This window comes from Marmota flaviventris, chromosome 14 (genome assembly GCF_047511675.1).
Source record: "Marmota flaviventris isolate mMarFla1 chromosome 14, mMarFla1.hap1, whole genome shotgun sequence".
In the NCBI taxonomy this organism is placed as follows: domain Eukaryota; kingdom Metazoa; phylum Chordata; class Mammalia; order Rodentia; family Sciuridae; genus Marmota; species Marmota flaviventris.
In genome coordinates this window covers 27096151-27384508 of record NC_092511.1, presented here as the reverse complement: position 1 = coordinate 27384508, position 288358 = coordinate 27096151, and positions in this window count along the sequence as shown.

Below are 288358 nucleotides of genomic sequence, written 5' to 3'. Positions count from 1 at the left end.
AGCAAACAAACAAAAATGTCCTTCTTGCCAGCCTAAACCACTCAGACCCCTGATCCACTCTTCTCTAGATAATCACTAATATACTTTTCATCTTTAATGATTTGTTGATCTGGACATTTCATATAAAAGTGTTCTTTGTGACTGGTTTCTTACACTTGGCATATTTTCATAGTTCATCCACATAGTTATATGTTTCATTTCAAGCATTATAAGTAATACTTATCAATCAATATATTATTGTATTGATACACCACATTTTATTTATCTATTCATCAGTGGGTGAATATTGGGTGGCTTTTACTTTTGGACTATTAGGAATAATACTGTTATTAAATATTTGTATAAGTTTTCATGTTGACAAGTCTTAATTTTTCTTGTGTATGAACCTAGGTATCAAATTGCTAGATCATATGATAATTCAATAATTGCCTTTGAAATGTACTTATTATTTTTCAAAACAGCTCTACCATTTTTTATTGCTGACAGTATTGAAAGAGGGATACAAATGACATATATTCTTGTCAATATATATTATCTATTTTTTTCTATTACTTCTTATAAATGGGTATATTATGATATCTCCTTATCATTATTTGCATTTTCCTGGTATCTAATATTTTCATATACTTTTTGATAATTTGTATATCATAGTTGAAACACTGTTCAGACATCTTGACAATGTTTTAATTGAACTCCTCATCTTTGTCCTATTGAATTTTATCAGTTCTCTTTATTTTCTAGGTAGAAATCCCTTGTTAGACATATGGTTTTCAAATATTTTATCACACATCTAGTTTGCCTTTTTACTTCTTTCATGATATCTTTTGAGAGGCAAATGCTTTTAATTTTTATTATGCCAATTTTATCATATTTTCATTTGTTACTTATGCTTTAGCACAAGAAACCATTGCTTAGACAACATTTTGTACTATGTCTTCTACTGATTTTACAGGCTTAGTTCTTACATATGAGTGCTTAACTCATTTTGAGTTTATATAGTGTGAAATAATGGCCTAGAATCTTTGTGTATTAATATCCTATTTTCCTATCACCATTAATTGAAAAGACTATTCTTTTCCCCATTGAATTTTCTTTACAAAAATTAATCAACTATAAATATGAGAGTGTATTTCTGATCTAAATTCTGTTCCCCTGATCTACACATTCATTCTTATGCCATTGCCATACCACATTCCCTTGCTCAATAGAAAGCTTTAGAAATTGGGAAATATGAGTTTTTCAACTTTGTTCCTCTTAATTGAGATAATCTTGATTATTATGGGTCTCTTGAATATTTGTATGAATTTGAATTCAATTTGTCAATTTCTGAATTGAAGTTAGATGGAACTTTTACAGGACTTGTATTGAGTCTGTAGAATAATTTAGGGAGTGTTGACACTGAACAATATTAATTCTTCTGATCCATGATGTGTTGAATTTTGACAAATACATTATTGTGATGATCACATGGTATTTGTGCTTTATTCAAGAGCATTTGATTTTTGGATTTTGGACTAATTTTGCATTCCCTGAACAATTCCATTTGTTTTCAGAATGGATAATTGCTAAATTTGAATTGCTAGTATTTTGCTGAGGATTTAAAAAAAAAAATCTCTATTCATAAGACATTATGCTCTACAGTTTTTTTTTTATTCTGATGTTTTTGATGTTTTCTGATTCTTGTTATCAGATTAATGCTGGTCTCAGAAACTGTTGGGAAGTGTTTCCTTCCTTTCTATTTTTTGGAAGAGTTTGCAAAAATTAGCATTAATTATTTCATTATTTGCTGAAATTTAACAGTGAAATCATCTGGTCCTAGGGTTTCCCTTTTGATAACTTTTTTGTTTACTGATTTTACCTATTTTCTTGTTAATTTTCTATTCAGATTTTTCATTCTTGAATCAGTTTCAGTTTTTGCCTTTCTAGGGATTTGCCTATTTCATTTAAGTGTTATACAATTGTTCAGAGAATTCTCTTATTATTTTTATTTTCTCAAGTCTGATATTAAATTCCACGCTTATTCCTAGCTTCAATATCATAAGTTTTCTCTTTCTTTCTTGGTCAGTCTAACTTTTTGAATTCTAAAATATTTTTTGAGAACCTACTTTTTATTTAGCTTACTCTCTTGTTTTCTGTTATCTAGTTTGTTATTTTTTATATGTTCTTTATTTCTTTCTTAAACTTTTGATTTATTTTTTTTCTTTTTCCACTGTCTTAGTTGGAAGGTAGGTTGTTGATTTGTTTCTTCTCTCCTTAGTACAAATATTTACAGCTATCAACTTCCCTTGGTGCACTACAGTAACCACATTCCTATGATATGTTATGCTGTGTCTTCATTTTATGCTCTCAAAATGTTTTTTTTTTTTAATTTCTATTGTAACTTCTTTAAACTATTTGCCCTTTAAAGGTGTGTTAATTTTCACTTAATTGTGGATTTTCACTTTTTCATGCAATTCATTTTTAATTTCACTTCAGTGTAACCAAAAGGTGTATTTTGGACTTTTCAATCATTTTAAATTTATTGAGCCTTGTTTTGCATCCTTGCACATGGTCTATCCTGAAGTTTTTGGGGGAGCATTTGAGAAGAATGCACATCCTTCTGTGTTTTGGAGCAATGTGATGTCTGTTCTAGTATGCGTAGAGTATTGTTTATTCCTTCTATTTTTATTGTTCATCTTCAGCCAGTGCTATCTGATATTGGGTAGTGAGGTCCTAAACTATTACTGTTCAATTATTTATTTCCTTCTATAATTCTGTGAGATTTTGCTTTATATAATTTGGCATTTTCATTATGTGTGACATATATGCCCATAGTATTTATTAATTCCTAATGAACTGACCCATCAACTATCATAAAATGTTCTTCATCTATGACAACATTCTGTTTTAAATTCCATTCTTTTTGATATTTTTATAACCATTTCAGCTTTATTATGGTATTTTTTGTGTGATAAAACTTTCACCATCCTTTTATATTAAATCTGTGTCTTTGAACCTAAAGTGTCCCATATTAATGATAAATAGTTGGATCTTATTTCTTTACCCAGTGTGTCTGCCTTTTCATTGCACTGAAAAATCTCTTCAAAATTGTGTTTTGATTGACATAATTGTTTTCTACTTTCTTCTTCACTGGATTTTTATATACCACATCTCTTTTTCTTTCTTCACTACTTTCTTTGCATTAAGACTTATCCTAGTATAACATTTAATTTTCATTTACTATTTTCAGCATATTGCTTTTTTTTCTTTTTGCCTAATGGCACTAGCTAGAAATTAAAGAATAGTGTTGCATAGAAGGTGTGAAAGCAGGCATTCTTGAGTTGTTCTTCATTGTCAGGTCAATTTTAAGTATGATATGAACAAGTATGACATCAGTGTTTAATATATGACCATTATCATGTTGAAGTTGTTTCCTATTTTTAATTTGTTAAGATTTTTTATTATAAAATTGTGTTTTATTTTATAAACACTTTTTTCTCACTTAAGATAATCATATGATTGTTGTCATTATTCTGACAATGCAGTGTATCAGATTCTAAATAACTTGTGTTGAATCATCTTTGCATTCCTCTAACAAGTTCCAATTATTTTATTCTCCTAATTTTCTAGTATTTTTAAAGAACATATCATCTATGTGCATAAAAGTCAGCTTAATATCTACACTACATAATATCTGTAGTGGTCTTGTGATGTCTTCAATTGAGTTTTTTTGGTAGGGTGATGTTGGCCTCATAGAATTATGTAGAAAGTCATCTGTTCTTTTAAAGAATAAGTAAAATAGTGGTTTTAATTACTTTTGTAAAATTTTAACCAGTGACATCATCTGATTCTCAATTTTTGTCATTGTTGAGAAGTTTTTGATTATTTATTTACTCTCAATTTAATGTATTTTTCTTCTTATATTTTCTATTTCTTCTTGTGTCAGTTTTGGTAATTTATGTTTCTAAAAGTTTTTCCATTTTATCAACTTAATCTAATTTGTTGACAAACACTATTATTCATAATATTATCTTAATCTATTTATGTCTGTAAGCATAATATTAATGTCTCTGCATTTATTTACAATTATAATAATGAGTTTATTCTTTTTATCAGTCTACCTAAAGTTTTGCTAATTTGTTAATTGTTTCAAAGTACATAGTTGGGGTTTCTCCTTTTTTGTTAGTTTTTCTCTTCTTTTTTTCATTGTGCTTATCTCTATCCCAGTTGTTCAATTTTACTATTTTCTTTCTTCAGCAACCTCTGGATTTACTTTGCTCTTTCTATTTTCTTGTGGTGCCAAGTGAGGTATTCATTTCAGATCTTTCTTCTATTTTAGTATAAATGCTTGCAGCTCTAATTTTTTCTCTGAGCCCTGTTCTTACTACATTCTCTAAATTTTTGTACATTGAGCTTTATTTTCATTCATCTCAAAGTATTTTCTAATTTCCCAGGTGATATCTCCTTTGACCCATTTGTTGTTTAAGAGTGTTGTTTAATTTCCACATATTTACGGAAATACATACTTCTCAAATTTCCTTATAATTTCAACCTCTAGTTTTATCCCATTGTTGTTAAAGAAGATACTTTTTATCATTTAAATCTTTGAAATTATTCTAAATTTTGTTATATGGAATAACATATGGTCTATCCTGAAGATTTTCCATATGCACTTAAGAAGATTATGTACTCTACTTAATTGGTAGAATGTTACTCACATGTCTGTTAGGTCCAATTGATGTATGGTGTGTTTCAAGTCCTCTAATTCCTTATTGATTTTCTGCCTACTTATATTTGTTACTGAAAAAGGGTCATTGCAGTATCCAGTTGTAACTGTAGAAATATCTACTTACTTTTGTCTTTTTCAATTTTGTTTTTATACCTTTCATTGCTGTATTTTAGGTGTATATATTTATATTTGTTATAGCTCCTCAATTGGTTGAACATTATATCAATGTACAGTATTGTAACAATGAGTTACTCAAAGTCTAAGTTTCCCAACATCTATATAACAACCCAGCTGGTTTTTGTCTACTATTTGCATTTGATATATTTTCCATATTTCTGCCTTAAATTTAAAGTGAGTCCCTAGAAGACAGAAAATAGATTCTAAAATATATTTATTCTTTCCTTCCTGATTTTTAATCACAAAGCTTAACATACTTGTTTTGAAATAATTACTGATAAAGAGCTTCTGGCAATTTCTTCTTTGTTCTCTTTGTGTCATATCTTTTTTTCCTCAATTACTTTGTTACTATGTTGTTTTGTGTTGAACTGATTATGTGTTATGCATCATTTTCTTTGCCTTGTCATTAGTTTTTTGTATATTTTGTAGCTATTTTATTAGTGATTAACCTGAGTCTTGCAACTTAAATTTTCAATAGGTACATTTCCCTGCTAAGGCTCTTAGCATATCTGTTTGCTCCTAGGTTATTTCTTTGCCCTATGTAGTTGTAGCTTATTCACTTACCTTTCAAAATATGAGAATTATTTTTGCCAAACTATTTCTCTTTTCTAATAGAGTGGCAAAGTAGGTGAAATGAAGTCAGCCTCTTTTATTACTCTTTCATGGATTTCCCCAGACAAGAAAACAGACAAACAGTTCCTTGGAAACAAGGTCCACTCTGCTTTTTCCTCAGTCTGGTATCCATATTGGGGTCATGCTGTCTCCAAAACTTTTCCTATTCAGTGAAGGAGGGGAGAAAAATATGAGTGAAACATTACAAAGCTTTCCTAGTGTGTTTCAGGGGACTTTATCTTGAATAAGCATCATCCAGCTCCTGTTAACCTCTGACCACCTTCCCAAGTTCCTGTGAAGTGGATTCTAGCAGTTTTAACAGGTTTTCCCATGTTTGGGGAGAGTCATGGGACCCTGGTTATTTCTATTCCACCTTTTTCATTAACACTACTTCTGTGATTGTCATTCTTCTGCTGGAAATGGGTTATGGATTTTGTGTCTAGGATATTTAAAAAATTCTATTCATGAATAGGATTTCTAAAAAAAAAATCCTATTCATGAGTGAGATTCATGAGTGAGATTATTCTTCATGATTTTACTGTGTGAAACAGTCCTTATCTTCTTTTCATAGCACATGTCTTCTACATTGTGACTGCCAATGTAGCAGATTTGAAAAATGTGTTACTGTGCAAATGGGTGTGACCTCATGGTGATAGCCAAAGTACAGCTAAATTTGCAAATGTGTTAGCAAATTTGTATTTGTATTATGCCTAATATCTGCTAACATTCTACTGGTGAAATAAATGGCAAAGTCAAACTCAGATTCAAGGAATGGAGGCATGACTATGAAGCCAAATAATATGGATACAGATTATATATATACATATACACTCACACACACACACACACACACACACACACACACATATATATATATATATATATATATATATATATATATAAAATACAGATATATATCTCCATTTGACTATATATATTTATATTTGCCTAAAGTCAGTTTTTGATATGTTTAGATGAAGACAAAAATCAGAAGAAGGAAGGATGTATTAATGAGAGAGTCTAGATTACTGCATAGCCATGAAAAAAAAAAAGCAGTGGGTGAGTAAAAGGCAAATTTCATTAAAATAATCGTCTACACATTGTCAGAGACTACTTGTAAAAATTTTGGATCAATGTACATTCCAGTAAATCAGAAAGCCCATATTTCCTGTCATATTTTATTAACTCAGTAAAGTTAACTGACATGATACAGTCAAGAGCAGTGAGTAAAATAATAGAGACTGAATTCAAGTCTTCTAAGGGTCTTTACCCTGCACCATAGTAAGTTAAATGTCCAGGAGCAGGTTAAAGCCATATTTGAGGGGTCACCTGAGTTGCAAGACATAGGTGGTGACTCACTCCAATGAGTCTAAGGTCAGTTTTTTGCTTGAGAACATCCTTTAGAGTGTCCAGTACCCCCTGAACCTTCAGAAACCTCTTGTGTCCACTGAAAACTTGTTCTGAATTCCTGTGTCATTTCTCATACTTATCAATTGTTTACTTATTTCTTTGTGCTTGGATTAGTTTTCATTTATTTGATTTATATTCATATCTCTATTTTTATATAATATGGCAAACTACTAGAACAAACTGTATCCCATTGGTCCTATATGCTTAATCAAAATGATGCTTTATTTGAACAAAACCATATACAATCATCTGCATATTACATAATGTGAAATAATTGACTATATATTCAAAACACTGATGACTGAATTGAATGGTTGCAACTGAGACAATATAGCCCAGAAATTTATAAACAAATAAACAAATTTGACTCCTGGTCCTTTACATACCCTTGTAATAAAATATAATTTATCCAAGGCCAGAGATTTAGTGAGTTTTTAAAGAACTTGCTGAGTGAGTTTTCTCATGTTTAAAAACATGTGATATTTTTATAGTGAATTTATTCAACCATATATAATCACCCTAAGGATACTTTGACCAGGGATGTCAGTCTTATTCGAAGAATCTTCAGACAAGCTAAAACCCAGTTGGAAAATTAAAAGCAGTTATGCATGAATTAGAGGTGTTATCAGATTCACTGCTGGTTTGCTGAAGTAAGCCTGGTAAGTTCTCATGGGACAGGAGCAATGTATTTTGACAATTTCCAATTAACAGACCCAAACTGATTCTAAAAAATAAAACTACAGCTCTTCAAAAGACCCATGTTCTCCCCAGGCACAGTTGAGTTACTATAAATCATAGTGACACAGTGCACTCACCCATAAGACCTAATATAAGGAGAATCTTCTAAAGTACATTCAATTCAGCCTTATCATATAAAGCACCTTGGGGCATACTGAAAATTCTGTGGCCACTCTAGTCGTTTTATCTGTTATAAGTGAATGATTTCTAGTACCAAACCCAGGGACAATTTACCACTGAACTATAGCCACAGCCCCACCCACTCCCTTCTTTGAGACAGGGTTTCGATAAGGTGTTTTAGGGCCTCACTAAGTTGCTGAGGCTGGCCTTAAACTGTGATTCTCCTGCCTCAGTCTTCAGAGCCACTAGGATTACTGTTGTATGCCACTACACCCAACCAGAGCCCAAACTGTGAAAAGTCTGCTCTAGGGAATTTACAGTGTTCTCACTGTGCTTTTAAAATAATCCATTCAGATTACTGATTATCCTGATAAGACTGTCATATTATGATGGGCTACAGTCTGCTGTTGCAAGGTTCAGAGTACTGCTGAATGTGCCCCAGCCTTGCCTTTTCTGTGTATGACCTTGTGTCAGCCATGTAACCCTGTGAGACTTTCTTTTAATATAACAGTGATTAGAATCACGGCAAGATAATTATATTTTCAGTTCTAAATACCATATTCTCCAAGATCCGAAAGCTTTTTGTCACATAAACAAAAGTAGGACTGACTTATACTGACTCAGCAATTCCTACTTAAAAGATAGCATCTCAAGAAACCTTATGAGTCAGACAAAATGATGAACAGAAGAAGCTAGTTACAAAAGAGTATACTGATTCTGTTCATTATGAAGCTCACAATCAGGCACAAGCAACCTAGCTGTTAGAAGAGAGCATGGTGGTTCCCATGTGAAGGTGGGAGTGGCAGCTGAGTGGAAAGATGGCCTGAAGGAGACTTTAGAGCAGTGATTCCACTTGAGATAATGATCCAAATTCATCACATTGTACACCTAAGATTTTTGGGCTTTTCTATGTGTATGCTGGATTTCAGTAAAAATCTTTCTAAAAAAAAATAAATTAAGATATCTTTAGCAGCCCCTCAAAGGGAAAACATGTGAGTAAAAGACAAGCAACCCAAACAAAATGATAATGAACTTGACTCTGCTGTTTTTGAAACTGAGATGGTTGAGGGGATAGCCACAGTGGAATTTCCCCACCTTCCTAGACTGTCATCATTCTCAACCACAGATCAATTGATATGTTTCAGGAAACACTACACGATTTTTCAACCCCAAAATGTTGGGAATTACATTATAAAATAAAAGTTATTTGTGTTTGGTGAGTTACTTGAAAAGTAGGGAATTTTATGGTGTTTTTCAAACTGTGGTACATCATCCTCTAGTGAACTGAGAGACCAAAATTTTTAGTGAAATAGAATTGAATTATTATTAAATAAGAATGCAATACGTATAGGAAACTGATGATTTGAGAGATTTTTGTTTTAGGTATATATGTGAGTGTAGTAAAAAAATGTACTAGTATTATGGATTCAAAAAAAGGAAAGCCAATAATTGACAAGAATATATTCCTGTGACAAACAAATACAACATGATATAACATAATGTAATAATGATGGAACAACATTTTTGTTCTGAAGCCACAAGAGGATACTACTGGCATGTAGAACACCTTGCATAATTGCCATCAGCACTATGCTTCTTCTATCAATGTATCACAGATTAAGCAAATTCTTATCTGCCCTAAAATCATGTGGGTAATAAAGAAATAAACTACTAAAAAAAAAAAAAAAAAAAAAATAAGTGAATGATTTCTAAATGCAAAATTTTGCGTTAGCAGAGCAAAGTAAAACCTGAATGTTTGGAAACACTTTAAGATTAATAGTCAGCTTCGTGGATGATGCAGGCCGAGTTCAGGATCATTACATTTTCAGTCACATCCAGAACTTCTAATCTGCAAGATTAAAGACAGTCTCTTTTCAAATTCTTGCAGCACATATTCATACTAGTTTACTCACAAATAGAAAGGTTTAGACCTTCATTTTCTTATTGATATAACATGCTTATTTCAGTCACACGGCCAAGAGATGTTTATTTAACTTTGCATATTTTAAAAGTATATCTGGTCAAACATTCTCAATTTATAGATGGGGAATCAGAATAGTAAAACTATTCTTTAAAATCAAATAGTATAGACAGTGGGCAGAGTACAATGAGGAACATTTTTCCCCAGTTTCTCATCAGACTACTACCCACTGCTGTCTTGATATGGTATTAATCCCCAAAGAAGATTCCAACCATTTTACACTTCTTTGATAAGAATTGGATGAGATTTCACTGAGTCTGATAGGAAGAGAAAGGCACCATTATTCACACATGGCAGCTAACAAAATTGAAGATTAGATGTGAGAAGTGATTTGCCCCAAGTCATGCTGCAGGTGAGGACTTGAGCACCTTCTCTCCGTCCTCTTCCCGGGACTCCCATTGTGGTTACTAGTTTCTGCATGAAAGCTTATATCAACAATTTTCATTTCACAGACAATCAAATGCTATATTTTGTAACTAAGTGGCCAGAGGGTACAATTAATTGCGGTTTGACTAATTTAGTTGTTGTGGAAATTAAGAGATAATTATGTGTCACTAAAATTATCTGCACATATCATCAATTACCTTAGACTCCACAGTTGGCAGTAACCCTGCCCTACAGATAAATGCAATGTGAGAAAAATCCGTTTTTCTAGAACAAAGTTTCCATTTTTTTGCTTATCAAGATGATATATGTTGCTCATATTGTGATGATCTGGACTTGTGCTTTTATAATTGGTCTAATCAATGTTAAATTATATTTTAAATTTAAACCAGTGTTTCATTTATCCAAAGTACATTGCATAGGCAATCCTTTAACCACAGTCTTATAAAATGACAGTTTGCTGTCTTTATTTCCCCCAAAATATATGTCTAGATGTTAACTGTAGCCTGCATAAACTAACTTTGGAGAATAGTTTTGGGGAAACAGAAACTTTGCGAGAACATGTATCAAGCCAGATGTAAATAAATAAATACAAATACAAATGCTAGTACGTTATCTTTACAGGACCTTCTTCTGAAACCACCTGGAATTATCCAAAGGTAGGTTCCAAGAGCCATTTCCCTGAATCACCCTCTTTTCCACATCTTTTTCATGTGTTCCTCTAGTTTTAAAACAACCTACAGGAAACATGAGGAAATGGAAGCAAGATCTGTATAGTCACTAAATTGAGCCTCATCTAAATAAACAAAATAAATCAGTTAAGTGTAAGTTACGCAGATCAATTTCTACATAGCATATAAAGATTTTTTAAAAAAATTTCAGGTTCTAATCATTGTTAAATTATATTTTAAATTTAAACCAGTTTTTCATTTATCCAAAGTATATGTATAAAGATACAAATTGGAGTGAATATTCTTTATATACAACCAGAGATATGGAAAAGTATGATCTATAAGTGTAATATGAATTGTAATGCATTCTGCTGTCATGTACAAAAAAATCAATAAAAAATAATAAAAAAATTAGAAATAAAACACAATATGTATACTATTCAAAAAAATTTAAACCAATGTTAATAATACTTGTAGGAGAGGATAGGAGAACTGAATGCATGACGTGTGTGTGTGTGTGTGTGTGTGTGTGTGTGTGTGTGTTTGGGGAAGAATGGCTACTGTTGATCAAACTAATTTAGCTGTCATGATGGAATTAGATATTTTTGTACTTAGACATGTTTTGGGCAATTAACATCAAATCACAGAATACACAGATTTTGTTTGTTTTCTGTGACAGATGTTTGTTTTATGATTTCTAATCCAGGGAAGTGGAATATATTTAGTTGTGCATCCCAGACAGCAGTTTTTAAAATTCTAGGTGCCAAATGTAGCTCCTCCTTCTCAGGAAACCATCAACAGGAAGCTATTTCTATATAGATTTCTCTTACTTTTTCTGTGTCGCCCCCTTCCCCCATTACAATAAGTTTGATATGGAGCCAGAGGCAATTATGAATTAACTGTCAAGGAAAAAGATCAACTACCAAGAGGCAGTTTTATATAAGAGTATCCAATGTGATATTCTATATTGAGTAGGGAAAAAATGAAATCAAGAAACACTAAAGAGAGGTGTGCGTCGAAAAAAGAGAACAGAAGGAAATTATCTTCTGAAAAGATTTAAAGAAAACTGCATAGAGTTATTGGTAAACCCTGAAGAATGAGAAACTTTCCATCTCATCCTTGAAATTCTGAGATATTCCAAATTTCTGGGAACAAAAGCAGCTTTGCTGTTACTAACATAATATTCTGTCGGTTCTGAATTCTTCCATGATTTCTAGAAATAAACACTCATTGTAACAAAGAGACTAGGCAATATGTGAAGCTGAGAACTGTAAAAAAGAAAGAAAGAAAAAGCCTATTTACTATACTTCACAAGAATACTCATGGAATTGAAAGGAAACACAGGTGTCATCAGTGTGAATCTTTGTATTTAGTGGTATGTACTCTACTAACCCAACTTTCTAGACTTATGTCAACCCTACCTTTCATTAGTCATTCCAAAATAGGTACCTGATGATCTGTCCATAACAGTTCATTCAGCACATTCAGTTCTTTTTGATCCAGCACTTTTCCTACACTCTTTCCCTTAGGTTGGACAAAATCTTCCCAATCTATTAAGGTCTGGCCAGAATGGCTCGCTCACCATCCAGTCATCCATGAATCATACCACCATTCCCCTTTACAGATGTGTATCCTTGGTATTGTATTTTGTTTCAGATTGCACTAATTACAGCCCTTATCTGCTTCTCTCAAGTGCTAATCAACTTTTTAAAGGACATAACACCAATTCTAAAGCTTTCTCTCTCACTATTATACAGGAACTAGAATGAAAGCTACCATGTGGTTGATGCTTGAGATGTGATGAATTAAATGGAGGTAAATTAACTCTCATTCTGTCAGTCCAGTGGCATTGAACTTGTCCTTTGATGGGATGAAAATGACGAACTTTATCTGTTTTTAAACATCATGTTTCACAATAAATATCTTTAATTCTTTTAAAAGTGGTTCATAGAAAACTAAAATTTTAAATGTCCTCTTAGAAAGCTATATAGTAACTAGAAAAAAGTGAAATATTTGTTAACCAGAGAACCATATAAAACTCAGCAACCAGAATGAGTCTTACCAATGATATAATACAACTAAATTTTGTTGTGTTTCTTATTAGTTCTGCCACAAGCAATTTTCAGATATGTCTCTGAATAATCGTCAATGTAAAAATGAATTATCTACTTAGTCATGAAGGGTATTAATGGCCCAAGACTGACTAAAACAATAATTGCTCTGCTTTGTTTGATTTCTTCTAAATGTTTTTTTTAAATGTAATTATTTATACCTCCTAGCTTTTGAGAGCTGGAATGAATTTGAGGTATTATTTGGCTAATATTGCAGAGAGTTAGTGACAAAATAGTAATGGTCTGTGGAAACATCTGTTTATAATTTCTCTTCTCTTTTCTTTCCCTCTGCCATTGATTATGCTGCCTTTCCCTGTGTTGCTGAGATTCTTTATGTCTCCATTCCTCCCACAGTAATTTGTGGGTGGTGTGTTTTTTCTGCTGGTCTAATCTTTACGTTCCTCAAAATCAGGTAACATGTCTCATTAAAACATTAATTTCAGAACTTTCCAGAAACCTACTGGACAATCAGTAGATACTTGGTGAAACAATGAAATGGCTTGTTTCAAAGTTCTATGTTTGTTTAATATCTACCAATTCCAATTGTGTACATATACACTCAATGGATTGCTTAAATCCAAGTTGAACTAAGCCATAAACAAAATGTCAATTATTCATTAGCCTTTCATCAAGCAAAAAATTACTTTCATCTTTTTTATCTTTTCTATTCTTACTCTAATTTTCTCTTTTAGAAAACTACACCAATTCAGTAATTAAAGCAAAGTGATAATAAATATATAATTTCCAGCAATTTTTCATTTAAAAATTCCAATAACATAGTTATAACCAACACTATTTAATCTCTAGATTGTATAAAACATTTTTTTCTAAAACTAAATTTATTCTAACCAAATGTACAATAAAACAAAATGCTGTCATGAACTTTGTCTTTTATAGATATAATAAAATATGTTCTCTCTTAATGTAAAATCATGTATAAAATTCAGTACTTTGAATATTTGCTTTGCATTATTCCAACAGTTTGAAAATGATAGATATTTCTAAAACATCTGTTCTTTAATTTTTTTGAAAAAAATTGTTCTGTCAAGATATATATGACAGGGCTGGGGATGTGGCTCAAGTGGTAGCTTGCTTGCCTGTCATGCATGCAGCCAGGGTTCCATCCTCAGCACCACATACAAACAAAGATGTTGTGTCCGCCGAAAACTAAAAAAATAAATATTAAAATATTCTCTCTCTCTCTCTCTCTCTCTCTCTCTCTCTCTCTTTAAAAAAAAGATATATAGGACAGTAGGGTGTATTTTGACATATTTTACACACATAGATTGAGTCTAACTTGTTCCAATTATAATACCGGTTTACTGAAACATAGTTTACTGGTTTTACAAAGTGACCTGTAAGAAATAGTTCTCTGGGATTTTTTTTTTTTTTTTTACTAAAACAAAAACTTGGAAAACACAAAGAGATCTAGCTTTCCAATTTGTGCAGAATGACCACAATGCCTGCCCTCCACTTCAACCTCTCCATTTTTACTTACCATAATGTAAGAACTCTCTATAGCTGAGCTCTATGCTATTCTGTGTGTGATATCAGAAGTGGAATTTGGAAGAAACAGTTTTGCTCTACAAGCAACTGCATAGCTGTGAAGAAGGAGGAAGTTATATTTTCCTGCTAAGCAGAAAAAGTGAATACATCATTCTGTTCTTTGCTTTGATTTGAGTGCTATAATTTATAGCACTGTTTCTACATTTTATTAAGGGATAAGGTAATACTTATGGCGATAGGCAGATCTTTTTTTTTTTTTTTACTTTTTACATATTCTGTTTTTATATGTACCCCCAATTTTATAAACATGTACCAACTGAATGAAAGAAAATAAAGCTCTGAGTTAATTATATTCTTTGGATTAAAGGAATCACATCTTATACATTTCATTTTGGGCTCCATCTTCACTCATTCAACCCTTAAATGAAAGTAATTTACAAAGATAGACTTTCTGTGCACAAGACTCTTTGCTTTTGTAACTTGAACAATCACCCCACCACCCCTGTAGCTTCCATGTTGTCATCTTCTAATCTCCCTTCTACTGAAGTTAGGTCTACACTGTGTTGTGTCTAATTTTACATTTCCTAATTTCAGCAGGCCCTAGAATTTGAAATTCAGCAACCTTGTCCCTCAAATTGATCTTCATCTGGATTGCTAATTTGGCTAGTGACATTTTAGATACTTCTGCCAGTTATTTTGGGATTTCCATTTCATTCTTTGTAGTGATGGTGGTTCTGTATTTTATAACTCAACAGTGTACCCCATAATGTTATGCCCCTGTTCTCAGCCCATTTTTATCCATTCATTTATAGCTACTCTAGGCCCTACTATCTTTATGATGCTCTATTGCAATTGTCTCTCAAACTAATTACTCATAAGCCAGCTCTCCCTGTCCCTATAAAACATAAGACAGACAACATCACTCCCTTTCTCAAGATTCTTTAATGTCAACTCATTGGTGCAAAATAAAATCTGAAGTTTTTTGACTGGCTCTCAGTGTCCTTTAATATCTAATTTGTTTCTCAGCCTCATCTGATTTTTAACATTCTTTAAAACCTATAGATTTTTGAGTATTCCTTAAAAGCATCATGTTTTAATATTTTCTGATTCAGCTAAATGGAATTGAAGTCAAATGCCATGTGCAGATGAACTCTTCCAGGGCCCTCTCTGCATTGTTTTGTTAGTCCTCCTTGGAACACAAATCTTTTTCCCTCTAACACAGTTGGTTATTTATGTATTCCTGCTTCTTTTTGCCTCTAAAGCTTCTGGGGAAGAGTGTAGAGTAATTTACACATAGTATTCTTTGAAGGATTTATCTGGGTGTGCCATTTCTTCCTCCTCAGAGACTAATGTGTTGCATTTCCAATCCTGTTTAGCTAACTGAAGCTCTCCACATGCTGTGCATGGCCAAAGTTACCTTCTAGGTCTGTTGCTATCTGCATTAGAAAATGTGTTAAGACAAATAACATGACAGTACTTTGTCCTTCAATACCCTCTAATATCTAGCCAATTTGCCAGCCTCACCTGATTTTATTTTATTTTTTAATTCTTTTTAGTTATATAGGACACCGGAATGCACCCTGCTGTCCTATACAATCATATATAGTGTCCATAATCACAAAAGTATGGAACCAACCCACTTCAGTTCAGTTCCCAGCACTTCCCTCTCCACTCCACCTATCCTTCTTCAATCCATTTACAAGCTTACTTTCTTTTCTTTTTAAAATTAGTATCTGTGGATACATCCCATGCTGGAACCCACTGTGCCAGACCCATGCATAGATAGGCAAAAGTTCTGTCTGTTTCATTCCACTGTTCTTTTCTTTTCCTTTCACTTTTTCTTCCTCTATCCCCTTTATGATTCTACTTATATTTCCTTTTGATAAAATTTCCTCTATTCCCTCTATGTGTGTTTTCCCTTTCTCTCTTTTCTTTTCTTTTTCTTTTTAATTCCCCACCTCTTATTTTGGATTTGCTTCTGCATATCAGAGAATACATTCCACCTTTGACTCCTTGGGAAAGGCTTATTTCACTTAGCACAATAGTCTCCAGTTCTATCCATTTACCAGAATAATGCCATAATGTCCTTCTTTTTGATGACTAATACTCCATTATCCAATATACCAACTTTTCTCTATTCATTCATCTGTTGTGGGGCATCTAGGTTTGTTTTATATCTTGGCTATTGTAAACTATGCTGCTGTAAACATTGATGTGGCTTTATCACTGTAGTTTGCTGATTTAAATCTTTTGGATGTATAAAGAGGAATGGAATAGCTGGATTATGTGGTGGTTCCATTTCTAGTTTTTTTTTTTTTTTTTTTTCGAATCTCCATACTGCTTTCTAGTGTGGTTGCACTAATTTGCAGTTCCATATGAGTGTACCTTCCCCCCCACACATCCTCATCAAGAATTGTTATTATTTGAATTCTTCATAATTGCCATTCTGACTGGAGTGAGAAGAAATCACAACGTAGTTTTGATTTTCATTTTCCAAATTGCTAGAAGTGTTGGCCATTTTTACATTTGTTCAATTTTTCTACCTATTTATTGGTTAGGTTATTTATTTTTTTAGGAGTTAATGCTTTTTTTTAGTTTTTTGTATATTATGAATATTAATGCCCTATCTGAGGAGCAGGTAGCAAAGGTCTTGTCCCAATCTGTAGGTTCTCTTCATGCTCTTGTTTCCATTGTTGTGCAGAAGCTTTTTAATTTGATGCCATTCCATTTATTGATTTTTGATTTTTATTTCTTGTGCTTTAGTAGTCTCGTTAAGAAGGTCAGTTCTTGAGCTGACATTTTGGAGTGTTAAGCCTACCTTTTCTTGTAGTAGGTGCAGGGGTTCTGGTCTAATTCCTAGGTATTTGATCCACTTTAAGTTTTGTGCAATGTAAAATAGGGCATAAATTTCATTCTTGTGCATATGAATTTCCAGCTTTCACAGTACCATTGTTAAAAAGGCTATCTTAAAGAAAGAAATAAAAGAAGAACTTAGAAGATGGAAAGGACTCCCATGTTGTTGGACGGGTAGAATTAATATTGTCCTATTAATGGCTATACTATCTAAAGTGCTATCTAACACACTCCTTATCAAAATTCCAATGACATTCTTCACAGAACAAGAAAAAGCATTTATGAAACTAATTTGGAAAAATAAGACACCCAGGATAGTCAAAGCAATTCTTATCGAGAAAAGCAAAGCAGGGGGTATCACAATACCAGACCTCAACTTAAGGTACAGCACTATAGTGATACAAACAGCATGCTACTGCACCAAAATAGGCAAGAAGACCAATGGAATAGAATAGAATACACAAAGACAAACCCACATAAATATAGTTATCTGATACTAGACAGAGTTGATTGATTTTAATCATCCTAAAATTCATAGAACTTTTTTTTCAGCAATGCATTGTAGTTGAGTCCACTATAATTTTCTCAAGAAACATTATCTAGCAAAAATTTGTCTTTATTAAAGTAAGTATTCTGAGATGTAATCACAATCATAGCATGACATGACAATGTATAACTAATGGTGTGGAAGGGTCTTATGGCCATCTCTGTTATCATCAATGTTTTTTAAAGCATATAAACCTAATTACTCAATGGGTGAAACAGATACCAAAAGACTATGCCTTAGCTAATCTTTTCTGCAAGAGCATTTCCTGCATGTTTATTTTTAGGTCTTGTTTATTTCAATTTATAATGTATTTAATATATGTAAACATACACCAGTTCCAATGATAAACTGCCTCAGGTAGTCATTTGTGGCAATCAGAATCCTGAGTCCTAAAAACTGCTGAGCGAAATAGATGTAAATAAATAAAACTATTTAATTTGTGAAAATGCAAGTAAAACACATTAGCCTGAGGCTTAATGTTCACGAAAGAGTAGGCTTATATTTAAGGGTCATCTGTGGAGGTTTCAAATAGTTATATTGGCTTTAAAGCCAACCATGGTAACACAAGAAAAAAACAAAAATTGTTCTAAAGGGAGGTCTCACAATGGAAAAGAGTTTCAACTGAGACTCTCAGGAAATGAAACCAATGATAAAACAAGCAAAAAAAAAATTATAATTGAATGTCCTGCTCAAGAACTTAGAAAAAATAAAATTATAGGTGTGTAGAGGCACCCTTAGTCCATATGATGGATCCATATTGAAAGTTAAATAAATATCTCTCCATCTTCTGTAATCCATCAATACTATAGAAGAAACTGAATATACAACAGATATTTCTTAAAAACCCAAACCAAGTGTTTTCATGGTTGAAAGAGCAGCAGAAACATTTGGCACAAAAGTATCTCTGCATGGAAATTTCCTCTGGGTGCAAGGAGGATTAGTGGCTGATGCTCTTACAGTACTTTCTACTGAATGCTTTGATAAAGCCTCTCCCATTATAGTAGATGCTTATTTACCTATGTTACTTCCCACCAGACTGCAAATAACTTTATTCAACTGGTATCTGACATGAAATGACTGGATGAATAGAGGGAGAATAAATTATTGTGTGAGGTAGAAATGGTGCTATTTATAGTATACTCCATTGACATTTTGTCTTGGGTTACCAAGCCATGTGTGTTTATAATCACAATCCATAGGAGCTTTTATTAAACAATAATGGAATAAACATCCAAGATACAAATATAGGTAAGCTTGATAGAGATTATCTTGTACAGGAAAATTGTGAATTTCAAATTCTAAAATATGGAGAATGGTTTTTAAATGAGATTAATAAATCCTTATTTGCCCTAAAATTCCAAAATTTGATGTGGGTAAGCCTACCCCAACATTGAAATGCTACTTTATGTATAAAAAATTATTAATTGCAAATCTTTTGCCATATATTTAAAAGGTAAAACCATTAATAGATTTGTAATAAGCATTTGTCTTACATTAAAAGAAAAAGTCAATAAATATTTTAATTTTAATTATTTAAAGCAATGTTCCCATTGTGGGAAGGATGGTAAGCAGAGAATAGTATATTTAGGAGAGTGATTTCTTCTTTTAACTCTCTGAGCATTTTTATGTGGCCAGTATTTGATATTGTATGTGTGCATCTCGTGTGTGTGTGTGTGTGTTTCCTTGTGTGAGTCAACACTGAGGTTCCCAAATGGATGTCCAAGGAGAATATAAATCATTCACACTAAGGAAAATCCTGAAGGCACAAAATCCACCTTGGACTATTATTTGGTTACCAGTTTCTCGGATGATAAGTTGGATTGAACAATTTAGGTTTGCAGAATGCACTGCTGGAAATTATTGCATTTCAATTTCCTTAAACCGAACGGAATGAGAGGTAGGATTTACTAAGAGATAGTGATAGTTGTTTGGCGGAATCACTCATCCATTAGAGTAAAAACCCCAAGATCACTGAACATGTCTCAAGGTGCACATAACTGGTCCCCTATACAAAGCTGATTTGTGTCTTCATGGTTGAATCTATTGGAACTATCCTGTGAAACATACAGTACTATATTTTGTCCATACTGCATGGATCCCTTTATTTACTCCTAACTTTTGATACCAGTGTTTGAGGATCAAGAACCTATACAGAGCTCTGAAGCCCTGTAGTTTTGGGAAATACTAAGCTTTAATGAAAAGGAGTGGGGGACTTGATCTGAGAGCAGTGGGGAAGAAAAAACAACTGGGTACTGACTCCGTGTTAATTTGGAATAATACCCTTCCTCCTTAATACTTTAGAAAAAGATTATCCTGGTGAAGCTAGGAGTAGTGGAGGTCAGAAGGGAAGCATACTGAGATGCAGGTTGCATCCACATATAATTAAGGATTTTAAACAGGTGTAATCCTGGCTACTCAAAGTGACACAAATAGGACTTTTGCAGAAGTGGCTGGTTGGGAAAAGTTTATGGCCACTCCATGATTTGAATGAAGTCTTGAAAGAATATAGCGCTCTTGATTATTGTTGATAAAGATATATATTTAAGAGAAAGTGAGATGTTATAGTTCAAAGAATAAATTGTTTTATTTTACCTTTGGAAATAACACGAATGAGTGGTAACTATGTACATAAACAAATTTTACTACAGGTAACAGTGACATGATTGACTTACTTTGTGCAATCCCTCCTATTAAGATAGGTCTTCAGTGGCTTCCTGTAAAGCCAGCAGGAATCTATGGATGTGTTTCTTACTCTGGTTCCAGATGAACATAGAGTATCAGAATAAATAGAAATGTTTAGTTAATATTTCCATCTCTTTTATTTGTGTAATATTATAGGCCAGATATTAGCACCATCAGGTAAATACTATAAAGAAAAGTAGCAAAATAATATACAGCACATTTTCTTTATTGAACAGCTATTATCAATTCCTTACCATAGTAAGTCAAGTCAGAAACAAAATCTACCATGACTGGGTGCAAGGTTTTCTCATACTGTCTCATTTTTTGCTCTTTTTTAGATTTAGACCAATAATTGTCATTTACTACATTATTTGTCAAGTGGATAACACTGATTTGTGATGATTTTACTACCCACTTCAGAGATGTGTCACTATAAGCTTTATACTGGAATATAAATTGGTCTTTCAAGTACTACTATTTGCTCTGCAGCATTTTTTTTTTTTGCCTGAGGTCTTCTTTAAATCTAAAGTCTCTATAGAGTCTCAGGCTGCATTTGGAAATGCCATCTGCTTTAATATGATATTTAGCTTTTCTTCCATAATGAAAATATTTTTCACTTATTATGCATGCCTAAAGTTCCTAAATTATCATAATTGTGCAATACTAAGGTACATTATGATGAAAAGTCATTTTTAAACAATATTTTTTTCCTGAGTACTAAAAAGGACATATACATTTCAAATCTGAAAGTTTACATTATTTCCCCTCATAAGAGAATTGAAGCTAGCTAAGATTAAAAGGAGGCAATCTAATTTAATGGTTTGCAATTATAGTTGATGAAGAAAATGTGTTAATCAGGAAAAAAAAATAACTCAGATGACTTTCTATTGGGAAAAAAATGAAATTAAAGAAAGTAAAATGAGAATTCTTGCCTTCCATTCACTCTTTCCCATATTGACATAGTAGCAAAGACATATGTTAAGGAGACTATCAGGAAAATGGAGTCCCATTCCAAAAGTGCACACAGATTCTCTGAAAATGATATCTTTATGGAAGGAACAAAACTATGAGTGAAATTGTTTAGGCTGTTATGAATATAAACACTAAGTTTGGTATTATAGCTCATGAAAACAGAAATAAAATGAATCATGGAATCAAATTTATGAGTGCAAACTGAACAGTCTATTCTATCACTGCAATTGCCAATAACATGCCATCTTAGATTATGAAAAGTTTGTATAGGATTTGTTTAATTCTGTGAAAAGATGGGCTATTCAAAATATGAAATGTTTTTGCAAATGATGTAATTCAACATTAATTCATGATCCATGACTGTCAATTTCATTATGATGATGAAAAGGTAATATCTAATGTGCATTTTCATGAAATCATATACAGGTTGAACATAGAGAGTTAGAGAATTCTGACCTTGCATTGTGCTTGTGGACTGTTTTCCAGTGATAAATGGAACTTGTTCTCATAGTAAGGTGTCTGGAAAACATATTAGCTCAAATTCTTGAAAACATAAGAAATGGTTTTCTCACTGCATTGAAAAAAATGTATTAAATGGATATAGAAATGATTTGGAGCTCACAAGGAATACAACAAGCCACTGAGCAGGACCAGTGTAGAATGTTTTGTAGGTTGTCAAAATGACAATGGATATTTGATAATGGGAATAATGTAGAATTTAAGATACCTACGAAAATAAGCTAGAAGAAATGTTTGTATTCTTCATGTTGGATTCAATAACTTATTCAGATGCAAAAATTTAGGCCAACTATTTTTTTAGTCTTCTACCTAGGGTGAAATTAAAATAAAATTAAAGGTGACATCCAATATTCTCATTCTTGCCACAGATTTTCATTTGGCCTATTATATTCAAGCACATAAGCAGAAAGTGCAATTCCCACATTGCTAGTCCCTGGATTTAAATGAAAGAGTTTCTAGCTCAAGATAATAAGAATGGTCTATTTAGATGGTTTGAACCAAATTTCTAAGTCATTCTGTTTTCCCAGAACACCTATGAGGTGCTTCCCCTTTACTCTCAAACACAGTACAATTGGAAAACAAGGTCAGTATATATTTAGCAACCCTGAGACTGGCATTTTCAAATTCACTCCACATGCACGTTTTCTTCATGGTTTGTCTACATTCTGTTTCTTATTGCATGTGTACCTAGGTCATATTGCTTACAAGAGATGTCTACTAAACATTCATTAAATAAAAATGTATAGTTTTTGAAAAAAATGTTTCAGTTACTATAATGTAGAAACATCTTTTCAACATTTTTAAACATATGGTATGTTTTTGTTGTGTTAATTTATTTGGCTTTGTTCATGATCGCAGATATAAGTCTGCTTCTTCACAACATATCAGGGACAAGTACAATTTGTAATGATAACAATACATTTTTTAGCTATTTATTAAATAACATATGTATTATTTGTTTGCTTATGCATTGTTAAAAATACTTTGAAGGTGTTATCTCAATCCCCTACTCTCCATGTCATGCACCTCTGCCTTCAGTCTATGCAAAGTTAATGAAGGCATTTACATACACTGTTCCCTATAAATATTTGTTTATAATAAATGCTTAACATTTAGATTAGTAATAACTAACAGCTTAGTATAATAAAAGAAGGAAAAGTTCTAGACAAGAGTCAGGAAATCTGTATTCTAGATCAGAATTCATTATCAATTAGTTTGATAACCACAGGAATAAATTTTCCTAAATATGGGTCTCAGTTTCTTCTTCAGTAAAATGATAATAACACTCAACTTTTTAAGCATGTCCAGATTATTGGAAAAGTAACAATAAAGTCCTATACAAACAAATCTACCATCCTATTCTCTCACAACTGAAGAAAGATTTGTTTATAATAACATGAGAATTCTTGCCTTCCCTTCATTCTTTTGTGACATTTCCATGTTTCCACATAAATATTTATGCTGATACCAGTTGACCAAGGCAAGGACATAAAAAACTAGAGGGTGAATCCACTATTATTTTCCTCTAAGGGTATTCATTTTGTTGATTCTAGAGTTTTGCTCAGTCTCTCCATTTTACAGTCATACAGTCAGACTGTTCACTCATCAAATGAATTAAGGATGAGCTGGTGGCATGTTTCCCACCTTTGTCTCATCAAGGAGGTGAAATATGCTACAGGGGTCTTTCTAAGGACATGCATCTGTGCCCCTAGAGCAAGATGTTCCACTCCTCCCCTTCTCAATGTTCTATCTAGCAGCATTGGATGCCACTCCCGACATCGGAAACTTGTGCCCTGCTTTCTGTCTGGGTTTTGAAGACATCTCCTTACCCCGCACATTCTCTCATTTGTTTTCTGTTCATTTTTACCAACATAGGTACAGGCAGATGGAGCTCGGAAAAGCAGTGTATGGAATGGAAAAGGTAAAAGACACTCCAGGAGTTTGAAGCACACTTCAATTGGCCTTTTCTCCCTTTCTTTGCTTTCTCACAAAACAGTCGAACTGACATTCATTTTTTTCCACCGATCCTATGAAATACCGCAGCCATCCCTGGGCCAGCTGAGGAATGAGTCCAGGGTTGCCATTAGTTCTAGCTAGCTGGTTCACATCATGGGCAGTGAGGCAACCCCCTGCTTTTCATCTCTGTGAATAAGACCAGCCAAGTCTTTGTTAGTTAAGCTCTCCTGGTTGACTGAATGCCACAGTAATATTTCCCAAAGATGTTCAGAGAGGAATTGAATGGGCTTAGAGTAGGAAAAGGCAAATAAAATCAGTGAAGAGTGACAGACAAGTAATCCCGAGTCTGATTGCTTGCCCATATTTAAATGTTGAAATGGAAATTCTCAATTCTGCCACAATGCAGCTATCTTCCTGGGACCCATGAATTCAAAGGCAGTTGATATAGTTGATCTAAGAGCCTCTTTGTGGCTGCAAATAAAGAGGCCTAGGTAGTTTGAAGTTCTTTGAAATGTTTTCTTTTTAATGTTGGGATACATATTTGGTATCATTTTAAAAATTTGTTTTAGATTTTAAAAAATTTTATCTCTATTCATCAATGCCAGATGGGAACAATAAGCAATAAATAGTTAATTTAATTGCTATTTTAAAATAAAGCATGTTTTATGTATAAATTCCCAGTTATTTGGGCACTTAAAATTTATTTAGTCTACCTTATCATCTAATACCACTTCTTTTGCAAAAAAGTTCTTATTCAAAATTGCTTGGTTATTTCTCAAAATAAATACCCATGATCCTTTTTGGTTGTCCTTTGAATACTGAAAAGTTGTAATCTTATAAGAATCTGTTTTAGGCATCTTTTTCAATTGTGTGAATAAAAGACCTGACTGGAACAATTTTTTAGGGGAAAAAACATTTATTTGAGATCTAACAGTTTCAGAGGTCTCAGTCCATATACAGCCAGATCCACTCCCCGGGGGCTTGAGGTAAGGCAAGACATCATGGTGGAAGAGTGTGGTGGAAGGAAGCATCTCACATGATAATCAGAAAGCAGAGAGAGAAAAACTCCACTTGCCAGATACAAACTATATATACCCCAAAGATATGCCCTCCAAGACCCCCCTCTTCCAGCCACAACCTACTAGCCTTCAGTTACCTCTCAGTTATTCCAATTTGGGGACTAATTCATTTATTGGTTAAGACTTTCATAACCCAATAATTTATCCTCTAAGTCTTCTTGCATTGTCTCATACATAGGCTTTTTGGGAACACTTCACATCCAAATCACAATACTATTACATGTCATAGTTTGGGGGGGGATTAAACAGATCATTCATAAACTATATACCTATATTTTGTGTGTGCATATATAAACTATGTACCTATATATATTATGTATAAATAATATATATATATATATATATATATATATATATATATATATATATATATATATAAAACAACATGAGTCAAAAAAAAGTGTGGCTAGCTAGCATCCTTGTATCCATCATTTGGAATCAGCCAACATTAACAGTCTCCTCTTTGCTTCAAATTAATTCTATTATAAAATAAACAATAGAAGAAGGTTAAACTCCCTTTATAGTCATTCGCAAACTGATTCCTTTCACTTATATTCCCAAAGGAAACTATTACTATAAATTCAATGTTAATTATTTTAGTCCATATTTATATGCTCAACATATTAAGGTGAACCCATAAAAATATAATTTTACATGGATTTTTAATGTGAATTCCCTCCCGTCTTATGCACAGTTTGCAACTATAGTTTGTTCTTGTTTGGGTATTTATCCATGTTGTCTCAAATAGATTTAGTTCACTTCTTCATCTGAATGTTTGTGTAGTAGCCTACTGAACGATGCTACCATTGATTATCCATTTCACAAACACTGCTCATATAGGTCATTTCCATTTTACTGCTAGACAACAATGGTGCTTGAACACCTCTCTGCAAGTGTACTTCTAGAAAACTAGATGGAATTTCTGGGCTGATGGAAGTATTTTCCATTTTATTGAAAATTGTGAAAATCCCTATAAATGCATGTAGTAAACTGTGTCCCTCCCTCAAAAGCATATTGCAAGTTCTTGTTGTTTCACATTGTCACCAATAATTGGAAATTTGTAAATTATTCAATCAATTGGATGTTCAATAACAAACTATCCCTGTTGTTTTTCTTAGAGTATTGAACCTGAACATTTATTTATGTGTTTATTGTCCAACTGTTTTTTTCTTTTTATATAAAAGGCCTTTCCTTACACATTGCTCAGATTGAGCTTTATGATCTTTCCTTATTGATTTAAGGAAGATCTCTAAATTTGGATACTAGCCATTTCTCAGCAAGAAGCAGTGTGACATTTTACCATCTGGCACTTTTTTTGTAGTTTGAATATAGAGATTTTAGCAATAAATTGATTGCAATTTTGTAGCCAAATTTAGTGTTCTATTCCCTTGTGTTTTGTGCTTTCTTTTTGTCTGTTTTAAGAAATTATTTTTCTCCAAAATCTTAAAGATGTTCACATATATCTCGTTTGTTTGTTTGCTGTACAAGTGTTTATTTTTGCATTTTTAACCTATAGTTTTTGAAATGAGAATTATTCTTTCTTTTTTATATGGACAACAAAAAATTTCTCTGAGCAATTATCCATATGGTAATCTTTCAAATACTCAATTATCAACTTACTTTGAGTCTTCTTTATTCTAGGCCTGGCAATCCCTGTTTCTTTAACGTTTCTTCTTATAGTTTTACTGCTTTGAATATTTAATTGCTCTCCTTAGATTGTGCCCAGCTTGTCTGTATCCACTCATGAATATGCCAAATAGAAATTCACAGAGTAAAGCATGATTGCTTTATTCAATGTAGCACAGATTTATTCCTACTTTGCTTTAGATGTTGTATTGCTCTTAATGCAACCAAATTCCAATGTATTTTACTAGTCACAATTCACACTTGAGTCCTTTGAGCTTCTGACAAAACTCTGTTGTCCTATTGTAAATGGCTTAGTATTAGCAGCATATTTCTTTTCCAATAGTTTCAGAATTGGCTGGAATTTAATATATTAAGTTTAATTAATATTATTTGTTTAATTAATATTAAACTCTTCATTTGAAATGAGAACTCTTGGTTTTATTGACATGAGGTAGTTAAATACTAATTCTCTTATCTGATAATTGTCCTATTCTATGGTGTGTGTGTGTGTGTGTGTGTGTGTGTGATTGTGAGAAAGAGTGTTTTCCCTTTCATAGTTGTAGCTCATTGTGTCCCAGTCTTAGAAATTATATGTATTTGAGAATTTGTCCATGTTCTATAGCTTCTGTAAAATGGTAACCTAAACTTATTTTTCTCTGCGTTTTATAAGTCTTAGATACTATATGAAAAGATCCAAAACAAATGTCTGAAAATGGTGTTTCATTGAATATTATTTTTCCTCAGTTTTATACTACAAGATTGTTTGTGTTTGTTTGTTACAATTGCTTTTAATTTCAAAACAGATTAGCATGATTTTTTATGGGTTTACATCATCCTTTGCTGAAGAGATTTCTTCTTCCCTTTCCATGAGAACTGACTTGCTATTAGTCATATTCCCCCATAGCTCTTCGACAGCAGAGCCCATTTCCTCTACTCTGCCATATCACAGCCTAACTATGCTGTAGACAATAGCAAGTATTAGTATTATTATATAATTTACCAATGGCTAATGAGTTGATGTTAGATAGCATTTTGACATAACGTACATAAAGTATTAAAGCAATTTTAGTATTTGAAGAGATATAAATACACATTCATATATAATGTGTGTATGTGTGTGCGCATAATTTTTTTTTCTTATTGTTGACCTGTGCTGTGAAGCCAATACTTTCCCCATTGTCTCTCAAATAGCTGCATGAGTAGTTGTGAGTACTGAAAGCTTCAATTTAATATTCAGATAAAAGAAGTAGAAATAGATATTTTAAACCTGATGGAGGCATTAGATATATTATTGAAAAAGAACAGTGCCATAGTTGTCAGAGTTGTTTCTGGCTGTGTATTACAATGCATTATATGTCACCCATGGAAACCAATCTCCCCTACCCCACCCACTCACCTCCACTGAAGAAGGTGAGGAAAGAGGAGGAGGAAGAGGAAGAGAAGAAGAAAAAGGAAAATGAAGGAGAAAGAGCAGGAGGAATTGGGGTTGGAAGAAATTTAAATATCCCCAAAGCTGGTGAACTAGAGAATAAATGAGTCTTGGGAAACTTCCCATGTACATCAGTGCCAGTGGCCTCCCTATTTTCCCCAACCTGAAGAGGAAACCTTGGCATCTTTAGGCCTAATTGGCATCTCCCCTTCAGGGATTTTTATTGAATTTTTCTACTCTGCTGACATTTTTGAACAGTGTTGGCACCAATATTTGAAAGGGAGTTTTAATCTCATGAAGGCAATGAAATACTGTCATCCTTAGAAAAAGTGTCAGTCACAAAGTGCTCAGAACAATACAACAAAGAAGTCTGGTGCCAGGTTGGTGCTCCCTCTTGGGTTTCCCTTTCTATTTCTCAGATAGTCTCATCTTGTCTACCTGCAACAGAGTGAGTGATTCTTTACTTCTTGGTATTTGGACAAGACTTTGATTCAAACATTGCATTCACATAAATAAACACATATTAACACATATTCATAACAGTCACTTTAAAATATGACATATTACTAAGTTAATTATTAGAGTTTTGATTACTGTCAGGTCTGAACTTTCTTAGAGATCAGAAACCTAACAGAAACTTCTGAAATTTAAAAGGTATATTTGTCAAATGACTGGCTACATTTAAAAGCCAACAACTTTATGGATGATACCTGGCATTTTGCTTTCAGTGTTAGAGTTGATTATTTAATTCATGGCTACCATCTTAAATAAAGTTTGTTCATACCTCAAAAATGTTTTGATAGAATTGAGAAAAGGGCATAGATTAAAAATCTGTGGCTTCTATAGTTAAGTACCAATGACAAATATCACTCTACTGCTTTTAAAGGTCTTTAAGTTCTTCTATTTCGTTCTTTAATGCATATAGAATGTGTTAGCAGATACTTGTAAGGTTCATAAAATGATCAACTAACTGAACTTGGCACAAAACCATCAAAGCCAGCAAGATTGATGGTTATTTATTCATTTTTTTTAGTCGGTAATTCAACAATAATTGAGAACCAGTTATTCAAAATTCATTTATGTACATCGAGAATGATACAAGAATATGTGGTTTAGAAATCTTAAAATCAGGGAAACAACTAGCTGGAATACACACGTATGCATACATTAACCATATGAATGTGCCATGACTTTATATAACCAAACATGAAAAACATGAACTCAGTTATAAATTTTCCTGAGGGAGGACAACTCTGAGGTAGAGGGGGACAGAGGAAACTCATGATTAAAATGAATGTAAATTGTATCCTAAATGAGAGATAGGATTCAAGTAGCAGAAATGGGGTTTGATAAAACAGTTTTTTTTCCCCCTATAGCAGGATAGTAGACATAAGCATAAGGCATTTCTGGGGAGTGCTAAGCACTTCAATTCCAGAACTATAATTTGGTTGATTTGCAGAAGGGAAAAATATAGGTTGAGTACATAAGAGAAAGCTTTGAGCACTAAATTAAAATGTTCAGATGTTATTTGAAAGACCAGAAGGAGCTCTGAACAGTTTTGGAGTAGAGGAGAACTTATTTCTTAAACAATCAACTTGGCAGTTTTGTGTGAACGTGATTGTGGGATGAACAATGAAAGTGAGGTAGGAGATCTGCGGTCAGCTCTTGACAAGAGCCATAGAAGAGGTCTTGGTGACCTGAGCGGAGGTTGGACAGTGTATAAATAGGGGACAGTCCACAGATTAAAAACGAATACTGCATCAAGGAGCATTAAGTGTGACTCCAAGTCTTCAGACAATGATTACTGTGAGACTGACTACCTGAATTTAAATTCCTACTGGATTCCTGGCTACCTGGGGTCTTTGCAGTATCTCCATATGTTGCAGTTATAGTATTGTATCTCATATGTTGCATTTTCCTTTTTCTAATGATTGTAGTTGTAGTATAGATTGTTGTGGGGATAAAATGAACTAGTGCTTGTAAAACTCTTACAGTGGCTCCTGGTCCTTGGCAAAGGGAGTAGTTGGCATAGTGCAGTCTAACTCTGTCATTTTAGTCCTGAACATCCCCAGTGATAAGGCCAAGTTTATGTTTAAAGACAGGAAGCAGCTTTCTATTTTGTAGTTTTATAGTTTAGTTTGTAAGATACTTGGTAGAATTTCACCAAAACATTTTCTATGTGGAAAGATGGTATCCAAAATGATTGCTGGTGAGTCTTGTCTTATGCTTGGTTTCTACTGTTTAGCCACTGCCACAATTAAGGGTTTTTTTTGGGTGGGGTATATTTGGCATCACCATTATATATACTGGAAAACAGTATATATAATATATTACTTGGTGGGGCTGAGATTGATCTGAGTTCACACCTACAGAGAAGCAGGTATAGGACCTGCTCTCTCTGTAACTCAGAAGCTTGTGAATCTCTTTCTCTGTCATTGAGCCCTTAATTTCAGTTATGGAATTGCTTAAAAATTAGTATAAAACCGCTTTATAGTTTGCAACACAAGATCTGTAGTCAATTTCAAGCTGTGTCGTGTAAATCCTACTAGAAAAATCAAAATTGGTTGATAATAAAGACTAGGGAGCTTCCCTCCTGACTCCAGTTTAAGACTCTTTAAAATAGGACTGATTTTAAATGTCTATTTTCTCTGTAGACAAATGAAACACTGCACACACATATACACAGTGGGTCTGTGTCTAACCAAACAGACGGATGGCAAAGAACTAGTTCAATTTGTTTGCTTTTCCTTGCCTTTGATGCTTTAACCAGTCACCTCTCTCCAACTTGTGGGCACCTATTCAGACACATTAACCATGTTGGACTGTTCGCTTTTCAAAATAAATTGCAGGAGGGTAGTTAAGGTGGAAGATTCCCACATAGAGCATTTATTTCATCAAAAAATTAAAATCACTGTGCAATTTTTAAGGGCAAACAATGAAGGGCATTGTACTTCCTATGATCAAGTAAGTGGCAGAACATTTTTTTTCTGGGACTCCACTGCTATTCAGTCATGTAAATGGCCTGTAGCAAATTGGAAAGAGCAAACCATTCAACCATGTCAGATCTCAAGGGCCTGTATAGACACAATCTTGGAGCCTGGCAGGCTTTCCACCAATCTTTTACCACCATGCTATGCCCATGTTCAGGATGATAATTAGCACCATCAGGAATGTTCTCAGCTAAAAGCAATGCATTCATCTGTTACTTTAATTTATCTTCCTTTGGGGCTTTTGCTGACTGAATAATGAAGTTCTATTTTTATTATTTTTGACAGATCAGTCTTGGGATTTTGTTTCTCTAGGGAAATTTATACAACTATTTTAAGTTTAATTACTTAGCTTTGTATTAAAACTGCCAGACACTGTGGGAACAACACCACTGAAAATTTCCTTTTGTTTTTGTTTAAGATGAGCTCTTAATCCTCCTCCCTACCTTTCTTCCCTCCTTCCTTAAAACCCTTACATGTTTTTTCATTTCTGAACCTTTTTTTATTGAGACATAATATTTGCACTTATTTATGGGGTACATTATGATAAATTGATACAGGTCTACTAATCAAATTAAGGTAATAAACATTTACATCATTTACATATTAATCATTAGTATAATGCTGGGAGTTTTGTTCTCTTCTAGTCATAAAATTTTTCAAACTCTTTATCATGCATTAAGTCTCCAGTTGTTCTTTTTAGGCTCCCCAAAAATTGAACGAAAGTACTTGCAATTCCCCAGTAGTGAGCTTCCATTAAAAAACAAACAAAGCAACAATGACAACAAGAACAAAACAAAACGTTGCTTTATTTCCTTAGACCTATGCTTGATTTTATCATGGCTAGCTCCTTCTTCACCAGGTTTTGTGAAGTCATGATTAACACAGCATTTGTTTGTCTTGTCACAACATCCAATGTCTATTTATTTAACTTCATTGTAGCTTATGTTTTTCTCTTTCCAATTTTTAAGCTTATTAAGTTTGTCTTTTGCTCTTAATATAGTGGTTAGCACACATTTGACAGTAAATGATGTCACATTGATAAGAACCTTGGGAACATTTTTGGAAGGGAATAGGACACCCAACTTTGTGAAGATGTTGACAGTGGGATATCTCATGGACACCTACCCCATCCTCAGCACTGGCTGGAGGGTGACCTTATTGCACTGTTTAGGACCACGGCATCTCCGTGGAGCAGAAATAGAATGAAACACACAGAATGATGGCTGGGGTGAAGTCAAGCTCTGCTGTGCTTCTGGTCTCAAATTAGCCAGTGTTTCCCAACTCTGGCTACATGTCAGAATCATCAGAGACCTTCAGGCACACATGCTTGTCCCCATTCTCAGTCAATTAAAATGACAACTGAAGGAGTCATGAGTATTGTGTCTGAGCATCATTTTTAAAAACTCTCCATGCAATTCTATTTCAAAGCAAGACTGGAGACTATGGAGACTGTGTTGACCAAAGTACTCCTCATACTTGGGAGCTATAGCAGACTCCTTGCAGCAAGCTCGGAGCTAGAGTAGATTTCCTGCTCTTGAAAGAGCTTAATAAACAAACAGGTATGTAAATAAATCTTATCGTTTGAAGCAAAGGATTAAAGATAATACATGGGTATAGGGAGGAAGGGACAACACCGACATAGCTGGTGACCAGAAGCTAAAATATAGTTTTCTCAAGCTACAGGGTAAGGCAGCATCAGTGATCTTACAATGGGACAGAAATCCAAACACCAGGATCACAGTAGCCACTTGAAATTGGAATGATAGATAAATCTCCATGTTTCCTTGAAAAATTCTCCCTCTGTTGCAGGCTTTCAGAGACTTTTTTCTCTAGTTGGAATCCAGAGATGAGAAGTGGTATCTGTCCTCCATCCACTGGTGACCAGAGAAGCTGGTGACCAGAGAAGCTCTCAGACTTTGATCTGGTTACTGGACTTGCCAGTCTGAATCTTCTGTCCAAGCCAAGTCTTTGAGCCAGCAGATTTCTGGGCCTGTTTCCCATCAAAAACTGTGATCTCTCATTTTCTTCACAACAAGAAATTTAACTTGTAATTACAAGGTTCTCTTTCTTTGTCAAGCCAAGGAAACAGATTCATTCATGAAGGTGTGCTTACCATTGGCGTTAGTTTACAGAAAATATTTTTTTAACAGCATGATGCCCTGAGTTAACTTGTTATGGTTTCACTGACTTCAAAATACTCGCCTTACTATGGATAAATAGCCACTACAAGAAAATATGTCAGTAAGGTGGAATTATGATCTTCTATGTATTTTGTTATCAACTCTCTTCAAAAATCTATATCATAGCCAGGTGTGGTGGCACTTGCCTATAATCCCAGAAGCTGGGGAGGCTGATGTAGGAGGATCAAGAGTTCAAAGCCAGCTTCAGCAACGGTGAGGCGCTAAGAAACTCAGTGATACCCTCTCTCTAAATACAATACAAAATAGGGCTGGGATGTGGTTCAGTGGTTAAGTGCCTCTGAGATAATCCCTGGTATAAAAAAAAATCTATATCATAAAACAGAATCTAAAAAAAAAACAAACTTTCATATTTATCTTTCTATTTCTACCATTCCTGTGTTATTTGTTCTCAGGATGTTTTCCTTTCCGCTATAAAGATGATGAACGAGTAGTCTTTTTTCTTGAATTGCTAAAAGCCATTGTTTAGAAAGAATAAATGAGGAAATAGGTTATATTTTCTGCTTTAAATATACATTATAGTGAAGATTTTTATTTGATTTAGTTATTGTAAGTTTAAGTGCTTCTTTTTTTTCCAAACAAAAACATTTTCTCCACTAATAAAAATGTACGTGCTTTTGCAATATTTTGTAAAAAATATAGCACATGTGATCAACAGGACTTTATAACCTCCATAATTTGTACTATAAACGCCATAATTAATAGGTGATAGAATACTCCTATTTGTAAAGCATGACCAACAAGAATTTTTTTTAAAATTTTTTCCTTCTTTTGTCCTTTATTTTAAAAAAAGGTCTGTGAAAGTCTATTTGTAAAAATTATATGAGGCTTACCAAATCTTTGTTTGTATTTATTTTCTTTTCCCAGTTTTTCTTGGTTATTCATTTCTTTCTCATCTCTTCCAGGAGTCTTGATTTTATTTTCTCATTTGTTGTACAAGGTGCTGACCACTAGGTGGACCCTTGTGAGCTGGATTTTGTCAAGGGTTTTCCTTGGTCTTCAGCACTATATTTTTTCTCTGCCTAATATGAAAACATCCCTGCATGTAATTAGATAATTGGATTATTATGTGTACCAATAATAACTTAAGATCTTCCATGAAGTTAATTTTTGTAAAATGGTTGTCTTATACTATACATATACATATATATATATATATATATATATATATATATATATATATATATACATATACATTTCATACTTGAATCTCATAGTCCCGAGAGATATGCTCTATTACCTATGTATTTGGACAAAATAAATATATACCACCTGAGGAACTGGTTCTTTATTTTTTAAAACTTAGAAAATATGAAGGAAATAAAACACTCAAAATTCATTAACATCTGCATCTACATCTATATATCAAAATGAAAATAGAGAAAGCAAGAAGAAAGGATTATGTTATTTTTATACACATAAATATTATGGTTAAGTGGTTTTTTATTGTCTACCCTGACAAACAAGGTCTATTAATTTAGACATTCTTCTTTTCCGTTAAAAAACAATCAGCATCTCTATGTCTTTACCTATTCAGCTTGTTATATATGCAATTCCTTTGTGTGCTTTCTTCCTTCTCCAAGGGATTTATAAGAATCCCTTGAAGAAAAAAAAAAAAAACACAACAACAATAAAACAATAAAGTGCATTGGGACTAACTAGATCTTTGGTCATTAGTGATTCCCATTGTTATTGTTGTTTATTCCACTTCATGCCCTGCGTCAGGTGGTGTCCTGTGCTTCTCCCTATGTAGTACTCCATAACTGCTCACTCAGTCTGGATATCAACCTATTTATTTTTGTAGGGACTTTTGCCCTTGTATATACCAATGAATCAGGCAGAACAAGTATCTTCTTCCTAGGAATGCATATACTATTGGGACATATGGGGAAGAAGATAGAAAATAATTACATGAGAATCAAGGCTCTACAAATGTCACCAAATAGGTGATAGGATAGAAAGTTAAGGATGGCAACTATTTAGCTATAGTGATTGGGAAAAATCTTTCCAAAAATTTCCTGTTGAGCTGAAGTTTGGATGATTAGAAAAATAAATTAAACATATTTTTGACCCTGCTATAGAATTGTCATAGCGAAGCAGTGGTGTACCATGGAATATATACAAAAGGCAATTTCATTTTTGCTTCTCTCATTTTACCTTCATTATGTTAGGTTACTTTTTTTGTCACTGTATAAAATTTCAGGCGGATTCATGATTTTCCCATCATTTCAGGAAATACCACCATTATTCTGAGTCATAAGTCAGTAATTGCAATTGTTCTCTCCAAAGTATTCATCGGTTTCAATCTTTATTCACAAATAACACTTCAGCCATTTAGGGCTGATACAGGGAAGCAGTTATTCCTGCAATTTATTTAGGGATGAGGCATGGTTGCACTCTCTCTTTCTTACTTGTGTTGTTTCTCTTTTTCTTTCTTTTTTTTTTTTTTTCAATCAAAGTTTCTCATCTCACCAGCATGTAAATGGGAGTTGAGAGAATAGGTCTAAGAGATTTGATATTTACACTGACTGGGACGTTCTATACATGTATTTTTTTCTCTGTGAGTCAGGTACATATTTAAAGTTGAAGGAAGTTTCCAATGGATGAAATTCATAGAACATCCCTGCTTAACCCAGTTGTGTCCCCTGTAATAACAGCTTATGTTTACAAAACTCTCTGTCGCTCATCATTCAATACCTCCTTGATTTCTTTTTTCCTGTTTGCTTAGGTTCCTTCTCATAAGTGAAAATATGCATACAGATGGTGCTTTGGGGTTACATATTAAATGATTTCTTGCAGGATTCTCATCTGCTGGTGCCTTTACCCATTCTGTTCTGTGAAACATACATATGTCCCCTGCCATTAAAAGTGTGGCTACTTCCCAGTGCGACAAAACCCATCCCTTTCTATCTCCCTGTCTCTCCTCTGCCCACTTAGGTTCACTGCTCTACATTCTTGCTTTTAGTGTCTTTAGATCCATGTCACACATACATATGAAGACCTGTGTCCACTTTTCTCCATATGACTCCAGGAAATGCATGACATCTTCACTTGACTTGAGGTGAACACGGGAATCCCATGTTTTCCCTTTAAAAAGAAAAATATAATAATGTATCAAGTATAGACATCACTGGTCTAAAACATTCTCATGAAAAAAAAGGGACTCCTAAGTATCGAATTTGATGAGGAAGAATGGACAAAGTGAGTGATTAGTCCTAAGATAGTGGTGAGGAACACATTTTAGTCTTTCCTACTCCACTTTGCTCCTCCTTCTTCAAGGTACCCCTTAAATAAAGAGCCACCTTGAGAAAGACAAATTGAAAGGGCAGAACATCGTTTATCAGGAAAGAGCATTTCTGCCTAATGGCCCCTTGAGTAAAGTGTTTCTTTAGGACATCACAGCTTGTGTGAAGACAGATTTAAAGGCCAGGGCATCAATTAGAAATCCACAGTCTTGCTGCCTAATCGTTCTTTGTACAGCTTCTTTTAGCAAGATAAAAATACCATCAAAATGGAAAATGAGACTTGCCAAACAATTTTAACACTTCCCGTAGGCCACTAGTGCTCAATACTGACAGACACAGCATTTCTGAATCCCTGGGAACATTGGGAAGTATTACATTATATTTTATGTGGTCAGTCTGTTACTATCTGCAATGCTGATTTAAAGAGACAGACCTCAGCAATGAGCAACTCAGCGCTGACACATCAGCACTGGTCATGACAAGTTTTCAAATCAAAGGGATTATGCAATGAATAAACAAAATGCCCACTTCTTTTTTTTCCCCATAATGCTGTAATTGTCTGCATGCATTGGCAATATTTACGAGCTGCATGTATATATAAACACGAGTGCATACATGCATATGTGTCCTAGGTATGTACACATTTGTCATATGTATGTATATATTTGGCTTATAATTTCAGAAAAAATTAGCTATGTATCCTAAACAAGTGCAATATGTATAAAAAAGGAAAGTTCCCTGAAGTCCTGTAAGTACTCAAAATATTAGGGAATTTTTTTTCTTTTTATTTTCTTCTTATTTTTTTTTTCTACTGAGGATTTAACCCAGGACACAAAGTCAATCCAGGACTCCAAATTCATTTCACTCCAAACTGAGTAGATGAAGGAGAAGCCTTGCATACATACATTATTCATCAAAATATCACCTTTTGATATCTCTTATATCTTTTTTTCTTTACTTTTATAATTGAACAAAAGAAAAAATTACTTAGTCATGTTTAAATATTATAGTTTATAATATATACATTTATAAAGGTCAACATTTCATACCATGAATATCCAGACCAATGGGTAAAGTCCCTGAGGTAGAGAAAGAGAAATGATAGCTTAATTTGTTTTGTTTTGTTTCTAGTCAAAACATAAAATATGAAGTTATGAAACAGCTTAAATTTATTGTTTTGTATGCTTAATAATTAATTTTATAAAAGACATGGAAGTACTAATACATTTTAAAAATATAAATCCAATTTTATCTTTTATAAAAACACAATTATAAATTTGGGCTTCTGTATAAGAAGAAAACATGACATATACAATTTTCATTCTTCAGATGCTATCTAAATATGACTTTATGATTTCTACACATAGCTTAATTTTCAATGTAACATAATCATTACATTTTTATGCATTAAAAGTAGTACTTTGATCTTATATCTCATTCAGGAAAAAAAGCTGGAATATTTACTAAAACTGTGATAAAAGTGCAAATATCATTTTGAGGTCTTAGTTTGAAATATAAAAAGAAACACTCCATTTAACTAAAATCACTCACCTAGAAGGAACAGTACCAGTGTTTCAATTAGATTGGGTAACAAAAAAATATATATACTCAACCAGACAGCCAAAAGCAATAACATTCAAGAGGATTTAATGTACCGATGCTAATTCTTTTGAGCAGTATTAGAACTCACCTTCAGTATGACTTACAACACTAAGCACAACAGGAATGAAAAATATGATGTGTCCAAATGAAAATCCTAATGGAATCTCAGAAACTATTCAAACTTCTCTGAGCAAGGGGAATTGGAAGCCAAAAGGACTGGAGCTCCAGAGGCCAGCACAAACAGCTTAGCAAAAACACGAAGTCAAAAGGCAAGAACAGCCTAAATCCCTAAGGACTGTTGAGAACGAATATAGAGAAACCAAGTCCACAGTTCAAGAACAGGAAAGAAAAAAATATTATCTAAGAACAAATTGACATAAAAGAAACCAGATGGCAGGCAAAAATGTGTAAGCCTAAGCTTTCACCAGCTTGGGAAGCAAGAAGTCACAAGAGCATGTCCTTTGCACTCTAACCACAGAAATTTACCAGATAATCTACAAAATCAGAAATAAGAAAAGAAAAACAAATCAGAGATTGAGTAAGCAAAGAAATACAAATTAACTAAATTACAAAAGTGGTAAAGGCCCTCTAAGGGAGAAAGGACCCATGGCTTCTCCCATCTTTATCAGAATATTGTTAAGAAGAAAAATTCACCCTGAACAGAAATAAACGAAAACTCTCCAGACATTTAATGAATTTGTTATAGTTTTGTGGGGCCAGCATGATAGATTGATAGTCTCAGCAGCTTCAGCCAAAGAAGGAGTGTATATCTACCTGCCATTTTTTTTTCTCACGTGCCTTCTCACAGGCAGGTTGCAGTGTGAGAAAGAATAGATTCAAAGAGAGCTCAGAGAGCTTGTTCCCGAGCAAAATGGATTTTCCCCATTGAGAATCATTCTTTGTAAGGTGGGATACAAGGAAGAGGAGCTCAGAGAAATACTTCTGAGATACTCTGAGTTGACCTGTTTAGTTGCAACAACCTTTTGAAAGTAAAGTAAAGCTGTAAGGGGGAAAGTAATTTCAGTAAGTGCAGTAAGTCATGGGTGGAATGAGAGCAGAATAAACTATTCAGGAATCCAGAAAAAATAGCATTCAAGCTGAAAAAGAGAGAGAAATTTCACACACTGCAGAAAGTTGAGGACTGGGTTGTTAATTAAAATGAAAATCTTCATAATGTTGTGCATGCTAACATCCCAACATATACTGAAACAGAAGCCCTGATTGTCTTTAGTGTATTTAAATTCAATAAAGAAGTGGATTGAAACTAAATATGCCACAGGGCCAAGATCATCTCAATGGCAGACTAAATTGACGTAGTATCCAAACTTGTAGCATTGCAGAAAAGACTTTATTTTACTAGGAGGTAATATTTTTCTTCAGTCACTACATTTTTTTTCTGACAACATCTAGCTTAATAGCAAAACAAAGCACTATAAAACATTTAATGGAGCAAGAAAATATGTTCAAGAAATAAGAGAGTCTGGAGTCAGACACAGACATATAACCAATTTCCTAATTTTCAGAAAGAGGTTTTAATATTAAAACTATGTTAAAGGGTCTTCTATTAAAGGGGAAGTATTTTTGTAAACTTAAAGAAAAAAATCAGCAGAGAAAGAAGCTTAAAAATAGAAGAAAATTGAAATTTTTAGAAAAAAGTATGATATAAAAGCAAAGATCTCACCAGATGTCTTAATAAAATGGTACAGCATGAGAAAAGATGAATAAACTAGAAGGCAAATTGATACATAAACAAAAGAATAAAAATAACCTTTTTGTCTCTACAGGATAATATCAGATCTCCTGAATTGTGTGTGTGTGTGTGTGTGTGTGTGTGTGTGTGTGTGTGAATTCTCAAAAGAAGAGGAGCAAAAGAATGAGACAGAAAAACATACTTAAGGAGAATAAGGGTGTTGGGAGGTATAGGGTACACCTTGGCACATCTTAGCCAATGTGCTAAAACCATTGGGAAGAAGATGTCTTAAAAACAGCCTTTTTGGGATGGAGGGTGAGGGAGGCAAACTATAGATAGCATAATATTGGGAAGATAATGGCTGATTTCTAATCTGAACAATGGAGATCAAAGATTGTAGACTGAGAATTTTAAAGAATAAATGGAAGGAAGGAAATACAGGAAGGAAACTAACACTAAAATGGTTAAACTTGAATCCCATACGAAGAAAAAATCTTTTACAAAATGATGATAAACTTAACATATTTTCAAGCCATCAATTATTTGGAGAATTAATGTTAGACTGACTTCAACACCATAAGAAACACCAAAAGATGTTCTTTGAGATGAAGATAAAAGAAATGAAAGTCAGTAACCACAGAGGCAGATAGATAAAGGGTGACAGCACAATTGTATGTGTGTATAGAAAACTTTATTGATTATGGAATTGTACTATTGTTTTGAATGTAGACAAATAAATAAATGGAAGGGTTTAGAAAATTCAAGAAATATTTTTGCAGTGTAAATTGATTTTGAATGTTAAGCCAAGTTAATTAAACAAAAAAAATCTTTTTAACATATGGTACTAGAACAACTAAATATCCATAAATAAAAACTAGATAATAAAACTTTACCCATCTCACTTCTTATATAAATTAGATAGATCATTGACTTAAGAATAACAGAAAGAAACATATAAAGTCTAAAAGAAAATAAGGAGAATATCTTAGTGTTTTCACAATTAGGAAATCTCTCTTAGACAAAATCAATAACTTTAAATATAGAAAGACAGGAATTTAGGCCTAATCAAAAGACACAAATCAAATGAGTAGAAATTAGAGAACATAAAATATTGATAACACATGCATACACAAATCGGAAGATTGTGCCTTCTAAATCTCATTATGTTTTGTCCAGTGGTAGCCAGCTAGACAAGTGCTTGCTTCTGCATGATGGCCTTTTTTGCCCTGGTTACTTCAGAGAGAGGCGTTTTATAAATTGAGCTACAGAAGCAGTGACACCATTGATTTGCTTAGTTTGCATTGTTCTCTGTATGAACAGTCTGCTAAGTACCAGCTATCATGACAAAGCTGGAAAAAAAAAAAAGCAGCTTTCTATAGATAACACTGACTTGCCCTAGTTCCCAGTAGCATTCATGAGACTCAATGAACTTCTAGATAATACTTATCTAGGCATTCTGGTCCAGGCCAGAACTATACCTGAGGGCTATAAAAGAGTACCTCCAAATGAGGTTTAGATGTAGCTAGGCGGTCAGGATAAACTTTTCTAAAGATGTGCTGCATAAACTATAGTATAATTGTTTTTAGGAGTTCAGATATGAAAGGGAGAAGAATATTGGCACAGAGGAAGCAAGACGATCCTGGCAAATATAAAGGTACTGATATAATGCAATCTTGAAATATCCAGGAAAGCCACCCAGGAAGTGTGATGATGATGGATATAAAATAAATTGTGTGGAAAGTTCAACTTAAAACAGGATAGGAACAATAAAAAAATGTTTTGGGAATTCATTTGAATATCTAGGGTACTTTTCTTTAAAGACCTCAAAATGTGTTCGGGGAAAAGCCATGAATCTTTTGATTTCTCATTGTGATCCTGAAAATATTGTTGCTTTTAATTAGGTAGACTTTCACTGACATGACACATGGAGTGATAAAATATTTTGAACAGAAATTTAGGACAATTGGCTTTCAATACTGCTGTGTCAGAAAATAGTTATAGAATCTTGGTCAAATTGTCTTATATTTCTTGGTCTTCATTTCTGCACTTATAAAACTAGATGATTAGAATCAATTCTGGCACACTTCCTAAATCTTCCATCACATAACTATAAAATACTAAATTCTAATTGTGCAATTGAGGAAAATATTTTAATATATTGGCCTGATAAGAGCTGCAGCCTCTTGGACAATGAGTCTAATTAATTACTTTGGCCAGAAGTAATACCAGGAGATAGCTATGCGACTCATTCACTAACATATAATATGGTATTCTTAGAAGGTAACATGTATTTCAAGTATTCATTGTTGCCAGGGTGACACTGTTGAACTTTTTATATACCTATACATGTACTTATTTAGGTTCTTATTGATAGACAAATATACATTCATATGTCTAATATTTGTGTATTAAAATCTATTAGTTAAAACCGACACAAAGCAATTTCAATCTATCAACCTCTATTTCATTCTAATAGTTCCTTTATCTGTAACTTGTTTTTCTAATAAATATGCTTGCAATATTTCAAACATATTTATTTATTTGTTCAGACTAGAATGTGAAGAATATAATTTCAGAATTGTTAAGGCATGAATCTGTAAAATGAAGCCTACTGACCAGAGTTTAATATGTATTTATTATGTTTTTCCATTTATTCTGAAGCATATAATCTAAACCTTGTGTTTAAATTTGACTTTGGTTGGTTGTATCCTGCAAGTTCCTGTCCGTTTTACAGATCTGTATTCCAAACTCATCTCCTCAGCTCATTCAGAATAGCTTCCAGGTGGCACTATTACAGTTATTTAAAAAATGTTTAACTTTTTGGTCATCCAACTTCAGTATCTAGATAATTTGCAGATATGGTTTATAATGTTTTTATTTTCTTTTAAGTTTTCAAACACATGTTGGGTCTTGTGAGAAAACACAAAGATTTGGATGTCAAATCAGTGTAAAATATAGTAAGCAGTACTAAATTTTCTAATGATTCATAGGTTACATCAAAATTAGAAAAAAAGCTGAGTTTTCTTCTCTTGGAGATATCTGAATCAACCAAGCAGAACTATTTATAAAATGTTTTTCATGTGTCACTGTAGGATTCATTCTGCTCTTGATTTAATCAGATATGGGCCTAAGCAATGCATAGTACAGGTTGTTTACATAGAATCAGCCAAGTAACTTATGATACATCTTGTTTATATCCTTTTAACTGCATAGCTTTCCTAATATTTTCCAAAGAATGTACTCACATGTTCATAAATTCCAGTTATGTACAATAAGGAACCTGCACAAACAAGATAATTTTTTTTTATTAAAGATACCCTCCATATAAAATTTTCTTGTAAATCAATGCCAGAATGCCTGTTATTAGCATGTTTGCATCTCATCTTTTTTATCCCAAATGTCCCCAGCAAGATTAAAGAGTTGATTTGGGGATTCAGCATCTCCTTCCGTATCTGTGTAGTAATTTTTGAGTGTTTGTATATGAAAGCCTTATACAGGCTCAAGATATTACTTTTTCAGGGAATAAGTCTCCCATCGCTTCTACTCCATGCTAGGGCAGTGGTGGCTAACCACCTTTATCAAGTCAGGATGTGATGTGCTGAGACTGGGTCTTTTTCATGATGAAGATCAGCCTACGTCTAGGTTATCGGTGGTTTTCCTGTGCTTTCAGCTGAAATTCTCTTATATTGTTTGACATCTGTTCCTCTGACAGGTCCAGATCTCCTTTATTTATACCCGCTTCCTTCAATAAGCTCCACTCTACTTTTCTAAGTTTTATGCTTAAGTTTTTGCTCTTTCAGTATCATGTAAATTCTGTGAGTGGTAAAGTGGCCATAAGTTTAAAGCTTCTGGTCTTCACCAAGAGCTCTCTTAAGTTTTTTTTTTTTTTTTTTTAACCCCAGATGGTTTGTGCTAACTTGAATTCTCAGCCTTCTTTGCACACAGAGTGTCAGCAAGTAGCCACCTGACCCAACCATCTCTATAATGCTTGTACTCTCCACACTCTGAGATCTTCCAGTTCTACTGGCCTCAGTGACTTTTTACTGCATTCATAAAATTGACTGCTATATTATTTACAGATTTACTTATTCTTCCAGTCACATTCTGTTCTTCTGCTTGTCCTTGTCATATTCAAATCTGGTCCCATTTCAAAATGGAAAGCCTAATTTGCTTGATTATTAAGTGAGGCAATGTTTCTCAAAATTTCAGATTGCAAGAATCCTAAAAATAATATAAATCTCTAAACTATATAGTTTCTTAATGAAGTATTACTTCTAAAACTTTTTATGAAACCACCTTATCTAGTTTTATAAACCCTAATCGAGTCTTACTACCATAGAAATACATTTTTATGGAAAAATTTACTCATGCTGATAGAGCATTCTGATGTTTTTTTTTCTAATGTGTTAATCACATGTAAATTAATTATTTCAATAAGCGTTTTCCAATAAATAAAAAGAAATGATCATTACTGTGAATATAACCTTTCATGGTGCACATTGACTTTGGAAAAATATATATGATTAGCTTCTATTAAAATCTGCACTTTTAAAAAACCAATTTAGATAAGTTATCATGTAGACATATAAATTAACAAATCCTTCAGAGAGAATAGTATTGTGAATAATTAGCACCTGGATACTAACTGGTGTTTGGTATCTATGGTTCCCGTATCATTGCTAAAAGGTCTCTCCCTTCTGGTAGAGCAGAGTGAACTCCTTATCTTTTCATCATTTGCATTAGTGAAGGGAGAAGATGTCAACATATGAAAATAAAGAGAGGTGAAGTCTTCCTATTTCACATCACATCCTTTCAATGCATGTAAACGATTAAGGTGTTTCATACAACACTGAGGGGGCAGGAATGGGACAGGTAATTGGCTTCTAGTGGAATCACAATGTGAAAAAATTGGGAAAGACAGCAGAGTTTTGGGATGTGGGAGTGCTTTAGATCAATAGGGGCACTTGGCAATACCTATCTCATTAATGGGAAAGAGAAAGCAGGAATAAACAGATAGATGGATTTATTCATAGAGGCAATTCAATTAATGACAAAAATTAAAGAAATCAGCCAAATGAAAATATTCTATAAAAAGTTAGGGAAAGTAGAAACTTAAGATATTTTTATTAAAATAAATAATAACTCTTTCATTTCCAAAACTTTTGTGGAAGAATTTCTCAACAAATATTAAAATCATTTATTCTGTTATTTTTAATTGAAACTATACTCAATCTGTATGTTTTCTGAGTGCTATGTGGTTTTGCTTATTATGGCTCTAAAATATTAATACAGGGTACATTTAGAAATAATTGTATTTTATTTATTTAGATTGTATTATAAAATACACTATATTGTATTCCCATTTGTTCATACATATGCATTTTCATAGTTGCAAAAGTTTTGTTAAAATTAAATTTGCACCATTGTGAATTACTGCTATTTCCTGTCATATTTTTGAATGCATGCTTCAGGAATATGTGCTTTCAATTATTTTTTATGTATGTATGCTTTAATTTTATTCACTCATTTTTCCAAATATTTTTCATTCAATTATGTTACATACAGGTGAACAAAATTTGTCTCAGTTCTATTCATTGTTCAACTCTTATTTCTATTTCAAATTATACTGAATTAATTGAAAACTTAAAATTACATAATCATATGGGCAGGCCTTTTTATGTTTCTTTTGATTTTAGTAGGGATGCTTCTATTATTAGCCCTTTAATGTATTTTACCTTATGGCTTGAATCTAAAATTCTTTCTTATACTTAGGAATATACTTATATTCATAAGTATATTCTTATATTCCTAAGTATATTCCTAAGTATATATAAAATATATAAGTATATTCCTATGTCTCAAACATTCCAAGATGTGTATGTTTTTATATGTGTATGTGTGCTTAATTATGAATGAGTGTTGAATTTGAATTTGAAAAAATATTCTTTGCTTGAAGTAATGGTAATAATATGGGTTTCTTACCCTTCTTTGACACAATTGTGTACTTCACATCAACTGACACAGGTATACTTTATAATATCAATATGTTATCTTAATATAATTTATTAAATTAATGCAATTCATCTATATAATTAAGTTATTGTATCATGACATTTAATTTTCCTTTGCTATATAAATATAGACCCATGGATGGTAAGTCCATAGTAGAGGAACTGATTTTAAATGACAATTATGACTATGAAACATGAAACAATGCTCTAAGAGGAAAAAAATGCTTTTATGTTAATGAAGAGTGGGCCAAATTTAGATGGTTGGTAGAAAAGGAGCAGTAACCTGAGGTGACATTTAATCTGAGACGTGAATAATGCGTAAGATTCTCGTGATTCTTTTTCTAATGTTTTCTCACAGACATTTAATAAACCACTAGAACCACTTTTTGGGGAAAAGTCATCCAGGTTACAGAAACCACGTGTATGAGTTACGACATATGTGCTTCTTCTCCAGAGGAAAAACCATGACAGCCACTTTGGTGCTGCTATTGTGAAAACACCAACCTGAAATATCAAACCAGAAGCAAAATCACCATTATTTTATTGGGCTAAGCACTATTTGTGGTAAATCACTCAAATAAAGTATAGGGAATTTTGAGTTATCAATATTTATTCTAAATGATCAAATCTGTATTATTGAATTAGTGTGGTCTAGAGGCAAATGCTTTAATCTTCTGTAAGGATCAAAGATTCATTTGAAACTTTAATACAATTTATAATCTTGTTCCACTCTGTACTGTTTATAAGTGATTGCCCTTTTGCTGACATATTCCATTTATTTTGTGTTATATTCATCATTGTTTTTAATGCTGCTTGCATTTTGTTCTTTCTTGGTGTTTGTACTTCACTTTATCATGTTGAACATTCCAATAATAAATGATACATTACAGTGTTTAGATAACATTTAAATATAACATATTAAAAGTGATATTTAATATAAAACTAATGTTTTCTCACAGACATTTAATACACCATGAGTAAGCAAAAGGTAAGAAATGAAAAATCACTCAAGTGCCTCAGGTGAGGCCACCTGACACTCTATGGGCAGTATTGCATTTTTATCTGCCAATTTAAATGCATTTTAACAGAAACAGGTATTGCTAATGCTTTACCTTTTACAATGCAACATATCAAGAATATTTTGACAATTAAGTATTATTATAAAATATGTTTTAATAACATTGATACATGTTTCATAGACTTGTAAGGGTAAGAATTTTAGTTATTAGGCAGAATTTTTTCTCCAATTGCCTATCCTCTTAGCTATGTGATTACTTGGTACCAATATACTTTATTAGATAGTGTAACAGCAATATTAGCTATATTTAGCTGAAGGATCAATATCTCTGAAAATTAAGTGTAAATTTTCATCTCTGTTTTCAAAAATAGCTTCTATTCTCAAAGAAGCAAAGAGGAGATTCTGTGGAAAAGAAATATATACTTTTTAAAGTTTCAAGTGAATAAATATATTGAAGTTTCAGAACAAAATACTTCTGAGAAAAGAAAAATAATTCAATGTAATATGAAAATTAATGTCCTTGGTAAAGAACCCAGATATCTTCCCCTGGATCATATGGCTGAGATTTATCATATGATAACTATGACTTATCATGTTGCTGAGTGTTTTGGGGGTTCCGAAAAGAGACAGGACTTGTTCCTTGGGAGAAAGTGATGGAGCCAGCAAGTCTGATGGAGAAGTTACCTTGTCTAGTGTGGTACTATGGAAGTCAAATATTCATGTTGGCAAGCTCTCAGTAGGAAAATTTAGACTGAGACATGATCACAGATCTGTGGAAGAAGACCCAACTGTTCATTATACTACCAAAATTTTAAAAAGATGATTTATACGAGGAAGAGGAAACGAACAACACAGTATTGATATTTGCAAAGCAAAGGAGAGTGTGGATAAGTCAGCTGCAGATACATTTGGGTGAGTTACAAATGACCAAAAGCCACTGGAGGCTTTGAATGGAAAACAGCATGCCCAGATGGTACTATACAGAAAAAAGACTTCTTTGTGCTTCAAGATTTTAAGCCCTTATAACTCCCAATATCTTAGGGGAAAATGAAGAAGAGGAAATAGAATTCTGAATTCATTTGTTATTTAAACAATACAACATGTATGCCAGATATAATCCAATTTTTGATTTAATATTTAAAATAGCTTAATTTTCACTGTTGAGATAAATGGAGACATGAAAGCTAACTTTGGTCACAGAGTAAATAAAACATTAAATTATGACTCTAGACCTCAGATCACCATAGACATATCATAATATTTTATTATAATTCATACAATGTCAAATTGTCCAATAAGAACTGGCTCAATCATATAGTCTAACAGGAGGAAATAGAAACACTAATGCACTCAAATGATTGTCAAACATCTGGATTATAGTCACAGTGTGTTTAGACTTGCACCTTTTTAAAATATTTCACATGTATGCATTCTATTGTAATTTCATTGCCTATAAATCTTTATAATTAATTCTTCATTAAACATATACCTCATAAATATCAATGTCACATGTACAACTTTGATTTCTTTATTCTGACCTCTGATTGGAAATCAATAACAAAGAGATAACAGGAAAATCTTTAAGTACTTGGAAATTTAGCAAGCAATAAATTAATTCATGGTAAATATTAATAACACATTTTTAGTGTTTCTATCTTTGCTCTTCTTTCATTTTCCATTAAAGCAATAACTTTAGACCATGGTTAAATCTCGTATTTTCTTTCGTATTTTTTAGTGGATTTGAATGCTTTTACTACCAGTCAAGATAATTGTGGCCTCATGAGTTAAGAGGCGTTCCTTTCTCTACTGTTTCCTGAAAGAGCTTGTGGAAAATTGGTATTATTTTCCTTAAAGTGCTTAGTAGAATTCACCATTTAAATTGTTTAGTCATTGACATTTCCTTTGGAAAACTTTTTAACAATGAGTCCTTTTTTAAAATAAAAAATAAATTTCGATAAATGTTATTGTGTATTTTTTGATGAGAGAAAAATTTAGGGTTGAGTATTATAGAATAAATATGTTAGAAAGGTTAAATGAATTTATTGTCAGTGTATAGTGCTAGCTTTTATTTCAAATTAAATTTTATCTTGTTGGAGATTGGAGAAAATTGCATCATGCTTTTAATTATATATGAGGTGTGATACAACTGCACGATTGTGCATTACTTTTATTTAATGCAATAATATAACCATTGAATATTCTTATGTAATTTGCTTCTTTTGTTAGTAGCCAGAAATGTCAAATGATATAAATTTGAAATCAAGCACTGAAATTATATAATAAATTAATGGCAGAAGAGTTATTTTTTTTAATCCAAAATGAACATATAATTTGAGTAACTCAAATTTTCATAGAAATTATTTTAAATCAAGATGGCAACTTGTTGTAAACTTTTAGAATTCTTAATTAGACTTTTAGAGAAGCTCCGAAGACAACTGGAAAAGAAGTTTATTTTCCTCTAGATCCTTTTCCCAGACGGGGATGGGTGTCTGCCAGAATAGTCAATTTTGACATATCAAGTGACAAAGAATCTACTTGTAAAATCATAAATACCTTCTTTACACCTTCGTACTGTGGTATGTGCAATTAAAGTATTCCCTTGGGCATAGACAAAGAGTGAGGGAGGGAGGGGGGAGACAGAGAGAAATATATATATATATATATATATATATATATATATATATATATATATATATATGAATGAAGAGAGAGAAAGACTTTCATGTGAACTTGATTGTTTTTCTTTACTTACTCTCTAACACCAGAAAATCAACATGGTCCAGCATTTCTAAAGGACTGTCTTCACATACAAGTAAGGACCCCTTGTCTCTGGCTCTCCCTGGAGAAGTCTACTGGGGACATCTTGACCATTGGGGGATCTGATTTCACTAATTTAAATATAACATTTACAGAGCAGACAGTTTTTAAGGGAAAAGAAAGGAAAATTATTTTCAGCTATGCACTTTTAGTAGATAATGCTTATTGAACATATCATTTTTGAAATCATTTTCTGAATCCTCTGAGGTTCTATTTTATTTAATCATCAAATATCCTGATGAGGTTGTTAGATTTACCATCCCAATTTGTACCTGGAGGAATTAGTTTGTCCATTTTTATGGACAAGAAATGGTGGAGGATATGTTCAAACCCAAGTCTGTCTTAATCTAAGAGTTCATTTAGGAATATATTTGTTTAAATACAGTCTAAAAGTTCAAAGGTTATATTTGTATTTGTGTAGAAGTGGAGGTTTCATAGGACTCATTAACTATAGAATAAAATGTAGTATTTATTGGAAGACTTAAAGTTGAATTCTCCATGCTGTGCCATTCCATTATTCAGAATAGCAATAGGCAAAAATGATCAAGATCCCAATGTTTAAAGAAATAGAAATCTCAAATACAGCAGCCTGCAAAAGAAGAGGGCTTCTCAGAAGCTAAAAAGATCCAGATAAATGTATGCACTTTAAAGATAGCTTTGACTGACCTCACTTATGTGTGAAAGATTAATTCCGATGGAAAAAAACTTACATTCTCCACAAGTGTGAAAACCAAGTCCAAATTCCTCAATGTGATTAGGTCACCTTTCTTAATTTACTAGATTGCTTGGCCTTGAAATTGAAATACCAAAGGGCAAGCATACAGTAGCAGCCCCAGCAGCAGGAGCAGCAACAGGAAAGCAACACACATTGAACAGTTGTTAAGGGACAGGCAGAGTGCTCACTGCTTACACGCATGAGCTCATTTAATTCGTCAGCAGTGCTTGCAATGTAAGAACTAATTATTCCCATTTTGTAGGTGAGGAAACAAGCTTAAACTTGGTAATTATCATTTCTAAGTTCACATAGCTAGGAAATGGCATCAGTGGCATCTGAGTATATATGTTGTACTACTATGTTCACACTCTCAATTGTTAAAGGAATACTTGATCTTATATATTTAAAAGGAACTCAGTGTATGACTATATGTAATTATTCAGTATAGCAGGATATGTGTAATTAAACAACTGGAAATATTTTAGTTATATATATTTATATATTATTATAACTAAATATTTAGTTATATATATATATATATATATATATATATAGAGAGAGAGAGAGAGAGAGAGAGAGAGAGAGACAGAGAAATGTCTAAAATAAAATAAAGACTCTTTAAAATCATGTAATGATGGTAATGTTTGTTCTACTACTCAGTGGTTAACACCCATAAATTCTAAACCAGCACAAAATACATTTTAATATTTCAATACATACTTCAAAAATTTTCCAGTTTCATTTTTGTGTGTTCAAAAGTGCTTCCTTCTGTGGAATAAAAGTTGCCCTTTGTTTATTATATTATTACCCCCACCTTTTTTTTTGTTTTGAACACCCTGCTCTGTGTCTGTGAGATCTTTTTCAAAAGAAGATAATAAACATGAAATAGTCTCACATTTTGAGGAACTTTGAGCAAGTATTTTCATAATATTTCAAGATGGCAAAATGTCTTTAAAAGCCAACAAACTTTATATCTAACCCATCAACAGTGAAATCAGGCAGGGAACTGCATTGCTGTAGAGTGGGACTCATTTTTTTGATCCAATTATCTGCATTTCCTATGACCATTATACCTGTCAGCTATGTTCATACAAAATTGCTGAAGTTCATTGACTCTCATATTAGTTCTGTCACACAGAGCCTCAGTTAAGTGACTTCAGAAGAAGTTGACAGATTGTGAATAGGAATAGGTTGCTATTCTGCCAATAAAAATTGGTATTGACAAAGTAATGTCACTAGTCACTACTGAGTTAAGGTTATGTTCTAATGACACTCCCTATGTCAATCAAGAAAGTCTTCTGGTACCAAATGTAATGCATGTTAATTTAACTCAAGATACTTGAAGATAAAGGAGTTGTTTCTAGTGAAGATCACCCTCAAATAATGATGGGAATATTTGCAGACTGAAAGTGACCCATTCATCAGAAAGATAATAATTCCATATAAGCTTCTCTTTTTCTTGATTATGAAAGCTATTGTATTTTATTAAGTGTGAATTTCCAACATAATTATTGCTATTAGTCTTTCAAATGATATTTTCACAGACCAGCTTTCTTAACTATTTTGACATTTTGAAGGTCCCTAATCATTTTCCCTTATCTTACTAAATGTATGGCCTAGATAAAAAGCTAATCTCTGCCAAGCCTAGGGACATGACAGTTATTTGTTTCTAATAGTGTTTTTAAAATGTTTTTTATTTGTTCTAATTAATACATGTTCTAGTTAATACATGACAGTAGAATGCATTTTGACACATCACACACAAATAGAGTACAGTTTCTCATTCTTCTGGTTGTACATGTTGTAGAATCACTCCAGTCATGTAATTGGATGTGCACATAGGGTAATAATGTCTGATTCATTCTACTATCCTTTCTACCCTTATACCCCTCCCCTACCTTCACTCCCCTTTGCCTCATCCAAAGTAATTCTCTTCTTCCCTATCCACCACCCCCATTGTGAATTACCATCTGAATATCAGAGAAAACATTTGGCCTTTGTTTCTTTTTCACATTGGCTTATTTTGCTTAGCATGATATTCTCCAGCTCCATCCATTTACTGGCAAATGCCATAATTTTATTCTTCTTTAAAGCTGAGTAATATTCCATTGTGTATATATACCACATTTTTTTAATCCATTCATCCAATAGGTTTTAAATATCATAGGTGGCATTGGTGCTGAAACACACAAAAGGTGACTCACAACTTAACATGTCCTATGTTCTGTTTGAAAGGTGGAGCCTGCAACAGGGAGCCTAGAATCATCTGCTTGCTGATTGATCTTCATGGTGAATGTCAGAGTAGGGAAGATTAAAAAGAATTCTCTTTATAAGCCATAAGAATAGTCAAATGAGGGAAATCAGGTTTATTCTCCAAAAGCTCGTCTTCAAGATATGTCCTTAGATAATGTTTGTCCCAGGACATAAAATCATGAAGAGGTTATTTCTGTATTGGATCCTGGATCATGCAACAGGTTATGATCGGAGAAAGTAGAATGGGAAAAAAAAAGGAAGAAAATTAAGATCCACCTTCTTTCTGTTTACAAACTTCTATCACATTACCACATAAATGACACATAAAACCAACCTGAAGAACACATAATATGAATTAGAAAATAAGTGTTCTTATATGAATGCATGCAGTAAAGTTATCCTTCTATAATTATCCAAATGCTTTTGTCCTAAATCAAATTCTTCACCATAGGTGTTGTGAAATCTTACACATATTATAAATAATGGATCCTCTGAAGCAGGCATATTCCATCACTGGAGAACCCAGTCACGGTGTACATCCTATAACACTCTCTAGGTTGCATTTGGCAGAATTCAACCTTTTCACACAGTCGCGGTGTATGTTATCATTTCTTTTATCCCTTTTGGTGTCTGGTTGAAGGAATATCTGTGTTTGTTGGATACCAATGGCATAGATTCATAACTCTTTTCACATAACTGTTTAGTTTCAATCTAAATAGTATATTGGCAGTCGACAAAAGCAGTTTCTAATTTCCAAATGGATTCTGTTCCAAAAATTCATCTATGTGTTGGATGTCTAGAAGTTAGAGTCAATTTTCACATGTAATCACTGTAATAAATTGTGGTTTCCCTCTCAGATTTTGGTATTGTTAATTCTATATCCTGGAATCAATGATATCACAGTGTGGAAAAGAGTGAAAGGGAGAGTGCATCTTTGCCTAAAATAAATATAGTAGAATTCTGAAAGCAGAGAACTGTGATTCTGGTCATGTGACCTGTCCCTTAAGGACTGTATCCTCACAGATTCAGTCTCATTCTTCCAAACCCCTAGCACTCCCACCCTGCCTGAATCTGCCCCATCTCAGCAGATCTCCTACATTTTCTTCCACTTGCAATTTGAAATCCCTATCCCCTCAATCTTATTGCTTTGCATTTGCAAAAAGACCAATTCAGCTAAGAGATGAAAGAGGTTAAATTAATTTCAACAAGGCTGTGAAGGACATAATCTAATTTAAGGAGGAGACATGCTTATTTACTTATTGTTTTCTACTACTTAGGAGAGTACTTGGCAAATACTTAGCATATTCTAAATTTTAAATATGTAACAGCATGTGTTAATTGTATGTGTAATAATATTATTGATCACAAATAATAGCTATTCTCTAACATTTATAGTCTCTAAGGACAGGGAGGGATTTACAGATTTTTAAACAGTAGGTTTACTTTTTTTAAAGAAGTTTGGCAACATCTTTAAGTGAAGCACTCAGTTGCTCAGTAAATGTTATTCCTCTTTATCAGGTGCTCAGTAAATGTTATTCCAGGCGCTTTAGTTATCTTACAGAACTACCCAAAGCAAGATCCATGGAATAAAGTTCATCCAGGATTTTAGATTGGGAAAAAGGCTTTGTGAGTCAAGAAACTAATCCAAATGGTCACTTTTAGGATTGGCATTTAAATCCAGTTTTGTCTGATTTCAAATCCAATATTCCTTCCATTAAAATAAGCTAAGCAAGGACATGTTTTAATATATAAATTATGGTAAGTTTAGAAAAAATTAATAATTTCAGAAAATGTGGGGAAAAAGCATGTTGATAAGTTTCACCTTGTTAGTTTGTGGTGGAACCAGACAGGTTTTTAAATGTTCTAGATTCTGCCCCTCTGGTTGTGGCTCTTTTGCTTTCTTCCTTTCATTGGAAGCCTTAGACTCTCCAAGGCAGTGCTCTGAGGACAGGTACTGATGCCACTCCTTTCTCCACCTCCACAGGCAGCTCTGTGCCTAACTGCTCTGTTTCTTAATAATGACTTTTTGAATGAATGAGAATTTTTCAAATCTTCAAGTAGAACACTCCCACTTTTTCAAAGAAAAAGCTACCCTTTGTTTATGTCATTTATCACTTAACACATTCATTTGTATATGTTATTATATCTTTCCATGCTCTGCTCTAAAATACCTTTCCTTTTACTTAGATACTTATAAATGTCAGTTAATACACTCCGTATATGACAAAGCTATGGCTTTTGCTAAGAAGAGACACCACGGACCTGATTTTCTGTTATATGAATGAAAAATGCAAATGGCTCACAGGCAATTTCTTTGTAGAGGAGGCAAAGTAGAAATTTCAGCAATTTCCTGATGATTTGCATCAAGCCAGGCAGTTAATCTGAACAGTTCAGACACTTTTTGTATTAATTGAAACGCATAAAGGCTCTTGCCTGAAATTATCTCAACAGTTGACTCTGAACACGTAGGTTGGGACATCACTTTGTGGTCCTGAATCATGTGTAGCAATTAAGCACTTCATTCATTTTCTCCCTAGGACATCATCTAAATGTATTAAGACAGCATCACCCAATGGTATATAGCCTTTTAGACAAGTGGAGAAGAATTAGACCAACACCATTTGACTCCTTCTGATTTGGCTCTTAAGTGCCAAGGGGCTCTTTCAAAAGAGAGAATTGAAATACAACATTTAGCCACAGAAATTTAACCAGTAAGCTTGTTACTCTGTGTGATATTTTTGAAACTGGTAAACTAATTTATTATTTCCTGTATTTTGGGTTGCAGAGATTCTTATTTTGGATTAATCTAACTCTGTTAAGAAGAGAAACCACCAACCTAGTTTTCTGTTATATGAATGAAAAATGCAAATGGCTCACAGGCAATTTCTTTGTAGAGGAGGCAAAGTAGAAATTTCAGCAATTTCCTAATGATTTGCATCAAGCAAATCATTGAGTAAAAGAAAAGAAAATGGTACCTCGTGAGTTAACTTAGGTAAAGAGACTCTCATTTCTTCCAAAGTTATCTTCCTTGTTTATTTAATACTGTATTTTATCAGGTTAAAGTTAATTATATTACCAAATATCAGTTGATTTACATAACAGAAATGTGTTTTTTTCTTGTTCATATTACATGAATAGCATGGTTTAGCATATGTGCACAGAGAACCAACCTTCACAGCCATGGATGAAAATGTAGTAAATCCGAATTATATATTGATTCTTACACTTCAAATGAGACACTATAATGTAACCTTGTATTTTGTTGTCCAAATCAGTTCACTTTACCGTGCCTGGCCTCAAAATCAAATAGGCATTGGGCATGGTAGCGCACACCTGTAAACCCATAGATTCAGGAGGCTGAGGTAGATAGATGACAATTTCTAGACCTTGTTTCAAAGAAAAAAAGAAAAATAAAAAAGAAAGGTGCTGTGGATGTGCTACAGTTGAAGAGCAGCCCTGGGTTCAGCCCTAAGTGCTGGAAAAAAAAAAAGAAAGAAAAAAAATCCAATGGGAAGTTCAGCCTACCACATGTCCTGGAAGGCAAAGTGTCAGCAACATTTGATGATCATTACCAGTGATTACCACAGATTTCTTGTACCCCAGTTTCATAGAGGTTGAATTATCAGATATCACATCAGACGGTTTGGGGTCAAACCAGACTGGCTTCTGCTTGCTAGAGTATCTTGAGCAAGTTACTAAAGCTCCCTACATCTGTTGAACGGTACAGTGTGACAATACCTGAACATCACACAGGTGTTGGCAATAAGTATGGAGGTAAAACACCCAAAGCTTCTTAGTACACATTGAACAAGTATTTTTAAAAGTAGAATGAAATGTGTCATGATTGATAGTGTTTCTTTCTTTCCACACTTTATTCTTCTGAATTAATGTAAAATGCATTGATTCTGCCTCATCCTTGCCTGTTTTCTAGAAAGATATGTGATTCGAATGTTCCAGAAAAAAATATTGTTGAAATACAAAAGGAATTTTTGTTACTGATTCTTTGATATTTATCGCTTTCATCATGGTCCTATATATAGTTGGTTTTTCTGAGAAGCATTTTGGAATATGTAATAGTATGAGATGTTCTATATGTATACGTTTGAAAACTGTGTTGTCTCTGTCTTGTGTCATTATTTTAATCATTCATCAACATCCTTATTTTTATTTGCTTAATGATTTAATTACAGGAATTGGTGTCTTAAAACTCTGCCAATGTGATATGATTTCCTTAATTTCTCTTTATAATTTGATCACTTTTGCTTTAAATATTTTGCTGATATTTTGCTTCTCATATATAATTTCTTTCAGGATTACATGTTTGGCAACTTATTTCTCTTATCAATGTGTAGTACATTTTAAAATTCTTTTTAATTACCTTGAATTTTTAATACTTTTTTGACATTGTTAAAATAACTTCTCTACCCTTTTGTTATTTATTAATTTCTTCTTTTTAATTTTAAACTGAATTTCTGTATTTAACTATTTCTTTTTTAAATACTTAGATTTTTTATTTTGCAATATAGTAAATTAGCTATATTACAGTTAGTTTTATTTGACATTAATATACCTGTGGTATTCTATGCTTACATTTATATAGTATATCATTTCCATCTTTTGTTTCCAAGATACTTGGGCCTTGTTTTTAAGGTTTATTCGTTATAAATATTATACTTTTGTTTTCTACCTAATTTTCAATGTGTACCTGTTACTAGAGACTACACTTATGCACTCAAGTGTACAGTTATTTTGGAAACAAAGGATGGAAAAGTTATATAAACTGTAAGCATAAGAAAGATACCATAGGTTTGTTAATATCAAAGCTAATTGAAATATGCAGAATTTACCAGAGCTAAAGAGAGACACTTATGATGGTAATAGTGTTCATCTACCAAAAGATTCAATGATTATAAGTGTTCATAAGCATAATATACACAACAAAATAACACTTAAAATAAACATGGTCAGAATTAAAAGAAAAATAAAATAAATCAATGGTATTATTTGGACATTCAATATCCATCTCTTTATAGGTGATATCTATCTATATCTATATCTATATCTATCTATCTATCTATCTATCTATCTATATATATATATATATATATACATACATACATATATATAATAGGTCCATAAACCATAGGGTAGAATGGTCTATAGTAGCAATGTCAATGCCTATGATGTATATGGCATTTATATATGTTACACAGCAAGTAGAATACATATGATTTTATTGTTCTACATGAATCTTACCTCAACAACAAATTTAAAACCACTGAGCATTTTTGGGAGAAACTAAAGCAAACATACACAGGAGCTTTTATGAGAATTAAATGAATGAATATATACAATAGAAATAGAATATTACCTAACATTCAGTAATAACTCAACAACTGGTAACTACTTTTAGTATTTCCAAACACAGTTTGGTTTTAATCCAAAGTATCTTTTCAATATTAGAAAAATTCCTTACCTTTTTTAAGTTTCAATTTCTTTATTTATAAAGCAGCCATCTGATATATTTTAGGTTTTCAAAAAATCTGCCATTATTCTCATAGCAATTATAGTATTATGTTAATTGAGCCCAAATTTGGCTTATTAATCAAATAAAGCTAATTTAAGAGGTTGAAATTTAAACTAAAACATTAGAATTTGAATCCTAGTTATTAATGCTCAGCCCACCCAATTATCCCAATAATTGTAATTTTTCTGAATGTCTTCAAATTATTCTGACCCTTCAGATCTGAAGATTCCCTGATTCCTCACTGTCAAAAGTCTCAGCTTTCTGACAAGTCTAATGCCTTCAGTATTCATTCTTTTTATTTATATCATTGTTTAGCTTATGCCACTAACAAATTTCTTTGCTCCTTTGATTTTGGTAATAAATCATTTTGTCCAGTTGCACACTAGTTCTGGCCTTATCTACAGGAACTTTACCCTTTCCTCCCCTTGTCCAGTATTACCAAGCTGTGTCTATCAGTGCCTTATGGGCATTTTAAACATGACCTGAAGCTAAACCAACAATCAGCATGACACCAAAATGTCTTGCAGGCTAGGTATGGTGGTGCACACCTGTTATCCAAGTAACTTGGGAGGCTGTGGCAGGAGGATGGCAAATTCTGGGCCATCTTTAGCAACTTAATAAGACACTCAGAAACTAAAAAGACCATGTCTCAAAATTTAAAACAATAAAAAGAGTGCTGGAGATGTTACTCAGTGTAACATGCACCTGGGTTCAATTCCAGTACTGAAAAAATAATAAATCAATAAATAATAGATAAATAAGTACATATGCAATCACTTTGTATTAATGGGGGTTCAGAGAACTGAAAACAGAATTATTGCCTTTGTGTACCATATCAATCAAAGTATATCAACTAGCATTATATTAAATTCTGTCACATTTTGAAATAAGGATTGAAAAAGAAGAGAGAGAGAGAGAGAGAGAGAGAGAGAGAGAGAGAGAGAGAGAGAGGAGCATCCAGAATGGGGAACTGACGGAAATATTGTCTGAGGCACAATTGGGAAGAGATAGGGGGAACTAGAGACTTTTGCCTCCAGAGAAAATAGGTCTTAGTGGAGACATGACAGATGCCTTCAAATATTTGAAGTGTTGTCAAGAGAGAGCAAGAGGGCACAGAATTATTCATTGACACTGCTGAGAGTAGAATCAGGATTAATGTGTGACTTCAAAAGGTCTAGTTCATTGTAAGCAAGATCTTGGTCACAGTCACAGTCATCCCAGGAAGGCATCACCTGCCTTGAGAAGAGGCAAATCCTCCTAGACTTCTGTCTGTAACAACACATGACAGATTGTTAGAAGGCACAGGACCTCCTGCTATGATTCAATAGCTATGGTCCCCAAATCCTACAACTGATAACAATATGTAATTTAATATGTATACTTGGAAGACCTGGGAGGATGTCACTATCAATAAAGACAGGGATTTTGAGTGTTTCCACAGTCAGGGAATATGTATCCTTAGTTGTCTTCTTAAAGTGTGGTATTAGTTTCTTCAGGATTGTTTTTAGATAACTTGCTTTAGCCACAGAAATATTTTCTCTTCTTCTTTACAGCTGTAAATACTGTATGATTGCCTTGAGCCTTCCTAATTTTTTAGGATTAGCCGATTATAAATTTGCAAAAATTTACAAACTGTATATAGTTATATAATGATTCAGAGATAGCTTGTTTTTAATTCTGAGAAAAAAATGAATGAAAACATCATGAATTGGTCCAGTTGAAAAGTTAATAATGAAAATCAGAGGCTTACTTTTCCTATACTGCAGCAAGAAAAGGAATTGAACTACTGCTGTTCAAAACATTACATAGTTCTTGATATATCATATTTCACAATTTGATTCAAGTGGGTTATGAGCTCCCGTTTTTACCCCATATACAGATTGCAGAATCACATCAGTTACACATCCATTGATTTACTAGTATTGCCATACTAGTGTCTGTTGTATTCTGCTGCCTTTCCTATCCCCCCTCCCCTCCCCTCTTCTCTCTCTGCCCCCTCTACTGACATTCGTTTGTCCCCCTTGTATTATTTTTCCCCTTCCCCTCACTTCCTCTTGTATGTACTTTTGTATAACTCTGAGGGTCTCCTTCCATTTCCATGCATTTTCCCTTCTCTCTCCCTTTCCCTCCCACCTCTCATGCTCTTCAACCCTACTCTGTTCTTAGTTACTCTCCTTATATCAAAGAAGACATTTGGCATTTGTTTTTTAGGGATTGGCTAGCTTCACTTAGCATAATCTGCTCTAATGCCATCCATTTCCCTGTAAATTCTATGATTTTGTCATTTTTTAATGCAGAGTAATACTCCATTGTGTATAATTAAAGAGCAAATCCGGCATTCAATTTAAAGCCAAATCTGGAAAAGGCCATTATAACTTTGAGATTCATTATGATACCTGTTTAAGAATTCCCCAACACTGCTGTGTGCTAATTGACACTGGAGAGTAAAAATAATCTCCCATGAACTGGAATTTGTTTCTATCAATGTGGTATATAGTCATAGACCTTTCAGGCAATCACACTACACTGATGCCTCAAAGATGAATTATGGTCGGGGGGGGGGGGGCTGGAATTGTAGCTCAGTGGTAAAGCACTTGCCTCACACACGTGAGGCCCTTGGTTCAATCCTCAGCACCGCATGAATAAATAAATAAATAAACAAACAAACAAGTAAAAATAAAGTATGTGTCTATCTACAACTAAAATAAATTTTTTTAAAAAAAAGATGAGTTATGGTCAAGTGAAATACCAGATTTTGCAACTGAAGTCTGTTTTCAGATCAGTTTTCAGTTAATATAATAATTTTTTAGAAGAAATTTTAATTTATTTCTATTAAGTTATTTATATTACTTTTTCCCATATAGTATAAACTTCAAATTCATATGGCTCCATGAAGTACATATTGTATCCATTCACTTTACAGATGAGCAAGTTGTGTGTTGAGAGAGAGAATGAGTGAAATAATCAGTGAGTGGGGTAAGGAGGAGGAAAAGGAGAAGGAGGAAGAGAGGCAGTGGAAAGGGAGTAGGAGGGAAGGAGAGAAGAGAAGCTTTTTCATGCATGTGCTGGTTTGACATGGGTATGCACTACCTTCATGGACAAACATAGGAAATGTTTTTGTACTGATGCATCTCTTTCCAGAATCATTACGTGGAACAGGATATGTCAGTAAAATTTGCCACTGCTGTTCCTGATTCAGCATGATAAAATAATTGTTTTTCCCTATGCCCAGTATTGAATTTATATGACAGTTTCCAAAAAAAATAAAATAAAATAAAATAAACAAAGAAACAAATAAAAGTAAGAGTCAGGTAGTCATTTTAACTCTTGTAAAAGATTGTCTTTTTCTTTCAGTTTCAGAAATTTATTTTAAAATAATGTTTTGACTTGAGTGGTCTTATGAGAATTGCACTGACTGAGGTAGAGATGCCTTACCAAGGGTCCTTTAAGAATTTCATAGTTTAAGAGTTTATATTTGTTTCAGTTAGGGAAATCTTACCTATTAAAACAGCTTATGTTGGTGTGAAATCGAGCGGAAGTTTGGAAGTATTGCTATAGTAGGGTTTAAGAAAGGAAGCAGAGCCTGGGAAAATTTTCCTGGAGAAGAGTGATAGCATGACATTGATAGTTCAACCTCAAAGTCAGCAATACTTTGACATTTTTCAAGCATTCCCCAAATTCCTTTACAGGGGACACCTGTTGGTCATTTGGGATTGTTCTAAATCAGTGGTTGTCAACCAGACATCTTTTTGTTGTCACACTGTAGATAGGGGCATGAACTGCTATGGATACCTCCTGATAGAGCTTGGGGTTACTGCCAAATATCCTACAAGGCACAGATTGGCTCCCTGCAATGAGAATTATCTAGACCCAAATGTCCCTAATGCTCTACTTGAGAAAGCCTGGTCTAACTACAAATTATCCTTTCTTTCTTTTAATATTCTCATGCAAATATTTCTATTCCAGAATTTAAATGATAAGGTTGCAAACTATTTTTTTGAGAAAGATAATTAAGACTTATGTCTATGTTAGTGATGTATCATTGTTCTAGTCTAAGTCATTTAGAACATTAGACCATTATATAAAATGTATTATCACAATTAGATATTCAATGCCTTGAGAATAAGCATGATGGAATTTATCTCCAAATTGAACTTGGCTGAGAAATTTGTGGATTATTTTCATATCTCTCTGAATTATTTTGTGCACAATAACATATACTTATGTTCATGTTTAATATATTTAGTTGTAATTTTTACACATTTTGATTTTTTTTCATAGGCCAGGCAATGTGTTGTTTTCTTTTAAATGTATTTATCTTCACTTAATTCTCAAATAGTCAAATGTCATATACTTATTGCTATGAACATTCTGCAATGAGAAAACAATGTGTGAAGGCCAGATGACTTGCTCATTTAAATGAGTAATTCATTACAAAACAATGTTGGAATTCTGATCTTCAAAGTTTTAGATTAACTTCATCATTTTCAGAGACTAGTTATGAGAACTCATGAGAACCCAAACTTAGAAAATGTGGATCCTAAAGTTAGCCAGGTCTGCTGGATGCAAGTTAGTTTACTAGTTCAGTGGGGTAGGGCTAGGGGGATGGAGGGAAGCAAAGTGTAAATAAGAGAGAAAAAGTGGGCATTCTTTAGGTGGGCATTTAGCCTGCAGAGACCTACTATGCCAATCACAAGTTAGAGCGGGGATTCAACCAAGAGCATGAGGGAGTGCATATGTGAGATGTGGTAGGGGGCACTGCAGGACCTCTAAACATATTGCAAAGGAAAGAGTGGCCCCTGTTATTAGCAAATGTGACCCAATTATGTCACAGAATCAGAAAATAGGGGAAAAATGTGTCATGTATTAGAGATGAAGGAAGATTGGGATAATTAAAGAAAATTTTGAGGAACTCTGTAATATCTTAGCAGTGGGTGTAGGAGGATTTTAAAAATTGAATAACATCAGCAAAAAGATGGTAGGCAGACACATGTAACTTGGTACTACAATGAAAATGAACTGCAAGGTGTTTGCATACTGAAGAAGGGAAGAAGGATAGTGAGAGCAAGATCTCAAAGTTCTTTGGGGCAAGAGTCCTAGTTTCCTTTTGGCAAAGGGAAAACACTTGAAGGCTTTATTCAAGAAACTGATTACTCAGATGTGCTCTTGAATCTGGAAGAATAACATAATGCATCAGTGCTGAAGTCTTCTTTTTCTGCGACTCAGAATATATTTTTGGGCAAATGACAAATTTTTACTGTTACAATGGGAGTAGAACTGTTACCTAAATTTGTTTGTGTATGTTCATTTATATAATCAATGAGATTACCTATGCTAGATTGTGCCTGAATTGTAGTAAATTCAGAGTAGATGGTAGTTATCACCAACACCTGCTTAATAACAAGCATTACTTACACATTTTTGTTATGGAAATAGCACTTCAATTGTAATTCAGAAAAAGCATGAGGAAGAGCTGCACAGGGGCAGAGACCATTTATAGATGCCTTTTAGTGTACACAGTTAAAAATTAATACACTATAAAGTAAGTAAAAGGTAGAAGATGTTCTAGAAAGGGTGTAGATCAACTGAATGCTAAAATTAGGTTTGATAGATTTTACTGACCAAGTGGATATGGGAAACAAAAGTAAGAATTATTAACTTTGTGTATTTGGAAAACAAATTTAATAACGTTATTCATTGGGAGAATGGCATGAGAAGAGAGGATTGATGAGAGGATGTCTTAAGTTAAATTTAGAAAATATTGAATTGAAACATTCAGTTACAGAATTGAGTACAGTTATTTCTATCTATATGGGATTGCAAATACAGATTTGAGAGTTTTTATAAAAGTTAGATGGGAAAAGGAATTTCTTTGTGGAAGAAGATCACTCTCCCTATATCTGAGTGCTTGAGAGGAAAATCTGAGTGTTCAAAACTCAGCATCTCTGATTGCCTTTGTCTGATTTGCTATTCTGTCTTCAAAGAGTCTGTACTATTCAATTTTCTTTCTCATGTTGTATGCTTTGGAAAAAATTGGTTCCACAGAGCAGACACATTGGTTCACGGCTGCCAATGATTGGTTTGGTAGGTCCCTATTAACTTTGAGTTTGCTGCTTGAAATTCCACAATGGAAAGATACATGCTATAAAGATATTGACATTTTAAATAATATAAATATGTTATTTTGTTTCCATATATCTATGTCTATGTGTCTTTCTTCTTTACATGACCAGAACTCAGCTCCGAGAAAGTGTGTCAATTATTGCATTCCTTTTAGGACTCTTACCTGCATGTGGATAGCAAAGAAAGCTATTAGTTCAAATGAAGGAAAAGCTTCCAGGAGTGAAGTAACTTAAACATGAGGAGAAGATGAAAGGAGGCAAGGAAAATAAATTATTTTGAAAAACAACAAGAAGAAGGTCAAATTCTAAGGGAAACCAATATTGAAGAGTCAGGAGTACAGTGTCATGAGAAGAAAATGTGATGAGATGCACACAGGGCGTCTGTTTGAAAGTTGTAATGTTACAGAGACATCAAGAAGGAGTGTGGGGAGGAGGACTGGGACTAGTCAATCATACCAAGGACTACAGAGTTGTCGTTAGGAGAAATGTTAAGAATTATCTTTGAGATCTGGTAATTAGGATGCAGTTGGAAACCTTAGAGTGAACTATTCAACTGAAAAAAAAAAAAAAAAACAGAAAGGGAGAGTAGTGGGTTGGATCAGGTTTGTGTCATTTTTGATACTATAATTGTCTGTGCATATGTGTGTAGGCGAGGTAGATAGATAATGTGCATATTTTCATCTTCTTTATCTTGAATATTTTTAAATCAGAAAAATCTTCTAAGGATTCCCACTAAACTTATTTGTCCTTAGAATTTTTTAATCTAGTAAACATATTATAGATGTTCTTTTATTTATTATATCAGTGATATTAGTAGCCTTATTCCACACACTGATTCAGGGACAAATGTCTTCTTGAACATAGAAGTGGTCTGTAACAAACCACAAAAGGATATTGCAGAGGACAATCCTAATATGTATTCTGTCACCTGTTATTATATTTTTAGAGATATTTACTTTTTTATTTTCATTAGGCATAATTTTTGGCCAACATATGTGGTTTACACACAGTCTGCAAAACTTTAGATAAACCAATTTGTCAATCTTATGTTAGCCACCATATGATGCAAACCACCATAGATAGATGTTAGGTTCTGCTAGTATTTAAAGTACCAGCTTTAGGAATGTGAGGTCAAACTCTTTCCTATCATTACTTGTGTGACCTGTAGCATGTTAAGTGAATTTGAATATTTAGTCAGCATTGAAAATTTTAAAAAAAGATAAATAGAGCCAATAGGCTATTATTCTAAAGAGTGTTGTTTCTGGAACACTGAGCTCATGCTTTTTCAAGGAGCACAAGGATAAAATTGCACATGATTGGGCTATAGTCTAATTTATGGGGGAGTCTAAAACAATTTTAGGAGCTTAACACTGCAATAGCCCTCAGGGGTATTAACTCTGTCAACTGGCTTGCAAATCAGAAAATTGATAGCTCTATTATAAAGGCATGTGAAATATCAAATACATGAACTGGATGAAATGCTTAACTGTTTTATGGGGTGACCAGAAACTGCTGACTGATTTGTTGGCTTAAATTCTGTTGAATGGGTCCCTTTAATTGCCTTAAGAATATCCTACTAAATAATTCAAAAGAACTGGGCCTAATAGGAAAGAACTACATAAATTTGAATGGATTTTATTTAAATTAGAAAGTTTTTTGAGGTACAATTTAACATTAAAATAGCTTTTATTTCAAAACTTATTTAAAAACCAAGACCTAAGAACTATTTAGGACAGAAGAAAGACAAAAGGAGTGTTTGTGTTAATACCCCCTGTTCCTCTCTCAATCAATCCCACCATGCTTAGGGTAGTACATTTGTAGTACATTCCTAGTAAATCAAGTTTTTTTAGCATTGAACTTCATACCTACTTGCTAGCCAAAATCCAAAAGGAGCAAAAAAAAAGAATATATTTATTGAACATCTACCATGTACCATGTTTTTCTTAGATATTCAATATACTGTGGTGAATAAAACATGGCCCTTGCTTGAAATCAGCTTATATAACTCATATGAGATTCAGTCTTCAAATAAATTTCACTGTGGGAATTTTTAAAGACATTATGCCATATTACATCTTTAAAAAAAACTTTTTGAAAAAGTTAGTTTCAAATTACCAAGTTCAAAAGGCAGTGAAGGCATTTTACATAAATACAAATTGCTCATTAGAACAAAGTAATTAGATAGAGATAGTAATCTATAATGAAAGCAAGAATAGGGTTGCAGTGCCAATATCACAAAAATTAAGTGGACTCAATTGACCCCCTTCTCAGTTCAAGGCAGCCTTTAGCTTCCAACATTTTAACCCAGTCCTTTGGATTTATTAACAGAATGGGGGGGGGGGAGGGGGGCAGTACCTGAGGAAAATAGCAGGATGTTTCTTAGGATAGCTCTAATTTTATTTGAAATATTGAGCTATCCTTAGATGAATAAGAGACATGGTGACTCATTGCATGGAGCCCCAGAAGTTTCCATCAAATGGAAGAAGTGTCTCTTCTAGTACATTCTGGCTAGTTATATCCATTCTATGTTCTATAGGTATGCCAAAAGATACACCAAATAACGATGGACAAGGAACCTATCTCAGAAATTGCTAATATAATGTATCCTGAAAGCATGTCATAATTTACTCCCTTGCTCTTACCCTGCCTTAGGAAATCTTTGGGTCATCAATGCTGCCATTTGTTTAAATTCATTTGCCATTAGTGTGTTTCCATTTTTGTTCCCTGATGCATCATCTCACATGGACTACCAAACCATTAAAGAAAACTAATATTACCCCTTCTTTCCAGTGATGCATGCATCTTAATATTGACACTTAATATTCCCAGGTTTTCATCATTCTATTCATAGTGAAAAGGTGTGTGGCTTTCCTTTTATTTTCATTTTGTTTCAAGTCAGACATCTCTTTCACAGGGTATCATGAAAAATCCCTGAGCAAAAGTTAATGAAGAACCTGTAACAAACAAAATGAAAGAGAAATTGCAACTTCTCCATTTTTCAAGCATTTAGAACTGATTCATAATTAATCCATTGCCTACTGAAATATGTTGTGACAATTGGGTTGAGCATGTGAAGTTGAATCTTTCCAAAATGTGATAGAACCTGGCCCTGTGCCTTGGTGTTAGAATGTAGAATATACTTGGTTCAAGTGGCTCACTGGCTCACTCCTATTGTGCCCTTATAACACAACCTTTAATGTATGAAGTCTAGAATTAGCATAACATTGGAGGTACACTTATTAAGTGCCTACTCCAACAAAATTCCATTTTGGCACATTATTCTTGTCTTTATTTTGACTGAAAAATGTTGCACATCTAAACAAAGAAACCCAAACCAAAATACTCTCTCAACACATGAAAATCCTAAGACTGGTCTTACCTTGCTCTAAGAATTACATGCAGTCTTAGGGAAGCTTTATTCTTCATTTGGTTATCTTTACTCTTATTAGGTTACTTGAATCATATGATAGAAAGCGCACATCAGGATAAAATAAACATGAGGCAGTTATAGGTTCTTCTTCATTAACTTTTGCCCAGGGATCTTTCACTGGTGAAATATGGGAAAGACTTCTGACTCAAAAAAGACTGCACATATCTTCTCACTATTCATTGAATAACTATATTCAAATAGTGCTAAAGATTAAGATGCATGGATCACTGGGGAGAGGAGATTAATATCAGCGTTCCTTAATGTTTTGATAGCCTATAGGAAATGAGGCATTAGGGAGCAAATGTGGGATAATTCATAATGGTCAGAAAAGAAAGATTTTCATAAAATCATTTCTACCAGTTTCATCTTAGGAAAGCAAGAATATTCATTCATGCCTAAATAATAATAATAATACGATAGAAAAATGACTATTGAAAGTTTATAAAGTTTCTTTGATACTTAGATAAAAAGTTAAAAGTGTTAATATAGAAATAAATAGTACTTGGTTAGGCTATATCATGGGGGCATTAGGTTAAATTGATATATATTTGCTACTTATGTTTATCACAATTTATCATTTTATATAAATGATGGAGTTATCCTTTTTGTTTGGGATTCATCTTATTATATGGAGATAAAAATCTCTTTGACATTTTTTTCCAGATCCTTCACAACTATACATTCTTCTACACTCAGGGCTACTCTGATATCCTGATGATAGTAGGTTTCCCAGTCCTATATGTTAATAACAATAAATTCTTTCCTTTATAGTGTTTAGCATAGCTGTTTATTTTATTCTAAATGATGGGATTATTCACTTATTCTCTGACTCTGACCATAAAACTCAAAAAAATGGACAGGATTCAAAACTTGTATCTACGAATGTTCAGCTTCAGGGTATGATCTAGCCTCCTAATATTTGACCACCACACCAGAGACACAAGTTGTCATTCTGTTGAAGTATAACCAGATTATTATAAAACTAGACCTGGTATTATTTAGTGACACTCTGTTTTTTAAAAAATATAGAAAATTATTAATTCTTTATTTCGTCAATTTGAAGACATTCTCATTGTCTTCTAACTTGCACCATCACTATTGTAAAGATAATTGCTGTTCCATTGTAACTGCTGTCTTTTTTTTCTCTTTTATGCAATGTTGGATATTCTTAGTCTGCAGTTCAGCTGTTGGTTGATTGATTGATTGATGTGGTACCAGGGTTTGAACCCAAGGTCACTTTACCTCTAAGTTAAGTCCTCAGTCCTTCCTTCCTTCCTTCCTTCCTTCCTTCCTTCCTTCCTTCCTTCCTTCTTTCCTTCCTTCCTTCCTTCCTTCTTTCCTTCTTTCCTTCCTTCCTTCCTTCCTTCCTTCCTTCCTTCCTTCCTTCCTTCCTTCCTTCCTTCCTTCCTTTCTTTCTTTTTAATTTAGAGACAGGATGTTGCTAAATTGCTTAGGGCCTGGCTAAGTTGCTGCTGCAGGATTTGAACTCATGATCCTCTTACCTCAGCCTCCAGAGCCACTGGGATTACAGGTGTGTTCCAGCATGCCCAGCTTGATGATTTACTTTTATTAATCAACTTTATGATATTTCAAACATATTTTTTTAATTCAGAAATATTATTTATTTATTTAATGACTTTTTTCATTTTCTCTGTTCTGTTTTTATATTAGGAATATAATGAAATTTTTGGAACTAGTCCTTAGGTATCTTAAATTTTTATGTTTTAAAATTTTAAGCCTATTTCTTTTGAATTTTCTTTTATCCAATCCTTGTATATATATATTGTTATTATATTTTCCTTCATCCTTGTTCATTCTCTGATTTTCAGCTTTTCAATTAAAACAGTTTAGTTGAAGCAAGGAATTTCTTCCTAATTGTTCATGTTTAGCTTCTTCATATCTTACAGATGTTACATTATTTCTAAAGTAGTTTGTTTTACTAGTTAATGACTGATTACACTGCACCATGCTGTTCTATGTTCCTTAAGTTAAATCCCACATCAACCTCATGAGCTACCCTATTTTACCAATTGTAAAACCTAGGGGAAGAGGGTTAAATAACATGGCTAAAGTCATACAGACAGTGAGTGATCCTCAGTCTTAAGATTTGACTTTGTAGATTTACATTGTCTCATCCATAACCCTCCCACCCCCGTTTATGGATGTTATTAATCCCTTTATTTCTTTATACATATCAATTATTATTTAAAAATCCTTCTCAGGTTACTCTAATATCTCTATTTCCCAACTATTCAATTATGGTTGTCTTTATTGGCATTGAATTTTATCACAGGAGTATTGGTTATACTGATATGAAGCCTGGAATTTCATTAGGGTTAGATCCTCCAAAGTTGCACTTAGGGAGCATTGGAGAAACTGCAGAATGTAGGTTCCCTGCTTGCTTCTGCCTGTTTCCTAACTTTTTACCAATGCTAAAAGATTGAAAAATTTTAGTCAAGGTTTCTGAACCACATAATTTGAACAAAAGTGAGTCAAAATTTTTCCTTTTTAATGGTCAGGGTTTTAGTTATTTGTGAGCTTGTTTCTCTTTATTTCCTGAATACAACTCTAGACCAAAATCCATCATTTCCTGAGTCTTGCATTTAGACTGGATCCTTGTTAATGGCACACTTAATGGCACACAATTCTCCATTCTCTCCTTGTAGAAGGCTCACCTTCATCTGACAGTACATGTCTAGTTACAGTGCTGTACAAGTTGTTCAGTTTCAATTGTTGGTTAACAAACTGGTGAAGAAGTGCTTTTGTTATCGTATTACTATGTAGTTTTTAAAGCACTTACACATTTCCCTTTCATATCTGTGTGGCAAAGTATATTTTAATAGTTTAATTATATGTAATTCCACATTTTCTTTGATTTTTAACCAGTGAACATTTCCATTTTCTTCAATATGACATCTTTAGTAGAAATTCAACCTTTTACATTTATTTAAACCTGGTACCCAGTAAACCTCTAGGAATAGTAGATCCCTTAAAACTCTCTAAGGTAAGTGGATGAATGTTTAACCCATCTATTGATTTTTCTTCTGAATCTAGGAAAAATATGTTAATTTTAGTGTAGGAATAATTTAATTGTAGCAATTACATCTCATCGTGAGCAATGGGAACACAATGGAATTGCTCATGATTTTACTATTTCATAGAAATATGTATATTCTTCAACATTTATTTTATTCTCCATTGGCTTAGATACTATAGAATCAGGCCGAGAATACTGCCTGTGAAAAAGTACACCTAAAATGAATAGCTGTCACAGTAAAATGTGAATACAGGATTTTTTATCAACATGAAAGTTTGTGTGTGTAATTACTGAGTAGGGAGTTTCACTGTAACAGTGAGAATCTAGGATTAGACATCTGGAAAATATTTGCAAAAATCCTATAACAGAAAAAGAAAAAAAATTCAACCAGAGTTTTTTCTCTTAAGTATTGTTTTGCTTTATTTTCATTATCAACCTGCCAAATATAATAAATGTACAATTAAACAAAATAAAGATATACTCAATTAACCCCTTTATTTAAGAAGTAATTCCTTTTTTAACAGAAGAAGAAATAGCAGGGAAGTGATATCTTTGTAAACATCTTAGAATATTAAGAAGTTTTGTCAGTGGCCAAAGGCTAACAATTTTACAATGTTTCAAACTACCAGGTCTCACAATAAATCTGTAAATTGTTCTGTGCCACCTACATTAAAAATATAGCCTTTTCTTCATTATGACTCTTAGTTTAAAAAGAGAGATAATTGAAAAATAGTCCTCAACCAAGTATTGCACTTCAAGAAATCCTTTCATGAGAACTTAGAAAATGTCCCCTATACAATGTGTTTAGTCCTTTGATGTTATAAAACATATAGAGAAAAGTTGGAATGGGCAAATCATCAGGTTAAGTTTGACAAACACTTATTTAATGCGAACTCTGTGCCAAGTATTCTGATAAATTTTCTAAATGAGTAAGAGTCCATACTTTGGAAGAGATCCCATACTTATTAATGAGATATATGTAGAAGCAATTAACAATAAAGCAATGTACTAAGTGTTATAATAGCAGATTATAACAGTACCATCATTGCAGGTTTGAAAAATCAATCTATCCTGTTTCCAAGAAATCAAATTCTAATCTGTAAGCATGTTAAGATTATTTGAGGATAGAAGGATTAAATTTTATCTGTGAGTCCAATATTCTGACACTCCTCTTAGCAGGTGAAGGAATAAGGTGAGCCTTCTACTACCAGTGAGAATAATTCTCCGTGTCCACATTCCATTCCTGGAAAGGATGCAAGACTTCCATTCAGGTATAATGTAGCCCCTCCCCCAAACAGTTAACTTTGATTGACTTCTTATATCCATATGGGGGCAGCAGAAACCTGAAGAAAAATCAGTCAAACACATGCAGAAAACCATGGAGCACTGAAATACACCTGTTCCTATAATTCATTCATTTATTCAACACCTACTATAGTGGTGTTGAACTAATTTCCACTTCATTAATGTGTACTCATATGTCAGACCATACATGAAAACATTGATGATGAATATCATTCTTTACTCATTATTACTCTACCCTTGTCACTTTAGCCCTACATGATACACACCATATGTGTTTCCTTAATTGTTATTTGTCTCCTTCCTATTGGAATAAAACTCTCTGGGAACAGAAATGTGCTGTACCCACTGCTGTATTTGTAAGCTGTGAACATTCTCTCTCTGTCAGGATCTCAGTGTACAATACAGAATGGATCACTGTTAATTATATTAAAAGTACCTATTACACAACAGCTTTTATGCTAATATGAAGTCTAAGTTGATGATTTCCTGATTTGTGAGGGAACTTTAGAAAGATGATTTTTGATCCCAACAGAAAACACAGAATGACATGTAATAAATATGTACACAAAGTGCTTTGAGCAGTAATGAAAGAAATGGCTACTAAGCCAGGAAAAACTGGGAATATGTCTGAAAGAATGAATTATACTAAGATTTTGTCAGTGGAGACCAATATGTGAAAAACTGAAGTTCATTACGGATGAAGAACAAGCCTATGGAAGTTCTTAAAGGAACAAACAAACAAATAACTAAACATCTGTTTGCGGGCAACAATTAGAAGTGCAGAGTACCTGGATCTTAGTTCACCTAGCTGAGATGAAATCAGGAGATGAGACAGGAAATATCTGTTACAGATAATCCTCAAATGACTGTACAAAACAATACGTGCTAAATATGGGATTTTAATCTAAGCCATAAAATATTGTATATTTGATTGATACACTTGATGAAATTTGTTTTATAATCAATTGTTAGCAATAAGTAAAAGGAAAAAACATAAGGGATGGTTCTGACATATGTAGGAAGACTAGAGTCTTTAACAAAACTATCAGTGGTACCTCTTCGTGGCTCAGAATTTTAGATAATATGCTTTCTAATATGCTTTCATAGGGGGAAGGAAGCATCTCCTGGAAGGTTCTGTAAATACTCTATATGCTCTGAAGGTGGTACAGATCCAATAAATGTGCTTGCTGTTAATGAGATGTCATTTTCCCTGGTGGGAATGGCTTTCCTCCTCAAGTGCTCTAGAGCCATGTATTTCTTCAACAGTTTTTCTCCATGACAACATTCTGGCTTTTATTAAGAGAAAATATTAAATTAGAGCTACTAGTGGTAGGTAAAATCTATACTGCTGAGAAGGCATCTAAGATTTAACAAAGCAAGGGAAGTTCACTAAATGAAGTAGAAACTGAGAGAAGACAGATCTCAGGGGAGTCTCAAGAGGACAGGATAAACTCAAAAAATTTCACTGAGACTTAAAGACATTTAGAGGGGTCAAGGAATAAACATCCAGAAGACCTATGTTTTTATCCTAACTATTGAAAAATATTAATCATTAATAGACACTTTCAAGTTTTTCCAACAATATTTACAAGTAAATATAAAATTTATGAGTAAATGAAACTTCCCCATTAGAACCCGATTTCATGTGTGGTCAAGGACTTCACTGCATTATAAAATTTTTACCATAATTCTAAGACTCACATAAAACAATTTTTTACTTCATTTTTATCTTTTATTGCTGAGATAGGAGTTCTCTTTGTTTGTTTTGTTTTTTATGACTGCTGTTTGGATTTTCAATATCCCACAAAAGTCCATGTGTTAATGGTATGGTCCCCACCATGACACTGCTGGATGTTGGTGGAATCTTTAAGAGACAGCCATCACTGGGAACATAGCCTTGAAGGTATTATGAGACCCCCCCCCCCCCGAGTTTCTTCTGTCTTTCATGCCCAGCCATGAAATAAGTGATTCTGTCCTACCATGTGCTCTCAGCCATGAATGTGCTGCCTTACTACAGGATTAACAAGATCAACTGATAATGGACTGGAACCTCAGACATTTGTAGGTATTCTGACTGTGGAAGCGTACAGGGAAGCGTTCCTCTGGTGAGCAAACTCCCAGGGAGTTTCAGGCACTCTGTTTCCCACGCTTGGAATGCCCATCAATTTTTCCTTGAAGCTAGTAAGGTGCACTATCTAGTTTCTACAGTGATATCCTTGGAGAAATGGGCTCTGTGTTTTAATTAACCTGGACTTGATCTCAGTTATCCAGCACTTGGGATTAAAGGAATACTAAATCATAGTGTAGTCATGGCACTAAGAGCTATGTAACTTTTGAGATAAATAAACGTAGCTGCTTGGAGGAGCAGCCACTCCTTTTCTTGCCTCTGCATCTTGTCTTTGTGTCTCCTTTGATTTTCTTTACAGAAAATGGGAGCCAAAATATCTTTTTTTTCTCTTTATAGGTGGATTTTATCAGATATTGGTTACAGTGACAGAAAGCTGAAGGACATAATAATTAAGTAGGAGTACTGTCATTCAGGTGAAACATTTGGTAGCCAATCCTATTATACTGAGACTTTGGGGAAATTAGCTACCTGCCAGTTCTCATTTTTGGTTTGTTTGATTGTTTGTTTGTTTTTCCTCTATGGGCTTCTTGTCAAATTCTGTGAGATTTTCCCAGTCATCCTACAATCAAATGCATAAAGCTCTAGAATCAGAAGCCATTGAAGCTTAGAGAAAGGTCTTAAAGTACCACCTTTAAGAATACAATGTTTCAAAAGCTGGGTAGATCTGGTTTCAAAGGCTGGTTCCACCATCTCACTCATTCTGGGGATTACTTAACTCTGTGTCTCCATTTTTCTCTATAAAACATAATATCCATCTCCTAGGTAGACAAATTTTCTGCATATAGGTCATTAAGTCTAGGTTCTGGCATATAGTAGATGTGCAACAAACAAAATCTTTCATAATTTTTTTTCTCCCATATTTTGCAGATTTTCCATTTTTTTAAAATTTCTACTTTCCCCTCTTGTACCATGGTATGTTTTTACTCTTTCCCAAGTTAAAATTGCTTGTTTCTCTTTTCTGCCTGGATATATTATATCTGCTTACTCCTCTTATATCAACTGCCTCACTGTACTTGACCCATTGTTCCCCTGGCTGCACCTGTTACATGGGTCATAGCTCTCCTGCTTTGTTACTTCCAGAAGGTTGTATGTCTTTGTGTGTAATTTCTATCAGGCTGCCAGAATCCATCTGTTCATGGAACACCAAAGAAGGTGTCACATATAAATGGGGTTACCACATAATTTATAATCAAGCAGGGATAATTTGGGGAGCAAAGTAAAAGCCATTATCAATTACAGCAAAGCATCTGGAATAAAAAACATTACTCTCTTAGCCAAACAGGTATGTATAGGTGCCACATTTATAAGCAGAGTTACTGCTGAAATTTCACTTTGAAAGTATAGTACTGTGCACTTCCTCATTGTGATCTATCATTCAGGAACTTGCAAATTGTTTCATTTTCTAAAAGTGCTGAGTTGGTATGGTTTCTGCATGCTCAGATCAGCTTTATGTAATGAAATGGGAACTGGCTCAATGCCCCAAATAGTAGTAATCAAAAGATGCAGGTGATAGTATCAACAGTAGAAAACCCAGAGGGAATATAAGGCCAGATAATCACTAACTCTATATGTTACCAAATCCCATCGACCATTTAGACAGTGGGATTTTATAGTAAATCATTCAGTTATTCATATAAAGATTGATGTCTACAGCCAAAAATAAATTCCTCCAGTTTTGCTTATCAAAATACAGACTGCCAAAAATCATGAGTGACTGCAGTAGCAATTAGTCTGAATCACTAACCAGATAGCTATGGTCTGTGCAGTTACTCTGTGAATGTGCTAGGTTTTGATTTTAAATGGCAAAGCAAGGGTAAAAGAATCAATAGGTTGTTCTTCTAGATTTCTGCTATGTGTATAGAGAGGCTGAGTGCGGGAATTGGCAGAAGTTCCCATCATGTCAGGGAACATTCACTGAGCAGATACTATGGGTCAGGCACCATGCTAGACACTGAAGACACTACCTTGGTTTTCTGCAGCAAAACAACAAAACAAAACATTGAAGTGCCTCTTACTTCACATCCCTTAGCTCACTGGTACATACTATCAACTAGAGTTTTTCCACATATGAGAGATATGTAGGGTGAAGGGGACATATCTTTCTTCCCCCAGTTTGCAAAAAGAAATACATCAGTTATACCACTGAGGGGAAGTTGACAATATTTGATGAAAAAAAAGTAAACTTGGCTTCCTAGTTGTTTACTACCAGTTTATTCCCCGCCTGGGATTTTATGTTGCTAGAACTCACTCTTCCCCCGGGCAGATGCCTCTACCACTACCCAGTCTCACAGGTTTGGGATGCTGGATGCCTGCCAGAATGGTGATTTGTGTCTTGAACATAGTTCTTTCCTCTGTCTTGAGGTAATTTCCCCTCCTTCTTAAGAACAGAATAACTTCCTCCATGAACTTAGATTTAAATTATACCAGAATTTTGGTAGCCAGGCTGCTATAATGATATGCAAGATTTGTTCTATGCACTCAGAATTCTGGTTGTTACTGGTACTTTGCTCCTCTGTGGCATTATAACATCCTTAGAGTTCCTGGTCAGTCTGTGCACTAATTTGCATTGCTACCTTTACATATCACTCCAAGGTTGATGGCTTAGAACAACAGGAACTTAACTTTCTGACTGCCCTTTAGGCTAAAGCACTGAAGTGAAGCTATTTTCAAGGCCATTTTCCATCTTGGACTGTGAATAAAATACTTTCTTGCCTCTTCCTAGTTTCTGGTGGTAGCCATCAATCCTTGCTATTTCTTGACTTGCGTAGTCTGAATACTAACTCCAAGAAGGAATTACAGCTCTTGGTTTGTTAGACATTTTTTAAGCCAATTTTTGAGATATGCTCACAGGGAACAAAAAGAAGATAATTTCTTTAATTTTCTTGTAAACATGATGGTATTTACATCCTGGTAAATAGACTGCTCATACTTGCTAGGAGGAGATCTGTTATCTATCTAATATTCTGAATAATTTCTCTTGGTTAGGATAAACTGAAATATACAATCCTGTTATCCCATGGTGTTCCCCCTCTCTGTCCACATTTTTATGGAATTTTCCTTCTTCTGAGGATACCAATCATCTTGGATTAGGACTCACACTGATGACCTCATCTCAAATTGATAGTAGTGTCTTCAGAGACTTTACTCCCAAATGCAGTCTCAGCCACAGACACCTGGGGGTGGAAGTTCACTGTGTACTCTGGGAGAACAAATTTCAACCTTAACAGTCTGAGCTATCTTAATCTGCTCCTGGAGAGAGCTACTGTGCAGGGAAACTGAATAATTAAATGAGGCAAACTCTCCATTCCCTGAAAGTCTTTCCTGATACAAAACTCAAAGTGAGTTTCTCTCTTTACTTATACATGTGTCTACCATGATAGTCATCACCACAAGTTATGTTTGTTTGTTCTTAGTCTAACATTCTTGGGGAGGTCCTTAGGGAACAAGCATGATGGAAATAAAAAGGTAGTCTGTGGAGAGGAGTTCATTTTGAGCTCTCATTTCCTCACTTAACAGGCTGTCTTGTGATTCCACACTGTGAGTTCTCAGTCAGGGCTCACTGTCTTGATCTCCTGAGGAGACACTGATGAAGCTCATAGCATTACAAAAAGGCTATAACACAGAGACCTGAACTAAACGGTAGCTGCATTTGAAGACTGGACCTGCAGGGGTGACCACACATAGGCCAGAGCTGGGATATAAGTCCAAAACCATAGACCTAGTTTTATAATAGTGGAAGCTCTGAAGAGTGAGCAGGTAAGCAAGATTGCCTCTACCCTCCACCTTGACTTTAGTCCATGGCAAAGTTGTTTCTAATAGTGAGAGAAATCAACATAAGCTGAATACTAACTCCAAGAAGGAATTAAAACTCTTGGTTTGTTAGACATTTTTTTAAGACAATTTTTGAGATATTCTCACAGGGAACAAAAGGAAGAAAACTTCTTTAATTTTCTTGTAAACATGATGGTATTTACATCCTGGTAAATAGACTACTGATACTTGCTAGGAGAAGAGCTGCTATCTATCTAATATTCTGAACAATTTCTCATGGTTAGGATAAAGTGAAATAAACAATCCTAGAAACTATGGCTTTATAATACATGGCTTCTTGGAAAATGTCACATAAGCTAAACAATTACTTGTGATAGAAAAAGACCATATTTTAGAACTTAAATTTTCCCTGCTGTGAGATGTGATTTTCGTCCATTACCCTGAAGCAAACAGTGTCCAAGGACACCTGTAAATGCAGACAGCCATGTGGGATATCCCTCTCTCCTGCTTTTTTTTGCATTCTTTTAATTTGTTTTCTTGATGTTATTAGTAAATCTTAACATGGCAGGATTTCTGATCGGAGTAAGCTTTATTAATCAATATACTCTTTTAAAATTTTTTTTGTAGTTGTAGATAGATAGAATGTCTTTATTTTATTTGTTAATTTTTTTTAATGTGCTACTAAGGATCAAACCCAGTGCCTCACACATGCTAGGCAAGCATTCTGCCGCTGAGCTACAGCCCCAGCCCTCAATATACTCTTCTATATAAGCTCTCTAGCTGTGTCCCAGGTAGAAACATTTGGAAGCTTCTATGTCCTCTGTGGGTATAGCAAAACCGAAAAAATGGGGTCAGGGACTCACAGTCTGTTCATAAAGAAATGTAATTGGAATTTATTTTAGACAAAAAGAACTAGTGATCAATAGAAACTTATTTAGGTAAACATTTTGGTAGGCTCAAAATTCCCTAAAAAGATTTTTTTCTTTGCTCAATAATGAATGACACACCAAGTTTTAGTTTTGATTACAAAAATAATAAATGAAAATTAGGGTAATCTAAAAATCTATGGTGAAAACATGCAAAAGTATTCAAAATAATGAGAGAAGGATTTTAAACTTCTAATAGCTCAATAAGCTTCTCCCAGGAGGCAAAATAGCTGGGGATATTGAGAAAAATATTCTCCAATACGCTGTGCATTAGCAGGATTATTTTCTGTGAATATATAATGGAAAATTATGAAACATATTTCGTTTTATTTTTCTTTGTTTTGCACAGGTGCTGATAACATCTAGTTTTATGGTGACTGGATTTGTCCTTACCTACATATATTTTAAAGTACCTTAGAGTACAATTTGACATCTATTATTATTGTAGATGTTACTTAAAATGTTTTGATTTTCTATGATATTTGGCCTGTTGTCTGTGGGTTAGAGATTGAGGGGATTCAAAATCCATGTTCCCTCTGCCACCATCTCTCCTCTATACTTCTTTTGATTTTATTTTGTTTTGTTTTTTTTGAGAAAGTGTAATTGGGATTGAATAACAAACTACCAGGATCTGTGCATGAGCAACTAAGGTGATCATGTGAGCCTTTAGACATTATTGTCTTTCTCCAGTATCAACTTTGGGAGTAAGTTCAAAAATAGGGCAATTGTATTAACCCAAGAGAAGATGAGGTTGGTAGGGCTGTAAGACCTCGTCTCAGTGACTGACAATTCCTTCTAGATGCAGTTCTTCAGAAGTTCTAAATAGGGTCTTGAAGGTTTGGTAGAGGGGCTTCTCTTTAACAGGAACTTATTTTCATCCATTGTCCTCGAAACCATGTAAATCCTTCCAGAAACTCTTAGTGTTTTTCTTGTAATTACATGTCATGTTCATTGATTTGTGATCCTTGAATTCACCTTGTATTCCACATGAATGACATATTATCCATTTTATATATTGCTCAATTTGATTTATAATATTGTATTAATGAGATTCATGTCCATATTCATGGAGGACATTGGTCAGTAGTTCACTTGTAATGTTTTTATCTGGCTTGATATTGAAATAATATCATCCTTATGAAATGAGTTGGGAAATATACCTTATACTTCTATTGATTTGAAAACGATAATGTAGAAGTGGAATGATTTCTTTCTAAAAGATGTGGTATGATTACTTCCTTAAATATGATTTTTCTCTTTAAATATTTTTCTTATTTAAGTATTTATTGACCAGTAAAATTATTCTGACTTGTTGTTTTCTTGTTATTGCCTTGTTTTATTTTTAGACTGTATTTAACTACCAATTCAGCCTTTAATAGTTACATGAATGCTTACGTTACCTACTTCTCTTTGGATGTGTTTTGATACTTCTCTTTCCCTAAAATGATCCATTACACTTTCAAATAATCAGAATTGATCAGAGTATTATTAATTTCTGTGGGATCTGTTTTGATTACTGCTATTTAAAAAATTTCTACTATTCATAATTTCTCTCTCTTTTTCTGTCTGGTCATCCTGGTCAGTGGTTTATCAATTTTTATTTTATATTTCCAAAGAACAAGATTTTTGTCTTCCTAATTTTAGGGCTGAGAAGGTAACAACAAGCCCTTGGTTTACTAATTTTTCTGTTTTCCTGTTTTCAATTTCATCATTAATTTTTATTATCTTCTTTCTATGCCATAAATTTAATTCATTCATCTTTCTTCTATGTCCTAATATGAAAGCTTAGATTACCAGTTTTAAGTCTTTGTAGTGTATTTTCTTTGCACGTGTGCGTGTGTGCGCGCCACACACTTAATGTTATAAATACACCATATATCATTGAATTTTGATGTTCTTTTTCTGATTTCATCTAGTTATAAATACACTTTGTTTTCCCTTGGGATATTTTTAACCATGAATTATTTATAGATGTGTTATGTAGTTTTCAAATAGCTGGTAATTTTTAGCTACCTTTCCGTTTCTGAATTCTAGTTAAATTTTGTATGGTCTTAAATGTAATTTGTGTGATATCTATATTCTTATGTTGGTTAAATCATGTTTTCTGTTCTAGGTTACAGTTTATCTTGGTGAATGTTCTTAGTGACCTTGAGAAAAATAAGTAATCTGTAGCTGTTATTTGAAGTATTCCATAAATATCAATCAGGTCAAGTTGATACATGGTGCTGTTCAGATCATCTATATTCTTACTGATTTTCTGCCTGCTTGATCTATCAGTTGTTGAGATGTGGTGTTGAAATTTCCAACTGTAGTTCTGGATTTGTTTATTTCTTTTTTAATTTCTACCCTACCCCAACTACAGTCCCTGGATAGAGGCAGGTCAGCCCATCTTCTCAGTTGGCCAAGTTCATATGCCCAATCATGTGGGGCTCTACCACTTTAGGTCACTACAGACCACTCCCAGCTTTCAGATAACCAGGACAATCCTCGTGCCTGCTCCATTCAAGCTAGATAAATCTTAAACTTGCTTTCTCTGCCTTGTCCTTCTATAGAAATCCCTGCATGGCCTGCTGAATTATTTCCAGGGAAATGTAACAAACTATAAAACTTTTTCTAATTCTTCTGTCTCTTCATCTGTGACTGTTCTCAGCGTAACTCACCAAAAAGAAACCATATGTCTAACTCAATTGGGTAGGCACACGCTGAAGACTGTAAAGTTCTTTTCTGGATATTTGACTCTTTAGTCAACATATAACATCCCACCTTCTTCCTGATAAACTTTCTTACCACATGGCTTTACATAAAACTAATATAGCTACTCCAACTTTCTATTAATTAGCATTAGTATTTTGTATCTTATTTCATCTCTTTTAATCCATCTTATTTTTAAATATTTATCAAATTTTTCATGTATACATCATTTACATGCAACCAGAAATATCTCTGGTTTAAGAAAGTATCTTTATCTGTATGTGGTGGCACACACTGGCAATCCCAGCAGTTCGGGAGGCTGGGGCAGGAGGATCATGACTGTCCTAACTATCAAAAGGAAATCAGGTTAATTTTATACTGTGGGTTTTTTTCCACAGCCAGCATCAGCAAAAGTGACTCCCTAAGGAACTCAGTGAGACCCTGTCTCTAAATAAAAAACAAAATAGGCTGGGGATGTGGCTCGGTGGTCGAGTACCCTGAGTTCAATCCCTGGTACAAAAAAAAAAAAGGAAGAAAGTATGTTTATTCTTTTGTTCAATTTGGATATGATGCACATTGATATAGTTTTGTTCATATTTCTTCCACTTGGACTTCATTTGGTTTCTTAAATCTGTGGATTTTGTAAGTTTCAAAAAATATGGAGATATATTCCCATTATTTTCTCAAACAGTTTTTTCTTTTTCATATCCTTTGTAAACAAGTTATACATATATTAGGTTTTTAAAAGTTTTAACAGATTGTTCATGATATTTTCATAATATTTTATATTCTCTTAATTTTGTACACAGCAGTTTCTATTGTTATGCATTCAATTTTACTAATATTTTCTTTTGCTATGTCCTATGCTGCTGTTAATCATGTTCAATGAATTTTTCAGTTGATACATGAAAAATGCATGTCTTGAATTTTTGATATTTTAACTTCCTGTGTCTTACTCAGATTTTTGAAAATACATATTTAAGGCATAGAAAAGGGGAAAATAGTTAAGCCCCTCTTAGTCATAATGATCCATTTGCAGCACTGTTGATACCTTACGTGCTGCTAAGTCTAGGTCTTTATTTTTTGTTATCATTCTAATTAGTTATACATGATGATAGGGTGTACTTTGATGCATCATATATAGATGGAGTATGATTTTTCATTCTTCTGGTTGTACATGATGTAGAATCCCACCAGTAATCTAGTTATATAGGTACATAGGGTAATAATATCTGATTCATTCTACTATCTTTCCTATTTCTATATCCCTTCTCCTCCCTATTCTACCTTCTACCTAATCTAAAGTACCTCTATTCTTCTTTAGCCACCCCCCCCTTTGTGAATTAGCATATATATTAGAGAAAACATTGGGCCTTTGGTTCTTAATTACAACAGTAGACTTACTTCTATCAGATGATGTAGTGATAGTTCCAGTGAAGTGGAATTTGCTAATCTTCAGGATATTTAGGGTGCTTCATACCAGAGAATCCACAGACTGTAATGATTGGGGTGACTGGTCCTAACTACCAAAGGGAAATCAGGTTAATTTTATATTGTGGGCATAAGGCAAAACATTCTTGGAATGCAGTCTCCTAAGGCATTTCTTACTCTTCCCATGTGTTATGATTTAAGTCAAAATAACCCAGTTCAGGCAAGACAGCTACCAAATGAGATCATTCAAACTAGACCATCCTAAGCCTGATTTTTTGCTGAGAACAAAAGGAATGTGGAATTCACAGTGGAAGAAAGTAGTTATGTGTACCAACTACAACCATGTAGTTGTTAATGATATGAAGGCTCTGATTGTTATGAGGATTCGTAAGAATATGTTTGTATATGTATAAACCAGATATTTTTGTTGCTTAATTTATTTTACCTACTCATGATCTAACATAATATTCATTAAAAGAAGTTAAACTTATAACTTGCTATTGAGTACTACAAAGGTGCTCTTGGCCAATAATGATTCCATTCAAACCCCTGCACTAATAGACTTGACCAAACTTTAGCATGACCAATTTTTAAAGCCATTTTTCCTAGGATGACCCCAGTTCCCCACACCATATTCCTGCTGAGAAAGAATAATTTACTATATAGCTGAAACCTGCTGATTGGCAGATAGGCTCCCACTCCTGTTTTCTTTGAGATATGACTCATTCACCACTCAGAAGGTCCATTCCAGAACTCAGAACTGTCCCTTTGAAATGCAAATACTTAGAGAAATAAGTGTCACTGTCCCTGAGGGACTGCAGGAGCCCACGTTTGGCAGGTACCAGCTAGCTCCACTTTTCACCACTGCCTCTGGTCACAAAGATGGAAGTTTGTCATATGTGTAAGTGCCAATTAGCAAACTCAGACCACCTCCTCACATGGACCCACCCTCCCCTTTTTGGCCTTCCATGATTTTCCCCTGGTGTCCCCTGCCTCATGAAGTTGAGTTTATCTGATGAACTATATTCTCTATTGCAATAATTATTATTGAATATAATGTGTTTTGACCACTCAAATTAGGACCTGGCTTTGTTTATGTTTAGTGGGTGCTTCGTATTGAAATGATGGTGTGATCAGGAGAAAATAAACATCACTCTATGGCTAAAATAAAATAAGAATATAGAAAAATAAATAAAATCAAAAGACCTATGTGCCACCTTCTGGAGGAAAGCTTAGCATGTTTTTGGTTGATGTGGAATATCCACATCTTTTAAGACATAGGGCTGTGCTATTGTCTTGGAGGTTAAATGTGGTTAAAGAAAATGTGCATGAGTATTGATGCAGATGAACTGTGAAGGTTTTGTTACCTGCTACCTTTGTCAGTGAACTGAATTTCTCAGAATATGGTCAGTGTGTACTTTTGATTAGGGTGAACTATAAGAGAGATTCATGAGGAAGATTTGCAGAGCAAGAGGGAAGCAGCAGCCACTTTTGAAGCTTACACATGATGTCACTTATCGAAGGACTCATCTTGTTGACATAAGGCAGCAGCTGGATGGCAACAGTTCCACATTCCCAGATTGTTCTCCAGCAACCTCAACTTTTGGCCTGGATGTGTGTGCTTAACTCCATAAATAAGGTTTCCAACTTCAGTAAGGACTGTGAGCTGTCAAGGTCAGAGTTAATGAGAACTGAATTCTAGAACATGCTGGTGTGTCCTAGCTTATTGATATTCTCCCCATTTTATGTCCACCTTCCCTTTCTGATTGTTTATCATCCTGTAGACTTCAAGCTCCAGTATCCAACACAGAACAGCCTTACAGATACGGCAAGGCAGTTCTTATGATCACAAAGGAATCAATTCCTGTGTGGCAGTCTGGGTACCATCAGGAGATGAAAGCCACACACTAGGTTAAACCATGAAGTTGAATATAAGATGTTTATATTACAAAAGAATAACTATAAGGAAATTGCATGATACTTTGGGCTAACGGAGGAGTACCCACAGGAGGACAAACCTGGAAGGGATTCTGATTTTTGTTGGAAAATGTGTGTTTCTTTGAGAAGAGACACATTTGAAGGTTTGTCCATGCTAGAACTAATCAGGAGTTGCTGAGCAAGCTGGAGGCCACCTGTGGAGTATATACAGCCACCAGCAGGTTGTGTAGTAGCATTCAATGGGAGTCAAAGGATCTGTGGGGCAAGAAACCTTTTGAGACTGCAGGCCATGTGGGAACTATGGAAGGAACTGCAGCTCATTGTGACCCTTTAAGCCACAGGTGAGGTGCCTGCTTCCATCTTGCTTGGGAAATCCAGGTGCCAGCACCTTTGGAGGACTTTAGAATACAAAGTCTGGGGGAAGCAATGTCATCTGACTACAGCTTGACTTCCAGGAGTGTGCAGAAATGAAGGGGAGCCCTTCCCTCCAGCAATGGCCCTCCTGCACTGTCTATCAAGGAAGTTTGACAATGCTCACTTAGAAGGAGAAATAAAGAACAGTGTTGCAGGTCACAGAATATGTATGAAGGGAGTGTTTGGAGCTGAGAAGCAACAAATTAATAATAACTGACACATCCAATAAGAAACTTCTTAATAATCTATTGGTTTCATTGAAATGTGGTCACTGGTGAGATTATAGACACAATTCGTGGCATGATTGTTAGCTCTGAGCAGACGTTAGATCTTGGCATTAACAAAATAAATATAAGCTTAAATTTTGTAAACAAGCTTTCTTCATACAAAATAAAAGAATAAATACACAGATATTATTAAATAAATGGGATCTGGGAGTTGATGACTGATCTGGCTCTAGAAAATAAATAGAAATTTGGGTATGTATAGATCTGTAGCAGGACCTCTTCTTAGAAAAGAAAAAAAAAAAAACTGAGCAAGAGACTATCTGGAACAATATAAAAAGCCATGGATATGATTGCTGCCCTTTGAAATGATCTTTTCTGAAAATGTGTGGGCATAAGAAGTCATAGACTAGGGTAGTGACTACCTCTGCTCCACGCAGTCTATAGGGGAGGAGCCTGGATGTCCTTTTATTAAGCATTTAGATCTCAAGATCAGACAGGGGTGCATCTGCTTACTTAAGAATACATGCGTGTGGCCCAGGTTCGATCCTCAGCACCACATACAAACAAAGATGTTGTGTCGACCGAAAACTAAAAAATAAATATTAAAAAAAAATTTTAAAAAAGAATACAGTTACTGACTAAAATTGTAACTTTGTCAATGATAAAAAAATTGCAGGTTGAATTTCTTTCTTAGTATTTTAGAGATTAATTCATATACCTGTACATTTCTCCTTATTATATGATGAGTATTCTCCAACTTGGATACATTACTTTGTCATTGGTCCTTTGTGGATTTATAGAGATTCTTTATCTATGTCCATTATAAAATATTAGATCAGGATTGGTCCAGAAAATTATAAGCACATGAAAATAACTTTGTTTATTCTCCTCAAAAATTTTTATTCTAAACTTGATGAAATTTATTTTCTTTCCTCAAATCTGTTTCCTTTCTTTCTGTTTCTCTCATCTTTCATCTCATTTTCATGTATCACAGAACTCTCATGCTATAAATTTTTTTCTTTCCCTGGAAAATTTACCTGGGCTTATTGTATTACCTCATTGAACCATTTGGCAAATACTTAAAAATTGCATGGTAAAAAGATCTTCATTTCTCTAACCCCTCACAAAAGGTAAAAATCATAAATAAATACAACCTAACCACCATTAAACAAACAAAAGAAGTAGAAAATAATCAAGTTATATTTAGATCTTTTTGAATATAAATGCTGAAATATATTAAACTATCACTTATTAATTTGTGTATCATTTACCCAGATGTAACCATATGCTAATAAAGTCCAAATTGTTTAATGAGGTATAGACTACCAGCCAAAACTTTGCTTTGGTTAATTTTTTTCCTTTCTTTTTTCATGTTTTTAGTGTTTGCTTGTCCTTAACTGTGTTTTAAAATCTAATGCTTGCTTAAAATAATAATTATTACTTTTCATCATGTATTTAAATTGTTTGGTCACTTCATTTTACATAGCTAACTCTTCAAGTTCATGCCTAAAACTTCCCATTCATCACTGTTATTCTCTAAAATGGATGTTATTTGATGCCATCTTCCTTTACTAGAGAAGTTAAATGTCAAATATGGACACAGAATGGTTTATAGATACAATAGTAGAAATAATTGTTTAAAATTCAAACTCTTTTTCTCCCAATATATAGTCTGCAGAATTTATCTTAATGATAATTTTTTTGAGCCAATTAGTTTTTAGAACTGCTTTTTAAAATTAATTTGTTTATTTTAATTAAGTATATATGACAGTAGCATGCATTTTGATTCATTGTACACAATCACAGCACAACTTTTCATTTCTCTGGTTGTATACAATGTAGCATCGCAACATATGTGCAGTCATATGTGTACCTAGGGTAATGATGTCCATCTCATTCCACTTTCTTTCCTGCCTCCATACCCTGTTAGAATTGTTTTTGATGTGTGGGCATAAGAAGTCATAGATTCTTACATGTGCAATGCCATAGAGTTAACTCAAACCATCTCTATATTTGGAGAAATTTTTATTATAATCTATTCTTCAAAGGTGAAAATTGTTTGACCTTTATGGATGAAATAATCCTTAAATGTTACAAGAAAACATATCAGGATTGAACACTATGCACCAGAGCTCATGTGAAAAAAATACAAACAACTGTTAAAAAATATTGCAAGTTAAGAAATCTGGATTTCAATTTTAGTATCCTAGGGATGCCATTCTTAATTGATTCTAAAATATAAAAGTTTGTTCATAATAATAATAGCAATATCTTAGAATATTATTGCTTGTGCATAAATTAATTATTTAATAGCAATATTATAAGTGTTGGGAGGAAGTAATTAGAAATTCTTCATTATAAGGTACCTGCACCATCCATGAATTTACATATTATAATTTGAATGTGAACTGATATTAGTTGTAAATATGTATCTTATGTTCCAGGGAAACCACTAAAATCAATTTCAAAAAAGTACAATTCATATGCCAAAAAAAGGTCAAAATATAATTATAGAAAATGCTCAATTAAAACTAGACAAGGCAGAAAATAAGTGGGAGGAAAAAATAAAGTACAAGTAAATTAACAGAAACAATTACAAATATGGAGAAACTTAACTATATTAATAATCGCTTTAAATATTAACATTTTAAATCTACCAATTGAAAGGTATTGACAATGTTGATTTAAAAAAAATATAAGACTCAACTCTATATTGCTTGCAAGAAAACTATTTTAATGATGAAATCACAAAAAATATATAAAGTAAAAGGATAAAGAAAAATAAAACAAGCTAACCATAATTAAAATAAATCGTTCTTATGAATTCCAGACCAAAAAAAAATTAGAGCTAGGAGAATTTTCAAATGAAGGGAGATTGGAAGAGGGGAAAGGATAAATATTGGTTGAAGGATACAAAGTTCATCTAAACAGGAGGAATAAGTTCAAATAATCTATTTTACAATATGTCACATACAATATATTGTCTTACTGAAAAATGGTAAAATAATGGATGTGTTTTGCCACAAAAATGGTAACCTTATGAGAGAATGCATATGTTGATTGGCTAGATATAAACATTTCATAATCTATATTCTTCAAAACATACATGCTATGTGTGGTAAATGCATACAGTGCATAATTTGCGAATGTAAACATTTAAATTAGGTTAAAGTGACAAATAAAATAGTAAACATTTTTAAAAATTAAAGAGGCATTACATAATGAAATGGATTGAATTTTCAGACACATTATGATATGCGTGCATCTTGTGAGATAGTCAAAATTTGTGGAGTATAATCCAATGAAATTGGGCTTGGGTTGTGGCTCAGTGGTAGAGCACTTGCCTAACACCTGCAAGGCCCTGGGTTCCATCCTCAGCACAACATAAAAATATATAAATAAAATAAAGGTATTATGTCCAACTATAACTAAAAATAAATATTTAAAAAATCTAATAAGACTAAATAAAACACTTATCAAATCTACCATTAAAGTGATGACTTCAACATTCCTCTATCAGTAACTGGCTAATCCATCAAGCATAACATTAATGAGGATATGTTGAACTTTAATTGAGCACTTCATCTGATAACATCTGATTATGTATTTACACATTCCCCTTAAACTCACATGAATAATTTGCCATGATGTACCATATTCTGAGCTTGAAATCACACTTTAATAAATATTATTAAAATATAGTCTCTGGCCATGTGGAATTAAACTATACATCAATGGTAGACAGCTGAGAAATTCTAAAATATTTGTAGACTGACATTTTAGTAGATAACACATAGGACTCAATTTTTTAAATATTAGATCTAAATGAAAATGAAAACAAAACATAAAAATTTGTGGGACTCATGATTTGTGGGATCTCCTTCAATGCAACGATTAGACAGAAATTTAGAGTAATTAATACACATATTAGAAAAGAATAAATATCTGAAATAAATAAGTGTGCATGTTGGGAAACTCTTTAAATAAAGAGGGAAAATTTAAGCCTAAACTACCAGAAGACAGAAATAACATGAGTTGGAGTAAATATTTTAAAAATTAAAACAAAAGTAGCTGAGATAATCAACAAAATGAAAATCTACAAGTATGAAAGAATCATTTCTGTTATTGCAACCTACCCTGTTTGTGCTGTTTTATTGAGGCCATCCTAGAAAATGCATATAACTAACAATAAATTATTGAAATTTGAGATATAAAACACAACACCATTTATATTAATACTCAGAAAATAAAATGCTTAGGTACAAATTTAACAAATTATTTATAAGAACTAGGTAAGAAATATTTTAAAACTGATAAAAAATTAAAATGAGTGAAAAGATTCTCCACATTCATTGGCAAGATACCTCAATATTATGAACATGTCCATTCTTCTCAAAGTGATCTACAGATTCTACGTGAATCACATTTCAACTTCAGCAAGTTATTTTTGTGGATGATGAAAAAATGGTTCTAAATCATATGTGGAAAAGCAAAAGACCCCGAGTGTCAACATCATACTAAAGAAGAGCTCTCATGGGAGACATTAATCTCAACTTTAAGACTTATTATATTTATATTGTTAATTATGCACGAAAATATATAAAAATGAATAATACTATTATATAAACATGGTGCACGAATAAATATGTAAAACAATACAGTGATAAAGACAATGTTGTGTTGGTGAAAGAATAGACACTTATCAATTAAACAGAGAGCCCAGAAAGAAACCCACACAAATATAGACTAATGATCTTTGACATGATAATGGAATGAAAAGAGATACCACAAATGTTTACAAAATATATATCTGATAAAGGACTTGTAACCAAAATATATAAAGACATCTTAAAACTGAAGAATAATAAATCAAACAATCCAATTAACCATAGATAAAATATCTGATTTAAGCTTCTCCAACAAAGATGACAGATGGCAAATAATCCTGTTAACAATGTCATTAAAGGAACAAAGTGGGCCTAGATACTTACTGAAATTGCTTTCATCCAAAACACTACAATACTACATGCTGGCAACGATGCAGAACAATAGGAATTTATTCATTTTTTGGTGAGAACATGCAATGATAAGTCACTGTGGAAGAAGTTGGAAATTTATTACGAAGCTAAACAGAGTTAACATTCGATCTAGCCATTTACTTTGTTAGTTATTTACTCAACGGAGTAAAAACTTAGGTTCTCACAGTCTGTGCATACATGTATAAAAACTTCATTCAGGGTTGGGGTTGTGGCTCAGTGGTAAAGTACTCGCCTAGTAAATGAGGCGCTGGGTTCGATCCTCAGCACCACATAAAAATAAATCAAAAAAACAAAAGTATTGTGTCCAACTATAACTAAAAAATTTTTTTTAAAAAAACACTTCATTCATAAATTCTCAAATTTGGAAGTAACCAAGAGGTCTTTCAATAGGTGAATACATAATCAAAATAATACATCCATGTAATAGAATTTTATTGAGTGATAAAAAAATGAGCTATTAGTCTATGAAAAGACATGGTGAATCTTAAATGATATTGCTAAGTCAAAGAAGTCTCTTTGAAAAGCCTAAATTCCATGGTGTTCTGAAAAGGCAGACTTACAGAGACAATGAAAAGATCTATTGTTGCCAGAAGTTCTGGAGGTTGGAGTGAGAAATAGATGAAGAAAGGGATTTTTTTGTAGGCAGTGAAATTATTCTGTGTGCTACTGAATATAGATACAGTAGTATATATTTGTCAAAGCCCATAGAACTCTACAACAGAGTGAATCACAGTATAAACTACAAAACTTAATTAAGAATAAAGTATAAATTAAGAATAAAGAATAAACATTTGGAAGCTTCTATGTCCTCTGTGGGTATAGCAAAACCGAAAAAATGGGGTCAGGGACTCACAGTCTGTTCATAAAGAAATGTAATTGGAATTTATTTTAGACAAAAAGAACTAGTGATCAATAGAAACTTATTTAGGTAAACATTTTGGTAGGCTCAAAATTCCCTAAAAAGATTTTTTTCTTTGCTCAATAATGAATGACACACCAAGTTTTAGTTTTGATTACAAAAATAATAAATGAAAATTAGGGTAATCTAAAAATCTATGGTGAAAACATGCAAAAGTATTCAAAATAATGAGAGAAGGATTTTAAACTTCTAATAGCTCAATAAGCTTCTCCCAGGAGGCAAAATAGCTGGGGATATTGAGAAAAATATTCTCCAATACGCTGTGCATTAGCAGGATTATTTTCTGTGAATATATAATGGAAAATTATGAAACATATTTCGTTTTATTTTTCTTTGTTTTGCACAGGTGCTGATAACATCTAGTTTTATGGTGACTGGATTTGTCCTTACCTACATATATTTTAAAGTACCTTAGAGTACAATTTGACATCTATTATTATTGTAGATGTTACTTAAAATGTTTTGATTTTCTATGATATTTGGCCTGTTGTCTGTGGGTTAGAGATTGAGGGGATTCAAAATCCATGTTCCCTCTGCCACCATCTCTCCTCTATACTTCTTTTGATTTTATTTTGTTTTGTTTTTTTTGAGAAAGTGTAATTGGGATTGAATAACAAACTACCAGGATCTGTGCATGAGCAACTAAGGTGATCATGTGAGCCTTTAGACATTATTGTCTTTCTCCAGTATCAACTTTGGGAGTAAGTTCAAAAATAGGGCAATTGTATTAACCCAAGAGAAGATGAGGTTGGTAGGGCTGTAAGACCTCGTCTCAGTGACTGACAATTCCTTCTAGATGCAGTTCTTCAGAAGTTCTAAATAGGGTCTTGAAGGTTTGGTAGAGGGGCTTCTCTTTAACAGGAACTTATTTTCATCCATTGTCCTCGAAACCATGTAAATCCTTCCAGAAACTCTTAGTGTTTTTCTTGTAATTACATGTCATGTTCATTGATTTGTGATCCTTGAATTCACCTTGTATTCCACATGAATGACATATTATCCATTTTATATATTGCTCAATTTGATTTATAATATTGTATTAATGAGATTCATGTCCATATTCATGGAGGACATTGGTCAGTAGTTCACTTGTAATGTTTTTATCTGGCTTGATATTGAAATAATATCATCCTTATGAAATGAGTTGGGAAATATACCTTATACTTCTATTGATTTGAAAACGATAATGTAGAAGTGGAATGATTTCTTTCTAAAAGATGTGGTATGATTACTTCCTTAAATATGATTTTTCTCTTTAAATATTTTTCTTATTTAAGTATTTATTGACCAGTAAAATTATTCTGACTTGTTGTTTTCTTGTTATTGCCTTGTTTTATTTTTAGACTGTATTTAACTACCAATTCAGCCTTTAATAGTTACATGAATGCTTACGTTACCTACTTCTCTTTGGATGTGTTTTGATACTTCTCTTTCCCTAAAATGATCCATTACACTTTCAAATAATCAGAATTGATCAGAGTATTATTAATTTCTGTGGGATCTGTTTTGATTACTGCTATTTAAAAAATTTCTACTATTCATAATTTCTCTCTCTTTTTCTGTCTGGTCATCCTGGTCAGTGGTTTATCAATTTTTATTTTATATTTCCAAAGAACAAGATTTTTGTCTTCCTAATTTTAGGGCTGAGAAGGTAACAACAAGCCCTTGGTTTACTAATTTTTCTGTTTTCCTGTTTTCAATTTCATCATTAATTTTTATTATCTTCTTTCTATGCCATAAATTTAATTCATTCATCTTTCTTCTATGTCCTAATATGAAAGCTTAGATTACCAGTTTTAAGTCTTTGTAGTGTATTTTCTTTGCACGTGTGCGTGTGTGCGCGCCACACACTTAATGTTATAAATACACCATATATCATTGAATTTTGATGTTCTTTTTCTGATTTCATCTAGTTATAAATACACTTTGTTTTCCCTTGGGATATTTTTAACCATGAATTATTTATAGATGTGTTATGTAGTTTTCAAATAGCTGGTAATTTTTAGCTACCTTTCCGTTTCTGAATTCTAGTTAAATTTTGTATGGTCTTAAATGTAATTTGTGTGATATCTATATTCTTATGTTGGTTAAATCATGTTTTCTGTTCTAGGTTACAGTTTATCTTGGTGAATGTTCTTAGTGACCTTGAGAAAAATAAGTAATCTGTAGCTGTTATTTGAAGTATTCCATAAATATCAATCAGGTCAAGTTGATACATGGTGCTGTTCAGATCATCTATATTCTTACTGATTTTCTGCCTGCTTGATCTATCAGTTGTTGAGATGTGGTGTTGAAATTTCCAACTGTAGTTCTGGATTTGTTTATTTCTTTTTTAATTTCTACCCTACCCCAACTACAGTCCCTGGATAGAGGCAGGTCAGCCCATCTTCTCAGTTGGCCAAGTTCATATGCCCAATCATGTGGGGCTCTACCACTTTAGGTCACTACAGACCACTCCCAGCTTTCAGATAACCAGGACAATCCTCGTGCCTGCTCCATTCAAGCTAGATAAATCTTAAACTTGCTTTCTCTGCCTTGTCCTTCTATAGAAATCCCTGCATGGCCTGCTGAATTATTTCCAGGGAAATGTAACAAACTATAAAACTTTTTCTAATTCTTCTGTCTCTTCATCTGTGACTGTTCTCAGCGTAACTCACCAAAAAGAAACCATATGTCTAACTCAATTGGGTAGGCACACGCTGAAGACTGTAAAGTTCTTTTCTGGATATTTGACTCTTTAGTCAACATATAACATCCCACCTTCTTCCTGATAAACTTTCTTACCACATGGCTTTACATAAAACTAATATAGCTACTCCAACTTTCTATTAATTAGCATTAGTATTTTGTATCTTATTTCATCTCTTTTAATCCATCTTATTTTTAAATATTTATCAAATTTTTCATGTATACATCATTTACATGCAACCAGAAATATCTCTGGTTTAAGAAAGTATCTTTATCTGTATGTGGTGGCACACACTGGCAATCCCAGCAGTTCGGGAGGCTGGGGCAGGAGGATCATGACTGTCCTAACTATCAAAAGGAAATCAGGTTAATTTTATACTGTGGGTTTTTTTCCACAGCCAGCATCAGCAAAAGTGACTCCCTAAGGAACTCAGTGAGACCCTGTCTCTAAATAAAAAACAAAATAGGCTGGGGATGTGGCTCGGTGGTCGAGTACCCTGAGTTCAATCCCTGGTACAAAAAAAAAAAAGGAAGAAAGTATGTTTATTCTTTTGTTCAATTTGGATATGATGCACATTGATATAGTTTTGTTCATATTTCTTCCACTTGGACTTCATTTGGTTTCTTAAATCTGTGGATTTTGTAAGTTTCAAAAAATATGGAGATATATTCCCATTATTTTCTCAAACAGTTTTTTCTTTTTCATATCCTTTGTAAACAAGTTATACATATATTAGGTTTTTAAAAGTTTTAACAGATTGTTCATGATATTTTCATAATATTTTATATTCTCTTAATTTTGTACACAGCAGTTTCTATTGTTATGCATTCAATTTTACTAATATTTTCTTTTGCTATGTCCTATGCTGCTGTTAATCATGTTCAATGAATTTTTCAGTTGATACATGAAAAATGCATGTCTTGAATTTTTGATATTTTAACTTCCTGTGTCTTACTCAGATTTTTGAAAATACATATTTAAGGCATAGAAAAGGGGAAAATAGTTAAGCCCCTCTTAGTCATAATGATCCATTTGCAGCACTGTTGATACCTTACGTGCTGCTAAGTCTAGGTCTTTATTTTTTGTTATCATTCTAATTAGTTATACATGATGATAGGGTGTACTTTGATGCATCATATATAGATGGAGTATGATTTTTCATTCTTCTGGTTGTACATGATGTAGAATCCCACCAGTAATCTAGTTATATAGGTACATAGGGTAATAATATCTGATTCATTCTACTATCTTTCCTATTTCTATATCCCTTCTCCTCCCTATTCTACCTTCTACCTAATCTAAAGTACCTCTATTCTTCTTTAGCCACCCCCCCCTTTGTGAATTAGCATATATATTAGAGAAAACATTGGGCCTTTGGTTCTTAATTACAACAGTAGACTTACTTCTATCAGATGATGTAGTGATAGTTCCAGTGAAGTGGAATTTGCTAATCTTCAGGATATTTAGGGTGCTTCATACCAGAGAATCCACAGACTGTAATGATTGGGGTGACTGGTCCTAACTACCAAAGGGAAATCAGGTTAATTTTATATTGTGGGCATAAGGCAAAACATTCTTGGAATGCAGTCTCCTAAGGCATTTCTTACTCTTCCCATGTGTTATGATTTAAGTCAAAATAACCCAGTTCAGGCAAGACAGCTACCAAATGAGATCATTCAAACTAGACCATCCTAAGCCTGATTTTTTGCTGAGAACAAAAGGAATGTGGAATTCACAGTGGAAGAAAGTAGTTATGTGTACCAACTACAACCATGTAGTTGTTAATGATATGAAGGCTCTGATTGTTATGAGGATTCGTAAGAATATGTTTGTATATGTATAAACCAGATATTTTTGTTGCTTAATTTATTTTACCTACTCATGATCTAACATAATATTCATTAAAAGAAGTTAAACTTATAACTTGCTATTGAGTACTACAAAGGTGCTCTTGGCCAATAATGATTCCATTCAAACCCCTGCACTAATAGACTTGACCAAACTTTAGCATGACCAATTTTTAAAGCCATTTTTCCTAGGATGACCCCAGTTCCCCACACCATATTCCTGCTGAGAAAGAATAATTTACTATATAGCTGAAACCTGCTGATTGGCAGATAGGCTCCCACTCCTGTTTTCTTTGAGATATGACTCATTCACCACTCAGAAGGTCCATTCCAGAACTCAGAACTGTCCCTTTGAAATGCAAATACTTAGAGAAATAAGTGTCACTGTCCCTGAGGGACTGCAGGAGCCCACGTTTGGCAGGTACCAGCTAGCTCCACTTTTCACCACTGCCTCTGGTCACAAAGATGGAAGTTTGTCATATGTGTAAGTGCCAATTAGCAAACTCAGACCACCTCCTCACATGGACCCACCCTCCCCTTTTTGGCCTTCCATGATTTTCCCCTGGTGTCCCCTGCCTCATGAAGTTGAGTTTATCTGATGAACTATATTCTCTATTGCAATAATTATTATTGAATAGAATGTGTTTTGACCACTCAAATTAGGACCTGGCTTTGTTTATGTTTAGTGGGTGCTTCGTATTGAAATGATGGTGTGATCAGGAGAAAATAAACATCACTCTATGGCTAAAATAAAATAAGAATATAGAAAAATAAATAAAATCAAAAGACCTATGTGCCACCTTCTGGAGGAAAGCTTAGCATGTTTTTGGTTGATGTGGAATATCCACATCTTTTAAGACATAGGGCTGTGCTATTGTCTTGGAGGTTAAATGTGGTTAAAGAAAATGTGCATGAGTATTGATGCAGATGAACTGTGAAGGTTTTGTTACCTGCTACCTTTGTCAGTGAACTGAATTTCTCAGAATATGGTCAGTGTGTACTTTTGATTAGGGTGAACTATAAGAGAGATTCATGAGGAAGATTTGCAGAGCAAGAGGGAAGCAGCAGCCACTTTTGAAGCTTACACATGATGTCACTTATCGAAGGACTCATCTTGTTGACATAAGGCAGCAGCTGGATGGCAACAGTTCCACATTCCCAGATTGTTCTCCAGCAACCTCAACTTTTGGCCTGGATGTGTGTGCTTAACTCCATAAATAAGGTTTCCAACTTCAGTAAGGACTGTGAGCTGTCAAGGTCAGAGTTAATGAGAACTGAATTCTAGAACATGCTGGTGTGTCCTAGCTTATTGATATTCTCCCCATTTTATGTCCACCTTCCCTTTCTGATTGTTTATCATCCTGTAGACTTCAAGCTCCAGTATCCAACACAGAACAGCCTTACAGATACGGCAAGGCAGTTCTTATGATCACAAAGGAATCAATTCCTGTGTGGCAGTCTGGGTACCATCAGGAGATGAAAGCCACACACTAGGTTAAACCATGAAGTTGAATATAAGATGTTTATATTACAAAAGAATAACTATAAGGAAATTGCATGATACTTTGGGCTAACGGAGGAGTACCCACAGGAGGACAAACCTGGAAGGGATTCTGATTTTTGTTGGAAAATGTGTGTTTCTTTGAGAAGAGACACATTTGAAGGTTTGTCCATGCTAGAACTAATCAGGAGTTGCTGAGCAAGCTGGAGGCCACCTGTGGAGTATATACAGCCACCAGCAGGTTGTGTAGTAGCATTCAATGGGAGTCAAAGGATCTGTGGGGCAAGAAACCTTTTGAGACTGCAGGCCATGTGGGAACTATGGAAGGAACTGCAGCTCATTGTGACCCTTTAAGCCACAGGTGAGGTGCCTGCTTCCATCTTGCTTGGGAAATCCAGGTGCCAGCACCTTTGGAGGACTTTAGAATACAAAGTCTGGGGGAAGCAATGTCATCTGACTACAGCTTGACTTCCAGGAGTGTGCAGAAATGAAGGGGAGCCCTTCCCTCCAGCAATGGCCCTCCTGCACTGTCTATCAAGGAAGTTTGACAATGCTCACTTAGAAGGAGAAATAAAGAACAGTGTTGCAGGTCACAGAATATGTATGAAGGGAGTGTTTGGAGCTGAGAAGCAACAAATTAATAATAACTGACACATCCAATAAGAAACTTCTTAATAATCTATTGGTTTCATTGAAATGTGGTCACTGGTGAGATTATAGACACAATTCGTGGCATGATTGTTAGCTCTGAGCAGACGTTAGATCTTGGCATTAACAAAATAAATATAAGCTTAAATTTTGTAAACAAGCTTTCTTCATACAAAATAAAAGAATAAATACACAGATATTATTAAATAAATGGGATCTGGGAGTTGATGACTGATCTGGCTCTAGAAAATAAATAGAAATTTGGGTATGTATAGATCTGTAGCAGGACCTCTTCTTAGAAAAGAAAAAAAAAAAAACTGAGCAAGAGACTATCTGGAACAATATAAAAAGCCATGGATATGATTGCTGCCCTTTGAAATGATCTTTTCTGAAAATGTGTGGGCATAAGAAGTCATAGACTAGGGTAGTGACTACCTCTGCTCCACGCAGTCTATAGGGGAGGAGCCTGGATGTCCTTTTATTAAGCATTTAGATCTCAAGATCAGACAGGGGTGCATCTGCTTACTTAAGAATACATGCGTGTGGCCCAGGTTCGATCCTCAGCACCACATACAAACAAAGATGTTGTGTCGACCGAAAACTAAAAAATAAATATTAAAAAAAAATTTTAAAAAAGAATACAGTTACTGACTAAAATTGTAACTTTGTCAATGATAAAAAAATTGCAGGTTGAATTTCTTTCTTAGTATTTTAGAGATTAATTCATATACCTGTACATTTCTCCTTATTATATGATGAGTATTCTCCAACTTGGATACATTACTTTGTCATTGGTCCTTTGTGGATTTATAGAGATTCTTTATCTATGTCCATTATAAAATATTAGATCAGGATTGGTCCAGAAAATTATAAGCACATGAAAATAACTTTGTTTATTCTCCTCAAAAATTTTTATTCTAAACTTGATGAAATTTATTTTCTTTCCTCAAATCTGTTTCCTTTCTTTCTGTTTCTCTCATCTTTCATCTCATTTTCATGTATCACAGAACTCTCATGCTATAAATTTTTTTCTTTCCCTGGAAAATTTACCTGGGCTTATTGTATTACCTCATTGAACCATTTGGCAAATACTTAAAAATTGCATGGTAAAAAGATCTTCATTTCTCTAACCCCTCACAAAAGGTAAAAATCATAAATAAATACAACCTAACCACCATTAAACAAACAAAAGAAGTAGAAAATAATCAAGTTATATTTAGATCTTTTTGAATATAAATGCTGAAATATATTAAACTATCACTTATTAATTTGTGTATCATTTACCCAGATGTAACCATATGCTAATAAAGTCCAAATTGTTTAATGAGGTATAGACTACCAGCCAAAACTTTGCTTTGGTTAATTTTTTTCCTTTCTTTTTTCATGTTTTTAGTGTTTGCTTGTCCTTAACTGTGTTTTAAAATCTAATGCTTGCTTAAAATAATAATTATTACTTTTCATCATGTATTTAAATTGTTTGGTCACTTCATTTTACATAGCTAACTCTTCAAGTTCATGCCTAAAACTTCCCATTCATCACTGTTATTCTCTAAAATGGATGTTATTTGATGCCATCTTCCTTTACTAGAGAAGTTAAATGTCAAATATGGACACAGAATGGTTTATAGATACAATAGTAGAAATAATTGTTTAAAATTCAAACTCTTTTTCTCCCAATATATAGTCTGCAGAATTTATCTTAATGATAATTTTTTTGAGCCAATTAGTTTTTAGAACTGCTTTTTAAAATTAATTTGTTTATTTTAATTAAGTATATATGACAGTAGCATGCATTTTGATTCATTGTACACAATCACAGCACAACTTTTCATTTCTCTGGTTGTATACAATGTAGCATCGCAACATATGTGCAGTCATATGTGTACCTAGGGTAATGATGTCCATCTCATTCCACTTTCTTTCCTGCCTCCATACCCTGTTAGAATTGTTTTTGATGTGTGGGCATAAGAAGTCATAGATTCTTACATGTGCAATGCCATAGAGTTAACTCAAACCATCTCTATATTTGGAGAAATTTTTATTATAATCTATTCTTCAAAGGTGAAAATTGTTTGACCTTTATGGATGAAATAATCCTTAAATGTTACAAGAAAACATATCAGGATTGAACACTATGCACCAGAGCTCATGTGAAAAAAATACAAACAACTGTTAAAAAATATTGCAAGTTAAGAAATCTGGATTTCAATTTTAGTATCCTAGGGATGCCATTCTTAATTGATTCTAAAATATAAAAGTTTGTTCATAATAATAATAGCAATATCTTAGAATATTATTGCTTGTGCATAAATTAATTATTTAATAGCAATATTATAAGTGTTGGGAGGAAGTAATTAGAAATTCTTCATTATAAGGTACCTGCACCATCCATGAATTTACATATTATAATTTGAATGTGAACTGATATTAGTTGTAAATATGTATCTTATGTTCCAGGGAAACCACTAAAATCAATTTCAAAAAAGTACAATTCATATGCCAAAAAAAGGTCAAAATATAATTATAGAAAATGCTCAATTAAAACTAGACAAGGCAGAAAATAAGTGGGAGGAAAAAATAAAGTACAAGTAAATTAACAGAAACAATTACAAATATGGAGAAACTTAACTATATTAATAATCGCTTTAAATATTAACATTTTAAATCTACCAATTGAAAGGTATTGACAATGTTGATTTAAAAAAAATATAAGACTCAACTCTATATTGCTTGCAAGAAAACTATTTTAATGATGAAATCACAAAAAATATATAAAGTAAAAGGATAAAGAAAAATAAAACAAGCTAACCATAATTAAAATAAATCGTTCTTATGAATTCCAGACCAAAAAAAAATTAGAGCTAGGAGAATTTTCAAATGAAGGGAGATTGGAAGAGGGGAAAGGATAAATATTGGTTGAAGGATACAAAGTTCATCTAAACAGGAGGAATAAGTTCAAATAATCTATTTTACAATATGTCACATACAATATATTGTCTTACTGAAAAATGGTAAAATAATGGATGTGTTTTGCCACAAAAATGGTAACCTTATGAGAGAATGCATATGTTGATTGGCTAGATATAAACATTTCATAATCTATATTCTTCAAAACATACATGCTATGTGTGGTAAATGCATACAGTGCATAATTTGCGAATGTAAACATTTAAATTAGGTTAAAGTGACAAATAAAATAGTAAACATTTTTAAAAATTAAAGAGGCATTACATAATGAAATGGATTGAATTTTCAGACACATTATGATATGCGTGCATCTTGTGAGATAGTCAAAATTTGTGGAGTATAATCCAATGAAATTGGGCTTGGGTTGTGGCTCAGTGGTAGAGCACTTGCCTAACACCTGCAAGGCCCTGGGTTCCATCCTCAGCACAACATAAAAATATATAAATAAAATAAAGGTATTATGTCCAACTATAACTAAAAATAAATATTTAAAAAATCTAATAAGACTAAATAAAACACTTATCAAATCTACCATTAAAGTGATGACTTCAACATTCCTCTATCAGTAACTGGCTAATCCATCAAGCATAACATTAATGAGGATATGTTGAACTTTAATTGAGCACTTCATCTGATAACATCTGATTATGTATTTACACATTCCCCTTAAACTCACATGAATAATTTGCCATGATGTACCATATTCTGAGCTTGAAATCACACTTTAATAAATATTATTAAAATATAGTCTCTGGCCATGTGGAATTAAACTATACATCAATGGTAGACAGCTGAGAAATTCTAAAATATTTGTAGACTGACATTTTAGTAGATAACACATAGGACTCAATTTTTTAAATATTAGATCTAAATGAAAATGAAAACAAAACATAAAAATTTGTGGGACTCATGATTTGTGGGATCTCCTTCAATGCAACGATTAGACAGAAATTTAGAGTAATTAATACACATATTAGAAAAGAATAAATATCTGAAATAAATAAGTGTGCATGTTGGGAAACTCTTTAAATAAAGAGGGAAAATTTAAGCCTAAACTACCAGAAGACAGAAATAACATGAGTTGGAGTAAATATTTTAAAAATTAAAACAAAAGTAGCTGAGATAATCAACAAAATGAAAATCTACAAGTATGAAAGAATCATTTCTGTTATTGCAACCTACCCTGTTTGTGCTGTTTTATTGAGGCCATCCTAGAAAATGCATATAACTAACAATAAATTATTGAAATTTGAGATATAAAACACAACACCATTTATATTAATACTCAGAAAATAAAATGCTTAGGTACAAATTTAACAAATTATTTATAAGAACTAGGTAAGAAATATTTTAAAACTGATAAAAAATTAAAATGAGTGAAAAGATTCTCCACATTCATTGGCAAGATACCTCAATATTATGAACATGTCCATTCTTCTCAAAGTGATCTACAGATTCTACGTGAATCACATTTCAACTTCAGCAAGTTATTTTTGTGGATGATGAAAAAATGGTTCTAAATCATATGTGGAAAAGCAAAAGACCCCGAGTGTCAACATCATACTAAAGAAGAGCTCTCATGGGAGACATTAATCTCAACTTTAAGACTTATTATATTTATATTGTTAATTATGCACGAAAATATATAAAAATGAATAATACTATTATATAAACATGGTGCACGAATAAATATGTAAAACAATACAGTGATAAAGACAATGTTGTGTTGGTGAAAGAATAGACACTTATCAATTAAACAGAGAGCCCAGAAAGAAACCCACACAAATATAGACTAATGATCTTTGACATGATAATGGAATGAAAAGAGATACCACAAATGTTTACAAAATATATATCTGATAAAGGACTTGTAACCAAAATATATAAAGACATCTTAAAACTGAAGAATAATAAATCAAACAATCCAATTAACCATAGATAAAATATCTGATTTAAGCTTCTCCAACAAAGATGACAGATGGCAAATAATCCTGTTAACAATGTCATTAAAGGAACAAAGTGGGCCTAGATACTTACTGAAATTGCTTTCATCCAAAACACTACAATACTACATGCTGGCAACGATGCAGAACAATAGGAATTTATTCATTTTTTGGTGAGAACATGCAATGATAAGTCACTGTGGAAGAAGTTGGAAATTTATTACGAAGCTAAACAGAGTTAACATTCGATCTAGCCATTTACTTTGTTAGTTATTTACTCAACGGAGTAAAAACTTAGGTTCTCACAGTCTGTGCATACATGTATAAAAACTTCATTCAGGGTTGGGGTTGTGGCTCAGTGGTAAAGTACTCGCCTAGTAAATGAGGCGCTGGGTTCGATCCTCAGCACCACATAAAAATAAATCAAAAAAACAAAAGTATTGTGTCCAACTATAACTAAAAAATTTTTTTTAAAAAAACACTTCATTCATAAATTCTCAAATTTGGAAGTAACCAAGAGGTCTTTCAATAGGTGAATACATAATCAAAATAATACATCCATGTAATAGAATTTTATTGAGTGATAAAAAAATGAGCTATTAGTCTATGAAAAGACATGGTGAATCTTAAATGATATTGCTAAGTCAAAGAAGTCTCTTTGAAAAGCCTAAATTCCATGGTGTTCTGAAAAGGCAGACTTACAGAGACAATGAAAAGATCTATTGTTGCCAGAAGTTCTGGAGGTTGGAGTGAGAAATAGATGAAGAAAGGGATTTTTTTGTAGGCAGTGAAATTATTCTGTGTGCTACTGAATATAGATACAGTAGTATATATTTGTCAAAGCCCATAGAACTCTACAACAGAGTGAATCACAGTATAAACTACAAAACTTAATTAAGAATAAAGTACCAGTATTGGCTCATCAATTGTAGCAAACGTAGCTCACTAATGCAAGAGGTGAACAGGAGGAGAAACATGCAAACATGAAGGAGAAGGGGGCATCTGTGAAGGATTTACCTTCTAAACATTTATTTTTCTGTAAAAATGCTCTATGCTGTAAACCCTATTTTAAAAAGAAGAAGAAAAAAACTGTTATAATCCCACAAATCATTGATGATCAGTATAAATATCAGTATTTTTTATTCCAATATTCCCCCTATATTTTAGAAGCTTATATCATATTTTCATAGAAATGTATACTTTATTTGAATCTATATCATAAAATTCCATATGAAGTTAGAAATTTTTCTGTTTTTGTAGATAATTCACAGACTAATATACCATAACTCTTCTTCAAAGTATAAGAAAATTATGGAGAGCAATACAAATGTACAGCTAGTTGTTTGAAGTTATATACTCACACATATTATGTATATATACATATCACGTAATATAGGTAGAAGTGATATTATTGATTGCTTAGCAATTTAAAAATGATGGGAAAATTGTGCTATTAGTTTGTGAAAATGTTTAGAATAAAAGTCACTAAATATGGTTACAAATTGATAATGACATTAAGGAATATTATTCAACCTGTATTCTACATCAGGTCTCAGTACCTCCTTTCATGTATTATATGAGAACATCACAATAAAATGTTTACAAAAGGAAAGAGTAGTATATTTCCATTTGACAGCTGGGGAGACTAAGTCTTAGAAGTCATCTTAGCAGTTACTTGTGCACTATAAATAAATAGTAAATGCTCTATTAACATGTAAGTAAATAGTAAAAGTTCTAAGGTAGCTAAAGAGTTATGGTTATCACCAGAATTTTCTACTGTCTCACACCACTGACTGATCTACAGCTGTGGCTATGGGAAAACAATTACTATCATTATTTCTGTCATGAAGTCGAACCCCAGTAAATATTTAATATGACAAATAGGTTGAGTTCAATATTAAGTGTCATCTGTGTTAGGGCACCTACTTGTAGTAATGCATCTGTTCTTCTGATTCTTTATCCAGGTCACCTGAGAGATAACTATAAGGTTACTTTTGTTCAAATTAATTATAAAAATGAACAAAAAGGAGATGAAAGATTGAAAGAGAGGAAAAAATGAAGGAGTAATTGATGTTTAAATTATCAAGGTGTTTAAAACTTAACCTACAGGTTTACATTTAAATGGTCCCTCAAGAATTAAAATATATGTATATATTTATATAGAGAAAAGCAAGCAAGCAATTGAGAGAAATCAAGAAAATTTGTATGTGTGTGCGTGTGTGTGCGTGTGTGTGCGTGTGTGTGTGTGTGTGTGTGTGTGATTCCTTTCCTTGTATAGGTTAACTGTGATTTTAAAAGTCCTTTCCTTTCTATTGTAACAATTAAGATACTTTTCTAAGTGAAATGCTTAAAAATGCTACAAAAAATCAAAATAAATTTTAAAGCAACACTCTGACATATGCCAAGAGTACAACCCCAAATATACCTGAGTTTCAATTTATAAGTTTTATTTGATGGATTTCCTTGAGAGATTTTTTTTTTGTTCTATAAATTTTATATTACATAATGTTTTCCATCTGCTACAGAACTTTCAAATTGTTACAGTACAGTTGTACAAAAAAAATGCATAGGACCCTTTTAATATGTGACTTGCTCTCTGGTAGGAAATTACCTTGTTGCCATGGTTCCCTTGATAGCACTTGGTGGGCCAGCAGGTCATGGTTTAAGGACTCACGCCACAGTGGCAATCCATAACTTGTTCTCATTGTACTTCAGTATGGTTCTGGGTCAAAAAGCACCATTATCCTTCATTTCAAGTTTATATGTGTTTTGACCCATTATTTTTACTTTGATAAATCTTCTCTTGAGAATAGAAAGTGCTATTTATCTTGGAAAGATATGTGTGAGGCTAAGACTGTAGAGAACAATTCACTCATTAAAATAAAACTTAAATTTTTAAAAACTTATTCCATTTAGTTTATGAACACACACACACACACACAGGCACATACTCTTAAACACACACATAGGAAAGTAACAACAATGGAGGAACTCAGTAGACCAAGGAAGTAATTCACATTTCCGTTTTTCAAATAGCATATAATATCTCTTCTGCATACCTCCTCTTACCGGCTCCTCTTAGTCGATGACACTACTACATATTTTATTGAGAAAATATAAACACCAAGGGAAACTTTCTTTGATCATTATGTCCATGCATATATATGCACTTGTCACTCTTCTAAGTCGAGAAAATATCTTGTTCCTGTCATTGCATTATGAAAGAAATAGTAGTTAGTAGACAATCCTCAGCAGAGGAGATATATGATCTAAATTATCTTAACAGAATGATCTGGGGGCATCTATGGTTTAGGAGGGTAAAAATGAAATCAAGGGACTGAACACAAGACTACTTCAATAATGCAGGAGAAATTTGATTAGTATTGCAGGTGGTAAAAACTTGATTATATTTTACATATAAATCCAACATGTTTCTTGATGGATTAAATGAAGGGAGTGAGAAAACATGGAATAGAAGATTACTCCACATATTTCTACTTGAACAAATTGTAGATGGTTGTTATTGATTAAGATGTATAAGTCTATGGGTGGAGCTGGAATGGGAAGCTCATTACATATTTAAGTGATGATGAGGGCTAATGGTTTGGGACTATTCAGGTTACAGGGAGTGATCTCTATTGAAGATGTGAATTTGTACAACATCAGCAAGCAGTTGGTATAAAAACCAAGGAATAGATGAGATTAAAAACCAAGTAAGTGGGGCTGGGGTTATGGCTCAGTGGTAGAGCATTTTCCTGGCGAGGCATGGAGTTTGATTCTCAGCACTGCATAAAAATAAATAAAGGTCCATCAACAACTAAAAATCAAATATTAAAAAAGAAAACAAGTGAGTGAAAGTAGGTAGAAATAGATATCTAAGATCTAAGTATCTAGTAACCCCAAACTAGAAAAGAAAAATTGAGACTAAGAATCATTAAAGAGGTAGGAGGAACACCAGGAATGGTGTTATTGATATTTTCAATAGTAGAGCATAGTAGAATAATAAGAACAGTGAACTAGATTTAAGGGAAATTGGGAGAAAAGTTATTAGACCATATATGTGGAACAGAGGAAAGCATTTGAAGAGTTTTCTTTTTTCAGTGAAGGGAAGAGAGAAGGAGCTGCAGAAGGAAGCAAGTTCAAGGAAAGATATTTATAATATTACATATTTGCTTTAGGTGAGGGAAATAATTTAGTGGGTCTTAATGACAATAATGTAGAGGGACAAATTAAAGTTGTAAAAGGTCAAAGGAAGTACTCTAATATTTGCTCTCAAGCAGTGGAGAAGGAAAACCATGTTAGTCCCCTGTATTCTTTTCCCTATTCATCTTATCCAACCCCTTTTTATTGACATGACTTTCTTCATGACTTTCTTTACTGTCACCTTTTGTCTCACTGATTTCCATTTTGGAAGCCACGTTAAAAATTAAAAGCTTTCCAGCTTCACATGCATTTTTTTTAACCACTCAGTAATAATTTCTGGAACTGCTTCCAAAAATAATTCCATAATCTTATGCCTGGACTATTATAGTGACTATAAAAATACGCTGATTAGCACTGGGTCACCAGTGCTGGTTTCTGGTGAGGTGTTTTTCATTTTTTTTTTTGTCATCTTCCTCGATTCTCACATACTCTTTTCCTTAAACAGAGAAACAGATGTCTTATGATCACCTTTAATCTTAATTGCCTCCTTGATGACCCTGTCTCCAACTGCAGTCACATTGGGGTTTACTATATGAATTTCAGAGGCACACAAATTAGTATATTACAGAAGGGAACATCTAATTTGGAATTGTCTTCCTAATCTTATACTTTATCCACAAAACAGGATGATATTGGATGCCAACTGGCCAGTACTTGAACAAAAGTAGACAACCCTGATCCTGATTCCACTGACCTATTCCGGTGTGAAATTAGCAAGCTTTCCATGCTCCTTGCTGCTTCTCCTGACACTCTGTCTTCCTCTCCAACCACCTGCCTAGTCATACCATTTCTACAATGAGCCTGTGGGAAAAGAAATGAAGTCTTTAGCCACTCTGAACCGATTTCATTGAGGGTATGCTGGCTTCTACTGTTCCAACAATGCCCCTTCTCCTGTCCTTTGCTAACTCAGAAGTTCTGTCTGAATGCCTTCTAGGTCATCCTGTAACTGGTATTTTACTAGACAATTACAGTATTCTCTTGTTTTCAGGAAGTAGATTCCATAAGTCTTTCCTAATGCCACAGAGTGCCCTGAATCTTCCCATTTCAACACCTAGCTCCAGTCCTGATGTTCCACACAAATTTCTAGGTTGGGAAAGTGTAGCTCTGATAGGGAAAATAATATAAGGGATCATAACAAGGAGAAGAAACTGATGAGATTGGATCTTGTACATTTACTAAGAACCTTTTGGGAAAAACATTTCAAATCGTTATTGCTGAGTGCTCATTATATAGCATTTTATTGCAGGAGTAATAATAATAGTAGCTATTCATTGAGCATTTACCATGTCCTAGGCACAGTCAAGTGTATTATAAAATTACTTTATGTAATCATCATAACAAATTTAGAGAATATGAGATCACTTCTTTTTAAAAAAATGATAGATTGTCAATTTACATGCACCTTTTGTCAGTATGTTCAGAATTCTAAAACAAAAATCTTGGACTGGGTAACTTACAAACAACAAAAATTTATTTCTTGCATTTCTGGAGGCTTAAAAGTTCAACATCAAGGTGCTGACAGATGTAGTGTCTTGAAGGGTTTTGCAGAAAACACCTTGTTGCTTTGTCCTCATGTAGAGAAAGAGCAAGGAAGCACCTTTCAACAGCTTTTATGAAATCATTAGTCTTATTCTTGAGGGAAGAATTCTCATGACTGGGTTAATTCCCCAAAGTCCCCACCTCTTAATACTTGAACTTAAGTGTTAATTTCAAAAATATGAAGTGAGGGGAGCACCATCATTTTGACCATAACACTTTGCAGGTTATATGAATTAGCTCTGAGAACACACTTCTCGCCATGCTGAGATAATTGCTTCTCATTCTCTAGCTTATAGTATTATTGTTGTCTAGAACTCTTGGGGACAGTTCTCTGACTGATAGTCACTCCATGTTTTTCCTGACAAATATTTTTATGACTTTAAAAATTTGTCCATCTGGTCCTTTATGGTGAATATGTGGCTTTGTAGGATGGAAGACATGTGTGACATTCTCTGGAATCTATTGAATTATTAAGCAGACATGTAATCCAAAGTAAAATATAAACTTAAGTGCAAACAGAACAAATTTCTAGTGGAAGTTAAATTTGTCAAGTGCCATTAAAAAAAAAAAAGGACATAGGTTCCGTGATAGATAAAGGTCTGTGTACCCACTAAAGCCTCATTCGAGTTCATATTGATGCTTTGACATCAGTTTATCATATGACACAGGCTCCTGAATGTTCTGCCTATTCCTTTCTTTTTGGAACTTATCACTGACTAATACACACGGTTTCAATCTAGATAAAAATGCAAAGGTAATCTATCTTAGTCTTCTTTCACCTTATATTAGGCCACTCCTCATCTAACTGGACATTTGTGAAACTAATTCTCTCTAAATATGTGTACATAACTTTCTTTTAAGCACTAAACTGAAAGCAGAGAATCACAACAAATGTCAAGATTGTAACAGAAGTGTGTACAAAATCTAGGAAGGAAAGACTTGATTTGTGTGTGTGTGTGTGTGTGTGTGTGTAGTCAGCTTTTTGTCACTATGATGAAAGAATGTGAGATAAACAACTTACAGGAGGAAAGATTTATTTTGGTCCAGTTTCAGAGGTTTCAGTCTATGGTAGGGTGGCTTCACTACTTTGAGCCTGAGATGAGGCAGAATATCAAGGTGGAAGGGTGTATGTAGCAGAGGAAAAGTGTTCAGCTCATGACAGCTAGGAAAAAAAAAGAGAGAGAGAGAAAGCAAAAGAAGGGGTCAAGGACAAGATATAGTTCCCAAAAGCACAACCCGAAGGACCCACTCCCTTCTACCAGGCCCTACCTCCCACAGCCTCCACCATCTCCCAGTAGTGAATTCAGCTACCAATGAATTAACCCAATAATGACATCATAGTCCTCTTAATTCAATCATTTCCCAAAGCCCCACCTCTGGACGTTGCGGCATTTGGGTCATTCCTTCAACACATGAGCCATTTGGGGACATTCCAGTTCTAAACCATAATAGTATACAAGTGGTTATAGAGGCGGAATAAGAAGGGATAGGAAAAATATCTGTACTGAGAATTACTCATAAGGAATTCAAAACATGCAACCCCACAGAGGCTTAATTTATTTTAGTCACCAGAAATACACAGACATAAGTAGATATGACCTATTTTATTGAGTATTATCTATTCAAGTTTATTATTTTTTGATACACCTTAGATAGTTCAGCTAATATTTTAGGGCTCTGCCTTACTTAAATGTCATAAAGCATCTTTAATGAGCAAATATCTCTTTCTTCTTATTTTCTAGGTCAAATTGGGGTCCATAAAAAGATGAGAACCCAGCGGTTAAATTTGAGAAGTTAATGAAAGGAAAAAAAATCATAAACATATTCTTAAAAGGTGTGAAAGGAAAGAAATATTTAGAATTAAAGTGAATAATAAAAGGCATAATAGTGTGACTAATTTTATTATGGCCCTAGGCTTTCGTTTTATTTTATTGCTTTCCAAGTTGAATAAAAATGTTCTCAATCATACTTTTCCTTTGTAAGTACATGCTGCTAGTCACTTGTTAGACAACTCTATAAAAGTTATTTTACATTTTATCTTTGCTATTACATTCTACAAAATTTAATCAAAGCCAGGTATGGGGGTGAACCACTGTGCCCCTATTAATTGGAAGGCTAATGTGGAAAAAATCGCTTCAGTTCATGAGCTGGAGACCAGCCTGGGCAATGTAGTGAGACCTTGTCTGAAAAAAATAAATAAGTAAAACTAAATCAATATAACAGTGTGTAAACAACTATGGTCTAGTCTTTGACTTTTTTTCAAAGCCTTTTCTGTATTTCAAATTTTATTTCTGAAATATATAGACAATTCTTTACTTTGTCAGTAATTTTCATTTGTTTTAGGTCTACTAACAGTAAGTAAAATTTAAACATTTTAGGTTTATTTTTAAACTGAAAACTAAATGAGTTAGCTGGGTAAAGAATATTGTATTTTAATTTTCACATATTTGCTATTTATTGTCAATATTTGAGTTATGTCTACTACGCATTAGTAAAACATGTTTAAAAATCATCAAAAGTCTATTTCCCATTACTACTGGCAAATGAGATGACTTTATCTTTACTCGAACACTGTAAGATAAAAAGTTTTAGATCCACTTAATGTAAAATTCCTTAAGTTATTTTCTAATTCACATATCATCTTGAAGATAATATCTGGAGTTCATATTCAATAATACACACTTCTAAATCCATCACTGCCTGAACAGCTTTACAAATAGGAAGAAAAATTGCTTTCACATAATTCATAAGAGAAAATGCAAATTCAACTCAAACATTATAAAATACAAAGCATGGAAACAAAAAAGCCCGATTGCTTTCATTTACAAAACAATAAAATCTGATTGGTCTAAACTTTTCAACACTCAAATGGAAATAAAGTGCTGGTGTGAACTATAAAAATTAAATCTAGGACAGAGAGAGCTAAACATTGCACAGCCATTCTCAAAATTGGACAATTCCTATTGTGGTGTTATCTAGAGTGTTTATTTTCACCCAGGTTATTTTCATAGCAAAAAATACTATGGATTGTATTCATACATACTTCAGACAAACTGATAGTACTGTGCCTACTGTCATTATTTAGTAGAGAATTGGTCTAGTCATTTTTAATGGAGAAAAAGTCCATATGATCAGAAAATATTTCTTTTGGGCAGTTAGATCCTCATTTTAGATATCCTTAGCAGAGTATATTTTCTTGGTTATTTTTTTCTTTTCCATGCTTTGCCAATTGCATCTTTCTGAACTAGAAGAAGTGTGAAAGGTATTTATTAGTGACGTGCATGAAAAATGAGTTCAGAACAATTACAGTTCGAGTTTTGTTTCATTTTAAGCTAGCATAGTACTGTGATAACTGATTTACAGTGTAGATTAAGTACTTGACAATGAATTAGGTGAATCTCTGACATATTACCTATTATTGGTAACATTTCCTACAAGAAAAAAAAAAAACTGTTTACATTCTAGGCATATTTACCCTGAGGGTTAGAAACTTAAAACACATGAGGTAAAGGGGAAAAGAAATATTTATCTATCAGTAATGGCTAGTCATTTCATTTTGAACCAAAAGGACGTATGTACTTTTCAGTAATAACAGAATCTATCTCCAACTGTCAGTCTCAGTGAAGAAAAAAAATGTTGTTCATATAAAATTCATAGAACTAAAGAAGTTCCTGTCATAATGCTTTCAAGATAGCATTGTCAAATCTCTCTGGGCCTTTAGTTTAAATGTCATTTCTAGTCAACTGTAGGGATTTTTAAAGTGTTTTAGCACTGGCTATTTCCTAGGGGTATATTGGGTCTTTCAGAGAATTTATGTTTTTTAATAAAAGACACTCTAGTGCCAATTCTTATAAAATACTCTCCTACATAGTGTCATTTGCAAATGACTTATAGAAGAACTTATGCAGGAATTTTTAATTGGTTTTCAAGTGGTGGAAAATGGTCAATGATTTTCAGGATAAGAGCTTCAGGGATGATAAAATCAACCATACAGGCACATTATAATGCAATGTTCTCATAATCTCACATGCTACAGGGAAGACTAAATGATGAGTCTGAATTGTCCTGGGATTGTCTGAGGGGATTCCATGAAGGAAGGTTGGAAATGATTCTGCACTAATACTGGATCTATATAAAAGTCATCCAGCTATGGGAAGCCTAAAAATGGCCTCATAGGAACTTTCTAATATCTTTGTCTATTTAATCAACTTTTCATCCCACAAATACTCATATAAAATTGTGATAGTCTTTTCAACATTTCAACTTATAATTCTTTAGAACTTTTATAACTACACAGCCTAAAATGATTCTTTCCTTTCTTCCCCCAAAATATTTTGGAGTGATTTATTTTGGTGAATGGGGGTCTTAGGTAGATTGTTGACTTATATTCAAAACATTTATGGAGCCATTTTCATCTACCAATCTAAAAACAGTCTTTATTGTTACAAAAACTATATCAATATTCATCTCTATGTATATTTTCATTATCTTTTGTATTTTGGTTTATTATTTATTATTATTATTAAATCACAAATTCTTATTGTGATTTAATGAACAGCAACCAAACAGGATCAAGCAAATTAAATATATGCTGTGTGAATGTGGAGAAATGTTGTGGAATTTAAATCTAATGGAGGTAATATCCCCATGATCGCTAAACATATTAATTGGTTGGCATCCAGTCTAGAGACAGAAACTACACTGTAATTTAAACAGAGGGAATTCGATATATCTAATTATTAACGTATGATAGAGTAAAACATGAAAATGACTTAAGAATTTCCTAGAGCTGAAGAGTGTCCAAGAAAGAACAAACTGGAGAGGAATTGTCTATATTTAAGTTATGTCTACTAAGCATTAGTAAAACATGTTTGAAAATCATCAAAAGACCATTTCCCATTATCACTGACAAACGAGCTAACTTTATCTTTACGCGGACACTTTAAGAACAAGGAAGAACAAACAGGGCTGTGGTCAATACCTCCTTGAAGATGTTGTGGGGTGTCCCTCTGGATGGTCAGGAAGTTCCCTGTTTGAGGTACCTTTTCCAAGAAATCAGGAAATATCTACCTGGAGCAAAGGTGACCAAGTCATACAGAGGGGCTCAGAGTGCAACTGTAAATAGGAGAACTGGGGTACAAGGTCTCTATGTCAACAGGGACAGGAAGAAGTGATCACTGGGACCAAAATCAGAGCCCTGTGGTCACTAACGAAAGATGTTTCCTCTTGACATGGTTGGGTGTATCTTCATACACCCAAATCACTGACTGCCCACAAAGCAGGCATTTAGGGATGCAGAACAAGCAAGAAAACCCCACTTTTCTTGAACTGACCCTCTAGTAACCTTCACTGACAAAAACTGTTCTCACTGTGAAGAAGAGTGCTCACATTGTCCAGTTACAATCAAGGAACAGGTACTGAGGAATCAACTTTGAGCTGAGAAATAACACACTGAAAGCTAACATGCTAAGATACTGAACTTTTTATAGTTTGCCCTAAATCTCAGAACTCTATTATTTGCAGTAATTAGTCAAAGAAGTAAATCTCTGGTCTTGATCCCCTTCTTTGCTATTTGGAATAGGTGAGGCAATGTGATTTGAGACATCTTGCAAACTGCTAAGTTAGGTAATTGGTGTTGCTGTGAATATAATACTTGTATAAGAACCATTAACTGTAAAACCATAATGTCTGTTTATTCTTATACCATTTTTCATGGTTGTTTCAAAGACAAAGAGAGCATAGTTGAGCATAGCTGAGCTATGAGTGAATTTATCTAGGAATAACTTCTAATTCCAGTAATTCTGTTTCTTTCACATGTTTACATAGTGATTCAACTTTGAGTTTTGCTACTTCAAAATTAAAATTTGCTAATTTGTTTACTTACTATGATCATAAATCATCAATGCAATAAATTTACATAGATAATTTGAAATTACAAAGTTTACCTTGAGAACACGATACCTGTTTTTGCATTCTAGCATTTACATTTCATGGCTTTTTAACCTAGAGCTTGTTTTATTTCATTACATAATATTTGAAATGTGAAAAAGTAATTTATATAATACATAAAATTTAAAAAAAATAGCAGATGACACAGCTTAGAATGATGGAAAATAAAATACTACTAGGGCCAGTCAAGATATCTTTGAGCTTCATTCTCATCATTTACCTTTTTTTATGTTCTAGAAGTGATGGCTAACCTGAATGATGCATTTATCATTATTTTATTTTAACATTATATTTGTATTTCATAGACTTATTTCTAAATATTATTTTTATTTCTTACCATCTTTAAAATTACTAACATAGCATGATTTCTTCTTTTCTCCAACTTTACTTCATTCCTTCACACTTACATTTCTGAGATTTTTCTGTAATACTGCATAACAGTTCATTTACTTTTTTTCTTTTATATAATATTTCATGGAGTGAGCATAGCATCACTTATTTATACATGTTTCTATACATAGTTATAATAGTTTTCAATAATTTCTCTAGGTAGTAATTCTAATTTGAATATCCTCCTACATATTTCCCAGAAAAAAACAGAGAAAGATTTCACATACTTTATATATTTAGCAGGATAAATACAAGGTTAAGTCTTATGCAGGTTGAAAATTCAAAACAACTGTACCAATTTATACTTCATGATTGAAGTATCAATATGGTATAAGTGATTTTGTTGCTTTATGTTTTCCAGACACCAGATATTTTGCCAATCTAGTACATATAGCAGTGTGTTTTACTATTAATCTAAGTTATTTTTCTTCATTATTAATAACTGATTTTCTGCTCATATGCTTATTTGAGGTTTATTTTCTCTAATGTGAAATCCCTAATCTTATGCTGAAAAATCATTAGGCATCAGATAAACGACATGTACAAAAATAAAGAAAATATATAATTGTACTTAATGTTAAAATTCAAATACTGCAAGCTGGGAAAAAAATGGAAGAATTCTTGTTCTATCCAGTTTATTCTCCATTTAATTATAATTTTTAGTCAGGGCACTAACTGAAGGACAAAAAAAACACAAAGTTGTCACAGATTAAAAGATGAGAAGTAAAATTTTTGTTTACAGAAGACATAACTGTTTAGGTAGAGAGCTATAAGGAATTTGTAAAAAGCTACAGATCAAACTCATGAATGCATGAAGATTTCAGTACACATGATTACCATTCAAAACTAATGTTTACTTAAGCCTAAGAATAAAAAATAAAGGATTACTGACATCCAATATAATATAGTTAAGAATCTATTCAATCAACAAGTGTAAGATTTGTACATGGAAAATGTTGTAAAGAGGAATTGATAGGAACAGAAGCAAATGAAATAAATGCATCACACTCAGAGATTGAAAGATTCAATATTCTTAAAAATGACCTTTCTCTCCAAATTGATCTGTGGAGGGAATTTAATCCACTCAAAATTCCAGTACACTTTTTGAACTTAATTGACAGGCTGATTTAAAAATTTGCATATTACCAAATGATCCAGGAAAGCCAAAAAAAATATTCTAAAAACAGAACAATTTAGATGACGTTTTTAAAAGTGCTGTAATTAAGACAGTCTAATTAGGACAAGACAGTGGTCCAATTAGAAAATAGAAGAAAACAGATCCCCAAAATAAACATACATTTACACAGTCAATTAATCATTGACAAAGTTGCCAAGATAATTCAATAATTTTTTTTTCAACAAATTTTGCTGGGACAACTGAATATCTTATTGGAAGAAGGAGAGATGGTTTTTATCCTTTCATTAACTCATGCATAAAATAAATCATAGATCTATACCTAATAGTTAAAATTGCTAAGTTCTATATGAAAATATGAGAGAAATATTTTTATAATTAGGATAGACAACTATTTTTTACATAGTGAAGACAAGCACAAACTAGGTTTAGGGATGTGGCTCATAGGTAGAATGCTTGTGTAGCATAAGTAAGACCCTGGATTAGACCCCAAGCACTGCAAAACAAAAACAAGTAACTATTAAAAATAGACGAACTTGACCAAACTTAAAAACCTTTCTCAAAACACATAAATAATAAAATGAAAAGACAAGTCACAATTAGGAGAAATTATCTACAAATTATACAAGTTTACAAAAGGGTCATATCTAGAATATATAAAGAACATTTTAAACTCAAAAATGTCAAAATAATAAACTCAATAAAAATAGGTAAACAACTCAAACGGACACTTTGCAAAGAAAATAAGTGGCTACTAAAAACATGAAAAATTAGGGAACTACAATTTATGACAACATGGCCATGCCAACTGATGCAAAACAACTACTCAATGTATTGAAAAACTATTGATGCTAAAAGTTCTTAACACATTAAGGTAAAAGAAAATATCTTCAATTTTGTAAGGGAAATCTACTACAGTTACCATACTACTGCTTAACAGTGAAATAATGATAAGTTGTGCAAAAAGTCAAGATGCATATTCATGTCATTTTTAATATTTGAGGTCCTAGCCAGTGCAGTAGGCAAGAAAAAATAAATGCATGCAGATTGAAAAGAATAAAACTGTTAACTGTTTTACTTGTAAAAAGCCTACATATGTAGGGAGTTTTGTTAAAATCCTTTGTAGAACAAGTGACATAACAATGTTGCGGGTTACAAATTCAATGTAAAAGATCAGTTGCATTTCTATGTAGCAGCAATAAATGACCTGAAATGATATTGAATACATGTCATTTACTATTTCACCTAAAGTATAAGCTTCTTGTTTACCTAAACTAGAATTATTATTTCTGATTTTGTTTAACACTTTGATTTTTTATTTCCAGTAAGAAGTGCTTTAGGCTTGGTGGGTACCAGATCCCAATTGTAAATGTTGTAGTCCATGATGGTTACAGGTCTACAAAGGGGGTAGTATTTATTTGTTTGTACTCTAGAATGTCTTTCTTCATAATATTTTCTAGATTATCCTCTGGGGAAACTCCTCCTTCCCCAACATACGCATCCTGTCCTTTGGCTTAGAACTTGTAAAAAATCTTTAGGGCATCACCAGTATAACCTTTCTGTAAGTCTATAATGTAGTAATGCAACAACATATTCAGGAAATCTAAAGTTCAACTTCTGACAAATCAACATGATGTAATTCACTTTGCAAAAACAGTTTAACCAAGCAAAATCAGAGTCTACATTAAACATGAAAAAATCCTGTCAAAACTTAAAATCTATCACTCATTACATGAAAATAGAAGTCTGGTCATTCTAATTACTATAAAATTAAGGTTTGGTACTCAGTTTACATAAAAAGATGCTTCATATGTCTGACTTATTTTAATAGAAAGTCCAACAGGGTTTAGCTTTTTCTGTGAAACCAAGTATATCTCAGTTGACTTCATGTTATTCATTTTATGATATTACTGTGTTTAATGTTTTTTCTTCTTTGATCTGCTAGTTATAAATTTCTCATACAGTAGATGAATCAATTTTGCCTTCTTATTTCTCATAGCAGTAACTCCAGTGCTTAGTAAATGTTGACAGACTGAGTTCTTATATAAATAAAATTGATCAGAGATCAGAAGCCAAACCATTTTTATTTATTTTATTTGTTATTTATTTATTTATTTATTTGAGATTTGGTCTCACTATATTGCCCAGGCTGTCCTTTAACTCCTAATACTTCTGCCTCAGCCTTATGGGTAGCCAGGATTACAGGTATATACTACCATGGCTGACTTCAAACCACTGCTAAAAAGAATATTTTCCAACTCATTTTGAGAAAATGAAGGATTCATCAGTTAAGATTATCTAATAAATTATACTTTTAACCTCTTCACATTAAATACCTGCCAAATTTTATGCTCAGGTCTCTACCCCAGGAGCCCTGAAAGTATTGTCTGAAAGTCCTGCTCCTGTTGATCTTCAACAGCTACAACAAACATATGGCCTTCCACCTGTAGGCCCAATGCTTGCACCTGATATTTAGTTTGATCCATTCACAAATGTATGGACTAAGCCTTATGATACCCATTTCAAAGATGAAGGATCTGAGATCCAGTGAGTTAAAGTAACTCATTCAGTTTATTGCAGCTAACAGAGAAAAGACAAATTGAATCCAGCTTAACTTGTGGCCCAATAGCATTGTGTGGCTCTGTGGCCTTAAATTGATTGAACTGACCACTGGGTCAAAGTATAGAAGATATTCTAGGCAATCTCTTGGTCAGTTTCTCTTTCTCTCCTTTTAATTTTTTCTCCCTCTCCCTCTCTCTCAATACAGATGATATATTCCGATGAAGAGAAGACAGTGTGAGGAGACTTTTTAAAGGTTTATATGGGAACATTCATCCCAAGACAAAAACAAATAATGTTCAATGTTGGATGTACTTAAAAACCTAAAAGAATATTGCAAAATTTTCTCCAGAGCACAAGCCAAATAATGGATGGGCTGGTGTTAGGTGCAATTAGATAGTACTAACATATTTGCAGGGTTTCACTCATTAATTCAATCCTTAGTTTATTAAATAAAAAACGCAAACGCTTGAAAGCAAAACAAAAACAAATGCTTCACTTTTCTGTTTAGCATTTATTGCTATACCGTGTAGACAATGGTTTATATACCTTGTTTCTTACACCCATCAGATTGTACACTGCATGAAGTCAGGGGTTTCTGTTTCTGTTTTCCTCCTACATATCTACAGTATTTTCAGCACACAACACTCTTTGATGAATAAATGAGTGTGTGAATAAATGTGGAATTAATAATATTTGTTTCAAAAAGGAGATATATTTGCAAGAAACTTGCCCAGACATTTTTCCCTCTCAAAGTGGATCTGAGGAGAAGAGGACATATTTTCAGCTCTGTGAACTGGTTTGGTTCAGCATGGGAAAGTTAGCCACCTGAGACCTCACACTACCCGCCGCACCCCCAACCCCTATGTGCTCAGAGACCTTGCCTGAATCCCAGCAGTGCTATTGTCTGGTTACATGAGTATCAAGACGAGTCATCCTTATTCAGAGTCTCAATCTTTAACAAGCATCCACTGAATGAACAGAGCAGATCATTTATGATAGGAAACAAACAAACAAAAAACAAGTATAGTCATCCCAGCCTTGTTGCCTTTTTCTGCTTATACAATAAACTTTTCTGATCACTAAATATGGTGGAAGAGGGTAAATTAACTCAGAGAGAGTTCTTGGCTTGACTGCAAATAAGCAAGGCAAGATAACACATAAGTCTGAAAAGCTCTTAAAGACATCCTTAGTGAAACATAAAATCCATATCAACTGTGCATATATATTGGGATAATTCAGGAAATATTGATAACGAAAAAATTAGAAAACTTCCTGTACATGGCAAGTTCTATGCATATTTTGTAACATGTAATGTCTAAAAATATTTGATGTTATAATTTCACTATAGTTTTCGTTTGCTTCTATAAAAATTTATTCAAAATTTGTGTCTTTAAACCACACAACTTAGCATTCCATATGTTAAAAGAATGTCGTGATTCTCGCAGTGTCAGGAGGACTGCATTCCTTTCTGGAGGTTCTGGGTGAAAATATCTTTCCTTGACTATTAATGGTTTAGATATGAGGTATCCTCCAAAATCTCATGTATGAGACAATGCAAAAAATGTTTCAGAGGTTAAATGATTAGATTATGAGAGCTTAAACCTGATCAGTGGATTAATCCACTTGAATGAAATATTTGGGTGGTAACTGTAGGGAGGCAGGGGATGACTGGAGGAAGTAAGTCACTGGGGTTTGTGTTTGGGCTTTTTAAGTTTTGTTCTGGTGGAGCGGAGCTTTCTCTTCTTCCTGGTGCCATGTTCTGAGCTGCTTTCCTGTACCACAGCCCTGTGTCATGATGTTCTACCTTACATCATCCCAGAGCTATGGAGTTGTTGACCATAGATTAATCTCTGCAACCACAAGCCAAAATAAACTTCCTGCTTTATGTTGTTCTTGTCAGTTCTTTGGGTCACAGCAACACAAAAGCTGACTAAAGCATTGACTTTTCCAGTTTCGAAAGGCCACTCAAATTCTTTAGTTCATGGTCCCTTTTCTCCTTTTTTAAAGCTAACATCACATCTCTCTGACCATTCTTTTATGATCATATTTCCCACCTAATCCAGCCAGGAAAGGTTCTTTTATTTTTAAGGACCCTGTCAATACACTTGAGCCCACCAAAATAATACAGTAAAATCTTTCCAACTTGAAAACTAATCATATCTGCAAATTATCTTCTTGACAAGAAAGTAACACATTCCCAAATTCATAGGGAAAAAAATACTAATTCTCACTCAAAGGTCAAGAATTGGGACATGGACTTCATTGGACACCATTATACTGCCTGCCATAGTCTGCCCTCTGGCTTTCAAAGATTTCTGTCATCTCACATGCAAAATATATTATCCTATTCCAATATCTTCAGAAGTCTTACTCCATTATAGCATCAATTCAAAGTTCAAAACCTCATCTAAATTTGATTAGGTCAACAAAAGCCACATCTTCTGAAAATAATTTTAATCAGATTCATTAGGTATGAGTAAGACTCTAGGTATGAACCACCCTGGGGACCAATTGATGCACCTGTGAAACTCAAGAAGCAAGGTTTCTGTGTCTACAATATGTTAACAGGACTGGCATAAGATAATAGTGATGGGTGTTCCAGGTCAGAGAGCCTACATTCTCTTTTGTCATAAAAATAAATTTCCCTTAAATTGTTTTGCATATTTTAAAATTAATATTTATATCCTCAGATAAAACACATAGGAGTAAATTCAAATATCAGTTCTACTGCTGAAATAGCAAAAATATCTAGGTATTTCAGGAAGCTTTCTAATTATTTTATATGTTGAGCATTCCAAGAACCACCACCCCCCACCAAAGAAGGAAGAAAGGAAGGAAAGAAAGAATGAAAGAAAGACAGACATTGCTACATCAGGCTGTGTAACCAAGGATATTCTCTGCTAAGTGTTGGAATCAAGGTGGCAAGACATGTGTACCTCCTTCAGTTTCTTTAAATGCTTTCTAATATTTCATCTTAACTCATTAGGGATTCTTATGCAGCTTTTCATTTCATTTTATTCATGCTTTGGTGCTGGGAATTGTACCCATGACTTGATACATGCTAGACAAGAAATCTATCACTGAGCTACTATCCCAACTCCTCTATTAGGGTTTCAAATGGGATGCTGAAAGGAAAATTAAGATGGAAAAGATTATGTTAGATGGATGGAACAATATATGAAGAATTTGACTTAAAGGTTAGTTGAATTTAATCCTTTTAGAAATAGGCTTGAGAAATTCCTGCCTCTGTGCCATGATGTTGCAATAACATGATCAATGAACTTTCTAAGTTGCAGTGGGCCAGAACAGAATCTATCTCTTCATTATCTCACAATGTTCATGGACTGCAGGGATGCTAATAAACAATGTTAGGGAATAATGTCATAATTTATGTTTTTATATTTACTATATATGGTATAATCATAGTGTATGTTATGTAATTATTTCTTTCATTATATCTATGCCATTAAAGAGTATGCAATTATATTTATAAATCTTGGTTTATAACTAAGATAGATTTTGCCACTGCAAAATGTAAGAAATAAAGATAACATACTTCGTCCTTTTTCCCCTCTAAATCTTATCTTTTGGGGTAATAAAAATACTACCAGTATTAGAGTTACTAAGGAGCTTTATGACCTCTTTGGCACAAGAGGGATTGGGAATATTCCCTCTAGGGACTTGCCCACTTGCCTAATCCTCAAAGGTTTATTCCTTGTTCTCAGTGGCTCCATTAACCAAACCCCATAGTCTGAGTAAATTTTCTTCTCTGATAGGAGGCCAGCTTCAAGAATGCATAAAGATCACTACAGTTATTTGCCAAGGGACTCTGGCACTTGCAGCACTAGGCTGATCTACACTGAGAAACACCACTAGGCAATATGTACAAATGTCTGGCATAAATATGAGTAACCCTTAGTCTGGATATCTTTCTGCAGATTGGAGAAACCCTGTACCTACAAGGCCTTTCTTTCCTCCTTTCAAACCAGGCTCACTCTCCCTGTTGAGCTTTATTGTTTCATTGATTATAATTGAATATTTATTTCTTTAGTTTCATAATACAAAAATTAACCTTGGGAGACAAGATGAAAAAATAAAAATTAAAACATTTGAGATTTGTCATTTAAAAAATCTGCCTAAGCTACTAGGCCACTTATGATCAAGAACAGAGTTTTATTACATTGTTAGGATATTAGATAAAATTAACAAAGTCCATAAAGTAGTAGCTTACATGTGTTTAGTAAAAAATCTGTTTCACTGTAGCAAATTCACTCACATTTTTGAAATTTTGCCAAAAATGGAGTTCAGCTGAGGCTACTCTCTGAAACCTTTTTCCTATGTATCAATGGGTTAAACCTAATTCCCAAGCACTCTTCCTGTTATAGTGCTTTTCCTACTAATGCACTCATCATTTTGGCTTAAAAAAGCAATAGTCAAATTATACTAAAGATAGATGCCTGCTTTTAGTAGCAAACAATCACTTAATGGATTTGTTTTAAAGTTTAACAGGTGGTCAGTTATCCTCTGATTACAGTGTACCAGCTTTTATTTCAATTTAAATAAGCATGCCTATAGCAGAACACAGAATATACTGGTGGTACCAAGTTCTAATTAGTACTTTCCATCTAATTGATGCTACTCTGTTTCTCATCTGCTGAACCTGCATTATATAGTTCATTAACTTTAGAAGATTTGATTACAAAATTGTGCACTTGCCCCCTTACTGCGGCTTACTGTGGAATAGTTCACTTAAAATACAACAACAAAACAATAATAATAATAATAATAATAATAATAATAATAATAATAATAACAATAATAATAAACTTTCAAAATCAAAAGATTAGAACAGAAGTTCACCAATAGGCTTAAAATGCATCAGATGGATAGATCATTTCAAAGGAAGAAGAAAGACAAATACTGATTGTGAGTGAAGAATCCACATCAAGGGATTTATACACTATATATACTGTTGAAAAAAGAAGATTGCTCTCCACTGTGAAATTGACTTGTTTTTTTCTTTGATTAGATTTTCCTTTAATGTAATCCCTCCCTCTGCTAATTTTTATTGTCTTTTTTTTTTTTTCATTTCCTCTTTATGGAATACTTTGCCAAGAATGTTCTGTAGTGCAGGTTTTCTAGCTGTAAATTCTTTTAACTTTTGTTTATCATCAAAGATTATTATTTCATCATACAATCTAAGCTTAATTTTGCTGGATACGAGATTTTTTGTTGGCATCCATTTTTTTTTTTTTTCAGAGCTTGAAATATGTTGTTCCAGGATCTTCTAGTTTTCAGGGTCTGGGTTGAAAATTTTGCACATAACGTAATTGGTTTCTCCCTATATGTAATCTTGTCTCCTTCTCTCATGGCTTTTAATATTCTCTCCTTATTCTTTATGCTAGGCACTTTCATTATAATATGCCTTGGTTTGGATCCGTTGTGATTTTGTACATTTGTCTTCTGTAAGCCTCTTGTATTTGGTTTTCCAATTTATTCTTCATGTTTAGAAATTTTTTTATATTATTTCATTGAACAGATTGTTCATTCCTTTGGTTTAGTACTCTTTGCTTTCCTGTATACCAATTAATCTTAAATTTGGTCTTTTTATGCTATCTCATATTTCTTAAATATTCTGCTCATAGTTCCTTGCCATTTTCATTGTGTGGTCTACATTCTTCTTGAGATTATATATTTTGTCTTCATTGTCTGAGGTCCTGTCTTCCAAGTGATTGAATCTGTTGCTGATGCTTTCAATTGAACTTTTAATTTTGTTTATTGTTTCATTCATTTTAAGAATTTCTGTTTGGCTTTTCTTTAGAACCTCTATCTCCCTACTGAAGTAATCTTTTGCTTCCTGTATTTGTTTATGTAGCTCTTTGTCAAAATGATCTTTTGATGCCTGTATTTGCTCTCTTATATCATCCTGTAACTCATAGAACATTTAATCATGCACATTCTGAACTCCTTCTGTGTAATTTCATCTGCTGTGCTGGCCATGGATTCTAATAATGTGGTATCTTGGTTGGTTTGGGGCACGTTGTTCCCTTGTCTTTTCATGTTGCTCATGTGTCTTCCCTTCTAGCACTGTAGTTCTGAGTCATTATCGTTTTTATCCTATAGGCTCATAGTGCCTCTGTAGGGTTCCAATACCTCTCTTTTGAGGGGAAGGACAATGTTAATAGGTTCCAATATAAACAATATGCAACCTAAAATCAAATAATTGCTATTAAGACATTTACAGTTTGGTCACAATGAACAGAAATGGTGAATTCAATTATTATCTACAATATAATCAGTAGGTTTGTAAAAGGGTTTACAGTTTCTGATGGTGGACAAAGAATTGGGCTTGAGGTGTAGGAAGATATGCTGAGGACGTAGGAGGTAAGGATATAGAGTTATTATATTTTAGGACGTGTGAAAGAGAAATCTAAAGAAGAAGGTTAATAGCAGGATTATAGAGAAGAAGTAATTTTAGGTAGACAAGTAAATGACAGTAGAGTACATAAAACAAACATATATATTATGAAAAAAAAAATTTAAAGTTAAAATAGTAAAAGCTGTAATATACTATTCAGTCGTCCAGTTCTGAAGATCCTAATTCATGCAAAGTCCTTGGTTTCACATATGTTGGGGAAGTGAGGGTGGGAGAATAGAGAGAAGAAAAAAAAAGCTCAAAGGAAGATACAAGGATTGTTTTGGTTGGAGATCAGAATCTTTCTTTTGTTAGATGGTATCTCCGCCCCCAGAATGGTGAAGGTAGCCAGAGAGGGAGGGTTGGTTCTGGGTGGATGTCACCTGGAAGTGGGGTCAGGCACCTGCCTGATTCCTCAAGGGAGACTGTACCTCAAAGATCTCTTTTTATGAGTGCCTGGTCTTATCTCCTTATCTTGCCTGAAGACCTCACAGTTCCTGGTCTCTGTGTTTGTGTAAACTGTATCACATTCACCTTCTCCTTTACTGCTTTTTTTTTTTTTTAATTAGCTACACATGACATTACAATGATCTTGGCAATTCATACATTTGAATCAATTGGGGTATAATTTCTCATTTTTCTGATTGTACAGATTGCAGAATCACATTGGTCATAGAGTCACCTATATACATACAGCAATCATAATGTCTATTCTATTCTGCTGTCCTTATCCTTACTGCTTCTTAATAAGGGACCTTTCTCTCCAGGGCTCTTGTGTGTGGCACTTTGGGTGCAGTGTGCACCTGCCCCTGCTGAGAGCTGTTTTTTTGTTGTTGTTGTTGTTGGGCACTCACTTTGCCGGGTTAGTGGCTGCTGGGGAGAGGGAGGAGTTAGAAACTGCATATCTGGCCAGCCAGAGTTCTAAACTGGAATTTGCCCCCATTTAAGATGGCAATGAAGGTGACCCAAGCCGGAGGCATTTGCTTTCAGCGCTGGGGTGTTGGGTCTGGTCGGGGGAGCTGGGCGCTGGTGTTGTAAGATGAGTTCAGAAACTAGCTCTGTGGCAGGCAGCACGTGGCTGTGGCTATCTTCAGAGCGTCTGTGAAGTTCCCCCGTGCAGGCGGGCTATGGTGCATAAGGGACTATCTCTGTTGTTGCAGAGTCCCAAGATGGAGAAAACCAAGGGAGCCCCACATTGGTTGATGGGGATCCACACAGGAGTGATGGCTGGAGATCCCGGTAGCTGCCAGGTGTCCTGCATGGGAGCTGCGCCTGGGATTTCTGCTTGGCTGGGTGGCCAAAAGTTCTGCCTGGGTGTGAGGCCAATGGTCCCTCTGGAGCTCCTGGTAGTCCTCCTGGGCAAGTAGTTGGGAGACCTACTCAGATGCTGAGGCCTGGAGCCCTGCATGAGCACAGTGGCCCTGATTCCTACATGGGAGCAGGAAAATTGCTCTCATAGAAGCAGTATTCTCACTACTTGAGTCCCAGGTCACAGAGTGACACAGAATGCTGCCTCCTTCTGGCCCGTCATCTTGGATCCCTCTATACCCTCTTTCACTTTTCAAATAACATGGTGTTTCCCTTCTTTGAAGCATGGAATACTCAAATGGACATTTGAGTATTCCATGCTTCAAAGATCACTAAGGGAAATATTATTACAAAACCATGTTTGATATTTATATTTGGCATTCATATTGGATACTGAATCAAGTTCAACTATATTTCACCGAAGCTTTCGTTTCAATGTTCATTAGAAGAACTCTACCAAGCTATGAGTCGAAAGAGTGAATGAACCTAAGCTGAATATGGATAACATTCAAGTTGCTAACTTTACTCTCCACTTCTACTGCCTTCAGAATTATGTAATTGCTTGACTTCTGACTGACTGATAATATTGCCAAAAATTTATAGGCAAAACTACTAATTTCTCGCTGAGAAGTCAGGAAATGAGAGTTGAACATGTGGGAACAAATCTTCCTTCTGCCATGCTGTGATGAATTTGAGATTGATCAAGCTTGCTTGGTAATGTGGCAGTCGGGGAAATGAAAATGGGATGTCAGTTCCAATAGCAATTAACCAGAATGATTACAAATGTGTAAATGATGAGACATTAGAGTTGACATGTTTTTGACTACAACTTGACATAGAGTCATGCAGAATTTGTCCTGTGTTGACTCCAAACTTTAATAGAAGCTGCTAGCATAGGTAGCAGCATGGCAGTTGTGCTCATTTAGCAATCGTCAGGCTTAATGTCAAATGCATTGGCCATACCAGGTGTGTCACACATCAAATGTGAAGGCATTCATAATCACACTCAAGTGCACTCATTTCTCAAGAGTTAGAATAAATGGATAAGGTTTATCTCTCAACTCTGTATTTTGGAGATGAATTTGAACCCATTTATTTCCCAATTTCCTCCTTAGAAAAAAGGACATCTCAAAAGATGCTCAGGGAATTGAATTGTCTTCAAGGGGGTGCTGTGGGCTCTTGTCCACACTGTAATAACAAAAAATCCATAATGTCAAATCATTTCCTGCTTGCATTTTAACCTAGGAGAAAACTGATGAATTAGGTATAATGACTCACATTTTTCTTTTTTACTTCAGGGAAAAGAAAAAGAACAGTGAATATTTTAAGGTCACAGTGAATAATAGAACCAGGACCTGAACATATGTTTCCTCTACCATAGTGTTCTTGAGTCTGAAACTCTCTGCGTAGTTTTAAAGTAAAATTTGCTGTAAAGGAGTAAATATTTGCTTGACAGGAACTTCATTCTGAGCGTAGGTACCACTGGCAGGAAAGTATGACTTTTCTCTGAGCATTAAATGTTATTTTATTTTTTTTAGGTCTGGATCTATTTTCAGTTTTTATGTCTTCGGTGTAGATAGAGATGAGTTGTATTTTGCTCTTAGAAATAAAGTCGATATTTGATATAATTTAGCAATAATTTATTGAGTACAAATTTTCCATTATCAGAGAAAATAACTAAAATTTGAAAGAAAATCCATGCCCAGCAATAGCTAACAATTTCTCTGTGACAAGAGCGCATGATAGGGAAAAAATATGTAAGTTCCAAACAAAATAATAGAGACACGTATATAAGTAAATGTCAAAATAAAAATATAAAGTAGTGCTTTTACAGCTTTCCTGAGATAAATTGGTATACAAAACTGCACGTAATTAATGCATGTAATTTGGCAAGTTTGGATGTGAGCTCATGTTATCATCTCCATAATAAATGTATTAATCACCTCCAAACATTTCCTTGTGTCCCCTTGTTTTCTTTGTTTGGTGCTAGAAATGGGACTCAGGGGCACTTTACCACTGAGTCGGATCCCTAGTACTTTTTTTTTTTTTTTTTTTTTTTTATTTTGAGACAGGGTCTTGCTAAGTTGTTGAGGGCCTTGCTACATTGTCCAGGCTGGCTTTGAACCTGCAATCCTGCTGCCTCAGCCTCTAGAGTTGCTGGGAATACAGACGTGCTCCACCTGGCTGTTTGTTTTTATAGGATTTCAGAACATGAGATCTACCCTCTTCACAAATTTATTTTTTTTAAATAAATCATTATTAAATATAGTCAGTATGTCATAGAGCAAATTTGGAATTTACTCACGTTGTGTAGCTTTAAATTTATTCTCATTGAGTGTAATTCCACACATACCTTCACTTCATTTCCTGGAGACCACCATTCCGTTGTCAATTTTTATATGCTTGTCTATTCTAGATACCTCATGTAAGGGAAATGATGCATATTTATTCCTCTGTGACTGACATTTCTCTTAGTATAACATCCTCACGTTTCATCAATGTTGTTTCAAATGGTAGTTTTTCCCTTTTTCAAAATTTAAATAAACTATTTTTATAAATTTTCTATTAAGGGCAAATAACATTCCATTGTATGTATGTGCCACAATTCTTTATCCATTCATCTGTCAATGGATGTTAAATTTACATTTATAAGTTGGCTACTGTGGAAAATAGTGTTCCAAATAAACATGGGAATAAAGATATCTCCTCAAGATGTAGATTGCAATTATTGTTGATATTCACTCAAAATTGTGACTGCTGGTTGCTGTGATCGTCCAATGTGTAGAACCGTCCCAATATTTTCCATAGCTAGCGACTGTGCCATTTTGCATTCCTACCAACAGTGAACGTGTGTTCTGATTTCTCCACAAACTCATTAATATTTGTTATCTTTGCTTATTTGATAATAGCTATTCTAAAATATATGAGGTGATGTCCCATTGTGGTTTTGATTTGTGTTTCCTAGATATTTTGTGATATTGATTTTTGCATAATGATAAAATACTTTTGAAAATGATGCATTCCTCATATTTTCACTTGCAAATAAATTATTCATAAATGTAACTGGTTTAAACTTTTACATTTTTGTGTATATAAATAAAAGCTAACTTTTTACTTACTGTGACAATGATATTCTAAGGTAAAATATGTGTATATATTATGTTATTGGGATTGATCAAGCAAAACTTTGTTGAACTTTATTTACTATTAAGCATAAAATACGAAACATTGAAATCTCTTTTTTTCCGGATTAAAGGTCTATTTTTTTATTAATTCTGATTTGTCATACATGATGGCAGATGTAATTTATTTCATATTACATATAAAGAACAATTTTTCAAGACACTGTTTTTACACAAGTAATTTCACACCATTCATGTCTTATACATGTAGTTAGGGTAATAATGTCTAACTCATTCCAGCATCATTCTCACCCCCTTGCCCCTTCCTCCCCTTTGCCCTATCTAAAGTTGCTCCATTCCTCTCATGCTTTTCCCACATCACCATATGAGTCAGCATCCTCATATCAAAAAACAAACAAACAAAAAAAAAAAAATTCAGCCTTTGTTTTCATTTATTTATTTATTTTTTGACTGGCTTGCTTCACTTAACATTATATTCTCCAATTTCATCCATTTACCTACAAATGTTATGATTTTATTCTCTTTTGGTGCTTAGTAATGTTCCATTGCACATATATACCAAAGTTTCCCTATCCATTCATCTACTGATATTATTGGTAACCAATATTGGAATACAATGTATTACTAGAATATATTGCTACTTCAGCATGAATTTAATTTTTTTTTGTTCCACTTGCTTTCATATTTGAAGTACTGGAAAGCCTTATTTAGATAAGAAATAGATAAAAATGAAGGGAGCTTAGATTTGATAAAGTGACTCAATTATCTGAATCTTTTCAGATTACATATCAAAAACTTGAATTTTTACAAATAACAAATATTTGAATAGAAGCTGCTGTAAAAGCACATTTGTATTTTCCTTTAATTTTGTTTAAATCAAATTTTAAAATGTGACCTGTGGGAGAATTGTACTCAGTCATTACTTACTTGGATTTGGAGATATGTATATATACATATAAAGTTTAAAACTTGAGTCCAACTTTATATGTGTGTGTGTGTGTGTGTGTGTGTGTGTGTGTGTGTGTGTGTAGGCTTTAGTATAACTAATGATATCTAATAATAATATCCATTATTTTTTTCTATTGGAGGTACCTTGTCTTAAGTTCGCATTTTAAAAAAATGCTATAAAATTGGATATATTTTAGACATTTTATAAATAATTTGGTTGGAAACTCTACTTTTAGGATTATGACTTAATTTATTTTGAAGATGTTAATAAAACTAGAAGACTTCTAATAAAATTTAAAAACATATATATTTTGAAAGGAGGTATTTATCCTGTGTATGTTTGAGGCTCTTTCTCAGAAATTATGAACTCTTCCATATTTGTTGGGAAATTCAATAGTTACTTTTACAAAAACAGAGCTATAGATTCCCCCACCACTTCACTCTAAAGTGCTGTGGGTCTGGATTTAATTTCAAAACATGCTGTTTCACACATTTCACCCCATATGCCATGTTTTTACTCCAGACACACATATGAGCCAGTCACAATCATAAAGCCCTCCCCAGGTCATGGGACTGTCAATGAAAGAAGGTGTTCAGATATTGTTAAGTAACTTATTTTATGAAAAAGAAGATGGACAAAGAAAATCAATAGAAATCTTAAAACAAAGATTTTCTCCACAAGGTCAGTTTCCATAAGGGATATAGCTGAGTTTTGTATACCACCAAAGATTTCACAAAGCCCTTCCAGCCTGCTTATTCCAAGGAAATTTGTCATCCATCTAGTGGAAGGCTCATAAAATATAAATGTTACAGATGTAAAATTTTAAATATATAGAATTGGAAAGAAGGAAATAAATCTTTGTAGAATTTGATGTCAAAAAGGGGTTTCATATGGAATGTAATGATTGATGTGTACTCATAAATATCATAGAGGTTAGTAGATAAGTAGTTTGAGAATAGGGCATTTCAATGACAGGTAAACAAAAGTTTTTGTTTTCACAAAGTATGTATTTAGAGGAAATGAGGAGAACAGTGTCGCTAAAGTAAAGACCTTGCTGAGCTGGACAAAAGACATGTGAGCAAGGTCCAGTGTATCTTTAATTGTGACAGACCATGTTTAAACTTTACCCTGTGGGAAAATGCTTGTCACCAATGTTAACTCTGGATGAACTGCTTGAGAATCACCAGGCAGTAATACTTAAAAACAATCTTGGCCACACCACCTTCTCAAACAGAATATTTATAGATTGTCTCTAGGTGTCTGGCATCTCCATTTAAATCAAGTGCCCAAGTGGTATTTGTTTAATATAAACATACATACATTTGAGAATATTGGATTTGAGCATGTTAGAAAATGTATACCACAGATGTTTGAACAGAATCAAACTGGTTGGGAAAAGATTGGAAAGTAAGAAAATCAGTCGTGATGTACAATAATTCCACCTGGGTTCTAGTTCTTTCAGTAGAAATACAAAGGCAGGAGAGGCAGAGAAATATCTTCTTGGATGCATTCGTCTGATGTGGTGAAAAGTTGAGGGCCTAAGTAAGAGGCCAGAAAGCAAAGATGGCATTGTGGGGGAGGAGGAGGGTTTGGGGAATGGTTAGGGTCCCGGTTTATAGACTCATCTCTTTTCTATATAATCAACTTTTAAAATTTTATTTATGTTCCATATTAACTCCAAATAAACCAATCATTTAATTATTCATACCTATCTTTTTTAGGCTATTTAGTCAAATTTCCTTATATGCCATTTATGTTTCTTAGAGCAGAAAAAAATCTGAAATCTATTTATCAGTACACGATATTCTAAAACAAACTGGAAAATTGGTTTAATGATTACTTGTCATTCTGGTATACATCTGAGCTGTATTTTATAATATTCTGTAGATATAAAAATAAAGAGATACTGTTCAATTTGCTTTTCCTGGTGCAGCTAAGAAATGCATCGTTCATCCTTCCTTCTGCATCCGTCACCATTTGATTTGGCCTTTCACTGACCTTAATTTCTCTGGGAACAGGCTCCTGTAGAAATGCTTCATGTCATGTTTGCTCAAGGAAGGAGACAAGGCAGGGAAAAAAATAATTGTAATAAGGGTTTAGTGAGGAACTAACTGACATTAAAATGACCTATTCACTTCAAAATCTTGACTATTGGCTAGAAAGCACAGAACAATATTAGAAAAAAATACAAAGGTTAATGGGAGAAAGAAATAAAATAATAAAAACTAATTTTTATGCTTTAATTCCCTATTTTAACTCAAAGGGAAAAAGCAAACTCTGGGCAAATAAATATTATTCGTAAAAACCTATTTTCTTAAATTCTATTTGAAAATATGTATAAATTCATCAGTATGAGTAGCTCAAATGTAAGATCCTTAGTTTGCTTTCTGAACACTTTTTTGGCATTTAGGAAAGTCTCTTTCCCCATGCTGAATAAGCACCAAATTTGTCCTATCTCAGTGTTTCCCAAGCACCTCTATTTCACCCTCTCATCCTTAGATGCAGGTATTAAAATACAACCAGGCAGAAAATATATTCATATAAGTTCTACATATTATGCACATACGTGATTATGAGAGAGAAAAATGATGTATAATGAGAATATTCAGATATTCATGTAGGAAGAGTTTCAAAAAATAGAGGTTTAAAAAATTTTTTCACCATCGTTCCTTTCATCCCCCAATGCTTCATACACATGCATATTTTGTAATCTTGTTAGAGATATGACTATTAATCCACATACTGGTGTTAGTTTTAGGATTCTATGTACAGTGGGAAGAGTAGAACATTCTAATTAATTAGGAGAGATGAAAAGAGAGTCAAGAGAGAAAGGAAAATGGCAGCAACTCCCTGTTCAATACAATTACTGAGCATCAGTAAATGCGAATACATCAAAAAGGGTTAAGAGTTCATGTCACCTTATGCGTTTGTATTACATGGCCTATCTGTGGTGAAGATGCCTAGAGATACATGGGAATTCTTAAGGCAAAATCTTTTAAGACTCTGAGGTGTTTACCTAGGGAGGATGCCATTGGCCTAAAATAGAGACTAGATATTAAAATATGCATTTAATTGGGGTAAGGGTTTATATCCCAAATATTTCAAATAGGAATGTAGGCTTCTATCTAGGCAATGAAAATATTCAAGGTGAAAGGTTTATCAAACAAGATAGTTCATATTAATAGGGAATCAAATCCCAGAGTGTTGAGATACATGTGACCACTCCCTACGGAAAGAGTTTGGTGAAGTTGAGGGAACATTGCTACTTCAAGGCCAAAGGATGACAGAAACCAGGCTTTGAGATGTCAGAGGATGAATACCATGTCTCACTCTGCTTTTTATCTCAGTACCTGGAACATAGTACCTTTCATCAGAAAGTTTGACAGAGTAAATGAAGAAGTAAAGAAAGACAAACTAAGTCATGTAGATCAGGCTCACACATGAATGGTTTCTTATGTGTTCGTGATTTGTTCTTAGACACAGTGTGGTTTAGAAATTAGACTTAGTGGCTGAAAATAGCAAGATGAATTTCAGAATCTGCTGAATCGTGGACTGACTGAGCTTCCTCACGTATCTCCTGTTTCAGTCAGTATGCAGAGTATAAGTTCTCAGTTGCAAATAGATGAACTGGTTAGAGAATCCCAGGCTGACACAACAATTTTAGGACTTTATGACTCACTCTAGCACGTACTTTATTTTCTGCATCCATGTGGTTGTTAGTCAATGTGCATCCATCAGGATCTCCCAGAGATAACTATACAAAATTATCCTTTAGAAAAAGAGAAAACTGCCTTATGTTTGCCTTCAGAAATCCTCTTACATTACAGGGAGGTTTTCTCTCCTGCTTTATTTAGAATGTTACAGTTTAGGACACTGTGTATAGGCCACTCCATATGCATTCTTTGGACTCCAATATCATGGAGGAATTGCTTGGAAATGCAGTATCAGGCCCACCCTAGACCTACTGAATAAGATATGCATTTAATGAGATTCTCAGAGGAGTCACCTGCACAGTCACCTTTGAGAAGTAATGGCCTATTAATCTTAGACCTGGATGTCTATAGATGTCTTCTGAGTAAATCAAGTAGGAAGCAGAGAAATTTAACAGATATTTAGTTATTTCTTAGTGTTGAGATTTCATAAATGAAAGCCTAGGTGTCAGTTTGTGGATGTAGGGGAGTTGTGTAATTTTTTTTTTCTTAAACATAGAATATGGACAAACAAATAAGAGCAAACACTTAATGATAAAAGGAAACTCATACTCTTGTTCTCTGTAGCTGAAATGACACTAAGTGAAAGAGCTATAACTGATTGGGGACTTGAAGTTTGTGAGTTCAAAGTCAAGAAGACCACTAAGAAGCCTTAACAAATTGGAGGTGTCTAGACATGCTGTTCTAGAGTTGTCCGATCCTCAAATATTTCAATATATGGAAATAAATAGACTTGCCAAATTGACAAGTATTAAAATGTAATTTTAATGCAAATATACTGAGTGTAAATATTAAAATATAATTCAATTTAATTTAAAAGAGTAAAAAAAAAAACTATATACAATGATCAGATCTAATGCACAGTTTGCCTTCTGTGATTGGCTTCAGTATCACCAAAATAAAACCAAACATAAATATATACTATAAAAATTCATGTCATGTAACAAGTGTCTCATATTTTGCCTATATCATTAAGTTCCGTAAATAATATCCCAAACTACTCCTAGGAAACCTACTTTTAAGTCTTTGTTGTCTGTAAGCTTCATATTGGCATTTACAAGTTATTTTTTTCAACTATTCAATGTGTACCTATAAACCTGCATTATCATCTGTATTTCTGTGAAACTGTTTATACGAAAGTATTTCTGAATGCCATTTATTGAGTTCATGCTGTATGTCAGTCATTCCTTTAAAACTTAATAAACTCTTTTAATCTTCATACAAGCCCTGAAGTGGTATTATTTTTTTCTATTTCACAGTTAGTGGAACCAAGGGTGGGGGTGCAAAGACATCTTCCCACTGACTCCCAGCCAGGTGAGGCCTCCAGAAGGTACCTCCTTGACCTGACCATCCACAGTATTAGTCCTAGATTATGGCAGTTTTCTGAATGATTCCACTGGTTTCTCTGTCATATCTCCTAAGTTCCCATCAATATCTGCCTTGCTTCTTTTCATTTGCTTTTCCACGTCTCTCTGGTCTAATAGCCCATCTTAAAAACAGTCATAACTTTCCTTATAATTCTATTATCAAAATTTTCATAGGTGTTTACAATGTATTTTTTTAAAATGAATGGATGAATGAATGATTAAATAAATAAATAAATGTGCTTGAAATTCCTTTGCTAGAAAGGTGAAGAAACTTTTTTTTTTTTTGGATAAGGAGAAATTTTTAAAAGCTTCATAATTCAGGTGAACTGAGAAATAGGAAAGTAACTGGACAGGGATAAGGAGGTAATATTTAATTAAAAAATAAAAACATGCTTTTATTTGATTGGATTTTAGAGATACATTAGGGGGACAAAATGAAAAATCACATCAAAGAGGACATTGGCAAGTGCAAAGCCCTGAGTGGTGTGGGTTCAGAAAAAGAGTAGGAAGGTCCAGGAGGAATGAGAAGTGAAAGCACCAGTATGTGTGCCTAAGGTGAATACAGGTAGGTTGGAGCGTTTGGAAGCTCTAAGTTATGTCAGTTAGGGTACTTAGTAACAAACATGATAGAAACTAACTCTGACTGATTTAAGAAAAAGCAATTTAATGGGATTTTTATCAAACAGCTCAAGGTATTGCTTGAGTCCTGGAAACATAGGTTGATGGATATCCAGGCAAGTATAGTATGAAAAATGTCATAGTAGAACTGGGGCAATGGAGATGTCGCTGCTTCTAAATAGCAAACATTATTCATCACAGTATAATTAGACATCTTATGCAATGATAATGGCTAAAGCATCACTAAAATTTAGTATTTCCACAAATTTTGTTTGACCTGTCATTGGGAGAGTTCTCTGTAGATCCCTTAATCCTAAAATAGAGAGATTTGGCAAACTCAAAAGCATATGCTCATAATAAAGGGTGTGAAGTAAGGTGTGGTCCTCATTTCTGGTAGACCCTGCAGGCAGCCAGTTATGAAATAAAAATATAAACTCATGAGGGCTCAGCTAATAATATATCAGAAAAGCCACCTCCAGGAACTACAAGTACTTTGTAAAGTATTTAGCAAGTATCCTTTTTAATTTCCACTTTGAAATTTTTTCTTTTGAAATGGTGAATATCACAAATATCACAACCTCATATTTCTTCAGTATTATGACTGGAAAATCAATAAGGCAAATAAGAAGGAATAAACTGTTTGAATATTGAAGTGGAAAAACATGGCCAGTATTACTTGAAGATAATGATAATAGTACATAGGAAATCTTGAGAATCAACAGAAAAATATTAAAATAGTGAAAAATGGTTGCTCAAATTTATTCCATAAACAAGTATATAAAAATTATAGATGAATGTTGTTAACCATCACAAAACAGGACAAAAACAACACATGAAATCATCAAAATATTGAACAGTCAAGAAACAAATCTAAAATATTTGCATAACTCCTTTTTGTCCTCCTCCTCCTCTTCCTTTTCCTCTTCCTCCTCCTCATCCTCTTCCTCCTCTTCCTCCTCCTCCTCCTCCTCCTCTCTTCCTTCTCCTTCTTCTTCTTTTTCCAGTACTCAGCCCTAGCACATGGTATGAAAGTTTCCTATGACTGAGGTACATTCCCAAACCTTGCATGAGAATTTTGTAACAAACAAAAATAAATGAATAGGTTTATTGTGATCATGGATTGCATGTATTGATTCTATAAATATTAACTACATTCAAACTAAACCATATTAAATAAAATACCATCAGAATTCCAACAAAATTTGTAGCAGTGTTCTAAAATAAATATCATGATGCAATAATTAATAATAGCTGAAAAATACTTAAGAACAAAGTTGAAGCATTCACCCTAACAGTTACCAATATTTATTTATGTTCTGGTTAAAACAATGAGCATTGCACAATAGTAGTCAAATAGATCTTTCTAGCAAAATAGTCTAAAAAAAGACCTACAGATAGGTAGGCTATATATATATATATATATATATATATATATATATATATATATATATATATATCTCAGTTGAAATTTCATATAACCTATGATCCAGATAGTTCAACCTCTTTAAAACACAAAGTTTCATGTGCAAAGAAGAAATGTACAATTGTGATGGTGATCAAAATTTATTTATAAAAGTCCCACCTGGAAACATTTCAAATACCTGTGAATAGCAGAGTTGTTTAAAAAAAAAAAAAGGTAATACCTTATTTCAATGGACTGTTAAAAGCAAAGAAACTTAATTAACTTCAGCTTCAGGAATCAGTACACATAAATTTACAAATATAGTACTTAGAAAAATGAACTTTTAGAATAATTTTTGTATATTTATAATGAAAGATAATAAATAGCCAAATTATTTTCAAAATCTGTGTTTTTCTCAGGCTTTGATAGGGAAATATGAAGAAAAACGTGGGGATTTAAGTTACTGACAATGTGGTCATGAATTTTATGTGTAATCTTGAGTCAACTAAAGGACTCTAAGATATTGGGTCAACCATTATTCTAGTTGGTCTGTGAGGGTGTTTTAGATGAGACTGATATTTTGGCCGATAGACACTATAAAGAACATTATACTTGCTAAGTGGGTGGGCCTAATTTAACTGGTTAAAGGTCTGAATAGGATAAAAAGATTGATCTTGCAGAGTAAGATCAATATGATTGCTTTCAACGTAGGACATAGGTATTTATTCTGTTTTCAGACTAAAACTCACATTGACTTTTGCTGGGACTTGAGCCGAGTGCATGTACGCATATATTTGTGCAAACGGATGAATATGCAATAATGATTATATAGACATGTTATTATTTTTATTATTCCTTCATAATCAAATGCATTTTGTTTCATTTATATATTAAAAATTAGACTCACTGGCCAGATACACTCAAGAAACGGCAAGAATCGTAATACTTTAATCTTTGTAAAAATATACACTGTACAGAATCCTTTGACACATCTGTGCCATTGAACCATGTTTTGATGTTTCCTAAAGAGTCAAGCACATACTTACATTTCCAGTTACTGAGGGAAAGAAAATGAGGACACATAGCATATGTCAGGTAACAAAGAGATTGTCTAGTTATTTGAAGCATTTGTTTTTCAGTCTGTTTCTTCGTCTATCTTGGAACCAAAACAAAATATAATTGATATAAAGTTAGCTATCCTTTATACTCTACAAATTTCCACATCCAAGTGAAACTTAGGATGGCCTCTTTAGCATCAGCAGTCATCACTTCTCAAGCACAGAAATTATAACAGGGTTTGCCATGTCCCTGTAATTAGCACTTCTGTTTGTCACCAATTTCCAACCCTAATCCAGTATTCCATTGGCAATTCCAATACAGTGTTTAGGAATCATATAAAGTAACTAGCACTATTTGTACCTCTAGAAAATTAAACTAATGTTGCATCATAAGGATTCTAGAATGCCTTTCAGAATATGATGGAAGTCATATATTTTCTCTCTAGAAATAGACTACAAGCAAAAAAGTTACATAAACTATATAGAGTTTGAAGATGCTTTGAGGCCACTGTAGTCACGGGAGGCTCCATCTGCCCACTGAGCTTTCAAGACATGTGGTAGATTTACCAGCTGAGCTACATTTATCCAGTCAAGGAATATGCCATAAATATGTTCCTATCAAAAGCTTTACCTTACCTTATGCTAAATTAAACTATGCCTTTTTCATAGTTTTTTAAATTTCATTTTCCCACCATGTTTGCACATAAAGGGCAATCTTCTGCACAAGAAGAAAATATTCATCTATCAAAGTTTTATGGAAGCAAAACTCGCTACCTAAATTCCTAAAAAATTAAAGAAATGGAAGTGAAAATTTGATTAACATATCTGATGAGAATAGAAAGTTTAACTTCTAGAGAAGAGTTATGCTTAGATGCTAGCTTTTTATATACTAAAACATAAGGCAGATTGTGTGAGAGACTATCAGAGAAAAGAATGTAGAAAACCCATAAGTATGCCTCTAGAGAAAGAATGGTAACAATTTCTCGCTTTGTATGTTTTATGTTTTATTGCACAACATATTAAAAAGGCAATAAGATATATATGTAGATATGACATATATGTTATTTTGAAGAATAATCTATAAATTAAAAGTCTTTATTAGTATTCCTAAATTAGCATACTGATTGCAGTGTATACTAGCATTGCCCAGAGAAATGAAATCAATAGAATTTATATATGTACTGAAAAAGACTTATTATAAGGAATTGACTCACACAATGATGGAGGCTAAGAAGACCCATGATCTTCACTCTGCAAGCAGGGGACATAATATATATATATATATATATATATATATATATATATATATATATATATATATTTATAGAGACATATTTGAAGATAAATGTATTTTAAAAAAACTAAAAAGAACAAAACATATAAAAACATATCTTTATATATGCTTGTATACATGAATGTGTACTAATGATTAAGTTTAAAAGCAATAATTATAAATTTTACTCTTCCTACATAAGTGTTAAAAATACTAAATAAATGATATTTTATATTATCATGATATTAAAATTATTGCATACATTCTGTTCGTAAACACTATTTAGTGCTTTACTCAAAGTACCTAGTTTTTGAGAGATAATTATATGTTTCTAAATAACTAATATTAAATGAAATGTATTTCATTCTAAAACTATACTGAAAAATAATATTTGGTAACTTAACTAACATGATATTATCAGTGCTTCAGTTTAACTATACTTGCATATACAAATTTTTCTTATAAATGTAGAGGCTTTCAGATAATAAATTTTAATATGTATTATAATTTTTATAAAATTTTAAAATACACAAAAGTATAAATATTAGAGTGGAAGTGAATTTTAATTTCTTCAAAGAAAATATTAAATAACAAAAATGTGAATGGAAAAAGTAAATATTTAAAATGGTATATAGAAAAAGTTGTCTAAATTCTGACAAAGAAGTCCAGTGTATACTCTTTGCAACTTGTCACCATATAGATGTGGGGGTTTATTAAACTTTGATGTCTTTTTCTAATATTTATTGGTCATATTCCAATGATATTTTAAATGGATATTGTTAAAAGTGATGCTATATGTGTAGTATAATGTTAGGAAATATTTTAAAGTTATTTGTTATGGAAGTATACAGCTTCTATAATATTTTACTCCTATTGAAAGTGCTCAGTTTTCCAACTATGGACTTCTTGAAATAAAATTTTCATTTTAATTTGTTCTTTATTTTTGTATGTTTTCTCACAGTAAAGCATTTCTGGGATATTCCACTTACTGGTCTGTTTACATGCACATTTGTGTGCCTGTCTTCTGACAATACATGGAAGTGTCATGTCCCATTCCTACGGATATATTGTTTCTTAAACAGGATCAAAGTCTTATCTACCAAAGTGATGAAATATTAATGCTTGTTTTGTCTTCTTTTGGAAAATTAGAAAGAAAGCATGATGTAATGTTGGTGTCAGGACCCTCTTTATATCTGAAGTGGAAAATGTAGTAATCTATTGCTCTGCTTAAAATTTTGAATGTACTAAGAGATTTAACTAGTAGCATTCTGTATCCATAACTGAGATTACTTAACCAAACAAAACTTTTCCCAAATATAACCACCATCCATCAGCATAAATATTCAGACTAATAGTTTAAAAATACATAGTGACACTTGGAATTACATAAAAAAGATGAAAGGTTCTTGTACCTATATATTTTTAAAATACTAACTACTTAATTCTTATGTGCAAACCAAATTGACACTTATTTTGAGATTTTAGCCTTGGTTTAATTTGAAAAGTTGTGTTTTATCATACAACTGATCTTTTTGTTTGTGCAATAGCATTGAAAGTCTTCACAATACTGCAATTTTACATTGCTTAATTAAAATTTTTATTGACCAGAATTAAGCTCAATATGAGTTTTACTATTTCCAAAACTTAAACGCATTCTTATGTATTAAAGACTTAACTATCATTATAGATATAAAAAGGAGGCATCAATCTCCACTAGCTCCTAGGAAACTGTTTCATACAATGATCATATGATTCCAAGATTCCTGCTAGAAATGGACCAGTATTTTTGGAAATGGATAAGTTCTAATAACATTTTAAACTATTATATAATGTCATTTTATAATGACAGCTAATATTATAAATAAGAAAGCATAAATTAAAATTGCCCTCAAATTGCTAGTAATAATGGAAATGGTTTATATTTTAAAAGTTAACAATTCAATTCTCCTAAATTGAAATTGCTGAGGTTTAATCTGGACTGAGTTTATATTTACTGTTGTACTTTTATTTTGGAACGGAAGCTTTAAACTGCACTGGAGCATATAAGATTTCAAGGGACATGTTTTAGCATACATAAAAGAAATTAGTTAAGAACATTAACAGCATTATGACTAATTAAAAGCATTTTTTATCTCATACTGAAAATAGTCTTAAAAAAATTAACTTTTTTCAAAATTACTTTATCAGCAAGACATTTGAAGAAATATATGTTTGTTTTTTTGAAAAATTGTGCAATATTTTGTAGTATTATTTTCCAAGTATGATATTTGTATTGACAGAAAGACACCAAATGCAGCCACCTATGTCAAATTATAATTTCTCTTTTAAAGCTACATATATACACTTCCATTTAAAATAAAGTAGCCACCCGCATTAGAAACAGAGGCAGCATTACACAATGGCATTTTTCATAGATGCTAAGCAGGGGAGGCTGCTGCTCATGACCTTAGAAATGCAAGAAAGGTCCTTAGCTGGGTTCAGTAAGCACCAGCTTGCTATGCCACTGTTCTCTGAAACATGGAGCTAAATAAGTCACGCTTGTGAAAAACTGCCACAAATAACTGGTGCACAGACACCTTAAAAGGAAATGCTCAGGTGTATTCATGACTCTCACATGTCACGTCTGGCATCAGCCCAACCAGACAAAAGAGAACAGTGCTCATGAACAGTATCACTACCTTCTGCCTTAGAGAATTACACAAAGTCTGTTTCATCACAACTGTTATTCTGATTATGAATTAGATCCAATGACCTACTTGTTTTATCTACATAGATATTTTATATTCTTTATCACATTTGAAAGACCATCTCAATTTCAATGCTAATAATTCTTGTTCACTATTTGGCTTACAAATGTAGTGTCATCTAACTTAAATTGTTTCATTCATTATTTTCAAAGTGTTTATATGAAGCAGAACTGACATATATGTTATACACCTATATATAATACCCTTAAACAATCACAATGTATCTCAGGCTAGGGATCAATTCCAAATTAATTCATTGGATTCGTAGAGCAGTCATTTTCCCTAGAAATATTAATTTATTTTTTGCAGCATTATAGATCCTCTTGTGGCATTAAAAAGTGAAATTTTTTTTCACCTTTATAAAATTAAAGTAATGTTTGTATGCTAAAGGAGATGATTTTTGAGAAAGATATTGAGATGACTGTAGGAGCTTGGACTTCTTTTTGAATTCATCTTCTTATTTTGCACATTTTAAGACTTCCAAAGTGATAAGGAACATTGAAGGGGAAAAAAATCTATTACACATTTTTTTATTGACTGTAATTCTCTCTATAAAAATTCAATCTGAAATACTTGATAAAAGTTTGTGCAAAATTTGTGTCAAATATTTTGATAGTTGCCAATTCTGTAATCAAAAATATTGATGAGTTAACAGAAAAAAAATTGTTATGTTAAAGTTACTTTCTATGTCTAAAGTAGGGGTTTATAATGTATGTGTGAAAGTAAATAGTCCCTTTGGGGTATAGTGAATTGGTTTTGAGGTTATCTGAAAATTCGGAAATTTTATGAATACATATTTATATGTGCATATACACATGTTCTTGTCTGTTAAGAGACTTCACCAGACTTTAAATATATATTTGACAAATAACAGGATTTGATTTACACTTGGCATTGCATGTGGTATTCCCTTCAGAGGTATGATGGGAGTACCTGACTCTAAGTGTGTATTAATTAGAATGATAATAGATCCTGGTTTATTCAAACAGGAACTATTTATACATGATGTGCTTTTTGTTTTTTTGTACTAGATATGGACGCCAGAGACCCTTTTTACCACAAGCCACTTCCTGGCCCATTATTTATTTATTTTTATCTTGAAGCAGTGACCTGCTAAGTTGCTTAGGGCATCTCTGAGTTGCTGAAGCTGGCTTTGCACTGCCTCAGCCTCCAGAGCACCTGGGATTATAGGTGTGCACCACCAGGCCAGGCGAACATGCTGTTCCTTCTTAAGAGGATAAAATTCATTTGGAAAAATAAAAAAACCCAGAATAGCCAAAGCAATTCTAAGCAAGAAGAGTGAAGCAGGAGGCATCACAATACCAGACCTTAAATTATACTAAGAGCTATAATAACAGAACTGCATTGCAGCAACACCAAAACAGACATGTAAACCAATGGTACAGAATAGAGGACACAGAGACAACCCCAAATAAATACAGTTATCTTATATTAGACAAAGATGCCAAAAATATACATTGGAGAAAAGATAGTCTCTTCAAGAAATGGTGCTGGGAAAACTGGAAATCCATATGCAGCAAAATGAAATTAAACCTCTGTCTCTTACCCTGCACAATGCTGAACTCAAAGGGGATGAAGGACCTAGGAATTAGGCCAGAGACTCTGCACTTCATAGAAAAAAAAAGCAGGACCAAATCTATATTATGTCGGCTTAGGACCTGACTTCCTTAACAAGACTCCTAAAGTGCAAGAAGTAAAATCAAGAATCAATAAATGGGATAGATTCAAACTAAAAAGACTCTTTTCAGCAAAAGAAAGAATTAATAAAGTGAAGAGAGAACCTACAGAATGGGAACAAATTTTTATCACACACACATCCGATAGAGCACTAATCTTCAGGATATATAAATAGCTCAAAAAACTTAACACCACCAAACCAAATGACTCAATCAATAAATGTCTGTCTATACCCAAAGAACTTAAAGTCAGTACACTACAGAGATCCAGCCACCTCAATGTTTATAACAGCTCACAATAGGTAAACTGTGGAAACAGCCAAGATGCCCTTCAATAGATTAATGGATAAAGAAACTGTGCTATATGTACACAATGGAATACTACTCAGCCTTAAATAAAAATGAAATTATGGCATTTTCTGGTAAATGGACAATATTAGAGAATATTTTGCTAAGCAAAGTAAGCCAATCCCAAAAAAACCAAAGGCCAAATGTTTTCTCTGATAAGTGAATGCTGATCCATAATGGCCAGGGGCAAGGGTAGAAGGCAATAACATTGGATTGAGCAGGGGGGAAGGAGAGACAGGGAGGATGAGTTTTTGTGTGAGAAGATAGTATACTGATATGAACATTATTACCCCTGTGTATGGTTATGGATACACAAATGGTGTAACTCTACATCAAGTAAAATCAGATAAATGAAAAACTATGCTCCATTTGTGTAAAAAAAAATAAATAAAAATTATTAATTTTTTTAAAAAAAGTTGTTTATGTTTGGATGAACGATTGTAGAGCTATTCTTAGGAGCAGAAAGTCTGAAGCCAAAGCACCCTGGAGCAAATGTCAGCTCTGCAATTTCTGTTGTGACCTGGAGCAACTTAGACAGGATTCACTTTCTTCATCCAAATTGAAATTACTGAAATTTGTTCAGAAAGTTGCTATAATTATAAACGGTCTAATGTTTACAAAATTGTAAAACAGTGATATATACATGTAAAATATATGCTTGTTAAATGACAATTTCTAGAGAAAATAAATTTGATTCTAGTCCCATTATGAAGAGAAACACTCTTTGTCCCTTCAAGTCTTTCCTCATTACATTGGTTCTGAAACCATAGAGTCTTTTTCACTCTAGTGATGAATACTCAGAGACAAGAAATTGGGAAATACCTGGAATATTATTATCAATACAATAAGCTAACCACAATTGGAATAGTCAACTTTAAAAATGAACACATTTTAAGTTTGATTACTCAAAGGGTAGGAAGCAATCTCACTTTACATAGGTCAGACTAAGTTCTTGGAAAGAGAAAGTGGTCCCCTTCTCCCCAAATCCTTCATTTTAAATAAACATGCTACATGTTTTTATACCAGAATCAAGGAATCATATGAATACAGCAATATAAATACAATAACTACAGCAATATAAAGAGATACAGCTAATATGAAACTAAGACTAGTTTTTTTGACTCCAAGTTCATAAAAATCATTTCCATCATCCTTTAATTTAATTAAGCCAGGCTTTGTTAGTTATCATTGAACCTTGTGAAAATAACCTTCATGAAAACATTTTAAACTCATTTAGGTTTTGATTAGAATAGTCATAGCAATTTTAGATGTGAGGATAACAGGTTAAGTATTTTTCTTTCAGATTGAATGGAGTTAGCATCTCCAAAATAAATCACCAGAAATGCCTAAAACTTTGATCACATATTTCAGAAAACAATTTATAAATCATAAATGCATAACACTTAAAAGTTACATATCTATCAATGAAAATGTTGATCATCATAATGGTAAATATTACTTTTATTGTTAATAAATATTTCTAAAAATTTTAATATTTTCTTGGCCTAATTCATCATGCTTCACTATTTTAATATGAAAATTAGATCAGCACATGTATTCTCTCATTATTATTTCACATGGGTTGTAATTTACAGACTATGAGGTTCACAAATCCACTTAAAATTTTTTTATAGTTGTAGATGGACAGCATGCTTTTATTTTATTTGTTTTATTTTTATGTGGTGCTAGGGATCAAAACCAGTGCCTCACAACATGCTAGGCCAACACTCTGCCTCTGAGGTACAGCCCTAGCCTCAAATGCCACATTTTTATTAAATGAATTTTTATTGGCATAAAAAATATCAAAATAATATTTATAGAATTTATAGAATGTTATTCTATAAATGTTTATAAATGATGTTTCTATTCATATGTACATCGTGTAATGTTTAAATTAGGTTAGACGTCATTATTCTCAAACATCATTTCTTTATAGTAAAAATTTAAAATCTTTTCTTCCTATCTTTTGAAACATGCAGTACACTGTCTATTTATCATTGTCTATATATCTATAATCACCCAACTATGCAATAGCTCAGTGCTCCTATCTGATGGTTGAAATATATCCATTAATCAACATTTCCTCTTTCCTATCTCCTCTCTATTGTGACCAGTTTCTGAAAATTCAGTCATTTATACTACTGTCATATTCTGTAATTATCAGTGTTTTCTGTTTTTTCATCCAGTTTTTTAAATTTTCATCTCTCCTAATATTTCAGTCTTCACTTGGAATTGAGAAAGTCCAATGCAAGTTCAATCATTTTACACTCATAATACTAATTATGGATATAATCAGGCATTTAACATTTGCCAGGATATGTATTTTATTACTTGTACAGTATAATAATTATGTGTTTCCTACACCAAAAAGTTGTTGTAAGAAATAAAGTGTAGCATGTTAAAATCATTCAGCATCTATTAAGAAAGGCAAAGAGTGTGATGTCTGTTGAGTACTTCTTAAATTGGAGGCATCAAATTAAATAATAACTTTGCATCAAACTAAATTATAAGTCAGAATTTAATAAAATTATTATTGTTTTTATTATATGCCTTGAAAAAGTAACTGTATCAAAAAGAGGAAGATTGCTGCAAATAGATGTAGAAAATGTGTCTTAATGGTTGAAGAGTTACAGCCAAAATTGCAAAGAATTTTGTACTGGTAAGAATATTAAGAGATATGTTCAAGCCATTTAAATTAAAATGGACTTCCCAATAACTTGATTTCAAAAGTAACTTTGGATGCCCACATTACCATTTCCTAAAAGTTTAAATTCGAGATCAAGGATAAATATTGCATCAAAATTTTCACCCACTTTCTCTACAGATTCTCCTGAGGCTCTCTCCCACTACCATTGCCTATTCACAAATGTGTATGTGCTTTGTCTAGGGCACGTATAGCTGTTTCTTCATTCACAACTCCATATATTCTTTTATAGTCTCCAAAGAGAGTTATAGCATTAGCCTAGAAGAAAGGAGTTTGGCAATAATTATATCAGAATATTAATTTTAGCTGCTTCTAAATCAATATATTTATGTACTTCTCAGCATATATGAGAAGTAATATCTGACACAAGAATGAAATTATTTCCCCTTTGATATTCTTATATGATGAAATAATTTCATTAGTATCCCTACCCAGCCCTCCAAATCATAAGCTTGCAGTAAATGAAAGTGGAAGGAACAATTTACAATTTACGTTACAAAGTTTATTACTATTTTGTGTTTTGACACACACAAAACGAATGACATTAAAGAAATGCAAACTGCATGCCAATATGTCTGACAAATAACTGCAGAAACAAATGGAGGAGAATAGAAGCCCCAAAATAGGCCTGTGCAAAGTGCAAATATAATATGTTGGAGACATATTCAACAAATTTCAGCAATATGTGCTAGAAATTTTGAATATTCACAAAGATTGATATATGAATGAATGAATTAAAAAACCAAATAATCAAAGAAATAAACAAACCCAAACCATGCATAGTATCAAATCCAAAAATTAACTTGAATCATAAACCTTGATATGAAACAAATTTATTAATAAAAATAACAAAAAATCTTTGTGACCTTGATTAAGCAAAATTTTCTTGGTCATGACATTAAAAAAAACAGAAATGCTATTCTTTGTCAAAATTGAAACAATACTAGTGGGAACTTAGATTAGGTTCCTGACACTAGAATCTATGATATACACACAGGCAACAATTCCCCTAACTCTTTACTATGAACTAATTGTGATGTTTCATTGAAAACATGAAGCAAACTATGAGGCACACCTAAACAAGAGTTCACTAAACTAACAAACATTGCATTAAAGTGGAAAAAATTAGAACAAGAATATTAGAAGAAAACAGTAGGATTTTACAAATATTTCTTCCATTTTATGGTGGCCATATTAAGAGTAAGTTGCCTATAATACACATTTTTTTTTGTTTCTTTATAAAATGAACTGATTATTTCTTTGCATTTTTTTCTGATACTGCTTCTATAATATGATCAGCAGTAAAAATAGAATACCAATAGTATAATAAGATTTGAATATCTAAGTATTTTAATGGAGCAGAAAGGACATCATTAAGATTTTCTTAAATGTTTTGTTTTATGAGGCTTAACAAAATAACTAATATAAATATAATGTGGTATAGTTTGCAAAGTGCTTTTCATACTAAAAAGAAATTAACCTTATGCAATATTGGCCAATAAACTGCATAAATAAATTATTTTTATTGTTATTATAGTTATTTCCTATACTTATTTGAGCAAGACATATTAAACAATTTCCCTGGAGAACTACAATGGACAGCTCCTCAGAAGAATGCCCTGTTCATGTGAATTGCTAGGACAGCTTCACTCCACAGCCCAGGAATACAGCAAGGAAGATTTTTTTCTCCCCTCAAGCTTTTATAGACAATCAAAAAACTGCATCCTGAGAAATGGAAACCTACCTTTCATGCATGTGGCATCCAAATTTATTCAACCCTTGTGCCTGAGTAATCCCAAGCTGAGAAACAAAACACGGATACTGCACTGGCTAAAGCACCAGGGTGGTAATGAGAAGCTGATGTAAAGCTACTCTCAGGGAACTTACAAATGGATAACACAGGACTCCTATGGGCAGAGAATTGACAATGAAAATTATGAGCTGTAAGAGGAATCACAGGATGAAAAAATGAACATGAATAGTAACAAATGACTAAAATGTTCTTCCAGAAATGGAAAACTTCAACACAATTTACACATAGTGAATGAGTTAAATATTAGATTATATATGCAACTGAAGATTATTAATGCATGGGAAATAAATGCAAATAAATTATTTAGAAGGCAGCACAGTGACTTTGAAAGTGTCATTAAGAACCATAGAGAATGGGATAAGATATCCCTAAATGTAGCTAATAGGAGTTAGAAAAGTGAGATAAAAATAACTTGGTGAGGATATATTCAAAAGATAATGCAAGATAATCTCAAATAATTGAAGATAATTTGTTCATCTTCACATAGGCAAAGCACACTGGGCATATTCAGTGAAAATGTGGAAAACCAAAAACAAAGGATTGCCTTAAAAGTAATCAGGAAATAAAAATTCCACAAGAATGGCAGTAGACTCCTCACTCACTAGTTCTGAAAGAATATGAAGTTTGAAAAAACAATATCACTTCTATCCTCAAGTTTTGTATACCCCAAATTATCACTAGAAAGAAGAGCAAATTGAATATATTTTCAGTAAAAACAAAGAAAGAAAGAAACAATAATAGATCTTCTCTAGGAAGAAGATGATAACTTAGAATAAGTGAGCTAAAAAAGAGGGCAAATACCTTGTAGTTCATATGGAATAAATAAAAATTACCCTTATTTTATTTATTTATTTATTTATTTATTTATTTATTTATTTATTTATTTATTTATTGTGGTACTGGGGATTTAACCCAGGGCCTCACGCACGAAAGGCAACATTCTACTAACTGAGCCATATCCCAGCCCCCTTAACTATGAAGATAATAAAAATAACGACTAATTGTGAAGGTTGAGTACATTGTGATAAAACCTATATAAATAAGAATCATGTGGAGGATGGTGATGAATATTTTATAGCATTTAGTTCCTAACAGTTTGAGGATCACAGTAATTTTTTAAAATGCTTTAAACTTTCACTAGTTTAATGTTAACATTAAAATAATCCTTCAAATAATTAAAATATATACCTATGAACCAATAAGAAAAGCAAATAAGAATGAAGTATAAAGAAATTAATAAATCCCAGAGAAATTAGGGAAGGACAAAAATGCTTTTAACATTGTCTGAGATAAATAATACATGTGTGATTTATATTTACATATTTAAAAGCAATAAAATATCAGTCTTCCCAAAAGATTTCATTTAAATTTCAAAATATATAATTAAAGAATTTTGCTTTTTAATGCATTGCTTTGAGACAAAGCACATGGGGACATTTTGTTAGAAAGCTTCGAATATAGTATAAATTATCAATTTGGAAATATCAACAGAGTATAAAACATTGGTTTGAGTAAAAGTAGCATATTGTACATAAAGTGATAATTTTCTTGGCTAATATGTTAATAGTCAATAGCAGTGTATACTATTATTTTCTTGTTAGAAGGACATTCCATTATCACTCTACAGCCTTTAAAACTTAGTACAATGGCTTGAATATAGCAGGAACTCAGATAACACAGTAGTATTGTACTACTACTATTTATTGTTTAGGATGTGATATAGGACAAGAATAACCTTGTCTTGTTGTCTGGATTTTTTCTATGGCCAATGATGTAGAACTTTGCTTAATTATGTCTCCAAGCTTTGAGAGTTGGAGAACATAGTCATTAGAACCAGCTTAAAGACTGACCTAAACTTATTTTGCAGAGTAAAAATTCAGTTTGCTGAAGTACATGCACTCAAGTTTTAGAAGGCAATATGTTGACATAAAAAAATCAGCCTCCCTGATGAGTTAGCCTAATGGCGCTATCAAAAATTCTGTTTTCAATATAAAATTTCTTTATTTTATTAAAGACTTCTATTGAAATTCTAATTTTGTTTAGTCATAGTAATAGAATCTAAAGTAACATTAGTTTATACTGAATTGTTATAAACTAATTAGCATAAAGTAATACTGACGTGTTATAAACTTCAGTATCAACTAAATTAACTTTAGTGCTATTATTACTGGGGCAGAAGAATAATAAATTATAATGTAAAATGAAAAACAATCAACAAATGGAATGTTGAATAATCATCCTGGTTGAGGTGGGGCAAACTATATCCCAGGGCATATAATTTGATAGGCATTCCAAAGGATGGAATGCACACTGAGCAAATTTTAGAAATATGTTCGCCAATGTTTCCCTCTTAAGAAGGGCCTAAGTCAATCCTTAATAATTCTGTTTTATGTTGATTTTTAACGTGTTTTATCCTTTTTGAAAAATTATTGACCTCTTAACTTGAGACTGAATATATACATCTAATAAACATGTACAGAGAGAATAATTTGGAAATAGTCACACAATATAAAATATTGGGGGGCTGGGGATGTGGCTCAAGTGGTAGTGTGCTCACCTGGCATGTGTGCTCTGCTGGGTTGATCCTCAGCATCACATACAAATAAAGATGTTGTGTCCGCCAAAAACTAAAAAATAAATATTAAAAAATTCTCTCTCTCTCTCTCTCTCTAAAAAAATAAAAATAAAAAAAATAAAATGTTGATTTGGGTAGAAATAGAATGTACCTAAAATAGCATTTTTTGTTGGTTGAACAGACATTAACACTATGAATATTAAGGAATAGTATGTTTAAACACTGGGGTAAGAATAATGGGATCAGAAAATGAAAGAAACACAATTCCTATCTTTAAGGTTTCTTTTTCTAAGGTTACCACAAGTAGTAATTATAAAATACATAATAGACACATTGCAATATTTAAAAATAAATTGTTGCATAATCCACTGGTGTTAGATAAATCCAAAGCTGAAAATCCCAGCATAAACATTTTCAAGGCCCTCATGGCTCATCATTAGCCAGTCAACACAGTATTTTATCTACTGATTAATTCAGTTATTCAACAACTATGTACAAAGCACATTTTATTACTATATATGATAACAAATTTCGAGAATATACTCAACTCCATTGGGATTACAGTACAATAGAGATGTAATTTTAAGTGATGTAATGTGTTACTGGAGTATACAGTGTAGGTAAGTGTTGTCAGGAAAAGAGCATGAGGATAAAGTGCTATGCAAAGAGACTCCTAGCAAAAAAAAAATAATTGAAAAATCTATAGTTTTCTTGTGTAATCTGATGTAGACTGCTTTGAAAATTTTACCTAGAAAAAAATATTTGATAAAGTAATTGTGATATGATACTGATGTTAAAATAATCAAAAGAGATATTGCAATATTTTAATAAGAAATAGCTCATGTTTTGTTTGCAAACCTCTAACATCATCTGAAAGGGCTCTTTCTTCTCTTACTGGAGTAGTAAAGAGGAATGCGGTTATTTAACTGTATAACAAAACACTTGCTTCTAGCCTTTTTAATGTTCCCTAAAAAAGAATTTTAGTTCAGATTATGTAATACTGCTACTAACAGTAGTTAAAAGCTGAATTTTGGCACCAGGCTTATTTAAGTTTGAGCCACAGACGTTCCTTTCTCCAATTGTGCCCCCACGAAACTCCAGGTTCTGTGTGCTTTTCTATAGAATGAAAATGCTAGTGTTTTCTATGTTCCAAGCTTATTTTGTAAGTTCTGTGATATCTGTTTTTGATATTGATGACCTACCACTCTCTTTTCTCTTGCCAGTTACTTGTCAATTCTGAATCACCATTACTGTTTTTAAACTGTTTGTTACAAGGAATGAATTTTTGTCAGCTTCACTATTATCTATTCAAGCTAATATGAATTTACAGTGCATCAATATGTCTAACCAGGGCTTAAAACAAATTTTTTATTTTAGATTTGGAAAACAACAGCTGTTTTATTCACATTCCCATACTAGAATAAATCACTGTATGTTCTTTGTCTGCCATTTATTGACTATAATATCTCTCTATAAGGTATAGCCAAAATGACAATAAAATATGAAGAGAAAAGTATATTTCTGGTATGGTGGAAATACGGCATAATTCAAACCCATGAGATATTTATAATATAGGGGTAACAGCAATTCTTCCATACGTTAACATTAAAGTATAGTGATTTTTTTTAATTCTCTAGCATCATTACGGTTTTTATCTTAGAAATATCATAGACTTTCAGATATTGAAATAATCTGAAAGACTATAATGCTTAAGGCCCCGATTTTATAGGTAAGGAAACTAAAGATTACACAGAATATTTAATGGGTTAGAAATGGTATTGAAGGATAGAAGTGTATTCAATTTAATTAGCAGAGATAGACTATGCCAATTCTATTGACAGAGTAGGTATTAAGAGAGAAGGTGATAAGACTGAAGAGCATGTGTGTGCTGGCTGCCTCCAACATAAGAAAAGCCAAGAATTCTTTTAGAGTTCAATGAAATGGAGCCAAGGACAGGGCTAAGGCTGAAGCACAAAAGCACCTCTCTAGTTGCCTTGGTTACAGTAGTTAGCTAAATATAATGAAAAACACTATATGCAAATGAAATAAACAGTAATTAGCAACATAAAGTCTTAGGGGAAAAAATGTGATAGATTTGTTCTATCTTGGAGGAAAAAATGGTCTCCTAAGAGGATGAAATTTATCTTCTGATAAGAAAAATGATAATACTGAAACATCACTAAAGAACTTCTGGAGTCCTGTCAAACTTTGTATTTCTCTCTGTTTTGTGTAAATAAACTCAATGTGGTGGCCACCTATTTGACCTGATGTTAGGTGGAGGAATTCTGGGATGACAAGGGGGGCTTGCTTGTTTTCTGGACATTTTGAGGAATTGATTGAGTTACTAACAGTTGTAGCCTTTCTGCCCCTTGAGATAAAAGCAGCAGTGAGAAGTCAGCTCAGCTCTGTAAGGTTGTATCCTCTACAGAGAATTAATCCACTGATCCACATTACCTCAGCTATCTGCTGACTCCAACCATGATTTGGTATTTTATCCTACTATTCTAATTGTTTTAGGCAGGAGCATCGAATTTGAGTAAGTGAGTTCCAAGATAATAGCAAGAAATTAATCTTATATAGAGTCATTATAAAAAATGCTAATGAAAAGTGCACATCATAAACAAAAACAAATATAAGCCAGATCCTATTTTACTTTGAGTTTGGCATTTCTTTATTTTTGAAAATATGAGAGGCTTCAAAAAGTGGCTTACGTGGTTTGTGCTGGGGGTTTTCTATCTGTGTAAGGATGAAAAAGAAGAAAAAAAAAAAGATGCAAAAGTACACAAGATAATTCTCAGAAAAAAAAAGCATTGGAATTTGGCTCAAATTCATTTACTGCTATTTAGCGCCTCCTGGCTCCAGCAATCTGCATCTCCATTTTGAGATGAGCCAAGCTTCATCATGCCCTTATATCCATAATGACATCCTTCCCAGACAATGAGTAATGCATTCCTGTTTTGAGTCTCATCACTACAACTCGGGCATGGTGAGACATGGTTTCCGTTTTTGATACTCAAATTGAAAAAATTTAAAAACTGACAATGGGGAGTTTAGCAGATGTTACCAATGCCATCCATATGCCCCAAGCTCTTGCTCTCCCTGTACCATTGATGATGTATTTCTCCCAGTGCCTATGAATCTCTACTGAAGGACTCTCAGGTTGATGGACCATATTTGGACCATGAGGGAAGCAGACTGAACAGCTTGAGTGCTAATACCTTCAGTAGCAGCCTTCAACAATGGTGGATGGGAGTTACTAGGTAAATTGCTCATCTTTGATATTCAGGTTGAAATCTCTGGGAAATGTTAATGCCATCTTCTAGAGGTTCTGGAGTCAACTGTGTCCCTTTTGTCCAGAGCAGTAATTGGCTCCTGAATGCATCCTGTATGGACTTTTTTTTTTTTTTTCATTTGCTGTCACACTTCTCATCTACCAATATTTCCCAGTACTATACTTCAATGATGCCACTTAACTACCTCTCAGAGAACCCATCAAAGTTTTAGAAAAAAAAATTTTTTTTCCAATGTGTCTTGACAAAAGGGGGCCTTAAATGTAGCCTTTGGTGTTTGAGGAATGAACCAAAACAAAATAAATTGATAAGAAATTGAGATGTGATTTTACAGCTGTCATTTTTTTTTTTTTACTAGAAGCTAAAATATATATCAAAGCCTATTACCAAGATGAAGAAATGAATACTGAAGAGGGATGGTCAAAATAAATCTTTGTACTCTCACCCAGAAAATGAAAGGCAAAAGAGTATAACAGGCAAGTTTTTCATTTTGACGTAGCTGTGGCAGGTAACATGAATAATATAATGCACATGTCTTCTTTGAGCTACTGATGTCATTCATCAAGTAATTTTGCTACCCCAAACTTTCAACCATTTCTAGTAGACAGGGTTTACGACAATTTTCTTAGACATTAATCTTTTCTTGAAATCTTTTCTAGTTTTAAGTATTTTAAAATTCATAGGAATTTACTACAAAATATATGGAGAGGCCATACATTCCCTTCACCCAGTTTCCCCCAGTAGCAATATTATCTATGACTACTGTACATTATCAAAACCAGAAAATTGAATTAGTATGACCCACCAGGCTTATTCATATTATACCAGTTTAGAGCTATTTATGTGTGTGCGTGTGCGCGCGCGCGTGTGTGTGTGTGTGTGTGTGTTCTATGCAATTGTATTACCTATGTAAAATTGTGTAGCCAACACCTCAATCAAGATTAAAAAATGTTCCATCACTGAAAGATTCCCTTATGCTGTGCTTCTTCTGACCCCAAAACATTCCCAGTATTTTGTAACTGGCTTTTTCATTCAGTATTATTTCTTTGAAATTACATCTAGGTTGTTGTATGTATCAATAGTTCATTTTTATTGCTCAGTGGTATTCTGTGATACGGATGTACCACGGTTTGCTTAACCATTCACATTTGGATTGTTTGCTTTTTGCAGGAGCTATAAATAAAGCTGCCATGAATATTTGTGCACATGGTTTTGTATGTACATAAGTTTTTACTTCTCTGGGATAAATGCTCCAAAGTTCTATTCCTAGGTCACAGAGTAAGCACACATGTGTTTTTGTTTTGTTTTGTTGTTTTCTGTTTTGTTTTGTTTTGTTTTGTCCCAGGGATTGAGCCTAGGAGCACTTTACCAATGAGCCACATCCCCAGCCCTTTTTTGTGTATTATTTAGAGACAGAGTCTGACTGAGTTGCTTATGATCCTGCTAAGGCTGTCTCAGCTGCTTAGGACCTTGCTGAGACTGACTTTGAACTTTTGATCCTCTTGGCTCAACCTTTCAAGACTATGGGATTTTAGGGGTATACCACCATGCCTGGCCACATGTGGTTTTTAAGTAATTCTTAATCTTTTTTCCATAGTGATTGTATCATTTTATATTACCATTGACAAAGTATGAGAATTATCTTTTTCTGTATGCTTACCAATATTTGATCTATTGCTATTTTTAAAAAAATTGTACATTGTGATAGATATTTTATAATTTTATAAACTTTATAAGGTGGAATAAATATATTTAATTGGCTATATGAATGAATAAGTTGGGTATTTTTACATATAGTAAAAGGAAAAAATACATGCCTATTGACTACCTGATTATATACTACAATAAAACAGCAAATAAAAACACAGAAAATAAATAGCAAAAAAGTGTTGGACCTGAGTATAAATGATAAAATTTCATTTCCTGGGAAAGCTGGGAATGGAACCACCATTTGACCCAGGTATTGCCCTTCTCGGACTATTCCCTGAAGACCTTAAAAGAGCATACTACAGGGATACTGCCACATCGATGTTCATAGCAGCACAATTCACAATAGCTAGACTGTGGAACCAACCCAGATGCCCTTCAATAGATGAATGGATTAAAAAAATATGGCATTTATACACCATGGAGTATTACGCAGCACTAAAAAATGACAAAATCATGGAATTTGCAGGGAAGGGGATGGCACTAGAGCAGATTATGCTTAGTGAAGCTAGCCAATCCCTAAAAAACAAATACCAAATGTCTTCTTTGATATAATGAGAGCAACTAAGAACAGAGCAGGGAGGAAGAGCAGGAAGAAAAGATTAACATTAAACAGATACATGAGGTGGGATGGAAAGGGAGAGAAAAGGGAAATTGCATGGTAATGGAGGGAGACCCTCATTGTTATACAAAATTACATATAAGAGGTTGTGAGGGGAATGGGAAAATAAACAAGGAGAGAAATGAATTACAGTAGATGGGGTAGAGAGAGAAGATGGGAGGGGAGGGGAGGGGGGATAGTAGAGGATAGGAAAGGTAGCAGAGTACAACAGTCACTAATATGGCATTATGTAAAAATGTGGATGTGTAACCGATGTGATTATGCAATCTGTATTTGGGGTAAAAATGGGAGTTCATAACCCACTTGAATCTAATGTATGAAATATGATATGTCAAGAACTTTGTAATGTTTTGAACAACTAATTAAAAAAGAATAAATTAAAAAAAATTTCATTTCAGATCTATGCTCTATTCTTAGTTGTGCAACCTTGAATGTGTCACCTTGGACTCTGGACCTCATTCTCCTTATATGTTCCTGGGTAAAAAAATCACTTCTTTCCTGTTCTTTTTTCTTTTGTACATCTTTATTTCTAAAATAGATGTATCAATTTTCAAAGTTTTGGTGATAATTTAACAAAATAATACAGTTAACATACTTATAAATACTAAAGGACCACCATTATAAAGTTCTTAATGCATGAACATCACACTAAATATGGATTCATAATTTTTGATAAGGAATATGATACTGTGCTCCTATAGGAATCCATAAAGTTAAGTTTGAGTGAGTACATGTGACAGGAAACATTTCAGGTATATATGATAATAGGTAAGAAGTAACAAATATCTTTTATTCTAAATATGCCTTAGAAAAAATAAAGAAATTCTGTGTTAAAACACATCTATTCTCTTATATTATTTTCAAGTTTTAAATAAATGGATTCAAAATCTTTTTAATTATTTTGAATGCTTTGTAGGTGTATAAATGATCCACAAGAGACAAAAGAGAAGAGCAGAGAAAATCTAACAAATAGATTTATTGTCTCATGTTGGTATAAGAATCAAGGGGAGAAAGCTGTTTTTCAATTCCTACAACTCACACATAGTACATTATTTTTGCAATTGTTAAGAAGTCACCCAGAAAATTGTAAATTCTACCAAAAAAGCAACATCAGCTTATTTTAAATTGCTGAGCTAAGAGATTTTATAGCCAATACAAGAAACAGGTGTTATTTTATGATAGTGCTACTCCTTGTAATAACTATATAAGCATTTCAAAATAAAAATTTTATTAATACCAAATAATTCCAATGATGATGATGTAATGGCCAATTAAAGGTAATTCGTTTTGCTTATATTCTATGGTAATATGGGTAACTTTAGCAATTATTTTCATCATAAAATGTTGATTATTTCCGTGTATTAATGCCTTCATATTGCCTTAAAATATGTAAAATGCAATAGTACATAAAATGTTACATCAATTTCATTCTATTAATTGTTTCCATAAACTCTTACATAGAGTGTTATTGCAGCATCTTTTTTATTGAGTCTATTTTATGCTGAGCATATTGTGAATAGGTATTGCTTAATCATTGTAGTACCTCTATCTAATTCAGTTTCAAGTGGTATCACATGAGGACTTACCTCAGAAAAAATCATGATTTTAATTAAAAAAAAAACAACTTTTGTGCACTTCTCCCTTTCTAACTGCACTAAAATTCCTTTCACCCTCTAGACATTCAGTCATAAGAAAACATCTCTGAAAATAATTTTTATGAACAATTTAATTTTTAGTATCTGCATTTATTAATATAAACACTGGGATATAAACTATTATTCAACATGTTTGTTAGATTTACTCCTTGAGGTATTTTTTGTCTCCTATCTCCCTAGCCCCTTTTCTTCTTTCTTGGTCTCCAATTACTTTGAGACTTAGAATACTCTTGCCTCATCTTTACACAACAGCATATTTTTATACCCAGATCCCTTAACAAAAAGAAATCTTGTTGGAAGGGGCATTTGTCTTCCTTCTTCAATGTCTTCATATTGTTTATAATTTAGTTAGCTCTGTTTTCTCCCAAGGCAAAAAAAAATTAATGGATGTATGTTATATTATAAGAATGTATCATAATAAAATTAACCAAATCCAACTAGTTTATATTTGGTAGTTTCATATATTTTCATATTGTAACTCTCATAAATACAGTTCTTATTTTTGTTCTATAGAAAATTATTGGGGCATATTTGAGTCCAGCTAATTTTTTATAAAATACTTCTCAGAAGGGTTGTAGAAATTCATAATTACACACACAACAAAACAATATCATCAACAATATATACATACTTCTAACAGCAGAGTAGGAAACCCAATTTTCCTCCACACTGGTCAATCCAGGAAGTTGTGATTTTCATAGTCTATACTTCTGGGGAATCAAAATATGAATCTCAGCATTTAATTGTGTTTATTTAATTATTTTGAGGTTTAAATTTTTTAAAAAGAAGAGAGAGAGAGAATTTTTAATATTTGTTTTTTAGTTTTCGGTGGACACATCATCTTTATTTTATTTTTATGTGGTGCTGAGGATGGAACCCAGGGCCTCGCGCATGCCAGGCGAGTGCGCTACCGCTTGAGCCACATCCCCAGCCCAGGTTTAAATTTTTTACACACTATTTTAGTCAGCTTTTACAATGCTGTGACTAAAGGACCTGTCTAGCAGAGAGGAGGAAGAGTTCATTTGGGGGCTCATGGTTTCAGAGGTTTTAGTTCACAGAAAGCTAGTTCCATTCCTCAGGGCTCAAGATGAGACTGAATGAACATCATGGCAGGAGAGGGTGGCTGAAGGAGGCAGCTCACATCTCCCTTGGAGGGAGAGGGTGGTGATCAAAAAGCAGAGAGAGAGAGAGAGAGAGAGAGAGACACTTCACTCTCCAGATACAAAACATATAACCCATAGCCATGCTTCAATTCGTATCTCCTCTAGCCACAACATGACATTTCAATTACCACAGTTAATCCCTATCAGGGGATTAATTTACTGATTGGGTTAAGACTTTCACAACCCAATAATTTCTTTTCTGAATCTTCTTGCATTGTCCTACACGTGAGTTTTTGGGGGCTACCTCACGTCCAAACCATAATATACACCCTACTAAAAATTCAGTATGAATTATCCTATGTACAGTAGGATGATTATATATCTAATATACTGTACATTTCAAAAACCTAGAAGAAAGTATATTGAAGTTTTTACCATAAGATATGTTTAACCTAATTTGAACATTACACAAGCATTTACATGTATTTAAAATTATGATGGTCCATTAAAATGTATATTTTTATATTTTATTTATTAGTTTAAAATGAATGTTAAAAATCTATTATTATAGAATTTGCCTATGAACTTATGTTGATTCTCCATTTTCAGTAGCAGAAAAAAATTCTCAAGAATGTTATTTTGGTGGCAACATGTTATAAAGATCAGTCCGGAAGACAATGCAATGTTCCATGAATGAGTCATGAGTACATGGATTTGGTGCTAGGATAAAAATACAAAACAAAAGAAATGGAGGAATTGTGAATCATGGATAAATACGTGGGCCTCTAGTGACTTGGACAAAGATGAAACATTAAGTGGGAGGAAAATCGGTCTGGCATAATGATCACAAATTTATTGATAGAGGATGTTTATTATGAGAATTATATATGAGAGAGGACAGACCCTATTTTTAAGTTTATTTTTGTATAGAGTGGATAGAATCCATTATTGAGCTGCATCCTCATCCCTTTTTATAAATCATTTCTTTTGAGACAGAATCACACTAAATTGCCTAGTCTGAAATTGAACTTGTGATCCTATTGCCTCAGTCTTGTGAGAGTCTGGAATTACAAGAAGGGGTCACAGCTCATGACCCTACAAATTATGTAGAGATAAATACCTACTAAGTATCACCATATTTGGACAATCAGAACAGAGTATTGTCCTAGCAGAATATTTTCTATGTAAGTCAAGTGTTCATCACCACCCTGAATATGATTTAAATCTGATAAGTCATGAATGGCGCATGATTACATTCTAATGTAGAAAATCTAAGTCAGTGTGTAATTCTAAACAATAGGATTTACATTCTGCCTTATGAAGCCTGAGTGAAATTATTATATTTGTAGTCTATTAATGAGTTATGATTATTAGAATATCAGCAAATGCAACAAATCATGATATGAAGATATGATACAAGAGGATTTGAAAAATTATTCAAATTTCCTATTCTGCTCCAAACCTTTTATCCCTTTCAATTGCAGAAACTAAACTCATTTCCAACTAAGATAAGGTGGCTGCAAACAACAGTAGTTTCCCGCTAAGCCTGCTTTACAGTTCTGTTTAACACTTCCTGCCATAAACATCAAACCCAGAAACATAATGTGCTATAATGGAGAAATGGGTGAATTGGTAAAGAGTACAAAAGCCAGAGTGCAAAAATCCTACTGTAAATTCAGACTGCCTCAATTTTGTCAAATATCTAAGAGACGTCTGGGAATGTGTGTTTAATCTGTAAGTAACAGCCTCTAAGGCATCTGTCTAGAGAGGACAGGATGGAAAACAGAAGAGCAAGTCTAGAGGTCTAAGCAGTTCTGTCTTTTCTTTCAGAATTCTGCCCTCGTTGGTAATGTAAAAGCTGTTTTGGGGGAATAAAATCAGAAGCAGAATCTAGCTCTGATAACACAAATTAGGATAAAAAAAGACAAGAGTTTTCAAAGTTATGTCAAATTCTACAGGTACAAATACCAAGGAAACATGAAAGATGAAAAGACTTCCCCGAGATTTCACCTGAATGTAGAAAGCATCCATGCTCTCAGACATAGCTCTGCCTGTCCCTAGCCTGTGAAGTACCTGGATTAGATGGTCACAGCTTCTCTATAGGCCCTGTGTGATACCAAAAGGAAGTCAGCTGTGCTTTTCAGTCTGAATGTTTATGGATTCTGAGGCAAGGGATAGCTATTTCTCCACTGAGTCCTATATCCTATTAACATCTCATGCTGGCTGAATAGAGCCTTAGAACATTCCAAGGCCCTGAGCAATATGCATTATGGGGTTTGGAAAAAAAAAATTGTCCCCTGCTATATTTTAGATTGTACAGACAAGTAAAGTAAAAACTATAATAAATATTCAGACCACCGAATTTATTCACTAATTGCATAATGAATTCTTACAGGGGTGATTTTAAACACAGGATCTGGGAAGCACTTAACCCAGCAAAGTATAACCAAATATGAACATAAGAAAAGACAATATTTAAACTGTGGAACAACCTAGATGCCCTTCAGTAGATGAATGGATAAAGAAAATGTGTTATGTATACACAATGGAATATTATTCAGCATTAAAAGAGAATAAAATCATGGCATTTGCAGGTAAATGGGTGGAGTTGGAGAATATAATGCTAAGTGAAGTTAGCCAATCCTCCCCAAAACAAAAACTGAATGTTTCTCTGATATAAGGAGACTGATTCATAATGGGGTTGTGGGGGGCATAGGAGGATTCAATGAACTCTAGAAAGGGCAAAAGGGAGGGAGGGGAAAGGAGTGGGCTTAGGTGCAGAAAAAATAGTGGAATGAGATGGACATCATTACCCTAAGTACATGTATGAAGAAACGGATGGTATGACTCTATTTTGTATACAACCAGAGATATGAAAAATTGTGTTCTATATGTGTAATATGAATTGTAATGCATTCTGCTGGCTGTCATATATAACAAAATTTAAAAAAAAAAGATCTCAGAATGATTCTAAATGGCACACTTACAAACTCTTTTGTTTTCATTTCCAATAGTTGCAAGTTAAACAGCCTGCAATTTTGATAAGCACATTTCTGCATGGGTATTTCTAAGTACCTTCACTTCTCCTTGAAATGATGTTATATACAGAGGTTTAAATGTTTCCAATGTTATCACTACAAATACACTTTTTTATATAATATAATCATTCTTTTATTGCTTTTTTGCAACTATAGAATCATTTCGTTTTCAATATAGCCTATCTGTTTTCTAAATAGGTCTTCTAGTAAATCAGTAGTATGGCTTTATTTTTTCAATGTAGGCTTAAGATTCTTATTGATTACTTCTGGAAAAGCAAGAATCTACAAATTGCATTAGCTGAAAAGATCAATGGCCCATTAGACTGGCATTTTACAAAGACCTAGACTAGATGCTTCAGTGGAAGGCTAGAAAAAAATTACCTTTCATAAAGCACCTGTCCAATTGTTCAATATTACACTACCGGGGAAAATTTTTTCCTAACTCCAGCTGGTTATCATTTTATGCTTTGAAACACAAGGATTGATGACCCTTGTAATTTTAGCCTGGCTTGTAAAACTGCACATAGTTTATTATTTATATTCACATAAATGCCCATTCTATTGTTTTGCTCTTCCTAAGATATTGGGTACCATAATTTTCAGCAGAGGCAGATTTCAAAAAATACTTTAAAAATGATTTCTGAGGGAAAAAATGGAGAATAATTGAACAAAAAATAAATAAATAGGTCATCTATCTGATATTAGTGCATTTAAGATTGTCCCACCCCAAATGTGAGATTATAGAGAAAAAGGTGAATAGAGGGCAGGCATGGAAATAGTTTTTCTAGCAATAATAATAACATCTTCTATAATGTCCTATTTTTCTATCACATATTAGTGTCGTCAATGTGACCTATTCTTGATTCTGCTTACCTTTCTAAAATTTGCATTGATTTCCGATCGTCCCAAATAAGGGACTGAAAGTATAATTTGTCTCTGGCTAGTTTTGTGGGGCTGTAGGAATTGTTTTCCTCTAACGAGTTTCACTTGTTTGCTGAGTCTCATGGTTTACATCATCTGTAGACACTGACACTTTTCACCTGCCAAATCAACCACACCTAAATTGTCAAGAAGTCATTTCTACCAATAATTTCAGACTTGAATCAATAAAGCAGGATACCCAGTGAGTTGAGTTGGTCTTGGGTTCCAGATACTTTACAATTCCCCATTTCCTCCACTTTTTTTGGATACTTTGTGTAATTTAAAGTGTACATTATATCCTTGACTCACACAATGTCCACTTTAGGGGATTTTACTGAGATTCTGCTATTTTTACTTCTGTTTCTCCAGGAACTTTCATGAATCCTGTCCCCTACTTCAGAGTCTTTGATGAGATTCCTGTTCCCAGAGAGAATTGGTCATGTTGAATCACCATGCTAGCCACCCATTTGTCCTCAAGTACAATCATTATGTGAGAAACCTTGCTTTCTATTCCTAGGCATTATTATGGGCCTCTTTCTATAGCAAGAAAAAAGTGAAACCCACTTTCAAGTGCCAATCTTTCTAATTTTCTCAAAGGGTACCCTAGAGCTTGCTCTACTGCCATGTGACTCCAATTCCAGCTCCTTCCATCCCAGCAGTCTGTTGAAGGTTTGCCAATAATTTTGAGGCAAAGATTGCTTATGATATGATGTTTCTTCTTTGTTATATAAAAGGATTGAATGAGATGAACCCTGAAGTCCTATTTTAACCCTCACTATATGATGTATGACTTCAATATACAAGATGTTCATGATACATAAGATGTTCCAATTAAATATCCATCATTTGATCAATAACAATAACTAATAGTATATCACAAAGTCTGAATAATCGCATTTTATAAAAATAAAAACGTTTTAATTTACTTAACAAATTAAGTTGACTGCCAGATAAGATATTTCACTGCTTTTTTAAAATTTTTTTATTGGTTGTTCAAAACATTACAAAGCTCTTGACATATCATATTTCATAATATTTTTTCATAATATTTATTTTCATAAATATTTCATAATATTTCATAATATTCCCCTATTTCACTGCTTTTTAATGGAGTGGGAGTCACAACTTAGTTCAAATAAACAATGGAAAGAAATCATACTTTCTAGGGATGAGTGTAAAGGAAGTGTGGTTTTGTGTTTGTTTGCTTGTCTCCCCTGTTACTTTTCTTTAGCTTCCCTGGTATATTTGAAATCAGATCTAAGAAGGGAGCAGGATAATGGACTTTTATCAACATGGCATTTACAGAGATTATTGCTTGAATGAACAGCAATGCAGAGGCTTCAGAAGAATTTTCTTATTTCTGACTATGATAGAGGAAAACTAAAAATAATAATATTTAATCCTTTGTACAAGAATCCTCTGTAAAGAAAGTACATGTCTGAATATTTTAAGTAATAGTAAACAGAATCCCAATGATCACCTAAGCATTGAAGATACAAAAAGAAGTAATAGATGTTATAAGGCTTATATTGTTATATTTGTTTACAGTTTAAATAAAAAGAGTAAACTATTAAATAAAAAGATTTTAATTTTAAGTATTGTAAAGCTCATATGTATTGTTAAATATTAATTTGGGAAGTATTTTCAACACTGCTTTGGTAAGTAATCCATAGATAGAGAATATTTCAAAATATTCTGGCCCAATAACCTCCATGAGAAATTTTTCTGCACATCAAATGGAAATTATTTAGGTTTGTGATATGTTTTGGAAAACAATTCTAAATTCAGATAGAGATTTGTGAATGTATTTATAAACAATTATTTTCTGTTTTATGAATTCAATTTTGATGTTTTGACATGATGCTGTTGTGGAGCCAGTTCTTGTTTAGTGACTTGAAAAATAGTGTGATGATTTTCAAACTCTCCTATGTATAACGATAACTTTGGTGCTGGTTTAAAAAGTAAATTCCCACAGTTGCTGTCACAGAAAATTATATCCCATAGTGTGAAGTTGGACTCATTGCACTACCTTTTTTTTTTTTTTTGAAACAATCTTTGCAAGTTGTTTGTTTTTGAAAGTGATTCAGAACATATCTTGAAAAATGTGAAATATGACCAAGGAGATACTATTAGCAAAAATAAGAAGTAATAAAAAGGACATAGTAGAAGGAACATACAGAGTCTAATCTAAAACATACTCAAGAGGATGTGTCCAGTGAGGGAGAAAATATAGATTTGGAAACTGTGGCCATAAAAGACATGAATTTTGAGAGTTTGTATAAGGTTAAGTGATATAGGGAGGAAAATTAATTAAAAATTAATTAAATAAAACATTTAATTAATTATTTGTCCTGTATTATATTTATGGGAATTTTGTTTCAAACTGCTGGAACAAGAATGTTTTCTATTATTCAAACTAGATATCCTGGGTAAGGAGAAAATGCAAATATATTTTTAATGTATAAGATTTTACATTTTCATTTACATATTCTGCTTAATCAAGCAAACCCACAGCAATATAAGTTCATCTCTATCACTACAATTCAATTCCAACCAGAATTGTTTGTAATGCTAATCAAAATGAACACAAAAATCCAAGTACAGTTTGTAAAAACAGCTGTTACCCAGTCTTGAGGAAGAAGGGAGTTACCCTGGTGTATTCTGTAACTAATTCGATAAAAATTCTATAAAATAGGAAGTTCTAAGAGCCACTTACTAAATCAGCCTTTGGCTATTCCATAATCATGTTTATTATAAGTTGAAATTAAACAGTTATAAAGCAAGCATAATTTCATGTCTAACCACCCAAGATCTGGAGAGAGTTAAAAGCAATATAAAATCTTAGAGGTAATGTTATTTTTGAATGCAAATGAGTTTCACCTTCTTTTGCCTTAAGGAAGAGAAATGCCCCTGGAATTGTGTTGTCATCAAGAGTAGCTGAAAGGCATCATGATCAATTTGAATTTCTAATATGAAACACAGTAATGAAATATGAGTGCATGTAATTCAATATAAGAACTTGTGTGTGCATGAATAATAGGTGGTGTATATGCCTTTTTTCTCAGCTATTATTAGCTATTTGGTTGTGTTCACAAAAATACACATAGAAGAAAAAGGTTGTATCAGTACTTCTCTCTATAGACCATCACTACTCCTACTTATAGGGTTATCATCAGTAAACCTATAAATGAGGAAGGTTTGTAATATGACATAAGTATATACTCAAAAAGATCTCCTTTCATAGCATACTTTAATTACAAAGAAACTGAAATGGTCTATCGTAAATGTTATGTATGTAGAATTCACCTATTTTACCACTTCATAGGAAAGACTCAAGAAACCCAGTGAATGAATTCAGTCACAGGGAATACTAGATATTTGTAATTTGGGTCAAGTTTTTTAATATAAGAAAGAAATATATACTGCTGAATCATTTAATTCATTTATAATAATATTAAATATTTTTTGTTCCTGAATGTAGATGTCTTCTAGTAAGCCAATATTTTTAATTCAAATAGGTGAAAGGTAAATAGCTATGGCTTGCACAGTTTATTATTAAAAAAACCCACTTTTCTCATAAGTAGAACTAAGTATATGAATTATTACAAAATGCATATTTCTCCAGAATGTTATGATTTCATGATTTTCCAGCAAAGAGTAGGATATATTAAGACATTTAAATTAAAAATAACTATTAACTATGTACTAAATAACTATATAACTATATTAAATTTTTACTATGTCCCATACTACATAGGTGGTATGTGATAGTTAATATAATAAGAGCCATACAAATCCATATTTGTTTGCTATTTTTATTAATTTCAATTTTGAAAAATAAGAAAATGTGCTTTTTTTTTTTTCTTTTTTGTACCAGGGATTGAACCGAGGGAGGTTTAATCATTGAGCTATATTCCCAACTAACTTTATTTTGAGACCAATTCTCACTAAGTTGTATAGGGCCTCACTAAGCTGCTGAGGCTGGCTTTGAACTTGCCATCCTCTTGCTTCAGCCTCTGGAATTGCTAGGATTATAGACATGTGCCATTGTGCCAGTATAAGAAAATAGATTATCAGAAATATTAAATGATTTGCCTAACAGATTTTTGGTAGGCTGTAAAACTAGCAGGAGATATTATTAAGATTTCAATCAATTTCCATATTGCTCTAAAATCTGTTATTTTTGCTTGTTTATTGTATCAGCCTTTTTTGAGTGTTTGTAAAGAACACGAGTCTTTGTGAAAGCAAATAGATATTACATAGCAAATATCTTACCACACAAAATTGGTAATAATTTTGTAAATGCCAGGTTAAAATTAAACAGGTTGTTTTAATATAATATTTCCCAGAATTTTAATATTTTAATGAGCAATGCAAATCTCCAAGAGGAAAATAAATAGTGTGACATTTCCTAAACTAGTGTGAAAACAGATTGCTTTTCAAAAGAAATAATTTTCTGTGAACTATAATTTTGTATACTTTCTACTCTGCTATTACCAGTGTATGGTAAATTTATTCATTAGATTAATTTGTAGTATGTACAAATACAAGAAATAAATATTTTTTGGTTGGTCAGCTGATCAAGTAACTAGAATAAATATAAATAAAAGGGTATTTGGGGCCTTGGCCAGTGTTTGCTTAATTCTCCAGATTTTACCTTTGACATCTTCTCATAAGGCCATGAATTGCTGACACATAAGTTCAGCCTTCCTCTCATCATTAGGACGATGTTTTACCTTGGTCTGGAGGACTCACCCAATACTATGTGTCAATATAGATACGTCCAGATGGGTGGTGTCAATGTGACTCAGACCTTGCCTTGTGTGATGAAATGAACACTCACTCTGATGTCTTTGGTCCAAATCCTTGCTTTGTGCTCGAAATTAAATATTTGTGTTCTTTAAAATTCATAGGTTGAAATCCAATCCCCAGTGTGATGGTATTTGGAGGCAGGGCTTTTATAAAGTGGTTGGGTCTTGAGTGGAATTCTCATGATTGATATTTGTGCCTTTATTAAGGTTCCAGAGAACCCCCTGCCCTTTATGCCTGTTGAAGACACAGCAAAAAGATGGCCATCTGTAAACCTGGAACTGAGACTTCTCCAGACACTGAATTTGGCTGGTCTTTGCTTAATTACCCAAACTTTATCTTGGTCTTGGATTTTCCAGCCTCGAGAACTATAAGTATTGAATTTCCAAGGTTTATGAGCCACCTATTAAGTAAGTGGTGTTCTGCTTTAATGACCTGAGTGGACTAAGATACCTTGATAATATTTGATTAATAAAAAATAGGAAAAATACTCAGTCTAGCTACCAAAGAATAGGCAAATAAAGTGATTATGAGAAAAAAGTTCTACTTGAACAAAAGTTTTTTAGAATGGCAATATTCAGCATGAAATAGCACATGTTTTAAAAAGGACATATCTTACCCTGCAGGTGAGAATGTAAATATGTACAAATTTCATAGGGGATTTTAGAATATCAGTTAAGATATTCAAAAGGATTTCAAACCTTAGAGGTAGTAACTTTTCTGGAAATACATCTTAAAATAACCACAAACAAATATTTATCCACAAAATGTTTGTTGAACTATATTTATAAAGGTGAAAAATCATACTGAATGAGTGAATTATGGTATATCCATGCAATATGAAACATTATAGTTGCTGAATGATGTTTACAAACATAGCAATGCCATGAGAAATATTTATGAAGAAATACCATATTTAATATAAAAGAAGAATATTTTATTGGTAGTTTTGTTTTTCAATTTGTACCAACAGGTAGATAAATGTTCTGAGATAGCTCCACAAATTGTTTATGACTGTAAAATTCTGATTTTAGTTCTTAAATTTCTGAGTTTAAAAAATTTCCCCAAAGTACTCTAAAAATATTCAGACATAACAATACACAATTGGATAAACATTTGTATATTGTTTTGATAAATCTATCTATTTAGTTGAATTGTTTTCAAATCACATTTCCCCCTCATTTGTATGGGAAAATGCAAACCACTATGTTTATGTTTTTATCCTCCAAAGTTGTTTTGGAATTAAAATTTTCAAATGTTAGTTTTTAATTTTTATAAATTTTTCCAAATAATTGTTTTTAAGACAGAGTTTTTACAAATATAGATCCTTGCAACTCTGGAAAAAAAAATGCATCCAACGTTTGGTTGCCTTACTATCTTTTTTAAATTAAAACTTTACATTTACATCTCTGTCAATATTCAGATGGCCTATGGGGCAGGGCAGGGAGATAAGTAATGTACTGGTAACAGTCTTTTCAGGAAAACCATGTCAAAAATTCTGATTCTTCATTGTCAGGCAAACTATATTTGATGTTACCAAATAAAACCAAATCAAAGTTTGAGTAGCTTTCACAAGAGCCCAATGACTGTCTTAGGTGCCCCTGTATTTATTTATCTTACCAGCCAGCCATACTGTTCTTGGTTTCTAGAGAGGGCAGCATTATAATCCCATCTCCTGTGTCTAACCTGGCTTCCACCTCATGAGTTCAGAAACATTGGATTACCAATATTCTACTCTGAAAGTTTTTTTTTTCTTTGTGCTTATTGTGCTTACAAATTGCTTGAAAATATTTTTAAGCTTTGTCCACAGGGACTTACTGTATCCCACTGGATTGTTCTCTCCTAGGAATTGGAGTCAAAGTCTAATTTTTCAAGATTCTTTGGCTTCTACTTCAGTTTCTGCATCATAATATTTGCTCAGCCTCGGAAAAGTTGTTCACATAATAAGGACTGACTCACTAAGGAACCATATCTACTGATAAAGTATCATTTGAACTAGGCACAATTTCAACTCACATTTCATATTTTGGTACAATATGTTCAATGATTCGCTGCTATTGACAGTCTTCTTCTTGCAAGAATATTTCAATTAGCCTTTTAAGCTAGCTATTTGAGGCAAGCACCTTAGAAGCAAGTCTAGCACCACAATGACATTCAGACAAGTGATTCAATTTCCTGGCTCACCAGTTAGTCGAGGAATCAGTCTTATTATGTTTCAAGGAATTTATGATAAGAAATGCCTGCTTTAAAATACTCAAACAGCCGGAGAGCCCTGCAGGTTGCCAGGAATTTAGGACATACTTTACAATGGCTCATTTACATCTATGGCACAATAAAATCAATTTTAGGAAGGAAGTGGATGATAGGGGGTTGGCAGGGGCAAAGAAGAACATAATAAAATTCAAGTAGTTTGCCTGTAAGAATTTGATATTTCATGAAAAACACAAGAAAAAAATCTCTGATGAATCAAATGAAAAAAAATTAATTTTAGAGTTTATAGTTTTCTTCTTGTCTGCCTAATATAAACCAAACATTGTGATTTATATTTTTCATATTAATTTAAAACTCATTCACACTGTGGAAAGTACATATTGCTAACCCAGGCTTCTCAGGTACAGAAAGACTCTGACGTTAATGGATTAGTCTAAAGTCACACATTCCAAATTATTGGGCTTCAGTTTGTAATGCAGAGTTCACTCTGCAGCCCATATTATTTCTATAACAAACATAGCACCTTCTACCAAGCCAGTAAATATTTGGGAAGACATTCTTTGAGACATTAAATGAACTGTAAGTAATGGTTTCAAGCATTACTGCTGAAATTTCATCAATGCTTTGGCAAAATGTGTTTTTGATTATAGAAGAAATGTATATGTGTGTTCATTTGAAATTTACAAAACATGCAAAAGAATAAAACAATATGAAAAGAATGCCAAAGATTATAGTCAGAATACAGTTTTTCTCACTTATAAACCTGTTACTGAGATGCAACCAGATGTGCTGCTAAATGCCCATCAATGTGAGATTACCGGCTCATTAACATTCCACAGTACACTCCTAATAAATGTTGGAGTACAAGAGAAGCCAGATGAAGCTGACCCAATCATTGTTATATTGCAAAGATACATCCAATTAGAATGAATTAAGTGACTTTTCTCTGAAGCTTAGTTAAGAGATAGACATAGATAGTGAGTTTACATCACAATCTAATCTCAGACAGAGTTGGTGAGAATTCTAGCAGAATTAGAGACTACAAAAACTGTTTTCCATGGAGAGGATACATTAAGAAGGTAGATTTAAGCAAATGAATAGCATTAAATTATTTTTATAATTAACAGATAATATTGCATATATTTGTCATGAACAATATAAGGTGTGGAAGAATATATTTATATTGTAAAATGCCTAAATCTAGACAATCAACATGCATTATTTCACATGCTAATCATTTCTATGCTGAGAACACTTTACATCCATTCTCTTAGCACTTTTCAGGGATAAAATATATCACTTACTATAGTCTCTGTATTGGACTATAGATCTCTTGAAGTTGTTTCTCCCATCTGCCATTTTCTATCCTTTCACAGGCTTCTTCTCAACACCCCCCTCACACACCTCAGTCCCGGATAATGACCATTTACCCTCTGCTTCTCTATGGTCAACGTTTTTATATTCCACACGAGTGAGATTCTTTGGGTTTTTTTTTTTTTTTTGCATCTAACTTATTTCACTTTACATAATATCTTCCAAATTCATTCATGTTTTCATAAATGATGGGATTCCATTACTATTTAGGGCTAAATAGCATTCTTTTGTGAATGTTTATCATATTCTCTTTATCCATTCATCTATTGATGGACGTTTACATTGATTCCACACCCTGGCTGTTATGAGAGTGCTACACAGACGTGGGAATGCAGCAATGAATACAACAAACTGATTTCATTGTCTTTGGATGTTCATCCTGTCTTGAGAAGGCTGGGTCATATGATGGTGACCATAGTTTTTGAGAACCCTTCCCCTTTTTTCAGTGTGTGTGGTTTCCCTTTTCTCCACAGTCTCACTGTCACATGTGAACCTTTTCTCTTGAAAGTAGCCATGTTAATAGAGTTGAGGCAAAAATCTCATTGTGGTTTCATTTTCCTGGTAACTAGTGATGTTCCCCATTTTTTTTCACATACCTGTTAGCCATGTGTGTCTTTATTTGAGAAATATCTATTCAGTTATTCACTCATTTTTAAATAGGGTTGTTTTGTTTTCTTGCTACTAAGTTGTTTGAGTTCCTTATACATTTCAGAAGCAGGTCTAGCATCCCTAATACAAAAAGATAAATTCTTAAACATTCCAAAATCTGAAACTTTTAAGATCAACATGATATCACAAGTAGAAGACTCCACACTTGTTGTCAAATGATGGGGTCATAGCTAAACCACAGAAATACTAAAACATATTATACGAAGTTACCTTCAGGTTATGTTTACATAAGGTGTATATGAAAAACAAATGAATCTTGTGTGTAGATTTGGGTCCTATGTTCAAGATGTTTTAGTGTATTTATACAAATATTCCAAAATAATAAAAAATTGAAGTGTTTTAGGGAAACTTCTGGTCCTAAACATTTCAGATAAAGGATATTCAATATCTGCAAGTTCTTATCTGATATAGTATTTTAAAATATTATCTTGCATTCTGTCGTTTGTCTCTTCATTCCGTCAGTTGCTTCCTTTGCTCTTTGTTTTTATCAATCCCATTTGTCTGTTTTTACTATTCTTGCTTGTACTGTTGTGTTCTCCAAAAAGTCATAGCCTAGATCAACATCATGGAATTGTTCGTGTATATTTTCTTCTAGTAGTTTATCAGCTTCAGTTTTTACCTTCAAATATTTAATTCATTTTGACTTTGCTTTGTATATGGTCTAAGAGTATAATTACATTGCTTTGCATCTGGATATCCAATTTTGAAAGGACTTTCTTTTTCCCATTGTCTGTTCTTGGTGACTTTGTTTAAAATTAGTTGGCCTTAACTATGTGAATTTATTTTGGGGTTCCCTGTTCTGTTTCATCAGTCTATGTGTTGATTTTTGTGTCAATATTATACTGTTTTGACTATTATAGGTTTGTACTGTATTTTTAAATCAGGTAGGGAGAAACCCCAATTTTTTTGTTTATTTGTTTATTTAGTAGACCTAGGATTGAACCCAGAGATGCTTAACCACTGAGCCACATCCCCAGTGACACCGCCCCTCCCTTTTTCTTTATGAGGCAGGGTCCCATTAAATAGCTTAGGCCCTCACTAAGTTGCTGAGACCAGTTTTGAACTGGAGATCCTCCTGTGTCAGCCTCCCAAATCTCTGGGATTACATTCATATGCCACCAAGCCAGGCTTGTTGATTTTGTGTGTGTGTGTGTGTGTGTGTGTGTATGCGCACGCTTGTACCGTCAAGATTGATTTGACGATTTGGGGTCTTTTGTGGTTCATAGAAATTTTAGGGATTTTTTCTCTATTTCTGTGCATAATGTCACCTATATATTGCTTGGAGTAATATGGACATTTTAGCAATATCAGTTCTTCCAATCAATGAACATAGGAATATTTTTCTATATTTTTATTTCTTTTTCAGTTTCCTTCATTGGTGTTTAATAGTTTTTAAAGTAGGGATCTTTCATATCCTTGTTTAAATTTATTACTAGGTATTTTATGCTTTCCCAGAAGATGATTTGCTCAACTAAAAACATTAGCATTTAAAATATTCTTGATGTACATTTACAGTTTTTCCTTCAAAGAGATAGCCCATTTTTACAACTCCTGGCAGCAACAGAAGTTATCTTTTCACAATACTTTTGCCAACATAGAATATTATTATGGAAAAATATATTCAGTGTCTTAATTTAAATTATTTTGATTATTGAGACTGAACAGTTTTATGCTTATTTGCTTTTTCTAATTTTTTCAGTCATAAAATAATACAATTACATACTCTCTTTTTATTATCATGGATTATGATATTGCCACCCCCAATTTCCAAAAGCCATTCTTAAGAAGCAGCATAGAATAATGAAAAATGCAAGCACATTGGCTACAGAATGACTTAGTATTCCAATTCCACCTGTGATTCTTATATGACTCTAAGACTTAACAAGTTAATCTCCTTATTAATCTCTGAAGCTAATATTCCTTATCTTAAAAATGGTGATTATATTTTCAATTCCTAGTGATTTCTGTGTATCTAAAATGCAACCATACACAGGCATACTGTGTTTTATTGAGCTTCTGTTTATTTCACCTTGTAGATGCTACATTTATTGTAAACTGAAGAATTGTGGCATTTCTGTGCCAAATAAATATTTCAGCACCATTTTTCTAACAGTGTGTGTTCAGTTCACATCTCAGTTCCACTTTTGCTAATTATCACGTGATTTTAAACTTTTTCATTATTATTACATTTTATGGTGATCTGTGATCTCATGAATTGTGACCAAATGGTGAAGTTAATCCACAAGTGGTATTTGTGTTCTCACTGCTCCACTGACCAGCCATTCCTCCAACCCCCTCCTCTTTTGTCTCTATTCCCTGAAACACCCAGCATTTAAATTAAATCAACTGATAATCTTAAAGAAAGGAAAAGATGATCCTCTCTCACTTTAAATCAAAAGCTAAAAATGATTAAACTTAACAAGGAAGACATACAGAATAAAGCTTGAGCTAGGCTATGACTTTTGTCCTATTATTTAGCCAAGTTGTGAATGCAAAGAAAAAGTTCTTGAAGGAAATTGAAAGTGCTCCTCTAATGAACACATGAATGATAAGAAAGTAAAACAGCCTTATTGCTAATATGCAGTAAGTTTTAATGTTCTGGATAGAATAGCAAACTAGCCACAGTATTATCTGGAGGCAAAGCCTATCCACAGAATGGCTCAAAACCTCTTTAATCTATTGAAGACTGAGAAAGGTGAGGACGCTTCAGAAGAAAAGCTTAAAACTAGCAGAAGTTGGTTCACAAATGTAAGAAAAGAACCCATCTCTACAACATCAAAGTGCAAGGTGAAGCAGCAAGTGCTGATGTAGAAGCTACAGGAAATTGTCTACAAGATTGAGCTAAGATCATCAATGAAGGTGGCTAAACAGCAGGGACCACCTGAAACTAATATACAGAGAAGAGAAGTCATGCCTGGTTTGAAAGCTTAAAAAGACAGAGTAAGTCTCTTGTTAGGGGATAATGAGGCTTGTGACGTTAAGTTGAAGCCATCACTTAGGTAATACTCCAAAACTCCTAGGGCCTTTAACAATTGTCGGTGCTCTATAAATGCAACAACAAAGCCTGGATGACAGCATATCTGTCTTCAACATGGTATTCTGAATGTTTTAAGTCCCCTGTTGGAACCTGCTGCTCAGAAAAAAATATTCTTTTCAAAATATTACTGCTCAATGACAATGTGCCTGGTCATCCAAGAGCTCTGATGGAAATGTAAAATGAAATTAATGTTGCTTAGTGCAGGGTGTACACCTGCAATCCCAGAGGCTTGGGAGGCTGAGGCAGGAGGATCAAGAGTTCAAAGCCAGCCTCAGCAAAAGCAAGGTGCTAAGAAACTCAGTCAGACACTGTCTCTAAATAAAATACGAAATAGGGCTGGGGATGTGGCTAAGTGGTTGAGTGCCCCTGAGTACAATCCCTGGCAACATAAATTTACTTCTAGTTTTATAAGTAAGGGCCAAGATATTTTATAAAATATAAAATCTCATATAAGTCTCATCAAAACTCTATGGGATACACTTCCATAAACATTTAGTATCATCCCTATTTTTTTTTTTAGTTTAGCTACTTTGATATGTTTGTAATGATAAGTTATTGTAGTTAAAATTACATTTCTCTAAAGATTAATTATATTAAATATTGCCTAATATACATATACTACCTTACTTTGACTATACATTTTACATTCAGATCCATGGTTGATTTTAAATTATTTGTTGTGTATTATAATATATATATATTAGGTTTAGATTGTAGTCCTTGAACTCTTCTCTTTTTTTTTAATTTTATCTATTGAGGAGCCTTTTCATCTTCTATTTTAATTGTTTTTGCACTTTTGTCACATATGGATTGGACATATTTACAACAGCTATTTCTAGGTTGTCTATTCCATTGATCTTTTTTCTACTACTCCATCAAAATCACACTGACCTGGTAAAATAGGCATATGATGTCTCAACATAAGATTGAGAAATTTTTATTACTTTGTTTTAAGCATTTTATGTTATCATATTGGTTTCTTTATGTAAAGAAAAGGCTTGCATATATCTACAAAATATTTTGCTAGGATTTTCTTTAAAATTGTATACATCTAAGTATCAATTTGTGCAAAAATGACAAATTTATTATACCATGTCTTCAATTATATGAATACTGTACACCTACATTTAGGTCTTTGATTTCTTCCATTGACGTCCAGTAGATCTGAGCATACAGATCCTGTATGTGTTTTATTTATTTATCGATATTTATAACTGTATATGTATTTTACCTTCTTTTTAGAGTGATTTTAAATAGTATGGTTCTTAATATTTCTTTGCACATGATCTGCCCTTGAGTTCACATATCCTTTATACTCTTTTTAACCTAATATTGAGCCTGTCCATTTTTTTAAAAAACATTTTAGTCATTTCATTTTTGTTATTTTTCTTTGATAATTTTATATCTGATATTTATTCACAGTTTTTTATCTGTTTTTTAAGTAATGTTTATAGTTGCATGTTGAAGCATTTTTATGATAGTTGCTTTAAAATCTTTGCCAGGTTATTTTGACATCTATGTCATTTAATAGGCACCTATTTATTGCCCTTTCTCATTCAATTATGGTTACACTGGTTCTCAATATAATGAGTGACTACTGATTATGCCCTGGACATTTTTGTTATTATGTTGTATGTCTTTGGGTCCTTATTAATCTCATTTTCAGCACATTATCTTGATTAACTTATGGGCAAATTCTGATGCAAGTATATGTTCATCTCCCTGCTAGATCCCATTAAAATCACCCTGATAAAAGTAGAGCATCAGTTCCTTCTGCTTCATTGAAAAGAATTAAGGTTGAAGTGCAGCTCTTCCCTTAGGTCCACTAAAACCTTCCCAGCAAAGGCAAAGCATCTACTAGACTGTCCCATTGTCTCAGGAGTGGTGTAAGCTCAGCTTCTTCCTGAACATTTCTGACAGCAGCAGCTGGAAATTGGATGATTATCTCATATCACCTCATTTTACTTTATTGATGCTTCATGAGAACAAGTGAGGACTCTGTTCCTTGTTGGGCCTTCCTCAAACTAGTTCTAAGGGGAGGTTGACTCTCAAACAATCTATTCAAACCACATCATTTCACTTTGTTGCTGCTAGGTGGGGTCAAAGCTTAGTGCTCCACTGTGTTCCAATAATTTGGCTTTGTATGTATGTATGTGTGTGTGTGTGTGTGTGTGTATGTGTATGCATGCTCTGAAGGTTCGCCTTCCTGTGGGTGCTGGGCTCCGATGACAATGAGAAAGAATTAAATGTAGTGAGGTACAGGCTAACCTCATCTTATTCCATCTCCCTCACTCTTGATGCTGCTGGGCAGTGACAGGCTCAGCGTGCTACGATGTTCACTAATACCCCGTGGGCAAAGTAATTGGGTAAGAGAAGTGAGAGCACTGCTGCCTGTTTCATTGAGCTGTTAAAATCCATTCCCCACTTACCTCTACCAACACTATCATGATAGAGGAGAGTACTGTAGCCTGCTTCCACCAGGAATCTCCCCACTTAGTCTCATTAAAAGTGTAATCTTGAGGTCAGTTTCTTCCATTGGTGTTTGAACAAAATAGGCCATGCATTGAAAAAGACTTCCTGTCCTGAGGGCTGTTCTTTCTAGATCCTTTTAGCTAGGAGGAGCCGACTTTTCTTGGAGGCTTTTGTTTGTTTACTGTGTCGGTTCCTGTTGGCAGTTTTGAGCTAGAGGTTTCTAGAGCTCCCCATCTGTACATGAAGTGTATCCCCAATAAGAAAACCCAGAGAACCATTTCCATGTTCTTCAAACACCAAGATCTCTATGAGCTATTCCCCTTTCTTTCCACTTACATTAGTTTCCTAAGGGTGCCATAAAAGTTTCTGCAAACTCAGTGCCTGAAAACAAACAAAAAACAATGTTCTCTCTGAGTTCTGGAGTTAAATGTCTAAAATCAAGGAGTCAGCAAATCTCTGCTTCCTTCAAAGTCCCTAGTAGAGAATCCTTTGCCTCTCAACTCCTAGAATCTTAATGTGTTCCTTGGCTTAATCCCAGTTTCTGCTCCATCTTCTGTGTCTTCTTAAAATCATACTGGTTGTTTAGGGCCCTCCTAATCCAGGATAATCTTATCTGGTTCCCCTTTGTATCCATTTCTACAAAGATAATTTTTTTTCCAAATATAGCCACATTTTAAGAGTTCCAGAGGTTAGAACTTAAATATATCTTTTTGAGAGGCACTATTCAACCAACTATACCATCTTTCAGAGATGTATGTTTGTTGTGTTATTTGCTGATGCTTTAGTTACAAGATTAAGAACTAAGAGGAATGGAGCTATCCTGCTTGGTCAAAATCCTGTTCATTTTTAAAACTTAATGTATTGCTTATGTGTCCTATTGAAAACTGTTATGTTTTAACAGGTGTTTTAATTATTCTCTTGAGTGATAGAAGCAGCCTCTGGGGAAATCCTGAACATGAAGACCATCCCTGATTAAAAGGGAACATCATTGCCTCGAGGGCATTTAATTTAGTTAATTAATTATGTTCTCTCCTCTATTCAATGCTTGTAGCAGTTACATTTTGCCACCAGAGTGCTCCATAACAAATCCCAAGTTTTGTGGTTTAAAATAATATTAATTTAGTAGTGAGCATATAGATCAGCATTTACTCAGAGGTCAGCTGAGTGGTCATTCTGGTCTCAGCTGATCTAATGTGGTTTCAACTGGGATGACTGAAATGGTTTGCTCTGTGCCATTTGTTCTTCATCTCCCTGAAAGCTAGCCTGGACATGGCCCTGGTGATCAGAGAGCATGAATGAGCAGAAGCACACAAGTGCTTTGACAAAACTCTGCATCACCTAAGCTACCATCACACTGGCCAACCAAAAGTAGTCACGTGGCAGTACTTACAGTCAGAGCAAAAGGATCAGGTTACAATGTAACTGAGGCCATTCATGCAACAGTCTACCATGATGTCAATGTAGGTCTGGGGTACCAAATAGTAGATGTGCTATGATATCATCTCCAATAAGAGATAGATTTTCTTAAAATCCATTCACTTACCTCAAACAAAAATTTCATGTCAATAAATACTATATTGACCTCTCCATATTTCCTGCTCCTTTTAGTTGAATATCAACTTCGAACTATAAATAGTCATTAACAAATTGAGAATGAGATCTGCGTTGTTTAGAAAACATTTGGGAATCATAATAGGGCTCCTTTTCTCTTGTTGGCATGAGACGGAACAAGCCAAAAATCACTCTTTTTTTTTTTTAAACTGAGAATACAACTAGAGCTGACCTTCCAAATTTTTAAACTTAATTTACTAGGTGGAATTAAACTTAAGAAATATATTAGGGCCACAGCACCGTTATCACTTTTATTCTGATTACATTTTAGCAGAAATATTTTAAATAAAGTGAATTTCCTTAATGTTTGTAAAATTATCCCAGATTTACCATTTTTTGTACAGAGTATACATAAGACACCCAGGTCTTATTTTAAACATCTGGCAATTCCTTGATTATCAAAATCATTATGTTATAGGAGCAAGCTCAAAGAAAACCCTCTTCATTCTCTTAGACTAGCTTTCAAAATTAGACCATAAGTCTTTCTGAAGGGCTAAATATGCAACTAAAGTCATAGAAGGAGTCTAAAGTATCATTAATTCATTTAGTACAGAACAGATATCTTAAATTTCTGTTTGTGACCCTCATTTGGGATTATGAGAAAGACAGGGAAGATCAATCTGCATAAGGGAAATTTTCCACAATGTTTTTAAATCAATTTTCTTTGCAAAATATAATGACGCATCAAACTGAATATGTTTAGCTTCACATATTTTGAAAGTTTGTTTCTTTGACAGAATATATAAAATAGAGTCTGAGACAAATTTTACAAGTACAATGATCTGGACTTAGAAAATCATTATTTTTCTCTTGGTATTAATATAACTTGCCTAAGAAATAAGATAAACTAACTGGGTCAATAATTAAATTTCCCATTCTTTAAAAAAAAAAAAAAAAATATATATATATATATATATATATATATATATATATACATACATACATATATCTAATATCATATATATATATTATACCTTAGATAGTAAGTGGAAAGACCATAAGAAACCAGTCCTTCTCTTATATAAGATGCTTCAGTGAAAGAAATTCATGAGGGCAAGACGCTGTTCATAAGATTAGAATTACGGTGGAGGGAATATCATCAATGCAGAATCCAGATGAGGAAATGGAAAGCGGAGCTATGTGTTTGCATAATTAGGTGCTGCTTTAAAGCCCTATTAGACCCATAGGACTTTCACTGCAGAAATAAGGCAGCTACATAAAGAATACCAAGAGTAATGAATCTTGTGGCCCTAACATTATCACAACTATCAAGTGTATCAACCACATTCCTTTGGAAAGCCAGTGCTTGAGTTGCAAGTAGCATTAGAGGGTTCTTTTAAAGATAAGAATCCCTCTCTTCCTTTTGTTTCCTGATCGCTGCATCTGGTAGATAAATCCATATTTATTTGTAACTGTCTGTTTTAAGTATGCATACTTTTAGGCAAACTATGGAGAAATTTTGAAAGTTAGTTCCTTATACCATCAGTATTCTAGCAACTCATTCTCAATCAATGTCATCATGATTATTACACAAAACTTGCGATTTTTTTCTAGATCCTATTTTTGTATATATATGGATATACTTTTGTGCTATAAAGTATTTTGACAAGCATATATTGTTTTTGTTCAAAAGCTTTAAAGCAGTCACCCATTTTATGTATGAATACAATGAGTGATTACTCAAATAAAAAATTTAAGTATCTAAGGAATTTTTGTGATGTTATTCAATCCATATTATTAAAATGAGATCTTATATAAAAAAATTTTAATACTAGACTAAATTCAGATTCAGGGATTAACAAATTGAAAGAGATATTGTAAGATTGTGTAAGTAACATTTATGTTGTGTCCCTGAAGAGGTTAACTTAATTTCAGGAAAGCAAACATGCCTGAAATTAGTTTTTGTAATGTGTTTGATTGTTGCCTTCCTTGGAACCATTGTGAAAGCATTTGAATTCTCCCTGCCTCTTTTTGAGAAGAAAATAAATTATTTTCTTTCTATGTACTGCCTATGATTTTATTACAGAATCCATGAGGTAGGACCTAAAAATGAATTTGAATATCTTCAAAAACAGGGAGAACTATGTTAAAAACATTATTATTATTAAAATCCTTAAATAAGAAGTTACCATGATATTTAAAATCAATATCACTTTTTCTACCAGCAGCATGCTGTGCCCTATCAAGCAAGTTTATCATTCACTGTTGGAATTGCTCCAGCTGTGAACTCTCTAATATGAGCTGTTCTTTGCTTCAAACCATTCGGGAAACTACCTCTCTCCTTCCATGATGTTAAAATGACTCTTCTGGCAATTATTCAGGCAGACTTTTTTTTTTAAGAAGAAAATACCCTTTTCATCAAAGGGCTAACCCCTACTGTTTTAACAAATATTACTTCTCTTCACTTAATGCTATGAGGGAAGATTATTGTAAACAGAAGCTGTTTTCATCTGTATAAAATAATTTATAAACTCATGACTTATTACACTGAAAACACTTTAAAGCAGCAGTGCATCTGGCATGTGAAGATGATGAGGCATTATTCAAATAAATACTTGCCCCCCAGACACTAATGGATGTGACTGACACAGCTCTGGTTTTAAGCCATGAATCTATTTTTAATTTTTAAATACTTTGCTATAACTAAGGCAGGGAGCAAACATGAACACAACCAACCAGAGATTCATTCAAATCCTACTTTAATGTTCAACAAACTGAATGCAATTTTGCATTTTTAAAGTTTATGTGGTCTTTCTTAAAGGTTTTGTAGAGAATTAGCCTATGTGTTTTCCAATTTGTAGAGAATTAGCCTATGTGTTTTCTGAAGGATTAGCTCTTATAGCATCCAATGGTTATTTTCAATGTACAATTGAAATACAGAGGAAAACTTTTCATTTTGAATACCAGCCAACTTAATTATAAAGTCCTTTTCCACTCACTGATGAATTATTTCTGGGCATGACGAATTTTGTAGTTCTAAGTTATGATGCCCTACTTGAATCAGTTTTCCTGATAGCCATTGTCAGGAACTGAGGATCTATGAGAGCTCTATACTAAGCCATGTGCTAACTCTAAAAATGATAATAGTCTTTTACCAATGTAAATCCTTGGATCTCCTCCTAATTTGTCTATTAGGGCTCATCATAGGATTTATCAGAAATCATAGGCCAGAAAAGATAAATTCTCAGAAGACTAACTGAACAAAAAAAAATATGAATTCACTAAAAAAAACTCTCAAAAATTCTGATTCACAGATTAAGTCTCACCTAAAGTTTTGTGACATGCCAAGCTCATGAACTTGATGAGTCATAGACTTCCTATTGGTAGACCCACCTTCTCAGTAAGCCTGTACCTTATAGAGAGTCTCCCATTCCTGAATCTGTCTTATTTCACTTAGCATGATGTTCTTCATTTCCATTGATTTGACAGAAAAAAAATGCCATAATTTCATTCTTCTTTATGACTGAGTAGACCTCCATTGTGTATATATAACACACTTTCTTAATAAATCTATTGACGGGCATCTGGGTTGATTCCATAATTTAGCTTTTGTGAATTGTGGTGCTATAAACATTGAAGTGGCTGAAATACTATAGTGTGCTTACTTTGGTTCTTTTAGTAAGATAATGAGGAGTAAGATAGCTAGGTCATATGGTGATGCCATCCCTAGTTTTTTGAAGAATTTCCATTTGGTTTTCTAGAGTGGTTGTACCAGTCTTGCAGTCAGTCCCACCAAATATGCACAAGTCTACTTTTTTCCCCATATCCTTGCCAGCATTTATTATTGTTTATATTCTTGATCCTTGCCATTCTGACTGAAATAAGATGAAATCTTAGTGTAGATTTTTAAATATCTTTTTCTTTAGTTGTAGACGGACATAGTACATTTACTTTATTTATTTATTTATTTAAAAAATTTTAGAGGTTGATGGACCTTTATTTTATTCATTTATATATACGTGGTGCTGAGAATTGAACCCAGTGCCTCACACATGCTAAGCAAGTGTTCTACCTCTGAGCCACAGCTCCAATCCTACTTTATTTATTTTTATGTGGTGCTGAGGATAGAACCCAGCACCACACGTGCCAGTCAAGCACTCTACCAATGAGCCATAATTCTAGCCCTTTAGTGTACCTTTGATTTGCATCTCCCTGATAGGTGGACATTGAAAATTTTCTCATATATTATTTGCGCATTTTTGTTTCTTCTTTTGAGAAGCATCTGTTTAGTTCTTTTACATATTTGTTGATGTCTGTTATTTGTATTTTTAGTGTCAAGTCTTTTGAGTTCTTTATATATTCTGGATATTAATCCCCTATAGGTGGAGTAGTTGGCCAAGATTTCTTCCCATCCTGTAGGCTCTCTCTTCACACTCTTAATCATTCCCTTGGCTGTGCAGAAGCTTTTTAATTTGACGCCATTCCATTTATAGATTCTTGGTTTTCTTTCTTGAGCTTGAGGGGTCTTGTTAAGGAAGTCAGTTTTCTCTCATGTAAAAGAGTACAAAAAGGGAAGGAAGAGGAAAGGAAAGGATATCAAAAAGATTTAAAGAAGATCAGTAATGTAGAAGAAGGAGATCAAGAAACACAGTGGAGGGACAGGAAAAGGGATGCAGTGCAGAATGAATTATGGAAAAATCATGTAACTTGCACATATAAATACAATACAGGGAATTTTACCTTTATGTATAAGTCAAAAGAAAAAATAAAAATAAATATCAACATATTTATATATAATATGTGAATTATATGAAATATAAATAAATAGATGAACAAAAAAGTTTAGCAGAATAGAGGTATTTAAAATAGAGATATTTATTTATTTATTTATTTTTATTGGTTGTTCAAAACATTACAAAGCTCATGACATATCATCTTTCATACATTTGATTCAAGTGAGTTATGAACTCCCATTTTTACCCCAAATACAAATTGCAGAATCACATCAGTTACACATTCACAGTTTTTACATAATGCCATATTAGTGACTGTTGTATTCTGCTGCCTTTCCTATCCCCTAATATCCCCCCTCCCCTCCCCTCTCATCTTCCCTCTCTACCTCATCTGCTGTTGTTTAATTCTCTCCCTTGTTTCCCCCCCTTTCCCCTTACAACCTCTTATATGTAATTTTGTGTAACATTGAGGGTCTCCTACCATTTCCATATGCTTCCCCTTCTCTCTCCCTTTCTCTCCCCCAACTCGTCTCTGTTTAATGTTAAACTTTTCCTCATGCTCTTCCTCCCTGTTCTGTTCTTAGTTGCTCTCTTTATATCAAAGAATACATTTGGCATTTGTTTTTTAAGGATTAGCTAGCTTCGCTTAGCATAATCTGATCTAATGCCATCCATTTCCCTGCAAATTCTATGATTTTGTCATTTTTTAGTGCTGCGTAATACTCCATTGTGTATAGATGCCACTTTTTTTTTATCCATTTAAAAACAACATTGCCTTCAAATCCATTCCTGATTTGGAGAGATGGAGAATGGGAGGGGAAAAGGAGGAGGGAAAAGGGGGATTGTGATCTGAAATTTTGTCAGGATGAACCCAACTACTATGTATAATGATGATAAAGCTCTAAAAAGAAAAAAAAAACCTGAAAACAACAACAATGACAAAATAAATCTAAATGACAAAGAGAGGGAGAGAGAATCCTGTTGCTCTGGAGCCTACTCAGAACCATGAAGGTCTTGAAATATTTGAAGAATGAATCAGGGATGTATGTGTCAAATGGGAATACACTCCAAATACAAGGTGAATGGGGCCCAGCAATCATTATTTTTTCTCTCTTAATATTAAAGCATAATACATATGTTTTTCACCATACAAAGTCCCTTATATAATGGGCATTTTTAAATTGACAAGATTCTAAAATTTCAAGGGAAATATCTCATTCTAATATGCTTGTTATGTCAGTACATTAGGTATCTCAGTAGCTTTTGCTCTTAAAATGTTAGATTAGCTCTAGGTCCAGGAATTCAACTCATAGATACACACAGAAGCAATAATAATATAGGTATATACAAACACTCCAGGGCAAGTGTCAATCACAGCATCATTCATAACAGCCAAAATGTGGCAATAACCCCAACGTTTACTGAGTAATGAATGAAACAAATAATGTGGCATATCAATTCAATAAAATGTTATTTGTCAGTAAAAGGAATAAAGTACTGTAAATGTTACAACATGATTGCACTTTCAATATACTATGGTAAGTGGAAAAAAATATGCAAAGGTCCAAATTTTAGACAATTTCATTATAGGAATTATTCCAAAAAGGTAAAAATTGCAGAGACAGAGTAACATTTGCCTGATGCTGTGGTTAGGGACAGGGAATAACTACCATAGTCATGAGGTTTCTTTGTGGGGTGACAAAAATATTCTAAAATTGGACTAGGGAGGTGGCTACATATTTTCAAAATCAACAAAATGAGTGAATTTTATAGTATGCTAATTGTCTTTCTCATTTCTTTTTAAAAATTCTATCCTACAAAGTAATTTCGGAAATTTTTTTTATTAATTGAGAATAACAATAATTTTCCTTCTAAAAACACAAAGGGCATTTGATTACTCAAAATAAGAAGTCCCAATTTTTTAATTTAATTGCATTGACTGGGGTCTCAGCAGGACTGATTAAATAATATTCTGATAATTTTTTCTGTATGTTTAAATCAAATGGAATTAAATTTGAAAAAAAATTACAGGGGTGAAAGAGGAGTTAGCAATCTACAGAGAGAGTGAGGCAGAGATTAACAGATAGCTGCCCAGCTTCTCTTCTCTACGGACAAATGGATAGTATAATTTACCATTTACCACTAGGATCTGGAGCCTAAGGTCCAGCCACTGCTATAGAAATCACCAGATACAGAGATGGAACCCATTTTAACCTCACATCTCTCTTCTTCTCACCTACCTCATTTCTTCCAATGTTTCCAACTAGTTTAAACAGTATATTTAGAGCACTCCTCTCCCTTGCCACACACTGTACAGCAAAGAAAAAACAGGAACGGATCCTAAGACAAACATGTCCAGAGTTGGCACATGGGTATCTAAATAATTTCACCACTATGTTCAACCTAACTTCTTAAGCACACTACCTCTTGTAACACTAAGTGTTCTGTAGGCTCCTTCTGTTATGTTACACCAGACACCTCTTCACAATTTTCTTTGCATCACTCTTTTATAATCTTCTGTGCATTAGATATTCTATCATCTTAAAAAACTTCATTTGCTGCATACATACTCAGTGATAATTTTACCACAAAGTCACTGTAGAAGGTGAATATCCTGTCATTCAAGTGATAAAAGTTCAGCTTCTCATTTTTTAAAATTATTCTGTTTAATCCTCCCCAGTGGACTATAATCACTATGAAAGCAAGGAATATGTCCTAGATACTAATATCCAGAATAGCTAACAAACATAATGTGCAGAAAATTATGGGTTTTTAAAAAAGGTTATACAATGATGTGTCATTTGTTTCCCAAAATGTGTGAAGGGTGAAATTAAAGCATGATTTTTGACTCATCGTAAGAAACTAACATTCATGCTTTCTCTTGTACTTCCATCTGCTAATTTTATTTTGAAGAAATGACAGATTTGGAAAGGTTCATTGCCTGATGCACAGAAAGGTACAAAGCAATACCCAAAGCTAGCATGTTTTCCTCCTTACCATCCCATTAATTTTATGCAATTAATGAAGTTACTCAGGTGATAGCAAATTCTCTGAAAACCTGTGATGTAGCATAGTATGTCCTGGATGAGAAGCCATTAGAAGTGAGAGTATAGCTCAATGGCTAGGGAGGCTGTTGGAATACCCTCAGAAAAGCTAATAGGTTTTCAGTGGTGAAAAAGGAGATTGATAATTATATTCACAGGAATGTGAGATTTTGTCTATTAGATCATGTCCATGGTTTACTGAGTAAGCATTCACTTTTTTTGTTTTACATTTCTTTTTTTAAACTTAATAAAGTTTATTTTTCCAAATATGCCATTGATTGGCCCAGTTCATTCATCTTCACTAGTAGCTGGGGCATCTCTGCTTGTGGTATTCCTTTTTTTAAAATTTAATTTTTATTTTAGTTATACATGACAGTACAGTATAATTTGGCTTATTTACACAATCATGGAAGATATCTTATTCTAATTAGGATCCCAGGCTTGTAGTTGTAGAGATGATGTAGAGATTCATTGTGGTGTATTCATATATGTATATAGGAAAGTTGTGTCTTTCCAATATACATATGAGAAAATATTATCACTGAGTATTCATGCAGCAAATGAAGTTGTTTTAGATGACTATCTTTCCTATTCCTTTTCCCCTCCCTTCCCTTCATTCACCTTTGTCTAATCTACTGAACTTCTCTTCTTTCCCTACCCCTTTGTTGTGTGTTAGCATCCACATATCAGAGAGAACATTCAACCTTGGTTTTGGGGAGGATTGGCTTATTTTGCTTAGCATAATAGTCTCCCAACCCATCTATTTGCCAGCAAATGTCATAAAGTCATTCTTCTTTATGGCTGAGTAATATTTCACAGTTTGTATATACCACATTTTCTTTATCCATTCATCTGTTGTAGGGTACCTAAGGTTGCTTCCATAAGCTTAGCTGTTGTGAATTGAACTGCTATAAATATTGATGTGGCTATGTCACTACAGTATGATCATTTTAAATGCTTTGGGTATATACTAAGGAGTGGGATAACTGGGTCAAATGTTGGTTCCATTCCATTGATTTTAATTCTTGTGTCTTGTTGAGGAAGTCAATCCTAAGCCAACATGATAGTGTTGGGCCTATCTTTTCTTCTAGTAAATGTAGGATTTCTGGTCTGATGTTTAGGATTTTGATCCTCTTTGAGTTTTCTGAAAGGTGAGAGATGGGGGTTCAATTTCGCTATGCTACATATGGATTTTCAGTTTTCCCAGCACCATTTGTTGAAGAGGCTATCTTCTCTTTTAATGTATATTTATGGCACCTTTGTCCAGTATGAGATAACTGTATTTATGTGGGTTTTTTTCTGTGTCTTGTATTCTGTGCATTGGTCTTCATATCTGTTTGGGTACCAATTCCAAGCTGTTTTTGTTAGTATAGTTTTGTAGTATAATTTAAGGTCTCATATTGTGATACCTCCTACTTCATTTTTTCTCACTAAGGATTGCTTTGGCTATTCTTAGCCTCTTATTTTTCCAAATGAATTTCATGACTACTTTGTCTATTTCTATGAAGAATATCATTGGAATTTTAATAGGAATTATGTTAAGTCTGTATACCACTTTTGGAAGAATGTCCATTTTGACAATATTAATTCTGCCTATTCAAGAACATTTTGAGAGCTTTCCATCTACTAAGGTCTTCTTCAATTTCTTTCTTTAGTTTTCTATAGTTTTTACCTTTTTTGTTAGATTGATTTCTGTTTTTATTTTTATTTTTTTTTGAGGCTATTGAGAATGGGATAGTTTTCTTAATTTCTCTTTTAGCTGATTTATCATTGGTGTATAGGAATTCAATTGATTTATGGGTGTTAATTTTATATCCTGCTCTTTGCTTAATTCATATAGGAGTTCCAGGAGTTTACTGGTGGAGTTTTTTGAGTTTTCTAAATATAGAATCATGTTGTCTGCAAATAGGGATAGTCTGAGCTCTTCTTTTCCTATTCATATGCTTTCGATATCTTTCTTCTAATAGCTCTTGCTAAAAAGTTTTCATCCCTATGTTGAAGAGAAGTGGTGAAAGAGGGAATCCTTGCTCTGTTCCCAGTTTTAAAGGGAATGCTTTAAATTTGTATTCATTTAGAATGATGTTGGTCTTGGATTTAACATATATAGCTTTTACAATGTTGAGGTATGTTCCTACTAACCCTAGTTATACTAGTGTTTTGAACATGAATGGATGCTGTATTTTGTCAATTTCTTTTTCTGCATCTGTCGAGATGATCATATGATTCCTGTCTTAAAAATCTATCGATGTGATGAATTAAATTTATTGGTTTCCATATTTTAATCCAATCTTGCATCTCTGAAATGAAATCCCCTTCATCATGGTGCACTATCTTTTTTTAATATGTTTTTGTATGTGATTTTTGTATTTTATTAAAAAATTTTGCATCTATGTTCAATGTTTTGTTTCCTTGATTGTGTCTTTGTCTGGTTTTGGTATCAGGGTGATACTAGCTAGCTTTATAGAATGAGTTTGGAAGAGGTCCTTCCTTTTCTATTTCATGGAATAATTTGAGGATGATTTGTGTTAATTCTTCTTTGAAGTTCTGGTAAAACTCAGTTGAAAATCCGTCTGGTCCTCAGCTTTTCTTTGTCAGTAGACTTTTAATGGCATCTTCAATTTCCTTGCTTGAAATTGATCTGTTTAAATTTTCTATGTCCTCCTGGTTTTATTTGGGTAGCTCATTTTGTCTCTAGAAATTTGTCAATGTCTTCAAGATTTTCTATTTCATTGGAATGTAAGTTTTCAAAATGGTTTCTGATTATTCTCTGTATTTGCGTGATGTCTATGGTGATGTTTCTTTTTTTCATAACAAATTTTATAAATTTGAGTTTTTTCCCTCTTTCTCTTGGTTAGTTAGCATGGCTAAGAGTTTGTCAATTTTATTTATTTTTTTCAAAGAGCCACTTTTTGTTGTGTTGATTTCTTGAAATTTTTTGTTTCAATTTCATTGATTTTGCCTCTAATTTTAATTATTTTCTGTCTTCTGCTGTTTTTAGTGGTTATCTGTTCTTCTTTATCCAGGACCTAGAAATGTAATGCTATTTATTTGGTGACTTTCTTTCTTTTAAAGAAAAGAAAGTGCTACAAAATTTCCTCTTAGAGCCACCTTCATAGTGCTTCAGAAATTTTAATATATTGTGTCACTCTTCTCACTTACCTCTACATATTTTTAAATTTTATCCCTAATTTCTTCATTCAACATTCAGCAGTGAATTATTTAGTCTCCAGGTTTTAGAGTAGCTTCTATTTTTTATTATATCATAGATTTCTTTTTTAAAAAAATAGGATTACAGCTGGTTAAATTTAGAGGAAGCAAAAAGAATAAAGGAAATGGCATTCCATTCAAATGGTAGTGGATATTCGATTATTTTGTAGGAAAAAAATTTTGAGCTCCACCCCACTGCAGCAAAACTGAATTGCAAATCAGTTAAAAAGCCACATAAATGCAAAATACAAACCCACATAAAAACTGTTACACATGAGCAGAAAGGCAGGAAGGACTTGAGAGAAAAATGTAAAAGATTATGAGTGAATTTATTTTTCCTTGTTGTATTTTCTGTAGTAAGCATGTATATTGTTGATTTTTAATTTCATTTCATTATGATCTGACAAAATGCAAGTTATTTTTGCTTTTTTTTTTGTATTTGCTAAGCGCTGCTTTGTGACCTAAGATGTGGTCTATAATAGAAAATGTGTGCTGCGAAGAAGAAAATGTATTCAGTCATTGATGGATGAAATATTCTACATATGTTGGCTAAGATATTAATTGTATTGTTTATTTCTATAGCTTCTTTGTTTAATTTTTGTTTGGATGATCTATGCAGTTATGAGAGAGGTGTGTTAAAGACACCCAGCATTATTGTGTTGTGGTCTATTTGGTTGGTTCTTGAAATTGAGAAGGGATTTTTGTTTGTTTTGTTTTATGTATGTAGGTGCTCCATTGTTTGGGACATAAATATTTATGATTGTTATATATTATTGATGTATAATTCCCTTAATCAGTATAAAATTACCTTATGTGTCCCTTCTGATTAACTTTGGTTTGAAATCCACTTTATCTGATATGAGGATAGAAACCCCTGATAGTTTCAAAGATCCTTGTGAGTGATATGTTTGTTTGTTTTTTTTTCCCCATCCTTTTACCTTTCGTTTGTGTATGGCTTTGCCTACATGATGAATCTCTTGGAGACAGCATATGTTTGGGTCTTGTTTTTTAATCTAGTCTTCCAGTTTGTGTCTTTTGATTGATAAGTTTAGATTTATGTTCAATGTTATTATTGAGAGTTCATTTTTATTCCCTGTCATTTTGATTTAACTCTGGTTTTTAATTTGCATTAGTTTCTCCATTGATTAACTATTCTTCTAGTGTGATTCCTCCCTTTTATTTGTTTTAATTGATTCTTCATGAAATATTTTATTGAGTATTTTTTTTTGTAGTGTAGGCTTTATAATTGTGAATTCTTTTAATTTGTGCTTATCACGGAATGTTTATATTCTATCACCAAATCTGAAGCTTACTTTTGCCAGATATAGTATTCTTAGTTGGCATTCATGTTTTTTTTTTCAGAACTAGGTATATGATTGGTATATTCCAAGACCTCCTAGCTTTTACGATCCCGATGAAGACACAGCTGACATACAGATTGGTTTCCCTCTAAATTTGACCTGTCATTTTTCTCTATTGATTTAAAAATTTTATCCTTATTCTATATATTGGGTACTTTCCTAATGACATGCCTTGGTGTAGGTCTGTTGTAATTTTACATATTAAGAGTTTGGTGAGCCTCCTGTATTTGGCTTTCCATTTCATCCTTAAGGTTTGTGAAATATTCTGATATTATTTCATTGAAAAAATTGTTCATTCCTTTGGTTTTTATCTCTGAGCCTTAATCTATTCCAATAAATCTTAAATTTGGTCTTTTTATTTTATCCCACATTTATTGAAAGTTCTGTTGGTGTTCTCTTAATGACTTTTCTCCATGGTCAACTTTAATTTCCAAATTACACATTTTGTTTTCATTGCCTCAAAATCTCTCTTCCAAGTTGTCTAGTCTATTGATGATGCTTTCCACTAAGTTTTAAATTTGTCTTATTGATTCCTTCACTTTGAGAATTTCCAATTTATTCTTCTTCAGGATCTCTATCCTATTATTAAAGTGATCTTTGACTTCTTGGATTTTCTCTGTGATTTTGCTACTTACATCATCTTTTACCTCACAGATTAGTTTAACTATGAAATTTCTAAATTCCTTCTCTGAAGTTTACTCCCTTGTGATATTACTGGATTTTGTTAGTGAAGAATTTTGATTTGTTTGGGATGGTTTATTTCTTTGCATTTTCTTGTAGTTTATATGTATTCCCCTGCATCAGTAAGGATTTGAGTGGCAGAGCTTCTACCCTATGAATTTATAGTGTTCCTAAGTTTTCTAGTACCACAAGTTTTAGGGGGAGTCAAATAATACAAACAACCAATGCAATCAATATTCAGCATTAAACTAAATATTTCTTATTTTGGTATCTACATGTTAAGCAGGACTATAAACAGACATGGTATGGCAGACAATTTTCAAAGGTAGGTATATTATATTTACTGAAGGGCATCCTATTTCAAAAAAGTGAAGAGGGACAATGCAGAGGAGATATAGGATGTAATAATTGAGAGGGAGTATGAGAGAGAGAATAGTAGTGAAGAGTTAAAGGAAGAACAATAGAAAGAGGGAACAATAGAATTTGGCTGTCAATGAAAGAAAAGAAATGAATAGAATCAAGGGAAATAGGAGAAAAACAATAAAACAAACAAACAAACAAAAAACAATATAAAACAAAATCATGGTATACTAATCAAAAATCCAAGTCCCCAAAAGACAGATTAAAGAAAATAACTACCTTCAAGAAATGCTTAAAATAAGAAGAGTGAGATAAATATATAAATTTACAAATGTCTATGGACCATTCATCACCCAAAAGTTAAAAAAAAAATCCGGGAGGAGGATCTTTATGAAAGATTAAAGGATTGTCTACATTGCTATGGTTGAAAAATTGTCTATATATTTTATGTTAGTTCCCAATTGTCTTTCATTCTGGTTTTTTTTTCTTGAGGTATGCATTATGCACAAGAGTAGAACTTGGGGACTGTCTGTTCCTTATTTTTGTGGAGCTCATCATTGTTTTTCACTTTCAGCTTCCCTTCTTGGCAGTATGAGATGGGGTGGGTTGGAGGGTGTTGTCTACTCCACTCACAACAAGGGGTCGCTGTAGAGTTCTGAGAAAGATGTTCCCAGAGGTGGAGCTCATAGAGGTGGGGTTTGGTTCTACTAGCCCCCAGTGCTATGTGAAATTATGTTTGGTGAAGCTTTTAATCAATACATCTCCAGAGTCCAGATGCTTCCTGTCTGCACTGGGTGACTGACTATTATCAGTTGACTCTCCCTTGAGTTCCACTCAAACATCAGAGGAGCCAGTCCTTTGCTGCCCTCTGCCTGCCAAAGCACACATTTACTACCCCAACCCCCATCAAGTCCCTAGTTGTCCCCAGTGGGTCCTGCCAACCATGAGATTCAGATAGTGAGAGATGTCCAGGATCTCTTGGTTCTGAATGTCTCCAATTCCCCTGGGTGCAGCACTTTCTATGCCTGAATTTCTCCCGGTTTTCTAATCACACTCTGCCAGGTCAGGTTTTCGGACCCAGCTGGAATTACACAGTTCTCAGAGTCTGGGTTTGGACCCACACCCACCGGCTTCCATAGCACAGTGGAAAAGGAGGGCGGCTAACCCTGCTCTCCACAGATCACTGGGAGACTGTAGCATGTCTTTCTCATGAAAACAGAGTGCAGTTCACCCACTGGATCAGCTCAATAATGTCCCCTGATCACTGTAGTCTCTGCTGCAAGACACATCTTATTGCCATCTGAAATGCAGGCTCTCTAGTCTCTCTCTCTGAACTGCTATTGGTGGATCTGCATCTGTATCTTCAGGTGGGTTTCTTCTTTATTTTATTTTTATTTAAAAAAAATTTATTCTATCTAACCTTCTGTGTCCCTAGGCTGTTCTGAGAGTCCAGTATTAAATCCCAGTGGGATTTCTATCTCTTTATTACTGATCTCAAAGAGAAACTGTCCTCTTTCATGCTCCCAAGCCATGGAGCAGTTTAAAAAATATCCTTCTCTACTCCGCCATCTTGAACAAGTCAACATTCACTTGTTAACAAGACCCACAAAGAAGGATAGATGTCTTAGTACTTACGGTAGTCTCTTTTCTTTTAGTATCTATTTATGACTCTTTTTATAAATCAGCCCAAATGTTTCTGGAATCCACTATATATCTAAAAGCACATGGCTTGTTGCAATGTGTCCTATACATTTTTTTTCCAACACTGTCTGAGAAATCTCTGGGTTCAGATTCAAAAGATGCCAGTGTTATTTTCTAGCTTACTGATTCATCTGTTCACTGTTTTTGTTTGTATTTTTTATGGAAGACCTATCAAAATGATGCATTACTCTCGTGCTTTCAGGTCTTACTTTGTTTTGATAGGCCAGCTGGTAATTTGAGCAGCAACTACCAGTTCAACAAAGCCAAGAAAGTGTTAGTCATTTCAGACTTTTTATTTACTAATTATTTATGAATATGTTTGAAGGTTGATAAATTATGGCTTAAAAACTTTTCTGGGATGACATACACAATTTTTTGATTTACTCTACTGGTAAATTAAGGATAAGTGTTAGACTGGGAAACACTATGAAAAGGACCGATCATGAGAGGAAATTAAGCATGTATATGTAACCAAGCAAAGTGGAAAAAACCATGAAACCAATTAGTCCAGTTGGCTAATGGTCTTCTTAATGAGTGATCTGTAATAGCTGCCCTGTTAGTGTAGGGAACATAATCTATATCAGATTGAACTTTCTCAATTACCTTGACTTCTTCTAACATGATACAATTTACTCAAGAAAACTGTGCTAACTCTGGTTTTATATTAAATATAATGTCAATGACAGCTTCTTGGGATTATGTTTAATAATGAGCACTATATCTGTGAATACCATATTTGCCAAAATATAGACAAGATGCACTCAAACCTATAGAAGATGTGTATCTATATTGTTCAAAAGTGACCCAGGTAAGTTACTTTACCTTCATTAATCAATTGACTTACTGGACATAATATAATAATTTATTAGTTGACTTATTAGAATATGTATTAATATCAGGTTTTAAAAATACTCAACTTCATTATGTGAAGAAAGTTCTGCAATTACAAAGAAAGCTAGAGTCAAAATGAAATTCCACACCTTTGAGAACTTTCAAAGTTTATACCTGAATTTCAATATTGAAGCTTCTCAAAATTAATCAGAATATATTAGAATATAATTATGTAGCAATTTTTATGGAGAAAGTTCAAATGCAAATATTGCCTCTTTGCTGAGTACAGAGATTGGTTAGTTAAGAGAACTGTAATTTAACTGAGAGTACTATGTTCTTACTAATTTATTCAAATTTATGTAATAATTATCTAACTAATTAGCTGGAAATACGACTTGTTCTATTATTCATTAAATGTAAAAATTCCTCCCAGAATAAAGGAGTTAAAATAAAAATTATTTAAATTCTCTAAAAATACTAATAGAAAGTAGATAATACTACTAAATAAATAGCAGTAATTTACTTTAGAAATAATTTTAGTTAAGCCAAATGGAAAAAAAAAAGGAAATAAATTGAATTCTACTATTGATTAGTTATTTAGAGGAAGGTCACTTTGATTAAAAGAAGCAAAGAATAATTTTAGCACTCTGTACTTATTTCCATAGAAATCATCAAATGTATTTGTCTTTCAATATTGAGATGATTATGGGTTACAAATTAAAACTATCAGACCATTATAATCTACCTTCAATTACTACTTTTATTTCTAAATATATGCCAGCAGCAATAAAGAAAGAAATTAAATTCAACAATTAAAAATAAAAGTTCATAACATGAAGACAGCTTTCAGTCATTAATAATTCCATATTGAGAATTTTAACAGGAGAAAAAAAAGACACAGAATTGTGTACTTTCATTACAGTTATTGTATTTGATGTTTTTTTTCCTCTCATTTTTTCCTTTGGGTAAGAGGGAATGAACTCAGGGGCACTGAGTTGACTGAGCCACATCCTCAGCCCCTTTTTTGTATTTTATTTAGATACAGGGTATCTCACTGAGTTGCTTGGTGCCTCGCTGTTTCTGAGGCTGGCTTTGAACTCTCAATCCTCCTGCCTCAGCCTCCGGAGCTGCTGGGATTATAAGCATGCACCACTGTGCCCAGCTAGACATTTTCTTAATTTATAAATATGTTAATTTTCATTATGTTTTGCATTAAGTCATATGACCAAATTGTTAAGAACTGTTAAATATAAACACAGAATCTATTATAACTGGCAAGTAGCAGAAACAGTGAGATTTGAAGTAAGATTTTCTGACTGTTTCTCATGATTTATCAAAAGATCAAGATACCCAAGTTCGACGATATACAAATATGTCCATTCTCTTCCCTCAGACCCAAATACCTGCCTAATGTAAACACTTAGTATATGTGTGCATTCTCCACAATGTCATATGATTGAAATCTCATGTAGTACCTGGCCTTTGGGTCTGTCTTTTATCACTCAGCATACAGTTTTGGTGATTCACCAGTATCATTACATGCTCCCGTAGCCCTTCCCTTTTTTTGCTAGGTAGAGTTGTGCTGAACAGTTGCACTAGAACTTGTTCATTCGTCCATTGTTTGATGGATATGTCCATTGTTTTTAGTTTTGGGTAATTTTGAGTAAAGCTGGTATTAAAATTGGCATAATGCCTTCTGTGGGACACTAAGGTTGGAATGTCCTTTCCCAAACTCATGTTGATATTTAATTGCAAATGTGAGGGGATTGGGAAGTGCAACATTTAAAAGATCACAAAATTCTTAGTGGATTCAGGCTATTATGACTGGAGTGGGTTAATTATCATGGGAGCAACTTTGTTATAAAATTGAGTGTGGCTTTCTCTAGCTTTCTCTTCTCCCCACCCCTTTGCTCTTTCACAGTTCTCTGGCCTTGTAATACTGAAAGTATCTGTTGTTCAGATTTGATCAGTTCTTATTTTCAAGCTTCTGGTTCACCCACTCTTCTGTCCTTCCATTTTTCCTGTTGAGCTTTTCTGTGAATTGATGCACATATCAGTTTGGTAAATGCACATATCGGTTCTAGAATAACCATGAAAAATTATATCTATTGCTTTGTTAATTTTCATAGGCATATTTATAATTGCTCATTGAAACATTTTTACCATGGTTACTTTAAAATGTTTGTCCAAAAATTCCAAAATGTCTGTCATCTTTGAGTAATAATTTATTAATATGTCATTTAATAAAAAAAAAGTTTGTATGAGCCCTCCCTGGTTCTGTTATTAGGTGATATTGTACTGAAGCCTGGGGAGAATGGGTCTTAACTATTCTGGTTTGCAGGGTTCTTTTCAGTCAGGTCTGGGAAGGGAAGGAGAGATTACCCTATTACTGCCAGATGCTGTTAGAATTCTGGATTCTCCACTTAGCCCCTGATGACAGCTGAGGGGGTGGTTCATGTTATTGCTGGTGAGAAGCTCCATTTTCCTACATGGTTTTCACCAACATTAATGAAGGAAGGTACTATACAGAAAGAAATATACAGCAAGTTACATAGCAGAAATTCACAGACACCACCTTGGCCATGAGATTTAGATATCTTCTTATATCTGGGGAGAGTGAATATGCAGCTTTCTACTTATCCTTTGCTGGTGGGGGTGGTATTGAGTCCATAATAAAAATCTTCTGTGCTACTGGTCTACAGTAGAGTGGTCATTGTTCAAAATTTTCTGTCTTGCTAGTTTGCCCCATTTCCTGGTTCTTCGACTACAGAAAGTAGACTTTGGGTTATTGTTGTTGTTTTCTCCTCCCTCTGTGCATATTTGTGTTCTGAGATTATTTAGTTCCAATTTTGGAATTTATGTAGCAAAAAAAAAAAATAGCACAGGGAACACAGTTATGTTCCATTGACATTCCTTATATTCTGAGTCCTCTATACACTGTGTCTTCTTCCTTTCAACTTCCAAATTGTTATAGTTGCTTATGAAGTCTAGAGCTTTTAATCATACTTAGTGAGAGATAAAGGAAAAGCACATCTATTCCATTTTCCTAGAAGCAGAAGTTCATAGGGATTATTTTAAATCATATTAATTGAATCTCTTTTCACTGACACTTACACACATGTATATATATAAATATACAAATAGAGACACATATCATATAGATGCAGTACTCAAATACTCAATTGCAATAGATTTATCAAAATATAATCATTTTTAAAACAAGCACATCTCCAGAAAAATATTTCCACTTTTCTAAACAATCCAAAGCAATATTCAGATTAGAAAATGCTATCTATTTTTTAATGAGTTCTGTTTTTTAATGACTGTGGAGCCCACCACTACTAATAAAGTATAGTACATCATCTTAACTTTTATTTTACCTTCTACTATTTTAGATAAAAAGACCATAAACTTTTAAAATAATCTTCACACATAAGCAAAAATCACTAAGTAGAAGTCAGTTAGCACAAATCATTGCAGGTTTTCTTTTTCCAATTTTGTATTTAGTGATTAATTTTCTGTTACTTTCTTGCATATATGTTGTGTTAGTTGACTTTTCATCACTGTGACTAAAATATCTGACAAGAACAACTTAGAGAAAAAGTTAATTTTGGGCTCAAAGTTTCAGAGGTTTAGTTTATGGCCAGCTGGTTCCATTATTCTGAGCCTGAGATGAGAGAAAGCATCATGGTGGAAGGGCTTGGTAGAGGAGGGCTGACCAGCTCATGACAACCTAGAAGCAGGGAGAAAGTGAGGATCCAGGGCCAAGATACCAAATCTCCAGGGACACAACCCCACTGACTTACTTCCTCTGACTCTGTCTCACCTGCCAACGGTAATCCATTTAGGTCTCATAATCTAGTTATTTCACCTTTGAACATTCCTGCATTGCTACATGAACTATTTGGGGCACATCTCATATCCAAACCATAACATATGTGGATAGCTTCTTTATATAACTCATCAATTAATGAACATTAGAGTTATAAACTATAGGCCAAAAAGGACCTTAGACATTCACACTTTTACAGACGAGAGAGTTAATACCCACAGAGGTCAAATTTTGAAAAATTGAGTAAAAGGATTTATAATACTTAAATTAATGTTAGATTCAGTCTGGAAAGTAGCCCTCCAGATTACCCAGAATTTTTAATTTTATTTTTCGTTCGGTTTGCCTTAGGAAAAGAAATGCTTATTTTAAGAAATCTAGAAATCAATCTAAACTACATGTTATTAATTCATATTTTAAGAGCATCAAGTAGAGGCTTTTAAAATTTATCTTTCTGTCATAACTGCACAGGTGATGGCTGCACACAAATATTGCTTCCAATCACCAAGAAACACCTTTCATTTAGTGAGATCTGAGTTACACCCTCACAGATGGCCATGTGAGATCATGCACTGTCACATATAATTTTGTCTAACTTCAGTGTGAACCCATCCTTTCCTATAAAGCACTTCTTTCACCCTAATTGGGATTACCCTTCTCAGTTCATTATAAAAACGATTAGCTTCTCACTTATCATTCATTATCTGCTAGAGGCAAGCCCAGAGGAACTAGTTTTTATTCATTTTTATTTCATTTTCCTGAGATTAGTTCTAGTATTTTACTATTAGCTGTTTGTAATGTTGGGATGATACATTAATAATGTTATAATTTTTCCTGTAATGAGGTGTAATGATGAAAGTATAAACAGTTCTTACTTTCCTGAAAATATTAGTTTGGACAACTGGGTTTCTGTTTTGAAAAGCTGCTTTCTTGGTTTGAAATTGATGCCAAATTCCTTCCAGTTTTTTCTATCAGACCACCAGATAATACCCTAGCTTGGTTAATGTAATTTTCTTCCCCTTGTATTGTACATGTATGTTGCAGCATTTTTCAGACCATTCTAAATGATTTTTTTTGCAAGAAGCCCATTTATAAATAAGATATATGGGTACATATATTTATTTAAGTAAAAATAGTCAACTTATTATATATAGTAATTATGTACAAGGTGTGCACTTAAGTTAAAATGTCTACTACACTGAACACTTTTGAACTATGTAAGTACTTTTATTAAGGTATTTGATTGACTTAACCAAAATTTCTTAAAATTTTAGAGTGTGTCAATAGATAAATGCAGATTCTTACATGTAGATGCATAAAAGTGAACTTAAATAAGATAAAAGCAATTTTTGGAGTGAGAGTTAAATGTGAATTGGGCTACAGATATATAATTAAAGAGCCAAATTACAAATCCACCCTCTTAATTCTCACAGTTAATTATGATAATTGCAGTCTTATTGTAGAATAACTATTTCTTTTTAAAAAATAAACACCAGGCTATGGTATTTAGATTAGCAGAAATAGGAAGATATTTTTGGCTGTTAGGTTTAGAAACAACGTTTTATTCACTTTGGGATAGCTAAATCTACTGGGAAAAAAAATGGAGCATGCATTGAAGGCTCTGGAAGAGCCTGAAGTAGTGGATGGCAACCAGAAATGTTTTGAGAATGAGGAAAGGACCTTGCATTCAGAAAATAGTAGGCATAATTTTCCCAATTTCTCTAAGTACTCTTAAGAGCTTTGGAGTTATATGTAACATAAGCACAGGAAGGCATAAAAAGGTGCAGAGAAGAGGATAAATCCACTATGGGTACTGGGATACAAGTAATGTCATGGTGATGAATCCTTGTTATCTTAATAAAGAATCCAGTTATCTTTTTTGCCTTATACAATTCAGACTGGATGACAGAAAGTAGACATTTCAAAAACACCCAAAGTCAAAGACCAAAGAAAGACCCCCAGAGCTTTCTTTCTCTGTCCAAAAGATCAGGAGATGATCATACTATCCAGATAAAAATATGTGAAAATTAAATATGGTACCTCTGCCCAACACCACAGGGAGAAAACAGCAGCAGCAACAACAACAACAAAACACAACCTGCAGTTCAATTATGTCCCCTCCTTTCCCAAAATAAAGAGCAAATTACTTCTAAAGAACCTAGAAAACCTGGATTCCCTCCCTTACAAAGTTTTACCACGTGACCCCAACCCCAGACAAAAGCCTGGCAAAGAGGAAGTTGTGGCAATTTGGGATTTTGTCCCCACAAGACAGCAGAAAGACAGCCTCCATACTACAATGTCAGCAGAAACCACCTTGGCAGCAGTGAGGCACCTCCTGCCTTTCCCATAGTGGTGGTGTCAGAGGAGGGTGAGTGATGATCAAGATGTGAACCAGACTACTGCTCAGAGAAATGCAGCCATTCTCCCACACTGTCACAGAGTCCATAAAGGAGGCAAAAATGAGGGGTCCTGACATGTCCAGAGTGAGATCACTGAAGGCAAAATGAAGAACCCCAAATCCTATTGACCCCCAGAAATGAAAAGGACCCCTTTCCTGGTCACAACTCAGATGAGACTAGGCAATCTGAACATGAATTCCATACTGGAGTGACACGGGATCCCACTTGCACACAGGCACAGTCAGAGGAGGCCTGCTGTGAAAAAAGATAGAGCATTATCCAGGAACTCAGACCAGAGCAGACCAAAGTTCAGGTTTTCAACAGAAAGTCACTCCTCAGACTATTAACCACTGAATGAAAAAAGACAAACTATCAATGACAACATTGCAAGGAATCAAAATTGAATTATCTGACAAAGGTTTTAGAACCGCATCATAGAAAGTCTTAAAAAAATTACAAAAGCACTTGAAACAAACAACAAAAAAAGGCAAAACAATTTTCAGAAAACAAATGAAGACACATGGATTGTTTTTCTTAATAATTGAACAAATGTAAAACGAAACAAAACAAAAAAAACAGACAAGCCAATCAGTATAGAAAAAAAGTTGAAACAACCCAATCTGAAGAACAGAGACAAAAATAAAAATGAAAACAGGAACAGAGCCTCAGGGACTTGATAAGTGAAATAGTAAAGATCAAATAAAGTTGTCACTAAAGGTCTAGATTGAGTTGAGAAAGTGAGTGAGCATAAGACATATTTGAAAACAATGTCGGCAATTTTCCAAATTTGGCAAAGTAAACCTACAAGTTCAAGAAGATGAGAAAATTCCTAACAGGATACCTCTGAAGGTTTCCATAAGTCACTCCTCTGCCATAAATAAATTTAAAAATAAATAAATAAATAAAATCACTCAAATTCCTGAAATTTAAAGAAAAAGAAAAAAAATATTGAAAACAATGAGGGGCAAATCCTAGGGGTAGGAAAAAAATAGATTACAAATCCCCAAAACCTCTAGATTTCACATTGGATACCATGGAGGCCAAAAGGAAATGACACATTTTAAATGTGCTGAAGATGGGGAAATTGTGAATCTAGAATTGTAATTCACTGAAAATAGGCTTCCAGACTAAAGAGAAAATCAAAACATTCTCAGTCGTGGAGAAACTGAGAATTTGTCAATAGTAGATCTACCCTTAATAGTGTCTAAAGGGAGTTCTCAAAAGGAAAAAAAAATAACAACAACAAATAATAAAAAGAGCAGTATTGGAACACCTACAGAAAGAAATGACAATGGAAAAAGGAAAACTATTAGTAAATATAGTAGAATTTTCTTCTTTAGAATTCCTAAATTATGTTTAGTGGTTAAAGCAATGTAAATGCAAAGAAAAACAGGAAGTACTGGATGAAAATGAAATACATTATATCAAAAATATGTAGAATACAGGTAAAACAGTGCTCAAAGCACATTTACAGCTTACAATTGTAAATGCTTGTATTGAAAAATTCTTCAATCAATAAGCTAAACACATCTCAAATAACCAGAGGAAATAAAAGAGTAAATAAATCTAAGCAAAAGGATCAAAAGAAAGTCTAATTTACCTTTTTTAAAGTGTTATTTTTGATTTATAGATTCAGTACCTAACACCAACATAAATGTCTTTGAATATTATTAGATTATTGTTTATCTTTTTCATCCTAAAATATTTAGAAGTTTGCATCCTGGTATATCTTGCTGTCTCTCTGAAACTCTAGCCTTCCCTGCACAAGTTAATGCTTTTAAATCTACTCATATTTTAGAATAAAGCAGAGACATCTGCCTCAGAGACTGCTGTATGTAGTTGTAGCATGTTTATAGAAAGTAGCTGGTTGTTAGGTATTTGGAATTCAAATGGCAAACAACTAGAAGGCTTTCCTTTAATGCAATAGTGGATTAGTTCCCAGAGCTGCCATAACAAATTACCAACAATTTGATGTCTTAAAAAAACAGACATTTATTTTCTTTCAGTTTTGGAGGCCAGAAGTACAAAATCAAGATGTTGTCAGGGATGCACTCCTTCTGAAGGCTCTGAAGAAGAATCGTGCCTCATCTTTTCTGAATTCTGGTAACTCTAAGCAATTCTTGATGTTTCTTGGCATAAGGTGTGTGACAGTGACCTCTGCACTTCCCTCTTCACATGGCTTTCTTCTCTGTATTCTCCTGTTTTTATAAGGACATGTCACTGGAATTCAAGTTTATATTATCTTGAGATCCTTACCTCTGCAAAGGCTGTTTTTTTTTTGTTTTGTTTTGTTTGTTTTCTTTTACAAATTAGAGCACATTCACAGATCAAGAGTGGACATGCCTTTGGAGAGGTCACCATTTCAACCACCATGAAACTGAAGTAAGTTAGGTTAGTTTTCTCCTTTTCTAAGGGGAAAAGTTTGCTTTGCAATTTGAGATTTGGTGACAAATACTCTTGCTGTATGATTTAGAGTGGAGTGGTTGACAGATTACATAAAGATCTTCGGTTCATCTCATTCTTCCCAGCCTTGCTTCTCAATTATGCTCTCTGTTGCACCTACAATCCTCAAGGATGAAGCTCTTTGGATGCTTTGCCACACCAGTTAGTATTTTGTCAGTGCCTTTCATTCCTGTGAATTTCATAGCCAGAGTTTCCTTCTCTGACAGTCAATATTTGCATTGGTCCATCTATTTTCTCCTCTCCAGAGAATTTCCAAAACCTGGTATTTATCAGTGGTTTCTCCCATTTTTTTGTTAGTAAATAATTATAGTTAAAATATATATTAACTGTCATTCATAGGAAATCTCAGAAATGAGAGATTAAAAATGCTTATTCTGTTTGATGTATCAACTTTCAAATTTCAGTGTTCTTCTGTATAAAATACTACTTAAAAATCACTTCTCAATATCATATGTATATGCATGGATTATATGCATTTCCCTCTTATTGTTTGAAGATTAAGTGAAATAGAATATGTGGAAAAATGTATACATGGTATGAAGTATTCAATAACTAACTATTGAAGAAAGTGAGTCTATACCCAGACAATGGAAGAATTAATAAATAATTTAAAAATTTATTAGAGCAAATATATTTACTTAAATTTAATAGGTTTTTAATTGTACTTTACTCAAAAATATAGATGTTAAAAATCAGAGAATATTTGCCTCCAAAGCACTAACTAATGCAAAGATTCTCTATTTTTAATCTTGACAGAATGTAATATAATTTCCTGGAACTTGTCAAAATATCATTTGTCATTTTCCATACTCCAACTTTGAAAGGCATATACATTAGTACATGAATATAATTTGTGCAGTACTCTTTTAAAATATTTTCATGAATTAATCAGTTTCAAAGAGTGTTTGTGCAGATCATACCACTTGATACTTAAAAATTCATGACTACAAGCTGGCTTTTGAAAGACAGCCATAATTTAGTGTTATGCCTGAATATATTACATGGCATTCAAGAAATGTTGTTGATTATTTTAGAAATTAGGCAACTCAATTCCCCCTCAGGAAAAAAAAAATCTGATTTTTTTGTTTACTGATGTTAATTAAAGTGCAAAGTTATAATCTTCTCACTCTTTGCTAGACAGAAAGTGACTTAAATTCTGAGTAAGTATTAGTCATGCCAGAGCAATGAGAGTAATTATTTTCTTTTATTAACCAGTAGTTTTTGAAGTATAAGATCTTTGATAGATGAGAATATATTTTCTTTTATTCTGTATTCCTAACGACTACTACTCAACACACAGTAAGCATTCAATAAATATGCATGATTATAATCACATTACTATCTTTTACAGTCAAATTTGAGTCAAGAGAATTGTGTGAAAATGTTTCCCACATGAATTAGTAAATCTAAGATCATACACACATATGAAATATTTCTAATCTAAGACTATCAACTATATTCTATATGTACGAGGTATTATTTAATTTTGAATGGGCAACAGATATGTTCTCCATCATATTTCCATTTTAAAAGAAACAATAATCTGAGTATACATTATATGTATATGTATTGAATACATATTAGACTAAAAGAACCAAAAAAGAGACATAAGAGAGAAAAAGTCATCTTTCCCCTATGATATTAGACTGACACTTCCTTAGAGAGATGCAGGACTTGTCATGAGAAACAACTGAAGCATCTAACAATCCATTTAAATGGAATAAAGTAATCCTATTAAATGAATTAAGCTTACTATGAAAATATATCTCACATTTGGATATTTAGTAACATGGGACATATTTATGACTCATTCAGTTATAAGAATAGTTTAATACACACACACATATATAGTAATACCAACTCCATAATATATAAACATATGTATCTATCTGTACATATGTATGTATACATAATATATGTATCTACTTATCAATCTATATAACATACGAGCAAGTTTATTAAAAGAATAAACAAAGCACAATATATGCTGAAATTAGTATAGAAAGTGTTTGTATTTTAAATAGTTTTCATAATCTATCCCTTCTTCACTTAATTCACATTATTTTTCGGACCAAGAAATATGAGCAAATAGTATTCAAACAACTGATTCTAGATTTAATTGTTGAATGGGTGTAGTTAGGTTAATACAATTTTAAAAATTAAGGATGTTAAAGCAAATAAGAGTCATTTGCATGAACTTAGAAAAAATATTTTTATCCTGTGACAAACATTTTGTACTACTAAGTACTTACAGAATATATATTTGAATATACCATTCTGATAAAGGTACAATGGCATGGATGTTCTCATGAAAATACCTTCATGTAGGATAATTTTGATAGGACATTGTACTAGTCAGCTTCTCATTCCTCTGATCAAAATACCTGACCAACAACTTAGAGAATGAAAACTTTATTTGGGTCTTGGTGTTTCAGAGGTCTCAGTCCATGGTCAACCAAATCTATTGCTTTGGACCTGAGATGAGAGCAATATGGTTGAAGATGTTGCAGAGAATAACTGCTCAGTTCATGGCAACCAGGAATGTGGGGTGTGGGAAAGGGGTTAGGGACAGATGAAGTCCAAGGCTATACCCCCAGTGACCTACCTTCTCCAAATAGACCCCACTGCCTATAGTTAACTCTGAATAGCCTATTCAACTATCAATGGATTAAACCATTTTCTGGAGTTACACATACACACACACACACACACACACACACACACACACACACATTTTCTGGATTAATTCACTGGTGAGGTCAGAGCTCTAATGATTGCCTAAAACCCCAACTCTGAACCTTGCTGCATTGGAAACCATGCTTTCCACACATGAGTTTTGGGGAACATTCTAGGTTCAAACCATAGCATACATAAAATATCATTTCTATTGAACTTCCAAAATACATTTTCATAAAGAAATATGTAAAACAGACATTCACTAATCACCCACCAATACTATATATATCACTAATTCCCATGAGTACATGTTAGTCATGGGTAGAACACAGAGGCAGGATATATTGGACTATTGATCTGAAAGAAAGAAGGTGCAAACATTTCCATTGAAAATTATCACTTTGATAGGAAAAGCTAGTTATTTTGCATTTTATTCCTCCAATGTAGATTCTATCACCCTGACCCTGCCTATATCAAATTGACTTATTGAAAGAATATTAGATACCACCCATAGTGGGATGGATGCATGGTATAACTGAGATTTGATTGAACCTCTCACTTTTTATTTCTAGAAAACTGTACAAAATATATGAAACTCTATTCAGGCAGACAAGAATGGCTAATTATCAGGAAGAACCTACAAAAGCCATACTCTTCTCAGTTAAGGTATATTTCCAATTGCAGTGCAGGAAGCATGATCACACAGAGAATACAACAATGCTGCTGAGTCAGGAAGGTGGGTTACAGGAAGACAGTTGGTGTGTCAGTAGTGAGAGAAGTTGTAGGACAGTGTTCCCAAGATGAGGGGGGTATAAACAAAGCAAGTTCAAATCTGAGTAACTGACCCTTTGAATCTTTGATGAATACTCAGTAGCATGTATGTAGACTTACACACTGTTAGTAGGGCCACATGCAGCCTGGGAACAGTAAGAAACATTGCTTGAAGTTTTCCGAAAGCTAAGAATCATTTCCTTTCTCAATAGCCAGCATATATTCCTTGCTAAGCAATTAAGGCACTTACTACATAATTTAGAAAAGCCATTTCTTCACATTGCAACTCAACCATTTATGGAGGAAAGACTCCAATAAATTTGCTCTTTATAACAAAATTTGAATGGATTAAATCAAACCAACAGTAAATAACTGTCCAGCAGAACATAGTGTAAACTATTAAGATGGCAAGAAAACTCTAATACTCAATAATGTAAAATTCATAGCAACCAATCTAAAGTCATTAGAAATGCTAAAAGGCAGGAAAGTATGATCTAGAACAGGAGAAAAAACAGTTAATAGGAACCAATACAGAATTAAGGAAGAAGTAAAACATAAAAGAAAGATGTTAACTATATTCAAGTATTAAAGGAAATTTAAAAAGTGAAAGGAAAATTACAAGATTTTCAAGACATTTTCTAGAGTTGAAAATTAAATATCCAAAGTGGAAATTCTGAGGACAGAAACGTTGGAAGACCACATTTATTAATCATATCAATACCCATCATAAACAAAATCCTGAAAATTAGTGTTAAAGAAAAAAATACTTGACTGCAAATTATACAACAGAGACATAGTAACAAAAATATCATGGTGCTGGGTTTAAAAACAGGTACATGAATTAACTGAACAGAATTTGAGACAGAGAGACAAACGCACACAGCTATAGTCATCTGATTCTTGACAAAGGGACCAAAATATACATTGGAGAAAAGACAGTCTCTTTAGTAAATGGTGCTGGAAAAAATTGGATATTGCTATGTAGGAGAATGAAACCAGACGCCTATCTCTCTCCCTGCACAAAAGTCAACCCAAGATGGATCAGTGATCTAGGAATAAGATCAGAGACTTCGCAACATTTAGAATAAAAATAGGAGAAATACTTCAACATATAGGCATAGCCTATACCTTCCTGAATAAGACTCCTATAGCTCAGTAAATCAAAGCAAGAACCAATAAATGGGATAACAACCAATTAAAAAGCTTTGAACATCCAATGAAACAATTAGCAGTACAAAGTGATGAATGCAAGAGAATCTTTGCCAGCTACTTTTCTGACAGAAGATTAAAATAATTAAGAATTTTGGGGAGGGGAGGGGAGGGGGGATAGTAGAGGATAGGAAAGGCAGCAGAACACAACAGACACTAGTATGGCAATATGTAAATCAATGGATGTGTAACTGATGTGATTCTGCAATCTGTATATGGGGTAAAAATGGGAGTTCATAACCCACTTGAATCAAAGTGTGAAATATGATATATCAAGAAATTTGTAATGTTTTGAACAACCAACAATAAAAAATTTAAAAAAAAATAATTTATAAAGAATTCAAAATGCTCAACATCAAAAACCAAATAATCCATCCAACAAATGGATGAATGAACTGAACAAACATTTCTCTAATGAAGAAATTTAAAATAGCCAATATTTATGTGAAAAAAATGTTCAACATCTTTAGCCATACGGAAATGCAAATCAAAATGACAGTAATATTCTAGCTCCAGTCAGAATTGCAGTCATCAAGAATACAAATAATAATTAATGCTGAGGGAGATGTGGACAAAAAAAATTACTTTTATACATGGTTTGAGAGAATGTAAATATAACTACTATGAAAATCGGTGTAGAGTTTTAGCAAAAAATAAAACTAAAAATAACCTCATGATCCAACTATCCCATTCCTTGGTATTTCTCCCAAAAACTAAAGTCAGCATAATTTAGGAATATATGCATATACATGTGTATCACCACAGAGTTCTGAAAATCCAAGTTATGGAATCAGCCTAGATGCCTGTCAACAGAAGAACGGAAAAAGAAAACGTGGCATATAAAAAAATAAAGCTTTATTCAACCATACAGAAGAATGGAATTATATTATTTGCAGGAAAATGGATGGAACTGGAGAGCATCACATGAAGTGAAATAAACCAGACACAGGAAGATAATTACTCTATTTTTCTCTCATATGTTGAAGCTACATAGGAAAAAAAAAAAAAAAAAACAGAAAGAAAAGAAAAAACGGGATGTTATGAAAGTATAAGGGAATCCCTTAGGGTAGAGGTAGAGGAAAGAGCAGCAGGCGTCAAGAGGAAGGAAGGACAAGGGATGGTATTGGGAGTAATATTGACTAAATTATTATATATGCACGTATGAATATACACAATAAAATCCACCATTCTGTATAGTTAATATGCACCAATAGGTACATTTTTTAAAAAGTACCTAAGGGAAAATGATATATATTTATCCAAAGACACTGTATAAAAGGCAGCCATCATGAAAAACATGTCATCCAAATGAAAACTGAGCAATATTTTTCAAGCAAGAAACACTTAAACTACAATTCAATTTTATAGAAGTTTCTTTTATGAAAGAAAGGTGCAGTAAAACTTCAAACACCAAAATCTGAGAGAATGCATTGTGAGGAATATTAAAGAGAATTCTTCAAGCAGAAGGGATAAAATCAGGTGGGAACTTGGAGTTAGGTTTTAAGAAAAATAAAAATGTAGAAATAATATGTAAATAAAGAATTTTTCACACTTCAAACTTTTATTTAAAATGATTGGTTAAAGCCAAATAATCACATTATGGTATTTTTAACACGTGAATAAGTAAAATAATTGACAAAAGTAGCACAAACAGTGGGAGGGCACAAAGAGAGTATGTTGCTGACATGCTGGGTCAATGTTCAGTGATAGGGTAGAAGGTCTCCTGCCCCCATGGCTGCTTTGCTCCCCATGCCCAGATCAGATCCGTGGGACCCAAGTGACAGAGACCTAGTCAGCAGCAGCTGCCCTCTCAACACAGCAGGAAACAACTGCAGCTACAGGAATGGACCATGTCTGCATCTTTTCCCTTTTCTCTTTCTTGGTTCTCTCCCCTTTTTCTATGCTTTTCCTTCTTCCTTTCTTCTCTCATCATGGTTCTCCTTCAGCAACAACTTTAATAAAAAGGAAGGAAAGGTTGAAATAACTTTCAGTTTACAGCTAGCAGCTAGCAGCTAGGAGCAGCTCGGAGTGCTTGAAGAATCTACACTAGTTCAGGCCTGATAGGAATGCCTGCAGGATGGGATGCTCTGCTCTAGCGAGCTGTTAGTGAAACCACAAACTTAGCACTTGTGGTTAGCGCTGCCAAGCTGCCAGGCCAGAAACCCACAGCCAGGAGCTTCAGGCATGGAACTCCTAACTTAGAAACCCCCTCCCCTAGGGACAAAGACCCTTCCTGATGATAGCAATATTTAGAGCATCCTCATAGTGTGGTCACATTAGGCATAAGATGATGGGCTTATGGATATTCACTCACTTGTGTATGATTGATGGGATCGCCCCACTCAGACCCTATAACAATTATATGCATTCCAAAAATAAACTGAGCTACTGGACAATGACCTGAGGTGGGTCTCCAGCCAGATCTCTCACGAAAGAAAGAAAGAAAGAAAGGAAGGAAGGAAGGAAGGAAGGAAGGAAGGAAGGAAGGAAGGAAGGAGAAAAAAGAAAGAAAAAGAAAAAAAGTCATATGACAGAAGACAACTACCTAAGCCCACAAGCAAGTTCCCAAAATAAGCACAGATTTACAGCTTACAATCTGAATGCTTAAAAAGGTTTTTTTTTTACTCTAAAAGAAGTCATAAAAAGGAAGAAAAAGGACAATAAATACAACAGACAGATATAAGATAAATACAAAGTGGTAAATTTAAATCTAACAATATTGTTATGACATTTAATATTAAAAACAAAAAGTGGAGATTATAGACTTAAAAAGAATAACAATAATAACAAAACAGAACAAAATAAAATAAACCTTCAACAGTATAGCTGTCTAGAAGAACTCCACTTTAAAGGCAAAAGCATAGGTAACAGAGAAGTAGAATAAGTCCCATTATATAAAATCTAATTATAATAAAGTAAAACTGCTAATAAAGTAAAATTATATGAAAATCAATAAATGTAATTCATCACATCAATAGACTTAAAGATAAGAACCATATGATCATCTCAATAGATGCAGAAAAAAACATTCAAGACAGCACCCTTTCATGTTCAAAACACTAGAAAAACTAGGGATAACAGGAACATACCTCAATATCATAAAAGCTATCTATGCTAAGCTCCTGGCCAACATCATTCTAAATGCAGAAAAATTGAAAGCATTTCCTCTAAAAACTAAAGACAGCGATGCCCTCTTTCACCACTTCTATTTAATGTAGTTCTTAAATATCAATAGATTCTATTATTATTCACTCTCAGTTACTCCCAATGTTGGTGACTCAATTTTTTAAATTGAATCAGAGCATAATATAATTTTGCCACTTTTTTCTTTGCTTTGATTCTGCTTCTATTGAATGAAGTATGTCATAAATATCATTAGTTCCAGTTTATAATATTGTCTCCTTTGTCCCCAATGATTTGAGTTTACTTGTTTTGTCAATTATTTTAAGAAGGGTATTGAGATATAGAACTGCTTTTCTGAATTTATCTATCCCTTCTTTTAGTTCTACCAGGTTTTGCTTTAAAGCTTATAATTATGTACAGTATCTTAGATTGTTATGTCTCCTTGAGTTACTGATTTCTTTTTCTTCTTTCTTCCTTTCATTTTATTTCTCTCTTGCCCTTTCTCTCTTTATGATTGAGCTACATCTCCAGTGTTTTTTTTTTTTTTGAGACTAAGTTGCTTGGGGATTTGCTAAGTAGCTGAGACTGGCCTAGAACTTGTGATCCTCCTGACTTAGTCTCTTGAGTTACTGGAACGATAGGTATAAGCTACCATACTCAGCCTCAAGTTATTGATATATTTATTGTTAACTTTGTTCACTTTTATAAAAGGAAAACCAAGCCCAACAAAGCATCACATTGTATTCAGTTATTAAAAATAAGAAGGATAGAAGGAAAGGAAGAAAACAAGGAAGGGAGTGGGCTAGAAATTCTAAGCCTGAATACAAAGACAAATAAAAACAAAAAAATGACAAATATATTTAAACCTAAAATGTCAGCATAATTTTCAACAGAAAATGTAGCCTCATTGTTTCAAAGTATGACAATCGACCGATGCGGACTTATGTGGGGACTGCTGGACCCCATGTGCTAAAAGCAAATATTATCCACATCATAACCTCTTGTTTGAGTATGTGATTATTAAACAGTCCCAGCAATAAGATCAAGAAGGAAGGTAAGGGGGCTGAGGTTATGGCTCAGCGGTAGAGCGCTCGTCTTGCACGTGCGAGACCCTGGGTTTGATCCTCAGCACCACATACAAAAATAAGCAAGTGAAATAAAGATGTTGTGTCAACTAAAAGCATAAATATTAAAAAAAAAGAAGGAGGGTAAGGAGGAACAGAGAGAAAAAAGCACAGAAAGTCTGTGATTAAGAAGGAGAAGGTGAATATCTGTGAATATAAAATGTTTTAAAGCCTAAACCTGAAATGTTTTCAATATTTCTTACAATTTTTTTCGAACATTGTCAGGGGTCCTCCCATTCACAGAATGTCATTCTAAGGTAAACTAAAAACTAAAGTTGCAGAGGAGCTTTAGCCATGTAGAGGAAACTGCACTGGAGCAGCTGCTTCAAGATCCAAGGTTTATTGTAGTAATTTAATGTTATAAATTGTGCTTCCAACCTTTGATACCTGTCTTATTTTTATCCATTTAAGTATATTGTGAATCTCTCTGTTACTAAAGGAAATCCTTAAAACATAGGAGCTTAAAATAATCAGGATTTATTTTCTAAATTATATCTCACTGTTCCTACCAGAAATCATAGAGGAAAATATCTGTTATCCTTTCCAGACTTCCAAAATAGTGTAAATTTCAGATATCATCATGGAATCTTTTGGTATCATTCTTAGACAATACTTTTTCCTGTTTCTCCATTTCCTGATGCAAAAGCCATTGGCTAAAATATTAATCAGATTATGATAAACTTAATTGTGAAATAAATATAAAATGCCTCACAATATATAGTAAAGATATATCTCCTTCTAACACCATGAATTTGCTTTAATGTCAGATTAATATTTATGAATAAGTTTTGTTGACTTTTCAAGCCCAAATCAGAAGATAGTTTCCAAACAAACTCTAAAATCCTTTATATTTACATTTCAGTAAGCACACAGATTTTCAAATACTAGAATGTCAAAATTTGATAATATAAGTTTTAAACAAGAACATGAATATACTATAGCAAAATGTGAATATCTCTCAATATCTGTGTAGTCAGTTTGGATTTGTGTGGAATATTCGCATTTGTTCATCTAACGGTTTGATTATATGAGAAAGCAGTTGACTGTTTTAGTGCAGCAATTCTAAATTTTACATATAGTTGTAAATTCAACAACATGATCATTTGTGGAGTAATTATAATCATTTTACAAAACATAATAACTTTCACTACATTATGTAAATAATTGAAAATCCTCATTTGTAAAATTTATTATGGTTTGTGATCATGACAACAGTTTATGACATGGACATTGTCATTATTTTTAATAGCTAAAATTATTCCACTTACTACTCTCATCTACTTTCATTGCCAAACATCTTTATCATAGAAAATGTTAAGTTATAATATATTTAAACTCCTGATCAGGGAATATATTTTCAAACATTTTGTCTTATCAATCAATACTAGCAAATTTCTTTCTTTTTAAGATTCAGTGTTTTAGATATTTCTGTTTGGGTTATGAAAGTAGTGCTATGCTAAGAACTTAGTTACTGCTCTCTTAATTACCCTCCCCAATGTTGTAGCCAAGTTTTTTTTTTTTTTTTTTTGAATTATTTCCTCTTTCATCCTTTAAGAAAATGTTTATTCTGTTAGGTATATTTAAAATTGTGTAAAAAAAAAAAGCTAATACTGTAAATATCTCTTCAAGCTAACCAGATTACCTCCATAATTACTATATTTAATCCAACTGACATGAATAAATATGACAAATAAGCAAAAACTGCAACTATAGGCTATGAAAGATGCACTTTTCTTCCCATAACTAATATAGCTGTAGAGTCATTGCTATTTTGGTCTTTTCTGACTTTTGTGTACACATATTAAATAACCATTAAGATATCTTACTGGTTGTTTTATTTAAATATACGTTGTAGTTCTCCTCAGCTAATTGCCATACACATCTCATTTGTGATTAATTTTAAAAATTAAGACCAAGGATTTAACTATTAAATGATAGCTTTATTTGTGTAAAACACCATCTGAAGAATAATCTACAGTGCTAAGCAATTTAATGATGACCAAGAATAAATCAATGTGTTTCAATTTAACCTTTGATGTTAATTCACAATAGGATTAGAGTAATTAACTTAAATTTACCACTTTCCTCTTCTTCTGATATCTTACTTTGTATGTGTCTAAACTAGAGATCATCAGTTTGTTTATTTTTTCTGTAAAGGTCTACACAGGATGTTAGCTGCAGAGCAGGCTGAACAAATGTTAGCTGCAAGGTGGGCTGAACACTCTTCCCCCATCTGTCTGGTTCCTTATCGCTTGTTTGCCTCAAGTCTGAACACTCAACCCCATTCAAGGCAGAACACTTAACCCCATTCAAGGCTGAACACTCGACCCCCACCTCTCTGGTGCAATGGAAACCCAGATCTGACCCCTTCCCTGTCTGCCTGAGGGTAGAAGATGACACCCTTAGCAACTACTGTGTGATACAATCCAATCACCGTAAGGCTACAAGGCAGCTTGCAGACCCAAAGACCCCATTAGATTTTGGCTATAAAAACTCTCCCCTCTCCCCTCTCCTCTCCTCTCCTCTCCTCTCCTCTCCTCTCCTCTCCTCTCCTCTCCTCTCCTCTCCTCTCTTCTCTTCTCTCTCTCTTCTCTCCCTCTCTCTCTCTCTTTCCCTGCTCTCTTTCTCTCTCTTTTTATCTTCCTTCCCTGTTAACCAGACACTGCTGCAATGAAGATCTCTTGGTCGCCGTGCTCACAGTAAACATTTCAAACTTTGTAGTGACATGTGATCCCTGTCATTTATTCTTTTCTGTTTTGTAATAACCCTTCAAAATGTTTTAAAAAAGTGTATTTTTGATGGTAAGAGAAAGATAATGCATGTGGTATGATTCATGGGAAACAATCTGTCAAATCGTTATCTAAACAGTGCAAGAATAGACAAATTTTATTTACACTATATGCTTACTATTCATATATTACTAAAGTAGCCCAAAACAAATCCACTGTAATATGCATCAAGTCCCATCCACCATAGAGTTACTCATGGTAAATTCAACATTTGAGACACTCATGTGTAATACATATGATGTAAATGTTAAACTCATTTACACATATATTAAATTACTCTGCAATAAGTAGAATACAGTGCTATGAAAACATTTTATATAACTGTGTGTGTGTATATATATATATATATATATATATATATATATATATATATATATATAATAATTTAATTAGTGAGAATATCTGAATTTTAATATCCTGGGTTGTCAACAAAACCTTAACAGTATATTAATGTATGTCACATCAGCAAGTACAAGATGGATGTCCAGTCCTCTCAGAAGCATAGTTGAAGACAGGTGGAAAGAATTTAGAGGAAAATCACTTAACAACAGATCTTGGATGCTGGGGATATTCAAAATATAGCAATTTGCCTCTTATAAAATAAAATTACAGTGATGTTATGGATCTAATATCCAATTGGATTATTCTTTTAGGATTTTATATATAAATTTTAAACATATTAAACTTTACTTGCAAATTTAAATGCAGCTTAAATTTTGCAAAAATTATTCTTTAATTTGTTGCTGGCATCTTAAACAATATAACCAATGATCTGGCTGATATAAGATTAGATATTTCCAGATGCATCCCACTAGTGTACCAAAAGAAATATTTGCCACAAATTCTAATCTTGATTAATATGAATTTATTTTAATATGAATGCAATTTAATGTGATTTAAAGATTATAAAGTATGATTATAATGAGCAGTCTAAGTCATAATAAGTAACAGTGAAAGAATAGAACTGGTATTCCAGAATAGAAAAAGGGTGGAACTTAATATACATCTTACAAAATGATAAAACAGGCACTAATTAGCTTCGGAATGGGGATTGGAAAATATTTCAAATTAAAGGGTAGAAAGAACTGAGACAGAGAAAAAAATTGTATATGGCACTATCACAGGACAGTGACTAAACAGGACTAATGAACCTTCAAAAAACAGAATTTAGCTGGGAAATCATGTAAAAACTCATAGATCCTGTTGTGATTCAAGAACATAAGGTTTTGAAAAGCTAGTGATGAAAACTAGATTCCCCTTCCCCATCCACACACAGGGTTTAGGAAACATTAGAATAAATAAATCAGGGGTTTTTGTGTGTGTGTTTACTTTGACAGAAGAACCTTGGCGGTGGCAGTGGCAGCAGAAGCAGCAGCAGCAGCATCATCATCATCATCATCATCATCATCATCATCTTAAAAATAGCAGTGAGAAAGCATTTGTTTTATTGCTGATTGTAATTAAAATGAGTTTAGGATTTCATAAATTAAAATAATATTGATTTTGAATTGGGGGGACATATTTGTCATATTTAAGTATTTTCCTTTCATTCCAGTTAGACATGGAAGAAGATTTTTATTAAATTTATAATAGTCTCTATGAATATGTACCTTATATAATATGTTATGTTGATATTTTCCTGAGTTTTAACCATCCTTGAATTCTCTTAATAAACCATATCTGTCACAGTACATCTTTCAATAAAGTATTGCTACATTTCTGTTACTAACATTTTGTTCACAAACTTTGCATCTGTAATTTCATTGAGTTTTTTTTTAAAAAGGTCGCTCAGAGTGTGCTGTAGAAACTATACTAGAATATCAATCAAGTTGTTAATTTTGATCCAGAAATAAGCAAACTTTAAAATTACTGAGTTTTAATATAATAAGTTATATATTCTACCATTGTCCAATTATTAGTCATCTAGAGCTCTGCTTTGTATCATGCCTGTTCTCCAGCTCAGAAAAACAGAGCAACCACTGTTTGGAATATTGTTCTTCATCAGAGTAGAAGTTTAGAATCCTGAAATATTTTGTGCAAATCATTCCTGAATATTACTGTCTACTCTTATGGCTAGCAAATGGTGACTCAATTCATTTTCCTTTGGGTAAAATATTCTCACCCTCCTCAAGTGAGCTAATCTAAAAATTCTTCTAAGAATAGAAGTCAGCTCTAAGGCAAAATTCCTAGAAGATATTCAGTAGCTTATACACTGTGAGGTGATCTGGATCTGGAGAACTAGAAAATGAAACGAAATGTTAATAACACCTCTCACGTTCATTGTGTAGTGACGGAACTATAACCTCAAAAAATGTTTCCTTCTAGAATGCAAAAAACACACATATGGAAGCCCCTTTTATTTTAGCAATTCTGAAATCTTACGTAGTAGATATTTTGAAAGTATTGCTGTCTTGATACAAGCAGTATTTCACTATTTGGCGTGAATTACACTTACCGGACATCATTAAACTTTTTAATTTTCATTGTTGATCTTTGTCTTCAATCTTGAGGTATCCCCTCCTTTTTTATGATCTCTCTTTGCCACATTGAAGATTAAATTATTTCTACATTATATTTAGAAATTTGGTGCCAAACTCAAACAACAGAGATTATCTCCTGGACTTTTCCTGAAAATTTTATACATAAAGTTATTTCTTTGAACTATGTTGAATTAACTTTTGTATATTATGTAAAGAAAGGGTAAACTTCTATTGCTTGTATTTAGCTTTTAAATTGTTTCAACATCGCTTGCTGAAAAGGTTATCTTTGCTCCATTGAAAGACCTTGACAATGCAGTAAAAGCCTAATTGATTTTATTATGTGACAGGTACATTTGTGACACTCTTTTTCTATTTCAGTGATCTCTATATTACACTATCACTATCGTTTCTTGATCAGTGTAATTCAAAATAAGGTTTATAATTTTTGCAAATTTGTTCTTTAAAAAAATCAATTACGCTGATATCATATACTTTCTGTTTTTAATCCACCTATCAATTTCTAATCCCCCCAAAATATTTATAGGTATTTTATTGAAATTTTCTTTAATCTATAGACCATCAAGTGGAAAATGGATTTTAAGACCAATGTCTTTTGTCAATAAATCTAGTATATCTTTTATTCAGTAATCTTTATCTTGACAGTTTTCTGCATTTTCAGTGTAAGTATTGCAAACTTTTAAAAAACATATTCCTAAATAGTTCATGTGTTCTCTTAAAGTTTAAGTGTCCAATACTTTCTGGTTTATGTATACAAAATAAAATTAATAGGCTTGTTTTCATTTAATGTTCTGAGGTGTTAATAAAATATTGTAATTTTTCTAGTAGGTTTTTATATATAAGATCCCTTTCAAGGAAGATAATATTCTTTGCACTATATATTATTTTTCTTCTTTTTCAGTTTGGATGTAATTTTGGTTTGTTTATTTATTTATAAATAAACATTCTGAGGATAGAATGTAGGGCCTTGTACACACAACACAAGCTCTCCACCACTGAGCTACATCCCCATCCTTGGATTCCTTTTTTTCTTTTCAATCATTATTCATTGATAAGGATCTATAGACTTATGCTAAGTTCAACTGAGAGTGACATATTAAATTCACATTAAGGATTATGTCAACTATAGTTTCATATAGACTTCTTTTATTAGGTTGAGAAACATCCCTACTGATCCTAGTATACTGAGATCTTACCTTTTTTTTAAACAGGAGTCTATTGAATTTTATTTTAGCTTTCATAATCTGTAATGTACGATTGTTGTTTCATTATAGCATGATTCTGAATTTATAAATTAACTGGAGAATTTCTTCCTTTCTTATATTTTCTGAAAAAGAACTTTTGTAGGATTGGTGCTATTTCATTCTTAAATTTTGATAGAATTCTCCAATAAAGACAAATAGACATGGATGTCTCTTGGTGAAATGTGTTTTAATTATGATTCAAATTTTCTTAATAAATATAGAACTCTTTTTTCATTCAAAACAAGAAAACAAATCATTTATATTCACTGATATCCACTATTTTCAGTCATTTTTATTCCTTTGTACAGATATAAAATTTCTTTTGGTATCATTTTTCTTTCCAGTAAAGAACATCTTTAATTTTTTTTTAAATCTAGATTCTGCAACCTGTACACTTGAAAAATGAGAATTCATACCCCATTTGATTCAAATGTATGATATGTCAAGATCATTGTATTGTCATGAGCAACTAATAAATAAAAAAATAAAAAATAAAAAAGAACATCTACTAAAACCTCCCTCATTTTTTTTTGAGTGAAAAAGCTTTTTCATTTGCTATAAATTTGGAAAAATATTTTCACTAAGTAAAGAAATCTAGCTTGACCTTTAAATTAATCAGTTGTTTAAAAGGATCTTACATTATGTTCATATCCTTGTTTCCAAGAGAATTTGTAATATCCTTCTTAACTTTATTCCATTGTAAATCCAATGTTTTTCTCTTTCCTTTTATAAGATTTATTTCATCACAATTTTCTCAGTGATTTTAGCCTAACATGGCCTGCCATGATTTTCTCTGTTTATTCTTTTTAGAGTCTCCTGAGCTTCTTGAATCAGTAGATTTATAGTTGTCAACATTACAAAAAAATTATGATAATTATTTCTCCATAGACATTTTCTCTCTCCTATCCCCTTATAGGACACTAATCACAAAGATGGTAGACATTGCATTTCAGGGAAATGCAAATCAAAACTACATTGAGATTTCAATTTACTCCAGTCAATATGGCATTTATCAAGAGTACAAATAATAATAAATATTGGTGAATATATGGAAAAAGGCACACTGGTACTTTGTTGATGGGATTTCAAAGTGGTGCAACTACTCAGTAAAGCAGTGTGGAGATTTCTCACAAAACTAGGAAAGAGGTCACAGTATGACCCAGCTACCCCACTCCTCAGTATATATGCAAAAGATCTAAAATCAACATACTATAGGGATACAGTCATATCAATAGTTATAGCAGCATAATTCACAATAGCAAGCTATGGAACCAACCTAGATGTCCATCCAGAGAGGAATGCATAAAGAAAGTGTGATATATATGCACAAATGGAGTTTCACTTGGCAAAAAGAAGAATGAAATCATGCCATTTGTTGATATGGACAGAACTAAAAAATATCATGCTCAGTGAAATAAGCCAGGCTTAGAAAGTCAAGGGTTGAACATGGAATCTAGTCCATAATTAGGAAGAAGAGGCAGGGGTGGGGGGATGGGGAATGCCACAAATATGGAAGAGAGATCAGTGGAGTAAAATAAAAGGGATTGAGGAGGAGAGAAGAGGGATGGGAAAAGGGAGGTACAGTGCAATAAAATTGACCATACTATCCTGTGTTCATATATGAATATACCACAGTGAAGTTCACCATTTGTGCGTGTGCGATGTACACACACACACATATATATATATATATATATATATATATATATATATATATATATATATATCACTAAATTTTAAGAAAACTATAAATAAGTAGAAGAATGACTGGTAGAATAAAGGAGCAGTGGGAAAAGGGGAAGTACTAGGGAATTAGAGCAATTTAAATCAAATGCTTGTATAATGATGTAAAAAAGAACTGCAACATAAAGTATAACTGCAATGCACTAATAAAAAGAACATTTTTTAGAAGTTAGGAAGGTTTGATGGAGTCAGGAGCTATAAATATATCTTTATTTTAAAATTTCAGTTTGTCAACAATGTTTAGAAAGTGGTTGAGATTGTTATAACAGAGGAAATATAAGGAGTCTATTGTAATTTTGTAAAATTCAAGAAAAGTTATATCGTAATGCATTATACAAATTTCATCGCAGCAACTCTAGGAGTTGAGGGGGAAAAATACAAAGATAACAAATCTTTTGCACTGTTTTAGAGAAATTTCTTACCAATTCAAATTTTAAAAATGATCTACTTTATGTTTTGGGTTAATATAAAAGTCCCAAAAATGAAGTTATAGTGCTACATTCAAATATAGAATAACACTTTAAGCCTGTCTCCTAAAACAGAATGAAAAGTAGCATCTAAATACACTTTATTTCATACTTTTGTTGGCATATATTAATTACATAGAATATCGAGTTTTACTGTGGCATATTTATGTATACATAAAAACATAATTTGATCCATTTCACTCCCCAATAAAAAAGTAACTCAACGAAATTAGAAGGAAGAAGACCAAGGGGAACAGGATGGTGGCAGAGAGTGGAGACGGGTGGAGGAGTTCTATTAATAATTTTGATTGATAATATGTATTTTTAATCAGCAAACAGGAATTTTTATTCATCATTAAATTGTGACTGTTATGCCAAGGTCTGATACAAGTTATTAGTATCAGGTCCATTTCTATATCATAAACTTTACTGTTCTGGGGACATGGTTTGTGATTTTATGACAAACATCAAATTAGTATCCATAAGTGCTGATGACTACAATTTTTCCTTGGTCTCCTTAAAAAAGGCATCATCTGCACTATGTAAAGTTAATTATATCAAAATAAAATTTGTGTCTTAAAAATGGACCACATAATGATTGACTTTATTGTCAACCTTTTAATACACTTCATCATGATTTTTTCTCATTAATTTAATCAATATCAATTTTTTTTCTGATAATAAGTGTGCTTGCTTGTTTTATAAAAACCAATAGGTTCATGCTTTTGAGTTGGGGGTTGAGCAACTGAAAACTGACATAATGAAAACCTCATTGTCCAGGTGAGAGCAGAGACAGAACTAACTCCAACCATGGTGTCTCCAGCATTGCCATTATGCTGGATGTGCTGAACCTCGAGTTTCTGGCAATTGGTGACATCATGCCCATCCTCCTACAGAGACATTGCTCCCAGAACTGAGAGATGGTAAGTGGAATGAATTCATGTCACCAATTCCAGTAAAATAAAGACATATTTAAATTCCCTCTTTTTCTTAGATTGCATTCTGTTGGAATTAGCCTGATATTTCTCATGCTTGAAAATTTTAGGAAACATCCTCTTACCATTATTCAGTTCAGACTTAAAATGAAGCAATAGTTACTATTGATTTTCATTTACTTTAAATACATAAGACAGATTAGGCCAATTCTGTGAAAAGAAATACATTTTTAAAAATCAGAACATGACAACAAATGGTCAACATACAGAAACACACCCCCTCTGTTGGAGTTAGAAGCAGTTAGGTTAACCCATTGGAAGTCAGCTCAGCTTACAGATTTGGAAACTGCAGAACTAATATTAATAGATTTCTTTTCAGTTATAGCATGTCAAATTCATCTGTTAATATATCTTCTTTTTATTAAATGTATATTCAAATTCTTTACTGAATTTGGTACTAGTTTTCTTGTTATTGACTTGAAAGTGCTCTTTATACATTTGGCATGAATGTCATTGATGAGACATGTAATTAAAGAAAATTTTCTCTCATTCTGTGGCTTGTGTTTTAATTTTATCAGTGATAACATTTGAAATGAAAATGTTTTTAAAGCTTATGAAATTTAATTTATCACTAATTTTTGATACCTTTGTCAATAATCAATTGGTCAGAAACTTAATGATTCAATTTGTACTTTTAAATCTGTTAGAATGGTCTCTCTACTGAACTTATATAGTTACTACAGTCTAGAATCCTGAAGCATAACACTAAGCTTTGAAATTGCATAGTATATATCATCCAATCTAGCTTTTCTATTTCAAAAGTGTGCTAATTCTAGGTCTTTTAAATTTACATATTATTTGAAAGATTACTTGTCAATTTCAATAAAACAAGCACCTAGGATTTCCAGAGAGAGTGTATTGAATCTGTAGATCTATTTGACAAAAATTGTTATTTCATCAATATGAGTTAGACCACCCAGGGACATGGAATATTTTTATCTATGTATATTCTAAAAAATTTCCCTTAGAAATATTTTGTATATATATCTATATCTATCTATCTATATCTATCTATCTATCTATCTATCTATCTATCTATCCATATAATTTTAAACTTATTCCTAAAGATATTATTCTTTTTGATGATTTTGCAAATACCATTTTTCTTTATTTTTATTTTTGGATAATTTGCAGCTAGAATGTAGAAATGCAGTTGATGTTTGCATATTGATACAGTCTCATTTAAATTGTTTATCATTTCAAGTGACATTGTTTCTGTACTACTTAAAAATTTATACATATAGGATCTTTTCATCTGTAAATAAACACAGTGTGAACTCTTCCTTTCCAGCCTGGATGCCTTAATTCTGTGTTATTTTATTTGCTGGCTAAAATCTCAAGTAGAACATTGAATACAATTGATTTGTTCTGTTTCACTTTTTTTTTTTTAATTTTTTATTGTGGGTTGTTCAAAACATTACAAATTTCTTGACATATCATATTCCACACTTTGATTCAAGTGGGTTATGACCTCCCACCTTCACCCCATACACAGATTGCAGAATCACATCAGTTACACATCCATTGATTTACAAATTGCCATACTAGTGTCTGTTGTGCTCCACTGCCTTTCCCATCCTCCACCCTCCCCCCTCCCCACCTCTCCCCTCCCCTCCCCTCCTCTCTCTCTACCTCCTCCACTGTATAACCCTGAGGGTCTCCTTCCATTACCATGCAATTTTCCTTCTCTCTCCCTTTCCCTCCCACCTCTCATCCCTGTTAAATGTTAATCTTCTTCTCCTGTTCTTCGTCCCTACACTGTTCTTAGTTACTCTCCTTATATCAAAGAAGACATTTGGCATTTGTTTTTTAGGGATTGGCTAGCTTCACTTAGAATAATCTGCTCTAATGCCATCCATTTCCCTGTAAATTCTATGATTTTGTCATTTTTTAATGCAGAGTAATACTCCATTGTGTATAAATGCCACATTTTTTTTATCCATTCGTCTATTGAAGGGCATCTAGGTTGGTTCCACAGTCTTGCTATTGTGAACTGTGCTGCTATGAACATCGATGTAGCAGTGTCCCTGTAGCATGCTCTTTTTAGGTCTTTAGGGAATAGACCAAGAAGGGGAATAGCTGGGTCAAATGGTGGCTCCATTCCCAGCTTTCCAAGAAATCTCCATACTGCTTTCCAAATTGGCTGCACCAATCTGCAGTCCCACCAGCAATGTACAAGTGTACCCTTTTCCCCACATCCTCGCCAGCACTTGTTGTTGTTTGACTTCCTAATGGCTGCCAATCTTACTGGAGTGAGATGGTATCTTAGGGTGGTTTTGATTTGCATTTCTCTGACAGCTAGAGATGTTGAGCATTTTTTCATGTACTTGTTGATTGACTGTATGTCCTCCTCTGAGAAGTGTCTGTTCAGGTCCTTGGCCCATTTGTTGATTGGGTTATTTGTTCTCTTATTGTCTAATTTTTTGAGTTCTTTGTATACTCTGGATATTAGGGCTCTATCTGAAGTGTGAGGAGTAAAGATTTGTTCCCAGGGTGTAGGCTCCCTATTTACCTCTCTTATTGTTTCCTTTGCTGAGAAAAAACTTTTTAGTTTGAGTAAGTCCCATTTGTTGATTCTAGTTATTAACTTTTGTGCTATGGGTGTCCTATTGAGGAATTTGGAGCCCGACCCCACCGACTGTAGATCGTAGCCAACTTTTTCTTCTATCAGACGGCGCGTCTCTGATTTGATATCAAGCTCCTTGATCCATTTTGAATTCACTTTTGTGCATGGCGAGAGAAAGGGATTCAGTTTCATTTTGTTGCATATGGATTTCCAGTTTTCCCAGCACCATTTGTTGAAGATGCTATCCTTCCTCCATTGCATGCTTTTAGCCCCTTTATCAAATATAAGATAGTTGTAGTTTTGTGGATTGGTTTCTGTGTCCTCTATTCTGTACCATTGGTCCACCCGCCTGTTTTGGTACCAGTACCATGCTGTTTTTGTTACTATTGCTCTGTAGTATAGTTTGAAGTCTGGTATCGCTATACCGCCTGATTCATACTTCCTGCTTAGCATTGTTTTTGCTATTCTGGGTCTTTTATTTTTCCATATGAATTTCATGATTGCTTTCTCTATTTCTACAAGAAATGCCGTTGGGATTTTGATTGGCATTGCATTAAACCTATAGAGAACTTTTGGTAATATTGCCATTTTGATGATGTTAGTTCTGCCTATCCATGAACAGGGTATATTTTTCCATCTTCTAAGATCTTCTTCTATTTCTCTCTTTAGGGTTCTGTAGTTTTCATTGTATAAGTCTTTCACCTCTTTTGTTAGGTTGATTCCCAAGTATTTTATTTTTTTTGAAGATATTTTGAATGGAGTGGTTGTCCTCATTTCCATTTCAGAGGATTTGTCGCTGATATACAGGAATGTCTTTGATTTATGCGTGTTGATTTTATATCCTGCCACTTTGCTGAATTCATTTATTAGCTCTAATAGTTTCTTTGTAGAGCCTTTTGGGTCTGCTAGGTATAGAATCATATCATCTGCAAATAGTGATAATTTAAGTTCTTCTTTTCCTATTTTTATGCCTTTAATTTCTTTCGTCTGTCTAATTGCTCTGGCCAGTGTTTCGAGAACTATGTTGAACAGAAGTGGAGAGAGAGGGCATCCCTGTCTAGTTCCAGATTTTAGAGGGAATGCCTTCAGTTTTTCTCCATTCAGAATGATGCTAGCCTGAGGCTTAGCATAGATTGCTTTTACAATATTGAGGTATGTTCCTGTTATCCCTAGTTTTTCTAGAGTTTTGAACATAAAGGGATGCTGTACTTTGTCAAATGCTTTTTCCGCATCTATCGAGATGATCATATGGTTCTTATTTTTAAGTCTATTGATGTGGTGAATAACATTTATTGATTTCCATATATTGAACCAGCCTTGCATCCCTGGGATGAATCCTACTTGATCATGGTGTACAATTTTTTTGATATGTTTTTGTATCCGATTCGCCAGAATTTTATTGAGGATTTTTGCATCTAGGTTCATTAGAGATATTGGTCTGTAGTTTTCTTTCTTTGAAGTGTCTTTGTCTGGTTTAGGTATCAGGGTGATGTTGGCCTCATAGAATGAATTTGGAAGTTCTCCCTCCTTTTCTATTTCCTGAAGTAGCTTGAAAAGTATTGGTATTAGTTCCTCTTTAAAGGTTTTGTAAAATTCTGCTGTATACCCATCTGGACCTGGGCTTTTCTTAGTTGGAAGTCTTTTTATGGTTTCTTCTATTTCCTCAATTGATATTGGTCTGTTTAGGTTTTCTATATCCTCCTGACTCAATCTGGGCAGATCATATGACTTAAGAAATTTATCTATGCCTTCACTATCTTCTAATTTGTTGGAGTATAAGGATTCAAAATAGTTTTTGATTATCTTCTGTATTTCTGAAGTGTCTGTTGTGATATTGCCTTTTTCATCCCGTATGCTAGTAATTTGAATTCTCTCTCTTCTTCTCTTCGCTAGCATCGCTAAGGGTCTGTCGATTTTGTTTATTTTTTCAAAGAACCAACTTTTAGTTTTGTCAATTTTTTCAATTGTTTCTTTTGTTTCGATTTCATTAATTTCAGCTCTGATTTTAATTATTTCTTGCCTTCTACTTCTTTTGCTGTTGTTTTGCTCTTCTTTTTCAAGGATTTTGAGATGAAGTATGAGATCATTTATTTGTTGGTTTTTTCTTTTTTTAAGGAATGAACTCCAAGCAATGAATTTTCCTCTTAGAACTGCTTTCAATGTGTCCCATAGATTCCGATATGTTGTGTCTGTGTTTTCATTTATCTCTTTGAATTTTTTAATTTCCTTCTTGATGTCTTCTATAACCCATTGATCATTCAGTAACCTATTGTTCATTCTCCAAGTGATGTATGCTTTTTCCTTCCTTCTTTTATCGTTGATTTTCAGTTTCATTCCATTATGATCAGATAAGATGCATGGTATTATCTCTACTCCTTTATATTGTCTAAGAGTTGCCCTGTGACATAATATATGATCTATTTTTGAGAAGGATCCATGTGCTGCTGAGAAAAAAGTGTAACTGCTTGATGTTGGGTGGTATATTCTATATATGTCAATTAGGTCTAGGTTATTAATAGTGTTATTGAGTTCTATAGTTTCCTTATTCAACTTTTGTTTGGAAGATCTGTCCAGTGGCGAGAGAGATGTGTTGAAGTCTCCCATGATTATGGTATGGTGATCTATTAGACTCTTGAACTTGAGAAGAGTTTGTTTGACGAACATAGCTGCACCATTGTTTGGGGCATAAATATTTATGATTGTTATGTCTTGTTGGTGTATGGTTCCCTTAAGCAGTATGTAGTGTCCCTCTTTATCTCTTTTGATTAACTTTGGCTTGAAATCTATTTTATTTGATATGAGTATGGACACTCCTGCTTGTTTCCGAAGTCCATATGAGTGATATGATTTTTCCCAACCTTTCACCTTCAGCCTATGTATGTCTTTTCCTATCAAATGCGTCTCCTGTAGGCAGCATATTGTTGGGTCTTGTTTTGTGATCCATTCTACTAGCCTGTGTCTCTTAATTGGTGAGTTTAAGCCATTAACATTTAGGGTTATTATTGAGATATGGGTTGTTCTTCCAGCCATATTTGTTTATTTCTGTTACTAAACATGGTTTGTTTTCCTCTTTGATTATTCCCCCCCCCTTTACTGTCCTACCTCCCACTGTTGGTTTTCATTGTTATTTTCCATTTCCTCTTCCTGTAATGCTTTGGCGAGGATGTTTTGAAGAGATGGTTTTCTAGCTGCGAATTCTTTAAACTTTTGTTTATCGTGGAAGGTTTTAATTTCATCCTCCATCCTGAAGCTTAATTTCGCTGGATACACAATTCTTGGTTGGAACCCATTTTCTTTCAGTGTTTGAAATATGTTATTCCAGGATCTTCTAGCTTTCAGAGTCTGTGTTGACAGATCAGCTGTTATCCTGATTGGCTTACCCCTAAATGTAATCTGCTTCCTTTCTCTTGTAGCTTTTAAAATTCTCTCCTTATTCTGTATGTTGGGCATCTTCATTATGATGTGTCTAGGTGTGGATCTCTTATGATTTTGCACATTCGGCGTCCTGTAGGCTTCTAGGATTTGGGGTTCTGTCTCATTCTTCAAGTCTGGGAAGTTTTCTTGTATTATTTCATTGAATAGACTTCTCATTCCTTTGGTTTGGAGCTCTGTACCTTCCTGTATCCCAATGACTCTTAAGTTTGGTCTCTTAATGTTATCCCATATTTCTTGGATGTTCTGCTCATGGTTTCTTAACAGTCTTGCTGAGCTGTCTATGTTCTTTTCCAGTTGAAATACTTTGTCTTCATTGTCTGATGTTCTATCTTCTAAGTGTTCTACTCTGCTGGTAGTATTCTCCATTGAGTTTTTAAGTTGGTTTATTGCTTCCTGCATTTCTAGGATTTCTGTTTGTTTGTTTTTTATAACCTCTATCTCCCTGTATAGTTGATCCTTTGCTTCCTGGATTTGTTTGCGTAATTCGTTGTCGAAGTGATCTTTCATTGTCTGATTTTGCTGTTTAATGTCTTCCTTGATACTCCAGATCATCTGAAGCATGTATATCCTGAATTCTTTATCTGACATTCCATCTGCTGCAGCTGTTACCTCTTCTAAAGTTGCGTTGACCTGCATTGCTTGTGGTCCTTTCTTTCCTTGTCTTTTCATACTGCTTGCGTATCTTTCCTGCAGGTGCGGGCGGCGGCTCTGCTCTCTCCTTATTCCAATTGGGGTGTCGTGGCTACCACGCCGGCAGGTCACTGGGCCTGTTCTGGGAGCTGGCGGCGGCTCTGTTCTGCCCCTCCTATCACGCCCATGTACCACTGGGTCGCGGGTCTGCCCACCTTGCGGTTGCGGGTGGCGGCTCCGCTCCGCCCCCTCTCCAATTGGGGTCACGCGGTCACCACGCTGGCGAGCCGCTGGGCCTGCTCCGGGCGCTGGCGGCGGCCCGACTCCTTCCCTCTGGCTCGACGACAAATTGAGGAGACTCGGGTGACTGTGCCTCACCCCCCCCTACCAGGAGACCAACTGCTTATGTCACCACTGGTATTGATGAAGTTCCCTCCTCCGCCGCTTTCTGCAGACGTCAGATCTCTGCCATGTTGGTATCCTATGGGAATGGCAGCATTTCGTTCCCCTTGCCGGGCAACCAAAGCACCGGGTGAGTCCTGACCGGCCCTCAGCAGGACCCGGACCGAGAAGCAGTTTCCGCGGGCTCCTAGCCCCGGGCCAGGGAAGTTCCGGGAGCCGGAACTCGGCCGCTCCGTGCTCGGTGTAAGCTCCTATAAATGTAAGCTCCAAGAAGCAGTCCCCGCGGGCTCAGTTCCGGGAGCCGGAACTCGGCCGCCCCGCGCTCGGTATTCACTCTGATAAGATCAGGTTCTAAGAAGCACCCAGGCGCTGAGCCCTAGCAATCTGTCTGCAAGCCGCAGGCGAATTGCAGCCTGAAATTACCTGTTCTATGGCTGAATGAGCTGCGGTCAGTCAAAAACAGGGGTGGTGACGTCAGTTTACCAACATGGTGGCTGCTGGCCTCCTCTGTGGTCTGACCGGTGTGGAGAACCGAGATGGACCGCTTCCTTCCCCCGTCTCGAACCCAGAATTCAGCCCTGAGTACGGTGCTTGCGCGGCTGGCAGAAACTGCAGCGCTGTAACCCTGCGTCTCTATCCCAGCGCAAGCTGCAGATTCTAGCCATGGGGCGATTTGCTGAATAAGCAGTGTTACCCTCCGTGCGACAAACCTCTCGCGTTTGAGTCCCCGTAGCTGATCCTCGTGCGATGGAAATCCTTCCTCCAGGTTCCGGAGCACCCCACTATTGCTGGAAATTCCTAACAAGATATCCTTTAGCCGTCCTGACTTGTCATACTCCCACACAGTGAAGCAGCACACGGGGGCAATGCACTCCCCTCGCCGCCATCTTCCTTCCCCTCCTCTGTTTCACTTTTAAGGGTAAAATATTTAGTCCTTTACCAGTAATCTAAGCTTTAGTGTTTCATGGACACTCTTCTTCAAATTCAGGATGTTCCCTTTTATTTCTTAATGCTGGTGGTTACATTTTTAAAAATGAGTGTTTGATTCTGTCCAATTTTTTGTTGTTATCTCTTGAGATGACCATGTCTTTGTCTAATATAGTGTGTTCCATTGCTTGATCTTAGGCTATTAGACCAACTTAGATTCCTGCACTAGCTTTCATTTGGTAATGAAGTATAAATATTTGTGTATGCTTCATAATTTGGATTACTATTATTTTCCTATTAACATGTTTTTTTTATAAATGTTCCTAGGGATGTTGTTCTAGAATGTTTTTTTTTTATTCTGATGGCATTGTGTAATATTGATATTAGGATGCTGGCCTTACAATTAGTTGGGAAGTGTTCTCTATACTCTATTTCGTGAAACGGTTTGTGAATATTTGTTTTTTTAAATGTTATAAATATGTTGAAGCCACATCACAGTATGACTGATCTTTCAGATTTATTGTACAATTTTTTTCTACATGATAGAGTAAGATATGCTAAAATTATGATTTATAGCTACCTCAAAATATTGTTGAGGATCAAATGAAATTAAACATGGATTAAATGTATGCCACTTCTACTTAACCTTAACTGTAGTTATGATATCCAGGGATTTCTGGAGATTCTCAGCTTGCTATCCAATTCAAGGGCTCTGAGACAGAATAGGATAATATGTCTGACCAGAAGTTTATAATAGTATTTATGATTCAGGAAAAATAATTCGGAAACAAGAACCAAAAGAATGATGAACATAATACTTGAAAGCTGGATAAAGCAAGAGTGTGAGAAAAAGAACAGACTATGGTTATGTTATTATCATGTTTCAGAAGTAATTTATATGTCTATTTCAGACTCTGCAACAGTCTTCAAGTATGTTTAACCTGTTGCCTTTTAAATGTCAGCTAGCAAGGGGTTAGAAATGGAAAATTATGAGCAAATCCTGACATTAAAAAAAAGTATGACCATACTTGCCTTTAATTATTAATGAGCACATGGAAAGCTCTAAATACCATTAGTCACTAAATATATGAATACTCAATCCACAATACAATATCTCTACATCTTCTAAAATAGCTAGAATGAAAAAAATGAGAAAATTACAAGTGTTGGCTAGGATATGGAGCAACTGAATTCCTGAGACTTTTTTTTTTTATAGTTGGGAGTATAAAATAAGAGAGCAACTTTGGAAAATAGTTGCACAGTTTCTTACAAAGTTATACACAATTTTACCAACCAGGACAGAAATTCCATTTTCAGAAACCTACAGGAGAAATATTGAACTATACAGCTATACATGGTCTGTATGTAAATGTTAATGTTGGCATTATTTGTAATAGCTAAAAACTAAAAGTAAAACAAATATCCATCAACTAGTGAATGAAAAAACAAAATGAAATTATGCATTTGAATACTATTCCATAAAGCAACAAATTCCTGATATGTTCATTAATATGAATTCATCTTAAAACATTTTTACCAAATAAATCAGTTGAAAAAAAAAGTTGAGATGATGTGTTATTTTCTTTATATGAAATGACCAAAATAGGAATAATATTTTGGCACAAAGTAAATCAGTTATTGCTTCTGGGTGGTGGAAAGTTGGGGTGGAAATTCTCTACAACCAACTTCAAGGGAGTTTTGGAGGATAATTTTAAAGTTAGATTGCCTGATGTATAGATAACTGCATAAATCTACTAAAATACATTTATTTCAAAACTTAATTTGGGTGAATTTTATGGTATAAAAAAGTCACCTCAATAAAGTAAGGGGAAAAACTGAAATGTTTATTTAAATTCCTATGCTGGAATCCTCTTATCCTGTTATATTCAGATGAAGTCAAGGGGCTCTCAGGTTGAAACTGAATTCTTAAATATGGAAAGAAGAGGGTCTTTTTCCTAACATCCTAACATGAAGCTGTTGCTTACTGGCAACTGACAGATGCATCTATGATACAAAATCTGTGTTGGAATCCATTTATATGTTTTTTCCTCTAAATCATATGGTGTTGCTAGTAGAATGACTTCTTACCTCTATAATTCAGTCATTGGTGCCTTGACTGTACTATTCCCTTCAAAGCCATTGAGTTATTATTCTTTGAAAGGGCAGGAACCTATTTTACCAACATGCTTTTATTCAAATTATCTTTGAGGATGGTACCTACTTTTATATTTTCACTAAGCTGAAAATTTATAAATATGCAAAGCATTACAGAAAGGAATACTTTTGATTTTTAGAGTGAATGGTGCAGTCTGGACCATTAAGCCTTCCTAGGTGGTGTTGATTAACATTCACATCAACATATTACAAAAACACTGAAAAAGGAAAAGAAAGCATCAATGCAAAAGCAGTTCAATGTCAAATATGAAAAAATTTCATTATTCTCCTCATGTAGGCATTCAGTACACACCTATCTACTTCTTATAGACTTATAAGTAATGAGAATAGGTCTGCTATCTGTTAATCTGCAAATTAAATGAAGAGTAAAGGATCATATTGAGTTAAGTCGTTTTTCTCATCATCCTAACTGACCTATTTGATCATATACACTTATCACAATGGGGCTTGACACTCATCAGCTTCAAGTTACCACCTGGGAACATGGTGCAGTGATTGTTTCAATTAAATAATTTAACTAGAAGACATCTTGAGGAGGCCTAGGGTCTTACTAGCGAGGTGGATAAATATTGACATGGATGAGACCATGAGAGATCAAAGTACTACCTTTGATGAGTGCTGTCCATACTGTGGTCTGACCTTGATTGTATCAGGATCTGCTATTTTTTGGTCATTCAGTATTTTTTCCATTCCTATTCGTGTGCTACCTGACATTTAAAGGCAGTAGTTTAAACATACTTGAATGCTCCTGCACAATTTGTGATAAATCTCTGAAATCTTTCTGAAAGATGAAAAAACACATTACATTAGCAGTGTCTACTTATTTTTTGCATAGTCTTGCTTTATACAACTTTCAATTATCAAATGCTTCAGCCTTTCATCATCATTTAGATTCTTATCCCTGAATTATTTTTTCCTGGGATCCTAACTACCATCATAAACTTTTGGTAATGCAAATTATCTTACTCTCTTGGTTACCAAATTCATGAAATCTTTGCATGAGAGAGCAATGTGAGAAACTGGTGAAATCCCTAGAGATTGTGGCTACAGTTGAGGCTAAGAAAAAGAAGCATACACTTTACCATGTTTAATGTCATATGATTCTCAACAATGTTTAGTGGTAGCTAGGACTTATAATTTAACATATTTACTCTGTCATGTAGGCAAATATTATAAAGTAAATCTGAAAAGCCAGTAATAACTCAAAGTAGCTTTATTTGATGGAGCATGGAAATAGAACATGAGATTTCAGTAAAAATATATTTATTCTAAGGGAGTAAAATGAGTTTAAGAATGCACAGATGGTCGGTTATGATAATCTCTATACATCATTGCATCAGGCTATAACGTCAATATCTGTGGAGTAATCAGTACACTTCTTGCATATCTCTGAAATACCTAAGAAAAATCTGTGCCTTTAGCAACCAGATTGTATATTGTTGATTATGCCATGTTTTTCTGATAATATTACGGAATTCACAATTAAACATATTTTAAAAGTTTGTGTCATTCATGTCAAATCAAAATATGTCAAGAATAAGAAACAATATAGACATTGGTAGAGGGTATATTTCTAGGAAATATAAATATTAAGGGAATCCAAGCAAAAAATATTTAAAATCTAAGTAGAGAAAATATGGAAACACATAAGCAAGAGGAGACAGATTTTAAGCAATATATCAAGAGTTTCCAAGTAAAAAATTACCCTTGCCACCACTCTACCCTGAGAAAACCTTCACCTCCCTGCAAAACAATTCAACTGCCAAGCTAGCAAGAAAGTGCCTCAAAGAATCTGATACATAGTCCCATTAAAAAAAGTCCCTCCATATTATACAGCAGTTTATACACAGTGATCATGAAACCAAGATTGCCCTATCTTAGTATGCTAATCAATCTTCAAAGGAGGATCATTTTAAATCCAAAAGAAAGAAAATCAACCAAAGTCCAAATAAACCAAGGATTTTCTCTGCCAAGATCTCTTAAGATTCTGGTCTCTGAGATGAAGATAATTCAACCATGAAGTAACCATGCTCAAAATAGGACCAGCAATGAAGCTGGTAATCAGGCAAACTCTTATGATACAGGGTTTTACATACTCTCCAAATGGTCCAGAGTTCAGTCAGAGACCAGAGGGTTTAGACATGAGGTTCAGACATGAATGGAGCAGAAAAGCTTGGCAGCCAAGAACTCTGTTCTATCACCTGTGCTCCACTGAGCTAAAAGCAGCAGCATTTTACCTACACACTTCAAAGCAAAGGGCACTTTATCTCAGTAACATTCTCGATTTCTGATGAAACACAATAAAACCTACAGTTGCACCATGTTAAAAATCTACTGCTTTCTCTTTTAAGAAGCCAGTACTAGTACTAGTTTTAATTTAATCAGAGGATTTCACCAACTGATGATAGTAAGGTACAGGCCTAAAACCACAGATTGGGGTTTTCAGGTACCAACTACCACAGCAAAACAATCCAGTGCAGATTTAATGTGTTACATCAAGTTTCTGTAGGTCACATTAATCCATAGCAACACAGACACTTGGCAGAAGCTGCAGAACCTTAAAATATTATTTGAAAAAAAAAAAAACTTTTTAATCAATGCATTCCTTAAGGAGCTCAGAGACTTTACCCAATGCTTCAGACATCAAAAGAGATTCTATTCCTGGCAGATATTTCGTGTTTGGATGGGAAGAGAAATGTAATACAGGAAAGCCTGATTGGGGAAAACTGTCAAGCTCCTTATTCTTAGATTTCTAGACCCTAGAGGCCCAAGAATCATGTATGGGTAATAGGAATGTGCATGATTCTTTATCCATGATTGACTGTAAAATAGGTCTCATGTATCCTTGAATTGCCTAGGTGGAAAACTATCCATTCAGGAAAATTCCTTGATACAAGGAATTTAAGCATGATATTTTAAAATGTTATAATCTCTGTATTAAAATGTTACTATTAACATATAGAAGGCATACAAAAAGCAGGAAAATCACTTGCAGTAACTATAAAGACAAAAGTTTAATATAATAAATAGTTACTTCATATCAATAAGAGAAAATTGCAATACTAATAATAAACAAATGGCAAAAGAAAGAAGCAGCAGAAGCAAAGGAGTAATGATAAGTATATAATAAAATAAAATTCAGATAAAAACAAAAATAAACCCAGCTAATAAAAATTAAAACAATTTTCTACTAGACTAGTATGAGGATATTTTTCAAACATAACATCTCATTACCTGTCAGGATACAGTGAGGGGGTAATACAACATTGTGTTGGTAGAAGTATAAAATATTTCTCAAAAAACTTCCAGCAATAGGAAACAAGGGCCATAGATTCATATCTGCATATTTTACACACTACTTTAGTTTGAACATATATGTCCAAAAATATTGAGATTTGATCAAAATATGGAAGATATGAATTACAGTATAATACTAAAAATTTCACAAATGAAATTATAACTGTAATCATAAAAATCGATATGAAGTCGAGGATTTTGTAGAATAACTTAAAATATGGAAAAATATTTAATGTAGAGTTAAATGACTAATTAAGCATGTAATATTCTATACAATTGCAAATACTGAGATTAAAATGTGTTGTTTTTGTGAGGGGGAGGGATTAAATACCTAAACTTTTTATAATGATATTATGTTTACACATTCAAATATATTCAACTTAACATAATCAGATAAAAAGCAAAGAATAATTAAATTTTAATAAAGTTTAAAAAACAGCCAGTACCTCTAACTCTCTTTAGGTATAGCATTACTATTATCTTAATTTGGCTTATTTTTTTTTTACATATTTTATTGTGCTATTTGAATGTTGTGAATATTTCCCCAATGCATTGTTCCGCTTTTTCTTACAGATAAACAAATACTCAACTTTCTAAATCTATTTCCTGTTGTAACTATTTAGTATTAACCACTCCTAAATCAAAATTCTACTATCTTTTTGGGAGTTCTAATAGTGTCCAAATCTAGATGAGGTAATGACAAATGCTTTGCATCTTGTACTCACTAAGGGTAAAAACCCTGTCCTGACTCAGAACACACATATATCTCTACACACTTGTCCATAATTCAAAATACTCTAAATCTTTTTCAGTTGAAAATAGGAAACTAATTTTTCTGAAGTTTTAAAATATTAACTTTAATTTTTGAAGTACATAACATACTTTTCAAAGACAATCAATTTCAGTGTTTTAAATTCCAAGATTTTGTTGTTTAAAATTGAAAGAAATAAATATATAATTTTATGCAGTTTATAAGTACCTAAAAATGCACTGTTCATCAACTATTACTAAATCAAATTATACTTATATGGCTAGGTAAAATTGCTATCAAAAATAATTTAATGATAATTTATTTTGAATCTTAAGAAGCTATTTTAGAACAAATAATTGCTTCCCCCAATGTATCTTTTATGTAAATCAGGAAATTCATATCTTGGTTTTGCATATTTTAATTTAAGTTCTATATGAAAATGTTCTCTCTATTTAGAACACAGTGTTCTGAAACTTTTCAGGTAGTCTCAGAACAATTTTGTCAGATTCACTTAATATATAGACATTTCACAGATAGGTAGCAAGTGATAATCAAGAAGGCTGAAACTTTTGCTATCATTCAAATACATCATTGGACTTCTGCCTCCTCATTATGTATTACCAGTTCCTCCAATCTTTCAATATAACTTGATCCAGAGTATCAAAACTTAGTCTCATGTTTTTAATTTTGTTTTTGCTTCAACTTTTATTTTTCTTCTGACCCTGTCCAAAATTGGTTATATAGTGTTTACTTATCTCTCCATTCAATAATAGTTATATTTATATGTTAAGATGGCTCTAATTCATTTTAAAACATCAGAATTCTTTCAAATACTTTAGAAGTAATGGATTCACTACTGCTTACATAGAAGTTATTTTCCTCATCTGTCAGAACCCCAATTGTAATCCAGTTTACCTTTTCAATATCTCTCTCCTCACTTTCACTTGTTTCTCTTCTGATTCATCTATATCAAATGAATGGTATTTAGTGACTAACAGCAAGTAATTTGGAGCATCAGAGATATCTGGCCTACTGTCCCTGCAGCGACCAATCAAGGAGTGGGCCATGGAGCAAGTGCAGTGACTGCGACATGCAGACTCACACCCAGGGCTGTGCCTATGGGGTAAGCAGTTTGACACTCACATGCCTAGCACAGGGGACTGGTTTGCCACTCAGATGCTCTTAACGTATGCCATATATGCAGTACTCCATGCACTTGTTCCCACATATTGAGAGTTGAGTGGATACTGTCAACTGGTTCTCAGAGGTTAGGTTGTGCCTCATCGCAAAGCTAAAAAGAAATCCAGAAGCCACAGTGAATCAGGATGGCTTTCCTTTGGGAAAATAAAGCCATAACATATAGATACCACAAAAAGAGGCCTCAACCTAACATTAAAAGAAGACAAATCCCCACATATTATAAGGATCTCATGTGGCAGCTGGTGAATTTGACAGTTATTCTATAGGTCAGATTTAAAGGTAAAATCATATACCAATAGATATTTCTCCTTTTAGGTTTTGTCCCCACTGGGATGCTCTGTAATGAAATTGGTGTTTTGCAGGGCTTTCTGATTTTACCAGCTCTGCTGGCCTATACTGCCACTTCACACTGAACTCCTTCAGCATGCCTGCATATCTCTCTGATCAGACTATTTGTTGAGAATTACTTTTCCCTAAGGTTGATCAATACAAATTTGATCCTGCCTTAAGACTCAGACTTTTCCTAGAGATAAAATTAAAAGGTTTAAATTGCTTTGACCTTTAAATAATACTTAATTCCAATTATGTTCCACATAATATTCTAATGGAAGGGTCTGAACTTCCATCCAGTCAGAATTCAGAAATCCAGTGATTTTCATATTTTTCCCACATAATTGTCCCAATTTTCTTTCAGTTTTTGTTGAACCCAGAGTTCTCCCACAACTAAGCCAAATCCCAGCCCTTTTCATTTTTTATGTCAAGACAGGGTCTTGCCAATTTGCTGAGGCTGATCTGGAACTTGCAATTCTCCTGTTTCAGCCTCCCAAATTGCTGGAATTATAGACATGTGCAACCATGCCCAGATTAATTGCCCAATTTTAACAAAATATTATATTCTGGATTTTTAATTTCTTAAAGATAGGCCTACACCTTACTTTGGCTATAAAATTTGCAAAACAGTATATAATCTCAATTTATAAGTAAACATCAATTGATGTGTCTTATATTATTAGATCAATTTAATAGTTCAGTCACTTTTCATTCATTTTAGTGTTTAAACTAATAAATGACTCCTACAAAACAGCTATAACTCCCAAAATCACAATATAGAAGTTAGTTTTTTTGACATGCTAGTTTATGATGATACATATCCTATGACCCCAAAGAGGTCAGATTGTGTAAGTTTTTATCCTCATGTTTTTCATGACCAAGATGACTATATATCCAGTTTACCTAAGACAGTTCCAGTTGACAACAATTGCCTGAAATAATTATCATCACCATTTCTTTCATTCTAAACAGAACCTTTGTTTGGATGATAAAGTCTCTAGTAGCCCATTGTAGAGCATTAGTGGAAGAAAAATTCTCTGCTTCTGCTGTATTAACCACACATCTGGTTTTCTTCTAAGTCATCCAGGCACAGGTCCTCTGTGAAGAAGGGGACTTGTTTTGCAATCAAGTATGCCCTTAATTATTGTCTATTATGTGCAAATTGAAGTCCAAGTGTGAATATAGATTATAATTGAAATGATTTCATAAAATACCTGGTAGTCATATATGCCTTACTGAATTTCTACTTTCAAGGAAAGCTACTGCTACACCTTTTAATTAGAAATGACTTAGAGCAGACAATTGGCAATAAAATTCAAGGCAAAGAAAGGATGTGATATATTCCCCTTTGATTTAAAGAGAAAACTAAAATAGAATTTTCTTACTAGAAAAGGAAGAAAAAATGAGAATTTAAGCTACATATTAGACAAAAACTTCTCTATGGAATGAGCCTGTTAGTCCATGCCTATCTTCTAAACAGCAATGAAGACAACTTTATATTTTTTAAGACCAGACATTTCCATATCCAGGCTTAAGAGGTTGAATCAGTTTTCAATGAGGGCTTAGGGATAAAAACTAATAGGAATGTAGCATCTGAAGTATCATCATTAACAATTTTAATATAATTTATGTACTTGTGTTTTCCAAATGAATTCCTAAAATATAATAAATATAATTAATCATTGTCATCAAACTTAAAAAAAAAGATGTTTTATAAGCTTTCTACAAAAGCTTTACTCACATAACATAGAAAATTCAGTTTAAAAAAAAAAACACCTGGTTATATTGTTAAAGGATAAATTTTCCTCTTAATTAGTTATTCTTATTTATAAACTTTTTGGTACATTAAATAACTTTTTAAATATATATATATATATATATATATATATATATATATATATATATATATATATATATTTACTAGGCACTGTAGCATCAGTTTTACCCCTGTAAAAACACAAGTACCATTTTATTATGTAAATTAGTTTATTAATGCTCTAGATCTCAGCTTTTTTGAGCTTCTTAAACTTGTCACATTATCTTACTTCAAACTTACCATTTCATTTTTTCTTGACACACTTTCCTACATTCTTCAATGAGCCAAAACACACCCATCGTTGAGGTCTCTAATGTAAGTTACTCTAAGATGTTCTCAGAGTTACCCATTTGGACCCATTAGTGCTCAATTTACTTGGAGTTATCCTTGAATTTGTAATTATTTTTCAGAGTCTTATTTTGCAACCAGAATGAAAGCTCCGTAATAGGCAGAACCAAGCCTATTTTTGCCCATTTTTTATTGTATGTTTTAAAAGCTGTTTTCATCCTTTTGATTGCATAATTAAGATCAGAATGGGCTTTGATAACCAGTGAATAGTTTATTATTGACTAACAATAAAAGATTCCTTGAAAGTTTAAATAAACTGCTAGATTCCCAGCGTTCTCTCTCCACCAAGCTATTACTCACCTAGAAAGCAAATCATAAGCCTGTCATCATTACTTTTCTTCTGTATTACAATTTTTTCTTCTTAATTTTCTTTCTTCTTTTATTCATTTGTCCATTTGGAAAGAACACTTACTACCACTCAAGGATGATAAAAGCTGGGCACGGTGGCCCTTGCCTGTAGTCCCAGCAATTTGAGAGGCTGAGGTAGGAGGATTGGGAGTTCTAGGCCAGCCTCAGCAACTTAGCAAGACCCTAAGCAAGTTAGCAATAATAATAAATATTTTTTAAAAGGCTATAGATGTAGCTTGTTGGTAAAGTGCCCCTGGGTTCTATCCCCAGTACCAACACAAGGATGATAGAAAATATAGGAAGGGAATCTAGTTCTGAGCTCTTCTCAGAACCAACTAGAGTAAGACATGAGTTATAAAACTTAATTTCAGCCTTTACTATTTTTATGTTATTGGACAAGTTTCTTAACCTTTCAAAACTTATGCAATATTAAATGGAAATGTTAACCTCAGAGTTATAAGAGGAAGTACAAATAACACACTACATGATAGATTTGAGAAATAAGAAGAAAAAGCATTAAAGAAATGCCTATCATTAAATGGAGCCTTAATTTTCAAAAACCTAATTCAGCCTCATATGAGTTGTTATTAATGGTATACAACATTGTTTTGTGTCATAGCAATCTAAAATCTTGCATTTGAACATAGAAAATTGAAAAGAATGAGGATGAGCAATGTGTAAATCACTATTTTTAAATTTATTTCTTTATTCTTTGCCTTGAATTATAAGTTCAGTTGATCAAAGAAGGGTTGCCTTTTTTTTTGTTGTTATTGTTTTCATACGGCTTTAGAGCTGTAAATGTCCGTAGATATAGATACAATTTTATTTCTTTCACCTTTACCCTGATATTTCTAGTTGACCCCTTTTAGGCAGTTCCTTTTTGCAGATAACATGTATCATGAGACAGCTTTAATCATGGGTATTTAGCCCCTGTGATCTCTTTTTGTCAGTAATTACAACTCTTAACATTTCATTGGCTTTCTTAGTACTAGTTAGCATTTATAAACCATTTTATTTGGTTACTGCTATACAGCAGTGTATTAGTTAATGCAAATTCAATACAAGATTGCTCTCTTCCATGAAGGAACAATCACTTCCTTCATTTCAGCTCAGCCCAGCAGCTCAGTTATTGATCTTTTCTACTCTACAGTGAGTATTTTTCAGAGCTTAAAATATCGCCTTCTTTTCCTTTTTCTACATCTCTTTGGAAAACATCTTGTGTTCCATTTCAGTACCATATATAGATATGTAATTTAAAAACAAAGTTATGTTTGGGCTGAATTCAATTATACTTACGCTATATTCTAAATACTTTAAAGCAATAAAATGAGGGAAAGCACTAATTAAGCTAGACATGAACACATTATATATATATATATATATATATATATATATATATATATATATATATATATATACACACACACACATATATGTATATATATAAAGTCTTAATATTATTGCCAATAATACTAATAATTTTAATGTTCTGAAAATGGTTTCAATGTAAATCAAATACAAAGTTTAAAATATGTCTTTTGAAGAAAAGCAAATATAAAACTTTTTCATGACAAATAATTTGCTTATTTTATTGAGGCAGGGAATTTTCTACTAGCCTGATAATCAATGTGGGAATTAGAGATATTGCTATATGTGTGAAACTAAAAGAGATGCATTCCCTGGGTAGAAAAATATCTTGTAAGCAGCTTAAACCTCAAAATTATAACAGTCATTTAGCATTTTTGTTCATTCATAATTTTACACAATAATATAGGAAAATATAAGACAATCATCAACTAATTAGTAATGACTAATGTTTTAGCAAATGGCAGATTTGGTTTTCATTGCTTCTCATTATAAATAAAATCCTGTATTGCACTTTGAAATTAATTCCTTACAACAAGCGAGTTATGTTTGTGTTTTTGAAAGCAATATGAATATAATTGTAATCTGTCTTCTTAATTCAAGCAAATATATGTAGATAATAACATCACTTTTGCATTATTTGCCATATAATAAAAATAATGATAATTTTGTTTCATAATTATCTACATTCTTGTAGGAAAATGACTGTGTCTGTGATCTCCACGTTTTTTGATGCCAGATATTTATTGAATGCTTATTTTGTGCCACACATCGTGCAAGGCACTGAACCTAAGATAGATATTCAATTATCAGTTTCATACATATACTTTAGTAAGAAAAAAATAGAAAGTGCGACCAGCAACAAAAGTGCTTGAAATCCTCCAATAAAAACTACATCATTCCAAATGCATAAAAGACTAATTTGATGTCTATATTTTGTTTGCTTTGTTTCCTTTCTAATTATTAGCTTTTTTAAAATAAAAAGAACACTGAATTAAAGAAAGGAGGCAAATAATGGTGGTGATAATCACTTTAAAGGTAAATCTAGAATGTCTAAATGTAGTAGAATCCAGAACAATAGGATTTCTCTCACTACAGATGTGATATTATACAAAGTTCCATAGGGACCTGCAGAAGTCACTGATCAAGTCATTGGTCCACATCATTATTTTTGTCTTACCCACATTTTACCTACAACAGAATGGACATCTCTACTCACTATGTAAGTTGAGGATCATGTGTATACAGGAATGAATTAATGCTCACATTTTCTCAGTCCATTTTAAATTAATGTGGTGTGGAATTGTCAAGAGAGATTCCTTTGTCTTTCTGATGGTTGTTCTCCTGCTCAATGGGTTGCGTTAAATGATCCTTTTAAGAGACATCCTTCATTCCTGGCTCACAAAAATTGAGTTCTGAATAGTAGTGTTTTTGGTCTATGGAATTCAACAGATGGTACCAAATGGTCAATATATTAAATAACTTCCTGAGGGTAGATCTCCAGCTGCACTTCCCTATTAGCCTAATTTTCATCTGCTTTTATTGTGTTTATTCACTTTAACACTATCCTGTGAGCATCATTCTTGTTACCCTGGAAGATATAATTGTGCATATTAGCAACCCTAGCATTTAAGAATGAGCTTAAGAATGGCTGTTCTTCTGCTGGTGTTGTCTTTAAACAATGTCTTACTTTGAAATGATGGTGTTGCTCTTTAAATTGGAAATGGTGACTACTCATGTTTTCAAAATTCAGTTCACCAAAGAAAACATTATAGGTAGCCACTTTTTCTTAGCTATCAACTAGATCTTTGACGGACACCCTCATCTTCATTGTCAGGCTGAAACATTCTGTTTTGGAACAGAGGAATAAACATTCTTCACCCAGTGCTTGAGTCCCTGAAGTCTTTATTGGTACTCTGCACACCTCCACACCTCCACAAGAAGAAAAAAAGTAGATTTATATTAGAAACTGCATTGAAAAATGTCTACTTCAAATGCACTCTAAGGACTTTCCAGTTGTTTTATTGCTATTCCAGAATACCTTCATATCACTGAAATAACTTGGGCTAAACAAGGTAGACACTTCTTTAAATTTGTGGGAGGCTACCTTGAAAGAAATGATGGGAAAATAAATAGGCTATATTCTGCTGTTGTTATTCATGTTAGAGTTAGAGCCTTCTAGTAGTAAGTTACTGCTAAGATGGAGTAATATCTGAACCTCAATAAAAGATGAGCATCTACCATATATCTATAGCCAGAAATTCCACCTTTGCAATTCAAACACAAGGTCAGTAGGATCAGATACACAGATATACACTTCCTGTATACAATCTGTAGAAAAAAATAACAAATAGCATCCCAAGGTTATAGTAATAAAATTTCATTCTGTGTTTTATAAAAAGGTAAAAAATAGTTACTTCCGCCAAAAAAAATGTTGACCTAAAAACTTATGAGAAATAGTAATGTTATGTTAAAATTAAGATGAACAATGGAGAGTAGTTAAATATTTTTAAATCAACTGCGCATGGTCGTGCCTGAATCCTGTGTCTCTTTTCTTCTCTGTTTTGTCTGTAAAGAAGATGGCTAAGGCTCATGTTGCTTATGTGTCTATAGTTCTCACTCATCCACTTGCCTGTGTGAGAAAGAATACTTTAAATTAAGCACAGGCACAATACAACCAAGGACGTGACGTCAAACAGGCACACACATCTTGTCACACGCATGCTCCAGGTGCCATCCTTTCAAAAATTCAATTTTACTTTCTCATCACTGGAGCTTTTGCAATCTGCTGCAGATGAAGGGATATAGTGGGAATGACTTATGGGACTGCTGCCTATAGATCTCAGTGATAAACTTTTGATGATTTGAATTGTCTGTTTTTGGAAAATGAAAATATAGTTTTTAATTCCAGTTGAAACATTCTGTCCTGTCTTTCCCTCTAAAGTTCCTTTAGCTTAGAGAAAATAAAATAACTGGAACTATATGAGATGTTTGGTGGATTTTTTTCATTTTTCTTTCTTAGAAGGGTTGGGGGGAACAGGCCAGGACTGGGTCCAATACTGAAGTAAAGAAAGGTTCTTGTTGGTGAGCTCCTCCCTCTCTCCCTAGAGCAATCTCCTGATCTTTTCCTGCTTGCTTCTGATGCCACGGTACTGGATTCAATGAAAGGAATCAAAACCAATGTCAGAACACAGAAAGGACACATTGATTATATAAGTGCTTAGGAAGTTAGGTCGAAGACACAGAGAAATCATTAAAGATAACAGAAACTCATTCTAAATAATAATAACAGCAAATGCATTCATACAACTTATTTCTTGCTTGACAAGAATTCTAATAGTCCAACTGCTTTAGATATATTAAATCATCTAATATTCATCAGTACCTTATAATAGAGCTATATGTTCATCCTTATTTTATAAGTGGAGGAAATAGCAGAGCAGTTGAATTACTCATTCACAAAATAGATGGAAAAGATAGAACTTGAAACCAGGCAGGCTGGCTCCTGAGCCCTGAGCTTGTGCTATGTTGCCTTCTACCTCAGTGGGTTTGATCAATATCAACAAAGATATCCGTATGAACATGGTGAAATAATCTGCAAGATGGAGGCTTATTTTTTTTTGTGGGGGTGTGTTGTAATCAAGGGCACAAATAGAAAGGAAACATCTAAACATGTATGTCCTGTGCCTACAAAGTAAACACTAATTATCCATTGAACCTGTTGTGACAGGAAAACTAATCATCCAGTCAGGATATTGGAATGAGTTCCCAGCTTTCTCTCTCATCTCCAGCTATACTACTCTTATCAGATGAGAACCAGTTCTAAATAGCAGATCCTTAGAGAACTGCATACCTAAGTGTCTGGAGGCAAGGGTGTAGGGTAGAACAGAGAGCGCTTCCCAAGAAATCCTTTCCATTTATTTCAATTAATAATCTTCTTCAATGCTGAAACATGCCATTCTGTAGATATTTCCCTGAGATCTCTCACTGCCCAACACTTTTCACTTACTCTTCATCTTAAGAAATGCTCCGGCAAGGGTTTGTGACTGCCATTTGTATGTGTCGCTCTGGGTGATGACAACAGTGTTCTTAAACAGGGTAGACAGAATACTACCTTTGCATTATTTCCTCTATTGAAGAAATACATACACAGAGGGAAGAACAAAAGGAAAGAAGGGAATATGGAGGGGTAGAGGGAGGAAGATAGGGAATGAGGGAGGGAAGAAAGACAAGAGAATTGAATTGAACTTTTCAATGCTGGTAAGGTCATGGGAATGAGATAAGTTTGTATCAGAGAGTAATGGAAAGTTGGGAGACAACTTTTTGCCAGGAGGTTAAGAAAGTCTTTCTGCCCAGGTAATATGGGAACTTGTCTTGCTTTTCGGAGATAGCCCTCTAATGATTTTAATGAAAAGGTTTCTGAGAAGATATAATGCATGCAACATCCTTTTACACTGAGTAATGTTTTTGGACTCTCTAGCACATTCAGAAGTCTCTTCCTCTGATGGAGAATTTCAGATTAATGAATCCAGTCCTCAGAAGAAATTGCCCCCAAATCTGGCTCTGTCATCCTCCTGAGGAGGAGATGAGGTCTCACCAACCCCAGACACATTTTGGAGACTTTGGCTTGGAAGTGCTCAAGAAAAGGAAACAGGCTCTGCCTTGGATCTTCACTTTACACTGAGGTTTATGCGTAAGTTGTCCAGTCTGGGGAACAGTATTAATTTTTCATTTGGGGTTGTTACTATGAAAGTAACATCAGTCAGTGAGAGCCGCAGTTGCAGCTAATATCCAGTCCAATTTCTAGCAGCCACATAAACAGCAACATGTTCTATGGCTTCTCCATTTTATCAGTTAGGTGACACTGATTTTAATACAATTTTTTTTCAAACCTTACACTCAATCTTATTTCACCTGCCCTTCTAACAATCTGTGAGCCCAATATAATTTTCTGCTTAATTAACTAGCATCAAATTCCATGGTTTGACATTAAATATCCTCATTGATAAATGCTGGATGTATTTCATGACCAAATCAATGCCAGTGTGGCTTTTGCTTCTCTCTAGTCTGTGTATCCTACCTACTTCTGCCCTTTACTATGATTATTCATGACCTAACTCCACTTTTCCATGTTTCCTTCCCCTAGTTTCTTCAAAACTCATATTTTCTAAGAGTTTCTCAGATAGATGTTAAGAGAAGAAAATTAACAGAGTCCTACAAGTTGTCTTTCAAGTTCTTCCATTTCCTAGGCACACTTCTGCTCTGAACCTATCAGAAAAAAATCCTATCCTGCTTTTCGTACTGGTCTCTTTCAGCCTGGTTGTACCTTAAGTTGTACCTTTTATCCATGTTTCCATCTTCAGTGAAGAGAAAAGTTCATAACAGTTCACTTCTCTTTGATATACTCTAAGTGACCCACAAGTCTTTTAATGGAGTGGAGTATTCGCCAATCTGAGCACCTGAACTGAGAACACAGGATCCCAGCAGCCTCAGCACAGTCTTGTTACCCTAGACATGACCTAAACCCAGGAATGTTGGGCTTAATTGTTTTTTTTTTAAGCTAACAAAAAATATTTTTAAAAATTTATTTGAACTTCATGCCATGGCTGTTTATGTTCCACAGAGCTAAATGACAGGTATTTTTAGAAATATATATATATACAGAAGTCACTTCACTGAATTTTTCCTTGGAATGCAACTCCAAATGCAGTTCTTGTGGCTTATATAGCAAAACCATAGACTGAAATGTTTAAAAATAGCTTGATTGGCACAAATTTTTGGAACTTTGTCAGTGACAGAGTTTAGACAGAGACAGTCATTGGCTTATATAGAATGCCTAAACCAATTATTTTCTAACTTTTTGGCGGTGGCCTATGGTAAAACACATTCACAATACAGCATAGGTAAAATTTTAAATGTAGACATGCATAGATAATATACACACATTTATAAAAGATTTATATTTTAATATATAAAAAATTTATATATTAAAAGTTTCATAAGTAATTCTTTACAATATAAAATTAATAATGTTTTTTGTTTTTATTTAGAAAAAATGGTCATTACTTATTTAATTAATTGAAAGTCCATTAGTGGGATCATGTCCTGCAATGTGAAAGGAACTATTTTATTTTTGTATATTTATTTATTTACATATTTATAAACACATGAATTCTACATATTTACATGGGTACATGTGATTTTCCTATACATGTATGCATTTTATAATGTTCAAATTAAGGTACACATATTTATCTCCTCAAACATTTGTCTTCTCTCTATGGTAAAGACATTCAAAACATTCAAATTCCTTTCTTCTTGTTCTTTTAAATATATAGTACATTATCATTACCATTAGTCTCCTTAATGTGCTTTTTAACTGGTTATGTTATAGTATAGTTTAGGTCTATATTCAGACCTACTAAGAAACCAAATATTCCCATGATTTCCATGAGAAGGAAAATGTTTTCCAAGTTCTAAACAAATTATTTGCAAACAACTTTCAGAGCTCAGTTTATTTATAAATTATAGTCTGTCCAAATATTTTTCAAAGTGTTCATTTTTTGATACATATCCATATTTCTCCATCATTCACACTTGAAAACTAACTCAAAATAAAAGTTTGAAACTTCTCTCTTAAATTTCACACTAAAGTTAAGCAATTATACTTGTTTTTGTTAACATTTCTTTTGTGGAGTATAAAAAGCTAAAAGAAAGCTAAATCTAACATCTGGGATATACTGCAGGAAATAAATGCACCAGAAAGATATTTTAGAAGTCACTTCTAAAGTGTGATGATTTATTTTCAAATAATAATTTGAATTACATTTAATGACATTTTTGCACCATTTTGCACCTACTCTTAGCAGCAAAGGAGTAAACTCAACATTTATTCTCATCTATACATCTATAAAATAGTCTTTCAGTAAACCTTGTGAAATGCTCATTAAAAGGCTCACATGTTTAGAAACAACAGTGAATTAATAGGAATGCAATTAAGTGCTTATTGCTTTTGTCATTTAAAGTAAGTTAACCAGATGGCATGAAATTCTCCAAAAGAGATTTTAAACAAACAATGGGGATTTAATTAATATGCACCAGTTAACTCATTAAATATATAGCAACTGCTCATTACACATAAGGTAAATACTTAGTTGAGATGAATTGTATCTTCTTTTTTACATTTATCTTTGGTTGTTTGCTTGACTAATCACGTGATAATGACTTTGCATGCTAAAGCATTTTAAAGTACAAATATTTTGTACTAATCATAATTTTTCCTCCAGTGCCAAAATGGAACTTGACATTATTTTCATGGAAAATGCATAATAATAATGCATAACAATGTATAATAATAACAACCAGAATAATTTGAATTTTTATTTAAACTTAATAAATAAATGTTTGTATATTATTTTATAAGCAAATAGGGAACATTTTCCATCTATTCTTAGTACCTTCACATGTATTACACAGTAATATTCATGATGAATTTTAAATAACTATGTAACTTTCCTACTTTATGCCTTTGTGCTCTTTATAGTAAAATTGAATTATGTATATTTGACCAATGAATGACTCTTTATTATCTTGTGATGCCATCATCCTTATCTTTTGATTAAAATAAACATGGAATGGCCATAGAGTAGGAGAATACAGGGCTGGGTCAGCCATCTAACCCAGGGCAATGCGATAGGTTAACATGAGACTGGTCCTTACAGCCAGAGCCCTCTACCTCTATGAAGATAGCCTTCCTGTTTCTGTACTCTTAAGATTTTAGGTATTTCATACTTTATGGACTCAAACTAATGATTCCCTTGGATCCAGTCTTTTTGATCTATCTTATCATTGGAATTCTTTAAAATAGCCTAAAATTATATTTATAGATAGATAGATAACCAAATCCACTCACATATTTTAAGATTGTTCCTTCCTTAGGACATCCCCAAGTCTGTGAATTTTATGTTATACTAACTAATATGTCTTATTTTCAGCTTTGCTTTGCATACTAGATGATCAGTTCCATTTAAAACATTTTCCTCCATTTTTATTAGCATGCACACACACTCTGTACTTGATATCATTAATCTTTAAAATTAAAAGTGAAGAGAAACCCTTTCAGATGACTCTTTTTCTAAGACACTTAAAACTTGTTTTTAATCTGAATATAATATTAATCATTAAATAATAAATTTTTGAACATGCACGGTGGTGGTGCACTCCTGTAATTTCAATAACTCAGGAGGTTGAGGCAGGAGGATAGCAAGTGCAAGGCCAGTCTCAGAAATTTAACCAGAATATAAGCTCTATGAAGTCAGGTTTTTTTTTTCCTGCTTTATTCAGAATAGATTCTTAACATCTAAATCATGCATGACATATCTTACATTTCAGTAAATGTTTGCTGGATGAATAAATATATGCACATTTTAAAAAAAATGAAATATTATAGGAAATTCCATAGTAAAAATCTTTAATAGGAAAAACAATATTATCCCACATTTTTCTCTACTTATTTCATCCCTGGTTTTATTTCCTGTATACAATTATTTATACTCCTATTAGCTAACACCAAATAACTAAAGATGTTATATTTCAATAATAGATATTATGTATTAACTATTTTGAAAGAAAATAACCTAATTTTACTGATACTATTCTCAGTAGCCTTTCCTCTTTCTTCTATTTGTTGAATGTTAAAACATAAATTTTAATTTTTCCTTTTATATTTCATATACATAAATCTTAACTTTTGCCCAATTTTCTATAGTATATTAATTAGCATAGGGTATATGATGATATTCTATTACCTCCATTTCTTCCCTTCTACCATACAAAGTTCGTGAGTGAACCTTTCCTTTTACATTGTCAAGGTTATTATATTTACATACTCATTTGCAACCATAAGTGAACCATCTGTGCATTGACCATAAAGTAAATGCAAAAGTTACAAATCCTAATAATCCAATGTCTGTTTATTGCAGACTCATCACAGTGTGGATACTTTAAAAGGTATTGCCCTGGAAGTAAATGCAATCTTTCATTAAATATTTGCCCCACCTTTACATCTTGCTGAGTTGAAACAAAGTTAATGATTCTTCAATGTCCAAAATGAAGATAAGAGAAAAAAATTGAAGTAGGAAGCTAAAATTGGAAGGCTGGGAGTTATGCAAACATTGAGCTGGACTTCACTGAGTCTAGCGTATCCCTCTAAGCTTCTCTTTTGATGGCTGCATGTGGCATAGGGACAAAATAAAACCCATGGCCAACCTAAAATGAAGTATTTAAGAGAAAATCCCATGTAAAACTAGATTAAACCCCAGGGTTCAATCCTCCATGTAAAAGTATGCAAGAACTTAATTCCCTCTTTAGAGGAGTTAACAACAATTGCCAGAATCATGTCATGGGATGGTTCTTAACCAGATCTCAGCCACATATAGGTCTGTGTGCTTACAAGTTCACTCTTACTGCATGGTCTGGAAAAACCTCTAAAGTAAAATTAATATATAAAGTCTACACAGTGAATTAACAAAAAGGATCACATGGTGTAACCACCCCAGTGCTGACAAAAGCAAACATAGATGCTTTATCCCTGGCATCCATGGAGAAAGGCAAGGAAGCAGAGAAATAGGATCAATTTGGGGCATGGGAGTGGTTATATCAGACTTTCCTGAACAGGAGGAACATGGGTTCTCCAGGGTAGGTATTAAAGTGGGCACCCAGATTTCTAAAAATTTAAATTCACAGTCATAAATTTTAAATGCAATGGATACATGGAATTTACATTATTAAGAACAAAATATTAATGAGACAATATTTATTGAATGTTTTCTGTGGTTTTCATATTGTGATAAGCACTTCATAAGGATGATATTATTTTAATAATGTCTGAAAACAGTCCTTTGATATAAACAAACTATTTCATAGTTTAGGATTGAAAGATGACTTTTACTCAAGGTCACAAATAGTCTGTGGTAGAGTCAAGATTTTCCTTCTTTATCATGACTTAGTAAAAAATACTTATGGAAAAGGTAATAAATGCATATTTCCTTCTGCATTTCATTTCTTCCTAATGTCAAAACATCCGCCCTATTCAAGAATAATACTTCTGATGGCAAAATCAAAAATCAAATGAATTCTGCTTCTTGATGGTCCTTAACTTGCTCTAAAACTTTTAGAGAGCCTAATAATTAATCTATATTATTTTCCAGATTTTTTAAAATTGCTTCTACCTGGTCAAAATGAGTATCACTCAAGAATGTGAGAAAACACAGAGAAAGGAGATATGAGAGCAACACATAACTGTGTTGCCTTGAAGATGTGAGCAAGGAAACAGAAAAAAAGCAGTACTTTCCCTTGAGAAACAGCCCAGGTAGTGCTACATGTTTTTTTTTTTTTCTTGATTTGATTAGCATCATTAGGATCATCTGTTCTTTATTTTCTATTGCTGCCTCATCCTCACCTCCAAATTCTACCATCTGTTTCCCCCAAATAGAGAAATGTTACAAGACACAGGTGAGTTAATTAACAAGAACTCTCAATAACAAGAGGGCTTTGGAAAATAGTGTCAATGATATAATCAGAATGGACAATGTCCTTCGGCTTATCATACCATACCATGAACTTAATTTTGTTACCATTAGCATCTTAGTCATCTTTATTGGATCAAGCATACTAATGTCCCAGAGCTAAAGTGCAATGCTCCTTATCCTTTTCTCCCCTCCAGCATCTCCATAAAATTTGTCTCTTATAGTCCTAAAAATGTTTTACTGTGTAATTGAGGTCAGTTTGCTATGACATTAAAACATGCATAGAGATTAAGTGAGATCAACAAGAATTCTTTAAACAAGTTTATTGAGATGAATAAGAAGAAGCCTTTCTTTTGTTCATATCTTGTAGGTGAAAAAAAGAAGCTATATTGGTATAATATGAACACATTTCTACATGGCAGTAAATAATCCAGAATCATCATTATAATAACTGTGGTGGGTTCACAACTGATCTACATATTATTTGACTTTCTTCCCATCAGACTTTGGAAGCTCATTTTCCCTCTCTTGAATATAAACCAGCCTTCGTGACTTCCGACTAATAAGCAGATTGTGGCAGGAGAGATGCTGTATGAGACTATGTCTTTTAGTATGATATCCCTGCATTCTATCCCTTGCTCCTCCAGCATAGGCACCTCTGGAACCCTGAGATGCCATGTATAAATCTCTATACCTGGAAGCCACTATCATGGAGACATCATGTGAAGAGACACATAGAAGTGGAGAGAGATGACCAACAAGCACCATCTCTTTCAGGACTCACCTATGTGTGATTTCCAAGCTCAACTCCAGACTCCGAGTATATGAGCCTTCAGCTAATTCTAGCTCCAGCTGCAATTTGACTAGAATCCAAAAGGGACAGGAGGGAGTACAATCCAGCTGAGTTCAGTCAACATTCAGAACCATGGAAAAAAATAATAAAAGTGAGTATTATTGTTTTAGGCCTCAGAATTTGAATGGTTTGTCCTGCCATGATATATAACAAATGCTATGGATTGAATATGAAGTGTCTCCCCAAAGCTTCTGGGTTACTGCTTGCACATTCAGAGGTGAAATTATTAGATTATAATAGCTTTACCTCATCAGTGGATTAATCTGTTTACTCAATTAATAATTTAAAAGGACTACTATATTGGGTGGTAACTGTAGGTAGATGAGATATGGCTGGAGGAGATGGGTGACTGGATATGAGTCTTAGGGATTGTACATTTTGTATCTGTCTTCTTCTGCTCTCTTCCTGCTTCCAGGCTGCAATAAGCTAAGCAGGTTTTCTCCACCATTCCTTTCCATGATTATGTTTTCCTCAGATCTAGAGCTATGGAGCCTGCAAACCATAGACTGAACCTTTGAACCATGAGCCAAGATAAACCTCTGCTCCTCTAAGTTGTTCTTCTCAGGTACTTTGGTCACAGTAATAAAAAGTTGATTAACAACAAATTATTTACTACTGTAGCTCAGGAAATAGCATAGTAATCGTGGGCAAAAGATACCTAGTGCCTTCAGTCACAGGTGATCACAATGCATATGTTTGATTTCACTTGTCTTCCATATGTAGTATTGATTACACACTATTTTTTCAGAATTTATGATAATTTAAACTTCTGAGAGTAATTGGTAATCTACTAACAATATAGATAATAAATTTCAGAGGACTTATAATTTCATTGTAGCATTTCTGCCCCTATGGAAAGCAATTGAGGATATTTTGGGACACACTAATACATATTGTGTGTTAGCATTTATGTAATAGGCTCATATGATGTGTTTCAACATATATAGAAGTCTGTTTTCAATATACCTCTATATCCAAAGAATAGAACAGATGTATGCTATATTCTCACTCAATTAACCATGCTGAATGAATAAAACAAGAATAAATTTGGGTTGGGGTTGTGGCTCAGTGGTAGAGCACTTGTGTAATATGTGTAAGGCCCTGGGTTCGATCTTCAGCACAACGTAAAAATAAATAAATGCAGGCATTGTGTACGACTACAACTAAAAAATATTTTTAAAAAAGAAATAATTTTTGCACTTAAGTTTTTAAGTATTAGAGTTTTCTAGATGCTATTGTTTGCAGTGTATACACGATTACATAGTTACAATAACTGTGAGGTGGGTAGTGCTATTTCTAATTTACACATTAATGAAATAAGGGCTAAAATGGATTGACCCATTTTGTATCTAGTATCATCTCACACAAAAAAGTATCATCTCACAAATGTAAAACACAGTTACCTCTCATTAAACCTTTCATAAATTTTATAGGCCCTCCAGAAGTTATTTTTTAAAATATTTTTTTAGTTATTGACAGATCTTTATTTTATTTATTTTTATGAGGTGCTGAGAATCAAACCCAGGGCCTCATACATTCTAGGCAAGTACACCACAGCCCCAGCCCTTTTAGAATTCATTTAAGACAAATCCAAAATAGACTAGGATTATTTTTGGGTATATATTTATGCATAGTATATATAGTGTTTGTGTATAATATAAGACATATTATATATATATACATATTATATATATACATATTATATATATACATATTATATATATATATATGAAATATATATATATATATATTATATACATATTATATATATATATGAAACATGAAACAGTAACCAAGAAAGACATATTATATATATACATAATATATATATATATATATATATATATATATATATATATGAAACAGTAACCAAGAAAGCACAGTGAATTTGTAAGGAAACAAACTAAAAATTTCCAAACTTTGGTATTTCTTAGCATTACAGTTAATATCCTCTACTGAAGAAAAAAGAAATAAAACATCTTCCTCCTTTATCAGTTAACATTTTATTTGACTATATATTTTTTCATATGTAACTTCCAAACAATATAGATAATCTTTGAGGTTTTAGAAGGCTATCTTAAGGAAGATGGCTAGAAGTGAAAACTGATGCTATACTAACTGAATATTACCAAATAGTGTTATAATAACCTGACCCCAATGCAGTCCTTGAGGTTTCATTCTTGAGAAGCTAAAGGCAAGGGAAGAAGGGAGAAGGATTCTGGGAAGGAGATGAGGATGAAGTACTGAATGAACACAAATCTGAATCCAGTACTGTTCTAAGAGCTGACAGAAAACCAGGGGCCATGTGATAATTCAAGTTAGCAGATGTTTTGTGAGATACTTTTATTCTCACAAATTTTGGGTAGGAATGAAACCTTGATGAACTTAGTCATTCCTTTCATGCTTCTTAGACAGTTAAGGCACATAAATAAATGTATTAAAATGAATTTTTAGACTGATTACATTAATATAATTGTAGATCTAATGGTGATATAATAATGATATTTAGGGACAATTACATGACATTATAATATTGCCCTAAAATTATATTTTCTGATGTCTGAAAACATTAAGTGATTCTCCCACAATCAGAAAAAAAACGAAAGCATCTCAGCATATTATATTATTAACTGAATTTAAACCCTTTGAATTAAATCAACATTTTAACTGTTTAATTTTAAAAATTCAATAAGATCCTCATTTTTAAATATTATCGTTTCTTAATAAGGCTCAAAATTTGTTATCAAAGTAATACCATCTTAATTAGCAGTAAATAGTAATAGCCATAGTGGTAATAACTGGTAATAATCCATTAATAAACAGCAAATGCTTTGCAGTGCTCTAAGATTCATGATTTTTAAAGTACATTATTTCACTTAAATATTATAAAATGTATTTGAGGGTACATAATCCCTGTGTTCTGTCAATGTTTCTAATACCGAGAAGTCCTTGATATCTTCCATTGAGCAAGAAAACAGGCAAAACCTGGTATTGTATCTCATAAGGTAAACCACAGGACTACATGAGATATAAGAACTTGATGACTCATCCTCAAAAATCAGTATGGCTGAACAACTGTTAACAGTTAAGCATGTATATCCCAGGAACAGGTGACATGGGTGCTGCAGTAAAATTATTACACTATTCTCCTATCAACTAGGAATGTTTCCAAGTGCAGACTTTTTACCCACTAAAGTATAAAATTAATGCTTTGTTCTCAATTCCTTAAGTTATCACAATCAAAAAATATCATGACAATTAGGGACCTATCAATTTCCTAAAGAAAGGGAAATACCTGTATTCATCATCCATCCATCCATCTACCTATCATCTCAAAGAAAACCTGAAAAGCCTAATATCGTATATACTTCCTCAAAAGGGTAGAAGTAGCCTGATCTTGGTGTTTGTAATAACTTCCAACTCTGCTTTGATGTTATCAGATATTTTAATGTGCCAAACAGAGTTCTTCTGTATGAAAACATCTTGTTCTATTGTGTCTAGGGAAAACTAGTTTTGAGCATTTACGGATATGCTGTTTATCTAAGAAAAAAAAAGAAAAGAAAGAAAAAGGGAAAAACAAGATTAAGGAGACTTGCCTTTTATAAAACTTTGACTAATTTGACTTCCTAGGGTTTTAATTCATACCTTATTTTTTGTTACCATAGCAACTAAAATAAAGAGCTGCATCAATTGAACAATATTCTATGAAGAAAACCATGCTAAGCAGAGTCTTTAAACATTAAAAAGGAAAAACAATTTAATTCTTAAGAAAGACATTCTCAGGTGCTTATTTAAAATGCACTATAATGGGAGAGGGGAGTTATTTCATAGTATAATATAGTAAAAGTAATTTTATTTCTAATGACAAAGCCCCTGTATTTTCTTAGTTGATTGAACTTGTTTATTTTTTTCTAGTTATTTAATTTTTTATACAATTTGATTTACTTTTCTTGGATAATTAATTATTTTTTAATCTGTTAATTTATCAATTCCAGAAACAGAAGAAAAAATTGAGTTTAATGATTATAGTTTCCTGCTTTGAGAATGGTCAATCAATAATACCTGTACAAGAAGACTGGCTTTTGAAAGTTCCTCCACACGCAAATGTTTTTTCCAATGCAATTGAGAATGAGAACATTCTATTAGATGAAATCAGTTCCAGTGAACAGGGAGGAATTACTAGGAAATATCAACAATGTTCTCAGAGCTCTAGAGAGACAGGACAGCCAAATGTTCAAGAGAGTTGATGATTTTGCTAAAGTGTCATGTTCTAAAGCAGGTCAGGAATCAAAGTCTTTGGTCAGATGTTGCGGGCATCCTGGTTCCACAGAGCACACATCCTGCCTGTTAAGGACTAAGGGGCAAATGTTAGCGTCACCTGAGAACAGAGAACCACACTCCAGCACCCATGTAGAAGATCAATCAGAGGAGAGTGATATAGGATGGAGGGGTGGAGTAGAAATCACAAGAGGAAAGTGTTCCTGTCTCTAACCTAGAAACCATCCTTATACCAAACATGCTAAGACAATGTTGATTTTAAGATCTTTCTATTTCTTGCTTTAATTATCCACATTAGATGTGTTAATCAGCTTTTCATTGCTGTGACCAAAATGCTTGACAAGAACAACTTGTTTATCTTGGCTCACAGTTTCAGAGTTTCAGTCCATGCTGGACCAACTGCATTGCTCTCGTACCAACATGAGGCAGAACATCATGGTGGAAGGTCTTGGTGGAAGAGAAATTCTCACCTTACAGCAGCCAGAAAGCAGAGAAAGAGCCAGAAGAAGAAGAGGCCACTGTGAAGATGAACCCTTCCAGGGCCTGGCCCCAGGGATCCACCTTATCATGCCCACCTGCCTAAAGTTACCACCCAGTTAATCCATTCAAACCAGAATGGCCTGAGTAGGTTATAGCTCTCATAATCAATTCATTTCACTTCTAAATAATTCTGCATTAAGACAGGGACTTTTGGGGGACACATCATATCCAAACCTTCATATTACACTTAAAATTTCTAATATCTTAGGTAATAATTTTATATTTCATTAACATTAACTATTACATAAAAATATACTTTTTAATGTATTATTATTATTATTTTGTTTTTTGCTTTGAGCAATACTCTTAAGTACCTGGTAAATTAGAAGAGTTGACCAGGCAGGCCATTTTGTATTTTCTACATATACAATCCTATCATTGATAAATAATATTTGTTTTTCTCCTTTTTCAATCTGTATGATGTTTAGCTATTGTTTCTTATTTTTTTTAACTAGTTGAACATTTATCTTCTGTTGTTGCTGGTTTATTTTGTTTCTTGATTTTTCTGTTCTTTTGTTTCTCTATGCCTTACTTTTGGTCAATTTAGCCTGATCTTTCAGTTTACTACCTCTTTGTTTAGTTTTACTTATTTCATTTATTATAGATTTCATAGTTTTAGTATACAATTTTTATTGAGTTGTTTTTCTGGTCTTCTTTTTCACTTTTTATAATAGTGTCCAATTGCCTTGCCATTTATTTTGTTAAGTAGAATTAGATACCCAGAGTTTCTGTTAGTATTTTTGCTCATCTTCTTGGGTGTCTGATTGTCTTTGATTGCATGTTAGACATTACAAAATATTTTAATAAATATCCTGAAGTAATAAATGTTGCTAAGTTTCTGCTTTTTTCATGGAATTGAAGACACTTAAGCATAATTCTAGACCAATTTCTGAATTTGTGCTATTTAGGTAACAAAGGTAAGTGGTATTCCAACTGGAGATCTGGGCAGTTAATTTGGCAGTAAGCTTACTCTAGACATATTTTTCAGAGTCCCAAGTTTTGATTTAACAGTTTCTTACTTTTTAATCCCCTGCCCCACACAAAGGAATGTAACAAAGCTTTTTAGCAATCTTATCTGCTAATATCAATGCTGTCAAGCAAATATGGTTCACTTATTATACAAATCATTTCACTTTTTCTTATATACCAAAACATATATCTTATATTTATACATTCAAAAAATATCTAAATATCCAAGTCAGAAATTTGGTTTCATGCCCTCTCTCCCATCTTGGCCAGTTAATTTTCATTATCATATTGAATGGTTTTGTGTATTTATGGAGGTTTTCTAAAGCATATATGAGAGGAATCTACTTGTATTTTTTCATTCAGTAAGAGGGTTGATCAGAACAGCATAGTGTTATTAGAAGCAAAAGCCTCATTACTTGTTTCTTTTAAGTTTTTTTGTAGTTGTAGATGGACAGAATGCTTTTATTTTATTTGTTTATTTTTATGTGGTGCTAAGGATCAAACTCAGTGCCTCACTCATGCTAGGCAAGGGCTCTGCCACTGAGCTACAACCCCAGATCTCGTTATTTGTTTTTAAGTTCTCAAAACCTTTCAATAATATTATCATCTTCACCAACATGTTTTTCATTATTATTTATAATTGATGAGTGCTTTCCAGTGTATTTGTACACCATCACTTTAATATGTTCATTGTTTCTTCAGTATTTTTCAATGAAATTCAATCTTTTTAGTCCTCTAAATGAAAAACCATGTCTGAGAAGTGTTATCAGTCTTCACTTAAAAATATTAAATAGTGTCTAGAAGTTGAAATGAAGTTTACCTGGATAAAAAGATTGACATCTATTTTCTCACAGCACTTTGAAATATGAAATTCATTTCTATTGTCTTATGGCTTCTTTTCCTGCTGATGACATGTCTGCTTCCATGTCAGATTTATCACACATTAATTTTCTTTCTATTTGCTTTCATGATATTGTCTTTGTTTTAAGTGTTTTGCATATTTTGTATAATACAACTGGTCATGGATTTAATGTTATGTGCTGTTTCCAGAAGCAAATGTGACTTTATCAGCCTGGATATCCCTATCTTTCTTCCATTATTGAAATTTCCAATAATTGCTTCATTAAATATTTCTTAAATGATATTCTCTTCTGGAATTTTTATTAATAGTATCTATGACATTTTCATTCTCTTTTCCATTTTAAAATGCCTCTCCTAATTTCTTCTTTTTTAAAAAAAAAATTTAAAATTTAATTTTTTTGGTACCAGGGATTGAACCCAGAGGTGCTTAACCACAGAGCACTACTTCCAGCCTTTTTTAAATTTTTTACTTTGAGATAAGGTATTCCTAACTTGCTTAAGGCCTTTCTATGTGCCTAATTTATAATATTTCCATTTGTGATATAAATTCTTTTTATATCACATTTTATATGCTGAATCACTCTTGAAATTGTATTTAGCAATGGCATTTTAACCATTTTATTGTAGACTCATGTCCATTAGCAATTGTGTTATTCTGTCCTTCCTCCAGATTAATTCATTAACATGCTTATTTATTTATTTTTCAACAAAAAATTTGCTTTGTGCTAGGAACTCATGTGTTCTAGGCACAGTGCATAAAGTAGAACAACAACAAAAATGCCTGAAATGTTGGTTTTGTAGAGGTGCAGTAAAGAAGAAAACAAAACAAAACAAAAATGATGCTTGCCCCTGACACTTCTTCAAGTGTTGCATTGGTCCTGGATAAGATTTTTTCACTGATTATTTGTCTTTGTGTATTGTATTCTTGATGATAGTTTAAATTTTAATATCATATAAATGCGTGGTGTGAGATTTCTATAAATGTATGTGTCATTCAGACTTTGCTCAAGTAATTCTGAAAATGAAATATTTAAACTTTACAAAGACAATCATTTGTTATGGTATTGATCTTAAATATCCCATAGGTCCATGTCTTAAAGGCTTGGTTGCCAGCCTTTGGCACTATTGGAATGTGGTGGATCCTTAAAGAGGTAGAGCCTTGTGGAAGGAAGCTAGGTTATTAGGGGTATGTCCTTGAAGAGATACTGGGATCTTGACCTCTTCCTCTCTTTTTGCTTCCTGGCAAGTTACCATAAGGTAACTAGGTTTGCTCAATCACATTCTCTCTGCTATAATGTGCTGCCTTACTGTAGACTGCTAAATAACAGAGTCAACAGAATATGGACTGCAACCTCTGAAACTGTGAGCCAAAATAAATCTTTGCTCTTTATAAATTAATTATTTCACATATTTTTGACACAGTGATGAAAATCTTACATTCCAATTTAGATGCCTAATTATACAAATGCTTTTATATCTTCTGTAAAACTCAAATTATCATCTTCTTTAATTTTTATTTTAAATAACACTTAATAACACTATGTATTTATGGAGTGTGGTATAATAACTCAATACATGCATGTGATATTTAAGGTTCAAATCAGGGTACTTTTCATTTCCTTCTTCTTAACCAAATTATCATTTCTTTCTGTTTGAAATCTAAAAACACCCTTCCTCTAGTTCTTTATAAAATATACAATTGTTGTAAACTAGTCACCATACTGTGCTGTATTAATTTTATACTCTGAATTTACTTTTTTTTCCCTAAAGCAGCATCATATGAGGATTCTTTATGACTCTTAAAAGCATTTGAAGTCATATTAATTTTTCCCCTAGTGTTTTTTTATTGGTTGCTCAAAACATTACAATGCTCTTGACATATCATATTTCATACATTTGATTCAAGTGGGTTATGAACTCCCATTTTTACCACGTGTACAGATTGCAGGATCACATTGGTTACACATCCACGTTTATACATGCTGCCATACTAGTGTCTGTTGTATTCTGTTTTTATTTTTAAGATTGAGATTTCTCTTTACTTTGATTTATTTCTTCAACAATCTATCTTGAATGCTTGAGCTCAAGTTTTGATACCCAGAACTGGAATCAGGAGTCTAGAGCTAATATAAATTGAAAAAAATACTGTGAAACTAATGTATTTCTAGATATTGAACTTTTCATTTGCTTCATTTAATAATATAAATGTAAAAACAAATGGCTATAAGAGTTACTGTTTTTGAAAGCAGCTGCATTCAACTTTTGACTGAAAATATTTTTGACCAGCTGAAATATCTCAGCTAAATGTTAAATGTTTCTTTAACATAACCTTGCATCAATTTTATTTAAAACTGTGTTTCTGCAAATAATTACTTTGACTCAAATACAACATTTCGCATTCATCTATCCAGATTTTATCTTATCTTTGGGGCTGTTACCCCTTTATCAGATTCTCAAAATGCATGACACTTGTACTATTATTTTCTCAACCAACAATTGAGCAAACTCTTACCCTAAATTTTACACCCTCTTCTCTATTTTTCAAGTATTTATTTACAATATAGATATAACAGCTATAAATTATACAGGCAAAGATGTCATTTTTTCAATAGTTACTAGTTTTATGAGGAAAATATTTTGGATATAGCTATAAAGCATAATTGAAACTAGCCATACTAATTTTCAATCCACATTTTCACATCCAGGTCATGGAGTAAATCGTTAAGTATACTTCCAAATATATTCATAAAATATACACAAGATTACATAATTCTCCAAAACGAAACAAAGCATTTTAAATATTTGTTTTTACATTTCATTTTATATATTTAAAAAGCTTTCAAGACCAAAATTAAGTAATTTGTTTTCATTACTGATTTCCGGGTTCAAAGTCGCTAATCCAATCATTCAATAATTTATAATGTCCATACATTTTTATTAAAGCATGCTCAGTAATTTGCCTTTCATCTCCCTGATCTGATTGTCATCTACCAAAATGGAAGGATTTTTTGCAGGGTAGGCATTCATCATTTTGTTTTTGCTCTGAGAGTCTCAACTCTAACATAATAGGCAATAAATCTTTCTTTATTTATCTTTTAATATGAGGAATGATCCAAGACTTATTGTGATCACATAACTGAGAGGTAGTTTTGTAACTTACACTTTGTGACCTTGATAAAATTAATAAGTCTACCTCTAATTACCTAGCCTGTGATTTTCTAACATGTTCCTCTTCTATCATTAGTTAAAGTCTATCAGCTTGGTTTCAAAATAATTTCTGATAACTGTTCAAAACCAAGGCCCACAGCACAAGTAGAATCAAAAAACTAAAGCTATTTTTATGGCACTATATGTAATTAAGGGGCCATTAGAGATTTAATGTAAATGCTTCAGATATTGTATGTATTGATCAGAATCCTCATTTCGTGATTTATTACTTCTGTTAGTCCAGGAAGATCATGCATGATTTTATTTTATTTTAATCATTTACTTTATTTGTAACCCTTTCTATCACCACTTGAATTTTGTCATCAGTCCTTTTGGATATTAAATGCTAATGTACTTTAAAAATTTTTCCTGAACATCCATCTATCTTTAACACTGATGTTAATCTATAATACCTATTCTATTTCTGTTAAGTCAACAGGTCATTCTTTTTGTTGTAGAAGAAAAGCCATCTGGATTTGAAGGAGGTCTTTTTCTGTTTAACCTCTTTATATTTATTTCAACTCTCCAAATAGGGCACGAGCATTTCCTTGTTAACACTTCTTGCCTTTAGCAAGCCAAATAAAATTTATTGACATTAATAGAATATGAGGGTGAGCCTAATACATCCTGAATTTTAATGTTTCTTATATCATCTGTAGTCCTTTATTTTGAGATAATCAGCAGTAGACCTTCCCCATGTAGGGAGCATAATTCTGTCACTCTGAATGTTAGTCTGTTACTGTTTGTTGTTTTGTTTTTTTGTTGTTGTTGTTTTGTTTTTGGTTTTTGTCCTGTTACTTTAAACTGACAGATATAAGTTAAACAATTTATTTTCCCCAAAATCAATTCTTGTGGTATTTTTTTCTTCTTCTGTTTCATATAATCATCCAGCATTTATACTATCTGTGGTTACATTTTATAAGCAATATGCTCTCTGTATATTTTTATATGACAGCATTTTGAGAAATATCATATCTCTGATTCTTTAACAAATGTTTCCTTGAATAACTGAAATGTTCAGTGATAAAAATGTAGCATAATTGTATAATTAGATGAAAATAATGTTTGCATCTAATATCCTTTAGATTTGAGCACATTTTTATGAAAAATAAGTATGTTAGTCAAACTAACAGAAAAGACACCAATAATTTTTATAACATTTCAAATTACTGAATTGTGAATAAAGAAGAACTATTGTTTTCATAAATAAAAACATAAAGTCCTAAAAGTCAAATGTTTGAGATTTCTTTGCATGAAATGTGTCCCAGGCTATTTTAAAGGGTTCATCCTAACTGCCCAGCTTTATCCCACAGTGTAGGTAAATGTTTGTTTTGTGTTAATTAAGAAGTCATTTAAACATCTGTCTTTATTTTATGGACTTCCTTTAAAGTGTAAAATGTGTTTTTCTCATGAGAGCACGTTATGTTCCCAAGTGGCAATTTTAAAGTAAAGTGTCTCTTTTTCAGATATAAACTCTAATGTTCAAAGGTTTTGCCATCTGTTCTAGTAGTTGCACTTGTGAGTTAGTTGTTTGATTAGAAACAACAAATGCATAGAAAATGCATCTTCAATCTAGATAAAGAAACTACAAATACTATAGTTTTTAACATTTGGTTTACAAATATGTTTTTTTTTAAAGTTTTTTTCAGGATTAGTTGGCTCTCTTAAGACAAAAAAAATCACTAAATTGAATTGCATATCATTTAGAAAAATAAAAACTCAATTCAATCTTTCAGTACACAAGGAGTTCTTTGTATCAGTTCAAGGTAAATAAACCAATGCTACTGACCACTTCTATTCAATAAAGAGTTATAAAACCAAAAATAGATACTCTAGTTGTTTATGATGCCTCTAAAAGTAAGTTATATCTAATGAGATTTGAACCAACTCTTTGAGATATAAACCAAATTTTGTCAGACTTAGACTCCAAAAGCTTAGTAAACTATTACTTAATACAAAATTTGTTAGAGTAATTATCAATCATTTTTAAGATTCATCAATGAGTCACATGTTTAGATATTTGGACAGAAATTTATTTTAAAAATGGAAACACTTAACATTTTGCCTTATAAATTGTGGGGAGAAATGCCTAATTCAAATATTTTGCTCCTATTGAGACCAGAATACCAATTCCTATGAAGAATATTCTGGAATCTGTATTAATTCTAGAAACTCTTGAAATTGTTTTATTATTATGGAGATAAATTTTATCCCAGAATTCTCTATCTTTAATGAATATTCCATTGATATTTCAGACATGGTTACTAGAAATACATACAATGACATTAATAGTTTCTGTACTCAAAAATAAATTGTTTTCCTTATTTCGTGAAAGTTTTGCTTTAGAATTGTGTCAAGCAGATGTATCTGCCTAACATTCATATAATTAGAGATTATTTTTGAAGCAGCAGCCATTTTTAGGTATTTCTGGATCCTAGATGATTTTTGTATTGATCCTGAAATTCATATGTAGTAGTCGCTTCAGAAATTTTGATCCTGTCAAAACCTTGATCAGTTATTACCAATCAATGGGGGCTACTAGAAATTCTTAGAACACTAAGTAGTTCTTGCATTCACAGCAGTATTTTCTGTTTGTATTGTGTACACAGCCCTAACAGCACAAATTTAAGGTTACTACAAGGTAGTATAATTTTGCTAACCTATACTTCACAATGTTGGTGGGGAAAACGGCATGATTAAACCTTACATACAGTGCACATTTGTGAAATATACAGAGTCCAAGAAGTCAATGCCAAGGCATAGTCTGATTTTTGTAACCAATAACGTTTTTATGAAGATACTAGATAGTTTTTACACTGGACTTTCAAAATTAAATAATGCTCCAAAAACAGATAAGAAAAGAATGAGAGTGGCCCATCCCCCAAAGTAGGAAAAAAAAAACAGAGGAAAAACAACAACAACAATAACAACAAAACATTAAGAAACATTAAGGAAATAAATAAAGTTAATTAAAATAAAGGTTTATCTAAACCATGGGAGATGATTTAGAAATGCAGGGTGAAAGACTATCTTAAATTATAGAATTGTGATGATTTTAAATTAAAGTCTACTGCAAAATTTGAAAGGCTGAAGAATAAGATTAAAACTATATTTTTATGAAGATTAATCAAAAGATTGTCTTTTTAAACATTGTGCAATATAGGCTTTTAATAAATATGTCTTAGTTTAATTAACATAATTACTTGAAGGGAAATTCTCAAAACAGTCAAACCTAGTAGAACTTGATTACAATAATTTTACAAATGTAGAGATGGGGATATAATATCACATAGTTTTATATGACTACCAAAGAAAGAATCCCATGGAAATTTCTCCAAAGACTTTATTATGTGATTTTTAAAATATATAATTGAAATTTTCACTTGCAACCAAATATCTATTTGCTTAGTTGTAATTATTATTATTGTATATTAATATATTATTATTATTATTATATGTTAACATGACAAATATATGTTCAAATGAATCTGTTGATTTCCCTTACTGTAAGGTTTTTTTTTTTTTTTTAAAGAGAAAAACATTCAAATTTAATGTAAACTATGTGACATAGGAAATTTCATAATGAAATAAAGACCCAAGGAATTAGGTTCACTTGTGCATTTTTATGCTTAGGTTTGATGAACTGTAACAGGCAAATATAATGAAAGACCAAAGGGTCTGGTCCGATGTAGTAAGCAGGGGGAACTTGGTGAGTCTGGTTGTTCATATTCCTCTTAGAGTCCCTGTGTCTTCAGAAATAAGGATATTTCTTCTTCTAGGTACTGGAAGGGCATCTCTCCAATGAGGATCTTGTGACTTGCTTCAGGGAATAAGTAAAAGAAGGTGAGCAACGACCTTCCTGCCCTTGCTGTTTTCTTAAATACCAAGGTTTCATATTTTTTTATTGGTTGTTCAAAACATTACAAAGCTCATGACATATCATCTTCCATACATTTGATTCAAGTGGGTTATGAACTCCCATTTTTTACCCCAAATACAAGTTGCAGAATCACATCGGTTACACATCCACATTTTTACATAATACCATACTAATGACTGTTGTATTCTGCTACCTTTCCTATCCCCTACTATCCCCTCCCCTTCCCTCTCATCTTCCCTCTCTACCCCATCTGCTGTTGTTTAATTCTCTCCCTTGTTTTTTTTCCCCTTTCCCCTCACAAACTCTTATATGTAATTTTGTGTAACAATGAAGGTCTCCTTCCATTTCCATAGTTTCCCTTCTCTCTCCCTTTCTCTCCCCCCACTCGTCTCTGTTTAATGTTAATCTTTTCCTCATGCTCTTCTTCCCTGTTCTGATCTTAGTTGCTCTCTTTATATCAAAGAAGACATTTGGCATTTGTTTTTTAAGGATTGGCTAGCTTCACTTAGCATAATCTGCTCTAATGTCATCCATTTCCCTGCAAAATCCATGATTTTGTCATTTTTTAGTGCTGCGTAATACTCCATTGTGTATAAATGCCACAGTTTTTTAATCCATTCATCTATTGAAGCGCATCTAGGTTGATTCCAAAGTCTAGCTATTGTGAATTGTGCTGCTATGATCATTGATGTGGCAGTATCCCTATAGTATGCTCTTTTAAGGTCCTCAGGGAATAGACCGAGAAGGGCAATAGCTGGGTCAAATGGTGGTTCCATTCCCAGCTTTCCTAGGAATCTCCATACTGCTTTCCATATTGGCCGCACCAATTTGCAGTTCCACCAGCAATGTACAAGTGTACCCTTTTCCCCACATCCTCACCAGCACTTATTGTTGCTTGACTTCATAATGGCTGCCAATCTTACCGGAGTGAGATGGTATCTTAGGGTGGTTTTGATTTGCATTTCTCTGACTGCTAGAGATGGTGAGCATTTTTTCATGTACTTATTGATTGATTGATTGTATGTCCTCCTCTGAGAAGTGTCTGTTCAGGTCTTTGGCCCATTTGTTGATAGGGTTGTTTGTTATCTTACTGTTTGATTTTTTGAGTTCTTTGTATATTCTGGATATTAGGGCTCTATCTGAAGTGTGAGGAGTAAAAATTTGTTCCCAGGATGTAGGTTCCCTATTTACCTCTCTTATTGTTTCTCTTGCTGAGAAAAAACTTTTTAGTTTAAGTAAGTCCCATTTGTTTATTCTTGTATTTAACTCTTGGGCTATGGGTGTCCTATTGAGGAATTTGGAGCCCGACCCCACAATATGTAGATCGGAGCCAACTTTTTTTTCTATCAGGTGCAGAGTCTCTGATTTGATATCTAGCTCCTTGATCCATTTTGAATTAACTTTTGTGCATGGCCTAGGACTGGGGCAGGGACTCAGTGGTAGAGCGCTTGCCTTGCCCATGTGAAGCGCTGGGTTCAATCATCAATACCACATAAAAGTAAACAAAATAAAGATATTGTGTGCATGTATAACTAAAAAAAATTTTGAAAAAAAAGAAATTTATGCCTAGTGTAGGAAGGCTTGATCTAGTATAGTAAAATGCGGTTGATCAGAGACCTAGCATAAACTGTTAGGAATTCTGCTAATGGTAGGGAGATGGAAGAACAGATGTGTTCTTTCAACTCTTTATCTTTGCCTCCCAGGTAGGAAGGTCTCTCCCGACTCCTGAGACAATCCTTATATACTAGTATTACCTCAAGCACAAACTGTCAGGGGACCTAATCATGAAACATACTCTGTATATCTCCTAAATTATCAGTTTTATTATCCTTACTATTTTTATCTGGTTCTAGCTCCCTAGAGTGTCTTCTCCCCAGTTCACACCATTCCTTTTTCTGTGATTTTCAGTTATATAATCTTAAGATTTTTAACAATCTATTTCATTTGTTGTTTGACACTTTTTAAAATGTTTATGAGAAATTAAATATGGTTATTTCCATCAGAATAATCATCATTGCTTTAAAGTATTTGAAAACAACAGCATGAGAGGCTTTTTCAAATGAATAGAAATCAAATTAGTAAATGAGTAAACAGAAACTCAAATCATATGAATTATAAGAAATACTATGTAAACATAAATTTGTCAAGTTTTCATTTTATTCTTTCAACAACTAAAAGATCAAAAACTGGGTCCAACATCAAATAATTAATATGCAATAGGGAAGATGTGTATTCATATAGTGTAACATACTAATTTTGTAAAAAGCATTAAAGCATAGTAAATGTTACATAGCATGGGTCTTTGCCACAACTGTTAAACTCTGCTCTTGTAACCTAAGTAAATTCTGAGTATATAAATAAATAGATGTAGCTATATCTCAATATAACCTTATTTAAAAAGAAAAGCAAACAATAGGCCAGATTTGCCCAATTGGCCATGATTTGCTATATAATAAAGCATGAATGTGGTTATACAAGACTCCATTAATATATGAAATGTGGATGCTGAGCTAAAAATATAAAAATAGCTTATTTTCTGTTATTTAACCTGAGCAGATAAGTCAGTATTTTACACTATTAAGATAGCAAGCAGAATTTGTATTAATACAAGTAACCATAAACATTGGCAAGGATGTGGAGAAAAAGGTACAGTTATACATTGCTAGTGGGACTGCAAATTGGTGCTACCACTCGGGAAAGCAGTATGGAGATTCTTCAGAAAACTTGGAAGGGAATCACCATTTGACCCAGTTATCCCACTCCTTGCCATATATCCAAAGGACTTAAATTCAGCATACTATAGTGACACAGCCACATCAATGTTTATACCAGCTCAATTCACAATAGCTAAGCTATGGAACCAAACTGAACACCCTTTAAAAGATGAATGGATTATATATATATATATATATATATATTTTTTTTTTTTTTTTTCCCACAATGGAGTATTACCATGCCAGCAAATGGATGGATCTGGAGACTATCGTGATAAGTTAAATAAGTCAATCCCCAAAAGCTAATGGGGATTTAATGTTTTCTCTGATATGTGGAAGCAAACCCACACTAAGGGGACAGGGGAGAATAGAAGTTCAGTAGATTAGACAATGAGGAATGGAGGGAAGGGATGGGATACAGGAAAAGGAAAGACAGTGGAATGAATCTGTCATAATTTTCTCATATACGTATAAAAACAACAGTGAATTCCACCATTGCGTACATCCATAAGAATGGAATACTAACTAGAATGAGATATATTCCAAGCTTGTGTAACTATATCAAAATAGATTCTACTGTGATGTATAACTAAAACATAAAAATTTTTAAAAATCTGGAACATTTGTTTTAACATTGAATAGTTATCTGATTATTCATAATATCAAGCACCTAATATTTATTATATTAATTTAAAAATCAGTGTGAAGGTACATATATGTACACATATCCATACACACATATGTACAAGCATGTGCTAAAATCTAGAGCTCTAATTCTGAGCCATCTTTTAATCTATAATCTAATATTTCAGTCTATCTATAGCAGCTCCTTTTATATTACCTAATGTATTTAAAATGTCAGTGATATTCCCCCATGACAATTTTATCCTCCTAATTTTCTTATTCCTATTCCTTATAGCATTATTTTCTTACTTTCTAAAGAATTAGTTCCTTCCTCTTTACATTTTTGTTCAGCTGTGTAATCATTCATAAGGTGCCAAAGATGATATTCCAGCTCCAAAAAGGACCTATCTATGTACCAGAGGACCTTTGTTCTAGATCCATTGATTTTTTTTGTAAACACTTGTATTGAGGGTTTTTTTTTAGCTTTTTTGCTGCTGTGACCAAAAGACCTTACAAAAACAATTTTAAAGGGAGAAAGTTTTTTTTTTAAGTCTCATGGCTTCATAGATCCTGATCCTTAGACAGCTGGCTACATTCCTTGGGTTCTGAGGCAAAAAAAAGAACATCATGGTAAAGGAGTGAGGTAGAGGAAATTGGCTCAAGACATCACATCAAGAAGCACTATTCAAGAAGGACAAAATATATACCCTAAAGGCAAGCCCCCAGAAACCCATCTCCAACAGCCACATCTTAACTGCCTGCAGTTACCACTCAATTAATCCCAACAAGGGATCAATCCACTGATGGGTTAAGGCTCTCACAACCCAATCATTTCACCTCTCAGCCTTCTTGTGTTATCTCACATGTGAGCTTTTCAATGACACCTCACATTCAAACTATAACAGAGGTAAATATCCCACAAATCATATATGTTCATTTCAAACATTTTCAGTAAATATTTATTATTTTTAATTATCAGTATGATATAGTTTTTGAGTATTTCTGTCATATCTAAATTTCTCCGATTCTCATTTACTCTTTAATTTTGGCTATTCTGGGCATTTCATATAAATGGATCACATAATACGTAGATTTTATTCCTGGCTTCTGTGAGCTAGCACAATACATTTGAGGTAATCCATATTTCAGCATATCTCAATAAGGCATATTTTTCTGATTATTATTGTTTTATATAGATACACTATTTGTTTACTACATGATGAAATTAGGATTAGTACCAGTTTTCAGCTATTATAAAAATGCTACTATGAATATGCACAAACAAATCTTTGTGTTAACATATATTTTCATATCTTTGGGCTATAAATCTATAAGCAAAAACAATTCCCTATTTTCATATAGACATTTTATTGTTTTTAACTCCTATATTTGGGTTTATATTTAGGTTTATGATCCACTTCAAGTTTTTTTCCTCTCTTTTTTTTCTTTCTTTGCATCAATATGGTGAGAGCAAAAGCCATTTTAAAATGGTTATCCAATTGTTCCAGCACCAGTTTTTTAAAAAGACTGTCTTTTCCCCATTGAATTTTCCTGACACTTTTGTTTAAAATCAATTAGTACATATTTATTTCTGGACTCTTAATTCCGTTCCATTGATCTGTATGCCTATTTGTACATTACTATACCCTGTGCTAATTACCATAGCCTTAAGTAGTTTTGATTTGGGGTAGTGTGTTTTCCAATGCTGTTCCTCTTACAAAATTATGGCTATTCTAGATTTTTCATATTCCCTTATGAATAGTAGGATCATAAGGAGTTTGTCAACTTGAAAAAAAATAAAGCTACATGTAATTTTATCAGGGTTTAATTGAATCTATATATTATTCATAGAAAAAATTTATCTTAAAAATAATGAGTTTTTGGTTTTTTGGGGGGTCGGTGGCTGAGGTTGTGGCTCAGATATAGAGTGCTTGCCTAGTATGTGCAAGGCCCTGGGTTTGATCCTCAACACTACATAAAAATAAATAAATAAAGTAAAGGTATTATGTCCAACTACAATTAAAAAATAAATATTAAAAAAATAAAAATTGAGTATTTTAATCCAATAATTTGTAACATCTTTCCATTTATTTCTAAATTCATGATTTTCTCAGTAATATTTTTAAATTATTAGATGTCAACACTTGCACTTGTTTTAATAAATTTATTTGTAATTACAGTTGACCCTCATTATGTGTATAATCTGTACTTGTGAATTCACCTACTTACTACAGTGTAGTCTTAACCCTCAGATCAATACCTGTGGTACTTTTAAAGTCATTTTGTATGTGGAGAGTGACAAAAATATTTCAGTCACCCAATATGTATGTGGACAGTGGAGTTTGAGCAAAGCAATGACCAGACTTCTTGTTTCAGCTCTTGTACAGAGATAATCAGCAGATGGAGAAGGCAGCAAGCTATGCAAATAGAACAGGAAACTCCATGTCTGTGGCCAGTGGACAAGGTTTGAATCCCAAGGCACCTGTTTTAGGGTGGCTTCAGGTAAGTCACTTAGCAATTATTAACTTTGTTTACTCTTTGGTCAAATTTTTAAAAAGTTAAATCTGCCAGGGTGAATTGATTTTAGAATTTAATATTATAATTTGCTGTATATATTACATAAATTATATAACTATATGTGTGTGTGTGTTTGTGAATGTGTATGTGTATAATAGTTTCTAATATATTTCTTCTAGGAGCAATGACTTAATATTCACTAATTCAGGGTTACTGGGCCTATGTAGAATATAACTCACTGCAAATGATGAAAATCAACTATGTATTTTCCTAAGGTTATCATGAAGGAAATTGTTTTAAAAGTGTCACTTTTTGGATTATTTCTAGTTTAGAGAAATAAAATTCATTCATGTATTTTGGACTTGTTGAACCTTCTCTCTTGCTGAACGTATTCATCATTTCTAATAATTGTATGTATATGTGTATGTATGTATCCTTCATGGCTTTCTATATAATCATGTACTCAAGTAATTTTACCTCACTCTTTCAGTCTGTATGTATGCATTTATTAATGCACTATATATATATATATATATATATATATATATATATATTCATTGTACCCATTGGAAACTCAATTTCAATATTGAATAGAAGTTAGAAGTATAGGTAGATTGCTTTCCCTGATTTTGGTGGGGAAAAAGCATTTCATCTTTTATAGGCTTTTCATAGTTGTCAATTATCAGAGTGAGAAATATCCCTTCTATTGCGAGTTTATTAAAAGTGTTGAGGGGTGTTAGATTTTGAGGAATGTTTTATGTCTCTTGTGATGATCCTGTAACTACCGGGTTGATTCTGTTAACCTGCCATTTTATCTTAAATTAATTTCAAAAAGCAAAACAATCCTGAATATCTGACATGAATCCTACTTGGTAATGATGTAGAATTTTTTTTAATGCCTTCCTATTGACATTTTTGTTTGTTAAGGCAGTATTGCCTTAACAGTTTCCTTGACCAAACTTTAGACAGACTTCTTTTCACCTCTCGGCTCCTGATCTTCTTCGCCTTGGAGTACTTGTTTAAGAAAGCTCTTATATTAGTCTCTGTCCCTTTGAGTTGTAAATCTGTTAAAGCATCCTATGAGTTTTGCAACTCAGTATGTCTTAGAGACCTGGAAGCTTCCTTTGGAAATGCAATCAAGGAGTATAGATCCCTTTCTTTCAGTCTCTGTGGGAGAGAGGGGCTTAATTATGTAGGCATAATTCTCCATTTTATAAAACTACCTCTTGCAATCTTGTCATAAAGATTATACACTTTCTGTATTTGCTAATTTGCCTCATGCAAAAGAAAACGTAAACCTTCTCTTGTTTGTTTTTGAGGTTTCAGGTTGATGATCTTCCTCTTTTGTTTCTTTCCTGCCTACTTTTTTGCTGAATAAATACTTATACCATTTTAATTTCTTATTAATTTTAACTTTTTATTATTATTTTAGTGGTTGCTCTACAAACTATATGAAAATAAATATGTCACAGTCTACTTCAGATTACTACTAATTTTATTGCAATATAGAAGTTTTGTTTTAATACATCTGTTTTCTTCTCATTCCTTTAACTGTTGTTGCCAAATATCTCTATGATATAAACTCAATATGACTTATATATTCTGATATCTCATTTGAAGTTGGAGAACTTTTTAGTATTTATCAAAAGGTAAGTTGACTGGCAATACATTTTCTCAATTCTGTTTATTCAGACTCTTTCACATATATTTTTGAAATATAATTTTGATTTTTTTTTGTACAGGAGATTGAACTCAGAGGCACTTGACCACTGAGCTATACCCTCAACCCTATTTTGTGTTTTATTTAGAGACAGGGTCTCATTGAGTTGCTTAGCGCCTCAATATTGCTGAGGCTAGCTTTGAACTGGCGATTCTCCTGCCTCGGCCTCCCCAGTCACTGGGATTACAGGTGTGTGCCACCATACCCACCTTGAAATATAGTTTTGATAGATATATAATTATTGATTAATAGTGCTTCCCCTCACACTTTGAATATATCATCCCCTTATCCTGTCTTCTCTATGATTAGAAGCATTCAGCCATTATTCCTCTGTAAGTGTTGATTTGTTTTTCTTATTCATTTTTAAAAATTCATTTTCTATGTTTTGGTGTTCAATAGATTGAGTATGATGTGTATGGATAAGGATTACTTTGTGCTTATCCTATTGATATTTGTGGATTAATTTTTTTAAAACCATGTTTGGGAAGTTCAAGACATTTTTTCCCCACAATTTTTTTGCTGTTATTCTGTGAATCTCAGATTCCTATTATTTATATATTGGGGTGTTTTATGTTGTATCAGGCACCTCCAAATATTTGCATAAAAATTTTTCTCTAATCTTTTTATCCCTTCTGTGGATACAAATTTTCTAGATCTATTTAGCATCTATCTACAAATTCACTCATTTGTTTTTTCTACTATCTCAAATATATTGTTGAAACCCCCAACTTTTAAGCTGTAGAATTTTCTGTTTTTTTTTTTTTTTTTTTTTGTGTGTGTGTGTGTGTGTGTGTTCATGATAGTTCGTAACTATCATGGTTAGTTGCAAAAGGTCACTTCTTCCTCTGTCAAAACTTTTCCAACTTGCCAGGCATGGTGGTGCACACCTGTAATCCCAGTAGCTTGGGAGGCTGAGACAGAAGGATCACAAGTTCAAAGCCAGCCTCAGCAACTGCGAGGTGTTAAGCAACTCAGTAAGACCTTATCTCTAAAATACAAAAAAACGGCTGGGGATGTGGCTTAGTGGTAAAGTGCCCCTGAGTTCAACCCCTGGTACCAAAAAAAAAAAAAAAAAAAAAAAATCATACCTTAAACCTTCAAGAATACAAATTACCTTCCCATCTTTCAGTGAAGTAATTCCTACTTTAAATTAGAAATGTTTTATCACTATTTTTGAGTATCCTTCTAACCACTTGGCTGTTTTTGCTATGGTCTGATTTTCCAGAATACATAAAAATCTCTGAAGGCAGGAATTGTATTTTTCTTAGTTCTATATCTTTTGTACCATCTATTATATTATTTTATACTCAATAGCTGCTCAGCAAATAAGTCAATTGAATCAAGCTCAATAATTGCATTGTGGTTATTGCCAAAACTTTTACTATTATCAACAATATCCCCATAGTCCTAACCTTTCAGGGTAACATTAAGCATTTAGGAATGTTTAACATTACAAGGTCCTAACTGTAGGTGGGTTACTAACCACTACATAATCTAGGGTGATTTTTTTCCTGAAGCAACAGAACTCCTGCATCAGGGCTATCACGGTAAGCCACCAAGGAGCAATCCTTCAAGTCTCAGTCTATTCAAAAGCTTCCCCTGGTGTTCTGTAGACTGCAACCTGTACAAAGATGTGCAGAGGGTCCTGATCTTAAATAAGAAGTAAATGTACTATTTATTTAGTTGGAAGTTCAAAAGTAGAATACATACACATTTGACTTAGTTCCTATAGCTATACTTTCAACTCTGGTATTCCTGTGCTGTACACTCCTTTCCATACAGTGGGGTTTTTGTTTGTTTGTTCATTTGTTTTAACCTCTGGTGAACATCTCTCATCATAGAAAATGTCTGTCAGTAGCCCAATGTTTGCAACTATACATGATGACATCCTGCAATTTCTGAAGATAATGGGAATTTTCTTTTTCTTATAATTATTCATTTTTGTTTGTTTCTTTTTGGCACAAGGGATTGAACTCAGAGCCTCACACATACTAGGCAAACACTTATCACTTAGCTACATCCCCAGCACACAGTGATTCATTAAAAAAATATATTTTCTAAAAGTAAATTTATTTCACAGGAACCGTGGCAAATCTACTCTTTCTCAAATAGATATACATTTTGTTGCATGCCAGTTTTTATGGTCAAGGAAATGCCATTTTCTAATTGGTTTAATTAGAGTTCCTAAACAGGTTACTCTTAACCAGAGATTAAGTTTACTCTCAGATCAGTCAGAACTAAGTTTGGAGTTGGGAGTTGGGCAAGGAGATGGTTATATCTTGAATGAAGAAGAGATAGCAATAGGAACCAAACAGATTATTTGATAGAAAGTACAGAAATTAGTTCAGCAACACATTATATGAATTATACATAGTTATTTAAAAGATGTCAAAGATTCATACTTCATATGCTAATAATTGTTGTCATTAGCATAATGAATAATGTATCTTACCTTGCATTTATTCTTTTAAGATTTATAATCAACCATCTTCCTTCCCTTTCTATTCTTGGTAAAAATTGAGAATAACCTAATGCATATCCTCAATCAGAACTTTATCTGTATTGTTTACTGGATATAATCAGATTACAAATATTTTCAGATACAAAGTAAAATGAGTATTGTAACTAATTATATTTGATAGTCATGTAGTACAAACATTAAGGTTTAAGTCTGTTCAACTTACCATTTTTTTACACTTGTTAGCATTGAAAGGCCTTTCATATTTTTAATTAGCTCTTTCTTCTTCTATTCTTGACAAGTGGAATATCATCAACTTAATAGAGGAAGATACTCATCCACCCGAAAATTTAATGAACTGACCAAGGACAGAATGAGACTGACAAAAATTTAATATCCACAGGAGCTGTGTTAAAATTGCCCTACCAAATCGAGCATAACATGCTTGATTTGGAATTTGGGGTCACATTAAAGACCGATTGCTCAGCAATAAATCTAGCCAATGAGGAAGCAATATTAATAAGCCATTAAGATGGCTAAACTTATTTAACTGACCATGCAGCATTCTGTTATTATATATTTTTTAATTTAAGGGGACAGTCATTATCAAGGTGTGGCAAAGTAGAAAATATATGTATTTTGATGTCAAGTATATATGTTGATGGTCAAATAAAGAAGGTTATGTATCATTATTTATGCCAATTTTTCATTTATTTATCTTAAGCCAGTTCCTAATAGTCAAATATGATAAAAGAACATATTCTGGTATAGCCATTCTGAAGAGTAATCTGGAAATAGTCATTTAAATATATATATTTAATATATTTATATATAAATATATATATATATATATAAATATATATATGATATAAATTATATATAAATTTATATAATTTATATATAAATTTATATATAAATATATATATATAAATATATATATTTATATGATATATAAATATCATAAGCTAGGCTAAACATACAAACTTAGGATTGAAAGTGAGTGTTATTTATATTACTCTGAGACATTAAACTTAAACCAAGTCTGCTCTGAGCAAGCAAATATGTGTCTCAACTTACTGAGACCCAGTAATTTTGTTCTTAGGTGTTAAAGAATTTCATTCAATCATATACAGATGTAGATGCACAAGAATCATCATAGGAAAGTAAATAAGTAAATATTTATATTAATCCTGAAATCTTAACTAAATACAATTAGATAACTTATATTAATACCCAATCTTAATTATGATAATTTTATAATGTGTATTTTATTACTAATTATATAATAGTTTAAAATATAATTTTTTGTTTTAAATATAAGTATATTAATTATTATTTCTTTCTTGTAAGTATTCATATTCTTTAGTCAATATCTTAGTGCTTTATATTTTGTTTACATAAACTTCCTCTGTTTTTTCCAATTGTGTAAGAAGTTTCCCTTTCATTTTTGTTATAATATTGGGCTTTTTATTAATTCTTCTAAATAGAATTGATTAGTTTTAGTTTTAAATATTATTGAAATTTTTATGAGATTTCCCTAAACCTATAATGAATGTTAAAATTTACATCACTTATGTTATTCAGTTTTCCACAGGAAAATATTAGTCCTTTATTTAAGTTCTCTGTTTTATTAATGTTTCTCAGTAGAGGTATGCTATTCATCTTGTTTGATTCTAACATACAGCTTCAAAAATCTGAAGTCCCCACAGATTACAATTTGTCACCATTTTTATTTTTTCTGTTACAATTTCAGTTGAATTATTATTATTGATTAATACAAAAAATTAAATAAATGTTGAAAGTATGTAATTGAAGAACTGCCAACCATTTCTCCTGCCTAGAAATTCTGAGGACATGGTTTAGGGTACTTGAGAGAGCTAAGTAGAAGAGATTTTTTTTTTTTAATTTTTAAAAATTTTGTTAAGACTCAAAAAAAAAACCTTCAAATACAGCTTTACTGTAGATCGTTTTATTTTATCTAGATGAAAAAAAAATCATTTTTTAAAATTTTTACCTAAAAACCAACAAAAATATGCCACAGAGCAATCAAGATTCTATCTAAATTTAGTTGTGGTTTACTTAACTCCCAAAGAAGTAGTAAACACATATCTGATACCTTTCTCTATAATAAAGTTTTAGAGCAAAAATAAAATAAAGTTACTGCTGTAGTAGATTCTAATGGGAAAAAGAGACAAAATAATGAGACATAATAATAATGAAAATATTTAATAATAAGCAGCATAATCTTAGAGGGTGATTCTCTGTAAAGACAGTAGAAAGGGTTGCTGCGATAGCATAAGATAGAGAACAGCTTTAAAGGAGCACGTGAGGAATGTCCTTTTTGAGGAGGTTACAGTTTAGTAAGAACATGATTGAATAAAAAAAAAAGTCACTTACAGAAAGAGGAGAAGAGCACCCTTTGCAGAGAGGCAACAACAAAGGCCCTAAAGCAGAAATAAGTTTAGTAATTTTGCAAAAGCAGAGAAAGCCACCTAGATTGGAGAGCGAAGCAATGACATAGGGGTAAAAAACAGCATTGTATAGGTAGGCAAAGGTTCCACTTACTTCACACAAGGTAAATGTGATTTAATCTTATTTGAGAGATTTTTTTAATGTATAGAATTAATTATTAAGTAGACACATGGAGATGTTAGGTGGCTATTGAGGTAGTCCACCAGAGATAGGAAGGTCATATAAACCAGGTGATGGTATTAAGGATGATAAAAATGGTAAGATTCAGGATATTTTGGATATAGAATTGTTTGTTGATTAGATATAGAGATTGAAGCATTGCAACAAATAATGACTTGTAAGGTATTAAATTAAACAATGGGGAATTCCGTGCAGTTGTGTAGTGAAATGGAAATGTAAGGAAGTTTAGGACTAGAGGAAAAGCTTCATTAATTTTACCAGGCATCAACAGTAAATGACAAGTTGAGAACTGACTATTTTTGGTTCTGGAATACAGAACAAACCACCAATCACATATGGATGGATCATCAAACTGTTTCTTCCTAGGTGCTATTTCTCTAGCAATTAATCACATTGGCTTATTTATTGTACAACCACATAGAAATTCCATCAATTACCTCCTATAAGATGGTTTTCAGTCTGAATCCAGTGTCCATGTCTTACCTGTGATTAAGAAAACTGAAGATTCTGGCTTGTGACGTGGCATGATAGCATATAGGGGAAAACTCCTAGATAAATAAAGTTGTGCACATATTTCTACATTAAAGCTAAAAAAGAGGATAATATCACATTTTCAATGAAATTTACAACTTCATCAGAACCAATGCTGAACTCCAAACTTAAAGGTAAGTCTTAATATCTACAAAGAAGTCAATAAAAGCATACATCAGTTTTCCTCAGAGGAAGTTTATGTAAAATGTTGATTGCCAGATTAATATTGATATAGTAGAATCACAATAATAAATGAAACTGACATTTATTAGAAAACTACATATGATACTATTATGTCATGATTTAAAATATATAATCCTTAGGTATAATATGTGCTTTAAAAGTATAAATAAATATATGGAATGGTAAATACTAACATTAAAATACCTTGTGTGTGCTTCTAATGGTGCTAAAAGAATGCAATTAGGAAATTTTATATTAAAGCCATAGGATTATATTTGTATTATTTTATTTATGAGAATCATGGTTGGCATATCTTGGTGTGATAGGTAAAGCAGTTGCAAATTTTTAGTATATTTCTCTTAAATTTTTATATGAAATATTTCTAATAATTTCAAACAAAAGTTTGAAAGTAGGTAGAGTTCTAGCAGATACATAAGTCAGCAATAATTTGAGAGATAAAAATGTGTGTCCAGATTATTTTTGGTATGCCTATAAATTAATACTAAAGACAAATAAAATAATCCCACAGTAAAATGGTTAGAAGTCATGTAAACACACTTAAAAGACATATAAATGGCTTCTAAATCCATGAAAAGTGTGCCTGGCACTATTAGACCACAGAAAAATCTAAGATAAAAATCACAGCTATAGGCCATTTCACATCTCTAAACTGATTATTATCAAATAGATTAATACCAGGTATTAGTGAAGATGTAGAGGAGGGGAAATTTTCATATATTGGTGGGTATTATGTAAAACAATACACACAGTCATTTTGGAATTTTTTGACAGTTTCTAATAGTGATCAGCAAACACACCCATCTCATGATATAGCAATTCTACTTCCAAATGTATGTCGAAGAGAAACTAGGGCATATATACATAGAGAGATTACAAGAATATCTGGAGCAGTATTATTCAGTGGAGAAAAATAGGAAAAAATCCAAACTTCTATGAGTAGGAGAATAAATAAACTGTGGTGTATAAATACAATAAATCCTGTTTAATAAGACAAGAAAGAACAACTGCACTGATATATACACAACAGCATATGTCAGTGTCAAAAACACATTGAAGAAACCAGACAAAAGCAATAAAACCATGGTCCTTTTTATGGTTCAAGATATGAGGTGTTCCCCAAAAGCTCATGTTTGAGACAATACAAGAAAGTTTATATATGAAATGATTGGATTATGAGACTCTTAACCTAATCACTGCATTATTCCCTTGATAGGGATTAGTGGGTGTAAACTGTAGGCAGGTAGGATGTGGCTGAAGGAAATGGATCACTGGGGGCATGCTTTGGAGTTTACATTTTTTTTAAGCCACAGGAACATCAGAGCATTAATCTCCAGAATATAATATAAAGAACTCAAAAAACTGAACACCAAACAAACAAACAAACAAAAACAACCCAATCAATAAATAAGCTAAGAAGCTTAACAGACACTACTTCGAAGAAGATACACATTTAATCAACAAATATATGAAAAAGTATTCAACATCTCTAGTAATTAAAGAAATGCAAATCAAAACTACTCCAAGATTTCATCTCATGCCAGTCAGAATAGCAGTCATCAAGAATACAGACAACAATAAATGTTGGTGAGAATGTGGGGGGAAAGGCACACTCATTCACTACTGGTGGGACTGCAAATTGGTGCAACCAATCTGGAAAACAGTATGGAGATTCCTTAGAAAACTTGAAATAGAACCAGCATTTGACCCAGCTATCCCACTCCTCTGTCTATACCAAAGGACATAAAATCAGCATGCTATAGTAATGCAGCCACATCAATGTTTATAGCAGCTCAATTCACAGTAGCTAAACTGTGGAATTTATATTCCCTCCTGGTTGATTATCACAACCTGAGCCACTTGCTTCTGCCCTGATGTTCTATCACTACACACTTGTGCCATGATGTTCTGCCCCATCTCAGGCCTGAAGAATGAGGTTGTCCATGTATGGACTGAAACCTCTGAAACTATGAACCCCCAAATAAACTTTTCCTCCTCTTATTGTTATTGTTAGGTCTTTTGGTCATAGCAGTGTAAATGCTGGCTATAACATTCCAATATATATGAAGTTTAAGAATGGGTAACAGTAATACAAGTATTGAAGTCAGAACAATGGTAGAGTTCTGACAGGATATTGAAGGTAGATTGACTGGTAAATTCCAGGACAGAGTTTCCCATGTTCTCTACCTTAACTTTATAATATTATTATAAATCAAGATTCTCTGAACTTTATATTTTATAACTGTATTTTATTGCATGTAAATTATGACCTTAACAAAAAAAATAATTATAGTATTATCTCAATATAAGGGCTATAAATTTTTAAAGAAAATTGTATAGCTTTCTTTGTCCTTAGTTCTAAAGGATATTTATGGCTCAGATCTTCAGGGCTCTGATATGTGGCCTGTTGAATCATTTTGCTCTATCCTTGGATGTATGTAGGAGCAAGACACATTTTACTCACAGAATTATAGCAGAAGCTAGCTTAATGAATCTTGAAATATGTCTGTCAAATGATGAAAAAGAATGTGTGTGCATGATCTGTGAAATACAGAAATGTTTTGTGCTGTGATTTATGGCAGTACTGCATGAAACTCTAAAATCTTAGGGCTTTGTATTTATACAACATTAAGCCCCACAATACCTGCCTTCCAGCGCGACAGGACGATTATTCTCTATTGTCATTCATTTTCTGTTGCCAGTGTATAACTGCATTATCAATCACACGTGATTTATCTGTTTCTTGATCAAATCACTACTGTATACCTGGTTCAGGTGACACAATATAGATTTTGGAATGGAAATGCATCACTCTTTGTGAGGCAAAAATTAAAGAAGAAAGATGAAATCATTCTGAAGTAAACAAAGTGAACCCAAAGAAGCAAAAGTAATTTGTTTAATATTTTTAAAGAAATTTTTCTCATCTGTGTAAGTCAGAAGAAAAATTAAATACTTAGAAGATTATTTTTTTAGTTGCATATTTACCTTCCAAACCATTGTAGAAACAAAATGGCCTTACCATGTACTCGAGAAGCCCAAACCCTCTCCTCATGTTTGGACCACCATAAAAATGCTGCTCCATTTCCATGTCCACAGAGGAAGGACGTAAGGAAGAGAGAATATTTTCACTTTTTGACCGTGGTCAACATATGACCTATGGTAAAAAAACAGTGTCAGAAAAAGGGACTAATTTCTAAAAACAGCTTATCTGAGGGATTTATACTGGGAGAGAAACAAAAAATGACTGGACCATACATGCGATTAGAACGCTGACCACAGTCCTACAGTAAGCATGGCAGGCAAACAACCACTGAGACATTGACCTAAAAGATCAGGCCCTGGGTAATGACTGTCAGCTTTCTTGATTTTATCCCTGTGTCCTTGCCTCCAACTCAGGATCCACCAGGGAACACTCAATAAACTTCCTGATCCAATCATGTCTGGTTGCTGGATTTGTAGTTAGTTTACCTCCAGTGACTCCAAACCAACAACCTGCAGTCAAGACATAGCCTTTAGGTGTTCTCACTGTAGAGATGAGCAATAAGATGCTGGGTTGAAATGCAGCTGGGAGGACGAAGAAGAGACAGTGAAATGGAGAAATAATAAATATGAAAATAATGCTGAGAAAATACTTGCTGCTAGTGTGGAGAGTAATATAAGGACATAAAACCAAGCAAGGGAAAATAGAAATAGATATTTACATCAGTAAGGGACCTTGGCAGGAATTTAATCTCATTATAGTTTAACTGAAGAGATCACAGAAGCTCACAAATTCATGGATGAAACAGGCAAAGAGGGTCACAGAATTCTAAGTAATAGAGTATTTTTTTTTTTTTAGCATTTCTTATTACCAGTTCAAACCATAAACTACTTTAATGGTTTTTGAATTAGTCTAGACAACACTAGTACATTGCTGGTCATAAACTGAATTTGTTTTTGAAATAAGTGCAAATATATTTAAGCAAGAAAATGTCTTTTAAAAAACCAGATTTTGAAATTAGTGCAGACTCTCATTTTTAAATCCCTGTTGTGCCATTTGCTGTCAGTATAATTTCTGGTAATTATTTAGCATTTATGAATCTCAATTTCTTCTTCTAGAAAAGGAGAACAGCAAGGTTACCTCATAGTGATAAAGACAGGCAATTTAAGTAAACTTTTTAGCATCACAGATGGCTCAGAAAAGATGGTAAATATGAAAAAGTGCTTCTATATTTGGATAAAATATAAGAATACAGTTCATTGATTATTTCTTAGCAGCTTTAATACATGTATGCATACTTACATGAAAAAACACATAGATACAATTCAACAATACTGAGCAAAAGGACAAGAGCTACCAATTCCATTTTCTATAAAAGGACCTTGAAAGTCAAGAATATTAAGGGCTTTGCCAAGAGTCTACTACTTAATAATAGAAACTGAACTTAAGTCCATGACTTCTGATTTTTCTGGGACCTTGAGAGTCTTAGATTCATATATATGTTCTTGAGATTTCATTCTTCTAAAAAAAAATTGCAGCATTCTACCAATGACCCTAGAAATTTTTCATTGTTTCAGAGATAACCAGAATGACTATCAGGGATCTTTCCATCCAAGTATTTATGCCTTAGTCCTGTCATGTATATATAACTGTGTTTTAGAGCATAGAAAGATCCTTAAGGATTGTTTTGACTGACGTCTTATTTTGAATATGATGAAAAGAATATTTCCTAATTTGCATCAAAAGAGTTCCTGGAGTTAGGTCCTCTAACCAGGAATTTTATCACTGTAAAACCTCTGTGTAATTTGCCAAGTACAATGTAAAAACTAGATTTTGATGAAACGTTTGCCAGGAAAATAATTGTCAAGAAATTGAGAAATGGAGTCTAATGGAAAATGCTATGTGTATTTACAATTTTCCATATTTATTACCCTATAAATGTTTGCCATCTTTTAAAGGAGCATCGTGTCCATTTCTGACTATCATTTAAGGTACATTTATTCCTGACCTATAAACATTTTGCTGACACATGCCAATGGTAATGTCCCTTGTTTTATAGTTTCACATACATTTTTACAAAACTAAGACAAATGTATAGTGATACTACATAAAGGCATTGGTGAAGTACTTCCATTACAATGAACTCAATGAATATCAATGAATTCCTAGGACACATTTATAAAGCAATTATATGATTTTCTGAAATTGATAAATAAATGTGAAACCTTCAAAAATGGATCATTTTTATTAATAACTGTAAAAAGTAATTTCTAGGACAGGAGTTCTATACATTTGTATACAAAAGCATTTGGGCACATTTAAAATATAATTTGTGATTTAGGCTTTAAAATATAAGAATTATGAGAGTTTATTTTTTTCATTTTGCTACTCTGCTAGATTAGAGCTTCCTGTCTGTAGAAAGTTGTACGAGGATTTACCAATCATGTGCACAAGCATGAACTCCAATTACCTGCTCTTGAGAGCTGCAGGAAATGAGGAGAAAGGAAATTTCTTCTTCAAGGCTAAAACAGTAGAATACAGGCAAAATGGACACTTAGGTTGATTCCACATCTCAGCTTTTGCTACAATGAACATACTTGTGCAGATTTTTTTTGAAGTATTGATTTCATTTTCTTTGGACTTATGCCAAGAAGTGAAATTATTATATTGTAGTTATATTTTTAATTTTTTGAAAAACCTCCATACTGTTTTTCATAATAGCTATACTAATTTCTATTCCCACCAATAGCATATAAGATTTCGCTTTCTCCACAGCCTCACCAATAGTTGCAACTCTTATCCTTTTGATTACAGCCATCTTAACAGTTAGGAGGCAATATCTCATTCTGGTTTTAATTCTTATTTCCCTGATGACTAGAGATAAACATTTTCATATATTCTTTGGATATTCGTATGTCTGCTTTGGAGAAATATCTTTTTACTCTCTTGCTATTGTATTTCTTCTCTTTTTTGCTTTTTTAGTGTAGCCTCTAGAAAATTTAAAATTACACAGGGATTCCCATTCATGAATCAACTTATTATTTTGGACAGCACTAGTTTAATGGGGAATAATAAGACCCATTCCCCAACCTATGTATATTTTTATCATCTATTAAGTAAATGATATACTTTTTGTAGATAATGTCACAGGTAAATCTATTTTTAAAAGTAGAGTAGTTAAGTGTTTGACTAACTTAAGTGTTTGGTTACCTTAAAATTTACACTTCTCATTGAATATTCAAAGATTGGTATATTGATTTTATACATTATTTTCATAAACTTTCACTTGAATCTGCCACTAAGAGTGGTATCTATATGCATGTAAAGGAAATAAGTATGTTTGTTCTGCTGATTGTCATATTTTGGCCCATTATACACTGACTACAATCATGCCACACTATGAGCCTTTTGAAAGACAGCTGACCGGCCAGTGTTGCCCAATCAGAAGTCACATCATCTGTTCTTTGTGTGTTTATATGTGTATGTACTTCAATCATTGTTATCGTTTCTAAAATTAGATCATCT